This window comes from Pinus tabuliformis, chromosome 2_1 (assembly GCF_031772625.1).
Source record: "Pinus tabuliformis cultivar Carrire ecotype Pingquan chromosome 2_1, CPIR1, whole genome shotgun sequence".
Lineage (NCBI taxonomy): Eukaryota > Viridiplantae > Streptophyta > Pinopsida > Pinales > Pinaceae > Pinus > Pinus tabuliformis.
In genome coordinates, this window is record NC_142299.1 from 247503937 (window position 1) to 247792294 (window position 288358).

Sequence of the window (288358 nt, forward strand, 5' to 3'; positions counted from 1 at the left end):
AAGGGAAAATGGATGGAAAATACATGGATAAGTAAGTTTCTTTGAGCAAAAATAAGACCAAAACTAAAGCCCAACAGGATGTGAAGATAGCATTTCTTCACGGGGATCTAGAAGAGAAAATCTACATGAAGCAACCTGAAGGCTTTGCAACGAAGGGTAAGAAAGAACTGGTATGCAAGTTAAAGAAGTCTATGTATGGGTTAAAACAATCATCAAGGATGTGGTATCAAAATTTTGATACATTTATACGGGACTTGGCTTCACCAGAAGCGAATCAGATCGTTGTGTGTATTTTAAATTAATTGGTGACCGTGTTATTTATCTGGTCTTGTATGTGGATGATATGTTGCTGGTTGGAAATGACAAAGAAATTATCCAGGATTTGAAGACCCAATTGTCCTCCAAATTCGACATGAAAGATCTTGGTGTTGCAAACTATATTTTGGACATGGAAATTAAAAGAGATCGGGAAAAGAGGAAGCTTTGGTTAAACCAGAGGAAGTATGTCGAGACAATATTGCAGAGGTTTAATATGCAGGATAGTAAACCGGTGAAGGTTCTTATTCTTGTAGGTGTAAAGTTATCTGTTGAACAGTGTCCCAAGACACAAGAAGAGGAAGAGGATATGTCCCGTGTTCCATATGCAAGTGCAGTCAGTAGCCTGATGTATGCAATGGTCTATACTAGACCAAACATTTCACATGCAGTGGGAGTATTGAGCAGGTTTATGTCAAAACCAGGAAAGGAGCATTGGATAGCAGTGAAGCGGGTTTTCAGGTATTTCCATGGCACTAGTGATTATGGTTTGTGCTACCAAGGAAGACTAAGATTGGATAGAGTGTTGGATATACGTGGCTTTGTTGATGCAGACTGGGCTGGAGATCTGGATCAGAGAAGATCTACAAGTGGGTATGTGTTTAACCTATTTGGAGGTGCAGTCAATTGGATGAGTAAGAAACAATCTGTAGTGGCACTATCAGCTACAGAGGCAGAATACATGGCAGCCACTCATGCAAGCAAGGAAGTAGTTTGGTTGCAGAGATTGTGTTCGAGTATGGGGTTAGTACAGGAAGCTATAAGTATAGACTGTGACAGCCAAAGTACAATTTTCTTGGCAAAGAACCTTGCATATCATTCAAAGACAAAACACATTGATGTCCAGTGTCACTTTGTGAGGGATATGATAGAAGACAAAAAGGTGTTGCTGGTAAAGGTGGACACTTTGAGGAATACTGCAGATGCATTGACAAAGTCTATGAGCTTTGATAAGTTCTCTTGGTGTAGAGAGACAATGGGCATTTCAGGGCTGGGAAGATGACTAAGCTCTCCTGTGGCCCCTTGTGGAAAGAAAACAACAAGTGGTAGAATGTTGGATTGTGTTATATTCTTTACACATAGTTAACAAGGGGTTTGAGGGGTACCCGTAACCCCACTTTATGGGGTCCGGGGCAGCGCCGCGAAAAATTTTGATTTTGGACCCTATGTTAAGTTGGGCGGACCCACCTATGGTTTTGTGCATGACTTTCGCACATGTTTTTTGGACGCGATGGTTTTCGGTCCATGGTATTGGATGCTTCGGCATGTATAAATATGTATTGTAACATTGAAAGGAATATAATGAAAAATCAAGCTGGTAGTCCCGGTTTTGGGATCGAGTGGGAAAATCTCTGTGTATATGTGTTTTATGTGTTATGCTCTCGCATTGTTTATTTCTCTGTGTTTTAGAATTCGTATGCAAGTAATTTATGTACGGGGTTAAAACCTACATGTTGCGCCCACACAATGGTTCTTACCATGTAACAGTTTCGGGTTACATTTAACGTTTGTTCACTGCAAAGTTGTGGGGAGACCGCCAGCGTAACCGTCAGCGGCCTTCCCATGTGAACACACAAACCATTACCACAAACAGTTACGGTCACCGTTAGCCTTAACTACCAGACCCTAACCACATCATGTGACCGATAGGGCTGACATTTTTTATAACCGCTGGCGGGGTTATGGGCTAAATTAATTGTCATACAAATTCGCCTGCCGCGCGACGAAATTTCGCCCAGTTAGATTTTTTGGGGCGAAATTGTAGGATCATGCCGAATTTGGAGCAATTTGTGGAGCGAATAGTGAGCTAAGTAGGAGAGGTCATAAATTCTTCAATTTTCGACCAAATTGGATGCAGAAAGAAGCTGGGGTACCATTTTTGAACATTATGGACTCATTGGAGTAGGTTTCAGAAGCATTTGAGAATTGTAAACACACATTTTTACACTTTTAAAAATAATAGAGAGGCCCAAGCCATTGGAAGCTAGACCAAGGAGACGTAGCCCAGGAAGGGTGAACTCCTTTATCATCTTCCTATTGTAATGTGTTTTTTATGATGTTTTGTACATGTTTATTTTGTTTTTCAATCTCTTATTTATGTTAAATTTCTCATAAAATTAACATAAAATCTCATCATTTCACTTGCAAAAATTCATGAATCCTTAAGCATAATGAAAGCATTTTGTTTCTAATCTAAGGAGGATCTTAGCATAGAAATCTAATATTCTAGATCAGATCACTAGGGTGTCCATACTAATTCTAAAACCTTCAAACATGGCATTACCATCAAAACCCCAAACATCAAAATAATAGTATCTTCTAGATTTCATTAGTAACCCTAAGTAGACTAGGGATCAACATTGACATACCCTTAGGCTAGGATTTTACGAAAAAACTTTTTAGGGTTCTATAAACATGATGATTTTAATGAGGGTATATTCAACCTACTAATTAATAATCCAAACAAGAATCTCTATGATTCAAAGGTCCTAGACATAACACTTGTTAGTAATGTAAAGTAGATTGCTTAAAATAAATGAGTATACCTTTATAACAAAGAGAAACAAAACTCATAGTCTAAGACATACCTTTGAGTTGTTTTCTAGACAAAACTTATAGGAAATCAATTCCAATGTTGTCTTGTGAGATCTTCTTCATAGTCCTTGAGCATATCAGGATGATTTTCCTAAAAAGGTAAAATATATAAAAGAAATATGATTAGCATCTAGTGTAAACACATCTTGATAAGAAAAGGAAAACCAAATATAAAAGATAATACATGGAGTAAGATACTTATCTTTGGAAAGTGGTGAGGGATCCCTCTTAATCCAATCTCGAGGGATACCTAAAACTTTAACAAACAATTCAACAATATCTTTCCGAAGTGTTAAACCTATAGGTACTAGAAATCAAAATACAAAACAAATCAAAAACTTAAAGTGAAAGAGCTTAGTAGTATAAGTCCTTTATTTATGATTCTTTGGTCTTGTGCTTCTTTGGAGATCCTTCTTTGACAACATTTGCATGATCACTATTTCTATTTCTATTTATCATATTTTCAGGACAATCACTTTTATAGTGACCCATCTTGTGAGAATTGTAGCATTAGATTTTGGATATGTATATCTTCCTTCTAGGCCCTTTAGTCTTCTTGAATGATCCTTTTTCTTGTGATGAGCGGAGTAGGCATTTGAAACTTTTTCTTCTTCATTCTCTTTGCTTCTTACTAGAGAAGTCCTTACTTTTTCCTAACTCTAATAATTCCATAGTTTTTCAAATGTAGGAGTCTCCTTCCAGCTGTTGAGGCCTAATGAGAAGGCACTCCATTATGTTGATAAACCTAGAAGTGCAATGATTACAAGTTCCTTCTCTAGTACTATCTCATCAATTGCTTGAAGTTCATCTCTTAATTTGGCTATTCTCACAAAGAAAGATGCCACAGTGTCTTTCTTTTTCATCTTTATAGACCTCGGTTCATTTTTAAGGCTTGCTATTTGACCAAGATTCTTTATAGTGAATAATTTTGATAAAGGTTCATATATATTTTGAGCATATTCTATATTAGATATATAGGGGATGAGGTTATATTTTATTCTGTCCACCATTAGTGTCATAGCCAATATTTCTGTTTCCTTGAATTTTTCCTTTTCTGCATCACTTGACTCATTAGTAGGCTTCTTTACCTTTCCCTTGACTAAATCCAAAACTTTATTCTTCTTGAGGATGAGGTCTATCCTGTTCTTCCATGCCCTGTAGTTGGATGCTCCTTTTAGCTTGTTTTCACCTTTCATTAAGTTAGACAGTGTCCTTGAATATGATAGACTTGGCTTCTTATATATTCGTTTTTTAGAACCCTTATTCAAAGCTTCTTAGAACTCCTTTCTCGTCAATAGATCTTTGAGCTTCCTTTTTCCCTTCTTTATCTTAGCTTTGAAACCATGTTAGAAAATCAGAAAGGCAGAAATATTTTCCCTATATAGATAAATTACTTGTGATATTCTTATGTTTTCTTATGTTCTTCTATTATCTTTTAGTTCATCAAGAAATTACCAGAAGAATAGCACAAAGATCACAGGCACTAGATATAGGCGGACATCCAGGGAAAAACCCCTATCTAGGGGAAAACCCATTCAACAAATCTTCCTTAATAACTTCCTGAGATAATCCAAGACTCTTGATAGACTTCCTCCACACCAAGTCAACCCTTTCTTCCTTTTGTCGATGATAACTACGTCAACTTTGCAATAATAACTCGAAGCAACACCTTCGACCTAGCAACAGCAACTTTGACCCGTAGTTAGCCCAATGAAACTTCGACCCAACAGTTAGACCAGCAACAACTTCGACCCAGCAGCAACACTTCGACCCTCTAATAGTAGACCAAAAAATCCACACGTGTGAGAGAGATGACCCAAAAACTTCAATCTTGATCTTTACAGTACTTCTCCTTCTCTTCTTGGAATTTCGCACTTTTTCTGCCTCCTCCTCTTGGATATCGAACTTGTGAATTAGTTATGTCCAAATGAATTCGAACTGCTCCAATATATAGGCTTCTGGTGAGGTCGAATTACCCATTTTGACACTGACTTGGTGTGGAGTTGACAAATACCTAATTTGACTCAATAATAAATCTTTTTACATGATTCAAAGCCCAAGAAGGGTCTCTTTAAATGGACACTGACTCTAATGGCTCAGAATAAATCCTAGAATTCCTCAATGGGGAACTTGACCTAAAACATGATGACCCAAGCATGAAACCCATGCTTTAATAAGTCATATTAATAATAAAAAAATAAAAAATAAAAAATAAATATATATATATATATGTGTGTGTGTGTGTGTGTGTGTGTGTTTTCTTTCTTTTGATAAATACATTTCTTTTTTTCGGGTGGTTTATGGACATCTGCAGTCACTGGGTGGCCGCTACGTCCACGGAAATATCTAATCTTGATCAAGGGTATCAAGCCCCGCGGCGAATAGCTAGGCCCAACCCCAAGGGCTTCATGGAGAATTGACCCTGTGACCTCCCGAACAATGAGGCACTTATTTGACCAGTTGAGCTAACCCTTGAGGCTTTTTGATAAATACATTTTATTATGACTCAAATACAATTTATGAAGACTGAACATAGTTACATTTTTCAACAAGCAATAAGACACATCTTGAAATCAAGAACCTTCCATATGATATGACTATCACATCTTGGAGAGCAATGCAAGGAGTGAAGGATGGTAGACTTATCAAATCAATAATATCTTGTGTGAATTCAAATGAATTATCGGTGGAAGAAATGTGCAACGAATTTCAAAAATTTGTTGAATTATTTTTATTTATATTTAGATTACAATTTTCTTTTCAATTTAACATATCATTATTGGTAGTGTTTATTATACATATCGCTACAACATTTTTTACTTTATTTATTCATTCGTAAGGTTTATATGAAAATACAAGAATAGATGGTTAAAATGTTGAATGAAGAGAGTTGGAATGATGTCATACGCAACTATCCAAATGCAAGTTCTACAACACTAAAACATCTTTTGTTGCATTCAAAAAGGTATGTTAATTTAATACATTCATTTTATTCATTTGTAAACTATTTTTATTTTATTACTTATACATATATTTGTTTATTTCATAAAGATGCAAGGAGGAATACAGATGGAATATTGGAGACTTTCAAAAGTTTTATTCAAAAAATTAAGTTGAAAAGGCAAAGAAAGCAACATCTTCAAAATGTTGAACTTGATTCTAGTCTTAATCACTACATTTGGAATGGGCTCGACACTATCCAATATCAAATAATATTAGGTGATTGTGAAGACAAATCTCATTCCTAAAAGGGAATATTCCCTAGTTATTGTAGATATCCCTTATGGTTTCAATTTCCCAAACATCCAATATGATAGTGAGTCTTATAGTTATCAAGCTTTCAATAAAGTGGTTACGGGATTTCAAGAAGTCACAACATCACCACTTTGGAGATTTGTGACATTTCATTCAGACATACAATTTGGATTGATATTATCAAGTTTCAAGGGCAAAGCAAACTCAAGGATGCAACTTACATGGTAAGACATTGAAATTGTATGTTTATATATATATATATATATATATATATATATATATATATATATAATTGAATTTTTACCATTTCATGTTACAGGAAAAAGTCAAATCTTATTAGTCTCATATATCAATGAATTACAAGTGATTGTGAGTTCATACATGTTGCATCTTGAACGAAAAATGATAGTTATGAGTGTATTTTTCTTAATCTAGTAAATGGAAAGAGTCATTGTCAAATACTAGTTTATAATGTTGTGTTAAGAAAACTAATATATGAGGATAAAGATGCAAAAGGAGAGATCGTTAACATTTATCAAAAGCCACAAGCATTGATTAATTATCTTTTAGATTTATGTTCAAATGAAGGAGATTGAGTTTTGGATTTGTTTTCAAGTTCAGGTAAGTTTTATGATATGAAATTGAATTTCAAACCTTCTTCTTTTTCGTGTTTATAATAATTTACTTAATTATTTCTTTTGCACTTCATGATTAGGTACAATACTAGCATATTGCTTATAAAAAGGAAAAAAATGCATAGCAATTGAAAAAGACCCACTACAATGGACTGTTGTTTAGCAAATAATTAATGTTATTAAAGTTCTTCGAAATGCAATGCAAGAAGTTGGTTTGAGAAAATGGGGATTTTAATGCATCACTGTGGAAAAAAAGGAAAATGAACCTCAACCACCATTAGATGGAATGATTGAAAAGGGCTAATTCAAATATTTTCTCCCATCAAAGATCCAATAGGAAAGTAAAATGACCAAATGAAAGCATAGAATACTATGGAAAAGGACAATAATGAAGCTCCTAAAAATAATGAAGATGGATTATATTATATTATTGATTAAATTTAAGTTATGTTTGAAAATCAAACTCTCTTTTTTTGTAAGCTAATGTGTGTTGTTTTTCATTACCACAAAAACAGAAATAATACATCATTCATCCCATTTTTTCCATCAAGACTGTTTACTTGATGGTCTAAACCTGCCCAGTGGGAAATCGGGTATTTTAACCATCTATTAACTGAGTAACAAGTCCAAAATTGTAATAGTGATAGCATTTGTAACCTAACTAGAGTGTCTAAAGAAACATCAAACCAAAACAAATCAATAGAGCACACCAATCAACTGAGTCTGAAGAGTTAATTGGGGTTGGGTCTCTTGCACTAGATCTTGAAGGGGTTGATGACATAGCAATACATGGAATATGGCGCTCAATCTAGGAGTTGTCCATTTGTTCCATGTGAAACCTCATATCGTGTTACTCTTTTTTAAGGTCTACTAAGATAGTGAAAATGTTATACTAGTCTGATTGTCATTCCATAAGGATTCTACCCATCAAATTCTTCATTTTCCAGTAAAGGGAAAGGACCTACAAATATTGTTTGTTGTGGCCCTTGGTATGACCAGGTTCCAAAATCAAATACCCAAATTCCTCTAGGAGCTCTAAGTCTAACATAACATGGCGATCTCTGACAGCCAAATTCTCCAAGTTTTGCAGTTCACTTTTGACATCCACATGGGTAGTCTCTTGAAAGATTTCCATTACCACTTGGGCTTGCAAGTCCCCTCGGTTACGCCCCTAACGGCCACATCCATCTCCCCCACCTCTACGACTCTGCATCCTATGACGTTGCATTTCAACAGCCCTATGAACCTTGGCCCAACTCTCACAAAGACACAAACGTTGCATTTCAACAGCCCTATGAACCCTGGCCCAACTCTCAACAAGACAAAAATCAAGTGGGGGCATTCTATTGCAGAAGCCCCCAGAATTCTCTGAAAATTATAGGCCCAAATACATAAACAGTGTTCTAGCTTCTTATGGGACAAAGATCAATAACTCCAAACAAACAGAGTTGTAAACCACAATTTTCTACAACCTAGTGGTACCCCGCCTTCCCAACAAAGGTCATGAGCTAACCAGCAATTGCAAAGCCAATGGTAAAGCCCTGGGAATTAAAACCCCTCCCACAAAGAAATCTTGAAACTGACTACTTGGACAAACCGACTTTACAAGAGTCCAAGAAGAGATTTTAACCTTGAACAGAAGGACCCCCTTCCTCCCCTACTTCGCCAACATAAGACAAAGACCTTCCCCCAATTAAAGTGAAAACATCTAAGAAAAACCAAACACTTCTACAGTCCCTGAGAGCCCAAGCAATAAATCAATTAAATATATATTCACTGGAATATGCATCCATATTGTAGGCCGGAGATTAAACCATAGAATAATAATAGAGAGAAGAGAACTGGGTAGGATAAAAATTACCCCGCGCTGGAGAAATGTTGACTTTTGCATGGAATGCTCGTTGACTAGCCTTCTAGAAACTGGCTTGGAGAAGAGACCCAGCTCTAGCGCTATTGCATGTGTTCTTTGCCCAAACATTTCCCCCCTCCCAAAACTACCACTCATTAGAAGACTAAACCAATTGGTGTGGAAGTACCTTATCCAAGAGCAGTGAATAATCCCCTTCAAATCTCGCTTGTCACCAATGGAAAGGGACACTAGTGCCCCTATGTTAAGACAAAACCCAACACTATGCAATGGAGCCCATAAAACATTCTCCCTATTTGTATGATGCCAATTAAAGTGTCGAATGTAGAGGCATGCATGAAGGTGGCCACACCACCCGCTAAATTTAGTGATCGTCGCTTTCATCAAACGCAAGGTGGTGGGCATGAAGGCCCAGATTCCCACTTTCCTCTAGTCGCACCCCCATCGGGGGAAATCAAGCTTATATTTGATGTTTTTACTTTAAAATTTTATGGTAAGAATAACTCTTCAGTTATTGTTGTTATGTGTTTAATATTTTTATTATCTGATTTTCACTTGAATTTTTATGTGAATCATTATTTTTGGGAAAGAAACTTTGAATATCATTATTTTTTGACATAAAATTCATAAAAAAAAAATGTTCAATTTTTCCTATAAAAATCATTTATTTGACATCATTTTTACAAATAAAAGATCCCAATATATGTATTTTTTGGTCAAATGTATAAAATTATTTTATTAGGGACAATTATTTGATATGTATTGAAATATTAATTAATGCTACATAAACGTATAGAGAATCCTAACTTCAAATATTAACTTTTTCTACTTTGCAAAAAAAAAATTGAGAAGTTCATTACAAAAAAAATTGAAAAAAAAAACAAAAAAAAAAACAAACATCTCAAATAAAAAAATAAAAAATAAACTACATAAAATATTGTTAAATAACCAACATTTTAAAAGTATCCATGCTTAATACATACGAAAAATTGAAGTATCAAAAATAATCCCCAAAAAAAGGGGTTGATGCTATATTGGCACTCTTCAAAATCAACATGAAAATCACTAATATTAAAAAAAATGTGCATACTTAATACATAAGAAAAAGTGTCAAAATTACACCCCAAAAAAAATATTAATATTGCGTCAACACTCTTTAAAATGGGCATGAAAAATCATGATTTTTGTGACTTCTTAAAATGAAAACTTGGTACAATTCCCATTAAGTTGGTAATTTTGTTTTATTCACCCCTTACTAATGAGTCAATTTATCACTCATTAGGGTTGGGACATGCAAGGGTTCCTTTATTATATGGAGCACCAAGTGCTCAAGGAACTCCTTGATGGCTAATGAGGGGGGTATAACTCATACTAGGCATTTTCCCACATTCTAATTATTGTTCCAACCATCTTTTGCATTTTAATTGTATTTTCCTTTCATAGTAGCCATCGTATTCTTTTAACATTCTTTTAGTTGCATCAATCTCCAAGGTAAAGTTTCTAGCCCAAACTCAGGAATGAAGATAAGGTGTCGATCTCAATGAACCAATGATCAAAAGCCCGAAAAATGAATATGAAATCTAGGGAATGATGGAAAGTGGTAAGTATGGAATATCATGGACACACTACTTCAATCCAATTTTCTCAAATGAGGTCCCAGTAAAGTAGGGTCAAAACAAAACCCCCTAGTGAAGTGAGAGAACAAGTTTACAAGCAAGATTGGCCAATCATCCAAATCACCCCTTAATCCATGTTAGAATGCTCAAAACACCAAGTAAAAATACATGTTTACAAGATGGTTGAAGTACCTGCCAAATGATGACCCACCTTCCTTCAAGAGGAATGTCGAGCGCTGAAAGGTGTTCGACTAATGCAAATGGCAGAGGATCTTGGCATAATGCCATGTATTGCGCAATGTAGGGTCATTGGCTAATTGGCTATCCAAAGAAGGGGAAAAATTCTCATACAAGGGAATCAACATTTTGGTGAGTAACGGGTATTAAGAAATAAATTTTGGCAAATTACATATCACCCCTTGAAACATACTAACCAAAGAATTTTATTTGGTGCCTATAACTAGGATTGTCAATTCTAAAAGGGAAAATTTGACAAAATTTGAAGCATAACATATTTGCAAATGAAATTGTGAGTTTTCATATTTTTCACATATAGGTTAGGCATCACTTTCGTTTTCTCAGTAAACTAATTATTGGCAATAAGACCCCTAACTTGCATCCTTACTCTTCAATCACCATCTCTTAACTTTCACACCAATTATGTCAATGTTAATTCCTCTATTTAACAATAACGTCAAAAGTTTTGATTAATTAAAACAAGGGTGACAGGAAAATTAAAACAGAAATGGCGCAAAATGACAATAAACTTAAGTAAATTGAAAAATAAATATGAAATACAAAGAGTTGAGATAAGTCACATACGTTCCCCTATTTATAAGGTATATTGCTTTTTTATAAATTTATGAGTTGAGCTTATCTACAACCTTTCCTTCTTTTTTTTAAAGGTGAGACCTTGAACTCAAGCAAGATCTTTAAGACCCTTATTTTAGCTTAGATCAGACATTTCAGGACCTTATAACACTATTTAAGATCAGGAGCTGCCTTGAAAAAGGACCATGTTACGAAACCATATATTATCCAAAAATATATTAATCAATAGTCGGTAATCATATTCAAGAATATTTACAATAACTTCAACATAACGGCCTCCACTTGACAATGATATTGCGCCAGAACAGTTATCATATTATTGATTAGAAATATATTTCATAAGGCAGTTTATGATGTGTTTAGATCCTGAATCATTTTTCAAATTCATTATCATTTAAAAAATATAATTATGAAATTCCTATTATATAAGGGTTATAACACCATTAATGTCAATCCTGTTTCTTTTATAATTGTCTAAAATGTAATGCGTTGGTGATTATTGTCCAATGGATGAATCACAGACATTTGCAAACAAGTCTTACGTTGTTTAAATGTGCATCATTACTAAACTGTTGAATTTTGATTCTTATAATTAAATGTTTTTGCACAGCCAAGTTAATGAAAATTCTGAAAACTGCTTTAAGCAGGGCGGTCATGCATAACTCACGAAGATGGTGATTGAGTGTATGAGCGTTGAACATCCTTCCTAACCGAAGGTCCCCAACCTTGATCCAAATAAAAGGGAAAATTGTTCCCGTTGTTCAACATTTCCATAAATGACATTATTACAAGTCAAATTTTCAGTTTAAAACACACACTTCATTTTTTCCACTCGGCTTAAAATTCAATCAGCTTGTTACAAAAAAGTACCATAGCAATGCATCACATAGTCAACGAGATTTAATCTAGTAATAAAAAAGCATTGTTCCTCTCTCAATGTCAAGAGTTCATACCCAAAGAACCTTGCGAGTACACCAGGACATAATGTATGTTGGTAGGTAGGTGGTACGCGAAGCAACAAAAATTAATCTACATCAATTTATGAAACAGAGTCTTAGAACAAAGCAATGGAAGCATCAGCCAACAATTCTTACACATAATTTTTGTTTCTCACTATTACCACTGATCGAAAAGCTGGTCAAAACTTCAAAATACTTGGGCAGAAGAGGAAACTATCCTCGAGGAAACGAAAAGAACTCCTTTAGAGCTATATCCTTTCGTTTTATATATCAAAAATCTACTTTGAAAAAAATGATGAAAAAATAGGTCATGCTATACCACAAAGCATGGACTCTATTTGCATCACCCATGCCTGTGTCTTGGTTTGAACATCTTATTGCGAACTGAATGGGAACAATTTGAAGGCAGTGCAAAAACATGTAGAGATTGTTACATTGTCAAATTTATGCACTTGTATGCATCATGTAGGTTGGAAGGGAGAGTAGAGCCTCAAGCTTTGACCAACAGGCCTCAATAAAATTTATGATGCCGGCATGACTGTAAGTTACATAACATGCTCAAATTTTGCCAAGGCCAAAACTGCAAATGAATATTTAAACTTGGCTTATAATAGACTAAATGAGAAGTTAGAAAAAAAGTCAAATCTTCTTAGCCGAAAATCACCAGAAAATAAATAGGTCTGCCTCAAAAGATTCAACTTCATCTCTTCTTGCCATGCCTTCTTGCCTTTACAGTTCTCTCTAGTGCTCTCATGCGTTGATGGACAAGAGAAGATGATGGTGGCCCTTTCTCAGTTGTTGTGATAGATCCAGCAAGAGTTGTGGGTGCCTTTGGTGGCACAGGTATCTCAGGAATAGCCAATGCTCTCTTAACACCCGGCATCTTGATTACTGTAATAACAACAATGAGCACCATGATTACAAATGCAATTTCCAAATTCCAATGCCAAAATTAATTCTCAATTGCCCATGTATTTCCTAAACTTAGATCGCATGACCATATCTTTAACCTTCATTTCGCTGGGAATTTTTCCATATGAATTGCAAGGTTTACTAGTAACAAAGCTTACAAAATGGTTTCAAGAAGTCCAATAGATGTCTTTCAAAGAATACTAACCACAAACTATGACGGCATAGCTTATCAAGTTTTAACATTATGATACCAAGCAAAAGGGAAAATATATGGAAATACTAAGCACGATCAAATTTGATAAAACTGCATCAATAGTAGCTTGTTCAACAAATTAACAGTTTTCTATTAGAGATCCTGTAGTTTTTTCTAATTTTCAACTGAAACAGATCCTCCAGCAGTCATTCGTTTTAATAGATTCTAGATGACTCCAAACATCTAGACATTGTGCAAATGTTCTTCATTTCAATGTTAACAGGTGCATAGTAATATCAAAACAAATGGTGCATTGAAACTATACATAAATGACAGAATTGAAACATGTCATTTTAATAAAAGCACGAACGTTATGTTAGCATGCGTATTTAAAATATATGAAAAACACTAACCAAATTCAGGAAATTTATGGAACTACATATATCGGAAGTTTTCAAAACTACTTAGCAGCAGTTTGTTTTGAAGCTTGAGAACGTTTTGGAGCTCATTTATTACAATAGGTTCTGGATTGTTTCATGCCTATCAGTAGTAATGACGGAGAGAATTTATTTCACTCCAATGTTAAAATGCACATGGTAAGTGTCATAGCAAGAAATTGAATAAAAAACAGCCTTAAAATTTTTGAAAATGGTCATTATTAATCTCAAAGGTTGTCCAAATGAAAGAGGAAATTACATAGTCAAATAGCATATTCTGAAACCTTTCCAACATTACATGACACCCCCTCTAATTCCATAGGAATGAGGAGATATGAAATATTTTTCAAGATGACCCAACCAAAGTACAAGCGCACCCCATTTGGATACCCTATCCTTGAAGGTATTTTTACTCCAATTGCCTAGCTCAAATGGGAGAATAGGGATATATGGGTGGAAAGCTTATTTCGTGACCTTTCCAATGATATATGGCACACCTTCTAACTCCTCACAGTTGAGGAGAAATGAATTTTTGAACATTCACAATGATATATAAATAGGCATGAGAGGGAGCATTTCTAACCACTTGACTCGAGCATTTGGTTTTGTGTTTAGGAGAGCGAAGGAGCAGGTCTGAAGTTCATACCTCATGAACCAAGAAGAAGTAAAGTGAAGTCGAGTTGAAGCAGCTTTCTGTGGAATGGTTTTGGCACATCTTTTGAAGGGCTTTTGGAATTGTTCTTGGAAAGCGTTTTTGGTTTATTTGAGGTTTGTTTTTTAGGGTCAAGTGTAGGTGACTTTGGAGGCCAAGTAGGATGAGATCTGGTGAGGAGAAGGTCGAGCTTTAGGCTTCTCTTAATGGTTGAATTATGCCCCAATAGAGTGTGACACCCCTGGTATGTTTTCCCCCTGATTTTTGTAATGTAATGATACTTGATGATAAATAAATAAATGCATTTTTGTATATTGGCCTAAAGAGTGGAACCACATATCCATGATCTAAGGAGGAAGAGGAAAAATAAGCCTGCATGGAGCTAGTTGGCACCAATGTTTAATTTATGGGCAATTGTCTAAAAAAATTATTAGAGGAAGCTTCCCAGAATAGCATGAAGAGGCACCCTTGATAAATTATACAAAAGCCATTTGCACAGCAATCTTGAGGTTTGACCTCTTCTTGGTGAAGCTCATGTGGAAAGTTGGAAGTTAGAAAGAGCTATGAGTTGAGGGAATAGAATTCCCTGAACAAGAAAATTGAGACCAGGAGTGCAAGAGATTTAAGATGAAATGGGAATGAGTGTTTGCCAAAAAAAATACCAGTTGAAAAGCCACTCATTGGTGCTAGCTAGGGCTGAGAAACCAAATGCAGAAGGGTGTTTGCTAAAAGAGGGCTGATAAACCACCCACAGTGCTTGTTGTGGGCAGATAAACCACTCATAAAGTGCTTAACATAGCTGATAAACCACCAATTACAGTGAAATTCTGTTGTGCTTGACTAGCTAATAAACCACCTGATATTATGTCGAATTCCTGTCCTCTTTGAGCTGAGTATGGCCTCCGACTGAAACAATTGAAGAAATTCCCCTTAGATCATGGATATGGCTTGGGGCTGACTACTGCAAGTAATTCTGATTGCAGTGAGTCTAAGGTTGGGTGGAAAATCAAAGTCCCACCTTCAGTTTGGCCATTGGCTTTATTGTATTTGCATGTATTTAGCTAAGAGTTGTGAAGTTAAATATTTCCTTGTGAAATTTAATGTATGGCTCTAAAAAATGTTGCATGGTTGTAGGAATGATGGTATATGAAATTATTGGCTGAAATGCTTTGAATGTCCTGTAGCTTTATATGAAATGTTGTCATGCATATGTAGTTAAATGCCTGAAGCTTTTCACTGTATTGCATGTGGATATCATGTTTATGTTTGCAGTGTTGTTAATGTGCCTAAATTAATAGTAGGGGATGCCTTTTTCCTATGTGGAAATGAGAGGTTGATTCTCATAATCATTATTGTCAATCTCTGTTGATTTCCCATATGGTTCTTGGATAAATGAATGAATTATTGTATGTGTTCATGATTTGGTTTGATGCTCATCCTTAATCCAAGAGACCAATAGATCTCTGAGCTATTATGAGCTTGAAATTGACCCAATGGGATTAATATGAATAAATGGACAGATATCTATCAATTTTATTATGTAGTTAAAAGATTCGCTATCAAGCCTTGTTTTAGCATTACTAAGCTCAGGAAGGAGAGTGTGTGTGTGTGTAAATTGTACACACGTATATATATATATATATATATATACAGCAGGTTGGGGCAAAGCATCTGTAAGCTCAGGAGGGATAACTCCAAAGAGCTTCACAACATATATATATATATATATATATATATATATATATATATGGATGCGCGGGGTTGAGCCCTCAAGGCATTAAGGGGTTTGGCCCTCAAGTCGCAACAAGCCCATGCGTGATAGAGCATCGTAACCGAGCACGAATGGGGTGGAAAATCCCAAACCATATACACATCTATGGTGCAGGGGCTGGAAGTTCAGGGACTGGAGGAGCAAGGGGGCTCAATCTTTATGCACCCATGTGAACAAGCACTACGTCCCAACGCTAAGGGGATCTCAGCAAGTCGTCAAGTGACGGGAAGTTTGTAGTGCCAGAAGAATTACCCTGGAGATTTCAAAGGGAGGCCTATGCAAATTATGTCGGGATTTTATTGCCGGGATAATGTGGCATGGTGGGGCCATCTGCCTGGTCGTCAGCATTTGGCATAACCCAACGGAGGACCCCATATATATTTATAGCGTGAAATTTTGTTTTACTGAGCAGAGGGTAGCATGAAAACCATGGCCAGGTTGGTCGGCATTACGGCCAGGAGCGACGTGGCTACACTCGATAGGCCAAGTGGAGGTTGATGTTAATGTGACGTGGTGACCTGGGGTAGGACACGTCACCCCAGTGATAGATGGTTGACGTAACCTTGGTGCCTCTACTGGGTGCAATCTCGCTTATATTTTATCCCCGGGGTGATGTGGCCATGGAGGGACCCACGATCCTATGTCTATATATATATATATATATTCGAAGAGGTCTTGCGAGCCATGGAAAGGGGAATATATGGCACAACATGATCGGGTCAGCAGCTGGGTAGATCTGCCACCTAGTGGTGAGATGGCATGTGACTAGTGTAGCCACATGGGGACCACATGGCAGGTCAGATGACGTGGAAAGACTTGATAGGCCAGTCTTCGATCAGCCATATCTTTTGATTCAAGAGTCCGATTGAAGCAAATTTTATATCGTTGGAAAGGTCTTAATGAGATGAACACAACGATATTATCCATTTTAAGTTTGAGAAAGTTGAAAAAGATCTAAAATTTAGAACCCATTTCTATAACAGGACATTGGAGGTCGAGTCATCAGGGTAATTGCCTCCCTTTACCCTTATTAGGGGCTAGGAACAGTAGGGGGTGTGTTACAAAGTGGCTTAGTTTCAAACCTATCTTAAGGCTGAGTTGCAATTTTGATTTGAGGGTCAAGTTTTGTCCCTATGAAGGCAAAGTTTCAAGGCAAAGTATTGTTGTTTGAAGGCCAAGTTTCAGGGGACAAGTTCTATTGTATGAAGGTCGATTTTCAAGGTTGAGTTCTTTTATTTGAAGGTCTAGTTCAAGCCTGGTTTGAAGGCCAAGTCCTGGTGTCTTGAAGGCCAAGCTTAGGTCTGATTTAGAGTCCAAGTTCTAGTGTATTGAAGGTTGAGTTTAGGTTGGACCTTCCAATCACTATCTAGGTTGGAGCTTACAATGATTGTAAGTTGATGCTCACTAAGTATTGGTGTCCTCGTCTTCTTAACAAGTTGGAGTGTGCAATTTTTGTAAGTTGGTGCTTATAGAGCATTGGTGTTGTTGAGAAATCAGTGCTTATAGGAATTAGGGTTTCGTTCCTCTTTCTTGATAATTGCTTGTGAATTATGTTGGCTTCTTTAGCTTCTTTATTAGTTTATCTTTCATCAAGCAATTACCAAATTAAATTTATATGAAAACCACAAGAACAAGAGACACGAGATGTAGGCACTCAGCCAGGGCAGGACCCCTCCAACGAGAAAACCCAATCCAACTCTTCCACTAGTAAATTCAAATCAAGATGAGACAATCCAAGACCCTTTAGACCTAGACAAAGACCTCCTCCAATCACCAAGTCAGCCCTTCCTTCCAATAGATGATCCCAGTCAAAGTCTCCAAGTGACAGTTTCCCATTAGCAACTACTATCCAAAATTTCGACCTCTAGCAACAAATTTTCACCCCCCAACAACAGAGTTTCAGACCTGCAGTCAAAGTCACCTGACACGGGGATTCGGGATTTGACAGTACGTGGATTCAAGTATCGAATACGCACACGTTGACCCCTTGGAACAAGACACGTTCGGATACGTTATATATTATTTTATTTTATATATATTAAAAATTAGATATTTCTTACACAAATTCTCATTAATGATACAAATTCATTGATTTCAAACATAGATCTTCATCTAGATGTAAGATTTACAAATTAACATTATGCATACAAATACAATTGTGATATAAATGATAAATCATAATATGTATTCAATTCATCAATGATCCAATAGGAGAAAGACAAAATAGTAAGAAAAAGACACTGTAGTTTTCTCATTAAGTCATCAAAATCAAAATGTGTTACAAAAATAGTGCAATGCCAATGGAAAATAGAAATAGAAAATACAAAACAACTACAATCTACAAGTATACAAGCCTCAAGGCAATAGGTAGCTCATGACTCATGAGTCATCAATCCTCATAGTCATCATCAAAATCAGCATCGATGTCCTGATCATCATGGTCACCACTGCTCTCCTCTGTTGCATCCTCCTCCTCTGTATCCAAAGTCATCTTTGCATCTGTTGGTGTGGAGGATAACCCCTCTACATTATCACCCTCATCAAATCTGACAAGCTCTAGCACTGGATCATTGAGATCCAAGTTGGCCAATGCCAACTCAATACCAAGGTTGCACGAAATGGGGAAATGGGTACGAGTTTCCGAAACGGGAAGTGATACGAAACGCGACCTCCCCAAATTTTGGAAACGGGGAAACGCGAATATATATATATATATATATATATAGATATATATATATATTAGGACATTTAAGAAATATGTGGAATCATAAAGCATATATGATACATTCTAATTTATTACATTATGATAAAATTGTCAATTGTCAATGCATAAACTATAAGTCTCTAAATTTACATCACATTTACTCATGAATGATCACATAATGAAAATAGAAATATCCAAAATCAGCCACGAGAAATTTCTAATTTCTTGTCTCATGCTTGATTGGGAGTCTCCTCCTACATAGTCGAACGACCTTAATGCTCTTGATTAAATACAAATTTCAAACCCTAGTACCTTACATGCTCTTGATTATTGGGAGTCTTCCCTGCATAGAGGGCTTGGTTCTCTTGATTAAATACAAGTTCCATACCCTAGTACATATGATAAAATCCAATGGAAATATTGCAATCCCACCAATCCTCAAATCCTGAAAAACAGATAAGTCTGCTGGATTTTGGGTGAAACCTAAAATTATACTTTTTCCATATGAAATCCAATGAAAGCGAAACCACTCTCAAACATCCTGAGTCATTTCATGGTAATGTTAAAAATTTAAGTAAAAGGATGAAAATGAAAAATAAAGGAAAGTGATATTCTTCTTTATTTTTCATTTTCATCCTTTTACTTTAAAAAATTTACATTACCATGAATTGCATATGCCTCAAACTTCCTGATGAACTGCATATCAACACTAGGGCAAAAGTTCACTTTTATAACTTTAGACGGGCATCTAGAAGCAACTAGAAGTCACTAGGATAACCTAAAAATAAATTAGAAAACAAATAAAAATTAAAAAAAAAAAAAAACACAAGTAAAAAGCTTAAACGTGAGTCATACAGCCGTGAAACGTGGCAGTATGGTCTGAAACGCAGTTCACGGTCGTACCACACGCGTTTCAGCGTTTCGTACTCGTTTCCGTACGAAAACACCCTCCTACCCTACGATTCCTGCAACATAGGTCCAGACCCATATCATCAGGAAAGACATCTCACATCTTTGTCTTTCCCTTTGCCTATAAATAAGACGAAGGTTGGTGTGCACATACACCATTGTCTCTGCCCTGGACTGCTCAAACCTACTCTTCTTAACACTACAAATTCCCATATGTGCTCCAATTCCTCTCGCAACAAGAGGATGAAGTCACCTAAGAGAGGAGCCTCATGTTGTACAGGAGAGCTTGTTGCCCCATGATTTGCCCACCAATAATAGGGCTTCTTAGCCCCCCTGTCTCTAATTAGATCATACCCTACAAAGCGACCAGTGCCAGTGGAAAACTCTGCAAAGTCGTCCTCCACCTCATCAAGGGATACTCTATCCTGAAAAACCCACTTACATGCATCTTTCCTCCCCTGTGAGATTTCACCATCCATGTGAGGGAATCTGCGGGAAGGTCCACCATTCAGCCACTCATGGCTATAGTATTTTGCAATGTTGCGAAAATCGCGAAATAATCGCAATAACATCAAAAAATCGCGACTTTTTCATTTCGCCAATAAAATCGCCTGAGTATTACGAACTTTTTTTTTCAAAAAACATTGTTGAAAAAATCGCGATTCGATAGGAAATAATCGCCAGGCTCTTGGAGCGCATTTTATAAGGGAAAAAACGATTTTTTTTGTCATTTTGAACAGACAACAACGTGGTTTGAGAGCTGAGGAGGAGAGAAAGCCTGGAAAGCGTCTACTAGGGCAGAGGAGGAGGAACCCTGGAGATTTTAACATCCCAAGCAAGAGAACTTCGTCTTTGGATCAAATTTCTTTGGCAAACCGTGGTTTCCAGGTATGGGCACCAAATTTGGCCATTTTGTTTTGGTTTCTTTCTTGTTTTTACTTGGGCTTATATCACCCATTGATTATCAATTATTTTTTAGTGGATTTGATGGTGGTTTTTTTTCGTTTATGTTGCATAGAGTGGAGGGAGTTCATTTTGGATTGAGTTGAAGTCTTTTTGTTTGTTTGTCAAAAATTCAATGTGTTGTGTCATGTATGTAATTTTTATTTTATTTTTGTAACTTGCAATTCTTATTGTGTCATAGGTTCAGCTTCAAAGTTCAAACTTCATCTTACATTAAAACTCAAGAGTTCAACCAAGTTACAAACATGCCAAGGAAATTGGACCCTCTATGGGAATTTAGTGAACTTGATGGAGGGTTTGATAGATTGAACTTGTCTTGCAAGTTGTGTGGGCAGCATATGTCAGAGGGGGTTTATAGATTGAAGTATCACCTTGCACAAATCCCTGGACATGATGTAGGGCCTTGCAACAATACAAATGTGGAAATCATCCGAAGAGCCATGAGATCATTGGAAGAATTAGAGCAAGAGAAAGTGGCCAAAGCAGATCTGAAAAAGCAACTAGCAGGGAGGGTGTTAGGAGGTGAATATGGAAGTGGCACTGATTCTACTTCAGCGTCAATGTCTACAACCAACCCTATAGTTGCCTCATCATTTTTTGTTCCTAGAACCATGCCTAGTTCACAACCATCTATCACTTCAATGCTTAAAAAAAATGAGAAAGAACAAGCTGACAAGTTGTTGGGCAAGTTTCTCCTTTGGAGTGATATTCCTTTCAGCGTTGCAAGGAATAATCCATTTTTCCAGCCTGTTGTTGATGTTATTGCAGTTGTTGGCCCAGGGTACAAAATCTCTTCTTATGATGACTTTAGAGGCCGCATTCTTCAAGATGAAAAGGTTGACTGCACCAAAAAATTGGAGGAGTTTAAGGCATCATGGGCACAAACAGGATGCACTGTGATGTCAGATGGTTGGACCGACCAAAAGGGGAGAACCCTTATAAACTTCTTGGTTAGTTGTCCCAAAGGGACAATGTTTATGAAATCTGTTGATGCATCTTCACATATCAAAGATGCAAAATTATTATGTGATATGTTGGATGTATTTATTTTGGAGGTGGGTGTAGAACATGTTGTCCAAGTCATAACGGACAATGCTGCAAATTATGTTATTACTGACAGGATGCTTATGGAGAGGCATCCTACTTTATTTTGGACACCTTGTGCTGCACATTGTATTGATTTGATGTTGGAAGACATAGGAAAAATTTCCTTTGTCAAAGATATTGTTGACTCATAAAAAAACATTACAAAATTTATATATAATCATGCATCTGTGCTTAGCTTGATGAGAAAATTCACCAACAACAAGGAGTTGGTGCGCCCCGCCATTACACGGTTTGCCACCAATTTCATATCTCTTCAATCCCTCTTGAATTCTATGTGGGATGTGAAGAGAATGTTTCTTTCAGAGGAGTGGCGTGCTTTGACAATGAGCCACAAACCAGAGGGAGAGGCCATATGCAGATTAGTTTCATACCAGGAAGACTTTTGGGCAGGAGTGCAAGAGGTGTACACCATTACTAAACCTTTGGTAAAGGTTCTTCAATTAGTTGATGGTGAGAAGCCCGCAATGGACTATTTGTATGAGGCCATGGACAGGGCCAAAGAATCCATTCGAGCCTACTATGATGATAAGGGAGATGAGGGGTTTCAGAAACAACTCCTCCTATGGGAAGTGATTAATGAACAATGGAACAACACACTCCATTGTCCCATTCATGATGCAGGGATCTACCTGAACCCCACGTTTTCTTACCCATGTGGGCTCTTATTTGATGCTAAGATCATGGATGGATTCTTAACCTATGTTTAGAGGATGGTGTGATCTCTAACAAAACATGCAGAAATCTCCAAAGAAATGGAGATATACAGGATGGCAGGTGGCACATTTGGATTTGAGATGGTTGTGGTTGATAGGAAGACTACAATGCCAGGTATTTTTTAGTTTGTTTCAAATTTTATTGTCTCTTCAAGTTCATAACTTCATACTTTGCTTCAACTTTCAAATTTCATTTTTTTTCTTATGTTTATCTTATTTGTATTTTTGTTGTAGATGCATGGTGGACTCGCTATGGTGCCAGAGTATCCCATCTACGAACGCTTGCCATTCGAATCCTCAGCCAAATATGTAGCTCTTCAAGATGCGAGCACAACTGAGTGTATTTGAAAAAATACACAACAAGAAGCGCAACAAGTTAAACTTAAAACTTAAAATATTCCATATTTCGAATTGATTTTTTGAATTCATTAAATAATATTTTTTTTATAATTATTATTTTATGATCTTTGTACAGGTTGGAGACCCAACGACTTAATGACATGGTCTACGTCTACTACAATCTTCGATCGTGGGTGAAGCAACTTGAGAAGATACTTGATATGGAGGCCACTCATTGGATGGGATTGACACCACTGCTGCATGGAGAGTTGAGGCCGAGAGGCCTCCCATGGAGTCTGTCGATGATTGGTTAGAGCAAGAGGTAGTGGAAGGCGTAGAGGGGGAGGAGGAAGAGGAGGTGACACCATGGTACATTTGGCTTTGAGATCGTTGTGGTTGATAGGAAGACTACAATGCCAGGTATTTTTTAGTTTGTTTCAAATTTCATTGTCTCTTCAAGTTCATAACTTCATACTTTGCTTCAACTTTCAAATTTCATTTTTTCTTATGTTTATCTTATTTGTATTTATGTTGTATATGCATGGTGGACTCGCTATGGTGCCAGAGTACCCCATCTGCAAAAGCTTGCCATTCGAATCCTCAGCCAAACATGTAGCTCCTCAGGGTGCGAGCGCAACTGGAATGTATTTGAAAAAATACACAACAAGAAGCGCAACAAGTTAAACTTAAAACTTAAAATATTCCAAATTTCCAATTAATTTTTTGAATTCATTAAATAATATTTATTTATAATTATTAATTTATGATCTTTGTGCAGGTTGGAGACCCAGCGACTTAATGACATGGTCTACGTCTACTACAATATTCGATTGTGGATGAAGCAACTTGAGAGGATACCTGATATGGAGGCCATCTCATTGGATGGGATTGACACCAATGCTGCATGGAGGGTTGAGGCCAAAAGGCCTCTCATGGAGTCTGTCGATGATTGGTTAGAGCAAGAGGAAGTGTTAGGCGTAGAGGGGGAGGAGGAGGAGGAGGAGGAGGAGGAGGAGGAGGAGGAGGAGGAAGAGGAGCAACAGGAGGAGGAGGTGACACCACCTACCCAGGCTACCCCTACATCCAGTAGAGGACGTGGTCTACCTCCTATAGTTCCTAGTTCTTCATCTTCTAGAGCACAACAAAGTCCACTGCCAACTCCACCGGCAACTACATCTAGAGGGAAAGGGAAGCTATTACATTTTCTCGCAAGAGGGGCAGAGGAAATCAGTAGTATTAGTTATTTGGTTCATTTTTGTTAGTGTCAATCTTGTTAGCCTGTCCCCTGGATCAAAAAATTGCTTTTACCATGATCTTTTCAGGCTTCTATCATCAAATTTTTTTGTTACTAGGTTTACATAGCAAATTTGGTCATTGCATGGTCAGTCCAAGATAGAGTCATTGTCTAAAATTTTCACTCACGCTGATTGCTTGTCATACACCATGAAAATTGGTCAAGTCATCATCATCATTCCATTAGGTCTTAAGTCATCCATTAGGTCATAAGGGTCCTCAAGGTCCACCATTTCCATAAAAAAGTCAGAAATAAGTCAAACTTGACAAAGCAAAGAGTTCAAGAGTTGAAACATGATTCATTCACATTTTCATTACATCAAAAGTTTCAGATGAAGAAAGCACCAGCACTTAGGAGATGCAAAAAGCACATTTCCAAAGGCAAGGTACAAGCTGCCTTCAAAAAAGTGAAATCAGTTCACAAAAGAAGATTAGTTTCTTTTCTCTTTTTGAAAAATGTGAAGAGATTACCCCTATATAAACTCAAAATGACTCAAATACCTTTTCATTCATCTCTCATTCACTCTTCATCATTGAGCTCACTCGCTTAAAAAAGCAACAAATCCATTTCCCTAGGAGAATTTGGTCAAAAATTGCAGGTGATGCGCATAGATACATTGCGTTGCGCTTTTGAAGCAGGGGCTGCGCATAGGAGAACTGTGTTGCTCTTTGGCACTATGCGTAGGAGAACTGAACTGCGCTTTGGCGCTGGGTGCAGGAAAGAGTGCTCGAAAATCACCCAAATTTTCCCAAATTTCAAAACTCTTGCTTTCAAACTTGGTCTAATTGCTTTCTAAGGCTAAGGAACAAGATTTTGTGTCATCATGGAGATTGATTCTTCACCAGAGAGAAAGAGACAACACAAAGGAGGGAGGATTCTCAGATATGAACCATCAGATTGCAATCAGATCAACTCATATCCTTTCATCAAACAATGTTTTGAAGATGTTCACTATTTGGAATTTTGCAAAAGAGTAAGTGAAGCAAGGTTTTATGAGCAGCTGACAGATTGGGTGGCTACACACTTGAAAGGGGAGATTGTTGTCATTGTTGGTATTGAGTTTAGCTTCTCAATGGCCTCCATCTCACTAGCAACTAGTTTACCAGACAATGGCGAATACTAGTTCAAAGGAATGAATCTAGATCTTGAAAACTACAAGCCCTTCTTAAAGACTCCATACAAAGACACACATACTCACCTTATGCCTTTCAGATATTTGCTTGAGAAGTATGCTCCTTTAATGAAGACCATCATGAGGTTCTTTACCTGTGAAGGTATATTCTCAAGGTTGTATGCATATCACATTCACCTCTTGATGCACTTCACATCTCAAAAGCCACTCAACATGTGCAATTACTTGTTCAGGAGTATTTCAAAAATGTTTGAGAAGATACAGTTGAAGGACAAAGAGCACTCTCCAAGCTTGTTCCATCATAATCTCATCAAAACCATTGTCCTTCATCAGTTGGCAGAGAGGGGTATGGCTTGGGAAGCCTTCTTAAAAACAGCTCTAAAATGGCATGAGGAAAATGCGGCATCTCAGTCCACAACTGCACCAAAACAACAAACAGAAATGGGGTCATCTAGCAAACCAGCAGAGAAGATTCAGCTACCTAGGCTAAAGGTCACCAAAGTGTATAAGAAAGGGTATAGGCTTGTGTTTTATTCTCACAAAGAGAAAGGGGCCAAGCCTTCTTCATCGACAAAGCAGGCATCAACAGCAAAGGGTAAGAAGACAGTTGAGCATGAATTAGAGATCATTGATCTAGAAGAGGAAGATGAGATTTCAATCATGAAGCAGACCATCAGGGACAAGGACTACCAAATCAAGGAGTTGGAAATAAACATGGAATGAGCCAAGTTCATTATATCATTCCTTAAACAAGAAAACAGTGAACTCAAGGCAAAAGAGTTTATCTTAGAAAAGGAAAAAACCAAGTTATTGCAACAGGTTGGAAAAGGTAAGGAGATCATAGAATCAAGCCAGCCTAAAGGATCAAAAGGTAAAGGAAAGAGGAAAAGACCAAGAACCAAAGGTCTCAAGGAAGCTTTGCAAGAGGAACAAAAACAAATATTGCTCAATGAAGACCTTGACCTAGAAGAGAGGATTGCCCTTGAGGTACATCAAGATAAAGAATATTGGCTCAACAGGGTGAATGAACATTTGGAAAAGCTCCTGGAGAAGGCAAATAGAGATAATCAAATGCTCAGACACATGGCACATCATTATCAAGCTCAAAACATGATTGCCAATGTCAAAGTGAAACAGCTCAAAAACAAGCTCAAGGAGACCAAAAAAGAGCAAAAGGATGAGGGAAACTTGGAGATGCTTGCTAAAGCATCCATGAAGCTTTAACAAACTCATTTTTACACCTTCCCTCCAATTTTGAGCCAATTCTGAGCATTTTGAGTTTTTTGAGAATTTTTTGTCTAAGTTCAGAAAATTGGCCTTTCCAGAAGCGCAGCGCCAACAGGTATCCATTTGAAGAAAAGTTTATATTTTTGGAAAGGTCTTAGCATCCTCTAAAAACATATTTACCCAGATTTTGCAGAGGTGGCATATTTTGGGAGAAAAAGGAAAAATAGTGGAAAAAAACTAGCATTCTTGACCATTTTTTGACAGGCGCTACACTTCTGGAGTGACCTTGGGAGAATGGATTTTTGAAGGTCTTCCCGTGCTCCAAATTCAGAAATTCAAACTGTTCTGGAAACTAGACTTGAAGGGCTAGTTGACCATTCTCTCATATTTGCATTTTGACCCCTGGAAGGCACCTGAAAATTAGCTCAAAGTTGGCGTTGCGCTTCTGCATTTTCCATGTTTTCAAATGTAAAATTTCACTGTGTAAAATTTCTAGTTTTAGGTCAAACTTGGTCAAAGTCAAGATTCTCTTTGTAATGGCACAAGTTACGAAGCTAGGTGATGTAGGCATGAATAAATGTATATCATAGGTTGTTTTTGATGTTTATTAGGCCTCATAAAAGAAGCACACTCTTAAACAGACTCTTCATGAGGTGTTTGAGTTGCACCTTCCGCTCTCACCTGTTGGTTGAGAGAATCTTGGAGTCCATTCCTCCACCAAGGAATTCGACTCCTGAAGGTGAGCAAGTGGTCTAGGAGAGTCTATATGTATCATTTCTCCTCGGGAGAAGAGGGTTGAACTTTTTGTGAAGGACGCTTGCATTGTAATCATCTTTCAGCTAATACAGATACAGGTTCCAGCTATTTTCAAGGAACTCTAGCCCAGTGAGTTCATGGTGCTTGTACTTCATTCTTTTTGTTTTCTCATGGTCTAAACATCTTTATCTACACTTTCTATGAATGCCTTGTAATAAAATACTCAGAATTCTTTTTTTCAAGCTCTGCTATCTAGTTTTCATGGTTATGTGTTTTGTCTTCCTAAGCTAATGAAATCATGTTTATTTATGCTCATTAGTTTCTTCCACACTATATCCTCTATACTACACTGAAAAATACTCAAATTACACCATGGCTTCTGACATCTAGCTCCTTCTTATGTTTGCTCCTGTATTCCCACAGCCTAGACCTACTTGTGGCTCCAAACCCTAAGTTCAGCAAATCCTTAAAAAACCAAATTTTCACAAACAAATACACATATCTAGCCTAAAATTCATTTTCTTTAAAGTCATATCATTGATAAGAGACTTAGAGAGATCCCTCTCATGCTCAGTAGGGCTAGCTACTGAGCTGAAGTGGTTTGAGGTTACCCTTGTCGATTTCCTTTTCAGCCTAGGAGATTGTGAGGACTAACAATTTCATTGTAGATGACATTATGACTCATGATATGAGATACATTATTATATTTTTTGCTGATATTTTGAGGCTCAGTTGGGACTCAGGAGTCAAGACTTACTATTCAGGACATGATTCACCGTTATGTGCGATGTAGCACTAGAAATGATATTACACATCTTATATATTAGTTCTTTTATCATATTTATGTGTCAATGTATTTATTTTATGTTGTAGATGCTTTAGATATTAAAAAATTTGAGAAAAAATGAATATTTTTGTATTTTACGATTTTTTCCCCATTTTCACTGATTTTTTCCCGATTTTTATGATTTTTTCCGATTTTTCCCCTCGCCGATTTAATCCCGATAACAATTTTTCCAACATTGGTATTTTGGGTTCAATGAGCGAGCCAAACAATGTAAAGGTGTGCAATTCTTGTCCCATCTTGTTAAAATTGGCAACTAGGACCACTCCATATGGGTCACCTTATTTATGGCAGCTGCTAGTTTTCTTGGATTCCTCTCTCCGAGAGGTGTAAGATTGATCTAAAGATCATCCAATTCTGACATGTATTTATGGAGATATGAATTTATTTGTATTATTGACAATTTGTCAAGGTCGGCCAGCAAGCAAATTACCCCCAGCTCAACCTCAACGTTGCATTTAAATAGAGGAGACCTCAAGTCATTTGAGACACACAACATCTCATGATCTCTCTCCACTTGTTTGGGTTTGTCTTCTCTCAAGGAAGACGTAGTGGAAAGAGTCATCTAAGAGAGCCCTAGAAGCAATCTTCAAATGTTCCCTAGCCATAGTTAAAGAGAGAGCCCTAGCAGCAGTCTTGAGAAGAGATCTAGCCGCAGTTGAAGGGAGATTTGGCCGCAGTCAAAGGAGCCCTAATCCGTATTCATATATGCTTGATGTGAAGTTGCCCCATCCCTCTGGCAGTGGATTGAACACTACGGTAGTCATTTCCTTGTCAGACATTATTTCTCCCAACTCTTGGAGTTGGTCTCTTATTTCTGACACCCTCAAAGTATGAGGCTATTCCTTCTTTTGATATCTTCATCTTGTAGAGTTCTTGCCTTAACGAGATCACTTCTCCTGTAGTGCTTACGAAGAACAATTCTACAATTTTGCCATATATTTATTTTAATGTTTCTAGTTTTGATATATAGGGAATGAGGGGATCCTTGATGGACTTTATGAGAATCCTTTGAGCCCTTACCTCCCCTTTCATGTACTTTGCAAGAGCTTGAGCTTCTTCCCTTGAGGGTTTTGTGATTGAGCATTTAACATGTTCCACAATTTCATTTTCTATGAGCATTAAATCAGTCCTCTTCTTCCATGCAAGAAAGTTTGTAGACCCAACCAACTTGTTGCTCTCCTTGCAAAAAGACATTTTTATAGATTCAGATGTGGACATAAAGATACTTACTTGTGAAGATATTCCTTGATGACAATATCTTCAACTTGCTTCTTGCTTGATTTTGATGATGATATAGAGAATGGGAGATTTCTTCTTGAAGATGTCTTCCTTCAAATAGTGATTATTGTCTTAAAGAGAGGGAGATCTTGATTTCTTGATGATGCCAACAACTCCTTTCTTGCTTCCTTTGGATGAGTATACTTCAAGATGCTTCAATCTTCTATTTGAGTAGAGATAAGGGTCTTTTGAGATCTTCTTCCTTGAGATGATGATTTGAGCAAGGTTCCCAAGAATGCTTCTAGTGTAGACTCTTTTCTTGAATGAGCTAGGGTTTTTGAGATCTTCTTCTTGTTGACTTCCTTCAAAATGACATTGTAATCCTTGACCTTGTAAAGCTTTTGAGATGAGAGGTCCTTCTTGATGACTGAAGCCCTTGATGATTTTTCTAGAACTTCAGTCCTTGAATGTCCTTTATTAAGCTGCACTACCTTGACTTGTCACCTTAGCTCTAATACCATGTCGAGAAATCTAGGGGCAGCATTATAGGTGATTTCAAGCTTATGATAATTGCTTGTGAATACCTTTTACTTTTCTTGATTAGGTTCTTCTTTAGCTTGATTATTATAGTATTCTCTTCATCAAACAACTATCAAAATATAATGAACAATGAGACAAACCTTTTACTTTTCTTGATTAGGTTCTTCTTTAGCTTGATTATTATAGTATTCTCTTCATCAAACAACTATCAAAATATAATGAACAATGAGACAAAGGACACAAGGTATAGGCTATTAGCGAGGGTCAAAACCTCTCCAATCTTGAGAGGAAAACCCACCGAATTCTTCTTCTTATAGAATCTTCAATTGATGAATTCCAAGACCAAGACCCTTGAACTAAGAACCTCTCCAAGACCAAGTCACAAGGCTTCCTTGAATAGCTCTTCTTCTTCTTCAAGTCAACGCTAATTAAATTGACTTTTGCACCTCTGATTTTGGCTTCTCTAGAATTTCGGCCTCTTTTCACATACTTGTAATTTTCAGCCTACCTGCAATTACAAAGATCCCACACATGTGAGCTGATTAGGGCAGATTTGAGTGGCTTCTCTCCTTCACTTGTCTTGAATACTTCTTCTTGTGATCTCGGCTAGCAAATATACCCTTTACTTGGACTAGATCTCGGTTTCCTTGAGGTCTGCAATACCTAACTACAAAAACCCTAGCTGCAGTCACACATGTGAGGAAGATGACCCAAAAACAATGCCAAAATACTTTGATCTTCTTCTCTTTCCCTTCACTAGATGAGAGGCTCCTTTCTTCCCTTTCCTCGCACTTCCTTCTCCTTTTCGGATGCTTGATGTGTCTCTCCAAGTGAGGCCAAGTACTCCTTTATATAGTGATCTCTCCATGCAAATAAGCCAACTTGACATCTTCCATAGGCCGACTTGTCCTTTTGATAAATCAACTTGCTTCTTTTGAGGACTGACTTGATTGTGCACTTGTGACAAGGTCTTGGAGGGTCTTTTGACTCTTACAATGACTCAAATAAATATGTAACATGCCCAAGAAGGGTCTCTCATACATGACAAAGACTCTTTTGACTTGTAGACCACATGACAAGCCCTAGAAGCTCTCAATGGGAGCTTTATCTACAAAAATAAAATTCCTTGAGCATGAAACCCATGTCTCAAGCATAACAAAAATAATTTTATTTTTCTTCTTTACACCAATTACATACAAATCATGATTACACATGTCATTATGAAGACCGAACCTAGTTACATATTTCAACAACTTTTTTACAGGTCTTGAGCTAGTTATACATTCAAAGGTGAGTTTTACGTGAAGAATTTTTGTGCCCAAAGCATTAGATATGGTCCATGATGATGCTTTAATGGTTTTATGTCCCTAACAAAGTTGATCTCACTTGATCTTGAGAAGTTTTGTTCAAGCAACATCACACATACAGTGAAGGTTTGTTGAGGGATAACTTGACTCCTTTCCAACACCTGCAGAGTATACTTTTCCCCATTTTGAGAGTAAACATGACCTTGTGGCACCAATGTTGCCCCTCCATAGATGAGCATTAGGCCTTGAGCAGCTTCTACTTGATTCTACACCTCCTGATGTACCTCTAGATGTTAATATGTTAAGCTTCAATGTTTGGGCATTGGACTATTTGATGATGTGCCCAGATGGACCCAGGATGCCCCTGGGCTAGCCTTGACCATGTTTGATAGACAATGCCTTGTTTCAGAGCCCATATGAGGATAATTGTCACTGAGATGACTTGGGAGGGCTAGCACATATTTCCTTGATGTCAGTGCTTGGCCCAGATGGTGCCATGTCACTACAACATGCATTGGAATTGTGACATAGGTCTCCTTTTGGATGACATCATGGTGGAGGAGGTGCCTTTTGGAAATGTACACATGCATTTTGAGTTTTTCTTGGAGTGAGGGGTACTCCTAGACCATTGCCTCACTTGATGCATTATCGACCATTTTGGAGGAAGACGTCATGGTGGAGATCTCACTTGATCTTGAGAACTTTTGTTCGGGCAGTATCAAACATACAGTGAAGGTTTGTTGAGGGATAGCTTGACTCCTTTCCAACACCTTCAGAGCGGACTTTTCCCCATTTTGAGAGTAGACATGACCTTGTGGCACAAATGTTGCCCCTCCATAGATGTGCATTGGGCCTTGAGCAGCTTCTACATGATTCTACACCTCCTGATGTGCCTCCAAATGCTAAAATGCTAAGCTTTAATGTTTGGGCTTTAGACTATTTGATGATGTGCCCAGATGGACCCAGGATGCCCCTGGGTTGGCCTTGACCCTGTTTGATAGACAATGCCTTGTTTCAGAGCCCATATGAGGATAGTTGTCACTGAGATGACTTGGGAGGGCTAGCACATCTTTCCTTGATGTCAATGCTTGCCCTCGATGGTGCCATGTCACTACAACATGCATTGCAATGGTGACATAGGTCTCCTTTTAGATGACATCATGGTGGAGGAGGTGCCTTTTGGAAATGTACACATGCATTTTGAGGTTTTCTTGGAGTGAGGGCACTCTTGGACCATTGCCTCACTTGATGCATTATGGACCATTTTGGAGGAAGACATCATGGTGTAGATCCCACTTGATCTTGAGAGCTTTTGGTCAGGCAATATCACACATACAATGAAGGTCCGTTGAGGGATAGTTTGACCCCTTTCCAACACCTTCAGAGCGTACTTTTCCCCATTTTGAGAGTAGACATGACCTTGTGGCACCAATGTTGCCCCTCCATAGATGAGCATTGGGCCTTGAGCAACTTCTACATGATTCTACACCTCCTGATGTGCCTCCAGATGTTGAAATGCTAAGCTTCAATGTTTCGGCATTGGACTATTTGATGATGTGCCCAGATGGACCCAAGATGCCCCTAGGTTGGCCTTGACCCTGTTTGATAGACAATGCCTTGTTTCAGAGCCCATATGAGGATGGTTGTCACTGAGATGACTAGGGAGGGCTAGCACATATTTCCTTGAGGTCAATGCTTTCCCTAGATGATGCCATGTCACTACAACATGCATTGGAATGGTGACATAGGTCTCCTTTTGGATGACATCATGGTGGAGGAGGTGCCCTTTGGAAATGTACACATGCATTTTGAGGTTTTCTTGGAGTGAGGGGCACTCCTGGACCATTGCCTCACTTGATGCATTATTGACCATTTTGGGGGAAGACATCATGGTGGAGATCACTTTTTAACACATGTGGGTCATTTTCAGCATATATTATTATGTTTTAGAGCTATCTCAAGGTCGGCTTGTTACCTTTGACCTAGTTGAACCCTCAAGTAAACTTCTTTTTGGGTTTTCACTTGTAAAATTAGTGCAGTGAGACATCGTTTCCCTCGTATAAATAGAGGGGAGTCTCACACACTTATTCATCATCATCATTCATCACACTTATCTCTCGTTGGAAGTACGCACTAGCTATTGTTGACTTTTCTACTTCGCTACAATGTAACAATGTTATCAAAACTAGACCGTTCATCAAACTAGTAGATCCCTCTAACCAAGAATCAGTCAGAACCAGTAAAAAATCCAAACCAAAAACACATAAAATATTTAAATTTTAAAGAAAAACACATATATTCATGTGCATCCATATGAATCCAAACCATTTATACACAAATAAGCAAAAGTTCTCATTTATAGAGAATGTAAGGGTGCACAATGTACATAACCAAAATAAGACCAAGTGCAATCCATCTTTGAACTAAAAATATATCACAAAACAAGCCCTAGATGGCCTCTAGCATCCAAAAGAAATCATGCTACAACAAATACCTACATATCATCAAAATATTTCCCTATATTGGGATCTTCGTCATCAATATCACCCTCTAAGCATTAAAATAAGATAAAAAAGCTCAGCATGTCAATTCATGACTTTGAGTGATAGGTACATTTTTAGTAGGATCACGATAGAGTTCAACAATCAATGCCACTATCATCAAGGTACATAGAGGGCTTGGTGCTCTTAATTAAATATTAGTTCCATACCCTCATACATGACAAAATCCAATGGAAACATTGCAATCTCCCCAATCCTGAAATCCTAATAAATTGTTAAGTCTGTTGGATTTTGAATGAGATATAAAATTATACTTTCTACATATGAAATCCAATGAGGTCGCAACCACTCAAACATCTAGAGTCATTTCATAGTAATGTTACAAATTTAAGTAAAAGGATGAAAATGAAAGATAAAGGAGAATGTCAGTTTTACTTTAAGAATTTAACATTACCATGAATTGCATAGCCATAGTAGGGCCATAGGCTTGAATATTAGGCACCTATAGTGGGCCAATACCCAGCTAAGACAAAAAAATTAAAAAATATTAAAAATAAATCAAAATAGGCCCCATTTGTTGCATCATTTGCAGCATTTCTGAACCGGAACGGAATCGAATTGTTCGGTACGATTTAGGAGGCAGGTCCGAACCGGTTTTTCCCTCCAATTGGTTGTATCAACCGATTCAGAGCGTTTTGGTCCAGTTCTGATAACACTGCAATATAATTTTGTGGAGCAAATTATCTTTTGACAAAGAATTTCCCATGAGGATACTTCTTTGGGATTGATTGAAAAGAATTTTGTGGAATATCATGAGTTTAACGTTAATCTTCTTCCATTTTTGCATACTATAATATGTGAATTAGGGTTTCCATATGTGCCATGTCAAAATTGCAATATTTACCTTGGAATCTTGATTCTTCATGGTATGTGAAATTGTTTTCCTTGAATCCTTCAAAAGAATTTTAAATATGCCTCTTGAACTTAAAATATCCCATGTAAGTGTTGAAAAAAGCAGCTACGGTCAGTACTTTCATTGGCAAATAATTGGATACAAAATTGATTTTTATGCTGAAAAGGGCAGCTTTGAAAAGTTCAGGTCGACTCCATGGTTGAAGGTGGCTTTTCAAGGCTCATGACCCTTCACGTTGACCACTATAAATATAGCTAAGTTGGAGGTCATTTGAGCAATCAACAAGCATCAAAAACTCATTGGATCTGCCTCAGTTCATTCGCAAATGCGAAGGAAGAAAAGGAGGACATTTGAACTATGTTGACCATCTTCTCTCTATTGTTGATCTGTGTTGACCAAACTTATTCTGGTTGTTTGTCTGAACTGTGAAGAAGGTCGAACTCTCTGTTGATTGCACACTATTAACTCTTGGACTTGTTTGATGAGAAATCAAGGGTTGCTAGATTAGGGTGATTTCTCTTACTTTGATAACTGCTTGTGATGTTCTTTTACTTAAACTTGATGTACTTACAATTAATTTCTTCTTTCTCTTAATTATTGTTGTGTTCTTGTCATCAAATAGCTACCAAATTATGAAGATCAATGAGATAAGGGGCCACAAAATGTACGCTACTAGCCAAGGCCAAAACCTCTCCTCTTGAGAGGAAAACACACAAGAATTCTTCTCTTCTTATAGAATCTTCAAAAGATGAATTCCAAGACCTATGACCCAAGACCAAGACCCCTCCAAGACCAAGTCAAACGTTTTCTTGATGAGCTTGCTTCTCACAAAGTCAACCCCAAGTCAACCTAATTCATGTTAGAAAATCAGAAAGGCAAAAATATTTTCTTATACTTGATAATTACTCGTGTAATTCTTATTTGCTTATTATTTTTTGTGTTATTCTTTAGTTCATCAAGAAATTATCAAAACCATATAAAAATTAGGGACACCACCCCACTCTAGGGGAAAACCCAGTCAAAATCTCTTCCTTCAATAGTTTCACAAGACAATCCAAGACTTCTTGACCTAGACACAGACTTTCTCCAATCACTAGGTCAGCTCTTTCCTTCTTCTGCAAATGACAACCTTCCAGCACTATCTTCGACCTAGAATAGCCACAGCAGTAGCAGCACTTTGATGCAGCAGAAATTTTGACCTATCAACTTTGATCTGGATGCAGCAGCTTCAACCCAGTAACTTCGATTGTGATGCAATGCTTTGACCTAGAAACAACACTTCGACTTTGAACTACTTCGACCTAGAAGCAACACTTCGACCCTAAAGCAGCACTTTGACTTAGAAGCAGCTACAGAATTTCGACCTTGATGTAGTACTTCGATCTAGTTGCAGTAGCCCAGAAGATTCCACACATGTGAGAGAGAGATGAACCAAAAACCTTCGATCCTGCAATTTCTTGTCTTCTTCTGCAACTTCGCACTTTTTCACTACTTCTTCATGGAGATCAAACTTGTGTGAGTGATGGTCTCTCAAATGAATCAAATTGCTCTTATATATACCTGGTGTGAAGGTGAAAATTTTCATTTTGACTCAAAAACAATTTTTCTACATGATTCAAAAGCCCAAGAAGGGTCTCATTAAATGTACAATGACTCTAATGACTCAGTATAAATCCTAGAAGTCCTCAATGGGGACTTTGACCTAAAATATGATGACCCAAGCATGAAACCCATGCTTTAATAAGTCATAATAATAATAATAAAATTCTTTTACATAAGTTCATTTCATTGTGACTCAAATACAATTATGAAGACCGAACCTAGTTACATTTTTCAACACTCCCTCTTAACTAGGGAGGTATTCATAATAACAAGTACAAGGAAAATCTCAAAACATATGAACTACGAAGAGTTTAGGCACCGCAATGCCATGGACTAGATTCTTGACTAGGGAAATCTATCTGAGTGAGACTAAGATGGACTAAAGCTTTCAGCCTCTCTAGGTACCATCAGGCTTACTTGCTAACCATCAACCCAGGGATCCAAGTGTGTATCTTAGGTCAGAGCTCTATGACCAACGCCACCCTCCCTACTTCGGGATCTAAACATCAACACATAGATGTCCTCCCAAGTAGTGTGTATCACACACAAAGCCTCAACACTCCTGATTATACCAATTGGTAGCAAATCCTCCCCGATCAAACTGATCGATAACAACAAGCATGCAAAACATGTTATCAAACCTCCGAGAGATTTACCTGTACAAACAACCCTAATCAATAGAAAATTTCAAATACACATAAGTAAGCACAAACCTCTGGGTTCTTTCAGACAACTTGATGTTGCTTCTCAATTTATCATAGTAGGACTTTCAAATGAATCTAGAAGATTCCTCAACCATACAGCTTCCTTTCCTACTTCACATGCAGCAACATATTCTTTAACCAAATCTCGCTTTCCTTCTTTTAGTAGTACCTCAAAGTGCATTCTTCAATTTCTTCTTTCAAGGTATGACCATAATATGCCCTCACTCTCAACTTGGGAAGCTTTCTTCTATCCATGCTCCCTCTTAACTTAGGGAGATCAACTTTTGTTTATAACATCAGAGAATCTTTCATGGCTTCCATCCATCTTATCAGAGTCTAAATGACCATCGTCATTCATATAACTTTCTTCGTCATGCTTATCAACTTCTACTTACAAACATCTTCATTATCTTGAAGATTATGTCCCTGCACAACTTAGATAGAAAGTACAACCAAATCTATAGAAGCGTGAAGTTAACCATATCAAAGTCATATAATAATGGAAGCATTAGACTTTAGACACTAGATACCTAACCTTATTTAGGTTCATAATCAGTAGCTTAGAAAAGATATCAATCTTATTATTTCTAGGGCCGTAATATCTCTTTCAACAATATGACAAATTCTTCTATAACATATAGCAAACCCTAGAAACAATTCAAACAAGTATAATTCAACAATGCAGTTAACAACTTTTTGAATTCATATCTTAGATTTCTACTAGGATTTAGTGCAAGATCCTAGATTTCATACATGAGCCATTAAGCTTCAACAATCAAAACCAATCACAACTCAATTTCAGATTTCAACAATCTTCCATAAATCACAGATTAACACACTCCTCGTATATTAGGGAATTGAACTTCCACTAAGGTTTAGTTACAAAACCCTATAATTTACTAACATTATCATCCTAGAGTATCAAACTTCGACTAGGACTTAGTTCCAAACCCTAGGACTTATGACCATCAACAATTAGATCACCACATATATCTAGGATTCCATCATCATGCACAAGCATATCAAAACAACATATGTTAGTCAAAACCAATGACACAAACACATTATTTGATTAGATGGAAAAACATATGTCTAGGGTTTCATTCCTAGGACATTATCTAAAATAAGGGTCTTGCTCATAAACCCTACCAAACCTTAAAGATCTAGGGTTTCAACAGCCAACCCTAATTTATCAATACTTCAAAGGTTTGGGATTTCAAACATCAACATTCAACCCTAACAAGTTAGGGTTTTCATAACCATACCAAAACCCCAAACATGACATCATCAAAGCATCAAACATTTTCTTTAGACTTCATCAATAACCTTAAGTAGGCTAGGGTTTCATACATTATCATCAACATACCCTTAAGTTAGGATTTTACAAGGAACCTTTTTAGGGTTCCACAAGAATAATCAAAGATATGAGGGTATATGTATCTAATGATGAATCACCCAATCAAGAATCTTTATGATTCAAGAGAGCTAAACACAATAATATTAGGAATGTAGAATAGTTTATCAAGAATGAATATACTTTTACAATGAAGAGAGCAAAACTTATAGTCTAAGGCATACCTTTTGTTTCTTAACAAACCTTGTAATTCCAATGCTTTGTCTTGTGAGACCTTCTTCCATAATCCTTGAGTATTCATCAAGCCTTTCCTTTTGTTTCTTAACAAACCTTGTAATTCCAATGCTTTGTCTTGTGAGGCCTTCTTCCATAATCCTTGAGTATTCAGCAAGCCTTTCCTAAACAAGGAAAATATGAATAGAAATGTGATTAGTATTTAATACAAATAAGCATAGATAAGTAAGGTGCTAAAATCGGCAACTAGGGCCAGCCTCCACATGGGCCATCTTATTTATGACAGATGATATTTTTCTTGGATTCCTCTCTCCGAGAGGTGTAGGATTGATCTAGAGATCATTCAATTCTGACATGTACAAATGAAGTTATGAATTTATTTTGATTATGGGCAAATTGCCAAGGTCGGCCAATAAACTCATGTAGGCTCAGAAGCCCAACAGTGATGTCTATTCATTCTCAACGTTAGCCTATAAATACATGATGTCTCATCCTCATTTGGACCCACTCATCTTCACACATCTCTCTATCTCCTCATCTGGTTGGGTATGCACTCTTGGGCAGCATCTTTCTCCACACGTGCGAAGGAAAGGAGGACAAATTTTATGTTTCTGCATTGACCAAGTTTGACTGAATTTTCTGAGGTTGTTTTTGGGTCGCGTTGACCATGCACTGACCATCTTTGACTGCGTTTTCTGGTGGAGAAATTATGTACAAGCAAGTCGCAATTATGAGCACAGAATCAAGGCAACCCATTGACTTTGACCAGCGTTGACTGTGGCTAGCGCTGACTGCAAGTTGACTGTTTGACCAAATTTTGAATGGGCTGATTTCGCACTGTTTTGAGGGTTGATTCATCTGCTGTTTGGAGGTTGAAGTTGACTGAAGTTGACCGAATTGTTAAGGGTCAAATCCGCCATGTTGACCAGCGTTGACTTTTCTGGTTAGGGCTCTTTTGTTGTTGTTATAAATTGTCGAAATTTGTAAATTGTACTATCTCTCTCTACTGAACTATTAAATACTACAAGAAGATTTGATCAAGGGTTTCCCCACATTAGGATTTTCCCCTGGCTGGTGCCGCATCTTGTGTCCTCTTGTCTTGGTGTGTCTTCTTGTTAAAATTGGGAACTAGGGCCAAACTCCATGTGGGTCATCTTATTTATGACAGCTGATATTTTTTTTGGATTCTTCTCATCAAGAGGTGTAGGATTGATCTAAAGATCATCTAATTCCGACATGTATTCATGGAGATATGAATTTATTTGTGTTATGGGACAATTCGTCAATGTTGGCCAGCAACCAAATTGCCCCCACTTATCCTCCACATTTTAGTATAAATAGAAGAGTACTTTAAGTCATTTGACACACTCATTCTTGTGACCTCTCTTCATTTTATTTTGGGTTTGATGAAGATGAGATCTAGAGGGAGTGCCCTAGGTGATATGCTACCCTAATAGGAGATGCCCTAGAAGTTGTGATGGAGAAGGCTCTACACTGTCATGGACAAGGCTCTACGCTACCCTAATGGAGAAGCCTAATGCAGCCATGGAAGAAGCCTTACTGTTATCATGGAGAAACACCTATATTGGCATGGAAATAAGCCCTAAAAGTTAAAATGAAGAAGCCCTACTTACAGTTAAGAATATGCCCTAATTGTTGTTCTAATTGAAACGCAGTCATGAAGGATAGATGTTAAACGTTGTCATGAAGTCCTGATGCTAAACGCTGTCACGAACAGATCCTAATGCTAAACGTTTTCATGGAGGATCTATCCTACCCTAGCCACAGTAAGGAAGTAAACACAGTCTCCTAGCCACAACACTTAAGGCAACAAGAAGGGACACTTATATACAACAATAATACGTTGTCCTAGGCCGCATTCATAAAGGGTTTAGATGCAGCAAGGGGAGGCCCTTGACAAGCCCTAACGCAGTCAAGAAAGAGATGCATACACAGTCCATGAAAGAATCTAAGCCGCAGTTAAGGAGGGTGTTATAGGCAGCTCAAGGAGGCTCCAATCAACAGCATTTAAATAGGCACTAGGACGCAGTCATTAAAGGCCTCAATCCGCAATTCGAGGTAGACCTTACATGTTGTTTACAAGAGGAAGGTCACAAGTAGTTGGTTGTTGTCCTAAAAAAAGTCTTGCACAATCATCTAGCCACTTGTTGTTGGACACAGCATGGTTATGTTTTGGTATGGTATCCTAGGCATAAGTATCCTATAAGAAGAAGCTATGGGGTTGTTGTTTGAAGAATGAAAGGATCACTACATGAATGGGACCTGTTGAAGGAGTCTGCTACTATAGCCTAGCTGCTCTGCTAGGTTGTAAGCCATAGCAAGCAGCGAAGGTTGGTATTCAGTGAATGTGTGATGGTGCAACATAGTGCACAGTAACAGTATGCAGCATATAGGTGACAGTGAGGATGGTTGCATCATGGTTCAGTATGGTGCAGCACAATGGATGCAGTATGGTGTAGCACAATGGTACATCATGGTGATGATGGGCATGGATGTATAGCAGCAGCACGATGCATTGTAGCAGCTTTTTGATGATGGGTACAACATGATGATGAGGTACTACTTAGTGATGAGAGCAGCTCAGCGATTAGGTGCAGCACAGTGTCACGTGCAGCGTGATGATGAGGTGCAGCACAGTGATGGAGTCACCTTGAAGGATCAATGGAAGCAGTATACCTTCACCTGAGTTCAGATCAGCAACCTCATTATGTTATCTTCATGGTGAAGATCTCTGCTCTTATCTTGTCAAGTCAAAGTGTTGACTTCTAATGTATATGTACTATCTCTCTCTTTGTTGAACTATTGAAGAACATAAGAAGAATTGATCAAGGATTTCCCCACATTGGGGTTAGTCCCTGGCTAGCACCACATCTTGTGTCCTCTTGTCTTGGCTTGTTTTCTGTGATTTGTGTTTATGTTCTATCTGCATTTTACTATCATTCTAAATGTGATTGCTAATCTGGAATTGATATTGAGCTACGGAAAATTGAAGTAAATTTGCTCTCCGCATAGAACATACCTAAAATTAACACTTCTACTATTTATGTTCTATCTGCATTTTACTATAATGTTGATGTGATTGCTAATCTGGATATTGATATTGGGCTAATAAAGAAATTGAAGTAAAATTGCTAAAGCATAGAAAATACCATTGCTGCCTAAAATTTACATAAGGGAAAGCAAAAAATCAAAAGGTAATACAAGGAGTAAGATACTTATCTTTGGAAGTTGGTGAGGGCTCCCTCCAAACTCAAGGGATACCTATAACCTTATAAAAACAATTCAAAGATGTTTTTCCAGAATATGTTAAACCAACAAATACTAGAAATCAAAAATGAAACAACTAAATCTTAGAGCAAAGGACTCAGTAGTGTAAGTCTCTTATATCTTCAACGTTATTCTTCTTTGGAGATCCTTCTTCAACAACATTAGCTTGGTCCTTGTTCTTTTTCTTATTCTTCGGATTGTTAGGACAGTCACTTTTATAGTGACCCATTTTATGACATTGGTGGCATTCTATTTTGGATATGTCTGCCTTCCTTCTTGGCCCTTTTGAATTTTTGAAGTTTCCTTTGTTGTGATGAGTGGAGTAGGCATTTGAAACTTTCTCTTCTTAATTGTTGGTTACTAATGAGATTCTCATCTCTTCTTGGCTGCAAGCATTCCATAATTCTTCGAATGAAGGAGTTTCTTTCCAACTGTTGATTCTTGAGCACTCCAAGTAGGTGGCAGTCCCAATAATGCAATAACCACTAGCTCTTTTTCCTATACAATCTCATCTATGGCTTGATGGTCATCTCTAATTCTAGCTATCCTTACAAAGAAAGAAGCCAAAGTGTCATCTTTTGTTATTTTTGTGGTCCTTTGCTCATTCTTAAGACTTGCTACTTGACCAATGTTCTTGAGAGTGAACAATTTTGATAAGGCTTCATACATTTCTTGAGCAAAGTCTATGTTGGAAATGTATGGGACAAGATTGTCCTTTATACCTTCTATTAGTGTCATAGCCAATATTTGTGACTCTCTAAACTTCACTTTATCTGCATCACTAGATCCTTTGGTAGGTTTCTTTACCTTTCCTCTGACCAAATCTAGGACTTTGTTTTTCTAAAGAATGAGATCAATTATTTTCTTCCATGACCTGTAATTTGATGCTCCTAATTTGTTCTCTCCCTTTAATGGGTTAGACATTGTCCTTGAAGGTGGTAAGCTTCTTTCCTTATAAGATCTACTTATATGATCCCTTGCTCAACTTTTTGAGGTTTCTTAGACTCCTTTGAGTGGATCCTCAAATGCCCTTCTTCCTTCTTCACCTTACTTAGAAACCACATTAGAAAATCAGAAAGGCAGAAAGATTTTCTTATACTTCATAATTACTTGTGTAATTCTTATTTGCTTATTATCTTTTGTGTTCTTCTTTAGTTCATCAAGCAATTATCAAAACCATATAAAGATTAGGGACACCAGATGTAGGCGGACAGCCAGGGCAAAACCCCACTCTAGGGGAAAACCTAGTCAACAACTCTTCCTTCAATAGTTTCATGAGACAATCCAAGACTTCTTGACCTAGACACAAACTTCCTCCAATCACCAGGTCAGCCCTTTCCTTCTTCTGCAAATGACAACCTTCCAGCACTATCTTCGACCTAGAATAGCAACAGCAGTAGCAGCAATTTGATGCAACAAAAATTTCGACCTAGCAACTTCGATCTTGATGCAGCAGCTTCAACCCAGTAACTTCGACTTTGATGCAACACTTCGACCTAGAAGCAGCACTTCGACTTTGAAGTACTTCGACCTAGAAGCAGCACTTCGACCCTGAAGCAGCAGCAGAATTTCAGCCTTAATACAGTACTTCAATCAAGTTGCAATAGCCCAGAAAATTCCACACGTGTGAGAAAGAGATGACCCAAAAACCTTCAATCTTGCAATTTCTTGTCTTCTTTTGCAACTTCGCACTTTTTCATTGCTTCTTCTTGGAGATCAAGCTTGTGTGAGTGATGATCTCTCAAAAGAATCGAATTACTCTTATATATACCCTTTTCTAGAGTTCGAATTCCCTTCTTGTAGGCCGACTTGAACTGGTAAGGGTCAACTTGGTGTGGAGGTGACAAAATTCATTTTTGACTCAAAAATAATTCTTCTTACATGATTGAAAAGCCTAATAAGGGTCTCATTAAATGTACAATGACTCTAATGACTCTGTATAAATCCTAGAAGTCCTCAATGGGGACTTTGACCTAAAACATCATGACCCAAGCATGAAACCCATGCTTTAATAAGTCATAATAATAATAATAATAATAAAACCATAAGTACATTTCATTGTGACTCAAATACAATTATGAAGACTGAACTTAGTTACATTCTTCAACACTTCAAAACTTCAGATTTCGGCCTCTCCTTTAGAAATTTGGTTGTTGCTTCAAAACTGCAATTTTCGGCCTCTGCTGTAGAACCCTAGTTTGGCAAGAGTGTGAAAAGATGGTGAATTTTTCCTCCCTTCTCCTTCGCTTAGTTTGATCTCCTTTCCTTAATAACTCGACTTTCAATCTTGATGCTCCTTGACCCTAAATTCGGCTCCTTGATGTGGCTGCAATATGATCTTGCTGCAACTCAAAAATGCCCTAATTCTTCTTCGCATGTATGGAATATTTAGCCGTAAAAATAGTCCTTGAAACTTCGGTTTTGTCTTCTTCGTGTTCTCTTCTTGTTTGTAATTCTTGTCCTTGTGCTTGTATGAACTTCTTGGATGTCCTTTCAAATGAGGTCAAGCTTCTATATATATAGGCTTGTAGGCCGACTTACCTTCTTATAGGCCAAGTTGGTCTTGGAGGAATTTTGACTCTAAATAAATTTCTTTTACATGATACAAAGTGCCCAATGGGGTCTTTCATATATGACAATGACTTAATCGACTTCTTGACTCTATGAAAAACCCTACAAGCACTCAATGGGTGCTTGCCCTACAAATAAATTGACCTTGAGCATGAAACCCATGCTACAAAAATAAAAATAATGTTTTTTCGTTCTTTTTACAATATACAAGAATAAAGAGTACATTTCATATTTATGAAGACCAAACCTAGTTACATACTTTAACATTGTTGACCTCACTCTGTGAATTTTCGGACCTGTTGACTTTGGCTTGCTACACCTGTGTTGACCATAGAGAATTTATGTTGACCAAGTTGCTATTGTACTGCACTTTGACTGGACGTTGACTGGACTTTGACTATTAATTCTATAGTGACGAAATAAGAGAGTGGTTCTCTCCATATTGAATATATTTGACTTAGTTTTGGATGGTCAAAAGTTGACCTTTGACTGGTTGTTATTGGAAAAATTGAATTGGAATCTCTCTCATAAGGAAAGTTGATTAGGTTTTCCCCTCAATGGGTTTTTCCTTGGTCATTGACCTAATTTTGGTGTCTCTTTCTCTACTGTGATATCTCTCACTCATTGTTTATGGTTGTAATTTTTCAAGTGTAATTGCTTGATGCTTGATATGCTCTAAATATCATATTTAATGCTCTAAAGAAGACTAAAGTATCATTGGAAGTAGTTACCAGATTTGAAAAATTATTTCTAGTGCTGCATTCACTAGAAAAACAACAGTAATAAAGCCATTAGAGTTTTCTAAGTAGAGATTTTGGCTCTCTCACCCTCTTCATCAAGGTTGTCCTCGTGAGGCCCTAAAAGCCTCCATTGCCCAATTAAAGCAAGGCACTAGTTTAGTAGGTGTTGATCAACCCCTCCTTTATACACATTTTCTCTCTCTTCTCTCTAAGATCTAGGTATCTAGGGTTGGGGTTAGGGTTTCCTTAAAATTGTGTTTAATAGCAATTTTATTTGATGTATTATTGCCTTCTTAATAGGGATTGCATTTAATAACTTGAAAAAGGGAATATCTAGCATTAATTGCATACTAAAAGCCTATAATTATGGCTGACAACATTTCTTTTATTGCTGCTTTATGCATGTTTCAGCCAATAAAACTCACTTGCCTACCCTAAAACTTGCTTAACTAATTGATAGCCTTGCCCCTTTATTGATCTATACTTGGAAGGCTATTTCTTCTAGCTGTTATATGACATTGCATGCCATATCATTGAATACCTCTCAAACCCTAACTTACAACAGCTTGTTAATCTATATAAGAGGTCTTGGGAAAGGATACTTCAACCCTAGTAAAGATTATCTTAGCCTTATAGGCTTCATTGGTACATTTTTCCCATCATTAGGCCTTGCATCACCTTTTTTCCCATCATGACGTCTTGCATCACCTTAAATCCTTCTTGTTGAATATCCGTAGGTGATATTTATAGGGAAGCTTCCCTTCAGGGATTTGATTCACTACTAAATAGCTGGAGAAAGGTCATTGAAGTAACAGTCGTGGCTGATCTCTTGTTGCCATAAGGTCTGGATTTGCCTAGTGGGACTTTGCAATAGGCCTGCTAGATTTTGTGGTAGCATGTACCTTTTACATTTATCACACGATTCTGTCTTTGAGAGGTGTTAGGTTATGTCGATCTGAAGATTCATTAGAATTTGTACTTGCAGCCCTGAATGATACTAATTTGTAATGGATCACTATATAACTTGTCATCCATTTTGGTACTCTCTACAGTGAAAAAAAAGAGCCATGGCCTTGTCAGGCCCAACATAAGGACAGATTGTAATTTCCTAATTTGGGATCCTGAAACTTCTAGATCTGATTTGAGGGCTTTAAACAATTTTTTTGGGGCAATCATTTAAACTTTGTCTCTTAGCTTTCCAATGAGTATAAAATGGAGTTCATATGAGAAGTTATGCCTTCAGCAAGTTGACCTATTCTTTGACCACCACAGTAGCATGTGGATGTGAAATCAACTTTAATTAGTCATGCATGTGGTGCTAGTCACATGTGCAACTTTCAAGAAGAATATGGAGGGTCCAAAACCCTAAACCATTTCAAGAGCATGCAAAAACATACCTACAACTTGACTGACTCACTGTTTATTAATTCTGGCTATAATTGAAGGGCATCTTCCATATGAATGGCCACTGGATTTCTACTAAAACAGTTGCATTATTGTTAAATGTCCATAATTAAAGAGGCTAGATGGATATATAAATTTGAAGGATTATATTCATATGCATAAAATCAGTAGTTTTTTGTGGAAAATTTCAAAAGAGCAAACAGCATATATAAATATGTCACTTACCTGCACCATGTACAAGTGAGAACAAGTTTGATGTAATCCAGTAACAGAATATTGCCTGCATGCCACAACAACCTTAGAATGTCAAAGATTATAGAAATGCTGCATTTGGCATTTCATATGCCACAACGTTAATGTAGATTTTAACCAAGACTGGAGTAAACTTCAGATCTAATAAGCACATACAGATGAGTAATCAAAATCAAGATTCTGAAAGTATATGTACATAAATTGAGCTCCATAGATGGAACAAATAGAGGATTATATGAAATTTCCAATAAACATCTAAATTTCAACTCGGGATGTGAATGACCTTCACCATGTACAGGGAGTCCCTAACCACATTCGGTTTTACTTTAGGATGATGATATAAAGCTTATGGCACGAATCAACTAAGGCCAGGCCTTATAGCCCCATATGCTGTTTTTAATGTTTGTCAAGTAGACTTGAGACTCAAACATATCTCCAGACTGTCTCAATTTGGCTATTAAAATAAGAACTCAATGGTGATTGAAAAAATTAAATCATCATTAAATAAGAACCCAATGATGAATCGAAAGAAAACTCAATCATCATTAAAATAATAACCCAATGATGCTTTAGAAAAAACAAATCATCTTCTCTCGTTCTTTGAATAAAGTAACTGAAAAGGCTAAAAAGCCTAATTCTGAAACATTCCCCACTTTTTACATGGCATCATATGTACTTGATATCATCTATGCTAGCAGCCCTTTTGCAGGGTTGAATTGGAATTGGAATATAATAGGAACTCCAATTCATGTTTAATGTCAAGCTATGTGGGAGAACAAATACAAGATAAACTATGCATAACTTTGTGATTTCTTCATTGTTCCCCTTTATAAATTGATATTTTATGAAGAGTTCCCTAGGCTAAATAGAGAGACATTGAAGCTATTGAGAAGCATAGGTAATCAGTACCTTCAGGAGTATACATATTTGAGGATTTATGGGGTCACACCCCCCTCACCTGTTACCCCAATATGTACCCACTAGAATAATTCTTGGGGAAATTCCTTACCAAACCATTATGCACGGTTTTAATGCTTCATTGGCCAAAGACTCCAGGAAAATAACATTTATATGATTTATTCCCTATAACATGTATACTGGGCACTACAGGCTCTCGTGAATTCTAAAAAAGATGGATAGGAAGCTAATGCAATCTGCAATACAGGTTTCCATAGTGGCAATCGCACAAGCATGATATTCTAGGAGTAGGTGCCATACATAGTTTTTTTGTTTCAATAACATGACCTTGTGCCCAAGAGCAACGGGATCATGAAGTGCCATATGAGAATACAACAACATGGGAGGAAGTGCTCATGAGACTAAAATCAAAAGATTTTAGTCTCACTCATAGCATTACCTCTAACAAACACATGTAGAGGATCAAACAGAAAATGGCTGAAGCTGAGAGGGAAAGAAAGAGGAGGAAGATAAGATTAAAGCTCAAGAGGCACAAGCCAAGCAAGAAGACAAGCAGAGGATTATAGAAGAGGTTGAAAGGGCAAAGACTGAAGGAGGATGCTGGAAAGCCAGTTCAGAAACAGACGGGGAAGGGGGGCAGAGAGAGAAATAGAGAGATTAGCAGCAGTAGAGCTAGAGAAGAGATTAGAGGAAAATGTTGAACAGGAGAGAAAATCCAAATGGAAAATGATTGAGAAGAGGCTACAAGAGGCAAAGAAGCTAATCAGTGACAGCAATCTACAGGGAACCATCAGAACAACCTACACAGAAAATGGCTGAAGCTGAGAGGTAAAGAAAGAGGAAGATAAGATTAAAGCTCAAGAGGCACAAGCCAAGCGAGAAGACAAGCAGAGGATTATAGAAGAGGTTGAAAGGGAAAAGACTGAAGGAGGATGCCGGAAAGCCAGTTTAGAAACAGACGGGGAAGGGGGCAGAGAGAGAAATAGAGAGATTAGCAGCAGTAGAGCTAGAGAAGAAATTAGAGGAAAATGTTGAACAGGAGAGAGAATCCAAATGGAAAATGATTGAGAAGAGGCTACAAGAGGCAAAGAAGCTAGTCAGTAACAGCAATCTAGGAACCATCAGAACAACCTACACAGCAAACTGCACCACCTCCAAGTGACTTCATGTTGAAAAAATAAGGTATCAATGAGGTGTTTCCTAGTGGCTTTTGCCTTTGGCCTAGGAAAACACATGAGACCACCTTTTTAGTGTGACTTTATGAGTTATTAAAGTCATGTGACTTTTTAGTCACTTTATGAAGTACAATAAGTACATGGTACTTTATTATATTAAAGTCACTTTATGTTTAAAGTGACTTTATGAGAAAAAGGTACAAGGTACAAAAAGACATTAAAGTGACTAGGGAGACTCATTAATGAAGGGGGAGACATAAGAGAGGGTCAATGGGAGATTAGATCTCCACCCTTGATCAATGAGAGCAGCCCTTGATCTTAGGGATAGGGTTCTCTCATCATTATGAGACTAAAAAGGGGGAGAAAAGGCAAAAGTGATTTCATTCTTCATGTGCATGTGTTGGAGAAGAGAAGAGAAGAGAAAAGAAGAAGGAAGGCTGAGACAGCCATTGTTTGCAGGAGAGAACTTACAGCAAGGAGAACAGGCCTAAATTCCCAGGCAGTGCTGTAGAACGCAGTCCAAGGAGAAACAGGGAGGTGGCACGCAGACCAAGAGGGTCAGATCTATCACCTCCAGTGCATTTTTTGAGGGGCTGAGAGAGTCTCAGGATGATTTTCGGTAGGTTCAGTAACAGCTTCAGTATGATTTTCAGAGCATGCACAGGTCTGCAAATCAAGGAGATTTGTCAGCACTGACAGCACACAGTAGGAGACTGAGTAGGCAGTCTGACAGCACCAAATTCAAGGCAGAATTTGAGGAATCTGCTGAACAGAGGTCGATTTTCTGAGCAGAGAAAGTCTGACTGTGGTCCGAATTCCAAGGCAGTCAGAGGTCCAGAACAGTCGCATGACTCTCTAGGAAGACTGACACGACTTTCAAGGGAGAGATAAGTACCCTTGATGAGTATTTAATGCTGTACAAAATCCTCTAAGAAAAACAAAGAAAATCCTCCTAACTGGTTTTCCCCTTTGGGGTTTTTCCAGGGTCTGTGATTGACCAAAAATTAAGTGTCTTAAATTGTGTGTATGCATGTGAAATTTTTATGATCAGCTGAAAGTGAAAGTTAAAGAGTAGTGGTAGCCTAGCAGTGTTCCAGTTGCAATTTGTATTCATGTTTAAATATGCAATGAACTATGGGGTTGGGCATTAAACTTGTATGCAAAACAAAATGAAATCGGGAGGGGCTACAGGAAACAAGAATTTTCCACACTTCATTGATCTAACCATGGTAAATCTTGTTTATCAATCCTTAGAAAACTGAAAAAAAAAACCATCACAACACATTTAAAACTCATCAAAAGGCTATGGAGCATGTCGCTGCTAAATCTTGCACCTTGATGCAAAGCTAAGTTGCACAAAACACCGAAATGTTTCAAAGTTTCTGAAATGGATATGTTTAGAAACCTCATCTCCCATAATGGAAACGTCATATATATATATATATATATATATATAAGTGAATAACACACTATCTTGCAAGAAAAAAGGGAATAAGACCCAAAGATGACAATTTAGAACGAAAACTAAGTCTATATTAACACTCATAGATGATTACATGATGGCCGAGTTTCGATTGAGTTTTGGTTGAGTTTCGACATTTTGGGTACAGGTTGTTGAAAATAGCAACAACAAAAAATCCTAATTTAATTTTGTCCTTCAATTAAATTAGGAATTAAATTGTAATTCTAATTCTCATAGCAACTTGTAATAGTTAACTAAGTTAATTTGACTTAGTTGGCTCGGTTAGTTCGAGTTGGGAGTCTATCTAGAGTCGTGTAGAGTGGTTCCTAAATTTTAGGGGGCCAGGTTAAGTTCTTTTGAGTTGTAATTATCTAATTCAATTTAACTCAATTAAATTCAGTTAAACTAGTTCCAACTGATGGAGGAATTAGTGGGAGATCCAATAGTGGGGTGTAACCTGCAATAGTGGGGTATAATCAGCACTAATCAACCAATAAATTGAAGATTCACTCATAATTAACTCATGCATGTTAGATTTGAGAAAGACCCATTTGAAATTGGAGTTCAGGGGCAGTGTACTATCAGTTGTATCATCATCTGAAATTCTGAATTGTACAGGTAATACATGCAATCAAAGAAAGCCCTATGATGGATTGCACAGTTATGCATGAGGAATTTCCCAATTAAATATGGGCTAATTCCCTAGGAAATTGTGCAAGGAAATAGGATCTTGGCAAGCAGCATATTTGGCTAAGTATTGACTGGAGCTTGTTTGTGAAGTAGTGAGATAGATTGAGATAGTGCAGAGGTGGGTCGGGCTTCAGCAAAGCATTGTAATCTTCTCATATTTTATGATTAATACAATATACAGATAACAAGGGTTATAGTTGTGGCTTTCCCCATAAAATTATTGTGTTGTGTGTGATTGAATTCTCTCTTTTGTGCTTCGTTATTTCATCGATCAATTATTGTTTCCGTTGATGGGTAGAGTAGATTCAAGTCAATTGTTTTAGCGTATTACAATCTGCAGTTTGAATCTACAAGGAATTTCTACATGGCATCGGAGTTGAAACCATTGTAGAAGAGGAGAATATGAGTTTGTCTTTTGCAGGAGAAATCGAATTTGCAGTATCATACTTCAGAGCCAGCAAGATGTCGTTCTAAGGGTTGAGACTTGAATATGCCCTTGAGGGTAGTTCGAACTATATTTCTTAGAAGGACAGGATGGAGGCAGTGTTGGAAGACAACAAGCTTAAGGAATTCATAGACAAAAACATTCCTAAGCCAGTTGATGCTCAGGATCTGGCAGAGTGGTGAAAGTGTGTGGCAAAGGCGAGAAGGATTATCCTAGGAGTTTGAGATCATATTGTCTTGAACCTCCACGGTAAGGAAACTCCATTTGCAATGTGGAAGGTCTTGACGGCCCTGTTTCAAAACAGCAATGACCACAAGAAGTTGGCACTGAAGGACAAGCTCAAAAAGATCAAGATGGAGAAGGGCGACACAATACTGAAGTAGTTGACCAAGTTCACCTAATGTCGGGATGAGCTTGGAAGTGTTTGTGTCATAGTTGTTGAAGACAATATGATGAGCCTAGCACTTCTAGGCCTTCCCAAGAGCTGGCACAATTACCAGGACTCGGTTAATGGGAGGGAGAAGCTACCAGAGTGGGAGCAGTTGTGGTCCGACTTGGTACAAGAAGAGATTCAGCAGAAGACCAGGGATGGATCCTCATCCAAGAATGATGATGAGGAGAACTATGCCTTAGCTGGAAAGGCGAAGAAAGGGAAGCGGAATTCATCCCATTCCAAATCAAATTCCAGTCAACGCAGCAAGAAGAAGGACATGTCGAAGATTAAATGTTTTCACTGTCACAAGTTGGGACACTATCTCATTTTTTTGTAAACATTGTGGGTGATTTATCATTTAGGTTTCACAATGATGAAAAATCATGACACCACTTATTGATCAACAATGTTTGCAAGATTGTAGCACTCAAAACAAGAGACGGTAATGGCACATTATTGTAGTACTTGTCAAGAATTGGCAAGAGCGAGACAAGACAAGCGAACTAGTGAAAAAGGCTGAATGTTCTTCTCATCTTTTCTAATCACAATCCTTATACCTTCAGAATGCCTTACCAAGTCTTCAATGATCTCTTTTTCAATAAAAGATTAAACTTTTGAATGAGATTTCAGTAAGCCTCTTTCACTCCTCTTTTTAAAATAAAAAGGCTATATCTCTTATTCTTCTTTTTTCAAAGAGAAATCTACAAACCTTTGACAAAGTTATACTATATCTTTGAGCTCATTTAAACTTTTGATAACAGCATAATCCTAAAGGGTTAGCGTGGAAGTTGAATGGACAAAGCAGTCCAAGAGACCTTGGGATCTGAATCCCAAGAGTCACCTATTGTACTATAAATGTGTATCTTATCTTAATAAAAATATGCACTCACTGATTTATCTTTCACATTGTCTTTTTGTCCATGTGAGTTTAACATGGTATCAGAGCCATGATGTGTGGCCTGCGTAGTTTTGTGCCACTGGTCTGAGCACTGGCCTTTGTCATTCTGACTTGAGCCCAGGTCCCAGAAATAGCGATTCCCTGACTGCAATACGTTTCTGATTGAATGTCCTGCGCTCTCTGACTGCCAGAGACTGCGCATTATAAACGTTTGCCCCTCTCTGCGCATACCTGAATGTATCGGTTATGGAATACGCTGTTGAATCTGACATTGTGCAGTGAGCATGGAATACGCTGTTGAATCTGACATTGTGCAGTGACTGTTGAATGTGAAACTCTTGAATGTGACCTTCGGTTTCTTGCACTGTTATGACAAATAGTTTTTTTCTCTCGCCATTCTGAATGAGGGTTCCTTCATGGAGAATTGGGTTCACGCCTCTTACTCCTTTTTTGTTTTCTGATTGCATAACTGTTTGAAGACCCCTTTTTGCACCATTGATAAGCTCATCTGCAAGGCACTCAGCTGTCGTTTTTATATTTTTGAATGCACTGTCTTGCGCACCAGTGGTGAGCAGATTGCTTGATTTACACGTCTCAAAGGAGATATATAAACTGCTTGACGTCGAACAACACCAGAGCTTTGATAGAGAAGCCACTGCCATTCTTGCAGAAGAGACCGCAAGGAGAACGCAAGCGAAAATATATATGCTGCTCCAGCACCGGTCCTCTGCTCCTCTTCACAGTTTTTTAATTGCGGATTCTTTTGAGGGGAATGTAAACAAGCAGAGAATGTAAATGTGTTCCATCCCAGAGCTGCATTTTTATATTGATCTTCCCATTTCCTGCAACTACAAGGGCTTCTACATTGCATGATATTAAAGCTGTAGCCATGCTTTGCCGCAATTTTCCAGTTGTATTTTCGCGAGGTTTTATGATTCAATCTGAATATCTGATGTAACCCAATTTCTTAATTGATTCACATTGAACGCAAAACCAAATGGTTGCCGTACCCAATATATACTCCCCATAATTTACAATTGTTTCGTCATCGTCTTGCTCATACTTTCAATCTCTACCACTGAAATTGCAGAAGTTAAAAACGGTAAGCAAATCAAAAAAAATTGTGTGGACTCTGCATAGCAATCTTGCATGGCTCCTCCAACGTGATTTGCCCATTTGGCAGATGAGATATCCTTCTTTCTTTGTCGAATAAAATTTGAGGTTATTGGGATTGTTCTGCTGCAAGTTGGGTTTTTGCATTGAAGAATTTGGGCTATTAATATCATGTTCAAGCAGGGATCCCAAGGGAAATAACGTAGAGAAAGACTTGCCAGCAAAAAAAATCCAAGCGCTTGTGGGTTTGAAGTAATTGATGAAGCAAAGTCGATGTTGCAAACATCGATTCTTTCACTACAAGAGATAGTGTCCCAGTCCGCAGCAGCTCTCATTCACATATTTGAATCCATATGCAGATGGATTGTTGATTATTTCACTGAAGATGGCGTAGTTGTCGCTCAGAACAAATCGTGCGTCAGAAAACCGATTCTGCAATTTATTTCTAACCATATTTTCGAAGCCTATGTTGAAATCTGAGATGATGCCATTGGCGTAACCGACGCAGCTTCCATTATCAAGATTTTCTAAACTAATCATTAAAGGTGTGCAGCCTAAAGGTCGTAGATTCGATATTAGAAATTTTCTCGCTCCCAACTCATACAATTTCTTGAACTGATCTGCAAACCTTCTGAGGAGTTGCTGTTGATATTCGGCAACGCTATAGAGCTGAGAAACTTTGGAGTCACGGAGAAAGTAGTTAGAAATGTAATCCAAGCTTCCAATGTTGATGTAAAAGAGAGCTTCAGATATAAATTTATGAGAACTTTCTGCTAGAAGCACGACTGGTGACAACTGAAACCGGAGGAGTACCTCTTCAGCTGCATCCAAAGGTACAAAGCGCCACAATTCATTGCAGGAAGTTCGTGCAGCGAAGTACCCAAAAGAAGCAAGACCAAGATGAACACCAGCCCAATGTCGTTCTCTCAATACTAGATGAATATGTTCATGGTATGAAATTGCATTGTATATGGAAGTATATTGAGAAGCTACATACTTGAAGATTTTTTGAAGACAAAGTGGTACACCAATCAATTTTTTGCAGTGATATTATTGTCAAATGGATAGAATGGCTGTTGTATTAGAATTGCTGAACACTCTAATACATTCTACCACGGACAATACAATTATGATTGATAAAGCCATTGTCGCAAACATTCAAATCTGTTTGAAAAATGTACAAGAAAATATTGAGTTTTTGCAGCTGGAAACAAAGCTACAGCAGGAAGAATTACACCAGTGGAGTCATCATTCTGAACCTGTTTCTGTTCAGAACAATGAAGCAGACTCCCATAAACAGCAAGTCAATAATGTTACAGTTCATTCAGATAAAGCAGCAAAGTTACATGCAGATGCAGAGGTTCATTCTGCACTTCCCAAGCCCATCATCAGACCTTGGGAACAGCTTGTCCACAACAAGCACAGAACCGGTCTTGGATATGACAAGGACTTGTCCTTTCATATTCCAGACTATGCCAAGCCCATTCAGTTTCAGAGTGTTGGTTTCATTAATGACGGTTCACCTGCTCCTAATGACAGTTCAGCTTCAACTGTTCCAGACTCTGCCCCTCTTCCACAGCAACAACAACAACAGATCGTGAAATGCAAACACTGTGATCGAGTTGGCCATTTGAAAGATCACTGTTTTGATCTTCATCCATGTAAGCACTGTCATAAAAGCAGCCATTCTTCACACAGATGCTTCAAAAACAAATGTCCTGCAAGAACAAAGATTCATCTTGGATGGATCGCTTCTTGGCAATGGGCATCAACAGCCAAGAAGATATTCCAAACACATGTCAGAACTTGTTCCAGAATATTAAACAGTCTTGCAGTTGAGTTTTCTCCATCTTCTCACCTTGTATCTGACAGGGGGGAAAATGATGGTCATCTACAAGCTTCAAAGTCACATCAAGCGAGCCTGAGCCACAACCTGCCACACCAGTTTCAGAGTTGCAGCCAGAGACATAGATGCCCGTGATCACAGATTGAGAACACTTCCTCTAGCAGAAGACACCAGCTTCTTGCCAGTTTTGGAAGAGTTCCAGGAATTGCATTAAGCATTCCAGAGTTGTTGGTTATCCTTAAACCATCACAGGTTGAGACTTCCCTTTTCAGGTTGAAGTTTTACCTTTTATGCAGGGTGAGACCTCCCTTTTATGGTTGAAGGTTTCCCTCTTTAAAACAATATGATCACTTCCTCTAGCAGAAAGCTTCAGTTTCTTGCCAGTTTTGGAAGAGTTCCGGGAACTGCACTAAGCGTTCCAGTGTTGGTGGTCATCCTTAAACCACCGCCCTTTTTTACCAACATTTCATAGAGCACATTCAGCCTAGTGCTGCCATGTATTTTTTGCACATTTTGTATTACAGCTCTCTTCTTGGACTCATACATAACCCTTCGGATTAAGGGGGGGAATGTTGGACACCTAATCCTAAAGGGTTAGCGTGGAAGTTGAATGGACAAAGCAGTCCAAGAGACCTTGGGATCTGAATCCCAAGAGTCACCTATTGTACTATAAATGTGTATCTTATCTTAATAAAAATATGCACTCACTGATTTATCTTTCACATTGTCTTTTTGTCCATGTGAGTTTAACAGTCTTGATACGCAGCATTGTTGATTTGTCTACTCTCATGATTCAGATGTCGATAGAGAACTTTTTTGTTTTGACTTTCCCTTATTAAGTGTGTGGAAATTTTTTGATTTACTTCAGGTGACAATGTGGTTGAGTTGGTTACAAAACCTTCACTTGAGATGTTTATCATCTAAACTGCAACATCTAAGTGTGTCTTTCCTTCAACTAACTTTTCTTCTTCTTGAGTTGTCATATTCATTGGATCAATGTTCGTTTTTTCTTCAACCTGAATTTCTACATTTGAAGATTCCGAGGCTTTCTTTTCAACAAGTTGTTGCCCCTTGTTTTCCAACAACTTCTTATCCTTCTTAAGATTCTTAATTTGTGTTAGTAATTTTTCAATATGGTCTCTAAGTCGAGAAACTTCCTCATTCTTGTCAGCGGTGATTTTTGTCAACTTCCTTCTGCATATTTTGCATCATTTTTTTACTTTCTTGAAGAATTACTTTTGAGATTTCTTGTATGTCCTTTGGCATCACTGAATCTAGCTTCAAAGTAACATCTTGTAGCATTATTTTTTTCTTTTTGTGAGAAAATGTCAAAAACTTTTTTTTCTGTATTTAGAATAAAGGAACCTAGGGTTTCCATCCAAGGTGAGCCCAAAACAATGTCACCTAGATCACTCCATAGAGATTGAACAGAGAATTGTGATATAAAAGTATAATCGCCAATGTTTAATTGTAATTCAGTTATGTCATATTGTTTTCTACCCAAGCAGTCTAAACTCTCAATTATGTTAGACTCCGGAATCACCAATTGGTTAGCAAGGTTAGAGTTTATATAATTTTTCCCTTCAATGGGAGAGATAGAAATAATAACATATTTTCCTGCAAGAGTCCCTTTAATTCTGAATAGCACTGGAGCAGCGCAACGTGAGGTTCCAAAAAATCTTCCTTCCTTTATTTTCGAACTAGATGCCATTTTGCTGAAATGAACTTTCTTCAAATTCACCCTTTTTAACTCTATATTTTCCTTGATAATTTTAACTATTTTTTTTATAACTCTGAACTACTGCTTCTTCTTTTTGGTTTTAATTTTAAATTATATTCAAACTTCCTTTATATTTAAGAGTAGAGGATTATACTTCCTAACCCTTTTTTTAATTTAATCCTTAATAACAATACCTTTATAACTTTTTCAAAAATGTTGTAAACTCTTTAAAATTACCCTTGCTCACAAATTAAGGAAATGTGTTATGAGGATTTAATTTGTCGGAACAATACGAATGAACCCCCTGTCCCTTCCGTGAATGGTCATCTAATAATTTTTTGAGTTTATGATTTGTAGATTTGAGTTTTGCTCTATTGTAGCTTTTAGTCACTTTTTCTTGAACAATAATTGTATATGTGTATTGTGGCATAGAAGGTGGTCACTGACTATCAATAGTCGGGCAACGACGATGGAAGCGTGTGTATAAAGTGGTAGACGTCCACAATAATGGCAACAGCCACAGATGGCATGGGCGTGTTGAGGAAAAGCGAGCAGCAATAGCAATGGTGAGAATAAGATCAAAACAAGTGTATTGCGGTGTTGAAGTAAGAGGCTGCAGTGGGGCACACGATTGGTACTAATGTGAACCAAATGATTAGACTTCAAGCGTTGACCAAAAATGTGTGTGCGGCAGTGGAAAATGGGCAATAGTTGAAAAACTATGTATGGAGGGCATTCACGACACTGTGCAATCAATAACATATATTGTGAAGCGGTTATGATTGTGGTTGAAAGAAATGGTGGTTACGAACGGCGGGCTATGTGTGACTATTTACTGGGATGGCAGTTCGTAAATCCAGTGGTTCGTTGTGGCAGCGACTATGGTCGCAGGGACTATATTATTTTTCTTATTTATTTATTTTTAATATATTTTTCATGTTTCTTTTGGATGTTTTTATTTTTTGTTTTTAATTTTTAGTTTTTCTAATAATTCTTTTTGGATTTTTTTATTTTTCTAATATTTTTTTATTTTTAATAATTTCTTTGCTTTTTTTTATATATTTATAATAAAAAATTAAATAATGGCCAAAGGCCTAAGATTGCAGAATGGAGAAGCTCCAATTTTTGTGTAGCGAATGCTTCAGTGACGACGACAACAAAGTTGACGATTTTTATGGCCAAAGACTTGGATCGGAGAACGAGACTCTTGTGCAATGGTTGAGTTTTCCAGAAGATCGAATGGCTCTGATACCAAATGAAGCAATCAAAGTTCCTTCTTCAGATTAATTACTCCAAAAGACTACATGTGTGAATAAGAATGATGATACAATGAGAGTGAAGGCCCTATATATATAGCCAGGTAAGTACCCTTTCACGAACAGGCATGTCTGTAGAGAGTCGAGACATGCCTCTTTGTTTAACTAATTATTAACTAACTAATCATTATTACAGTTATTTATATTTATATACATTTTTTATTTGTAACCTATTAACTGGTCTCCTCAACAATCATTTCAATTATTCAACGGAAATGTTCAGACATAGCAGCTATTCACTTCCAGATATTCAGATATTGGTCGTTTTTCAAGCAAATCTCCATAAAAGCTCAGTTCAACAATTTCAGATTGAAGATGACAAAAGTTATTGGTACAGGTGTTGTACAATTATTCAGACTTGTGATTGAGAGGGGAATGTTAGACTGCGAGTCCCAATACAATCACAAAGTCCGAGACCATGAGTTGCAATCCTTGTCTTGATGAGATGTTATCATGATCCACTAATGAGTTGTCAGTGAGATCTAGAAGATCAATTGATGTATTATAAATTCACATCTTGAGATCAATACAGTGAAATACAATGGCTTAAGACTTTTCCACCAATTTGCTTATCTTGTCTCGCTCTTGCCATTTCTTAACAGTACTTGGAAATCAACCACTAAAGTTTCAATAAATTAGAATCCTTCATAGGATCTACCCAAAAAAATAATTCTAGCGTTGTTTTTCAATCCTTAAAATAGTTTGTCACTAAATAGAGAGGTTTATCATGTACTCTCATGTCTTCTAACAGACTTTTAAACAAATAAGTCTAATCAACTAAGAAAGGTAAACCAACATGGTCCAGGAAGACAATGCAACGAGCATGTAAGATTATATGGCCATGCAAGAAAATTAACCAACGATGTCCATGCTAGCCTAGTAGAATAATGTGATTAAGCAACACAGATCTATCAATCAACACTAAGATCAGTCAATGTACTACAACCATTCTTCAATAAAAGCACAACGATAAAGGCAATACAACTATAAGTATTTCGGAGAGGTGATTTGAGATACTTCAAGATATAACCTTGGTCATTGGAACCAAGGGCTCAAAAGTGTGAACAAATAAATAATATTAAAATTGGTGTGATATTTAAAATCAGAGCCTAAGGTGACTACATTTCCATATTGAGATTGAAACTAATACTACATTCTAATCAACCACCCTATACACAGCTATGATGTTACAAGTCAAGATGTTATGATGTCAAAAAGGTAAAAGACTTGGTTACTACTGTTCTACTAGAGCTTGGTTTGGAGATTATAATCTCAGTTGCTCTATCTGCCATCAAGACATGTAACAAACAACACCAAAACCAATTTCTATTTTTTTGGAGTTAGTTCAAGGCACTGCAAGAAAGAGTTCCAATTATCTTTATATGGCAAATTATACTGCGTGAAGTATTTGTCTTTTTATCTATTGTATAATTTTTAACTTCAAATGGTTATAACCCAAAAAATATCCTGCTCGCAAAATATTTAAGTTAAAATACCTTCGGGAAATTCATTGTTATAGGCACTGTCAAAAGAGCAATGAATCGAGAGAACATCTTCATTTTATTTGCCATAGGATTGCCTTCTAATCCCTCTTGCATATTTAGCTGTTAGCAGAAAATAACAACAACTATCAGTTTGAAATGTTCAGCATATAAAAGTTTAGATTTCACTTAGCAAACATAAAGAACAGCAAAGTAGATTTCCTACTTTTCTATCAAATAGCCTTATATGTCCCAATTTTTTCCTTCTTGTTTGCAGATAAAATGCTATGTATAAATTTGTCAACGAAGAAAAACAAGGTATATATAAAGAATTTCCAAGTCCTGAGAGTACGATAGACAATAGACAATTACAGCTCTACATTCACTTCATTATCTTCATCCATTCAACTTAAATTAATCAAACAGGTGAAACCTTTAAATCCAAATTGGAAGCCAAAATTGGAAAGGAAGGAGGCAAACGAATGATAAATAAGAAAGTTAGAAACATAATAACTAATAAGAGAACTAATCCTTCTGAATACTTTCACCCTCAAAAAGAGAAAGTGGATTCAAAATATGTTTTAGAAGAAAAGGGAACACATGGTTCAAGTCAATTTGGTCTAGCCTGAGTGGTTGTCTGATGGATTGTTTTTCTCCCCATGCAGCTTCTATCCCCATCAGTGACGTGGCAAAGCTTCAAACTTCTACAGAATCAGGTTTTACCCTGGGTACCATCCACGGAGAGAGGGGAAGTGCCCAGTGGGTTTCCCCGGAAAATGCAATACATGGAAAAAAATGTGAATATATCTGACACAAATGTTATATATAATAAGGAGAAATGGAATCTTACTAACTTCAGCAATACTTGGTTAAAGACACCAGGCAGCTAAGGAGACAATTGAACTCATGTTTCAAGAACTATTTCTTATAAAATTCCCGTGATATTTCCTATGACAGTGTGATTGACTAGAACCATCTCTTAGATAAATAACATTTTGGAGCAAAAGTGGAAATACAGTTTTACCATCTCATTTCAAAACTATCATCTAATCAAGCAAGTGAAAAGAAAGACTAATCTTGTCCCCCTATTTTTAATTCTGCTTTGGAATAAAGAAGCTATACCTCTACAGTTGCCAAAAAGCTTAATGCCGTCAATGCAGGGAGAAGGTATAGACTGTCTGGGGTACTCAAATCTTGGAACCAAAGCGCACCACCTTCTTTAAAGGATGGAACATTGGCTGCCATGTTCGTAATCTGTAATTATAACAAACCAGACAGCACCAAATTACGACTCATTTTGACATTCCTTGAACATGCCCCAGTTCTTGGAAAATATCATTTATCTGACAACATATAAATCAATAATGAAAAAATAATTAATGTATTTTCAGTATAATTTTCTACCAGACATGCCAATCCCAAATCCAATATCTAAGGAACATTCAAAGATACTGAAAAAATGATCTAGATAGTGTTTCCTTCTCTTTCATAGAACATATATATATATGTGTGTGTGTACAAAGTGACCAAAACAGCCCTATACATGGTTTCCACCAAAGATTCCTTCCTTAATGGCTTCACCATATAGTATTTTGATATAATTAACTATCAAAAAATTGCTGCAAAGGGATTCTTATGCATAAAACTTACAGCCAAATAAAAGCTTATGAAGACGGGGCCTTGAATTAATATCCCTTTCATTGGCGTAAATGGGGTAACATTGTATCTGCAGAAGACATCACAGGCACAACTTTGAAGTAATGAAAATATTTGAAGAAAATGGCATTTAATCTTTCTCAGTCTAGCATAAAACATATACACCTCTATAAAACATAAATGAAAAACAATGTCAAATGATAAACAAGGACCTGAAATGGGTACAAGTTTGTCGTCTATTTCTGATTTCATATTTTTACACGATGATTAAACTATCTTACTTCTAATTAACAATCATAGAAAAATTGTGTCTCTACAACATTGAAAAAAGAAGAAAACAAATATTCTGTTAATGACACGAAAGTCTATTCACATCTAAAACAAAACATAAATCTAGATGAATCAATCTTCCCAAAGTAATCACCAATGATTACTTAAGCTTGCAAATGAACTGTGTTGTAAAGTAAATGTGAGTTAATTATGGATTGAGAAATACTCTTGTACTTTTGAGAGTTTTAAAAATTTATCATGAAGATCAATTGCAATTTAGAAAATTTTATTTATTTTTAAATAGGAAAAGTTAAGAAAAAAAAAAGTAAACAAATTCAAAAGTTAAAGTAGAGAATTCAAAAAGTTAACAAATTCAATCACAGACACAAAGGCCACAAATATCAAACATGAGGGCAAGCAATTTGACGGCACAGCAAAAGCTGGGAATTGCAGAAAGAGAAAAAATGATAAATAATCCAAATCACCCCAGGAAATACAAGCACAGAGAAACCGAGCAGACACCCTTCAATAGAACTATCAGTGTTTTGTAGAGAGACGAGGAAGAGAGAAGATGCAGGTTGATAATGTAAAGATCAAGAACTGAAATACGGTAATAACCAGAACTGAAATACAGTAAGAACCAAAACTGAAATGCAGTAACCGTAAGGGACTTTGGACACCTACCTGAAGTTCTGAACTGCTGCCTGCTCTGGTGTTGCTCTGGTGTAATTGATGGCGTTGTGGTTGCTCTGATACCAATTACCGGGAAACCAATTCCACCCAACCAGACTAAGCAGAGCTTGGCTGCTCAATCCAGTAAGCTTCTCGCAGAAGCTCACTATCCCCCATGCCCAGAACCTCAGAATGCCTAAAGCTCTTCCCTTGCTCAATTGTCTTCCTCTGGTTTGCCTCCCTTCTCTCCTGATTTTCTCCTCCTCCTTTTCTGCATTCCTCCCCCCCCCGTGATCGGCTCAGATTAGTGGTTTTATAATTGCAGGCTTGGCGGTGGCCGCCCTCTCGCCTACGGCCACCGCTCTTCCTCCTTCCGACACGCCTCTGCATGCATTTCACTCTCAGATATTTATCCATCTGATCTATGTACTTTGTTTATATTCCACGTTTGGCTGATGCATTACCTTTTACATAAGGTTTCAAATTTTATTTTGTTTATTATAAACTTTAATTTTATGAAGTTTAATTTTATATATGTATAAAGTTTTAAATTTATATTTATTATAAAATTTAATTCATATTTATTTTTAAAGTTTAACTCATATTTATTTTTAATATGAAGTTTAATGTTATCAATTTTAATATAAAGTTTAAACTTTATATTAGTTAATTAGTTTAGGTGGGTCGTTACATACACTCCCCCTTCAAAAAACTTCGTCCTGAAGTTAGAGTTTTTATCTTATCTGATTACTTACGATAGTAATCGGTACCTCCTTCTTAGATTTCAAAATTTTCGTTTTAATATCAAGAGACTATAAAATTAGAGTTTTAGGTTTATGATTTACCCAGGTTCCCAAGCTATTCTAAAATCATCCTATCCTTCCTAATCTCTTCCGCTCCCATCCTATCCGTCCTCTACTGGAGTATGCCATGGCGTCAGTTTTACTGACCTAACTATTCATAAACTCTAAGGTGACAGCGTCGGTTATACCGACCTGATTCCCAGTAGGCATCCGGCAGTGATCATCACACGTCTAGGGGAGCGTGATTCACACAGTCCTCCCATGACTCCAAGGTTCGGAGGATAAACGGTGGATAACACCTCCACCCCTCCCAGTAGAATTAGGGCGAATACTTTATCATAGAATGACTTTGAGCTTTAATGGTTCTGAGGTTTTGTCATCACGTGGTTATCCTGGTAACTGTTCATTATCTGCAATCATACACTTACCCATACATTTGTAAAATGTGCATTTAGCATATTCAAAATAACTTCATGTATTATTCACATATGACATTACAGTATAACATATTTTGCCATATTCCATGCATGTCTTTTGACTTTCATCTAGAATGTATTCACTTCCTACCTTCTATTCCATTGTTCATGTTGACATGCACAAATAAAACAGATTTATAATATCTTAATTTCTATCAGAAGTAAAATCATTTACGGTCTTTAACTTTACCTTGACAACTATAAAAATGGACCACATATATCGTTTTGGTATCCATGTACCAGCAGAAATTAAACATATATTATGTCACAAAATTTCACGTATATCTATAATCATTCAAAATGTTTCTGAGCCTCTGATTGCAGTGAAGTAAATATATAATTAACATCGTTTACAGTTTTTCAAAATTGACATAGATTAGGGTATCTTTGGTATATGTCCTTTGTAGTTTCCCAAGTCGCTGGTCCAGGACTATACTTGTCCCATTGGACCTTAACTTGGTCCACCAGGCGGTTCCTCAGCTGTCGAACCCTACGTTCCAGTATACGTAATGGTTCGACCGTTACGACTCCCTCGTCCGATACCTGCAATTCCTTCCATTGAAGGTTATGAGATAGATCAGCTATATAATGCCTTAATACAAAAACATGAAATACATTATGAATTCTATGCAGGTGAGGTGGCAGGGCAAGACGATAGGCAACAGCTCCAACTCTTTCCACAACTTTAAACGGTCCAATAAATCGGGGTGACAACTTTGTCCCTTTTCCGAATCGAATAGTACTTTTATTTGGTTTAATGCAGATGAAGACCTGATCCCCTACTTCATACCTCCTATCAATTCGATGAGCATCTGCATAACTCTTTTGTCTATCTTGTGCTTCCTTTAATCGTTGTCTAATTTGTCTTACTTGTGCTTCCATTTCATGGATTAATTCTAGTCCTATTATCACTCAATCTTCTAACCTGTCCCAACTTAACGGTGTTCTGCAAGGTCTGCCATATAAAGCTTCAAACGGAGGCATCCCAATCGAACTGTGGTAACTGTTGTTGTATGCAAATTCGACTAAGGGTAAGTACTTTTCCCAATGTGATTGCTGATCCATCACATACATTCGCAACATGTCTTCAAGTACTTGATTTACTCTTTCAGTTTGCCCATCAGTCTCAGGATGGTAAGCAATGCTTAAATTTAGCTGAGTACCTAAGATTGTTTGCATGCAAGTCCAGAATCTAGAAGTGAATCGCGAATCTCTATCGGATATAATCTTCTTAGGTACTCCATGAAATCTAATAACTTCATTTATGAATACTCGAGCTAAGTCAGCAACATCGTAAGTATCTCTTACGGGAATGAAATGGGCGCTTTTTGTTAATTTATCCACCACTACCAAAATGGCATTGTGTCTTTGAGAAGTAAGAGGTAGTCCAGTGATAAAATCCATCGAAATGGTCTCCCATTTAGACATAGGAATGTCGTGGGGTTGTAAGAGGCCCGCTGGGTGACAATGATCTGCCTTTACTTGCTGACATTCCAAACATTTTGCAACAGATTGAGTGATATCACGCTTCATGCCTGCCCAAAAGAAGAGTTTCTTGGTATCCGCATACATTTTCCCTACTCCAGGATGAGCACAATATACTGCTCTGTGGGCTTGCCCAAGGATGGTATCTCGAAGATCTTTATCATCAGGAATATACGTCCTTCCATGGAATCATAAGATCCCATCGTTTTCTAATTCATATCCCTCAAATTTAGATTCTTTTGCCCTATTACCTTCAAGACTTGCTCTTACCTTTAAATACCAGCTGTCTTTTATAAGATGATCCGGTACTCGTTGTCTTAAGCCTACTTTAATGGGTATGAGAGAAAATATCTGAGGTCTTCTGCTTAAAGCATCTGCTACTACATTTTCTTTTCCCTTAATGTATGATATTTCGAAGTCATATTCACTTATGAATTCACTCCAGCGCCTTTGCCTAGCATTTAAGTCTCTTTGGGTGAACAAATATTGTAGACTTTGATGGTCGCTTTTAAGTGTAAAACTTCGTCCCACTAGATAGTGTCTCCAAATCTTTAAAGCTAGCACTACAGCGGCTAATTCTAAATCGTGAGTAGAATAGAGTTTTTCATGAGGTTTTAACTTTCTGGAAGCATATGCTATCACTCCTCTATCCCGCATCAACACTGCACCCAGCCCTTGTTTGTATGCATCAGTACATACCGTAAAATCTTTGTCCATGTCTGGGACTCTTAGGATTGGTGCACTGGTGAGTAGTCTTTTGAGTTCAGCGAATGCTTTATTACATTCCTCGGTCCATTCATACTTAACACCTTTACGCTGAAGGGTGGTAATTGGCTTTGCGATTTTGGAGAATCCCTCCACAAATCTTCGGTAATAACCGGCTAAACCCATAAAGCTTCGTATCTCATGTGCATTTTTCGGTATTGGCCAATCTATGATCGCTTTTACCTTCTCAGGATCTACTGAAATCCCTTCACCTGATATGATGTGACCCAAATAATGAATCTTTTCCTGAAAGAATGAACACTTGGATAGTTTTCCATACAACTGACGTTCTCTAAGGCAGGACAATACTATCCACAAATGATCTTCATGCTCTTTCTCATTCTTGGAATAGATGAGAATATCATCTAAAAAGACTTGCACAAATTGATCAAGATATTCACGGAAAACATTGTTCATAAGATTCATGAATACGGCTGGTGCATTTGTTAATCCAAATGGTACCACAGTAAATTCATAATGTCCAAAACGTGTCTAGAATGCAGTCTTAGAAATATCATTTTCAGAAATCCTTAGTTGATGATATCCTGAGCGAAGATCAATTTTTGAAAAGACAGCAGCTCCTTTCATTTGATCGAAAAGATCATCGATTCGAGGCATAGGGTATTGATTCTTTACTGTAGCTCGATTCAAGTCTCGATAATCTATGCATAATCTTAAAGATCCATCTTTCTTCTTCACAAAAATTACAAGAGCGCCCCAAGGTGATGTACTGGGCCGAATATGCCCTATATTAAGTAGTTCCTTTAATTGAATTTGCAATTCCTGAAGTTCTGGAGTTGTCATTCTATAAGGCGTTTTAAAGATCAATTGGGTACCTGGTTTTAATTCAATAGTGAGATCCAATTCTCTTACCGGGGGTAATCCAAGTAGTTCTTTTGGAAATACATCCGGAAATTCAGCTAACACCGGATATTGTTCTAAGGATGGCCCTTTTCCTTGGCTTACTTCTTGAATTACATAAGCCTGACAACCTTTCCTTAAACAACGCTTCATCTGCATTGTTGAAATGTAGTGTAAAGAAACTTCCCTCTTGATTCCTTGAATTTGGATTACTTCTCCTTCATCGTTTATGCCTAGAATCCTTTTCCCATAACAGTCTACCCAAGCTTGGTGACCTTTTAGCCAATCCATACCTATGATAAGATCATACGTTCCTAAGGCTGTGACATAAACTTTCATTTTAGTCGAACAGACTCCTAGGTCAATTTTGCATTGATCCACACTCAAGCCCACGGTTTGGAGTTCTCCTGAGGCAATTTCCACTTGATGGAAATCATTTTGTCTACGAGCTGCCAACCCACATTTGTTTAATGCATATGACGAAATGAAACTATCTGTGGCACCAGTGTCAAATAAGATTTTGAGTTTTATACCATTGATAATACCTGAAGATTGATGTGTTGCTTGGTCGTTGCTGACTACTGCGTGAATTCTATGATTACCTCAATTGTTTGATATCGGTTCCTTTACAGTCCTATGCAATATATTCGACGAAGCTTCTGGGCAGTCATGTTGAAAATGCGGTCCCCCACATCCCCAACAATTAAGCTGCGTTGATCCTCTTGAGTCAGGACGTGAATTTCTAGAGAACGAGTTTCGTCCTCTCATGTTGATTCCTCTCGAATTTCTTCCCCTACTAGCAGTCCCTCAAGATGTCCATGGACTGGTGTTTGATGATTCCGCGGCTATAGTGTTTACTTCCATGGAAGCTCTTGTCCCCACATTTCTTGGGGTAAACCTGTTACCGTAAGGTGGCCTCGAGCTACCTTCTCTGAAGAAGTTTCGGGGAGTCTTTCCTAGAAATCCTGATTGGATAGGCCCTGTTGGCCCCATATTTTTTTTGATTCCAAGGTGCTCTTCTGCATAACGACCACATTCGACTGCCTCGGCTACTGATGATGGTTTCCACATGCTTACCAAGGCTCTGATGCGAGGATTTAACCCAAATATGAAGCGTTCAGCTTGACGTTCATCAGAGTCTAAGTAGTGAATGTATTTTACAAGCTCCATAAACCTTATCTCGTACTCTTCCACCGTTTTACTTCCCTGAATTAATGTATGAAAGGCTCTGGCTTGTTGTTGTTGAAAGTATGGAGGTAAATACTTTGCGCGGAACCTTTCCTCAAATAGTTCCCAAGGGACATTATCCAATGTAAGGTGTAACTGCTTCTCCAGATTTCCCCACCAAATCAAGGCACTTTCCTTTAATTGAAACACGGCAATGTTGTTTTTGCCAAAGAAGAATATTCTCTTAACCTAAAGCATTTGTTCATTCCTTCTAACCATGCTTCGGCGCGTTCACCTGCTCGACCTCCTAAGAATTCTGGGAGTCTAATTTTCTGAAGCTCCCTAAAAATGTCTTCTTTCGATCTTCTAGGCTCAAAATTATTTGGTTCCGCTGAACTGGTGGCTACATGCTGAAATTCCTTTATGGTTTTAGCCTTAGTTGATTCCTTTAATGTCTCCAATAAGGCTTCCAAAGAGTTCATTATCACAGTCAACTCTGGCGCTGGGGCGTTTGATGTTGATAAAGGTCTTGGTGGTGACGATGTTGATGGGGGTGATGATGGCGACGGTGGCGGCATTAATGGTGGTGATGCTGCCTGGTCACGTCGTCGTCGCTCATACGTCCTTACCATTGTAATGGTTCCTGAACACATAATAAAATTTCTATAAAAATTTTGAGGTAGACAACCGAATTTAACACATAATTTTCTTTTGCAACTTCACATTCGTAAACGGGTATAGTTTTGCTATTTTTATCCGCTAGGCGGATCTTACTGGTACCGAGGTCAAGGAGGGTGGTCTCACGACCTCCTTGTCCTAATGCAGGGTATTCTATCCTAATATGAATAATGCAGAAGTGTGGTTATAAGCTCCTAAGGTAGGACATCCAAAGTTTATTCACCAAATAACATCCACGATTGAAAAATGTTAAATGTCTCGTTAAAATATATGTCGGTAACATACCCGCCATACCTCAATCTAGCTATTACATTTAAGGAAGGTCATACATACTTATATTCTGAATATATTACTTGGATATGGATTAAATCTATAAAATGAAGAGTTGTTTTCGTTCCATATCAGTTTGACCTTTAGCCGAAAATTTACCCTAGACATGTCATGATTAAAATCTAGAAGAGATATAGTTCAACAGTAAATCATAAAAGTAGATTGGGTTTAAACGGAGGAAATAAATTAGGATATGTAAGAACCAGTTTTGTTTTAAGAATGACTCCGTCAAAGGATATAATTAGTACAATTTTGTTCTCTTAACTGATGCTTTGAAAAGTAGCTTTTATAAATTGCACCTAACACTTTAATGGTTGATGCAAATGCAAATTGACTGCAATAGGATTCATAGAAAATTTTGTGCTATCATAAGTTCAGATTTCACGATATTTGGCAGAAAACTTGCATAGATTTTACCTGAGAAATTTAGTTGTTCCCTTCAACTTGAAACTGGCAATTCTAGGAGGCTATGAATGATCAAACAACATAACAGGGAACCTATCAAGTTAGATTCGATTACTGTCAAGGAACATAAAAAGGAACCTATTAGAAGGGTTCACCTTCCTTTGGAAGGGGGTGTATAACAACTCGCAATGGTGACTAGTCTAATGCTTGCTTTAGACAGTTGACTGCATTTAAAGTTGATCCGGCAGAACAGATAACATCCACAATATATGAGTATAGAAAAGATGTAGACTCTGTCCAGACTGGTGCTAAGGTGAATGCATTGGCTCTGCTCACGTAAGTTGGTAGGGAGAGTTAATTGCAATATTATACAAGGAAACTGAAGGTCTTGCAGTTTGATGATGTAATCATTCTTTTACTATAATATAAGATAGCTTTCCAAACAAAAGTTGCATAGGTAAGACAGACACACTTGCTCTCTTCCCTTATGATAGAAGAGGGGACAATAGCAATACTGTCTTTTTAACTGATGGCTTGCTGATGTAATGCTCATTATAAGGTTAGGTCGCCTCCTTTATTTTCCTGTTTGAATAAAACAAAACTAATGAAGAAATCACTAATGCAAAATATTTGATAAAATTTGGTATTAAGTTGAGTAAATACATCATGTGAATTTTGTTATAACTTATAAGTTGTCACATATCAAAACCCAGGTATAAGGTGACATATCAATACTAGAATAAAACAAGGGATGTTATCCAAGAGGAATCAGTGTACCTCCTCGATCAGAATAAAAGGATTGCAACATCTCTGTTATGCTCATCAACTCTCCTTATTTTATATATTTCCAATACATTCCTTCAATTAGGGGTGTTGTGCTTGTTAGCATCCTCCTCTTAATTCAACGCTTGAAAAATCTGTTGAAGAACTTGTCATGGGTTGTTGAATTGCGTCTGTCTCTCCACAGGTCAGCTCTTTTAAACTATATATATATAGGAATGTGATGCTATGATACTACATAAGTCTGCAAATACATAAGTTTGCAAAGCATATTTTAAAACAAACTGACTGCTTTTGTACCTCTGATTGACTCGGTCAAGGATATACCTGAAGTAGGAATCTCGGATCTTTTCTTGGATGCATAAGCATTAAGTCAAGCCTTTGATATATACTAAAGCCATGAGCTTGAGAGGTCTCGGCTCCTTTCGTAACTTCACTATGAGGCACCCAACAAGGTCTTAGAAGGGCTTTAAATCAATTCGAATTCTTTATCAGAAGGGCTACTCCTGCGAGATCATAAGTTCAGTCACCCACAGACGTATACGGTGCTTGGATCCCATAGGTGGTACAGAATTCAGATTGCTTGAAAAACTCCTTAAATGATGGGACCCTTTGTTGACTTTGTCAAGAGTCTGATTACCCATTCAAGTACATCGAATTCTAAGGTAGATTAGTGGATTTGGTAATCTCAGACCTCATATTATGTGCCCAGAACTACGCTCTTCTAAATGATATTTGAAACAAGGTCTTGTATGATCTTTTATGATCTTCATCAAACCCAGATTGTAAGAACCCAAGAATTAATTCCTGAGGTTTCAATTGGCCAAGTTAGACTATAGGACCATCATTCGAAGGCTCCAGCATCTAACTTCCTTTATCATCGAACAGGTCAACTCTCAAAGACTTCAACATAGCTCAGAAATTAGTGAGACAGGTTCAGTTAAATCAAAAACGATAGAATGACGAGTTTGCATCAACGAGACGAGGTGGTATCAACGAGACGAGTGTCAAGCCGCCCTTGGATGAGTCTGCTTTGCTGCCCGAACGAATAATGCAACCGCACGGCAAAAGGATAACTAGAAACTAAAAGTTAACCGTCCGACACGAAATAAGGCATCTTACACCAGGCTTAATCACTTTAGTGAATTTTGATGAACACATATTCTGAAGCAGTATTTTTATGCCCAATTAGTAAAAGAAAATTTACCAGGTTCGCCCCATTTTCTATGGTGTCTGCGTTAGCGGGTTGCTTAAAAGAGTAATCAACACATTCTTCGTCTGTTCCCTGCACACCATTCGTGAGAGGGAGACTGCACGCGTTTGTGAGCGGAAAAAGAACAACTCTCGAATAACTCAGAACGAACCCGTTCCCTGCACACCATTCGTGAGAGGGAGACTACACGCATTTGTGAGCGTGAAAAAAAAGAACAACTCTCGAATAACTCAGAACGAACCTGAATTCGTGAGTCTTCTCCTGTTACCTAATTCTTCTTCTGCCGAAATTTCTTTCAATAAGTTAAAACACTACCAAGTTTTAGGGCTCTCCATGAAGTTGCAATAACATCATAAAACGGCTCCTAGGGCTCTATGAATAATCATTATCGACCACACGACAACCATTCTATACCATTTATCACTTCAAGAATCATCTGAATAGTCATACAACAAACAAAAAAAAAAACGCCCTTCTCACAGGAATTCCAAAATCATGGAACATATTGCAACAAAACAAACCGCAGGGATTATCTAAACAGAGGATGAAAGAGATGAACAAAATGTGCGTCTAGATGATTCGCTCAGTCAGAAATCGAAAAGGCAAATAAAAGTCTTAATCGCTTCCAGAGTCATCAAAATCGTGAATTGTTTACATATTCGGAGTTAATTATTTACCAATTCAGGAATGACCGAATGACGATTCCGTATCAACCAAGGGGATTTCATGCCGCGTTCAGACGGATCGATACTCGGTATTATATTTTGCTCTGTCGAACCTATGCAACAGAATAAATGCAGACACACAGCAAAAGATTGACAGAAAAGCAGGAAAATTACCAAGGTTTGAAAACTATAAGGGCCTATGAGGTTGAAAGGGTTTGAACACGCCCTCTGATACCATATGTAAAGACCAAGAACTGAAATACGGTAATAACCAGAACTGAAATACAGTAAGAACCAAAACTGAAATGCAGTAACCGTAAGGGATTTTGGACACCTACCTGAACTGCTGCCTGCTCTGGTGTTGCTCTGGTGTAATTGATGGCGTTGTGGTTGCTCTGATACCAATTACCGGAAAACCAATTCCACCCAGCCAAACTGAGCAAAGCCTGGCTGCTCAATCCAGTAAGCTTCTCGCAGAAGCTCACTGTCCCCCGTGCCCAGAACCTCAGAATGCCTAAAGCTCTTCCCTTGCTCAATTGTCTTCCTTTGGTTTGCCCTCCCTTCTCTCCTGATTTTCTCCTCCTTTTCTGCGTTCCTCCCCCCCCCCCCCCCCCCCCCCCCCCGTGATCGGCTCAGATCAGTGGTTTTATAATTGCAGGCTTGGCGGTGGCCGCCCTCCCGCCTACGGCCACCGCTCTTCCTCCTCTCGACACGCCTCCGCATGCATTTCACTCTCAGATATTTATCCATCTGATCTATGTACTTTGTTTATATTCCACGTTTGGCTGATGCGTTACCTTTTACATAAGGTTTCAAATTTTATTTTGTTTATTATAAACTTTAATTTTATGAAGTTTAATTTTATATATTTATAAAGTTTTAAATTTATATTTATTGTAAAGTTTAATTCATATTTATTTTTAAAGTTTAACTCATATTTATTTTTAATATGAAGTTTAATGTTATCAGTTTTAATATAAAGTTTAAACTTTATATTAGTTAATTAGTTTAGATGGGTCGTTGCAGATAAGATAAGATGAGATAATTTTGTTAATGTCCACAAATGACCAAAAAATTGTCAACAGGACTAGAAAGTAAAATCAGTGATCCATGGACAATGGGAGCATCTGGAACACTAAGGAAAAATAAAGAAATACTAACATTGGAAAAGATATACAAATATCAACAAACAAACAAGAGAGAACCTAGATCTAGACAAGATAAAAGCACAGCGCCTTAAAAGTCACAAAGTGCGGCTCAAGACAAAGATGTGCCAATTGTTCAGTACAGAACCTGGTAGACTACTCAAGTCTGCATACAACTGAAACGAACAATACTTCATAGACAGGAAAATATCCAAGATAAGAAGGGCAAGGAGTTGAAATCCATATAGGATATAAATATTAGTATTAATTGTTAATGAATGAATTGAGTTGACACAATGAACCTTGCAACAATACACTTATATGCGTTGTCCTCCAAGCATTTTTGGAAAAAAGATATGCTTTCGTTTTTGGCCTACAACACCTCCTAATTCTTTGCTGTTGAAGCTATGATGGTCGAATAAATGAAATGGTATGAACTTTGAAGGGTTGAACAAATCTATTGCATTGTACATGGATCAATCCATCCTAGTTCAATCTTCGCTGGAACTTTTTGTTAATCAATTGTTTAGGCATAACTTCTCATCTTATGCCTCCAAGCAAGGTGTTGATTTCATCCCCACTCTAATTCAGAATTATGGTTCTTCCAAATGTATTAAGAATATTGTTTATATTTATATGGATTGTGTAATTGGTCACCATGAATCGTGATTTGGATGATGATAAGGCATCCGTTTATCTCGAGTTGATTTCAGTGAGGGAACATTATCAATTGTCACTTTTAAGTTTTCGTGATTTGTCAGTTGCTAATATTCCAGCAAAAGTGTCATTATGATTTATGATATCGATTGGATCTATAGTGGTTCCTATCTCCAAGGTGTAGATTTTTACGTTTGATGCCTTCTCTATTTCAACTGTGTTTGTTATTGTTTCTTTATCCGAGCAAGGTGTTGATTTCATTCCCACTCTAATTCAGAATTATGGTTCTTCCATATGTATATTAAGAATATTGTTTATATTTATATGGATTGTGTAATTGGTCATGATGACTTATGAATTGGATGACAATAAGGCATTCTTTTATCTCTTGTGTTGATTTCAGTGCCGGAACATTATCATTTGTCACTTTTTGTGATTTATCAATTGATAGCATTCCAACATAAGCGTCATTATGATTTATGGTAACGATTGGATCTATATTGGTTCCTTTCTCCAAGGTCTAGATGTTTACATTTGATGCCTTGTTAAATTATGGTATGTTCTATGCTTAAGAGCAATTTACTTCAAATCTTCTTATTAGCCCAATATCAATTTCCAGTATTGCAATCATATCAACATAATAGTAAAATACAGATAGAACTGTAAACAACAGAAGACAAGCCAAGACAAGAGACACAAGATGTGGCACCAGCCAGAGACAAACCCCAATGCGGGGAAACCCTTTGATCAATTCTTCTATATTCTTCAATAATTCAGCACAGAGAGAGATAGTACAATATCACAAATCTGTGATTTTACAACAGCAGCAATACAATCCTAATCAGCAAGGTCCAAGCTAGTCAAACAGCTCCCAAATGACCTCAAGTCAACCTAGGAGAGCTCAGCCTCCAACAGAAATAGTAAGCAGCCCAAAACAGTCTACAAAATATGGTCAAACAGCAGTCAATGTAACTGCAGCTCTGCAGTCAGCCCTAACCAGTCAACACTGGTCAAACTCGTGGTCAAACAGGCCAGCGTTTGGCTGCCCAGCAATGCAGCTAGCCTAGGAGAGGCTGCCCAACCCAAGAACACAGTCAAACCTCCTCTTCACTGGTCAACACATGCATTATATAGCCCTGCTGCTCCGCGGTCAGCCCTAGGTCAACACTGACCAAAAACAGACCTACGTCCTTCCTTCTCCCACGTGTGTGTGTCTTCCTCCTCCTACGCATACCCAAGAGACTAGGAGAGAGAGGAATGAGATGGTGAGATGAGTGTCATAATGCCTCAAAGTCTCCTCTTCTTATATGCCACATTGAGGTTAAGTTGGGGGTGTAAAACACTATTTTGCTTGCTGGCTGACCTTGACAAATTGTCAAGAAATACAAATAAATTCATATCTCCGTGAATAAATGTTGGAATCGGATGATCGTTAGATCAATCCTACACCTCTTGAAGAGAGGAATCCAAGAAAAATATCAGCTGCCATAAATGATATGACCCACATGGAGTTTGGCCCTAGTTGCCAATTTTAACATGCCTTCTCTATTTCAACTAGGTTTGTCATTGTTTTTTTATCTGTCAATAATTCCTTAATGATAAGTTGCTCCAACTTTTCATGTTGAGACTTCTTCTCGACTTCTTGATTTGTGCAACCAAGCTTTAATTATGTTTATTTAAACGAGAAGTTTCTTCATCTTTCTTTGATAATTCCTTGTGAAATTTCTTCTTGAGATCTTGAATTCATTGATGTGATACTCTTTCACTTTGTCAATGTTTTGCTAATCCACATCTAATTTCTTAATTTGTGACTTAAATATCTGCATTTTTGCGACCTAAATATTCCTTTGTAGTAAATAGTCTCCAACCATTGTGATAAAGGACATTTTTGCGACCTAAATATTCCTTTGTAGTAAAATAGTGTCCGACCATTGTGATAAAGGACATTTTTACTTTTAAAGGTCAACAAATACTTGAACTCCATTGCACAAAAAAGAAATTTAATCCGGAATGTCGTATAATTTGTGGAAATCATAGTTGTTTCCATCAATATCACTATGGTTGTTATATAGAGAATATTTTAACGCTAAATCAACTTTATAATATGGTACTTATATAAATCATATGGATTTGAGGTTTTGAATTCTCTCCTTTTCAAATTCAAATTGGAACCTTTATTTTGCTTCCCTTGACGTATGCCTATTTTTATATTTAATAACCCTTTTTCACTTAATCAACCACATTCAACTATTTTGATACTTCAATTTAGGAATAAGATAATATAAACATATACTATAGAAACTACTGCTACAAAATATAGCACCTTGTGCAAAGCCTCACTAACCAATATAGGTTGAGAGCAATAAAACTATTAGTTGTCACTATCACCTCAGCAACTATTCCCCTCTCTGTGGTTGGATACAATCCCCATAAGGGAGGCTTCCCCAATATATCTTAAGGATTAATTAACCCAAATGACTTAAGCTAAATACCCCCTAAGAATTCTACTACAACATTCAGCCATGAATAAATATGTGATTTTGGGGGTTTATGGACATTTAAGGTATATTTTCAAGAAAGTGTGTTCAAAGGTCCCTATGGCTAAATCTAGAGGCTTAGTCAAACCAAAAGAGGCTCAAATAGGTACCCAAAGACATGCAATCAAGAAAATATACTTTGCTGTCATAAACTAGGGTTCCAACCAGCGAATTTACAGCATGCAAATATTTATAACAGCTAAAAAGAAACAACTCTAGAATCTATGATCAATGAGTAAATTAGAAAAGAAATTACAGCAATTTTCAATAGCTGAAAACACATATAACAGCAATAGAAACCCTCGACGTCAACCCTAACGAATGGCTGAAAATTGTATGTAAAGTGACATTTTTTCCTTTCCAAATGAATGCATACAAATTTTAACCCTAGGACAATATTGTCCAAGGCAAAAAAGGGTGAAAAAGCTGATTTTGCTATAACCTAACATAATTTACCATAGAAAACATGAAAAAATAAAAATTTAGGGTTTTATTTTTTTATTTTATCGATTGGCACAAGAGATAGGAATAGTGCCTTTCTCAATCAAGGGGTTAATGGAGTCTAGGGCTATAATTCTATGGAAGAGGACCGGTGGAAGTGATTTCAAGGAAACTGAGAGACAACATTGTGTTTCTCAAATCCTTAAACCCTAGTGTCCTTCCATCTTCTTTGGAGATTGAAAGGGAGGAAACTACACTTAGCTTACCCAAGAGAAACTTGATGAAAATCTTATTCAAGAAGATGCTAGAGCAATAAAACATTCGACAACATTTTGGTGAGAACTTCATTAAAACCCTAATTCTTCAACAAGTACAAGATGGAAGAAGATACTTACAATAAATTAGCACAAAGCCATAGAATCACCAATCATCATCCAAGAGAGGAACCATCCAATCAAAATATCCTCCCCGAGCCAATTTGCTCAACTAGTGCTCCATAGTGAGGAAGAGAGATAATACTAGCTAGTGTGCACCGATCTCCAAGTGTGTGTGCCAATGATCCAAGAGAAATCGTCTTCCCTCTATTTATATGAGGGCAACCAAGTCGCTCTAAAAACAGACAAAAGCCCTAAAATAATAATTAATCACAATTACAAGTAGGATAGGTTACAAACTGGCCCCCAAAGATAGCTAACTCAATGATAAAACATAAGAATAAGCCTCATTTAACAGTCAACACAAACATAAGCTAAAATCCTTCCAAGGGTGACGCCATCTTCCAAAAGATGTGTCTCTCATCAAAAGGTGCCATGGATGACTCAAGAGGGCATATATTATCCCAAAAGTCATATCTCCTCATCAATTGGTGTCCAATCATCAAGCAAGGCTCCATCATCCAAAACGCCATCCTCAACCAAGCCCATGTTATCAATCCAAGCCCCATCAAGGGGACGTCATGGGGCTAGGGCATGATGTCAACATGTTGAGCAATGCATCATCCCCTCTAAAGGGGTCCCAAGTCATCATCATCATCAAATCTCCTTAGATATAGGGAAACATCCATCAAGTAGTTGCAATCCCAGCCTGGGGTGCTCTGTTAGCTCTGGGGTACATCAACTCTCACAGTAATGTCTTGGCTTTAGAGTGCAACGTTTCAAGACCCAGAAGGAGAGAAGTGTAATGTTCCTTTCCGAGAACAAAAGACCAACTAACTACTTTAATTATTTAATGTCATCTCTAAGGTCATATTGAGCAATTAAATTAATAAAGGTGATTATTAAGTGACTTAAAAATAATTAAAGAATAAACCTTAAAAAATGTCACTTTATTAAAAGAAGGAAAGGACCCATGGTTTACAGAAGTCCCATGGTTTTGACCCATGGCATTCTAACAGCCATCACAATAAAAGGAAGCCAAGGGATCATTTGAAGACATGATGATTTCGATTCTTGTGAGTTGGAATTGGGAGCTTTGCTAGCTTACCGTGTGAGGGGAAAACCTTGTATAGTTCCCAGTTTCGGTGTTGAAATTATACACCCTAGCTGGTGGCAATTAGTTTTGGTGGTGAAAGATTCCACCCTAGCTAGTCAATAGGGAAAACCACTTCAGGTTCTTCAGTAGTGTTCATCAGGAAAAAAGAGGAGGTTGTGTTATCTCATAGCATGTCACTGGAGGAGGCCGAATTTATGAAGATTGAATTAGATTAAGGCAGTTATTGGGGTTTGAAGATCACGTGGAATCCAAAGGTAACTAGTAAAGTTTCTAGTACCAGGTTTTCCTGAGAAATATTGATGTAATCCCCTCTCAAGATTATTTAATAAATAAATTGGGGTTTTTGCCTTATTTTCTCTCCAATTTTCTGAATTGGTAATTTAAAGGCCAGCAATTTTATTTGTTTCTAGCAAATTTTTATGGTGTATTTTCATTGAAGAAGTTGTCTAGAAATTATCATAATTTAAAAGGGGATATTTATTTGCAATTTATTTTGTCGATGGTTTGCGAGAAAATTTCTTGAAGGAATTTCTTAGAAATAGTATTGAATATTTAAGGGGGATATTACTGTAGTATCAAAGCTGGTTTTCCTACCAGCCTAAAGGGTTATTTAAATAATAAATAAATAAATAAATTCCAAATCAGCAAGAGAAATTGCTCGCAAAAGTTACCAAAAGGTTTGAAGATCTTGTAAGATTACAATAGAAAAATTGAGGATTCTAACAAGAATTTCACAAGATTGGTAGATTGAATTGAAACATGGGCATCATCAATGGCGGCAAAGGATAAAATAAGTTGCAGATCTACAGATGAAAAAGCAGCAACTCAAGATCAAAAAGCAAAAGTTGAAGTGAGCCCCAAGGGAAATAATGATTCAGATAAAAATGTGGAAGAAAAGCCTGCCAGGAGATTGGAGGTTTGCAGCTACACTGGTCAAATTAGCAGTAATGGAAACATTATTTCAGAATTTTCAGAAGCACCTGTTGAGGAGAAATATGGGGCAGTAAGCAACAAAGGTGGCCCAACATTTTCAACCAAAAATGATTTAACATTGTTGTTGATTGTTGGTTGCAATCAAAGGTCTTATGTTGACTTATATAGAGACTATTTCAGGGATCAGGATGCTTCCCAAGGAGTATTTGTTAAAGAGAAAGCTCAGCATACGAGTAGAGATCAGTTTATCGGTACTTGCACAAGGCCACCGAATTTGTGCAAACAGGGTTCAAGTTGGGCAGTAGTACTTATGATTTTCTATACCATGTTGACTATCAGTGATCCGGATCTTTTCCCTTCAAAGATTCATACAGAATTGTTTTAAAAGGGCGTGTAACCATAAGATGCATACACATAAAAGTGGTCGAAATAAAAGACAACCATGTGAAGCAAAGACACAAACAAGTTGATAACGGAGTTCACCCAGTGTGGGTTACGTCTCCGGGCCCTGCTAAATGTGGGGAGGCCTCTTTCATTAATTTTCAGCGAAATTAAATTACATGCATGTACAAAAGACACCTTATACCTCCACTTCCAGGGATGGTCTGAAAATGCACACCTCTGCAAAATAAATGGACTACATCGTTCAATTCCTAGCGAAAAATCGTGAAAAGTGACTGTAAACTGGACCCCTTTCTACTTCGGTCAAAATTTGGACCCCTGAGAATCTTAAAGATTCCTTCTCACGAGTTGACTGGAATTCGGCTGCTCAGATGAAATATCTGATCACACCATCACGTTCCTTGCGAAAAACTGAGAAGAATGAGTATAAAGTCGGTCTAGTTCTAAAACTGTCAATTTCGAGCCCCCAGGGAATCTCAAAGATTCCTCCAGATTCCAAGAACATTTTGTTCTGTAGGCTGATTGAAATTCTGCTACTCAGATGACAAATCTGATCTCACCATCATGCTCCTTGCGAAATTCTGAGTAAAATGAGTATAAAATCGGCATCATTCCGCCTCTGTCAACAATCACTCTTCAAGGGAATCTAAAGATTCCTCCACATCATCAAAAAATATACTCCTTGAATTTCGTCCCAAGCATGGTTCCGCCCTGGTCACTATGTCAAGGTTCCACCCTGCTGCTCTCGGTCTCCACTCTGTCTCCTAGTCCCCATTGCCCAGCGAATGAGAAATTTTAAGTATAAAAAAATCAGGTGATCCTTACAAAGCATTGGCTCATGGGCTAATGGTAATAGTGTATGTTGTTATAACCCCCGCCTGGGGTCAAACCCCGCAAGATCCCGAATTGGTACGTTAGTTATTGACGTGTTTTGTTTCTTTTTGAAGCGCGTTATATTTTGGAGAGTGGAGCCACCGCAACAAGCAAGCCAGCCACCCAATGGACGCAGGTTCGAGCCATGTTGGCTCCGTCATGTGGTGATTGTTGGTTAACAGTTGGCATGGTATATATATATATATATATATATATATATGTGGCGGTATGGTTATGTGGGGCTGACAGTCAGCGAGGGTTCGACTCCTGCCGGCCCCGATCAATATCTAATATATAAATATGAGGTAATGCGGAGGGTTCGTTGGTTGGAGGGCTCTGCGGGCCCTACCACCACACTGATCTGGGTGTGACCAAGGGTTGGCGGGGTTTGGCCAACCGCCAACCCAACTTTAATAAATTTTTTTAATATTTATATAAATTTAAAAAAATTGTTAAAAAATTGTCCGTTGGATTTTTGGGGTTACCAAACAAATTAAGTAGGTGACAATTTCGCCAGTTCCGGCCGCTGGAGACCATCGCCACAAAGTGCCAAATTGTTGCCTCGTTAAATTCCACCAAATTTAACGGCTCTGCCAAATTTAATTGGGCTCCAAATTTAGTTAGCACTCTACTAACTTTAGCCAAGGGGTCTAGTTTGGCGAGGGTGTCGTTTGCGTCATTGGAAAGCTTGCGACAAGCTCTTCAATCTGACCCTGGTTTCATTGCAATCCAAGAACTTTGATTTTTGAGCTTTTCTGGAGCCACCTGGATCATTCCTCCCCACTAAGGAGCTTTCGGTCCTCCAAAAGCATGAACACAATCTGCACTCTATTGTGCTCCCTTGTCTACACAACAAGTGCCTCGACAGACCACACTTCCTTCTCCTTCACCTTTGTTCTTCGAAGCCATAAGTGATGAACTGACACATGCATCCTCTGCAAACTTGTAGTACAATCTTTGCAAACTACATGTTCAATTTCATGACTAATCATGACCCAAGCATCTCCATCCCTGCCAAGAGTTTATAACACACTCTTTGGTCATGTTTACATCAAAATCATAATAGAAACCAATACCCCATCCAAAAAGAGGCCAAAACATCATCATGTTGCTTCCATAAGTGATGGAAAACACATCATCACTTTTACAATCATTTTGCACTATATGATTTACAAAATTCGGCCATGATAAGCTACTATATCTAGTAAAACCACCTCTCACTCAACAAAGTGAATGGGTCCTCTCCCTGTGGCGGATTCGTTTGTTAAACATCTTCACCAGCTGGTTGCTTCATAGGTGCTTTTTGGGCATGAAGTAACTGACAATTAGCTCTTTGGTGTCCATCCTCATTGCAGTAACTACTATGATTCTTTCTCCTCCAAACTTTTTGAATCGTCTTGGAACGCTTATTCCTAGTGCGCCTTTGATAAGTACCTCCACTCGGGAGCTAGTCGGGAGTGCGCTTCCTTTAAAAAAAATTCGCTCCCTAGTTTTTAGGGAGCGATCGCTCCTTGACCGCTCCCCTTCGCTCCAGAAGCGATTTTTTAAGAGGGGGAGCGGTTGGGGAGCAATCGCTCCCAACAGCTCCCCCTCTTAAAAAACGTTGCCGTCAACACAAAAAAAGGCCACGCAGTCCAGAGAGAGGGAGGCGACGACTGGCGATGGAGAGGAAGAGGAAAGGGAGGGAAGGGGAGGAGAGGGGAGGGGGAAAAGGATAAAAAGACCCTCTCCCCTCCCATTATTCACCCATTGGAGAGAGCAAGAGAGAGGAGCTTGAGGAGCTTGCAAGGGAGATTGGAGCTTGGGATTGAAGGCCAAAGAGGTAGGATCTACACTCTAATCTAGCATTTTTGTTTTTTTATGTTCATTGCTAAATAAATAGATAAAATTATCTATTTCCCATTCCCATTCCTCCATTTGTTTGCAAACTCAAAACTTCAAACATCATGGCTATATGGCTTGGCATTTTCTTCTTGTTGGTTCCTTTTTTGGTTATTATGATGTTGAAGAGTAGAAGAAGGAGGGTTGATCATGATGAAGAACTGGATGAAGAAGTGGGTTATAGTGGATTTGATGAAAACCTTGGAGAGGAGTACCTTGGTGAGGAGGAAGAGAGCCAACTGATGAAGCCCCAAAAACTAAACAAGACCAAACCCCAATGTGGAGATATGTTTCTTGGCCTAAAGGAGGGAAAGGGGTTGGAACCACTAAATTTACATGTCGCCATTGTAACAAAACTTACACAGGTTCATACACCCATGCCATAACGCACCTATGTGGGAAAAGGCCATGGGATGGAGATAAACCAATAGGAATAAAAGGGAAGAGGAGGAAGCCCAATGCAAATCTAAAAAATCAACAAGTTTCTTTGAACATAGCTCACAATCACATGCACAAAGAACTCCTTCGGCATCCTCCCATGGCAGTGGATATGGAGGCATAGGAACAAACATCTCTTAAAGGCATAGAACCATATTAGATTTCCTTGACGAAGGGTGTAGGAATGATGTGGATTCAAAAATTTACAAATTCCCTATTCATGTGGGATACCATTCAATGTTCTTCGCTCACCGTATTGGCATGAAATGGTTTCTGCCATAAATGATGCCCCCCAAAGGATACAAGAGCCCTGGGTATGACAAGGCTAGAACTGTTGGACTTGATCATGAAAAAGCAAAATATCACATTCTTTGAGTAGAATGATAGATTCTTGGATTAAGCATGGGGTGTCCATTGTATCTTATGGATGGACAAATGTAAAAGGCAAGCCATTGATAAGTGTTCTTACTGTGTCTGTTATTGGTGCCATCTTCCTTTCAGCATATGATTACTCAGAGAAGTTCAAGCCCACCATCAACATTGCAGAACCATTACTTGAAACAATTGAGCGTATTGGGCCATATAATGCCATCCAAGTCATCACTGATAATGCTACTAACTGTAAGGCAACGGGAGCAATTATTGAGGATAAATACCCCAACATATTTTGGTCTCAGTGTTTGGCTCACAGAATGAACCTTTTGATGCATGATAGTATTAAGAACAAAAACCAACAATACAAATGGATTGGTGATTTGTACAAGAGAGGCAAACAAATGATAGAATTTATTACAAATCATAGCAATACCCATGGGATTTTCCACAATCGCTCAAGATTGGAGTTGTTGAAGATTACAAAGACTAGATTTGCTAACTATTACCTCACCTTCAGGCGCCTTTTGAAGGTAAGAGAGTCATTGGCTAGCATGGTATCAAGTCCACAATGGCAGGTATACAAATGCAGCTGACAAGCAAGGTTCTAAACAAGTGGAGGTGACTGCTCCTGATGGTCTGTTTTGGGCACGTGTGAGGCAAGTATTGCAATTCACCAAGCCCATTTATAGCATGATTCGTTTTGCAGATACAAATAAACCAATGATTAGGGAGGTGTATGAGCAGATGGATACCATATTGGACCAAATAAAAGATATTGTTAAGGAAGATGATCCCAACTTGTATACATTGATTCACAATTGTGTGTGTACATGGTAGAATAAACTTAATGCTCCACTACATGCCTTGGCGTATATCCTTATGCCAAAATACTACTCTCCATCTTGGTTGGGCCAACCTACACTTGGGGGTGGCGTTAGGAAGAAACCCCATACAGATCCAGAGGTATCTAAAGGATATATGGAAGCATTAGACAAGTTGGTACCTGACAAGGAGGAGTGTGCTAATCTGCGTCTTGAATTAGGAAGATGTTGCACTGGTTTGTTTGGTTCTTTGCATGCAATGGAAGATAGAGACAGATTTGATGCTCTCACATGATGGGAAGCATCTGGTGGCATAGGACTTTTGCCAAAATTGGCAAAAAAAGTTCTCTCACGGGTTGTATATACCTCTTTTGCAAAGAGGTGTTGGAGCACCTACATCTTCATACATAATGTGAGAAGAATGTCCTAGATCAATGTCATCCTAGCATAGGGAGTATGGTAGATACACAATGCGTCCATCGGTACTACTCTAGTCCCTATCCTCATTTCCCTACTCATTGGCCAGATGAGAGGTACTTCCCATGAGTCCCAGACTGCATGGGTAGGATGTCTCAGCAAGAGAAGGATGAACCACTCATCCTGCCTACATGTCGCCACATGGTATCATAGGGGAAGGCTAAATCATAGAGGAAGGTTGAACCACTCATCCTGCCTACATGTCGCCACGAGGTATCATAGGGAAAGGCTGAGATTGATATCCCCTTGAATGTTTCAAGACCCAGAGCTCAAGGTATGCAACATACGGGACCCTCATAAGAGGGTCTCTCCACGACTCCTATTCATTCTCGGAAAGTCAAGAATTTGACCTTTCCCAAGGGCTTTGTCAGAATGTCGGTGACCTGCTCATCAGTCCCAATATGATGGAGCCTTACTGTTCCTCGTTGTACCAAATCCCGGATAAAGTGGTACCTGATATCGATGTGCTTGGAGCGATCATGAAATACGGGATTCTCTGATAAACGAATCCCACTCTGGTTGTCGCAGAGGATCATGGTAGTATCCAACATATGTCCAAACAGCTCACTGAAGAGCTTCCTCAACCAGACAGCCTCACAGGAGGCCATACTAGCAGCAAAGTACTCTGCCTCAACAGTGCTCAAAGCCACCGACTTCTGCTTCCTACTCATCCAGGATATCGAGGCAGATCCCAAAGAGAAGCAGCACCCGGAAGTGTTCTTTCTGTCCAACACACTGCTTGCCCAATCAGCGTCAAAATATCCATGTAGCCTCACATCTCCGGCAGTGTATCTCAACCCATGAGTGATTGTGCCCCGAAGATATCTCAGAAGATTCTTGGCACCAATCCAATGTGAGTGATGAGGCTCAACCATATATTGGCTCAACGTGTTGACTGCAAAACATATATCCAGACAGGAGTTCACCAAGAACATCAATGCTCCTATGAGTTGGTGAAACTCAGAAGCACTTCCCAAAGCAGGTCCAGCAACACTACCGCATAACTTCTTGAAGTTAAGTTCCATCGAGGTAGTCACGAACTTGCAGTCCACCATACCAAATCTCTCCAAAATCTTCACCACGTATTTTCCTTGAGATAGGAAAATCTCTCCTGGCTTTTGCTAGACCTCCAGCCCTAGGAAATAGTGCATCAGTCCTAGGTCCTTCATCTCAAATTCGGAAGCCAACTCCCTCTTACATTTGTGAATGAGAGGGTCTGCACCTATTAGAAAGAGGTCATCAACATACAGCACCAGTATGAGAGGCTTATCATCCTCAACCTTCAAGTAAAGGTTTGGATCGACTTCACTCCTAGTGAATCCCAGCTTCATCAAGTAGCTATCGATCCTCTCATACCAAGCTTGTGGTGCTTGCTTCAGCCCATAGAGAGCTTGCTTGATTCCCACTTATGAATCTCAAACCCCTCGAGTTGTTCCACATAGACTTCTTCTTTAATCGAACCATGCAAGAACGCGATCTTAACATCCATCTGATATAGGTTCCATCCTTGCGAAGCGGCAAGGGCTATGATAGAGCGAATAGTGGTGTATCGAGCAACAAGTGCAAATATCTCATCATAATCTACACCTTCCTTTTGAAAGAAGCCTCGAGCAACAAAGCGAGTCTTATATTTTTTAGCACTCCCATCGGCTCCATGCTTTATTTTGTAAAGCCACTTCGAGGTGACAATTGTTTTGTCCTGGGGTTTGGGGACCACATCCCAAACATCACTCTTCATGATGGACTCGTATTCCTCATTGAAAGCATCCTTCCATACTTGATGCTTCACGGCTTCTTCGAACGATGAAGGCTCATTTTGAATGATGGTGCTCATAATGGTCAAGTATCCCTGATACCTGGTTGGTTTCTTACTTTCACGGAAAGTCCCTCTGGGTGCAATATGTCCTTCGGCATCATCAAGTGTCCCCCTGAGCCGTGAGGGCCTCTTCCTAGAAGAGGAATACTCTTGCGGAGGGGGATCAATAGGATCCATAGGTTCTTCCACATTGGGCATCGTCTCATCTTTCTTCTCATCTGGCTTCCTGGAGTCGGCTTCTTTATCTTTCCTTAAAATAGGAAGATTGTCAACCTTGCTAAGAGCCATATCTTCGTCAAAGGTGACATCATGACTTATTTCGACTTCCCTTTGACCAACCACATAGATTCTATAGCCCTTAGAATTTTCGTTGTAGCCCACGAAGATTCCCTTCTTTCCAGATGCACCCAATCTGTTTCTTTTCTCTTTCGATACATGAAAATATACAAGACTTCCAAAAATTCTAAAATGAGAGACATCAGGTTTCTTACCAGTGAACATCTCTTCGAGGGTCTTGGAATCTAATGCTTGATGAGGGCGTCGATTTTGAACATATACGGCGGTATTTGCAACTTCGGACCATAGAAACTTCGGAAGCCTCTGATCATGGAGCATGGAACGAACAACTTCCATAATCGTACGATTCTTCCTTTCCGCCATACCATTCTGCTCAAGAGTGCATGGTGTTGTGGTCTCCCTCTTAATGCCAGCGTCCTTGCAAAAGTCATGGAATTCATTAGATTCATACTCGATCCAATTATCAGTCCTTAAGACCTTGATCCTTTTCTTGGTTTGATTCTCGATCAAGGCTTTGAAGTGGCGGAACCAGGAGAACACTTCATCCTTCTTTTTCAAGAAGTATATCCAAGTCTTGCAAGAATAATCATCTGTAAAAGTGAGATAATATAGATATCCTCCGAAAGGTTCACAGGCATCATACCAGATATGTCGGAGTGAACCAACTGCAAAATGTCAGAGGTCTTGCTATGGCTAGAGGGGAATGGTCCCCTTTTGAGCTTTACTTCGGCACATCCCAGACATACACCTTCTTGCTCTACTTTAAACTTGAGCATCCCTATCACCATTTGTCTCACATCGGGTAGAGCCTTATAATGAAGGTGGGCAAACCTTCGGTGCCATAGTTTAGACTGTAGAGTTGTGTCACAGGACATGACTCCCAACAGACTTCCTCCAACTTGATATAAAGAGTCAACCCGAAACCCAAGAGTGAAAGCATCTTTAAAATTCCTTTTCCACACGCGTACCTTGCCATTGATGAAGGCCACCTTGTAGCCTTTGTCTTCCATTGCCAAAATGGACACCAAGTTCTTGAGATTGGGTACATATAGGACTTCTTGCAAACGAATTGTGTTACCCTGATTTAATTGAAGAGTAACATTCCCTACACCCTTTATGGGATAGGTGGAATTGTCGCCAAGAATAATCTCCAAGTTTGTCTCCTTCTCTATCAAATTAGAGAGAGCATCCTTGTAACCAGTAAAGTGCCTTGAGGCACCACTATCAATAAGCCAATTTCCCAACGAGTCTGAAGGAGAAGTAGTGGAGAGGGTTGATATCAAATAATACTCATCTTGCTTATTGTTAACAACATTTGGTTCATACCCGGAGTTCCTTGCTTTCTTGGAGGGTTGACCACTTCCTTGATTCTCGGCATTCCTTTTTCCTTTGCCATTGAACCTGCCATTCCTTTGATTGTGGTTGGAGTCGCCCTGGGAGTGATTCTGATCATCGTCATGTGATGAGTCCTTTTTATTTGGACATTCCCTCGCATAGTGGCCAGTCATAAATCACCCAAACAAGGTTGTTGCACCTTCTTGCGTCCTCCTACAATGTTACCCTAGTTGCGTCCTCTTTCCCATGTGAGAGTTGCGTCCTCTTTCCTTCGTATACCCAAGAGACAAGGAGAGAGAAGATATGTGTGGATGAGATGAGTGAGATAATGCCTCAAGGTCTCCTCTATTTATATGCCACATTAAGGTTTAGCTAGGGGTGTGCAATACAATCTTACTTGTTGGCTGACCTTGAAAAATTGTCAAGAAATACAAATAAATTCATATCTCCATGAATACATGTCGGAATCGGATGGGCCATCGCATCACTCTACCATTTCCAAGACTGGTATCTTTGCACCACCTTGGAGGAGATGGCTAAAGGAAGAGCTCTGCATCTCTGTAATGTTGCGCCTCAGGGCCTAAGGTAAGTTTACAAGTGCCCTCTGCCACTGCACCTTCCCGACTTCTACCTGCAAACTTCCTTGCGTTACGGTTTGCAGTTTGACCCTGACTTTTTCGTGCGGTCAATACCGTCCCTTGACCTCCAACTCGACTGCCAGTATGGAACAAGACGTCTTCGATTATTCAGCAGACCCAAATCCCTACAAGGAGATATGGTCACACCCTCCAACCGTGTCAGGTTCTGGCTCCTTTGGCTCATCGTTCCGCCCACTGTCTGCTAAGAATCTTGTCTTGAACCATTCTGGGCCATCTGTGCCCCACCTGCCTCCCTTTGTTGCACTGGACGCCGCTTCCGGTTTGGACTATCCTCCGCTCTCCCCGGCAACCCTCAACCTCATCGGGGCATGCCTTCCGCCATCACCCTCATTCGACTCCCCGCTTCCTGACCTTCCTCATACTGTTGCTCCTTCCGGCACTCCCTTCTCCTCAGGCATCTCACAGCCTAGGACATCAACCCCTCACTTTTCCTCTCCGGCTGGATGCGCTATCCCAAACCCTAACTGCCCTCCACATGGTTTCCCCATTCCCTCGAGTTACTTCAGCACACCTGTCCCAAACCCTAAGAGCACTCCTCCATCCCTGCAGGCGGTTTACCAGGGCATCAGGGGACCCTTCCGAGACTACCCGACAGCACCTAGATCCAACAAGGTCAAGAAAGGGAGGTGCTTAAAGGTGACGGACAAGGACATTAATCTCTCTTTGGGGGAAGACCTTACGATGGGTGAAGTGGTGGACATAGCCAACAGGGTCCTGGTGGGATGCGTTAGAGGGCGGAACTACTCTACGGAGCGACTGCGACTCTGGACCATGGAAATATGGGGTTCACTTCTCAAAGAATTACCCTCGATCAGAGTCCTCACGCGGGGGTGGTTTGCTCTCAGATTCCACAGGGAGGAGTATACTGATTGGATCCTCTCGAGATTTTGGCACATCGAACTTGCACATGTTCTGCTTAAAAGATGGAACCCCCTTTTTGACCCTAAAAGGGAACAGCTTGGCACTAGGCCGATTTGGGTTCGCCTACCAGGGCTTCCTATGCAATTTTGGTCGGAGGATGTCTTCAAACGCATTGGTAATGCACTGGGAACTTATCTGGAACATGACAAGACCTTTGAATCCTCCGGCAACATGACCATGGCTCGTATACTGGTTCATCTAGATACAAGGGAAGGATTGGAGGAGAAGATAACCCTCCACTAGAGGCATTATTCACGCAGACAAATCCTTGACTATGAAGGAGTTCCCTTCCAGTGCAGGAGATGCCACAAGGTTGGGCACCTGTTCAAAGAATGTTTGCTCGTCTCGCCTTCATCTCCTCCTACTTCAAAGGGTAAGAAGCACATGCAGACTGAAGACCCAATAGTGGATGAGCAGCCCTCACATCCGGATAGTCCATTGGAAGCAGTTGGGGACATTGTTCAGCCATCATGCTCTGCCCAGGTTTCGCCTATCTCCCCGCCCATGACTAGATCTCGGACTGTTGCGGCGACTACTCCATCTACGGGTACTGCTCCTCCTCTCTGTTCCTCTGCTTTGCATTTTAGTAATTTCATTTTATCTCTGGCTGCTTCTGCATCTATTCCTTGCATGAATACCACTCCTATCAATTGTTCGCTCGACCCCCCTTTGGCTATCTTCTCCACAACGCCCCCGGTTGTACACTCTCCGAGAAATTTTGACCCCCCCGTATCCTCCTCTGCATCTGGATCACATTCATACAACCTCCGATCTCGTATCCCAGTTCTCCCAGAATCGTTTGGATTAGGTATCTCTTCCTCACTTGCGGAGCCCAAACCCTCCTAGGGGAGGCCCTCTAAGATTTCTAAAGCCATCAAGCTTGCGGGGGCTGATGTGGCCCTAGGCAGACAGAACACTATTGAAAGGGTACTTAGAGCACAGGATACCCTTGTGAGGGTTCCCCCATGAAGTGGGTATCTTTTAACTGTAGGGGTTTAGCTAGCCCTCCCAAAAAATTAGCTCTGAAGAGGCTTTTGGATTGTGAGCCCTGTGATATCATTTTTCTACAAGAGACCCTCGGTATGGCTGAGCAGATAACCCGGATCCTACAATCTCTGTTGCCTGGATGGAGCTTTCATGCCTTGGATGTCTTAGGGCATTCGGGGGGTATCGCTCTGGGGGTAAACCCCCGTACCATCAAAACTATCTCTGCTTGGGGTGGACATGGGTTCCTGGGTATGGACATTTTCTCTGCAGAGCTGGGCAGGAATCTCCACATTATTAATATATATGCTCCTAGACATTAGGGCACTCCCTGATAGACAACTCTACTATATTAGGCGGAGACCTAAATTTTACCATTGGTCATGAAGAATCCTGGGGACATCATTCTCAGTTGGACCCCCTCTCGGACCAGCTGGAACTGCTACTGGAGCAGCACCGCCTTATTGATATCCCCATGAACAAAAAATTGTCGACTTGGCACAACAGAAGGACTGGAGATGTGGCACTAGGCAGAAGATTGGATCGTTTTCTCATTCATGAAGACTGTTAGCATCCTTCACAAATTATAGGCAGTGGGTGGGTTTTGGTGGGATTTCAAATCATTCCCCCATCTATTTGGAGCTGGCAGGTCCATCAAGAAAGCCTAGGTCGCCCTTTAAATTCAACTCGACCTGGTTAAAGGACCCTGATTATCTCAGGTTAGTATCAGAGTATTGGAGAGACCATCCACTATCAAATGATCCTTGTGTAGTTGAGGGTTTCTGTCATAATCTGGTGAATCTTAAAAGACTCTCTATATTCTGGGCAAAGGGGAAAAAGGCCAAGGAGGATCAGACTCTCTGTGACATTGAACGACAATTGGATGCGCTAACGGATGACCATGGCAGAGGGTACACCTCAGTTGAAGCTAAAATTCATTTGACGGGCTTGGAAGCCCAGAGATCCAAGATTTTGCTGGATTGGGAAGAGACATGGAGACTCAAAAGCAGAGCGATATGGCTTCAAGCTGGGGATGGCAATACTAAGTTCTTTCATAAATTTTCCAATGGAAGGAGGGCCAACAATACCATATGGAAAATGCCTACAGAACATGGGCAGATGGCCAATACCTATAATCAGCTGGCACAGATGGGAAATACACACTTCAAGCAGCTCTTCAAAGCCCCACCAGGTGCAACACTTGCAGAAATTATTCGCATTGCGGGGCATTTCCCTAGATTTGTGGAGCCAGACTCTGTGGAGGATCTTATCAAACCCGTAACCATGGGGGAACTGGAGAGTACATTGAAGTGGTTCAAGAAGGATAAAAGTTCGGGCCCGAATGGATGGTCAGTGGAATTCTATCTAACCTTTTTCGACATCATTGGCCCGGACCTTCTCAAGGTGATCGAGGAATGCAGAACATCTAGGAGAATGTATGAAGCCATAAATACTACTTTCATCGCCCTGATTCCCAAGACGGACTCCCCTCAATCCTTCAACGACTTCCGGCCCATCTCTCTCTGCAACTGCCTTTACAAGATTATTGCCAAGATCATTGCAAACTGAATCAAGCCGATCCTATCCAACAACATATCCTCTGAACAATTTGCCTTTCTCCATAACTATCAGATCCATGAAGCAATTGGCACGGCCCAAGAAGCCCTCCATTCCATCAAGCTGAAGAAACTGAAAGGTGCCATTCTCAAAATAGATCTCTCTAAGGCCTTTGATCGAGTCAGTTGGCTTTACATCAGGATGATTTTAACTCACTTGGGCTTCCCTATCCCTTTCATTAGATGGATCATGTGTTGCATTACATCTGTCTCGTTCAGTACTCTCATAAATGGATCGGCTTCCTATTTCTTTCATGCAGAGAGGGGACTTAGACAGGGATGCCCACTCTCCCCGTTGCTCTTCTTGATTGTTATGGAAGGATTAAGCAGGCTAATCTCATCGGAAAAAAGGGCAGGTAGGCTAATGGGACTCAAGATCACGGATCAATGCATTCTCACACATTTGTTGTTCATGGATGATATTCTTATCTTCCTCAATGGCGGCATACAAGACTACAACACTCTCTCTGAGGTGTTGCATTTATTTAGCTCAACAACGGGGATGGAAATAAACAGACCCAAATCCACCATCACCCTTTCAGCTTGCTCCCCACAGGAACTCCATCAAGCATACCAAAAATTTCCCTTCCAGAGATTACAGCTGGAGGATGGATTGAAATACCTGGGCTTCCATATAAAATCTCATGGATACAAAATAGCTGATTGGACTTGGTTAGTGGCCAAGGTCAAAAGAAGATTGAACAACTGGAGTCATCGACTACTGTCTAGAGCAGGACGTCTAGTGCTTATAAAATCTATTCTAGAAGCCACCCCGGTCTACTGGATGTCTCTTGCCTGGATTCCTCAAGGTATCTTATCCCGGATTCAAAGGATATGCTGCAATTTCTTATGGAAGGGGCACAAGGAAGGGAAACCCTTTGCATGGGTTAAATGGAGCAGAATTGTAGTCCCAAAAAAATGGGGGGGTTGGGGCCTCAAGGATCTCCCAGCATTCGCACAGGCACTAGCGGCCAAATTGGGTTGGCTTCTCCTGAAGCACAAAAGCTTATGGACAGAAGTTGTTACCTATAAATACATTTGGCCTCACAATATCATGGAATGGGTCCGACTACCAGCTTGGAACAAACAAGGAATATCGGTGATATGGAAAGTTGTCATACAAACTCTCCCCATTATCAGGAGCGGGCTCACTTGGTGAATTGGCAATGGTTCGGTTGTCCGCATCAAGGTTGATCCATGGATTGGATGCGGCAACATGAACAATCTACCTCCGGAACTGATAGCATTCCTAAACAGAAGAGGTGTGGCCACCATTGCCCATATAGGGGACCGGTTGAATACTTCCATTTATCAACAAGCTTGGATGTCTGCTGATGATCTTGGTATACCCGATCAGTGGAGTATGGAGTGGAGGCACTACACAAATGCATTAATTGAATCTCATGTGAGGCTCAAGGACAATGAGGATGAACTGATTTGGGCTCCGGCTGTGCGGGGGGCATACACTCCTAAAGATGGATACCCCATCATCCATGCAGCTCATAAACCCAACTCACTGGAATGTTGGTGGCGTATGTTATGGAAACTCAAAGGCCCGCCACGCACTCGTCTCCTCATGTGGAATATCATCATGGACAAGGCTCCTACCAGCACTAATCTCATGAAAAGATCTTTCCAGGGTCCATCCTGGTGTGTTCTATGTCGATAAGAGGAGGAATCGAACAAACACTTATTCCTAACTTGCACCATCACTCAGCAAATTTGGGAACAGGTGTTGCCTGTGCTAAATATAAATCAGCGATGGGAAGGGGATTGTATAAAGGATGCGTGGAACAGTTGGTGGATTGCTGCCCCCACCATGAAATCCTGAAACCTCCCATTAATTCTGTGTTGGAACATATGGCTATGCAAGAACAATATCATTTTTAACAGCAAACACATTAGATGGCCTCTTATTGTCTCGAAAATTTGCAACAATTACAATGAAATATTGGATGAGGAACAGCCTACCACGATTCGAACAATCATCCTGGAGGTTATAGATCATGCTCATCCCTGGTCCTACTTTGATGGCTCTGCACAAGAACAGGGGTCGAGGGGAGATTCTACTACACCTATCCGAGACACATTTCTTCCGCATCTGTATGGGATTGGGAGTTGGCACAAACAATTTCGTTGAGCTCCTTTCACTTCGCCATCTATTATACTTTGCATTAAACCAAAATTGTCGACAATTACAAGTCTTTGGGGACTCTAATAAGGAGGAGGTTGATTCAGTTTCCAGAGGTCGGGAAAATCTTCCAGAGGGCCAGAGAGTCACTTCCAACAGCAGAGACAGGCTAGACAGCATTCTCAAAGGCAAAATCGAGCCACACGTGTGAGAGACAGCGTAGAGGCAATGCAAAAGGGCTCACGTTGCATTTGGACGGCCAATTTTCTGTAGAAGCCAGTGTCGAGATTGCTTGTGGGTTGAGAGAATTTTTCTCTCTAACTATTTCAATCAGATACTTGCTAATTTAGCAAGTGACCTTTCGTGAATAGGCATGTCTTTTAGACATGCCTGTTCACTTAATTAATGACTTATTTAACCTAACCAATATTTAATTATTTAATATTTATTTTTATTTTATTTATTTAATTGTTATGAATTATATTCATAACATAGCCTCTTCCTTCGGAAGCTTTGTCCTCAAAGCTATATTGCTGGCAATTGTCTTTGCGGTGGTTGTCGTCTCGGCATATGGGAGGCGAAAGGTCTCTGGTGGCTCAACGTCTATAATTCGCTAATAACTCTATTTTTGAGTCCAAGGTTATCTCTACTTTTGAACCCAGGGTTATGTCTAATTTTTTTGCTTTTTAACTCTAAATTTTTATTTTTATTTTTTTTATTAACTATAATTTTTTTTCAATAACTATAATTTTTTTTTAAATAACTCTATGCCTTTTTTCTTTAAATTATATATATTATGTCTAATTTTTTTTTGGTTAATTACATAATAATTAAAATTTTATAATTATAAAGTTTATAATAAAAACTTTATGAAAATTTTAATTTCTACCAACGGATTGGTCGCATTGGTTGTCTGCACACGCTAGTTGACTAAGTCACGTCCAATGGCGTAGTCGTCTTTTTATGCGGCGTTGCAGATGTTAGCACTTGAAATTTCACCTCAGGCTGAGAAGGCAAATCTCAAAGCTACATCAAACCATTTAGCCTCGTAGCTAGCCCTACGGGGCAGGAGAAGGCTCTCTCCGGTCTATCTCGGCAAATCTTCAATGAGATGAGATGACCAATCAAAGGTAACACTGATATTAGGCTAGTAAACTGATTAAAAGGTTGATTTGGGGGTTTTTGGGGTTTTTGGTGGCAAATTGAGGAGCTGCAATTTAGGGTGCGGGGATTTGACACAGTTTCTGCAGGGGGGTCTTTGGGGCAAGGTAGGAGCTTGTGTAGATGTCTTTAGCTGAAGTGGATGATCAGGAAGAGAGATAAGAAGGCTAAAGAGAGCAAACAATGGATTTGAATTCTCTTTAGACAGTAGAAAACATAGAAATTAAACAAATTTGAAAGCAGAGCATGGCAAGCATGAATTCTAACTTTATCACTTCATTTGTTTAATATGCAGCAGTATAGAAAGGAAATGAATCACATAACAAAGCTTACAATAACATGAAGAGACACACCATCAACACAATGAGTCCACAAGAATCCCAAAGATGACTGCAAAACCCTGGTCTTCCTTAGCCAAAAATTGCAGAGATACAAGTGAAAATATACAATGATAGCTTCTCCCTCAAGAGTCCAACCATGAAAATGAGCAAGAAAGTACATAATATAGATGATCTAACCTCTTTCCCTGCCTCCATGGGTCGAGCTCACTATCCTAGGAGCTGTTTGAACAACTTCTAAACTAAGCACTACAAAATAGGCAGTCAAAACAACTTGCCTCTATAAACTTGGAAACCAGTTCATACAGTCAATTTTACCCTTTTACATGAGAGAAACTTCTAGAAGAGTAAAACAAGAGTAAAAGTACCCAAAAAGTGCCACAAGTACAGTCAAGAGGACCATCATCGACCTCAGCAGGTCAAACTGGAGCTAAACTGCAAATTCTGGGCTGAACTGGTCAAATCTGGCACAAATTCCTCAACGGGTCGCGCACATCATCCTCAACGGGTCGCGCACTTTGGAGCCCTGTTTGGAGGCCTTCCCGGTGTCAGAATGAGGTGCAGGATAGCTCGTTGGAAAGGTATCTGAGTCTACTTTCCAACCCAACTGGAATTTTTGGATTTGGAGGTCATTTGCCCAGTCAAAAGTCAATTCTCCCAAGACTACTTCTGCAGCTCAAAAAAGGGGCAGAAAGTCAAAATTTGGCTGTATTTTGACTTTTTGGAGGCCCAAAACTCCATGAAAACTCAAGGTAATGCATGGGCATATGTCACTTTGCATGACAAATCCAAAAATGCTAAGTTTTTGCAAAACGGAGCTACGATGACAAAGGGTCTCACCGGGGGTGAGACCCGTTGAGAAGCCAAAACCTGTAAATTGCCCAAAAATGTCAAAAATGAGCCAAAACTTCCAAAAAATTTTGTGCTTGATGCTGTGAAGAGGCTAGTGGGTGTCATGATGAGTGAGAGAAGCCTCGGCCAAGATGCGGAGTGGGTTGGTCTTCTTCTTCCTCTTAAGGGCCTCGGTCAACCTTCTTTGGAACATTTTCATCTTTGCTTTACAAACATGCATCCTAGCCCAATAGTGGTTTTTCATGTTCCTTAGTAGCTTTTTCTCTTGGTTGGCCTTAGCCAACAGCCTCTCCAAGTGGGCATTCTCCTGAATAAGCAATGGCTCCCGGTCAACAAGCAATGGGTCACCGGGCCTCCTACGGTTTAGGACTCGGTCACTATGAATCCTCCAAATCTCATCAAGTGCCTTCTCCTCCTCCAGCTGTGTGTTCCGCTGCTCTAGATAGGTGATGGTCCATTGGGCACCCTCAAGTCTCCACTGCAAAATATCATTCTCGGCCCTGAGCTGCTGAATGATCTCCTTTGCCTCTTGGCTAGGAGAACTGACCTCAAGATCAATCACCGGATCCTCATGAACCATGGGCTCTTTGCCCCTCTGCAATACCTGTGCTGGCGAAGAAAGCGAGGCCCCTTCCACCTGCTGTGGAGATAACACTCGCTGCTCTGAAGATGAAGGCGAGACCCCTTCCACCTGCTGTGGAGATAGTACTCGCCTAGCTGCTGCAAATAAGGCCCTTGGGCCTTTCTGATAGGTGACCATAGGAGTGGAGCTGACATGTCGGGTGATGGGAGCATCAGGCTGCTGAGATGGTCCTCCCTCCTAATGAATGGCCTCCTGATGTGGCTGAGGTGGCACTGTGAAAAACTCACGGGAGATGAACTCCTCCCATGAGATGCCCTGCTGAGTCAACTGATGAGAGACTATAAGCTGGATCAAGCCATAGTGACAAAGGCTCCTGTACTGTTGGGCCGGGGTCTTCCTCTGCAACATGGGCACCATCCTCTGAATGTTCTGAAACAGGAAGACCGGGAGGTTCATCATCCTCACCCGGGTGAAATGCATCAACAGGCAAATGTGATATGAATACACCTGTGAAAATCTGCCCTCACATGTAAAATAATGCATGATAAGTCTCATGAGGGGGGCATACTCACTCCGAAGAAATCTGAATGGGAAAACACCCGTCAACAGTCTCACAAATGATGGCCGGACATAAGGCTCAAAGTGAACAAAATCAAGTAATCTACGCTTAGGCCACACCTCACCCACATTTGGTATCCCTGTAGCCTCTGAAATCACCTCAGGTGTCAATATGAAGTTCACCCCTGCAAGAGTGACATGTCCATCATGGAGGTGTAAGACAAACAAGCGGGCCAACTCTCTATGATGCTGAATCTGAGAGAGCCTCTCACAAAACTGATAGCATGACATGTACTGGAAACAATTCAGTGCCAAAGGACAAGCCTGTAACTCTGCCAAAGAAGTAGGCTCCTCCGTCTTATGATGACCTCCCTTACCCCCTCTACGAGGCCTCCTCTGTTCCTCAATCTCTGTAGATGATGAATGGTCATCACCTTGCTCATAAGTCTCGGTATCTGACATGGTTTTGGAGCAAGATGGACAAACTGAAGGACAAATTGAACTGCTGCCTCTGCCTGCAAAAGTACTGAACTCTATGCTGTTTCAAGGGGAAAAAACATGAGGGGAATGTTAGGGGAGGGAACTTCTTAACAAGGAATGGGAATATATGATAATAACAGGGAATTTTCAAGGGAAACTTTACAAATTGTCATGCATATAGGAACACAATTCAACATTGGGAAATCATTTGCAAAGAACATCTCATATGGGACAAAACATGTATGATAATGAACATGGAAGGGGCATACATGTATCAATAGGGACATAGGGACACCATACACCAAATTTGCTTATAGGAGTTCATGTGTGTCATAAGGCAAATTTTTGCTCTTTTTGTTCTTAAGGAGTACATGCACATTGTTTTCACATAGAGGGAAGGTTTTCAAGTACAAGGGTATATAAGGGTTATGTACATGCCTTTAGATATACAGCACATTTATTTTCACATGACTCTTTTCTTTATTTTCAAATGTATCTTTTCTTTTTTCTCTATTTTTGCATGTGTATGGTACAGGGAATTAGGGTTTTGGGTGCTTGTGAGAGGGGTAGGGTTTATAGCTTAGGGATGGGGGAAAAGTCAACATTTTATGTACAAATAATATGGGACAGAGATGCAAGCATGACTATGAATAAAAGAGGAAAAGAGGGAAGGGACCAAATGGGACAAAAACACTTGAAACAGTCACAAAACCCTAGCATTTTACAAACATTAGCAAGCAGCCATATTAATCCATTCATTTGCAAATTTAGAAGATGAAATCATGGCACACATCCTTATTTTCACCACCAATATCAACAACCATGCATTAAGAGCCTACCTCGACCGATTGAGCAAATTTGAAGTGGAATAAAGGAATTTGATTGAAGTTTTGGTGGCAGACAGTTGAACGGGTCGCGCACAGCCCTGGACGGGTCGCGCACAGCCCAACGGGTCGCGCCCGTTATGATTTTACACTGCCGGAGACCGCTGGACGGGTCGCGCACCGCCCAACAGGTCGCGCACAAGCCTGGACGGGTCGCGCACCTGTAAACTGCCCGAAACCCTTGTAATTTCGCCTCCTTCGCCAATCACTCTCTCACGAGTCACAATCTCTCTTGCAAGCTTGAAATGCACAATGAGAGTGAAAGGAGGGAACATTACCTTTTATAATCTCATTTTGAAAAAATTTCATCCATAAACCCACTTTATAAAGTCTATTTTGTCACTTTTTTAAAACACTGATTTTCTTGGTTTCCTTTATCCTGAAGTTGACTTTTTGAGTGCTTTGACCTGATTCTTTTTTGCAGGTAGATCATCTGAAGGACTGTGGCAAGGGGACCAGGGTTATTGCTGCCTTTTTGAAGACATTTTGGAAATTTATTCTTTTTACAAAAATTATCATGACCTTGGCTTTAAAAACAGGGTTTTTAAATCCAAGGTTAAAAATGAACTGTACATGATGAAAATTTCAAAGGGACATGTTTACCATCCTCCCTCTGGCTTGCTGGTCACTCAAGGACTTTCAGAGACATGACCTTGCTAAGACAACTGACCAAAACCCTAGACCTAGAATTTTGGCATTAAGACCAAACAAGAGCAGCTTGACAAACTCAATGACTGATATGACCTGATCCAGCAAAGCCAAGAGGGATATGAATAGACCAGCTCCTCCATCAGGGTTATGGCATGCCTAACGTAATGCAAATTTTGACACTAATGAGACACCTACTAATGCAAATGCAAAGAGCTTTGATCACTGATGGAGGGCTTTCAAGACCGACACTAACAGCAGAGACAACTAATATCCACGTTGTCAATACGCTGAGGGTGTCTGAAATCTTTACTCCGTAGCGTAGCACGGCCACGCACCAGCCTTCGATTTGTCTACGTGCTAAGACGATGAATCCAGACGTGGGGGAATAAGGTGGGTGATGTATGGTTTTGTGGCAGCAGGTGGAAAAAGACAGGTGGAAAGGACGTGATGCGTAGGCGGAGGTGCAGGGACACAGCAGGACACAACAGCTGGTCAGCGAGGGTCCACGCAACGGCAAGGGGAAAGTCGAATTGGTGTGGAAGGCCTGCAGGGCAGATGGCCCACCGGGGTTGTGGTCTTGCCAGTTGAATGAAACCTAGAAACCAAAGTCCTCAGTGCCCGGCACAACGGGTATATGGAGAAATCCAGGCGGATGTTCTCTTTGCCCGTGCCAAGAAACCCATTGGCAATATCTACACAAAGGTTGAGCTCCTCACTGATAGCCTCAGGGTTCCTTGCAAATGAAGACATGGCAAGACTCATTTTCCATAGTCCAGTGACATCGTCTCGAGTGTAGAGTTCAGGTTCTGGAAACCACTCATTCCTATCAATAGTGATCAGAACAGATTCAGGTCGATGACGAGACACGTGTCACAAATTCAAGCGGAACTCGTGCCCCTCTCGGAAGTCTGGACAAAATAGATATAAAATCCTCCACACTTGTGATTTTCTTCTGTGCGAGTTTTTTAATGATGGCATTGGTAGGCACACCTGCCATTGCCAACATATACCCTGGATTCGCAACATACGGTAGACCACACTCAAAGCGAAAATTCCTAGCTTGTATGTAGGATAGAGGATGAATCAGGCCACCACTGACTTCGAAGAAATAATGCGGAGTTATAGAATGTAGGTCTTGGACCTCCAAATTAAGCTTTAAAGGAACACCACCCCTCTCAACCTCCAGGTCGATGGTCTTTCCAACATTATCGTCATCATCATTTTCATAGTCATCTCTGTTTTCATTATTATCATTCTCATCAAAACCTTCTTCTTCTTCTTCCCCTTGTTCTGTTTCTTCTTGGTCGCTATCATCTTCCCTATTATCGATTTCTTTTCGACATGCTTTAACTTCTTCATATGATTTTTCTAAACGCTAAAATACTTCTTGAATTTCATTAAAATGTTCAACGCATTCAGGACATGAACATAATGGCACATTGTGCGACGAACAACGTTCAAAGACTCACATGATTATATCGTGTGCCATGGCTCTGATACCACTGTAGCATAAAAACTATGCTGAAGCAAGAAAACTGATAGCTTGAAAACTTGAATGTAAAAATACACGATGTATTTAATAATAATAATTTATTATATATATAAAATTGTATAAGATGATATAAGATGAATTGAATGTTATAATGAGGCCCTGCTTTTATACCTCAGCAAGTGACCTTTCGTGAATGGGCATGTCTTTTAGACATGCATGTTCACTTAATTAATGACTTATTTAACCTAACCAATATTTAATTATTTAATATCTATTTTTATTTTATTTATTTAATTCTTATGAATTATATTCATAACAGCCAATATGGCATCCATAGATTGTACTCAGATTTCACTTTTGCATAATAATAAAAACCCTCATTGTTGCACCAATTTTCCCCACATTGGGTTTTCCCGAGGACAATTGTCCAAAAATAACAGTGTCATTTTTATTGTGTGTGTGCTAGTATTTCTCAATTCCAGCGCTATTTATTTTTCGCAGTTTTATTTGTGAAGGTTGTAGTGTGTTTATTTCGATGTTGTTGTAACAATGAACTAAATAATTAATTTATCAGTTATAAGAAATAATACCAATGGTTGCAATAGGATTCCAATTTTGGAATTTTCACAAGGTTGTGTTATGTCATAGCACATCATTGGAGGAGGCTAAATTTATGAATGCTGAATTAGATTGAGGCAGTGGTTGGGGTTTGAAGATCCCGTGGAATCCAGAAGAAACCAACAAAGTTTTTGGTACCAAGTTTTCCTAAGAAATATTGATGCAATCCCCTCTCAAGATTATGTAATATATAAATTGGGGATTTTGCCTTATTTTCCCCCCAATTTTCTGAATTGGTAATTTAAAGGTTGACAATTTGATTTGTTTCTAGCAAATTTTTATTGTGTATTTTCATTAAAAAAAATGTCAAGAAATTATCATAATTTAAAAGGGGATATTTCTAGCAAATTCCCTATTTTATTTCCAATTTAATTTGCCTTGGGTTTACGAGAAAAATTCTTGAAGGAATTTGTCATAAATAGTATTGAATATTTAATTGGAATATTACAAGAAGCCTGTCATAAATTATGCTAAAGGCATCCCAAGTTCAATGCTCCTCAAAAAGTGGCCAACATCCTAAGTCAAAGTGCCCAATGTAGTCATCAAGTGGGGTTGGATGTCTTCTACGAAGTGTTGGAGAAGAATCATATAATCCCTCAGGGGATAGTCATTGTACCTGAGAGCAAAGATCTAACACATACTCGTAGAGTAAAGTGAGGTCAATATTATAGGTGCACAAACCATAAGAGTATCAAAGTCATATTTAATGAAAAGGGCATCAAAGTATTCACATAACCATCATCTTCAAATGTCTTTCTAGCTTATGATTTGTAAACAATTTACCACGCTTCGATATGGGAGTGTTATCACAAGGCCCTAGTAGGCGCTTCCAACCCTAAGGGGAAGATCAGTTCCTAGGTTGACCCATCAATCAATTGGTGCAAGTGATCAGTGACATAACATGGGGTTTACTTCATGGAGGATGCCCCTATCTTGTACTAGCCACAAAATTCCAACATCCTTGAGCATTATGATGTGAAAAGGGAGTAATCGTCGGATCCGAGTTACCCCCTTCCTTGACCTATTTTTACCACCCCTCTTGTGCATCTCTTTCATCATTAATTTTTTTCTCTTTTGTTTTACATATATAGCTTGGGCTACAAGCTTTCATTGATCACCATTGACCCCTTAAAGATGAAGGTTTTCATTGCTCAACGGGGTTGGGATATTCAAAGTTCCTTTCATTTAGATAGCTCATGCATTAGCCAAGAACTCGATGAGAGCTAATCATGTGGGTAGAGCTCAGGCTCGGCTTATGTCGATGCACTTTCATTTATCTTAGGCAATCTTTTGCATTTTAACATCATGGCTCATTTTTTTCTCTTCTTTTTGCTACATCAACCTCTTAGGGCAAATTTTTCAGGCCCCTATTCAATGATGAGGAAAACAGGGAACCAATATTGGTGACAAATAGCAATCAGCTTGATGATGGGATGTGGACATAAGGGGAAGATGGAAGATGTTAAGTATGGATTATTGTGGACATGCAACATCAATTTGATCCTTCTACTTGTGCCCTTCTTGGATGGTGAAAGAAAGGCCTCAAGGAAGGTCACATTAGACTAGGGGCAAGTGATAACCACCAAGGTGAAACATGGGAACAAGAGTGCAACTAAAAACAGTCTATCATCCAATTCAACCTATGATTCATACTAAAATGCTCTTAAACATAAATGAAAGCTATTGAATGCAAAAATGATTAATGTACATCATATTTGATGACCCACCTTCATCAATGAGCAAGCTAGATGAAAGAAAGCACTAACCGGAGGATGGATGAGAGGCATCAGAGGCTAGCTATCTGTTGATCATGATAGGGCTGCTGGCTGGTAGGCTGAAACAATAGGAGAAAAATTTTCTCCTAGGGGTTTACCCACACGGTCCCATGGGTGGGTAACAGGGACAACCATATATTATTTCCTTTAGTAAATTTAGATAAGATATTGATATATACCTGTATCTCATGTCCCACTACTTCTCAAGCAACCTGCCTTATCATTTGATTATACCTTAAAACCTTTGTTTTTTAATCTTCTTCTAGATCACCATAGTTATAGAGAGTCACATAAGGGAGCATATCAATCTTTGATGGCCTAAAAATACCCTGCAATGAAATGAACCACATCTTTGTAAGGGCCACTATGCTTGATGACAGTTAATAGATGTTTTGACATACTAATTTACCCACAGATTCAACTAAAGTCACCCCTACATAGTTCTCATGGCTCAAGATAGAAGAAACCCAAAATAGATTCTGTCAAGACACAAGAACGCTCCTCTACAGTTTGAACGACTGTGAACATGTGGTCGTTGTTCCCTATTGATTCAAAACTACAAAGCTTATTTTCTAACGCCAAAACTCACAATAATTCTCTCTTACCATGGTTTTGTTAATTTGCCCCTGCATGAACTTAACGCTTAACAATGAAAAAGATAGAACTTCCATTCTTTTGCATTGTGATTCCACTGCTTTGACAGTTAAAGGCGATGATTCTTATTTATCTTCACATCACAATGTTATTGTTCCTTGATAATTCTTTTACTATTTTAACTTTCCTGATTTCTGGTTTCTTCGAATTTGCAGTTGAATAGTTTTTTTCTTCGACAGTATTTCTGAACTTTAAACAGCCAATGACCAGAATTGTTTTCCCTCAAAGTTTCTTTAATTTTTCTTGCTAATAACATGGGAACTTAAAGGTACTTTTTTTACTCAGCAGACCTTTATTAAACCTTAAAAATGTGGTTTTAATCTTCTTCCACGAGTAGCCACCCTTTCAGTCACATCCAACACAATAACATAGGGTGGACACATGATCCCTTGTAATTCCCTCAAAATTTAACATAGGATAGCCGCATGATTCCTTGTAATTCCCTCAAAATTTAACAAAGAATCATGATGTATTATTGTCCCGATTGGTGATTCCTGTGATGGCAATGATTTATTTTAGACATCACGAATATTATCTTTACTATGGTGGACGTCACCTCCTCAATGGACTATGTTAGCAGTGACAAAATATGATATAATGTGGCTCAAAACTGTGAATTTGTGTAGCAGTGTGACCTCAACTATGGTTTTTTGGTGTGCCCACATCAGCCACAGCACTTACTTCCATAGCATTGTGCAGCTAGGTGATTGGTGATATAAATTAATCAGAGCTTATTCTCACAATTTTATTTTCTTCTAACTGTGAATCCTTTCACCAACATGTCTATTGAAATTGTCGTGAAGGTTATTGACAAGTTCATTTTGTTGTTTCAATTTCTTTGATTATTCAAACATTGGCGACCACAACTGGGATGAAACATCACAGGTTAACGGTGTTAATTGTTGAGCGGAGTTTGGATAGACATGGTTAATATGTCCTCTTGCTAGCAGTCAGATCTAACCAAATTAATAACTATCAATGCCAACTTTAAAATCTTTGTATTATACATTACAGTTACTACCTATCTTCTTATGCCAATATTTCTCTGATATCATGTTTCTATGTTTAGGAATGAAATAAATGTGCAATCGGTTGTGTTGTTCCCCCTCCTTGTTTCCTTTTTTAAAATATAATCAGGCCAGAATACTGCTATTTATGTGAACCGTAGAAAATTTTATATAATTTATCCATCTTTCACTGGTGGTTGTCTAATCCTACTTTATAGATGATTGATTCCTAGATACCTCTTAACATCTTCTGGAATTTGCAGTGGGTTATTTCTCTTCTCCTATAAAACTTTATTTTTAAGATGACTAAAGACCAGTTTGTGGTCAAAGACCCAGAATTGAAATTATTTTCTTTAATTAACACCAGGTTGTTTTTATTCTTTAATCGAATTTATTTTGAAAATGGCCAAGGCCGGTTTATCTTCAAAGACACAGGGTTGAGAGAAACTTCTCAAATTGTTTGCAGCAAAACCGACAATTCTATTGGCAAGACAAAGGAAAATTTAACCACAGGTTCGGTGGGAGTGACCTCGCAATATTGGCCCAAGTTGGTCTCTAATACAAGTACAAAAAACATTAGTCCAAACTTCATCTACAGGAGAATATCCAACATAAGATGGCTAACATAAAAGAATTGATATGAATAAAAAAATATATAGTTGATAATGAATGAGTTACAATGAACCTTCTGACTGTATACTCTATAAGCACTGACTAGTCATGAAGGTGTAAGGTTGTCTACCTTGGTTTATTAAATTAACATTATTATTCTTATTGTTTAGTAATGTTTATTTATGTATTTTATATTCATTACAACAACCTATTCTTAAACAATGAATATAACATGGTATGTAAAATAAAAACTTACTGCTTAAATAAACTCTTCACACGGCGTTGTCCTTCCTCAAGGCCTTTAGGATCAACACACTACATTTCATCAGAACATGAAAACTGTGAACAAATACCCGAAAAAACAAGAGGTGAATAGAACTTGTGTACAAACTAGATAGATTATCTTGTAGGAATTTAATGCATAGAAATTAGAGAGATACTAATCTACGAAAAGCCTTCAAAGTTAAAACATATACATAATCAACAGTACCATACTTCTTTCATCTGCTCTGTGACTTTTTCTAGTTCTGGCCTCATCAACTGCATTTTGGATGGTATCAAATGTTAGAGAATTCATTGGAACTCAAAAGCTCTAGATTCTAGGGAAAAAAAGCATAAATTCAAGTCATCAATGTTCACTAGTTCCCACAAACTTAAAGAAGATTGATATAATGAAACATAAAAACAATCAAACGAGTTTTACCCAATGATAGAATAAAAATAAACTAATAAATAAATAAAAATCCACAGGATAATTTAGTGGACCTCAACAAGCTCTAATCATACTAGAGGCAAAGTTATATTTATCCATTATAAGTCCTACTATAAAAAATGAAATCCATATGTTTATGTGATTAATATAATCTTATGATTGAATTTATTTAAGTATTGTGTAACCAAGTGTTGATGAGTGGGAAGTTGGGGTGTCATAATTATCAGTCCTGTAGTCCCCTATGATGCTCATGTTGTAAGCAAATGCTTAGATATTGTTACCGCTTAAACTAGCAAGGGACCTAATGAGAATCCCTAAAGGGAAAATGCTAGGCCAAAGGCAACAAATGGAGACTTAGCCCACTGTCACCTCAGTTAAGGCTCCCTTCTATTTACAGACTTTCACCGATGGGAGGAGACCCAATATATATGGAGTCACTAATGAATGATAAGTCAATGGATATGAGTGACCCAAACCCTTTCCCAGAAAAGTCTGAAAGGATGGAATTCTTGCTTTCTAAGCAAGGTACTACGTATTTCTAGGGAAAGGAAGAGGATTTCGAGGGTTAGGTTTATGGGAATAGGTTTGTGGAGTTCCCCAATCCCTAAAATCCTTGTTAGAATTGGTATCCCGAATGGTTCTTGAAGAATGGTCCTTTGAAGGAGCGGGACCACACGAGGCCAAGTGGACCCGGCCTAGGATATGAAGAAGGTATGAAGCAACCAGTGATATCTTACCCTAGACAAGGTGGGGAAAGGATCAAGAGAAGAATTTCACTTGAAGATGTTGTCTTGACCCTATGAGGCACTAGCCTTGGGGATGGCAAGGCAAATTTTGATCCTGAAGCTAGGGCTTGACTTTTCTCCCAACTCCACCGTCAAAAACAAAAAAGTGAGAAGTCAAAAACAAAAATGATAAAAACAACAAAGCAATTTTTCTCCAATAATCTCCAAAAATGGCATCCATGCCCTTCTGGATAAGAGGTATCCGAAGATGTGATTAATATCTTAAAATATGGACTTCCTAAACCTAGAAAGTTCCCAAAAAGCAAGTTTAAAAAATTTGAGTAACATTTTGGGGCTTCTTATAGCAAAAACTCGCACTTCTCGAGATGAAGTCCAAGAGCTCAAGTGTGAGACCCACTACACCTCAGAGGGGGCCACTGTCACGTTACCAACTCTCTTCTCGCTTCTAGCAAGCTCTCCTCTGATTCAAGGGGAGTTCTCTCTAGGATAGGATTGCTAGTGTTCACTAGTTCCGAGATTCAAGTTCAAAGTTTCATATGGCTTTCATCTAAAGGTTTAGCTCAACTAATAGAGGCTCAAATGAGTTCCCAAACACACAATCAAGGATTATTTATTGGTCCTGGAGAGGAAACCCTAGAAAAACAGTTTTAAAGATTGTAAAGAAACAATGGGTGATGGAGGATAGAAGATCAGTGCCTTAGAATACCAATATATTTTTTGGGGCCATATGGGGTCAAGCAACAAAACAATTAGAAAGAAATGGAGATGGACGAGGGTGAAAGGAACCAAAGGAGACAAACTTGTGTCCCTTAGACCTCCAACCCTATCATCTTTCAAGCTTCAAAGATGGTATAAGGGAGCGAACTTAACCAAAATCATCTCAAAAAGAGCTCGACAAGGGGTTCAAAGAGGTTTGGAGTAGATATAGATTTAATGGCTAGGGGATACTAACCTATGTACCCTAGAGGCTTGGGCTACGCACCTTGCAATTTCAAAAATAAATAAGGGAGGGAGCTTAACAAAGGTCATCTCAAAAGAACTTGGTGAAAATATTGCTCAAGGAGAATAAAGAGATAAAAATACTAGCAAAACTATGGAGAATAATAATAACCATTTTCCATCAACAAAAGATTGGAAGAAGATAACTCACATTTAATAGCCCATATCATCAAAATTCACCAATAATCATCCATGAAAAGAATTCTATCCACATCAACAAGGCCTTTTCATCAAAATCCACCAAAATCCATCAAGAAAAGTGAACCATCTACATTACAAAATCCTCCACAAGATCACTCTACTTGTTCCTCCATACCCAAAATTAATAGTCAAAAGAAAATTTCAGAAAGTACAAACCTCCCAAGAGATTTCTCCCCCAAATCCATCCATGCCAAAATGAGAGGAAATGCACCTCTACTTATAAACGAAGTGTTCAACTTTCCTCACAATAAAATATTATTTTTCTAAAGCTAAAAGCCCCCAAAATTGGCCTATGGAGATCTAAAAGGCCCTCTTCAACATTAACTAATCTAGATTACAAAATTTAAGGGATATTGGTGCCATTTGTACAGACTCCCATTGTTACTCACTTGTGATAAATGTCTCTATGATAGGATTGAAGCCAGGCAAGGTAGCTCATTCAATGGAAAGGTTCAACAAGGTGCAAACTTTGGGAGAAGCTATAAAGATTTTCCACGAAAAACCCTTGGAAAAGAAACTACATGAGACCTAGGGTTGAGATTTGACACAATATATATATATATACATCCAAGGTCAAGGTAGGAGAGAGGAAAGGCAATAAATGATTTACTTCAACAAGCACTAAAGCAAATGCCTTCAAAGAATCCCCAAGTTGAAGGATTAGCTTCTAGGGTTCCCTCTTGATGTGACAACAAGGGCATCAAATTTACAGGAGAATCCAACGTGGAAATTCTACCAAAACTTGAGGATCCCTAGAGGAGACACTAAGGAAGAATCATATCCAAGCGAAATTCGAAATGCCCTCCTCCAAAATATTTTGCACCAAGCCTTAGGGGAGCCTCCTTATACTTAAAGGGACAAAAAATAGAGGTGAAAAGAGAGATAATTTTTGAGTTATAAGTGATCACCAAGGATTTAAGGTCAGTGCCTAACCATTGGGAGATTTGGAGTAAAGGGTGGTCTTGATATGGGCAACTTGCTCTTTTAGGGAGACCTAACGGAAGCAACTTTGCTACCCCTTTAGATGTTTATACTTCTTTAACACGTGCTAATGGAGTTGCAAGGATAACATGCAATAAATCCCCTAGGAATATTCATTCATTCACTATCCAATGAGTAACACAGGCAAAATTCTCAAGAGTTGAAATTTCAAACAATATGCAATAACTAGGGCACATTAAAAACCATGAAACATTTATTCCATGCATTAGACATTAGCGAAATAGTGAAATTCATCAATAAAGAGCACTTACAAGATAGCGAAGAGTATATCCATCCATAACAATGCCAATTAGAAGCTCCAAAAATGAGACAAGATTATCCAAACATCAAAATTCATCCATAATCCTCCAAAAGCATCCACAATTTGCAAGTCTGAATTTGCCAAGTAGGCCGAAAATCCATGTGATGATGGTTTGAGATGACAGTAGCTCTCATTCATTTATACAAATGTTATGAATTCAAATTTTGTTAGAATTGGCAACTAGGGCCAAACTCCATGTGGGTCTTCTTATTTATGGAAGCTGATATTTTTCTCGGATTCCTCTCATCGAAAGGTGTAGGATTGATCTAAAGATCATCCGATTCCGACATGTATTCATGGAGATATGAATTTATTTGTGTTATGTGACAATTCGTCAAGGTCGACTAGCAACCAAATTACCCCAACCTATCATCAACAGTTTATTATAAATAGAAGAGGACTTCAAGTCATTTTGTACACACGCATCTCTTGTGATCTCCCTCTCCACTCGTTTGGGTTTTGGTGGAAGGAGAGGTCTAGTAGAGAAAGCCCTATATGCTGTCCTAAAGGATGCTCTTCTATGCAGCAAGGAGAGGCTTCAATACGTTGTCCAAGGGAGCTTCTATTCACAGTCAAAGGAAGCTCTAAAAGAGCCCTAGCCGCAGTCAAGAGGAAGGGTTCTATTCACAGCTAGCCGCAGTCCTAAAAGGGAGGGATCTAGCCTTACCCTAGCCGCAGTAAGGAAGAGTCTTAGCCGCAGTTGGAGAGGCCCTAATCAGCAGCAAATGAAGGCCTAAAGCCGCAGTCACAAGAGGCTTCTATCTAGCCCTAACCGCAGTGAAGGAGGCCTATTCTCAGCTGAAGGAGAAGCCCTCATATGCAGCCCTATAGACGCAGTTGAAGGAGGATCCTTATACGCTGTATAGAGGAGGCCTATCCGAGATCTTAAAAGGCCCTAGATGCAGTCCAAACAAGTGTCCTAGCTGTTGTTCAAGTGTGCCCTAGACGCAGTTGAATGGAGACCCTAGCAACTGTACAGAGAAGGGTTTAAGCAGCAGAAAGGAAGACTCCTATATGCTGGCAGAAAAGGCCTTATACACTGATGCCCTAGTCACTGTTTTTGAAGCCCTTATTCAGCAGCAAGAAGACACTTATACGCAGCAAGAAGGAGAGTCTTAGCAGCTGTTATAAAGCCTAGTCTAGGCCGCAGTCAAGGAGGCATCATACGCAGGCCTAAACCGCAGCAAGAAAAGGATGTTAGGGTCACTACCTACAGCCAGCAAGGGAATCCTAAACCGCAGCATAGATAGCCCTTGAATGCAGCAAGAAAGTGACTTATCACAACGTTGAGATGCATGAATAAACAAGTGTTTTGTTGTAGGTAAAGGAAGCTGGTATGAGCATGCCTTAAGGACTGTCTGCTAAGTTGATAAGTCACTGTTATGCATTGAAGGAATGCATTGAAGTCTACTCCTTTGTGTTGCTGCGTTAATGTAATTGTTTTAAGGACGTTTGCTTCAGAGTTGCTATGTGCTAGGCCATAGGCCATAGCATCATAGCAAAGGGGTTTCTTAGAGCTGCTCTATTGGATTGTTTGGAGATTATGAAGGAAGTTTAGGTCTGCCTCAGGTGCCCTCATCAGATCTGCAACTTCTCACAGTCATGGGAGTTTAGGGCTGCATATTGTGCCCTAACCAGAATTGCTGGAGCAGCTAGCAATTGGAGTAATGTTGCACCAGGACATGCTGTAGTACTCTTCATGATTGAAGATTGTCATAATGATGTACTTTCTACAGCTGTCATAAAATCTCAGATTTGTGTATTTGTACTATCTCTCTCTCTCTGCTGAACTATTGAAGAATATAAGAAGAATTGATCAAGGGTTTCCCCACATTGGGGTTTGTCCCTGGCTGGTGCCACATCTTGTGTCCTCTTGTCTTGGCTTGTCTTCTACTGTTTATGTTCATGTTCTATCTGCACTTTACTATTAACAAATTTTAAGTGACACAGCCCCTCCATATGTCTAATGTGCTAAGTAACCCACCCATGAGGGGCAGCGTTAAGGAATTTTGTGCTAAAAATGAAGGAGAGGGCCTCAAAAATCATGATGAAGAGCCCCTCCATATGCCTAATGTGCTAAGTAACCCACCCATGAGGGGCAGCGTTAAGGAATCTTGTGCTAAAAATGAAGAAGAGGGCCTCAAAAATCATAATGAAGAGGGTGGTACCCTCCTTGTGCTGCAAAACATCTCAAAACCATTATTTAGGCTTTGTGTGCTCCAAATTGGTCTCATGGGTCTCCAAGTGGCTCAAAATCAAGTTGATGCTCCATCAATGGGAGCTAAAAGATGACACATGCCCTCCCATGTCTCCCTAGGAAAGACATAACCTCCTCTGGGGCCTGGATCAGCTACCAAGTGTCTGGTGCAATGTGTAGACAGTTGGGGCAACCTAGTCCAAGTGCATCGCCATCTCGAGTAACTGGGGCACGAACAAGCAAATGGTGGTGTTGAAGAAGCCCATGGTATGCATGAATGGGGACCCATGGCTATCAACACTCACCATACAAATTCAATTATGATCCTTTGGAGGGCTTGGATCTTGTATAGGGAGGCCACGTCCAAGATGAAAACCCACCTGCAATCCTGTATAAGATCCAATGTGTCTCCTCACCTTCAAATACAATGATTCATTAGTGCAATTGAGTAAATAAACTCGTTAATCAAGGGCAGAAATGGACACTTCATAGGGGGTTTCCCTTTCAAATTTGGGGCTTTGCACATGTACTAGTGTTACCTTCCTAGGTAGGAATGGTTAATGAAGGACGCTACTAGGTGGTTTCAACCTTTAAGGGAATAACAGGTCCATGGTACATCCTTCAAGTGGCAGGTATCATGTGAAATAATGATGGAATGGAGTGGGGACAAAGGGAAGGCTCCAAGCCACATGCCATGGTACAAGGGCAGCTATGACGAGGAAAGCCCACACCTTGGGTATATGAATGTCGAAGGGAGCAATCATGATACATGAGTTACCCCGAACTTTGTTTTTCCAACCTTTTTCATTTTCTTTTTGCCTTTTATTGACTTTTCTTCATTTTAATGCTAGGGGCTCAAGGGGATGAAAGCATGATGTGTATGATATATAAGTGATTACACCCTCAAGATGGGGCAATTCATCACCCACCAAGGGTTGGGACACTCATGGGTTCCTTGACAATGCAGGAGGCACTCATATGGGCCCTAGGAACCAGGGTGATGGCCATGATGATAGGTGGTAGAGCTCATGTTTGGCTTTTTCCCATGTGCTAAATTTTATTGTCCCGTCCATCTTTTGCATTTTGTGGTACATTTCATGTTGTATGTGACCATATTATGCTTTTGTCTTCTTCTTTTTTTCCTGCATCAACCTCTAGGGCATCGTTCCAAGTTCAACCCAAGGTGTGCATAAGGGGAAGGGGGTGATAACACCTTGTGGACCCAATAGAAGAATGTGGAACCAAATAGGGGAAACGGGAAAAGCACTTGTAATTGGAGCAACAATGCTTAATAATGAACAAAAACATATATATATAAACTGAATGATTGAATGATGATTACGGTTCTGGGAGGCCATGGCTTAAACACTACCTTGGGTGCCTCTTGGTGTATGGGCATGATCTTTGATCATGCCCTCTGCCTAATTAATTAATAATTACAGACTTGTTTAACTTTTATATAACATTGTCTTCCACTTGAAAAGATGCTTTGTCCTCAAAGCATATGTAATGACGGGTGTTGTTGACGAAATGCTTATGTCTCCCAAGAAGCTTCTTCTTCTGGTACGTCTTTCCACTTGATCAAGTATTCTTTGATTACTCGTGATTGCAGCGTTTCTTCCCTGATGGAGATAATACCTTTTAGTTCTAGAATGACCCTTCCTTTGTCATCTAAAGTCGAAAGTGTTGTTTGTGTTGATTGATGTTCGCCAAGTGCCTTTTTAACGCAAGATACATGGAAAGCATTGTGAATACGACTTTTATCGAGAAGGCTTAAATTGTATGTTACTTGGTTGATCTTTTTGTTGATCTGGTATGGTCCATAAAACCTTGGTGCTAATTTGTTTTCCCCTTTTGTTTTAAGGACAACTGCTTGTAAGGCTGAAGTTTAACAAATACCCATTCTCCAACTTCAAATTCTCTCTCTGTTCTGTTTCGATCAGCTTGCTGCTTCATATGATTTCTTGCATTATTTAGATTTTCTTTTAGAGTTTGGATGACTTTTTGGGTTTCTTCTAATTGGTCTTTAACAACTGGAAGTTTCGTCTCAACGATAGAAAAGTCCTTCCATTTCAAAGGTTCATAACCGTACAACGCTTGAAATGGAGTCATTTTTTGCTAACATGTACTAAGCAGAATTGTACCACCATTCAGTGAGATATAACCACTAAGCCCACTTATTTTGTTTGTTTGTGGCATAACGTAGGTAGGTTTCTAAACATTTATTGACAACCTATATTTGGCCATATGTTTGAGAATGGTAGGTTGACGTCATACTGAGGTAGGTTCCTATATGTTTGAAAAATTCCTTCCAAAAATTACCCTTGAATTTGGCATCTCTATCGCTCACCATGACCTTGGGAAATCCATGTAATTTGTAAACATTTTTGCAAAATATCTCAGCAAATTGTTTGGTTGAGTCTGATTTCCTAATTCCAATAAACTAAGCATACTTGGTGAGTTTGTCGACTACTACAAGAATTTTATCCTTACCATCGGACATAGGTAAACCTTCAATAAAGTCCATTGATATCTCCTCCCATTTCTAGTTTGAGATGTTTAAAGGATGTAGTCCAGGTATCATAATATTTTCATTTTTATTCCTCTGGCATTTATCGCATTCTGCTACATATTTTTGAATATCACTATTCATTCCCTTCCAAAAGAATGATTGGCATGCATTATAGTAGGTTTTAAAGAATCCTACATGTCCAGCTAACAGTGAATCATGCGACTCTTTGAGAATCTTGGCTTTAAAATTGGAATTTGAACTCAAATAAATTATTCCCTTGTACCATAGAATATTGTTTTTCCATTCAAATTTTGAATTCTGAGGAAGGTTATTGATTATAGCACTTGTTTCTAGATCTTTTGCATATTCACTTCGAATCTCATTAAGCCATTCGGGAACAACAATTGAAACTACAAGTAATGATGGTTCTTCGTCTTTCCTAGACAGAGCATCAGCTACTACGTTATCTTTCCCTTTCTTATGTAATATATCCATGTCGAAGGCAGCGATTTTTTCGATCCATTTTTGTTGTTCTGTAGATAGCGTTTTCTGTTGGAGGAGATGTTGAAGACTATTATGATCTGTTCGTATTAAGAACTTACTTCCCAAGAGATATTGTCTCCATTTGGCTAATGCGTGCATAATAACAAGCATTTCCTTGTTGTATGTAGACTTGAGATGTTCTTGCTTATTGAGCTTCCTGCTTTCAAACGCAATTGGGTGACCATCCTGCATTAGTACTGCTCCTATGCCAAAACCTGAAGCATCACACTCAATTACAAATGGTTTTGAGAAGTTTGGAGTTGCCAATACAGGGGCATTAGACATAACTTCCTTCAAGTTTTCAAAACACTTTTCTGGTTCATCACTCCATCAAAATGAGTTCTTCTTTAGAAGGTTCATTATAGATGCGGGTATATGGGCATAGTTTTAATGAATCTTCGATAATGCCAGGTCAATGCTAAGAATCATCTTAACTTGGAGATATTAATTGGTTTGGGTCATTCCCTTTTAGCCTTGATCTTATTGGGACCTACCTTTACTCCTTGCTTGGATATTATATGTCCGAGATACTCTACTTCTTCTTTCCCAAAAGTGCATTTGGACTTCTTGGCATAGAAATGATGCTCTTCTAATACAATAAGAACTTGCTCCAAATGTTGTAGGTGCTCCTTCCATGTTTTACTATAAATTAGAATGTCATCAAAGAACATTAACACAAACTTCCTTAGATATGGACGAAATAGCTTGTTCATAGTAGCTTGGAATGTTGTTGGTGCATTGGTTAAACCAAAAGGCATTACTTTAAACTCGTAATGACCTTCATGTGTTCGGAACGTAGTTTTTGCTATGTCTTCCAACCTTATTCTGATTTGGTAATACCCTAACCTTAAGTCCAATTTTGAGAAGTATTTAGCTCCATGTAGTTCATCCAACATTTCATCGATAAAACGAATTGGAAACTTGTTTTTAATTGTTATTTTGTTTAGTCCTCGATAATTGACGCATAATCTGAACGATCCATCTTTCTTTCAAACTAATACAACTGGAGCAGCATAAAGACTTCTACTTTTTGTGATAATGCCACATTTTAAAATATCCTAGACTAATCTTTCAATTTCGGCTTTTTGATGATGTGGATATCGATACGGTTTGATGTTGATGGGATTTTATCCTAATTTGACTTCGATTGTATGCTTGATTTCTCTTTTAGGAAGCAAATTTATTGGAAGATCTTGGAATACTTTTTCGTGATTTTGAATTAGCTCTTGGACTTCTGGTGCTTCTTCATTGACCAAATTTGAAGTTAACATTTCTAATTGATGACATTGTACTAAATAAGTTGGTGCTTTCTTCTGAATCGTTTTCATCATCTGGCATTGTGATACAATTTGATTCTCGGGGGATTGGAACTTGAACCCATATAAGTTGTATTTTTTCCCTTCCCATTTAAATTTTATAAATTGCTTCTAATGGTTGGCAGAGTAAGTACCTAGGGTTTGAATCCATCGGATACCTAGGACCACATCCACTCCTCCTAACGGTACAGTGTAGAACGGAGATTCTAGATAATAGTCTTGAATCTGTAATTTGACTTTATGGCATTTCCCTGCCTTTTCAATTTTCTTACCGCCGACTACCATAACCTTCATGTTGGGCATGGGAAACGTAAAATGTTGAGTCTTTTCGCCATAGTCGAGTCCAAAAAGTTGTGGGTGCTTTGTGTATCAATCAAAACCATTACGTTGCTCTTTTTTATGTGTCCTTTTAACTTTAATGTCTAGGGTTGAGATATATCTGTCATGGTCGATAATGACACTTGTAGAATATTCTCGTTATCTGGTTTTGGAGAAAATTCTAGAGAATCTTCGATTTCTTCTACATCTGATTCTTCACTGTCTGAATCATTAGTTGCTTCACATTTATACAAGTTCTTGGTTTCTTTCCCTTTAGCACATCTATGTTTAGGGTCCCATTTTTCGCCACAACGTTTGCACTTGCCCTCTTCCATTCTTTGCATTTCCAAGTTAGGTTTTTCTCCTTCACGAAGATGTGGTGCAACATATTTTGTGTTATCCGTGTTCACGGCTTGGGAAAATCTTCGTCTTGAATATACTCTTTCACCTTTTGGCCACTACATCTTTTTGTGCTTCTTTTCAGCATCTTTTGCCTTCTATCTTGCTACTTCTATCGAAGTGATGTCATGAAGCTCAAGCTCAGCGTGGATATGGGGTTTAAGTCCTGTGTTGTTAAAATTGGCAACTAGGGCCAAACTCCATGTGGGTCATCTTATTAATGGAAGCTGATATTTTTCTTGGATCCCTCTCATCGAGAGGTGTAGGATTGATCTAAAGATCATCCGATTCCAATAAGTATTCATGGAGATATGAATTCATTTGTGTTATGGGACAATTCGTCAAGGTCGACCAGCAACCAAATAAACCCCACTTGTGCTCAACGTTTTAGTATAAATAGAGGTGGCCTTCAAGTCATTTCAACACACTCAAGATCTATTCCTCTCTACTTGTTTTTTGGTTTTAGTAGGAGGAAAGATTCCAAGGGATAACGCTGCCCTAATCTAGAGGGCAGAAGCCGGAACTGCTAGAACTGCCGGAACTGCTGGGAACTGTTGGAACTGTCGGGAATAGCCAAAACTGTCGGGAACAGCCGGAACTGCAGAAACAGCCGAGAAAGCTGACATAGAGGGCAGAAGCCGGAACTATTGGGAAAAGCCGAGAAAAGCCAAAACTAGCCGGAATTGCCGGAACTGTCAGGAACAACCGAAATTGCTGAAACTGTCGGAACAGCCACAGCGTCTGTCTCCGAAGGTAGGCAGCATGCAAGGGACAACTAACTATCATTGGGATAGTTGTATGGTACTTAGCAGCAAATACACCAAGCATGCAATGCTACAGCTAGCATGCAAGGGACAGTTAGCATGCAATAGCAAGCATGCAAAGGGCAACAAGCATGCTAGGGACAACAAGCAAGCAAGATGCAGCCAGCACATAGGTCAGTATGGCAACATGGTGCAACAATGGCACATAATGCAATACAGTGATGGGTATAGTCATGATTAATGAAGCGTGATGAGATGCAGCGTAGTGATGATGGGTGTAGCATGGTGCAGTGCGGTGAGGTGTAGCATGATGACGAAATGCAGCACAACGATAGGTGAAGGAGTCACCTTGGAGAATCAGTTGAAGCAGCATGTCTTCAACTGATCTCATGTATCATCTTCTTAGAGATGATCTATGCTCTTATCTATATAAGTCAAAGTGTTGACTTCTGTTGTAAACGTACTATCTCTCTCTATTGAACTATTGAAGAACATATAAGAAGAATTGATCAAGGGTTTCCCCACATTGGGGTTTGTCCCTAGTTAGCGCCACATCTTGTGTCCTGTTGTCTTGGCTTGTCTTCTGTGATTTATGTTTATGTTCTATCTGCAGTTTACTTTAATGCTGATGTGATTGCTAATCTGGAAAAGATATTGAGCTAACTGTGAAATTTGAAATAAATTGGTCTAAGCATAGAACATACCTAAAATTAACATGTGTTGTATGACTGAATGAGACGAGTTTCTAATAATCCAGGTACTTGTGTAGCTAAAGTTTCCCATTCTCGAGTGTATTCAGCCACATCTCCTTTTTGTTGTAGTCTAGTGAGTGCCGAGAAGAACTCTTCTTCCTTGACACCTTGGAACCTTTTAAAGATTGCATTTTTAAATTCCTCCCATTGATAGCAAGTGTTGGCTTTTTCTACCACATATACCAATTATATGATTCACCTTCCATTTGCATGGATGCATGCCTAACCTTTTCATCATCATTGTCAATACCGTAAATCTCGAAATATTCTTTTGCTTTATTGAACCATGCAACACTGCATTTCTCGTTATCGTCAAATTTGGAGAGCTCGAGTTTTTCTTTTCGTTGATATGTAGCTATTGGCGAAGCGAAGAAGGGGTATTGATTTGATAGCGGCATATTTGAGTATTGATTCCAGAGCTGCCTATTTTGAAAATTCGTGTTATTATTTTCTTGATTAGGCATGGAAGATGTCTTTGGAGACTCAAGGTTCGGATGTGAGTCTGATGAGTTTGATGTATCTACAGAGTCTGGATGTTGAGTAGCTTCATTATTCTGGGGTATTTGATCACATGTAATCTTCAACTTGTCGCAAATACAGGTCAACATCACCATTGTTGAGTATGATTTAGATTCACCTTGTTTGAAAGGATTGCATGATCCCTTTTAAATTCGTTATGGTTCTGCTCGAGCTGACTCTCTATCCTCTTCGTTGAGTCCTGGAGTTCCTTGATTTTTTACTAAAGTCAACCATTGTCATAGATGACAACATCGAACGGGTATGTGGTGTTGTATATTTATCCAGCTTAACCCTTTTTCTTAACTTAACCCCAATTTCTTTCTTTTTTTAATATATAATTATATATTTTTTGAATAATAATAATATATATATAAATTAAACTATATAATTAGGATATATATAAGTATTAATATATAAACATAAATATATATATCAATATTTTAATTATTAAAATTATGAACTAGCAAGCCGATTTAATAAAGGTTATGGTTGGAGAGATCGGAAGTGGTGTTGGATAGTCGTGATGCTCGACGGTATGTCGAATGGGAGAGGACAAACTAGTGGCAGGAAGATAATTGGTCGGAAGGATCACGACGTACAAGATGGCCGATATGACACGGAAGACGACAGTGCAGTGGTGGACGTAGACACGACATCCGCGGAACAATGGACCAGTGGAATGGTGTCAGGGAGAAATAGTGGACCGATGGAATGGTGTCGAGGAGAATTGGCAGCAAAAACACAACAGAAGATGGAAGACGTAAGCTAGGAACAACAGAAGATGAGGAATAGCAGTGTGGTCGATATGATGACAACAGAATAGTGAATGATAGACAGGGCACATAATTGTTGAGGTTGATGAACAGGGGTCGAATGGCGGACGAGAGAACTGTGTAACAACTTCCCAGAGGACCGCGAGGCTCTAATACCAGAGGGAGCGACAATGCTCAGTAATGAACAAAAGCATATATATATATATATATATATATATATATTGAATGATTGAATGATGATTACAATTGTGGGAGGCCCTGGCTTAAATACTGCCTTGGGTGCCTCTTGGTGAATGGGCATGATCAAAGATCTTGCCCTCTGTCTAGTTAATTACTAATTACAAACTTGTTTAATTTTTATATAACAGTAATGAGTGGAGGGGACTTGAGATATATGGTATCGGGAAAGGGGGCCACACAACCAAAATCAGGGCTTTCCATGAAGCGCCCTTCCTAAGGCTAATAGCCAATAAAGGAAATCCCACGAGACTAGGATTTAGGATTAAACCCCAATTAAGGCAAGGAAACAAGAGTACAGACAAATCCCTTCCTTCTTTCAAGTCTCCCAGTAATCCATGCCCAAGTATGCCTAAGAAAAATAAGCATAAAAACCCAATTACATAATGAAAAATCATACCTTTGGGATTGGATGGCCCTCCTTCAAACATACAATCATGACAGATGAGTGGGGTACACAATGGTTTGTAAAATTTTCTGTTTCCCACCCCGGTTTTCAGTTTCACCTTATTTCTCCCATATAGTTAAATGCCCATTCCCATAGCCATACATTTAACAGACTGAAAAAATAAATATTGCTGAAAACACAAATTCTGGAAATTTTTCAGAGTGCTGGAAATTGCAGAAATAAAAAATCAGCAATTAAAACAGCCATAAAAACACATTTAAACTCAGTGATTTTTGGTCAACTTGACCCTGGAAAAACCCCCTACAACTCTTGGGGAAAACCAGTTTGAGAGCTCTTCTTTATTTCTGGAAAATGCCTTTTACAGAGAAAATATTTTTCAGCAAAAATCAGCAAAAACAGAAATTTTCCAGCAAGCAAACTTATCTGTTTTTCAGCTAACAGACAGTCTGAAAATGGCTGTACGGACTGTACGGACGGCCGTACGGACTGTACGGATGTGCAGACCGTACGGACTGTACGGACGGCCGTACGGACTTGTACGGACAGACCTCGAAATTCGTGCAGAAAATCGCCTCCTCGATATTCGTGCTGAAAATCAATTTTTTCACTGTTTTGCTCACTAAATCTGCCTTTTTCTGCTTGTTCTTTATGCTGTTCAGATTTGCTGAAATGCTGCCTTGGTGTGTGTGCCAAACTGCTGCCTCTTTCTCCTCCTTGTCCAGAAATCTCCCTTGCTCTCTTGCTCTCCTTCTCCCAATCTGCTCATGAAAGAATGAATGATCTTTTGCCCCTTTTCCTCCCTTAACCCAACCCTAAATGACTTTTGGGTGATCCCTAAATCCAATGGCTGAAATAGATTTAGATCAATGGCTGAGATTAAATGCTCATTTAAATCTCACTTTCTATTTTTTAATTCACCCCACTTTAATAAAGACCCACTTAGTCATTTATTTCCAAAGTCACTTTTCCTTTCTAATTTTTCATTGACTTTATAAAGTCACTTTAAAATTAGACTTAGTAACTTTATCACTTAAAGTCACTTTCAAATTAGATTTAACTTTATAAAAATTATAAAGTTACTTTAGGAGAAAAATTAAATTCTTTTGGACACTTTTCCCTAGGCCAAAGATCAAAGCCTAAGGGAACCACCTGTCCTCCGGTACCAAATTTCAACACTCCCTCTTACAGAGGAAGGTGTTCCTCACCACACCCATCTTGTCTCTGAAGTAGACATGCTTGCCCCGTGGTAAGGCTTTGGTAAGAATATCTGCAACCTGCTCATCAGTGGAAATATACTCAAGCTTTACAGCTCCCTTCTGAACATGGTCTCTGATGAAATGATATCTGATCCCGATATGCTTTGACCTGTCATGAAATACTGGATTCTCCGTGAGTTTAATGCAACTCTGATTATCACAGTAAATCACTGAAGGTCTCAACGGCTGACCAAATAAGCCAAACAACATCTTGCGAAGCCAGATGGCCTCACAACTAGCTAGACTGGCTGCCATATACTCTGCTTCCGCTGAACTCAGTGCTACTGACTGCTGCTTCCGGCTGAACCATGACACTACTGCTGAACCCAACCCAAAACAACACCCTGAAGTGCTCTTCCTATCAGAAGCACAACCTGCCCAATCAGAATCAGTGTATCCTGCCAATCTCACTCCATCTCCCTGCCTGTAGTCCAGACCATAATCCACTGTCCCCTGCAAGTACCGCAAAATGTGTTTTGCAGCCACCCAGTGAACCTTCCTAGGCTCACACATAAACTGACTCATCGTGTTGACTGCAAAACAGATATCTGGTCTGGTGTTGACCAAATACATCAAGGAACCAATCAGCTGCCTGTACAATGTGGGATCCACCAACTCGGAATCTGAAGCATGAAGCTTCTTCCAGTTGGTGATCATCGGTGTCGACATGGGTCTACAATCCTCCATGTGGAATCTGCTAAGGATGTCCACAATATACTTCCCCTGCCCCAGGAAGAAATGCCCCTCCTCCTGCCACACCTCCAAACCCAAAAAGTAATGCATCAAGCCGATGTCCTTCATCTCAAACTCCGCTGCAAGATCTCTCTTGCAGTGCTCTATGAGTCTCTCTGCACCTGTAATGATCAAGTCATCCACATACAGCACCAGAATGAGAGGCTCCTCACCAATCACAATAAAGTAAAGGTTCGGATTTGCCTCACTCTTTGTGAAACCCATCCCCTGCAAGTATGCATCTATCCTGGAGTACCAAGCTCTGGGAGCTTGCTTCAGGCCATAAAGGGCCTTCTTCAATCTGCACACATGGGACTCCTTCCCATGCACCTCAAAGCCCTGTGGCTGCTCAATGTACACCTCCTCCTGTATGAAGCCATTGAGAAATGCGGTCTTCACATCCATCTGGTGGATCTTCCAACCCATCTATGCTGCTATCGATATAATGGAGCGGATCGAAGTATATCGAGCCACGGGAGCGAAGGTCTCCTCATAATCAACTCCCTCTACCTGTGAGAACCCTCTAGCCACAAACCTTGCTTTGAATTTCTCAATGCTGCCATCTGCAGCATGCTTTACCTTGTAAAGCCATCTGGAAGTAACCACGGATTTGCCCTCAGGCCTCGGCACCACCTCCCAAACATCATTCTTCATGATAGAAGAATACTCCTCCTGCATGGCCTCTCTCCAGACCTGCTGGCTAGCTGCCTCCTCATAGCTAGAAGGCTCAGAGTCAAGGATGCTGGTAACCATCGCCATATAGCTACAAAATCTCTCAGGTGGTCTACTCTCTCTGACCGGCCTCTTCGGCTCAGCAACAGATGTGGCATCTCTCAAGGTGTCCTGAAGCCACTTGGGCTTCCTCTTCCCTGAGCATGCTTCTCCCATAGGAGAATGAAACTCCTCCTCCTCATCCCCATCAGTAGCCTGAACTCCTGACTGTCTGTCTGCTGTCCTCCTGCCTGCACCTGAACCTGTAGAAGCTGAGGTACCGTGTGAACTGTCCATCAGTGGACTCCCTAGTGAACTGCTCTGTGAACTGCTCTGCATGCTGCCCGGAGCACCACCCCTCTGGCTCGGCGAGCCACTGCTCACTGATGGACCTGACATCCTCATAGATGTACCTCCGGATCCTCCTGATCCCTGCCCACTGGATCCCTGCGACTAACTCAACTGCTGCTGAGGGTCTGGCTGATCCAGATACTCTAACTCCCGTGACCTCCTAAAGGCCCTATCCTCCTCGAACTTCACATCCCGTCTGACAACAACTTTCCTCTGTGCAGGAATGTAAATCCGAAAGGCCTTTGAGGTCTCACTGTAGCCCACAAAGATACCCTTCTCTGCGGTGGGCTCTAGTTTGGTCCTCTCCTCCTTGGGTATATAGGAGTATGTAATGCATCCAAGGATATGAAGATGACCAAGATCAGGCTTCTTCCCAAAGAAAGCCTCCTCCGGAGTCATGTGCCCCAAGGCACGATGCGGACTCCTGTTCTGCAAGTAAACAGCTGTGTTGCAGGCCTCTGCCCACAAGAACAATGGCAACCCCTGATCATATAACATGGCTTTGGCAGCCCCTATGATGGATCTGTTCTTCCTCTCCGCAACCCCGTTCTGCTGGGGGTTGTAAGGAACAGTGAACTCCCTCCTAATGCCTGCCTCTGCACAATAGTCAACAAACTCTCCAAGGGTGTACTCTCCTCCATTGTCCGACCTCAGGGACTTGATCTTTCGACCTGTCTGAGTCTCCACAAGAGCTCTGAACTCCTGAAACCGCTTGAAGACCTCACTCTTGGTCTTCAAGAAATAAATCCAGGTCCTCCTGGAGTGATCATCAATGAATAAGACATAGTACTCATATCCACTCAAGGAAACATGAGACATCCGACCGCTCACATCGGAATGAATCAAATCAAGTATCCCCGTCGCTCTGCTGTCACTGCTGGGAAAAGGGGATTTGGCAAACTTGCCCATCGCACAACCTCTGCAAGTATCATGGTGATCAGTACTGAAATCTGGCACACCTGTAGTGATCTCCCGCAATGTCCTCAAGGCTCCATGAGACATGTGCCCCATCCTGCGGTGCCAAATCTCACATAGCTCAGAACTGCTAGCTCTGCTGTCGATACTACAGCTCAATGCCAAAGGGGGCTGGAATGCAAACTTGTACACCTTTGCATGGCGTACACCTATCACTCTAGCTGAATCAGCTGGAGAGCCCCTGGGATACATCAACACCTGTCCTTCTCTGAACAGTACCTCATATCCTCTGTCCTCCAACGCTGAGACGGATATGAGGTTCTTCCTCATCCCTGGCACATAAAGAACCTCTGACACCTTCAAGGGAGGTTTGGACTCCCTCTGAAATGTCACTGTCCCCACCCCGACTGCTCTAACAACTCTGTCATCACCGAGTACTACCTCAATATCAGTGCCACTCTCTGAAAGCTCTGAGAAGTACTCCCGGACTCCTGTCATGTGACATGAAGCCCCACTGTCCACATACCAGATACCTGTAGATGCTCCGCTAATCGAGGGAAAAGCATGCTCCCTCTGAACCTGTGTGGCAGGTGATCCTGCACTAGAGGACTCACATGTAGTGAACGCAAACTCCCGGTCAAAACGACCTGCAAAGTCCTCAATCTCAGCTGACGCTGCCACATCCTGGGTCTTCCCCTTCTTCTTCTTCTTCTCCGGACACACAACTGCATAGTGTCCCATCTTCTGACAATTCCAACACTTCACTTTGGAATAGTCCTTTTGTGAGTTACCCTGTTTACCTTTACCTTTGCCTTTGCCTCCACCACCGCTTGTGGAAGCCTGCTTCTTCCCTTTGCCTTTCTTGCCTCCTGCCACCAGTGCTACGTCCTCATCCTGCTCAACTGGCTTGGCTGCCCCAAGCTGTCCTTTCCTGATCTCTGTCTGTATACAATCATCCCAAAACCTCTCCCATGTGGGAAGGGTCTCACGTGCACAAACCCCATCAGCAAAGTTCAACCATGAACGGGGGAGGCCATTCACTGCAATACGCACCAACTCAGTGGATGGAATGGCCTCTCCAATCGCTGCCAACTCATCTCTCACATTGGTAATCTTTGTGAGATATCCAGCTGCACTATCATTCCCCATCTTAATGTTCTTCAGCTTCTCCTTCAGGACCATCTTCCGGTTCTCATTGGTACTCTGGTAGAGATTGGACAATGCTGTCCACATCTCATGGGCATTGCTCTTTCCTCTCACATGAGGAATGCAATGGTCTTTGATTCCGTCTAGAATCAGCCTCTTACCCTTGTTGTTCTTTCTATTATAAGCTGCCAACTGAGTAGCATCAGTAGGCACAACAACAGGGTGCTGTGCTGTATGCACCATGATATCCCAGACTTCTGCCTCCTCAAAGATACTCTGCATTCTCTCCTTCCAAACGCTGTAATTTGTATGCCCATCCAACCTATCCTCCACCCTCAATCCCAATGACATCTTGCTGTCCTAAAACTGAAAAAATAGCACTGCTGTGGTAAAGATAAAACTGCTGTTTATGAAAAATCAGCTTGCTGGAATTTTCTGAGTGAAAAAATCAGCAGCTGTATTTTTTTTCTTTTGCTGTCCCAAACTGCCCTTCAGCGCTCAAGCTCTGATACCATGTAAAATTTTCTGTTTCCCACCCCGGTTTTCAGTTTCACCTTATTTCTCCCATATAGTTAAATGCCCATTCCCATAGCCATACATTTAACAGACTGAAAAAATAAATATTGCTGAAAACACAAATTCTGGAAATTTTTCAGAGTGCTGGAAATTGCAGAAATAAAAAATCAGCAATTAAAACAGCCATAAAAACACATTTAAACTCAGTGATTTTTTGTCAACTTGACCCTGGAAAAACCCCCTACAACTCTTGGGGAAAACCAGTTCGAGAGCTCTTCTTTATTTCTGGAAAATGCCTTTTACAGAGAAAATATTTTTCAGCAAAAATCAGCAAAAACAGAAATTTTCCAGCAAGCAAACTTATCTGTTTTTCAGCTAACAGACAGTCTGAAAATGGCTGTACGGACTGTACGGACCGTACGGACCGTACAGACTGTACGGACTGTACGGATGTACAGACCGTACGGACTGTACGGACGGCCGTACGGACTTGTACGGACAGCCCTCGAAATTCGTGCAGAAAATCGCCTCCTCGATATTCGTGCTGAAAATCAATTTTTTCACTGTTTTGCTCACTAAATCTGCCTTTTTCTGCTTGTTCTTTATGCTGTTCAGATTTGCTGAAATGCTGCCTTGGTGTGTGTGCCAAACTGCTGCCTCTTTCTCCTCCTTGTCCAGAAATCTCCCTTGCTCTCTTGCTCTCCTTCTCCCAATCTGCTCATGAAAGAATGAATGATCTTTTGCCCCTTTTCCTCCCTTAACCCAACCCTAAATGACTTTTGGGTGATCCCTAAATCCAATGGCTGAAATAGATTTAGATCAATGGCTGAGATTAAATGCTCATTTAAATCTCACTTTCTATTTTTTAATTCACCCCACTTTAATAAAGACCCACTTAGTCATTTATTTCCAAAGTCACTTTTCCTTTCTAATTTTTCATTGACTTTATAAAGTCACTTTAAAATTAGACTTAGTAACTTTATCACTTAAAGTCACTTTCAAATTAGATTTAACTTTATAAAAATTATAAAGTTACTTTAGGAGAAAAATTAAATTCTTTTGGACACTTTTCCCTAGGCCAAAGATCAAAGCCTAAGGGAACCACCTGTCCTCCGGTACCAAATTTCAACATGGTTGGCTTGGGTGGTGGAGAAAAGTAGCAACATGTGTACATTTGACCACGTTCAAAAAGAAATAGACAACTCCCCAATTATCAATGGTTGGAGATTTACACAGTTATTCATGTTGTAAAGAATTTCCAGAAGAGAACTGCGTAGAGGATTAAATCTGTCAATGGAGATTTCCACAGTTATTCATGTTATTAATAAACTCCCCAAATGAACTAGGAAATAGCATATAATATTTTATGGCTGGGCTAAGGGAACACCATATAATATCTCATGCCTCCACATATATACACCGACCCCTTCTCATATCCTTTAATTTGGTTATAAATGGCAGCTCCATATAAGTGACGTACACACCCTCCTTAAGTCATCACACAAAATGAGGAAACAGCTGCCCCATTTAGGATTTATCTTTTTGTAAAAGGGATCCGTACAAGGCTTTCAGCCTTGATCTTTTTGAATTTACAGATGTAATATCATTCCAGAGGAGGATCAGAAAATGTGCAAAGCATATGCAGAATGTACTTTTCTCATGAGTGACCACAAATGAATCACATTTGATAAGTTATTAGATCAAATTTCTTTGTCCCACATGTGAGACATAGCAGAATATCAAACATTTTACATACCGTCAACCTGCAAGTGGCTTTTAGTTGAGAAATCAAGATGGGAATTGAAAGAGTGCGGATGAATAATGTTGTCCCTACTATAGATGCCCACCTGGAACAAAAACAAAAATATCAGCAACTGTGTACACTGTAAAGATATCAGCATTTTAACAATATAAATGAAGTTGTGTTTCCTTGGAAAACGCAAGACAAAAATATTCATCACAACGCTAGGGAAAAACATTAATATAAACCTTCCCAGTGGGAAAATCCACAGACAATGGAAGTAATGAACTAATGGGAGTTCAAGGCATCTGACAAAATAAAGAAGTATAAGTCATTCAAACAAAACTATTGAAGTTAACCACAAATATAAAGAGTTAGAGACAGCTGAGGATACCAAAGATGTTAAAAAAGTAGGATAAGGTAAAGGAGATGAGATAAGGTCAGTGTATTAATGTCCAACAAATGACAAAATGCAGGTCACCAGGACTGTTCAGTACATCTGTGGCAATACAAAGTGGGAGCGCAAAATGATACTCCAATAAAAACAAGGAACAAGGACAATCTCTAAGATGCCGCAGTGCCAATTTCTTTCTTGTGCAGCCTATTCCACAATGCCTGTTTCTTTCTTGTGCAGCCTATGCCGCAGTACCCGTTGATTTCTCGTGCAGCCTATGCTTTCATTCGGGATTTTGCTGTACTCACTTGATGACTCTAACAAGGGCGTTCAGTTTTGAGCATGCCACATCCCTTCTGAGGATATAGAACCATATGTAAAGACGGATGCAGTAAAAAGCTCCCATCATCAGTATTTATGCTGTTCGTGCTTTGGCAAGTTTTGCAAATGATATTGAAAATCTGAGCATTATCAGTGAAGCTTTCGTTTCCAAGCAAAATGCTGTGTGCGCAAAGCTGCTTACCTTGTTTTAGCAAATAAATTTTTCCTTCAAAGCCTCAGTGGCAAGTTTTGTACTACAATTCTTTTAAGGGGACTGGCCGACAAAGTGCCAGCTGTCAAAATAGAATGTATATTGCTTGATTGACACATTTCAAAGAAGATATATCCACTTCCTGATGTCAAACAATACCAACAGAGCCAATTCAAGCGTCATCTCACAGTCAATCTTGAAGTTCAATTTTTAACACTGGGAACTTGCAAATGGCTTTTTTGTGAGCTTACCTATACATTTATTTGAATTGAATTGTAAACAGGCATAATTTCGATAGAAGCCAACACCCTCATCGAATTGGCCACATGGAGGATCAGAGTTTTTGATCTTCATCCTTGTGAGCATTGTGGAAATATTTTGACTTCTCACCCTGTCTCTAACAGAAGAATAGAACCAGTGATTAGTAGTCAAGCTTCTAGTTTTGAATCTCTAGCAATCAAGCATGTACAAATGAGCCTGAGCCACAGCTAGAACTATAGCCAACAATCAAAATGTCGAGCCAAAGTCAAAGTTGTTAACAGAGTCAAAGCCATGAACATGATTCAGTTCACAGTCATCTTCAAATTGCCATCTGCAAGCACTTCTAGTTCGTAGAAGAAATCAACTTCCACCCAAATCAGGAAATGTTTCGGGAACTGTTGAGCCTTAGAGCCAAGTTCCAATAGTTTGTGGTCATCTTCAAACCATCATCAATTTGCGGTCATCTTCAAATCACCATTTGCAAGCACTTCCAATCAGCAGGAGACATCAACTTCCAACCAATTTTGGAAATGTTCCAGGAACTATTGAACCTTAGAGCTGAGTTCCAAACTTGGTGTTAGACTCACATAAATAAAACATAGATTTATGATAAGCTTAAGATGCTTTATTATTCAAATGATACACATATTAATACATTTCTTTGGCCCTTGGCTTCATCTTCAAAGAGGTCCTTTGGATGCCCAACACCTATTCATATTTCCTCGAGGCTCTTCATATTCCTTCTCAAGTGAATATGACAAATTCATATAATCCATGAGAAGTACATTTCCAACATTCCCCCACTTAACCGGAAGGGGTGTATGTAATTCCAAGATGTTGGAAAATTTAACTAGGTTCAGTCTTCATAACCATCTTTGTACTTGTATCAATATATATTTCTTGTAAAAAGCAAAAAAGAAGAAAAAGAAAATTATTATTATTATGATTATTATTATTTTTCTAGTCAAGCATGTTCTTCATGCTTCTAGGGTTTATTGAGTCTAAAAGAAAATTTATCATGTGTCAAAGTCCCATTTGGACGATTTTATATCAAAAGAAAATTATTATTTTTGGGCTTAAAAGAGTCATTTTGACCCCCAAGACCAAGTCGGCCCTGCCAGGAGAAGTCGGCCTAGAAGAGCCCTGATTCGACCACATTGATGGCTATAAAAGGAAGAGACTTCGTCCCCATTTGCACACTCACTCACGCAAGTTCGATCTCTAAACAAGAAGAAGAAGAGAAATAGCAGAAGTCAAAGAAGGAAGAGCAAGGGGTCAAAGGAGAGAGAAAAAGCCAAAAAAAATCTTTTCTGCCCACAAATGCAAGAGTTCTGGGGTAATTTTGTGAGCTACAGGTCTGAACTGCAGATGTGAGTTGCAGGGTCGAAATTCAGAGTTTGACCAGATTTGTTGAAGTTTGACGAACGTTGACTTTGACTTTTTGAGGAAGGTCTTGTAGGAGGGCTGACTTGGGGCTTGTGGAGGTCTTGGTCTTGGTCTTTGGGTCTTGGATGTCTCACTTTGATCTGCTTCTATAAGAAGAGAATAATTGACTAGGTTTTCCCCTTTGTGGGTTTTGCCCTAGCTTAGAACCTATATCTTGTGTTATTTGTGTTCTTGTGATCTTCATGCATTTTATGTTTTGGTAATTGCTTGATGAAGAAGATATAATAAAGTAATAAAAGCCAACAAATTCTCACAAGTAATTATCAAGTAAAAGGAATCAACCCTAATCTACAACTACATTGATTTCTCAACATGGTATCAAAGCTAAGGTGAAGGAAGGAAGTTTGAAGATCACATCCTTGTTGGCACTCTTGTTGGAAGACATTCTTGAAGCAACTATATATTCTCTCTCTCCCTCTCCAATGGCAAGCTATATGAAGAAAAGCCCCAAGAATCTTAGGACTCTCCTTGAAACTATTAAAGGCTGCATCATGAAGTTCATCTTCAAGCTATCTAAAGATGTCATGGATGGAAGAATCTTTTTTGCTCTTACAGGTACTTTTGAGGATGATAGTATATGGGTAATTGACAGTGGAGCCTCAAGACATATGACAGGGGAATGTGGACAACTCCAAACTTTATCAAAAGGAATCTCTTCTCATTTAGTTGAACTTGGAGACAAAAAGAGCTACTCAATCAAAGGAATTGGATCTACTTCTTTGGAGCTGGAAACCAGTGGAAGCATTCATCTCAACAATATACTCTATGTTCCAGGTTTGAAAAAGAACTTGCTTTCTATTTCTTGCTTAGAAGATAAAGGTGATAGGGTTGCATTTGTTGATGGCAAGGTTATTGTATGGGGTAAGGGATCTAGTATTGAAAATGCTAAGATTATTGGGATTCGTGAGGGAGGTTGTATAGACTTCTAACACCTCTTCCTCAAGCTCTAGTGCATTTAGATATTACCCTTTGTGAACTATGGCATAGAAGGTATGGTCACCTTCATTATAAGATATTGCCATCATTGAATCATATGGTCACTAGTATCCCTAAATTGAAGGAAGTACATGGAGGAGTCTGTAAGGGGTGTGCTCTAGGCAAGAATGTGAAGAAACCTTTTGCAAGCAGTGACACAAGATCCAAGGAGATTTTGGATATCATACACTCTGATGTTTGCAGACCCATGGTCGAGAAGTCTCTTGGAGGTTACCTCCTCAAGTCTAAGGATTAGGTATTTGAGAAATTTCAAGAGTTCAAGGCAGAAATGGAAAATCTAACAGAAAGGGAAATAAAATCCCTAAGATCTGATAATGGTGGAGAATATACTTCCAAAGAACTTCTAGGCTTTTGCAATTAGGCGGGAATTAAGAGGGAGCTAATTGTTCCCTACAACCCTCAATAGAATGATGTGGCTGAAAGAATGAACAGATCCATTGAAAAATGTGTTAGAGCCATGCTACATGACCAAGACCTTCCCAAGTTCTTATGGAGAGAAGCATCCCTAACAGCAGAATATATACAAAATCGAAGCCCTCATAGAATTCTTAATGGTATGACCCTAGAAGAAGCATTTGCAGAAAAGAAGCCAAGTGTTGATCATCTCTGAATATTTGGATGTCTCGTATACATTCACATTCCCAAGGACAAAAGGAAGAAATTGGACCCTACAAGTACAAAAGGCATCTTTGTTGGATATAGTACTTCATCAAAAGCATATAGAGTCTACATCAAGGAAGATCGTTGTATTGAAGTAAGTAGAGATGTCATCTTCGATGAGAATATTGCATACAAGAGGTCTAAAGACATTCCCATTGATTATGATGAAGAAGAAGTACCCATCTTTGAAGAAATATCAGGGCATGACAATAATCAAGAACCTACAACCAATCATGAAGATGTTGAAGGACCAAGTGAGCCCGTGCAGTAAGTCATCATTCCAAAAACTTGAAAGAGGCCAACTTGGTTAAGGAAAACTCTACAGAAATTCCAAATACATTCAACAGCAAAGGGAACTTTCAAAGAAAGCAAGAATCCTAAAAGATATTCAAGTTATGCAACTTACATGACTAAACTTATTGAAGCAGAACCTACCACTTATGAGAAGGTAGTCAAACATCAAGAATGGAAGAATGCAATGCAAGAGTACCAATCTATAATGAACAATGATGTTTTGGAAATTGATCCTAGACCTAGAGACAAACCTGTTGTCACCTCCAAATGGGTACACAAGATCAAACATGCAATTGATGGGAGCATTGACAAGTATAATGCAAGGTTTGTGGCAAGAGGTTTTTCTCAAAAGGAAGGAATTCATTATGAAGAAGCCTTTGCTCCTACATCTGGATATACAATCATTAGATCACTTATCTCTTTGGTTGCTACTATGGGATGGAACATTCATCAAATGGATGTTAAAACAACTTTTCTAGAATGGGACAATTGATGAGGAAGTTTATATTGAGTAGCCTCAGGGAGTCGAAGTCCATGATAAGGAGACACATGTATGCAAGTTAAAGAAGGCTCTATATGGCTTGAAGCAAGCACCTAGAGCTTGGTACGCAAGGATGAATGCATATCTACAGAGACTTGGTTTCATCAAACGTTCTGCAAATCCTAATCTCTACATCAAGGTGGTAAAGAATGAACCCGTGATCATACTACTATATGTGGATGACCTACCAGTGACAGGGGTAAAGCATCGTATTCAAGAATGCAAGTAGTTGGTAGCTAAATTGACATGAAGGATCTTGGGCTAATGCACTACTACTTGGGATTAGAAGTATCGCAGAAACCTGGTGAGATCTATTTTGGTGAAGGGAAATATGTGATCAAGATATTGCAGAAGTTTGGCATTATGGAGAGTAAACCGATGACAACACCAATGATCACTAATTTGAAGAAGTTGAGAAGTGCAAATTCAAGCCTTGTTGATCCAACATCTTACAGACAGTTGATTGGCTCCTTGATGTATCTTGTGAACACCAGGCCTGACATATGTTTTGCAGTAAACGTTTTTAGTCAATTCCAGATGGAGCCAAGAAATGATCATTGGATAGCAGCTAAACATATTCTAAGATATCTTCATGGAACTAAAAATCGCTACTTGAGACATGCTAATAATGAGATAGAGTTATTGGGCTATACAGATTTAAATTAGGGAGGCAGTGAGACAGAGGGAAGAAACATTATTGGTGAACGTTTTAGTTTGGGATCGTCTATGATCTCATGGATGAGCAAGAAACAAGATTCAATTGCATTGAGTAGTGTTGAAGTCGAATATATTGCAACTAGTGATGCTGGTCGAGAACTTGTTTGGCTTAGAAAGTTGCTATCAGATTTGTTTGAAGGACCATTGGACCCTACCATTATACAGTGTGACAACCAGACTTGTTTAAGGTTGACAAAGGACCCAGTTTTTCATGCTAGGACAAAGCATATTAATAATAAGTGTCACTATATTCAAAGTTTGGTACAAGATGGGGTCATGAAGCTACAGTATATCTCAACAGAAAAACAAGTAGCTGATATATTGACGAAGTCTCTTCTGAATGATAAGCTTGAGTACTTGAAAACAAGCTTCAATTGTAGATATCTCCTCCCTGGTTGAGAGGGAGTGATGAGGGTTGAGAGGGAGTGATGAGGGACACCGTAATCTCCACTAGGCTAGGACTAACAGTTGTAAATCTAGTGAAGTGGTAGGGAAAATGGAGGATTGGATAAACATTTGAGACTGTTACTTCTTGAGGATTGGGAATCCAAGATAGAAGTAGTGTCCAAGACCGATATTCTTTGAGGATGAGGTAGGGCATCCAAGATAAGAGTGGTCGAAGAGGAACGATATTCTTTGAGGATTGGGAATCCAAGATAAGAATAGTCTTCGAAGGACATCCCTGGTGAACATCTAGATGGGGTATGTGCCTTGAGAGGTTGTGGTGATGGTGTCCATATGTATGCCTCTCAGCGTTGTGCTCTAATCTAGTGGAGAGTTGGAGCTTTTCAGTCAAGGCATTGCTAAAGATTGAAAATATTGGTTATGATTTTGATGCTTGAAGATGGCTTATCAATTAGACTCTTCTTATGAGAATATTTCAATTTGAGTATCCTTGTACCCTGTTGTAGAATTATGAATACCTCCCTAGTTAAGAGGGAGTGTTGGAAAATGTAACTAGGTTCGGTCTTCATAATTATCTTTGTACTTGTATCAATATATATTTCTTGCAAAAAGCAAAAAGAAGGAAAAGAAAATTATTATTATCATTACTTTTCTAGTCAAGCATGTTCTTCATGCTTCTAGGGTTTATTGAGTCAAGAAGAAAATTTATCATGTGTCAAAGTCCCATTTGGACTATTTTGTATCAAAAGAAAAAAATTATTTTTGAGTTTAAAAGAGTCATTTTGACCCCCAAGACCAAGTCGGCCCTGCCAAGAGAAGTCGGCCTAGAAGAGGCCCAATTCAACCACATGGATGGCTATAAAAGGAAGAGACTTCATCCTCATTTGCACACTCACTCACTCAAGTTCGATCTTTGAACAAGAAGAAGAAGAAAAATAGCAAAAGTCAAAGAAGAAAAAGCAAGAAGTCAAAGGAGAAAGAAAAAGTGGAAATTTCTTGTTTTTTGCCCACACGTGCAAGAGTTCCAGGTAATATGTGTGTAACAAACTTAGACCCTTAGGACCTTGTTACTAAAGAAGTCACTATAGAGTGTTTTTTTTCACTTGACTAATTATTTTTGCTTTTCAACGATAAATAATTAATCGAGCTTTTTCACTCATAACCTCCAAAGTTGGAGTGTGTCTTAATAATTGGGCCTTGAGTGGTTTTCTAAGTCTAGGATCAATGCATATTAACATGCTAGGCATTTCCCAAAGTCTCACTGAATTTGACTAGGTATTTCTAGGATTTTTTTAATAATCAAAAATTTCTGGCATAATGGGAATTTTTAATAAAATTTGTATGTAAAAATTAAAAAGTGGCACTAGGAAATGTTGTATGGTATGTGAGTACTCAAAGTACCAACATTATCCTAGAACCCACTTTGGGGTGCAAAAAATAAATATTTCCTCACCAAAATTTACTTTTACTCAAAAGTGAGGAAATAAGACAAGGAAATTGAAAAATTAATAAACCAGGGAGACATTAAAAACATGATCCCAGTCAAAGAAGGTCTCCATCACTCAAGTCAAGTGACAAGGCAAATAAAGTCAAGGGCTAACATGGAAGCCACTCAAGCATCACTAGTTAAGGGATCTAGTGACTCTCCATCACCACAAGTTGGTTGCTCGTTAGTGGACCAGTTATGTGGGACGAATTCCCCAAGGGGGGGTCGAGTTTCCTTGTTGTGATGAGCCAATTAAAGGGGAAGTTAAGTAGGAGTGAGGGGAGTTAACTCCAGCCTCACTGCCCTTCCATATACACTTGTCCCTTAATTGTACTACATTGCCAGTTAAGAGGATCCGCGCACAACACCTAAAGCTTACACGCAGGCAACCTTTGAGGATAAGTGTAGCACTCTTGAAGAGAGTTGGGATATGGCTGAGTTATATGGCATGATCATGAGAGGTTCACTCCCCATATGCCACTTAACTCCTACACTTGTCCCACATAGCAATAGGTTTAGCCTGGTGAAAAAATACGATTTCCCTCACATAGTCTTGCTATAGCCAATACGCTACCACCTATAGAAGTCTTCATTCGCTTATGGAATTCGACCTGCATTGGATTTCCATCAAGAAGACACTTGAAGCTTGAGCTTAGAAAATTGTTGCCAAATTGGTTTTGTACTTTTCATATCATTCATCAATAAACAAAGACTTTGGAGGTGTAATGGTGTCAAGTCTTGTGTGGTATTCTTGAGCATTTGAGGTAACTTGTACTTGTTCATATGTTTAATTGCTTTCAATTTTGTAGCCTAGGCCCTAGCTAGGGCCAGTATTGTCTAAGGAGAAGGCCATAAGTGTTTATTGCCTTCTTGGTTTACTTACATTCTAGGTTTGATTATTACATGCAATTCTTGATTGAATTGCATGTTTAATCTTGTCATTGTGTAAGTAACCACCTAAGCTACTAATGTTGTATTGCAAGATCTCTTTTAGTGTGATACAAGTTACTCTCAAGCTTGGAGGTGGAGCCATTCTCAGTTGAATCAACCATCTTCAAGCCACTTGCAAAAGCACTAGTCTCACCACACCAACCGATTCTCCAAAGAGCTTCAAAAAGGGATATCAAGGATCCCCAAATCTCTTCTTTCTTCCCCCATGTAAATATCAAAGCTTCTTGGTTACCTTTTGAGTGTTTTACATCATTATATCGAGCATCTAAGGATTCATTTGAATTGTGGTCCTAACAGCAGTAGATGTGCTAAGAAAAGACCAAGTTTTTTTGGCCTTTCCATGGCCAAATAGAGTAGGAACTTATAGCTCTAGTCATAGAAGTTTTTACTTGGTACTTTTGACTAACACATGCTAGTAGTTGTAAAGAGTTTTTTTTATCATATTCTAACTTCATTTGCCTGTTGGTTTTTAGCAAGCCCTCGCCATAACAAGGGGAGAAGCTGGTGAATTTCGTCCAGGATTGAGCATTTCAAGCACCTAAAGAAGACATACAACCTCCTACCTTGTAAAAACCAATAAATTCACCATTGTAACCTCTTCAAGAGCTTCTTGATCCCTTTAATCTTTCAAGGGATCAATTTGTAACTCCTCCAATTACTCTCACTCCCTTTATTCACAAGGGAGTACTTCTTCTTCTCTTGATTTGATCCCTCTATTCACAAGAGGTAGGGGATTTCCCCCGTAAGCATCCCTCATCCCCATTTGGGGATCTTCTTGTGGTTGTCTCTTTTTTTGGTTGCTTTTGTGGTTGGATTTAAAATTAACTTAGAGTAGATAATCACATCATAACATTAGAGTAGGTTGCAAATTTCCTTCATTTCATGCAATCTAGCTTAGTTTCTATTTCATTCCAACAATCTAATTGCGATCTAGTTTAGTTTCTTTTCCATTTCATTGAAGCAATCTAGAGTAGTTTTCCTTTCTTGTTTTAGATTAGATCTAATTTCATTAGTTAAATTTCATTTTTGCAAAGAGTAATAAACCTCTGGCAAGTTCCAATGGCTTGCTGGTTGAAGTAGATTAACTAGGGACCCTTCCACTTCTATATCTTCTTATTCTGAGACTGGAGGAAACCGGTAAACGCTTGACTTGAGAAGAAAGACTTTGAGCTTGTTCCCTTAGTGTTGGACCTCCTTGCAAGCAGGCTGATTTGTGGGGTCTCAGGGGTACTCATTGAAGCCTAAGCTTCCTTGTGGGATCCCCTTGCAACTTTCCTCGACCTAAGGCCTAAAGAGGAAGCTAATCTTCAATTAGTTTTAATTCTGCAACACTTAGCCTGTTGTGCACACACACACGAAATTAACTCAAATCAAAATGGAAATCTAACCTTAATTAAAATCAACCAAGTACACTCTCCATCACATTTCATTTTCAGCACCTTGTACTTGATCAGTGTCTTATTGCCTCTTTACATTTCAAGCTTATTTACTTTGGGAAATTGTCATTTTCAATTTCAAGTACATTTCAATTCAAGCACTTGATTTTCCAAGTACCTTATTTTCCAGCAATTTACATTTCAAGTACTTTACTTCAAGCATCTACTTATACAAGCACTCTTTTGGCACTGGTCTTATTGGTCATATCTTTTGCTTATCAAGTACTTCATTCATTTTCTTATCACTGTTACATCTATGGTTTATGAATGATTCACGATGCTTATGATTATTTACTTATGAATGCTTTGAAGTATATGCTATGGTTCATTTTGTTGATGGTGGAATTGTATCTTGCCTAATTTCCTTTAACACCTAGAACTTGATTTACTTTTCTTAGTTTAATCAAGCCTTAGTTTATTTTGTCTCATAAGGTTCACTGCCCTTGGCTTCCCCCCTTGGCTTCGGTAGGAGTTAACCTAGACGGAGGAGTTGAGATTTGAGTGGAAGCTGCTCAACTCAAGACTTGCCCCCAAGGCCACACCAAATGGAGTTAAAGATTTTCTCCATGTTAACCCAGGTGCGGATTTAGGCAGCAACCGGTAGGGTTCACTTGCTGGTTGTCATTCACGCATCAATTTTAGCAAGTTATTTATTGGGGAAAAGTAGTGTAATTGTCAGATCTAACCCCCACCTTGATCCAAGTTTAGATTTTCTCCGTTTTACACTTGTATCTAGCCTTTTGGTTGCAGATCTGCAAGTTTGGAGGGTTTTTTCCTTGTTGGACCTTTGTTTTCCATCCACTATAAACAATTTCTACAACCTTACGAGTGTGTATTTTATACTAGAGCTTGGTGTTTTCGGCTCTACATTTATTTATAGTCACATTTTTTTACATTCAAGTTGAGTTTCTTTCATTTTCCAGCTGTCACAATTGCTAAATAAGTTTCAGGAAAATTTATGGATAAATAGACATAACATAGAAATCTGAAAATCAATTTCCAGCTACCAAGAAATTGAATTTTCAAACAAATTTTAATAGAGGGGAGGAGGCCCTTAAAGCCTCTGTAATCAACCTCTATCCATCCCACACTTTGGAATAACTGCCTAGAGGTATTTTGACATAGTGGGTTGGCTGATAAACATAAAATAGGTTGTTGTCCCTATACTTTCACACATACTTTACAGTGTTTCATACGGGACAAGTTGTTCTCAGTTGTAACTAATAAAAAAAATTCATTTTGTTAGGATAAATTTAGTAGACCAAAATCAATAAGTCATACGCCATATCTTTATTTCGGCTACTAACATCTATTGTTAGAAATTCGCATTGTTTTAGCACTATTTTACGCAGGACAGTAGACGTAATGAAAACACCTCAACCCCATTGATTCCACATAATGCATTGAAATTTGAAAATCTATCGGAGTTGCTGGGGGGTGTTTAGGGACTCTTCCTTTGGCTATTTAGGGGGTGTTGGGCCTAAATAGTGGGGGCTTGGACTGAGGTGACAATGGGTTCCTGCCCTGTTTGTGTCCACCTAACAAGATTGTCAAGACCTTAGTAGTCGTGCTAAAAAAATCAATAACAAAGACAACTGCAGAGAAAAGTGCCTAGTCAAAACCACACGATGAGAAAGAAGACAAGTAGATTGCAAAGAGAGATGGCTAACCAGACCTAAGTGAGGAGGATTAATGGAATGTAGAGTAGAATGACAAAGAAACAGTGACCAAAAAAAGAGACCTGCGGATCTCAGGTATATCTAGGTAATATGGCAAAGAAATAGTCCTGAATGAAGGAAGTTACACCAGCTCTGATATCACCATTAGAATCACGCAAATAAGGCATAGATTGATGATAAGCGTGAGATGCTTATTCAAATGATACACATATTAATACATTTCTTTGGCCCTTGGATTCATCTTCCAAGAGGTCCTCTGGACTCCCTAAGGCTCTTCATATTCCTTAAGTGAATATGACAAATTCACATAATTCATGAGGATTATGCTTCCAACAGGTGGTAAGCCTTAAGCCACCATTTAGTGGAAGACTTTAGCTTCTGCTAGCCATTGGGTTTGTAGTCATCCCAAAACAACCATATTCAAAGAGTACATTCAGCCATTGGCCATTGGCAGCTAACCTTATCTCTCTACTTGGACTCACAAGAGCCCTTTGGATTAAGGGGGGAAATGTTGGACACCTAATCTATTGAGGTCTGGAATATGAGCCATCATCGGGAGTCCAAGAAACTTAGAAGATGAATCCAACAGTCTACCCATGTATTTATATGTCTATCATTTTAATGATAATGCAACTCACGCATATCTTCATTCCTAGTGTGCAGTCTAACAATGTGCACTTAATATATGTTGAAGGGTTTACTCAAAATACCATCCACAAATGTGGGGAGGCATCCTTTGGTTATTCCCACAATCTTTTCATAGGGAGAAAAAGATAGGATAGTTTTATCAACGTCCAACAAATGACTATAAATAGGATAATAGTACCACTAAGTACAATAATATCAATAAACTTTGGTAGTCGCAAGACTAATCATAAATTAAAACAAAAACAAATATAGTCTCTACAAGCAAGAAATAACATTGGGAAGAACTAGAGTGATACATAGATCACGAAGGGCTAAAAGCCAAACTCCCTAGAGGAATATCTAGAAAGAGGCTTCAAGGGGAGGGGAAAAAGTCTCAATTCTTCGTGCACCTATCACCTAAAAAGAAGCACAAAACATTGTTATCCTATAGTTCATCAACCTTTGTGTGTCTCTCCTAGCATCCAAGGTCGTATAGGAGAAAATCATGATAAATATTGTCTAAAAAAGCTATAAGCACTATTCTGGAGAGTGTCTCGCCATCTCAAGCAAGCAGGATTTCAGTGAGGTTAAGATGCAAAGGACATGTCAGAAAGGCAATGCATGTCCCAAGATTTGAATAAGCAACTCCACATGGGTTTTGTTAGCGAAGGAACACCCCAAGGTCTCACAGATGTGGCCCCTACTGGAATGGTGTTGTTATTTGTTTGTCTTTTGGTGCCCTTTCTTAGTCAAGCACCAAAAATAAGGACGAGATCGTCCTAGTAGTGTATTGTGAGGTTATGGATGAACCAGTGTTGCACAAAGTGCGGATGAAGCAGGTGTTTTTTCTTGAAGCGAAGCGTCGTTTTCCAAAAATCCTTGGAGGTGAAGCATCCTAGTAGCATCTATTTTGCGTTTATATTAAAAAAGAAAAAAGAAAAAAAAAACATCCAAAATGCCAAATTAGTTGCACAATATATGAAAGCATGCATACTTGTACATAAGTCATAATAGAAATGGCATCCATAGTAGATTAATGATTAATTATTCGAGCATCAACCATCTAGAATCTAGATTCTATCAATTTCAAACAAACATTCATATAATAGAAAGTAGACCATTACCTTATGGAATGAAATAGGTTATCTAGCAACTATCAACAATAACACAACCAAATAGTTATGTTTACAAAATAGACCATCTACACACCGAAGTATGAAGACCAAAAGGTGTAGAACAATACATTGAGCTAGTTGCTAAACACCTCTCTACTAAAGAAGTGTTCACCAATTGTGAAAGCACCCATGTTGCCAAATGTTGTAGTTGTGGGGTAGCATCGCCATTCATGTTCCACCACTCCTTCACAAACAATATTCCACCATTACTTATATTGAGATCCTCATCACTAACATCATCCTTCATTCTTCTTCTCTTGACTAGCCTTTGCTTCTACCTCAAATCTCTAGGGACATTAGTCAACATCGCCCAATTTTGACCAAACAACTTAATCCAAGCCTTAAAATATGGTAGAAAAAGTTTAACATGCCTGATCAATGATTTTGGTTTCAGTGAAAGGTACTTTTTTGCTAAGGCCATGACAAAGGAGTTCAACAATCAACACCACCAACACTGGAGTGCATATAGTGCTTGGTGCTCTCGATTAAATGCCAATCACATACAAACATACATGATAAAATATAACAAAATAATGCAATCCCATTGATCCTAAAATCCTAAAAACTGTTAAGTCTGTTGAATTTTGAATGGGGTATGAAATTCTATTTTCTCCATATCAAGTTCGGTGAGGTTGGAACCACTCTCAAACATCCTAAGTCAATTAATGATAAAGTTAAAAATTTAAGTAAAAGGATGAAAATGAAAGATAGTTGAATGTCACTTTTACTTAAACATTACCATTTGGGAACATCTAGGAAACATATAGGAGCACCTAGGGAGCTTCTAGTAAGCATGATTCTTAGATAGTTGTTCCAAAATTCCAGGAACCGTGCAAATCTAGCCCAAAGCATGGTTTAGGTTTTTGGAATCACAGTTCCAAGGGCGCTTCAGTCACAGTTCCACACAGTGTTTGATTCCAGGGTTCGGTGTGTTGGGAGGGGAGGGATAGTTCCTACAACACTGGGACGAAGCATGGAAGAGTGACGCTCAAGTTCCCCTTTCATGAATAGGGCTAAACACCACTAGTTCAAATATCCAAAAAAGATGGAGAGGGAATTTTGGGACTCCCAAAAGAGGCAATAGAAAATTGTGTTGTTAATATTGCCGAGAAAATATCGAGAAAATATCGCGATATTTTCTTCCCTGAAAATATCACGATATTTTCGAAATATCGCTGATATTTCGGCAAAATATTGTGCTACGAACTCAAATATCGCCGAGCAGGCTGGGACGCGGCCAGAAAAGTGATTTTGGTAGATTTATCTACTCATTTTGGTTTCTTAGTCTTGGAGAAGGAAGGGGAAAAGCTTTGTGGTGGTTTTCAAGGAGGGATTGACGATCAAACAGCCATTATCACCACCAACTAAAAAAAAATTGTGGATCAAAGATTGAAGATCAGTGAGACAAACCTCATTTCTTCCATTAATAGGTATGTTCTTAAAAATCGCTATGTTAATGATTTTTTTCTCAGATTTAGGGTTATGCTTGCTTGCCTCTTTGCCTACCAACATTTTGCTTCTTTGTTTTTTTTTTCCATTTGCTATGATTTTCATGCCCATGAGCCAATGCAAGGGTTTTCTCCATATTTGGACAACAAGCTTCATTTTTTTTAACTTTCTTATGCACCCTCTTATTGCCATTTTTCATTCACATTGCAAATAATGTAGTAAAAAAAAATATTTTTTAAAATGAGGTGGTTATTACTTATTATTTTTTGTGTATGGGTGTTTAATGCCAATTTTTTGTTTTTTTGGTGCCCTAGGTTTGAATTAGTTCACTACAAATATGCCAAAAGCCTTGGACCCATTTTGGGAGTATGGGGAGCCTGATGGTGGGACAAATCGGGCATATCTATCATGCAAATTGTGTGGGACCAAGATGACAGGAGGGGTTACGCGATTGAAATACCATCTGGCTAGACTCCCTGGACATGATGTTGGGCTTTGTACGGTTTCTAGTGCGGAGCTTATACAAAAAGCTCTTGAAGCAATTGATGAAAAAGACATAAAGAAGGAAGAGGCAAAAAGAAATAAGGTTGAACGTGCAAGTAGACCTTTCGGGATATCTTCTTCTGATTTTGAGGTTGAGGGTAGTGGGAGGGGCTCCACAGCGTCACCTACTAGTGCTAATGTTACTGGGAGTGGGAGGTCATCATTTTTTGTTCCACGAACAGGACATGGAGCACAACCTTCCATAAAATCAGTTGTTAAAAAAAAGGAGAAGCAAGAAGCAAATAGAGTTATGGGGAGGTGTCTTTTCTGGAGCGACTTACCTCTCAGCGTCACCAAAACCAATCCATTTTGGCAGCCAATGTGTGATGCTATTGTTGTTGTGGTTCCAGGGTACAAAAGTGCTACATATGAGGAGTTGTAGGGGCCAATCCTTCAAGCAGAAAAGCAAGACATGGAAGTGTCTAGATGCACAGTGATGTTTGATGGTTGGACAAATAGGAAGGGTAGGACCCTTCTAAATTTCTTGGTACATTGTCCTAAAGGTACCATGTTTATTAAATCAGTGGATGCATCAACGCATATAAAAGAGGCAGCAATGATATGTGAGTTGTTAGATGGGTTCATCTGGGAGATCGATGTGTAGAATGTGGTGCAAGTCATAACAGATAATGCAGTGAATTGTGTCTGTCAGTAGGATGCTTATGGAGAGGCACCGCACATTATTCTGGACTCCATGTGCAACACATTGTATCGATTGGTTGCATGAGGATATGGGGAAACTCTCCTTCATCAAGGAGGTGATTGATATGGCTACGAGCGTCCCCAAGTTTATATATAACTATGCTTTTGTTCTTAGCCTCATCAAGAGCTACACTAGAAACAAGGAGTCGTGGCATCCTGCTATCACACATTTTACCACCAACTTTATTACTCTTTAGTCTTTGCTTCGATGCTAGTTTGAGTTGAAGCAAATGTTTGTTTCTGATAAGTGGCGTGATTGTAGATACAACAAGAGACAGGATGCGAGAGCCATTGCAAAAACAGTGTACATTGACACATTTTCACAGGGAGTAGAAGAAGTGTGCTTAGTTAGTGAACCTATAATAAAGGTTCTGAGATTGGTAGATGGGGACAAGCCTGCAATGGCTTATTTGTATGAGCCCATGGATAAGGCCAAGGAGGTCATCCGTTCTTATTATGAAAACAAGGGTTTTATTGGGCTTGATAACCATATGATGATATGGGATGTGATTGATAGTCGGTGGACAGGGATGCTTCATCGGCCCATTCATGCAGCAGCACTCATACTCCACCTCGCATTTTCATACTAATGCGCCTTTGATTTTGATGGAGAGGTGATGGAAGGGCTCCATTATCCTGATCCTGAGCTTTGTAGCAAAATCAATCGCGAGATACAGTTTTATCGGGATTGTGTTGACCTATTTGGCTTTGATGATGCTATTAGGGAAAGGACCCTCGTCATGCCACGTAAGTGACAAGTCATCACTCATTAGAATTTTCAATTTAGAATTTACTTATTTATAATTCTAGATATTAAATTCAATTATGTAACTTTTTTTCTTCTTTTTTTTTCGATGTGGTTCACGGGGCACCAGAGGTGGGCCGCTACGTCCACGTAGACAGGCACGGCCATCAGGCCTACCCCCGAGGGCGTCGAGGAGATTTGACCCCGTGACCTCTCAAACGGGAGAGTACTATCAACGGGAACTCGACCATTTGAGCTATCCCTCGGGGGCTTCAATTATGTAACTTTTATTTGAAAGTTTAATTATGTTTTAAGTTTTTGACTTTTTTATTTCTTTATTTTATTGTAGATATTTGGTGGCGAAGATATGGTGCAAGGGCACCAAATTTGCAGAAATTGGCCATAAGAATCCTTAGTCAAACATGTAGCTCTTTAGAGTGTGAGCGCAATTGGAGTGTATTTGAGAAAATACACTCAAAAAAGCGCAACAAGTATAACTTTGAGCTTCAGCCTTCAGTTGAGCAATTACATTTATTGTAATTTTAATTTATGACCCTCAAGTGTCAAGAGTCAAGACTCATTAGTTTTTTTTACACTCTTACAGGTTGGAGTTCTCACGCCTCAATGATTTAGTGTATGTGCATTACAATCTCCGACTTCGAGTGAAGCAAATAGAAACACCAATGGATCCAGATGCCATTTCCTTAGACAATATTGATGTATTGTCTCAATGGAGGGTGGAGTCTGAGGTGCCCATCTTGGAGGAGTCACTTGCATGGTTAGAGCTAGAGGAACCATTAGAACATGGGCAACAAGAGGAAGAGGAAGAGGAGAAGGAGGAAGAGGAGAAGGAGGAGACTGCGGGGGCATCAGCGTCAGCACCATCTGCTATAGATATAAGAGAGGACAGCTCCATAACCAATAGTCATTATTTGACATTAGGTGCAGAGGCAGGGCCTTCTACTGCTAGGGGCAGGCCTGGCAAATAGCCCATCACTTTTTCTCGTAAAAGGGGGAGAGGGCATTGATCTCAGATAGATAGCTGCTAGTTTTATTTGTTTTGCTACATATAACTCATGATGATGAGATACTTTTATATATGTGATGTTATTTTGTATTGGTTCTCCACATTTGAGTCCTTGATTGGACAATTATCAGGGATCAACAAGATTTGGTATCGCCTTTGATGTATCATTTTTATTTTACATCCACTACATCATATATATCAGTGCTTTCTTCATATTTATGTGCCAATGTGTTTATTTCATGTTGTTATTGCTTTATATGTTTAAAAATCTGAAGAAAAAAATGAATATATTATGCATTTTTTATGTTTGCCGATATTTTGTCGATATTTTCGCCGATATTGCCGATAAGATGTTTTTTAGACCCTCACTGATATTTTGTCGATACCGATATTTTCAACATTGATAGAAATATCCCTATATCTCATAGAAAATAGGGTATCGTAAACAAAGTGTCCCTCCATCTTTATCTCCTACATGAAATAGAGTTAGCAAACCTTGTCATCCTATGGAATCTAATGCTTAGCCTCCACTCAAAGCCTATCGTAACCCATTCAAAACTAGCCCAAATGAGCATGTGCATCCAATACCAAAGTGTGTAAGGAGGTTGAACAATAAGGTTGTCTCTCAACTCCATCAAGTGCTCTCCATAGAAGGCCATATTAAGCTTTGACCCAACTTTCTAGTCAAAGAAAGTGGCCTGGATATATTCCCTATATATGTCATCTTTAAGAAGCTCCTACTTATTTGACAGGAGATATCCAAGGGCACCCAAACAATACTTGGTTGGAGGGATGTGGTCCGTTGAAATATCAACCAACCAAAGAAGCCTTCAAATATTTTATTCTAATTCTAATGACTGTAATATTATAGACATGTGGACATATTTCTATTTTTAGGCATACTATATGTGGCAAGCTTCCCCTATCTATTCCATATATTTGCTACATTTTCCTATTTTTTAAGAGGTTGCTACTTTTAGCATGTCTATTTATAATAGGATGATGCGGCAACCTGATGGGTTGACATGTGGCATCATTGTAAATGGACAAGTGCCAAGAGTTCAGATGAGTCATCAATGAAGTGGCAGAGCGCATGAGTTGACTTGGCAACTAAGGCAATATTTTTTTGCTCCCCTAGATTCTATCCCCTCCTTTCTCTTCAACTCGTACTTCTCTATTATCTCTTATACCCATTCCTACTCTTCCTCTATTTTCTCTCCCCTTTCCCTATTTTTCCTCCTTATTTCACTCCCTTTTTTCCTCAATAAGAGATTATACCAACTCGACTTCCTAAAATTGGCTAAGTTAAATTTCTAAATATGGTGAGGGAGGAAAATTGGCTAAGGCAAATTTCTAAAGATGGTGAGGAAGGAAACATATGAACTCGAAATTGCTAAAAATACCTTGGGATATTTTTTATCACGAGAAATTTACCAATAACACTTCCAAGGAAAAATTAGCCATTTTTATGGCCAAATATATTTTTATCACATGAGAACTTGGACATACTTCAATCTAACTCAAGCAAGGGCCACTTAACTTGGTTTTCTTCTACAAAGAGAGCTTAGTTCAACCCACCATGTGCATTGATGACCAATAACAAGGAATTCAACCTCTTCTTCCTCTTGGTACGAATTGAAGGTGAAAATTGTTATAAATACAAGGGAAGGTCAACCTTCCAATTTGAATTGTCTTGAGTAAAACAAGCAGCCTCATTTTCTTCTATCCATCATTCTTCTCTCCCTCCCCTAGCTCTTATTCTTTTGTGTCACAACATCATTGTTTTTAAGTTTTGTGACAGTCATCTTGGTGCAACCAACCTTTTGACTCTTGCGGAATAAAATTCAGTGTTGATCCACTCACTCTAGTTTGTTTGATTCAACGGTATTTTGACATTTTGTGCAATATATTAATAGTTGTTTCAGCTATCAATTTGGGCAATTAGCCACTTAAATACGCTTTCTTCTTACTCTATTTTTCCATTTTAAAGGCTGATTTATAAAGGACCATTCCACACACTAAATTTACAAATTTTTACACACTTGTTTGGCCACTAACTTGCTAGTCAAACAGCCATTATCTTGTTTTTTCTATGATTTATTGCATATTTACTGGTTAGAACAGCAGGAAGAAAGATTTGGGACACCCTGCTAAGGTTGGCAAGCACCAGCCCAAACAAAGAGGAATATTTACTAGTAACACTTAGGGCAGATTTTCCTATATATTCACTAATTTCTACAGCTGATTTTTCAAAAATTATATCAATTTATAGGGTGTAGAAATTAGTGCTAACACAACCTTAAGACTGAAACTTCACAAGGTTAAGATCAAGAAACCTCTAGTCAAAAGGTGAAATATCTGAATTGCAATAATGTGTGAATTTGGAGACATTTCAAAATGCTATTTGAGCTTTTTGTGGCAAAGATCACTCGTAAGAGGGATCTTGTATTTCAGCTGAAAATTACCTAGGAGAGGTGATTAGCCCTGTTTAAGGTTGTTACCTGCGATACCCTAGTGTGCTTGAGATGAGCACTTGCAACTATGAGAGGTTTTGATAAGTTTCTCTTGTGATGAGAGATGACGGATCTACTATATTTATGGCTGTTATGGATGTATTGCAGCAGGTGTGGTGCATACAAGGACCTCTAATAGATGGCTCATTTGTTCCAAGAATTGCTAGTGATAGGTGGTAAATATATGTGATTATGACTGGTACGGCTTAATTATCAGCAAGTGAGATAATCACAAAGCAATCCAAAAAGTGATTATGTTTAATTTGTTGTGGTAGATAGGTTGAAGATCTTCTTTATATTGTATATTTTACAAGATGAAAATGGTGTTGGTCTCTTGCTTGTCCTCTAGCACTATGTCCAGTGTTAGATGGTATGACAATGGACCTCCTAGAGATGTGACATAATTACAAGTCTTTATTCAAGAAATTTCAAGTGCTAGAGGGAGGGATGAATGTGGAGTTTGGTAATGGTGATACTTGTCTTGTGAGAGGAGTTGACTCCATATCTTTTCAAATGCCTCTGGGGGATGTTCTTGAGCTGAGCGATATCATATTTGTTCCTAGTATGAGGAAGAACCTTCTTTCAGTTTCTTGTATGACAAATGTATAGTGGAGAGCTGCTTTTAAGGGATAGCAATGCACCATAGGTGACTGCAGTCTAGTTAACCAAAGGACTTTAGCTAGAGGGGTGTGGCAAGGTAGCCTTTACAGGTTACTTGCCAATCTAACGGCATATGTATATTCCAATGAGAGATTGAAAGAGACTTCTAGTTCTGAAGTTCGAGAGCATACAGGTGCACCCATATCTTCAATGAGGACAAGTATATCTCCCAAGGGATTAGCTAGTCATGTCACATCGGTTTCTTCCATCTATGAATCTTCCAATTGTTCACTAGAGAAGAGGTGTGATACCTTGATGGAGGATGATGCCAACAATGATTTGCAAATGATGAGACCATTGTATAGGACAAGGTTGGTGGATTCTCTTATACAAAGGGAGTTTCCCGTGATGTTGCTCTTACTTCAAGAGTATCTCAGGATGCCAGAGTTGTCTTAAGTTCAAGTTGTGTTAGTGGCTAGAGTATTGGAGGTACATGAAAAGGATTCTCATGATGACAAGTTTATAATAATATTGCATGGATTGTTACCTATACCACAAGCTTCGTATTCTAGGATCATGGAGTGGACTTGTGCAAATTACATATTTGCAACTCTGATAGATGTGATTGACTTGTTTTCACCTTATACAGAGATATCATTATCTTTGTAGGATTAACTAGACAACACACAATGTGGTGTCCAATGATATTGGCCTTTGATGTTGACATCGAGAATGATAGAGCTTAGTAATTATCTTTTATTCCAAGGTTATGTTCCTTCATATTCATAGGTGGTCATTATTCGTTAGAGGATCAAGATGTTGTGATAGCATGGGTGATAGTTTTATTGCAGGTGACAACGGTTGACTCTGAGACTACAGTAGGTACTAATTTGTAGGCGCCAAGTTTGGTGGTGTTGTAGAGAAAGTCAACAAGTGCCAATGTAAACAATTTCCTCATAAAGAGGGAGTGTTAGGTTTTGAATTACTCTAAGAGTCTAAAAATGTTTACACCATTATTGGATTGCTTCATGAGCTTTGGAATACATGGTGCATGTTTAGCCCCTAGATGGTCCGAGATGGATTGGTGCATGGGAGATGGTATATGACCGATTTGCATAGTGGAGACATCTTGCTCAGTGGTTGCTTGACCTCAAGTGGGTGCTTGCTTGGTATTCTTCCCTAGGGCACCAAAGCACTCTTGCTTGCTCAATGGACACCATTACATTACCCCATATGGAAGCTCTTATTTTGAATGGTATCATCTTGGAGCATGAGATGCATACCCTTCGAATGGAGCACTTCATTTGTGTAGGCTTACATGAGCTTATAGTAGGTTGTTTGTAAGGACTTGAGCCCAATTTTATTGTTGGTCACCCTTACCTCTCATATATATAGAAGAATGAGAGAGCTCTTTCATTATCATCATTATTGTACTCATCCTTTTGTACCTATCTTCTTGGAGTGATTTGCTAGGGTTCATTTAGAAACCACAGAAGAAGTTATACATGGGAGGAGGGTGTCTTTGTTGGAGTTGCTCTTGTGACTAGGGTTTGTTTGTTGAGAAATCAATTAGGGCAGCTATTAGGGTGATTTCTCTTTACTTGATAATTGTTTGTGAAGTTATATGTTGGCTTCTTATTACAATTATTATGTTTTGTTAATCAAAAAATTACGAAAACCATAACCATGAAGATCACAAAAAGACAATGAACACAAGATGTAGGCTCCAAGCCAGAGCAAAACCCCTCCAAGGGGAAAACCCAATAAAATCTTCTCTTCTTATAGAATCAGGTCATATGAGAAATCCAAGACCTAAACACCAAGAGCAAGACCTCCTACAAGACCCAAGTCAACCCTCCTTCCAAGTTCTTCCAACAAATCAAAGTCAACTCAAGTTAAAGGCTTCCAAATATAGTCAAATCTGAATATTTTGGCCCCCTGCAATAGAATTTTGGACCTGCAATAGGTCTACACGCACTTGCAATTACCAAGTAACTTCACATGTGTGAGAGATTTAGGGAAATATAATCAAATCTGAATATTTTGGCCCCTGCAACATAATTTCGGACCTGCAATAGGTCTACAACTTCGGCACTTGCCATTACCAAGTAACTTCACATGTGTGAGAGATTTAGGGCAGAAACTTCAATTTTTCTTCCTTGATCTTCACTCTCTCTCCCTTGACTTCTAGCTCTTCTTCACTTGTATTTCACATTTCTTGGCACAGAAATCGAAACTTGCTTGTGATGCTCCAAATGAGGACAAATTGCATTGTATTTATACATATCCAAGAGGTTGAATGGGTCCCTTCTAGGGCCAACTTGGCCTTGTGGGGACAAAATTGACATTTTTGACTCAAATTAAATTATTTTTCCACTTTCTTTTCAAAGTCCAAATGGGACTTGACTTTAGTAGAATAATTTGACTCATGACAAATATTGTTTTGACTCACAAAGCCCTAGAAGCATGAAGAACATGCTTGACCTAAATAACCATTTGACTTGAGCATGAAACCCATGCTTGAAAATAAAATTATGTTTCCTTCTTTTGCTTTTTACATGAAATATACAATGAGATAAGTACAATAATAATTATGAAGACCAAACCTAGTTACATTTTCCAACACTCCCTCTTAACTAGGGAGGTATTCATAATTGCACAACCGGTACAAGAATACTCTCAAATTGAAATATTCTCATAAGAAGAGTTGAATTGATAAGCCAACATAAAACATCAACATCACAATCAGCATTGTCAAATTGCAATATAGCAAGGCCTTGACTAACAAGCTCTAACTCTCCACTAGATTAGAGCACAATGTTGGGAGGTATACATATGGACACCAACACCATAGCCTCTTCAAGGCACATAACCCATCTAGATGTTCACCAAGTATGTCCTTCCAGAACTATTCTTATCTTGGATTCCTAATCCTCAAAGAACATTTGTCCTCTTCGACTACTCTTACCTTGGATACCTTATCAGATCCTCAAGAAGCATTGGTCCACGAGGACTACATCCTATCTTGGATTCCCAATCCTCAAGGAGTATTGTCCCAGATGCTTATCCAACCCTCCATTCTCCCTCCCAGTGCCTTCACTAGACTTGCGGCAGTTAGTCTTCATCTAGTGCATGACACATGAAGAATATGGTGTCCCACATCATTCCCTTTCAATCAAGGAGGTAATCCTCATTCCCTCTCAAATAGGGATTAGATCCTTGCTCCCTCTCAACCAGTGAGACATAACCATAAACTTCATCTTGTCTCATTCATCAACGATTTTTTCTTCCGTGGAGATATTAGTAGTAGTTGCAATGGCTCCTTCTTCTGTGGAGATATTAGTAGTAGCTGCAAGGGCTCCTATCTCACAACACATCATATCATATATGAGCTTCGTCCTTCCTGGATGTCATGGAGCCAAACTCTTTCTAAATCTATCCTCCTGACAGGGTTCTTGCCATCAAGTTTACAGATCACTTTCCATCAACCATCATTTATAGCAACATTGTCATCAAAAATATCTAGTCAAACCAATCAATGTAAAGCTAATCATAGCTTCCTTTGTCCATCTTGGGAAAGTGATCAAACCCAACATTAGCAACAGACTATCTCGTGTCTTGCTACCTTTTCTGCCTTTGCATACCTCTGTCTTTCATATAGCCATCTAGTTGACTTTCTTTTGAATGAACTGCAAATTTTCCTGAAGATAATGTCTATGATGAGACTCCTTTCTCAAGATGAGAAATGCTCCAATTATACCTTCAAGCTGCAACTCAACTGTCTTCATACCTACATGCTTCTTTAATGTTTGCTTCCATAATCTTCTAGTGGAATATACTCTTGTCATGTCACAATGATTCTTCCATATATTGAAGAACTTTTTCATAATGATGGTTTAGTTTCTGTAGAGGATCCCTATGATCCTTTCCTGCTAGAATACTATTTATATAACAACACGATGCCACATAGTTCCTGCATGACCTGTGAAGTGCTAGATGGTCCAAATCCTTCTATCCTTGCTAGATGACTGCTACCGATGAGATGCAACTATGTAGATTCTAATCCTTCCAATGTTATATTCTTCTTTCCATGATGTCATAGTTCGCAAAATCCAAGACTCTTCAACAAATGTAACTACATATGCTACTCGAACTGCCATCTTCTAATAAAAGAGAAAACAATACTGCAAATAAACTTGGTAGTGGTCGAGTTCTTCAATAATAAAGATCCATAGGATCTTCATTCTTCGGCTTATTTTTAGGTTCTTCATTTTATTCAGCTATGTGAAGCCCAATACTTTCCTTCCTCTTATTGTTCTTCTTATTTTGAGGATCCTTGGGGAAATCTCTTTTAAAATGTCCATATTCATTGCATCCAAAGCATTGTACTTTGGACATATCTCGTCTTCCACGTGGCTGATTATTATTGTTCTTTTGATGAGGTTCAAACCTTCCAAACTTTCCTTTCTTCTTCTTCAATCTAGAAGCAAAAGCTTGGCTTCGATGTCATTTTTTGTCTTAAATCTTGTCTCCTCTAGAATACACAAAGACCATAGCTCATCAAAGTTTGGAGTGTCCTTTCTTGAATAGATGCTTGTCACAAAACTACTCCATTCTGAAGGTAAAGCATTGAGTATACAAGTTGTTAATTCAAAATCAAAAACAACTTCTCCAAGCCCTTGTAGTTAATCCTTCAATTGTGAGACCTTTATAAGATATGAGGCCAAATCTTCATCCTTTGATAACCTTGTTATGTAAAGTCGATTCCTCAAAGAAATTTTTTTACCTATCGTACTGACAAAATATAACATTATCAACTTCTCATAGATTGCTTTAGATGTGCTCAAATATGCAACAAAAGTAGAAGATGATCCTTGATGGATTTAATAAGAATCCTTTGAGCCCTAACTTCCCCTTTATTGTACTTAGTCCATTCTTGACTCTTATCCTTCTTTGGTTCTGTAATTTTGCCTAAAATGTGGTCTATGACTTCATTTTCTATAAGCACCAAATCAATTATCCTCTTCCATGCTTGAAAGTTTGTTGATCCATTGAGCTTATTGCCTTCCTTACAAGATGAAGACATTTGATTTAAAGATTGAGACATAGAGAATAATATAGTACTTACTTGACCTGCTTGATGATGATATCATCTTGATGCTTCCAAAGACTTCTAAAAGTATTCAAATATGTCCTAGAGTGATGACTTCTAGGGTGGATGGCACAATGTTATCTTCAAGTTGCTTCAAAGTTGAATGATGATGCCTTCTGAGAGTGTAGATGATGCTTACTGTTGGAAAATGTAACTAGTTTTGGTCTTCATTATTGTACTTGAGTCAAATGTAGTATATTTGTCAAAAGAAAAGAAAAAAAATATTATTATTATTATTTTATTTGACTTATTAAAGCATGGGTTTCATGCTTGGGTCAAATGTCATAGGTCAAGCCTCCATTGAAGGCTTTAGGTTAATTGTCAAAGTCAATTTTTGTTTGAAGACTCATCCTCCATCAAGGTCTCCTTGTTGTCGGCTTCAAAAGAATCCTCATCAAGTCAGCAACCCTCAAGAGAACTCATGTCGGCTCAAAATAAGTGACATTGCTCTTCAAAAATGTCATGTCGGCTCATTTAAGGACAGACAACTATATATATAAGGATGAGGGCATCCAATTACCTACACAGAAATTCACAAGGTTTCAAAGAACAAGTTTCGATACTACTACAAGACATCTCAAGTTCGGATTTCAGAAAATCTGCTTTCGGTGATCACAAAGAGTTCGTATAGGGATTTTCAGAGACATATGTTCGATGTCTTTACAGTAAAAGGTTTGGATATCACAAAGTGCTCGGCGTTGGAAAATCGATAGAGATGGCATGTAAATGATTTTCCGTTTTCATGACATTAACTTGTGATGTTTTTCATTATTAGTATTATGTCTTTTTAGTTATCTTTTCTTATCATCAAGATTAGTGCCAACAACAAATAGAAGAACACAAGATATAAGCACGCTGCCAGGGCAAAACTCCCCTTGAGGGGAAAACCCAATCACAAATTCTTCCTTCATTAGATTCCCGATGACCAAGACCCTTTCAACTTAGACTAGAGACTGCCTCCATCCATCAAGTCAACTTTGTTATGCTTCAATTTCGTTGCTCCTATAGCAGTCTATCTTCTTCATACTTTGATCTTGAAGAGATTACCTTCTACAACCAATCTGAGCTCCTTCATGTATTACAGTGATGCCACTATAACCCATCCAACCAATCCGAGCACCAATAGACAAATTGACTCATACCCATCTGAGATGACAATGAATCTTTTTCTTCTATAATGGCACCGAGACCTTTTCCTTGAAGTCTTCAAAACACAACACACTGTGTTATCCGAACTTCTCTTTGCAAAGACCCCAAAATATCCGTCTGAACTTCACTTTGTGATCACTGAATATAAACACTTATGAAATCCAAACCTGTAATCTGTGATTTTATGCGAGCTTCTGTGATCACCGAAAATGTATCTCTAAAATTTGTGAGCTCTGAGATTGGTGAAATGCATATATCTCAGCTGGGTATATATAGTGGTTCGTCCATAGAAAATAAGTCAACATGATTATCATGAATAGATGTGTCTCTATTTTATAATAGGCCAACTTGAGTTCTATTAAGTGAAGACAACTTGAAGAAAATCTATTTGGAGTTGACATGCAGACTTTGATGAAGAGGATGAGTAAATGACTTGATGACTTGATGGATGAAGGCTTTGACCAAACAACAATGACTTTACCAACCTAAAGCCTACAATGGGGGCTTGACCTCATTGTTGACCCAAGTATGAAACCCATGCTTCAATAAGTCAATTCAACAATAAGAAAAAAAAATTCTTTTGACAAATATATATTACATTTTTTAATTCAAGGACAATAATGAAGACCGAACCTAGTTACATTTTCCAACACTCCCTCTTAACTAGGGGGGTATTCATTTTTACATTTAATCAAAGAGGTACATGGAAGATCTCAACGCATCATCTGTGAAGAAGTTTAGGCACCGCAAAGCCATGGACTAGATTCCTGACCAGGGCAATCTATCCATTGGTCTCTCAAATATTTAGGCACTGCAATGCCACGGACTAGATTCCTTACCAGGGAAATCTATCCAGTGGGACTAAGATGGACTCAAGCTTTCAGCCTCTCTAGGTACCATCAAGCTTACTAGCTAACCATCAACCCAGAAACAGGTGCGTGTCAGAGCTCAATGACCAATGCCACCTTTCCAACTTCAGGACCTAGACATCAACACAAAGTGTCGGCCAGATGTCTTCCTAGGCAATGCTTCACTCACAAAGCCTCAACACCCCTTGATCCAGCAGATCAAGGACCACAAATCTCTCCCAATCAAACTGATCAGTAACCAGCATGCTATCAAAAACCTTCGAGAGATTTACCTGTACAAACACAACCCCAATCAATAATATACTTTCACATGTACATAATCAAATACAAACCTCTAGGGTCATTCTAGATGTTGCTCCTCAACTCAGTAGGATTATCAACCGAATCTTTGACAGAAGATTCCTCAATTATATACTTTCCTTTCCTACTTCTCATGCAGTGACATATTCTCCAAAATTCATTATTCAAAACCAAGCTATGCCCTCCCTCTCAACCAGGAAGCATCTCTTCATCCGGACTCCCTCTTAGGGAAATCTCTTCTATGTAGGCTTCCTCAGGGAGATCAGCTTCTTCTTTTCGTCATCGGAGAATCTTTCACAGCTTCCAACCATTTCATCAGATTTATTATCATCCTCATCATGCTTATCATATCAAGCATCTTCACCAAATTGAAGATTGTGTACCTGCACAACTTAGATAGCAAGTACAACCAAAACTATAGAAAAATGAAGTTAGCCATATCAGAATTACAGAAGCATTTCAACTTTATACATATCAGATACCCAGACTTTCAAACAAGAGACATATACTCTTCAATATCTTACTAGGGACTTTGTCATAAACCCTAGACTACTTCATAACAACTTTCATTCCATCTAGGGTTTCAATGTTTCTTTCAAAGGTATGACATACCTTACTTCAACATATAGCAAACCCTAGAAACAATTCAAACAAATATAGATCTACAAAACATCTAACAACTTTCAGAATTCATATGCTAGTAGCAGTTAAATTCTCTAGTATGTATAACCGTCTGAAATTTATATAATGATTGTTGAGAATTTGTAGATGGAAATCTAGGGTTTACATCAAACCCTAGTAGATGATAGACATGATGTCAACCTCATGTAAACAAATGTTATGGATACTTAGCTACTCTAGAGAGACAACGTTTCCATCATTGTTTTCAAGAGTTTCCTCAAAGATGTCCCTTATGGATTCCCTTATTCAATTCACGATACTCTACCAAGGTATGAGCACTATTACCTACCCATGTGGGTGACCCCTAGAAGAAAACCTTTTCTCTTATTGCTTCAACCTGTCATCCAGCAACCCTATCACAATCCACATATAGCTAACCTCAAATACCTCTCATCCATGCTTTGGTCAGTGCTTTCTTCCATCTAGCCTACTTATTCATTGAAGGCAAGTTATCTATTATAAGGTACAATAACCATTTTTGTATTCAAGTTATTTCATTTAATGCTTAAGGGCATTCTTGTACGGATCACAAGTTGAATTCGTTGTTTAGAGTTTGGAGCTTTTTGTGGTGAGGATTTTGATGTTTTTGAGATCTTGGATCATCCATAGTATTCATTTTTGAGTTTCGACATTTCGAGTCAATACCATGACTCGTCATCAAGAAAAAATTGGATGATCGACCACTTTTGGTTGTACATGTGTTCCCATGCTTCACCTTAGTGGTTGTCAGTCGCCCCTAGTCCAGCGTGACCTTCCTTGAAGCCTTTCTTTCACTGTCTAGGAGGGGCACAAATAGAAGACTTTGATTGATGTTGCATGTCCATAGTAATCCATACTTAACAGCTTCTATCTTCCCCTTATATCTGCATCCCATCTTTGGCTTAATTGTTATCTATTACTAATATTGATCCCCTTTTTCCTCATCCTTGAGTAGGGACTTGGAAACTTTTCCTTAAGAGGTCAATACAACAAAAAGAAAAGAAAAAGCATGAGTCATATTGATAAAATGCAAAAGATTGGCAAGGATAAATGAAAGTGGATTTATAAAAGCCTAGTCTGAGCTCTACCCCCCTTATTACCCCTCACCCAGTTCCTCGCTAATGCATGAGCTATCTAAAGAAAAGGAACTTTGAATATCTCAGTCCCATTGAGCAAGGAAGCGCTTCATCTTTTAGTGGTCAATGATACATCAAATAAAGCTTGTAACCCAAGTGATATATGTAACAAAAAAAGGAAATTAACGATCAAAAAGGCACACAAAAGGGGTGATAAAAGTAGGCCAAGGAAAGGGGTAACTTAGGTCCCACAATTACTCCTTCCTCACATCATAATGCTCAAGGATGTTGGAATTTCATTGCCAGTGCAAGACAATGGCATCCACCATGAAGTACACCCCGTGTCATGTCATTAATCACTTGCATCCACCGATTGATGGGTCAAACTAAGAATTGTTCCTCCCCTTAGAGTTGGAAGCACTTAATAGGGCCTTGTGGTAACCCTCCCATATCTAAGCATTGTAACTTGTTTACCAATCATAAGCCAGGAAAACAATTGAAGATGATGCTTGTGAGAAGTACTTTGATGACTTTAACATTAAATATGGCCCACTCTCGTACTCTTATGGTTTGGGCACCTATGTTGTTAATCTCACTTTTTATTCTGTTAGTATTTGTCAGGTCTCTGCTCCCACGTACAGTTGCCATCCCTTGAGGGATTGTATGATGCTTCTCCAACACTTCAAAGAGGACGTGTAGCCCCACTTGATGACTCCACTAAGCATCTTGACATAGGATATTGACCATTTATTGAGGAGCGTTGACCTTGAGATGCACTCCAAAGCCAGGGCGTTGCCATGAGAATTAATGTACCCCATAGCTAACATGACACCACCAAGTTGGCATTGCACCTACTTAATGGGCACTGACTTGTTTTGAGGAGATTTGATAATGATGATGACATGTGACCCTTTTGGAGGTGATAGTACACTACTATGCATGATGACATCATGCCCTAGCTTCATGTTGTCCCCTTCATGAGGCTTGGTGTAATGTTCCAAACTTAAATAAACAATGATATGCAAAACAAAATCGATTTGTGACAGGAAATTAAAACAATCAACAAATGCTCATTAAAACTCCAAAAGTGAGAACCAGTTGAGCCATTTTATTAATGAAATGAAGCAAGTACAATAATATGGAGAAATGCACCTGGGCTTGCCTCATGGGCAAGCTTGACAGGACCCAGGTGATAAAACAATAATCTCGACGCTCGAAATGACTGCTTCTCTAATGCTTTGTTTGTCCCCAGAAACTACACTACTAGCTGGAAAGGAACTACAAGAAACCTCGTCTTTGGTGCTCAGAAAATGCTATAACTTTATATATGGGATCCTTGTCAAAAACCCAGAAATGGTTTGGCCTATCTCCAAGCCATTTTCGAACCCACAAAATGGTGCAAATTCCCCAACTAACTAGCAATTCACCCTGTTATAAGAATGAGGATTTCATACCCAAATATCACCCGGAAAATTCTGAAATTTTAACCATAAACTCCTCTCACAAAACCCAGAAAAAACCCAGAAATGGTTTGGCCAAGATTTGACCTTCCAAAATCGACCTCCAAACTGCTCAAGAATACAGCCTACAAGGGACACCAATGAAAGCCTCCTCCCATGCTCTGAAAATGAAGCAATCTCCTCCACAAATGCTTCCCTTAACTTCCCTGACAAATTTTAGCCTCAAATATTGATACTCTACCTCCCACGTGTGCAACAAGTGTTGCCTCTGTGCTGGCCCAGGAAGTGGGAAAATCACATTGCAAAGAAGCACTCTCCTCCAACTCCCAAACTCTCCAAGATGACAACAAATATCCTAGGCCTCCTCTCCGAAAAATCTCTCAACCAAACTCCACGGCAAGCCACCACAAGCAAACTCGACCTCCTCTTCATTACATCCTCCAGTAATACACACCACCAGAAGATGAATGCAACTGTTGGAACATAACGAAATCCCTCCGGAAGAATGAAGAAAAACCTTCCTAGGGTGGCACTCGAAGTCCCCCGAAGAAAGGGTGAGCTCTTTGCTTGAAGAACTTGTGTTGAACAACAAGTGACTCGGCTAAGCAACTCGAGCAACCAAAGAGAAATCGATATGCCAAAAGATGAATGAAATGAGGAGAGCTGCCTTCCTTATATAGATTTCATGGAGCACTTTTCCCTCCAATTTTACCTCCATCGTGGACCCTCACTTAACCACCTCCATTCAAAACTTAACCACCCCCATGCAAACCGAACTAGGGAGTGCATATTTCCCTAGTGTGGGTGGCCCCCATGTGTAATTTAACCACAACAAAATAACTTCTCCTAAGTCTAATCTCCTAATAAAACTCGAATGGGCCCCACTATCTGCAAAAATGGCCCCCAAAATGAATTAATTAGTATTGTTCCAAATTAATTTAGGAAGGGACATAACAATCCTCCCCTCCCAAATGTTGCTTCCCCAAGCAACTTCAGTGTTGAATGCTCAAGTATGTGCTCACCCTCCCAAGTAGCATCCTCATCCGGCAAGTTCCTCCAATGCACCAAAAATTGTTTGTCCTCGAGCAGTGCCTGAACAAGCGCCCTCTCTGACCATGGATCCCCACTGTCACTACAAACTTCACCAGGGTCCTAAATATGCCATTGGATCGTCCCTGATCACTGTATTATCCTATTAGTGAAGGAGTCTGTTATGAAACCAGCTCAAGAAAAGATAGAAAAGATAAATCCACGCCTTAGAATTCAGCCTCTTCGAGGGGGCAACCTCCTTTACATTACATAAATGAACAATTCTTGGATGATACAAATGAAAATACCTCCTTTCTATATATAGGAGTCTAAGGGGACATAACATAATCAGAGCCGACATAACAATAATAATGTAAGGGCACAATAATAACAATAGTGGGCTTCTATGGGGCACAAGAGTAACAATATGGGCACTACATGGGTACATCAATATAATAAGGGGGTTGTACTAATAACAATAAGGGGTTACACTAGTAGTATAGGGGCCTAACATGCCCCTCTCCTTCAAAAAGCGTTGTCCTCAACGCTTGAGTAGTTCTTGATGCTTCCGTATAAAATTCTTGTCCTCCCATGTGGAATCTTCAACAGGTAAGTTCTTCCACTTGATGAGATACTCTGAAATTGATCGATTTCATAGCTGTCGGGTTCTTGTTTCTGTGACTATTCCAGGTTCCAATATGATTTTTCCTTCCTCTTCAATTTCTGGCAATATTGTTTGCATTGGAATCTTTTGCAACTTTTGAATAAGTGGCCATACTTCTTTGTCCTTCTTCCATTCATCCCTTGCTTCGTTTATCCAATCTGGTTGGATAATAGAAATAGCACAAAACAATGCTTCCACATCCTCATCTTTGAAGAGTCTTCCCATTCGGTAAGGTCGCCATTTGTTAAGTGCATGTAGTATTGCCAACATTTCCTTCTCATAAATAGTTTTCTTTATATGTAGTAGTAAAAATACCCAATCACCTACATCAAAAAAAATTTCACTATGATGTTGATCTACCTGTTGTTTCATTTGATTTTGCACCAAAGTGGCGTTATCCTTTAAAAGTTGGAGAACTTGTTGTTGATGCTCGATGTGATCTTTCACTGCTTGAACCTTTTTCTTCTTGATATGTCCTTCTATCTTTAGAGTTTGAGGAGTGGTAATTTCTTCCAATCCTTTACAAGATATGGTCGGATTCATTTCTTGATGCTCGATGTGATCTTTCACTTCTTGGACATTTTTCTTCTTGATATGTCCTTCTAGCTTGATAGTTTGAGGAGTGGTAATTCCGACCAATGAATTACAAGATATGGTTGGATTCATTTCTTCTTTCTTGACGTGATCTTTCACTTCTTTCACCTCTTTCTTCTTGATATGTCCTTCTATCTTGAGAGTTTGAGGAGTGGTCATTCTTGCTAATAGTTTACAAGATATGGTCTGATTCTTTTCTTCTTTCTCTGGGGTTGAGTCCTGGCATATATCCTCTTCTTTTGATGTTTCTTGATCCTTTTCTTCCTCCTCTTCCTACTCTATGTAAAATAATTTCTTCTCGTCACACTTATGACCTTTAGTGCATTTGCTATCATAATTGTAACAAAGCCCTTTTTCTCTTTTTTCTTCCAATTGTTGTGGTGTAACCCTTGTAGGTTGTGGAAGGCTAGGAGAAACAACACTTCCATCTTTATAGTTGTGAGGGGTAGACTTCCTTGTTGCCATAATTTTACTTTCCAATATGTCACAAAGCCCTTTTACTCTTTCCAATTGTTGTGGTGTTGCTCTAAAGAAGGTGTTGCTCTTCGTATCCTCATAATGTGCTATCATTTCCTCCGTGAGAATTGACCACGTAACAAGTTGTTTACGAGAACAAAGCCCTTTATACCATAAAAATTGATCCGGTTCTAAATATGAAGATGCAATACATACCTTTTGTAACAGTGGTACACCATGTAGATCAAAATATTGCTCCATCTGAAGTATCCAATTTACCGGATCCTTGCCATCAAACTTCCTCATCTTGTTTTTTCTTGATTTTAGGACCTCGATCTTGAAACGACTGTAACTCTGTAATTTCAGATATTTAAGTTCTGAAATTGCTACCTGTAGTAGCCCTCTATGTTCTCTTTCCAATGCCACCAGTCTGATCCAAATTGGATTCTCTAAGAAAGAGTTATGCACAATCTACCAAGATGACCTGATTATAGACCTTTCCAGAAGAGCGAACTTGTATGAAGTGCCACGTGTCAATTTTTTTGACCTATGGTTCTAAAAAAGATATACAAGAAACTATAGCCCATCCTATTTCTATACCTTCTTACGAAATTTCAATCCGATTCTCAGAGAGAAAGTTATGACGATTTTCCCCGGGTCACCTGTTTTGAATGTAATTCAGGAGTCTGCAAAAAGGCCAACTTCCTCAGATCATATCTCTGCACATATCGCGCGAAAAGCTCTGAAATTCAGACCCAAGGTTCAGCGTGATTTCTTCTCAAATGGGTTTTTTTGCGACTTCTGAAACGTCACAGAAAAAAAGTTATAACGAAAATTCCACGATGACCTGTTTGGAGCAGCGAAACCCTAGAATCCAAAGCTCTGATACCAAATGTTATGAAACCAGTTCAAGAAAAGATAGAAAAGATAAATCCACACCTTAGAATTCAGCTTCTTCGAGGGGGAAACCTCCTTTACATTACATAAATGAACAATTCTTGGATGATACAAATGAAAATACCTCCTTTCTATATATAGGAGTCTAAGGGGACATAACATAATCAGAGCCGACATAACAATAATAATGTAAGGGCACAATAATAATAATAGTGGGCTTCTATGGGGCACAAGAGTAACAATATGGGCACTACATGGGTACATCAATATAATAAGGGGGTTGTACTAATAACAATAAGGGGTTACACTAGTAGTATAGGGGCCTAACAGAGTCCCTCGATACCAGGATCCTAAGCCAACCTAATCAACATGGAGCACCCCTTGCTCCACTCACTATCCTGTCTAGTATAAATACCAGAAGTCCCCCACGTCATCGATGACTCGCTAAAGCCTAAAGGAAGATCTAAGTGACCTCCACCTGTAGCAGCCAGCTCACCCCTAATGCTTGCTGAGTTGTCTAGTATTGTGATGCTTGGGTCCCATGCTAGCCTCAAAAGGGTGCCACTCTAGCTCTAACAGACTGCCCATCATGCGCACATTGTATCCTCCTCTCCTGGAACCCAATGGTGGAATACTAATAGAGGCGAGACACGTGCTGCCAAGACATCTCCATGACGCAAAGGCCTACCCATCCAAATCTAACTTTGAACCTGTGCAGCAACAAAGAAAACCTGCCTCGCAGCCGATAAAGGCCTCTGTGTACCCCCATGTGCCAACCCAAAAGTGAACTAGGCCACTCTCTGCCATGACTCCGCTCATCATGAGACAGAGTGATCTATCAACCAACTGGATCCCCAGATCCCATAGCCAGACCTGTTGCGACATAGCTTTGACAGCGATTGGAATCCATCCATGCCCCATCTCCTCTTGGATCACTGATGAATTGAGTATGCATTATGATTTATCATTTATGTCACAATTGTATTTGAAATTTGTATGTACTACACATAATGTTACTTTGTAAACAGTCAAACTTACATATAGATGAAGATCTATGTTTGAAATCAATGAATTTGTATCATGAGTGAGAATTTGTGTAAGAAATTTATAACTTTTAATATATATATATATATATATATATATATATATATATATATATATATAACGTATCTAAATGTGTCATGTTCTGAGGGGTCAACGTGTCTGTATCCGACACTTGAATCCCCGTATTCGTCAAATCCTGAATCTACATGTCAAGGGACTTAGGTGACTCGACTAAGCAACTCAAGCAACCAAAGAGAAATCAATATGCCAAATGATTAATAAAATGAGGAGAGTTGCCTTCCTTATATAGATTTCGTGGAGCACTTTTCCCTCCAATTTTACCTCCATCGTGGGCCCTCACTTAACCACCTCCCTACAAACCGAACTAAGGAGTACGTATTTCCCTAGTGTGGGTAGCCCCCATGTGTAATTTAACCACAACAAAATAACTTCTCCTAAATCTAATCTTCTAATAAAACTCGAATGGGCCCCACTATCTCCAAAATTGACCCCCAAAATGCAATAACTAGTCTTGTTCCAAATTAATTTAGAAGGGACATGACACTTGGATTGATGACATGGGCTTGTTTGAGAATAGTCTTAATGAGGGAGCCTTGCTTGACAAGGAAGCCATTTTGATGAAGAGATGTGACCTTTGGGATGATATGCACCCCTTTGAGCCATGCATTGCATTTCTTTATGAGAGACACACCTTCTAGCGGATGACATCACCATTGGAGGGATTTTAGATCACACATGTGGGTTAAATAAGGCTTATTTTTATGTTTTATCATTGAGTTAGCTCTCTTTGAGGGTCGACTTGTGTCATATCCAACTTTTAATCATAATTAATTATTATTTTAGAGCCTTTGGACTAATTTTAGAGAAAATTGACTTGGTTTCCCTCATATAAATAAAGAGGAATCAATTTCTCTTTGCTTGATTATCACACACTTAGAGATCAATGTGCACTAGCTAGTCTAATCTCTCTTGGTCAATATGCAGTACTAGTTGAGGAAAACTATCTTGGGAAGGATATTTTGAGTGGATGGTTCTCTCTTGGATTATTATTGGTGATTCTTTGATGATATGTGCTAATTTAGTGTAAGTATCTTCTTCCATCTTGTACTTGTTGAAGAATTAGGGTTTAATGAAATTTTCACCAAAGTGTTGTTGATGTTTTATGGCTCTAACATCTCCTTGAACAAGATTTTCATCAAGTTTCTCTTGAAGAACCTAAGTGTAGCTTCCTCCCTTTAAATCTCCAAAGAAGATAGAAGGATGCTTGGGTTTAAGTCATTGAGAAACATGAGCTTCTCTCTCTCTCTCCATAGATTTTTTGCACTAGATCCACTAATCCATTGATTGAGAAAGGCACTAGTCTTATCTCTTGTGCAGTCCATTAAATAAAAACCTCATTTTTGTTTTTTTATGTTTTTCTAAGGTAAATTAGGGTTAGGTTGCAACAAAACCTGCATTTTTCAGCGTTACTACCTTGAGCCTTCTTGTCCTAGGGTTAGAATTTGTATGCATTCATTTGGAAAAATATAAATATAAATTTACATGCATTTTCCAACCCTTAATTGGGGTTGACATCTAGGGTTTCTATTATTATTATGTGTTTTCAGTCATTGAAAATTGTTGTAATTTCTTTTCTTACTTACTCACTGATCAGCCCTAATTTTAAGCTTGTTTATCAAGGACTTTGGGGTTGTTTTCTTATTGTTATTATAAAACTTTTGCATGCGATAATTTGTTTTAAAACCCTATTTTATATCATCAAAGTATATTTTCTTGATTGCATGTGTTTGGGTACCTATTTGAGCCTCTTTTGGTCTAACTAAGCCCTCTAGATTTAGCCATAGGTGCCTTTGAAATCATTCTCTATTTATACCTTAAATCACTTGAACCCTTGTAATTGTATATCTATCCTTGGGTGCAATGTTGCAATAATGGTTATCGGGATTAAATCGGCGCGGGGAAAAAATCGGAATTATCGGGAAAAAATCGGGAAAAAAATCGTTTGGTACAAAAATATTCATTTTTTTCATTTTTTTTCAATTTTTTTAATATCTAAACCATCTACAACATAAAATAAATACATTGACACATAAATATGATAAAAAAACTAATATATAAGATGTTTAATATCATTTCTAGCGCTAAAATCACACATAACATTGAATCATGTCCTGAATAGTAAGTCCTGACTCCTGAGTCCCAACTCAGCCTCAAAATATCAACAAAAAATATGATAATGTATCTCATCATGTCATAATGTCATATACAATAAAATGAAAGTCTAATCCTATTGATTTCCTCTGCCCCTCTTGCGAGAAAATGCCACAGCTTTCCCTTTCCCTCTAGATGTAGATGTTGGTGCCCGTGCTGGTGGAGATGGCAGTGGAGTCTGATGTGCTCTAGAAGCTGAAGAACTAGAAGTAGGAGCTATAAGAGGTAGACCACGTCCTCTACTAGTGGCAGTGGTAGCCCGGGCAGGCGGTGTCACCTCCTCCTCCTGTTCCTCCTCCTCCTGTTCCTCCTCCTCCTCCTCCTCCTCCTGCTCCTGCTCCTCCTCCCCCTCCACTACATCCTGCACTAACCAATCATCAACAGAATCCATGAGAGGCCTCTCGACCTCAACCCTCCATGCAGCAGTGGTGTCAATCCCATCCAATGAGATGGCATCCACATCAGGTGTCCTCTCAAGTTGCCTCACCCACAATCAAAGATTGTAGTAGACGTAGACCATGTCATTAAGTCGCTGGGACTCCAACTTGTACAAAGATCATGAAATAATAATTAATAATTATAAAAAAATATTGTTTAATGAACTCAAAAATTTATTTGGAAATTTGCAATATTTTAAATGTTTAAGTGTTAACCTGTTGCGCTTCTTGTTGTGTATTTTTTCAAATACACTCCAGTTGCGCTCACATCCTGAGGAGCTGCATGTTTGGCTGAGGATGCGAATGGCAAGCTTTTGCAGAAGGGGTTCCCTGCCACCATACATTTTCCACCATGCATCTACAACAAAATTACAAATAAAATTTTAAATAAACATAAGAAAAAAATGGAATTTGAAGAGACAATGAAATTTGAAACAAAGTTACAAAGTAAAAAATACCTGGCATTTTAATCGTCCTATCAGTGATAGCCATCTCAAAGTCAAATGTGCCACCTGCCATCCTATATGTCTCAATTTGTTTAGAGATCTCTATACGTTGTTTTGGAGATCGCACCATCTTATGGACACAAGATAAGAATCCATCCATGATCTCAGCATCAAAATCAAACCCACATGCATAAGAAAATGCAGGGTTCAGGAAAAGCCCAGCAGCATGAATGGGACGATGGAGTGTGTTGTTCCATTGCTCATCAATCACTCCCCATAGAAGGAGTTGTTTCTAAAACCCATCATCTCTCTTATCATCATAGTAGGCCCGAATGGCTTCTTTGGCCCTGTCCATGGCTTCATACAAATAGCCCATTGCGGGCTTCTCACCATCAACCAACCGAAGAACCTTTACCAAAGGTTCAGTAACAGCGCACATCTCCTGCACTCCCGCCCAGAAGACTTCCTGGTATGAAACTAGTCTACATACGGCCTCTCCTTCTGGTTTGCGGCTCATTGGCAAAGCACGCCACTCCTTTGAAAGAAACATTCTCTTCACATCCCACATAGAAATCAAGAGGGATTGAAGAGATATGAAACTGGTGGCAAACCGTGTAATGGCGGGACGCACCAACTCTTTGTTGTTGGTGAATCTTCTCATCAAGTTAAGCACAGATGTATGATTATATATAAATTTTGTAATGTTTTTTGATGAGTCAACAATATCTTTGACAAAGGGAATTTTCACTATGTCCTCTAACGTCAAATCAATACAATGGGCAGCACAAGGTGTCCAAAATAAAGTAGGATGCCTGTCCATAAACATCCTACCAGCAGCAACATAATTTGCAGCATTGTCCATTATGACTTGGACAACATGTTGTTCACCCACCTCCAAAATAAACACATCCAGCAAATCACATAAAGTTCTTGCATCTTTGATTTGTGCAGATGCATCAATAGATTTGATAAACATAGTCCCCTTAGGACAACTAACCAAGAAGTTTATAAGGGTTCTCCCCTTTTGGTCAGTCCAACCATCTGACATAATAGTGCATCCTGTTTGTGCCCATGATGCCCTAAAATCCTCCAATCTTTGGGTGCAGTCACGCTTTTCATTTTGAAGAATCCGGCCTCTGAAATCATGATAAGAAGGGATTTTGTACCCCGGGCCAACACTGGCAATAGCATCAACAGTAGGTTGGAAAAATGGATTATTCCTTACAATGCTGAAAGGAATATCACTCCAGAGGAGAAATTTTGCCAGCAACTTGTCAGCTTGTTCTTTCTCAGTTCTTTTTAGCATTGAACCGATAGATGGCTGTGAACCAGGTGTGGTTCGAGGAACAAAAAATGATGATGCAGCTACCGAATTGGCTGATGCTGCAGTAGAACCAGTGCCACTTGGCCCACTTCCTTCAGCTGACCTTTTTAGTTGCCTTTTGAGTTCTTCTTTGGCCTCTCTATTCTGCTCTAAAGTTTCCAATGCTCTCATGGCTCTTTGGATAAGTTCAGAAGTTGTATTTGTACAAGGCTCCACATCATGTCCAGGGATTTTTGCAAGGTGAAACTTCAACCTGTACACCCCCCCGGACATCCCCTTTCCACACAACTTGCAACTCAAGTTTACTCTATCATTCGGAGCATCAGGTACACCATATTCCCAGAAAGGATCCAATTTCCTTGGCATGTTTGTTTTTGAACTTTGAAGTTGCAAACTTGAAGTCTTGAATGGTGTTTTGGTGCAGTTGTGAACCTATGGGAAAATAAGGATTAGGATTACAATTTAGCATTTACAAAATTACAAGTTACAAATTTACAAATTACAATTTAGTATTTTAATTTTTAATTTTTACATTGATGATTGTACAAAGAAAATCCAAGTTACCTGTAACCCAACCTAAAATAACCATTCCAAAGTTCAAAGTTTCAAACACAAATTACCCAACCATTCCAAACCCAAGTTACCCAACCAAATGGCAAAAACAATGAAAAAAACATAAACAATGTTTCAAAAAAATGAAAACAAAAAAAAATGGTTCCCATAGTCATACCAAGTTACCCAACCCAAAACAATGAAGAAATACAAAAAAATCTTTAAAAACAATGAAAACAAAAGAAAAATGGTGCCCATACCAAGTTTCCCAACCTAAAACAACGAAAAACATACAAAAACAATGTTTTTAAACAATGAAAACAAAAAAAAATAATCCACATATCGTTTCTATGGAGAAACTGGTGGTCTCCTCTTGATTTCCTCCTCTAAGCACTTGGATTTGGCAAAAAACCCTCTTCAGCTTGGTCTCCAAGAGCTCCTCCTCCCTCCGCGCGCCACTGTCCAAATGAGAGCATGAAAAAACCCAAAAAAATGTTATATAACTATGCTGTCGCGACCCCCAGCGATTTTTTCAGTTTTTATTGTGATTTTTTCGTTTTTATCGCGATTATTTTAGTAAAAAACGGCAAAAAAAAAATCCGGCGATTTTTTCGTTTAATTATCGCGATTTTATCGGCAAAGGGAAAAAATCGCGATTTTTTCATTTTATCACGATTTTCACAACACTGCTTGGGTGAATCTTGTAGTAGAACCCATAAGCAGTATTCGTCCTAAGGCTATTTGGGCTATTTAATCCCTAGCTAGGGAATCCTCCCTTGTGGGGATTGTATCCAAACATAAAATGCAGGGGAGTAGTTATTGAAGTGACATTGGTAACTCTCCTAATGGTGCTCTTAATCTAGATTGCTTGTTGAGGCTTTGCACTAAGGTCCCAGATTTTGCAGTAACAAATTTAGAGGCAAATTCGGCTTCAATTGAGAATACAAACCCTTCTCCTTCTCAGATACATATAGGCAGTGCTCCCACACATCGTCCTTACAAAGTTCGATGCTCACCCCTTTTGTCTCAATATTATTGCCCACATAGTTTCACTTTTGTACCACATTTGGAGTTTTGTTGATACAAAGATCGGTCAAGATCGATACCCATACTTGGCCTACTACTCACAAGAGTTCATTGCCTTATTCACCCTCATAGTCACATCAGGGGTTGGTTTGTTGGGGTCTCAAACCTTCTAGAGTTCGTTAGTATTTCAATGTATCAGCTTCCCCTTTCAAATACTCCATGGATGCACTTGGCCACCTCCTATCTACTAGACAAGAGCTGAACAATATCCTTCAAGATGGCATAAAGGTAGTTTGTATCAGCTTCCCCTTTCAAATACTCCATGGATGCACTTGGCCACCTCCTATCTACTAGACAAGAGCTGAACAATATCCTTCAAGATGGCATAAAGGTAGTTTGTGCAGGTCAATTGGACAAACCCTCAAGGCGGGTTATGTCCGAGATTCCAAAGATGGCCTTCTATGATGAACACTTTATGAAGGTGAGGGACAGACTCATTATCCGACCCCCATATGCCTCATGTCATTATGTGCACTCCCTTTGCATCCACTTAGGCCAGATCCATGTGGGCTCACATAGACTTCGAGTTGAGACAAAACACTTGACTATAAAGGCATAGAGGATCTACCAATTGTGCCATCTTCGTGAGGTTGAGATAGAGGAACACTTCATATTCCGCTACCCCATCTATTATGAGATATGTAGGAGATTCCATGGATTGTTCAGAGGGATCAAAACCCTATCCAGTTTTTTCTGGTACTCAGACCAAAGATGTCTAACCCTTTACATGTAGGAGGCCCTCAAACTTCATGCTCACATTCTCCAGCCTCCTCCTAGACGAAATCCCACACAGCAGATTACTTCCTTCATTTTAGTGCTTCCATTAGCTATGGGCACCAAGCAACTAACTGATAGCAACATCACTTTTGACTCTAGAACAACGTGAACACAAGGGCCCATCCCACCTCCCCAGGGACCTCAGAGACGCTTCAAAGCCAAATCCTTTACTAGCAGGCAGACAAGATAACCCAGACATCCACAATGGGCTACTTCTAGACAGCAGCACGGTCAACAGTCTAGATCCTCCCCCAACTCTCCCTGTGGACATTATTCTATCTTGAGTTTTCTTCATTCAGTCTCTGATCTTAGGAGAGATAGATCCAATGGACCATGATCTAGCTCTAAGATCCTCTCTCTCTCTCTCTCTCTCTCTCTCTCTCTCTCTCTGTACGTCTCCCTCCTGTTGCAGCTGCCCACACTTGGGGATAAAGGTTTTCCATGTTTTAGCATTGACTTAATGCATCACTTCTTGTTCTTTGTATAGAAGACATTTGGTACTCCTGCTGTGTATTGATATCATTGTACTCAACAGTCCCATTAGCCTACTTTTGTGGTCATTTGTTAGACATTAATATAATTATCTTATCTTATCATACAATGTTTTGGCTTATGTAGATCTGAAGTTCCGATAGATGTTTCAAAAATTCTCAGATTTATCTATTTAAGTTCTACAAGTGCAGATCTGCTGACTGGAGGTGAAATTTTAACATATAAATGAGTGTACAGCATGTGTGCAATTCCAGCAATCCCCTCTCACATTTGCTCTCTTCTGATTTCTTGTGCGAGTATCTTCCTAAATTGTTGGCATTGTGCTCATATCATACTCCTACTTACATGGAGAATATTCTACGTGGTATCTATCCTACCAGGGTAACAGGAAGCATCCCATTGCCCACTACACAATTTCAGAAGCTTGAACAGGCTTTAATCTCTTCAATGTCCCAAATCTCAGTCTAGTTTACTTGGTGAGACTTGGAATACTTTTTAACATGATAACATATTTGTAGGGTCACATGTAAAAATTTGGGAAAAAACAGCAGATGTACCACAAAGAAATCGGAGAGCATTTCGGATACCAAGTTGCCGGCAATCACCTCATATGAAAGAAGAGGATAATTTAGGAAGAAAATTTGAGGTTACAAGTAGACAAAAGCACAAAGAGATAATTCATGTTTAGGGTGGTTAATCCGCATGCAAACGTTTTCTTTACTTACAGACACCTAGCTGGGCATGGCTAATTTAAAACCAGCCTTCGGTTCTTGATAACTGCCCTCCGGGTGCAGTCATACAGTCAGTTTTGTATCTCATTTCGTGAACTACATCTTTTATGTATAGACTCCATTGTTTTGCAAATAAGAGGCAAAATTTTGACTTGACACTTCATCTAGAAACTTATTCTCAGAAGATTGTGTGAAATGTCTCAATACTTTGCATGGTTAAAATTACTACTAGCCTTCCCGATCGACTGATGCTACATTTATTAGAAAGATTTTAAAATGAAAGACAAAGCATTAGGTTCAATTATCTGGGAAAAAAAGGTTTAAAATATCACCACCTGTTCTCGGGGGGATGAGCACAAAGCCTACCTAGCGAATACTCAAGCAAAAGTTATATGGTTTGGGAAATTAACTGCGTCCATTGTTTGATCGTTCCGACGTTTCAAGTAATACCTTCACCCATCGTCATTCGGACAATGGACACGGAAAACATATGAATAGCTCAAAGAACTGTGACAGACAATTATTCGAATAAAGAGCTGACGGCTAAACTAAATTTGCGTATGCCTAACTGGCTGAGTGAGTATCATACCATGGTAACCCAGAGTGCACATGAACAGCTTCAATGACATATTGCAAAGCTGCAACTGGATATGAACAATCGGCAGCTGCAGCTGCCACTTCACTCACGGCCTGGGTTTTATTCAATGTATCCATGGAAATGCTATTTTCACCCAAGACCTGTGCAACATCGTTGATGTAGTCAGGTATGGTGTCCACCTTGTCTGATACTTCTCCAACGGTGCTAACATACCTGACTGACACATTTGCAGTCAGGGCACCTGCTCTTCCTCCAACTACCAAACCTCGATGCAAACCGGACATCGCAAACCCTGGGATGAGCTTCCCGTGCTCCATAGACATCCCATATGAAGCTTTTTGAGATCGAATTCCTAACAATTTATCATCTGCCATTTTCAGGGGTTTCTTACTTTGCTTGTCTGCATTCTCATCGTCGCGACTTCCATACCAGCCAAGTGTAGTGAATTCTGGATTCAAATCCACCCCACCGCGACCCCTAAAACCCTTGCTCCCGCGCTCTGAGTGTGTATCATCCCCTTCTGATAACACGTTATAATTAAATCTTCGCAACGTGGAAGCTGTTGAAGATGCAGAGGAAGTTGTTTGAATGCGCCTATATAGGCTTAATTTGGCTAATGGAGCCATCTCTTTATCTGCTATGAGGCTTTCTGTCCGGATCAAAGAAGAACTGGCCCCATTGACAAAGAGTCCACGCCGTTATGCAGAAAGAGATCCCAATATCTATACCCTGATTTCAAGTTTTGCAATGATTTATCGTTCAATCAGCTTGCATTTACAGCGATAGGAAATGACAAAAAGAAGATAAATCCTTCTATTATGTTCCGGATAAAAAAATTGGGGATTTACAACTGCTGCTTCAAAAAATTGAAGGGATCCATGGTTGGGGAAGGACACCAGGGTTTAGGGTTTAGAAGCGAACGAAAAGCTGGAATTTAACGCAGTCTCAAAGATGCTTGTGATTTGTATATTTGGCTCCGACAATCGATGTGCCTTTGACTTTGATGTTACTTTGCGTTTTTTTTTTTTTTTTTATATATATATATATATATATAGGTGGAAAAACCTATCAACTCGGGTGTCAAAACCAACAGTGAGGACAGCCATCTCTCGCTGCTATCCGCGAATGTCGGTTTGACTCATCACAGTTAGATAGGAAAACCACGCCACCTGAAATAACCCGCTGGTGGTCCGTAAGGGAGCAGGCTCATCACTCCTGCCAGATGCCTCTGGGTCTTGGGCCGTTAACCTGTTTCCTTACGTCCAAGGAAGACGAGCTCTTAGCCAAGCAGAAGCATTTGCGTAATAAGATTTTACATCATAAACCTTTTTATTTTCGGGGAGTATTTTCAAATTTATTTATTCGTTTAATGATTAATTAGTTATTCGGAAGTGCAATTTGTTTTAAGAAAAAAATATTAAAATAAGTTATAGAAGTGTTTTTTCATTTTAATTAATTTTAATTTTTTTATTCCGAAATTTATTTAATTTATTTTAATTTGTAATTGGGAATGTAGTTGTGTTTTTTTCACATGATATTTTATTTTTTCTATATTAGTTTTACGTAGTGGTGTTTTTAAAGGATTCATTTATGGAGGTGGAGAAATTTTCTGGCCGGTCAAAAGTGATCTTAATTTGAGAAAAAAAATTCAAAAAATTTTGCACGTGAGTGCATGACACGCTGGTGGGGGTGGTAGGCTTTCGCACCCCCAGCCAGGATCGATTCCTGCCGGTGCCATGCGCTGCTGTTGCAGTGTTTGAATTCAATGATGACGTATGTGTTCCGATGTTGTTCCGATGTTGACGTATTATGCTCGCTTCGGCGATATTGTATTCCGATGTTAACGTATTCTGCACGTATGCTCGCTTCGGCGATATTGTATGATGAAATCTGCTCGCTTCGGCGATATATGATGTATTGTGATTGTTCAGCGGGAATTCGCTCCCCCACTAAAAAAAAAAAGAGTGTTTGAATCATTGATGATGGAAATGGATTTAGTACAATCAAAAACATGCAGAGCACCTAAAATTTTGAAATTTAACCACTGTAACTTGGATTTAAAAAATCCCTTCTGAATTTCCTCAAAATATCGCCAGAATTTCCATGTCTTTCCGGGAAAAAAACAGTATCCTTAGAGTATGACATTTTTAAATTTCAATTTATTACTTTGAATTTATTTAAGTTTGTTTAATAATCATGTGGTATTAAAATTAATTTTAATTAATAAAGTAATAAAAAATCAAATTTTAATAATTAATCAAAATTATATTTATACTCAAAATATAATTAATTCAAAGTCATTAAAATATTGTTAATTAATTCAAAGTCATTAAAATATTGTTAGGAGGTAGGTATAATGGAAGTAATAATTATTTTTTAGTTCTTTTAATAGTGTGTTAGAGAAGCCACATGTGCGGGTGAAGTTATGGATGGTGTCTTATTATGGATGCTAAGCTCTTTTATTTTACATTAGTTATTAATGATGAGGATATTTATTTTGCTTTCATTATTACATTTATGTTGTTGTTAAATGATTATGTTGCATGTTCTTATATGATGTATGGGTTCATGGTCGTCGCCCACTCAGCACATGTATGGTACACGATTAGACACTACCCCATCATTCACCATCCACATTAATGAAAGTTTTATACAAGATCATAGCTTGCAACTTGGCCATTATTGTAACACCCTCTTCCCATATCTACCCAAGCAACCAGTCAGTCGGGGTAAACATGCAACGAGAGGCCCAATATGATATGATTCGAACTCCTAAGTTACGTTAAGGAAGTGGAACCAATAGAAACACATCGTACAAACATTCGACATCAACATTGGGACCCTCAAGACCAACCCAACCTTTCTACCAACCAACCCTTGGGTCCCAATGACATTTTGGACCACTAGACCTCTAGACACTCTCATGCTATGGGCATGTCAATGTCCAAGGACCTCTCGACACTCTCACGAACCTACAAGCTAGTGTCCGGGGACTATTTTGCTCAATTTTGTGCCAACGTCCCCAGGATTTAAGCCACATTTTCAGGCCTAGAGCTGAGATCAATGCCCAGAATTAAATGACACCTTCATAACAGTAAGATCACATGAAAATAAAATCACTAATGCAATTACTTGAATAAGACCTTGACTCTACCCCTACTAGTCATGACATGCATTACATCGAACATATCACAAATATGTAATCTACAGGTGTAAATAACATATCTAAGCATAGGGGTCTCATACGTCTCTGAGATTCGTTATGAGGCATTGTTTCCTTGTCACTTTAGCTACAGTGTCATCCATTAGGTCATAGATACATTGTTCATTCATATACAAGTAAAAACATTATGAGATCCATACATAGCCACTGTCATAATACATATTCATAGCCAACATAATAACAACAGAAATACCAAGGATATAATAGCCATACAATCCACATATAAACCAGTATAATACTCATGAGATAACAAGGAAAAATAACCTCATATTAAGGATGCAAAAGCCAGACCCCAAATGGGACTTCCACGTTCCACCCGACCATAGAATGGCTGAGCCAAATCTCTCTTAAGTCATTCACCCCGTGTCATATTCCAAGCATGATTATGGGATCTCATAGAATACATCAATCCAAAACCATCTAGGGTTCCAGAGGCCAATCACCTCAACCCATCAAGCAATGGTTCCACCTCACAGTCGGACATCACAAAACCATCATCATATTGGTCTCTATCCCAGCCATCCAGGGCTCCGAAGCGTTTGTTCCAACCAAGGCTCTAGGACTAGTAACTTATCTCATAGTTACCACCGGGCTGTAGAGCGTTTGTCCAACCAAGGCTCCAAGACTAGTAACTCAACCCACCAAGGGCTCTAGAGTGTTTTTCCAACCAAGGCTACGGGACTAGTAACTCAATCCAAGTTGTTACAGGCCTCCGGAGTGATTATCCAACCAAAGCTCCAAAAACTAGTAACTCAACCCAGCCAAGGAAACATGAGAACCAACCTGAAAAAAGAAAGAAATAAACCCACAACACCATGGCTATCCAAGAAATGGCAAGGCTAGGTAAATCCACTTTCAATCCAAGCAATCCTCCATGCCAATGACATATCATAACTAAGAAACCACATTCATGCCAAAACTAATGAGGAAAACATACATGCAACTCGGTACCTGCAAGCAAAACTCGTTGTAGTTTTTGATCCCGATGTCCTCTTGCACTTTCCTGCTCTTCCTTTACCTTCTTGCTTCAAACTCCAAGTATGCCACACTCTCCAAGAGTGCTCCAATAAAACTCTAAATATCTGTTGTAGCGGCTACAACCACCCTCCAAAATTTTGCCTCGCATGCAAATTTTGAAGCTTGCCTTGGATCCTGTGATCAATCATCCTTGGTCACTTATTGGTAAGATGATGATTCCAAGCTCCCCTCCGTGATCTTAAGAGTTGTCCCTGTTCTCATCTTTACGCATCATGTGTCACTGTGGGCATAGGGGTTGTTGTTTGTCATGCAAAGGGAATGTTGTTTTGCTTTAAGGGAATTGTGTGCGTATGATTAGTTGTTATCGCATAGACATGTTTCACACTCACTTCACGCACTCTTGTCACTAAGGTTGTTGCATCAAGCAAAGTATGTCTTATTCATTATGGATGGTCTACGTTGTATCACTAAGTCTCTGTGTGCAATCACAGTCGAGTCCTATCATTGTTTATATATGTGTCACTTGTCTCGCACTCAACCATTTCCCAAGCAACCTAGCCACATTCAGCTTCCTGAAACTTTTCACATTGCTTCTGAAACCATCAAGCTTCCTCCCTTGGCTTCTGAAACCCTGCGGTCTATAGAGACCCAGCCAGCACTGCTCTCCAGAAATGCGCAGAGCAGTCAGGCAACCAACACTGCTCTCCAAAAATGCGCAGAGTAGTCCAGCTGCCCTCCATTCAGAAATAGCGCAGAGGTGTCCTCCCAGGACCTCCATCCCACAATAGTGTTCTGTGCCTACAAACTGCGCAGTATTATCCAAGTTGTCATGTCGGTCTTGCATGCAAAAACTTCGCAGATGGGCCTCTCATGGCCTCATCCCGGCAATAGTCACTTCCCGCTGAAACCACGTCGATCCATCACCCAGTGACTACATGAAAAGGTGACATGTTGAGATCACTCCCAAGGAGTCGAGGAGAAGGACCAAGAGACCAAGCAATGGAAAAGATCAGGACTGCATGCAAACTTCGTCGAATGCATGATCATGAGAGTAAGTATGGTAAGTAAAGAACAACTTACAAAGTACACCTATTAGTTGAGTTTGCAGGACTGTTTGGCAATGTCATATCATCCTGTCCTCAAACATGAAAAGTCATTTTATGTGTTTCTTCTACATATCTTGCTTCCTTTTCACTTGTTTGACCAACTATCGTCTTCATCATATTGATTGTTATGCCATGCTTGTGACCTCGTTCTGGTGATGTTGAAGGTTGTGTTTCAGTTGTGTTCGCTATGTAAACATCTATCGCACTCACACACGATGTTGTAAGCACTGTCACGCAAGTGTCATCACGGTCATCTGAGTATCTATTTGAAGTGTCACACTTGTCGCTCTCACCATTAGACAGTCTCACAATCAGTCACACTGAGCATATGTTGTCTTGTTGGTTTGAGGTTCCTTGTCGTCAAGTCACGATGAGTGTGTGTTCGCAAGGTCATGTATTGACGAGTTCACTTGCTCACACACTTAGCCAATTTTCTAAAAGTTTGTTGACCGAACCACCCTCCATCAGCCAAACCTCCAGTGAGTTGCACCGCGCAGTCTCAGACCTTAGTGATCATGTACTGATGGCCATAATTGCGCAGAGCTTAAGGTTGCCTCCCAAGCATGTCTTCACTGTGCAATCAACCCGACTAACTGTCACCCAAAACAACGCAAAAGTTTATAAGCACGACATCTAAATTTGTGCTGCCCGCAAGCAAATCTATCAAGCTTCCCATTGGTCAACTCGAGAGTTTGACAGGGCAGTGACCCCAAGCTTCACTCCTCCAAAAATTTGCACAAAAGCTGCCAGCATGCCCGCCTCTGCTGACTAAAGAAATTGCGCAGAGCCTATCACTACATTGTGCTCGAAAATTGCACAATTTTGTCAGCCAGTCACCTTGTCAGTCGGCCTGTTGCTCCTCCTGAAAACTACGCAATTTTCTTAGGTTGTCCTCCAACTACTCGACACCCCGCTCAGCCCCAAAAACTGCGCAGGGATGTCTTGCAATCCATCCTCCCAGTTCTGTGCATTTTTTGCCAGCAAGCTACCGCAAACCGCTCCCAACCTCCCAAGAGAATCAATGCAATTTTCACTTGCAGTGTTCTCCCTGTTGCTTGCACTGCCTCCCAAGAAAATTTGTGCATTTTTTCCCTCCAGCTGAGCCAGATCCGGTAAATGGTCATTGTTGTTCCAGACTGCTCATCTCATCCTCCTAGTGACCTCTGCGCAATTTTCCTTATTAGTGCCCTGTAGCCCGCATCCCGCCCTGAAATGTGTTATGGGTAGTTTCAGAGTCTTGTCCTCTCTCCTGGTCACCTGCATCCAAAAGCGATAGATGATGCATCATGGTAGACTAGGAGATTTATGGATTTGATGTCGTCTCGTCATGAGTGATTGCAAATACAGATACATGGATGAGACATGGCGCGACGACGAACGAGATGAACAAGGAGCACATGCTAGGAGACTTGTTTGCAAATGGATGAACACATGAAGCATGCCAAGTACAAGCGAAGGAGAGACATGCACATGCAACATCAAGTGAACACCAAGACCATCGAAGACTCCACACACCTTGCCATGCGAAGATGAAGCTATGATACACCAAGAGCACATTCATCACTCAGCAGCACTGCAACTCGACATGGACACCACCACCAGCATGAACATACCAACTTTGTCGTGTCAAGTCATGTCATGAGTCATCTCGGCCACATCACTATTGTGGGCCATACTGTTGTAATCAATGTAATGTAACATGGAAGTCCAAGAGACCCACATGTAAAGTTGAAGAGTCATGTAAGTCAAACAGTCATGAGGGAAGTCGAACAGTCACAAGGGTCAGTTTCACCCTTGGCTATATATACCCCTCATTTGTACATGCAAAAAACTTTTTACCCTTGCTCTTCCCACATAGCCTTGAGAGTTTGTAATCTTTTCTTTGAGGAGCTAGCAGTGGCTCCAACACCCCGTTATCGAGGTTAGTGATGTAATGGTGTACGGATGTCTCTTGGAACTTTCGCTTAATTCAGAAGCCTATTAACAGGCCAACACGTTTTCACACACATATTGTATTTGTTTGTAAGACAATTCTTTGGACACTTGTAATGCATGTTGCTTTAACCTGTATTAAGACAGTTGAACTATTTCGGTTGTTTTAGTGCATATGTTGTTGGAAATGTATTGTATCAATTGTTAACATTGTCTCGCTGGTGTGGACTACTCTGTCAAACACTCGACAAACTCATTCTCGTAAACTTGTTATAACAACCATCGCGCTCGTGTGGACTATTCTATTGGGTGTTGTACATGATATCTGCTCACCTTGTGTTTTGTCACTACCGCATCCATGTGGACTACTCTACCGGAAGTTGCGAATGTCCTGCTATGTTGTGTGCCTCTAACAGAGTTGGGACTATTCCCTTTCGACTTGAGACTCACTCTCACCCTCTCCCTCTGCAGTGAAAGAACCTTGACACAAGCGACACTAAGCACTCACCAGGCACGCGAACCTCATTGTTCGAAGACTAAGAAAACCACTCTCATGTGCTAACAAGCAAGAGCTAAGGCATATCTTTAAGATAATGGCAATCGGGCCATCGTACCGGATGGGACTCCTACACCAAACAGTGTGAGGTCTAGTTGGGACTTCATACTAGGGAGATCCTTTGAATGTTGGCGGGTCCAACACTGTCAACATTTTTGGTGCTAGAAGGAGGGCCAGATGACAAGCTGAGTCCTCACAATCTGTTTTGAATATTCGCACATCTATCATGGAGTTTGTTATATTTCACCCTCTAAAATGTCTATCCAACGGACATATCTTTCACGTCGAGAGGGAGTTCTAGGATGAATTGTTGGAAATCATGTGTGATGGTGGAGGCGAAGTGGCCTAGCCTAAGCACTTAGATGACTTCCATGCACTCATGGAGAATGTGGAAGGTTTTAATGAAACAAAGGTATGTTCATTGTTCGCATAAATACTTCGCGACTACACATTGCTATGGTGTAGCATATTGCCTAATAACTTTGTGCACTCATTCAAGCAGTTCAATGATCTAATAGAATCTGTTTTTCACCATTTCAATCCTAAAGCACTTGATAAAAAAAATGTTACAACAATGGAAGGCCCCGCATGAAACTCTATAGGTATCTTGGGGGCACTTCCATCAACTCCCTTTTGAAGCTCTGAAAAGTCAGTTGAGTTTCCAATATCTTATTGAAAGATATGAGTATGTCTGTGTCAAATCGCTCTATCCAAATGTGAAGAAAAAGTTCAAACCCCACTAAGCATACTTCAGTGATGGAGCTGCACAATCACAAGTGGACAAAGTCACTGTCACAAGTGATCGTCCGCCTTCCCCTCATCAAACAGCTCCACCCCCGCAGAGTGATGTGGGAGAATGTGCACATACATCTTTTCAACTGTCACATCCTCCCACCTGCACTACTCTTAATTTCTGCACAGATTTAGTTGGGAAGCCCATGGGTTGTCACATGCATTTGTTACCTCAAACTCCATTTCCACATTCTGTTGATCCTCAGATTGCACTGTCTTGTGTACTTTTGTTCCGGACCCCATACGTGTTGTGAACGAGGATCGAGCTATCAACGGAGTTAATGTTGTGCAGCCAACCTGCGCTATCATTCATGATGAGTGTGTGCTGGAATATGAACATGAACCCATGGTAAAGGATGACCTCCTTCTATTCACACCTCCTTCGCTTTTTCCTGACATCTCTAGTGATTCTGCTATCTCTCATTTTCCTTGTGTAAATTCATCCATGGATGCATCTACTTCCCATCATTCGCAGAACACACCCGATGTCAGCCTATCATTCGATAGCGGAGAGAACAAATCTTTCATTTAGAATCCACTTGACTTTTCATCTAATTTTTTAGGAAATGCAAAGGGTGAACATTCTTGCTTCTCATCTACCCCTTTGTATGATTCATCAAATCATGATGATGTCGACAAACATCCTAAATTTTTTGATCTTGGTTGTCCTAATCTTTGTACTTCTTCATTTGATCACAATGTTGATTCAATCGTTGTTAATCTCTCTAAGCAAATGGTCTCTGATGATCTATCTATTGATGAAGTGGAAACCCGTTAGGTTGTCGAGGCACTTCAATCTGGGCTGATGGTTATGTCAGGCCCTCACTATCCTGAGGTTAGTTCCACTTCCAATCTGTTGTATCGGTTACAACCACCCTCCAAAATTTTACTGTAGCCTATTTTGGAGCCTCGCTACCAACCTTACACAACACTTTGTCTTGCTTGGTCTAGTACTCAAGCTTCAAGTGTTTTCCTCGCACAAAGGCAGCCTGTCGATTACAATTGATCCATTCCCCTCACAGGTTGCTCACCTGGAATTGGTCTAGCTGCAGGTTGAGCAGCTTCCCCTTGAAAATTGCGCATTTCTGGAGGGAAACCAACCTTCCCTCCAAGAATTGCACAATCCTCTTTGACAACCTGCTGGACTCCAGGATTGCGCAATCCTACCAACCAGCCCTCCCAGCAGGATTTGCGCAAATTTTCCCAGCAGCAGGCTAGTCAGCCTAGGATTTGCGCAAATCTGGGCAAAAGTCAACTGCTTTGCCCATAAATTGCGCAAATCTCCTAGGCAGCCAGCCCAGCGCCCAACCAGAAATGCGCATTTTTCTTCTACAGTCGAGCAGTCTCTTGCATGTGCAACTGAGTTGACCGGTTCCCTCCGAGACTGAGCAAAACAGACTTGCATGCATGGGATGCTTCTCCCAAGGCAGCATGCAAAGGCATCCCTTGTTTCAGGGATCTATGTTTAGCAGTTGGACTTTGCATACAAGGAGCAATTCTGAAACCTCTCACCAAGTGTCGCTTCCCCTAGATTCGTGGCATGCGCGTCACGACCTCGATGTTATCAAAACTCATAAACTGGATTCTCCAAAGCTCATTCCTCACATCAACCTTATAGCTCTGACATCCCACATCACATCTAGGAGCAGTCGGCACATTCAACTCAACTATTTTGGGGTAAGCCTGCTTCCCATGCCTTGTGCTGCATTTTTTTCGCTTTTTTATGTTTTCACTTGTAGGAGTACTATTTGCTTGATTTATTTGAACGCTTGCTATCGTTTACATATATACTAGCTTTTCCGAGCTCTGTTTCAATTTTTGTTGCTATCTCACTGCTGTCACATGCATGAAACTGTTTTGCACAAACGTTCGCCCAATCGACGAACTGCCTCACCCACATGCATGTTGATCTGTTTGCTGAATCTTTCATTCATGTTTTGCATGCACTGTCAATCACTTCTGCTATCACTTAGTGTCACCATGCATTCACTGACTTACTTGCTTTCATTCACCCGTCGGCGAGTCGGGCCAACCTTGGCCCAGGCTCTGCCTTCACCAAGGCTACATTGCGTAATCTGGGAAAGGAAGGCTCACCTTCCTCTCCAGATTTGTGCATTCTTGCTCGGCACTGGCCTCTGGGACTGGTTTGTGCATTTTTGGAGGACAGTGGCTGCTTGGCCCAGAAATTTCGTAGATCTGTCTCTAGGCCGGCAGTCGGCAGCCAAACTGGACTGTTCATTGCGCAGTTCCGACAGTCAGCCAGTCTCCTAGTAGCCCAAACTGTGCCTTGAGCAGTCTTGGCAGTCGATCTCCCGACCTCTCGGCCGAAATTGCGTAACCTTCATGATCATTCACCCAGGTATGTTGCAAGTCAATTCTCATGTTCATTTTGGTTTTCGACCGACAGATTACTTGCTATGAGTGTTGCCATGTCTCCAGGAATCGTAGGTGTTCATCTGCCTCTCAGTAGTATAAGTACAATGGTTTCCAGGAGAGAAGAGACGAGGACACAATTCAGAGCACGCTTGGGGATGCAGTCGATCAAGTGTCTATGAGCTTGCTTACTCAGGAAGACATGAAGTTATTCATAGACAAGGACATCAAGTGACAACATCACATCGAGCAGCATCATGAACAACAGCTTAAGATAACATACCAAATGCAACAAATGCAAGAGGAGGGTTGTTGACAACACGGAGGTGGAACATGGTTACAAGCTCAAGCAGGTCCATTGATGATGAAAGCAACTTTGGAGACTCTGGTTATGGAGTGACGGAACGACATGAAGATCGCGCGAAGGCAGAAGATGTAACAAAGAAGGAGTTGTATGTGTTGAAGCAGCAACTCAGGAATAACATGAAGTTGCGTAGATAGACGAATGAGTTGCAGCAGGATTAGTAACATCAGTGGGCACAACGTGCACTCACAGATGAAACTGTGCCTGAACAAGTTAAAGATCCATCCCAACAGCTAACATGGAGCAAACATGGTGAGAAATGTGGTTGATCGCATGCAAGGGATCCAACAGCATGCATGTCATTTGTGCGTACACATGAAATCCAACCCATTCCACACACTCACCAAGGAAAAGACAAGAAGCAAGTCCAACTGGAGCCAAATGGGTACTTTGGCAAGTTGATGCGCATGACCACCAGCACACACTTAAAGATCAGCACAGACACTATGCATCAGTGTGCTTCCGGTTCAGCCGCACCCAAGAAGACCATGTGCATGTTAGGAGACGAGTTGGATGAAGGGGCCGAACCAATGCACCGGTTGCAATGGAAGCAAGAGTTCGCTTCAGCAAGATGTCACCATGAGGTGCATGCACACTATCATAGATGACCAAGCTTGGCATTAGCTCATGAGCTTCACCATCAAAAGCATGTCAAAAGGTTGTCTCACCACAGCGGACCGAGCGTCCGTGATGTCTTGCAAGGCTTGCTCAAGCCATGTTGTCTCACATGAGTACATGTGTATTGTAATGTTGAGTCATGTCAAGTGTAAGTCAAGTGTTAACAATTGGATGTAACAGTCATAGAGTAGGTGAAGAGTCATGAGGGTAGTTGAACTGTCACAAAGGGGAATGTCAAGGGTCACCCCACCCTTTGCTATAAATAGTCCCTCATAACTCATTGTGGAGGCTTTTGGTCAGCCAAGCTTCTACTAAGACTATTTTGAAGAATGCTTGGACAATATTGTAACGCACCTTGGCTTCTCCACTGCACGGAGCTAGTACATCTCTCTGGAGGAGCAGGCGGATGTGGCTATAACATTCCACTATTGGAGCTAGCAGGTTTACATGGATGTATTATATGCTTATGACTTACACTTCTTTATATAATAAGAGCCAACACATTTTCATGCATATGTTGTTATTGTAGTTGGACTGCTCCAGTTGCTTTAATGATATGTGTTGTTTAACTTACATACTTGCGTATGAATTGATTCATATGCAATTATATGAATCTTGTTGTTAATGCTATCATCGTTTGTGTTGACTGCTCTACTGGACATCAGACGAACCTTTCACTTGAACCTTGCTATAACAATCGTCACACTCGTCTCGGACTGAACCGTGAGTGTTGTACGTGTTATCTTACCTTGTATGATGTGAATGCCGCATCCGAGTGGACTGCTTCGTCGGAAGATGTGCATGTCCTTTGTGTTGTGTGTTCCTAACCGAGTTGGGATTGATCTCTTTCAACCTGGAACTCACCTTCACCTCCTTCCCCATTCGAAGTGTTGGAACCTCTCATACACCTTCCTTGACTCACTGCATTAGTCACACCCTTGATGTTGACAAAGTTATTCTACTTGCCTCTGTATGACACTACGGTCAAGGAATTACCTTACGACCCACTGTTGGGACTCCTACACCGAACTGTCTGACTTCTTACCGGAGAGATTCCCTTGACATGTTGGCAGGTCCAGCACCGTCAACATTTATGGCACTAGAAGGAGGGCCTGATGACAAGTTGTGTCCTCTCATCCAGTTTTGAACCTTTGCATATCTTTCATGGAGTCTTGCACTCTTCTTCCCCCGAGGTGTTTTTCGAATCATGAAGATGTCTCCATCTCAGGGAAGCTTTTCGATCTCTTGTCCACTCACACGTATGATGGTGAAGGTGAAGTGGCCTGGCCTGAGCACTTATATAACTTTCTTTTCATGATTTATGAGGAAGATGAGTTTTCTAACGAGCAGGCCGGTTTGCTGCTTACATACTCACTTCGCGAATCTCCATTTCGTTGGGTACCTAGCCTACCGGCTGACACCGTGCACTCATTTGAGCACTTCTGTGATCTCATTGAAGACATGTTCAATCATTTTGATCCGGACTATCTTGACTGGAAACTGTTACAACAACGGAGGGCTCCACATGAATCCGTTTTTGATTTTTGGCAGCACTTCCATGGCTTGCAGTTTCAAGCTCCAAAGAGCCAGATGAGATCAAGCTTGAGATCAAGCCTCGCTCAATCTTCTTCGTTGATGGAACTATGCAATATCATGTGGGAGAAGGTACTATCTCAACGGATTGTCCACCTCCCTCTCATTCAACAGTTCCACCACTACCTAGTCATGTTGGGGATCATGCTCACACACCTGTTCATCCTTCACACTCTCCCAACATCACTCCACTCGATTTTCCCACAAATTTGGTTGTGAGTCCTTCGAGTTCTCATATGCATTCTTTTCTTCGACCTCCGTCTTTGCACTCAGGTGTTCCTCCGAATGACGTTGTCACTTGTTGTGAACAAGGAATAACCCACTGATGGAGTCGGTGTTGCACAACCAACGTGCGTTGTCGTTCATGAAGAGTATGAGTGGGAGCTTGAACATCAACACTCGACAAAGGATGACTCCTTTCTGTTTGAGCCCCCTCTATTCTTTCCTAACATTGTTGGTGAACCTGCCATCCATGATTTCGCATGTGTGTCTTCATCCACAGATGCACCCATTGTTGATCTTTTGTAGGACACATCGTATGTTAGCCCATCATCCAACAATGGAGAGGACCAATCATTCATTGGAAATCCACTCGATCTTTCATCTGGTCTTTCTGAAAATGCAGAGGCTAAAATCCTTCCTTCTCATCTACCCCTCTGTGTGATTCATCAAACCATGAGGATGCCGACCAACATCCTGAATTTTCTAATCTTGGTTGTCGTGATCTATTCACCTCATCATCCGATCACAATGTTGATTCACTCGTTGTTAATCCATCTAAGCCACTAGTCCACGAAGATCCATCTGTCAATGAAGTCGAAACCCCATAGACCACCGAGGCACTTTAGCCCGAGCTGATGGTTATGTCAAGCCCTTGCTATCCTGAGGTTGGTTTCGCTTCTGATCAGGAAATTATTCAAACACTCAAGGCTCCTCATCACTCATCTGTATGCACTCAAGATCAATCTAACACTTAGATTTTACTTCCTCCTTTCAAACTACACGATCCCATTGCTCATGCATTGGAGGAGTCTTACCTTGCAAGCACTTATGAGCGACGCAAGTTATCCTTGTTTATTTCATTTGCTTGCATGTCACAGTCAAGAGTGTGCTTATGCTTCAAAGTTGCATGTAGTGTCACACAACACCATGATAAGTCTGCGGATTGCCCGTCATGCACATGCACTCACTTATGTCCTGTGGGCACTTTGAATCACAGAGTGTGGTTGTCTTCATTGTTATATCTTTCTTGCTTGTTGGTTCACACAACTAGGTTGCTCGCGGACCAAGCCTTCACCAACATGGGTCTACCAATGCGCCGGTGGCTACATTGGAAGTATCACTTCACATGATCAGGCCCATGTTTCGTTAGTGTGGGAGTAGGAGTAGTGTTTGCTTTCAGTTGTTTGCTTGCATGTGTGTTTACTTACGTGTTTGTTTGCTTGTTTGTTTACTTGCCTTGCTATCATTTTTGCTTATGCTCTTACTTTGCTTTGTTGATTGTTAGTTTGTTCGCTTGTTTCGTTTATAGGTTAGTTTTGCATGAAACCATGTATGAATCTTGAAGCGAGCTGGGTAAAGTACAAGAGGGCTTGTACAACTATCACTACTTGGTTGCCTATCATCTTGCCTCTATATGATGAGCTTGTTACTTTTAGTCCATGATACGTCGAAGGAAAATATGTACTGTTCGAAGTGAACCTTGGTGAAAACACAACACTTGTGCGCTAACTAGTGTCACCTTCTCTAGTTGGTTGTTTTTTGGTTAACCCTTGTCATCCCAGTCAAGTAGAGTAAGGTGGGGGGAAAATCTTAATAGGCACGTAAGAGATATAATAAACTAATTATTTGTTGGAACAACCTCTTCTGCTCTCAATAAGTCGGGATCCCTCTTCCACCTCTGAAATTAATAAGTGTTATGCATAGTGAAAGTGAAAAAATCAAAAGTTAAAAAAAATCAAAATGAAAAATTAATAAGGCGAAAGAAGAGAAAGGATTCCTGCGCAGGGAGGTGATGCAAGTAACTTTGTCGGGGTACTGACTAGGCTCGCTGGCAGTGGAGCCATGCTTGTTTTCCTATGTGACTCCACCAGGGTACTATCCAGGGCTGTTGGCAGTGGAGCAACACCAGAGATGAAACTAAGACTCTAACGACTATACTACTTGTGCACCTATATGCCCCTCAACCCTAATCGAAACAACTGCGTTGCCTTGGCTTGGAATGTGTGTCAATCGACCAAGAGTCTGGCAAATGCTACATCTTACAATCAAACCAGGGTGAAGCCAAGATGCGCTGAGAGTTGAACAATACTTCCGAAGGTGTTAGACTTGCTTTTCACGAACAAGGTTCATTCAGAGAGCTGGAGTTATACCAGTGTGTCACCAAGTTTTGTAGTGGCTACAACCACCCTCCAAAATTTTGCCTTAGCCTGTTTTGGAGCCTCCCTACAACCCTTACACAACACTTTGTCTTGCTTCGTCAAGTACTCAAGCTTCAAGTGTTCTCGTTGCACAAAGGTAGCCTGTCGATCACAGTTGATCCATTCTCCTCACAGGCTGCTCACCCGAACTTGGTCTAGCTATAGGCTGAGCAAATTCCCCTTGAAAATTGTGCATTTCTAGAGGGCAACCAACCTTCCCTCCAGGAATTGTACAATCCTCTCTGACAGCCTGTTGGGCTCCAGGATTGCGCAATCTTGCCAGCCAGCCCTCCTAGAAGGATTTATGCAAATTTTCCCAACAACAGGTTGTTCAGCCCAGGATTTGCGCAAATCTGGGTAGCAGTCAGCTACTCTACCCATAAATTGCACAAATCTCCCAGCCATAAATGTGTATTTTTCTCTAGCAGTCGAGCAGTCTATTGCATGTACAACTGAGTTGATCGATTCCCTTCGGGACTGAGAAAAATAGACTTGCATGCATGGGATGCTTCTCCCAAGGCAACATGTGAAGGCAACCCTTGTTTCAAGGATCTATGTGTAGCAGTTGGACGTTGCATGCAAGGAGCAATTCTGAAAGCTCTCATCAAGTGTCGCTTTCCCTAGATTCATGGCATGCACGTCATGACCTCAATGTTATCAAAACTCATCAACTGGACACTGCAGAGCTCATTCCTCACATCAACCTTGTAGTTCTGACATCCCACTTCACATCTAGGAGCAGACAACACATTCAACTCAGTTGTTTTGGGGTAAGTCCGCTCCCCATGCCTTGTGCTCCATTTTTTCGCTTTTTGTGTTTTCACTTGTAGGAGTACGGTTTGCTTGATTTATTTCAACGCTTGTTGTCATTTACATATATACTAGCCTGACACAGGCCTCTAGGACTATTTTGCGCATTTCTAGAGGACAATGGCTGCTTGGCCCAAGAAATTACGTAGATATGTCCCTAGGCCAGCATTCCTTCCCAGTTGGAATTGCGCATTGCGCAATCCCAACAGTTAACAATCAGATTGGACAATGAATTGCGCAGTTCCAGTAGCCAGCCAGTCTCATAGTAGCCCAGATTGTGCCTTGAGCAATCTTAGCAGTCGGTCTCCTGACCTCTTGGCCGAAATTGCGCAACCTTCATGACCATTCACCCAGGTATGTTGCAAGTCAGTTCTCATGTTCATTTTAATTTTCGACTGACAAATTTCTTGCTATGAGCATTTCCGTGTCTCTAGGAATCGCAGGTGTTCATCTACCTCTTAGCAGTACAGGTACAATGGTTTCCAAGAGAGCAGAGACGAGGACACCGTTCAGAGCAGGCTTGGGGACTTAACCGAAGCTTCCCTACTCACAAAGACATCAAGTTATTCATAGACAAGGACATCAAGCGACAACATCACAGTGAGCAGCATTATGAACAACAGTTGAAGACATCATACCAAATGCAAGAGGAGGGTTGTTGACAACACGGAGGTGGAACAAGGTTGCAAGCTCAAGCAGGTCCATTGATGATGAAAGCAACTTTGGAGACTCCGGCTATGGAGTGACGGTGCGATGTGAAGATCACACGAAGGTAGAAGATGTAACAAATAAGGAGTTGCATGTGTTGAAGCAGCAACTCAGGAAGAACATGAAGCTGCGCAGATAGATGAATGAGTTACAGCAGGATTAGGAACAACAATGGGTGCAACGTGCACTCACAGATGAAATTGCGCCCAGACAAGTTAAAGATCCATCCCAGCAGCTAACACGGAGCAGACAAGGTGGGCAATGTGGTAGATCGCATGCAAGGGATTCAACAGCATGCATGTTATTGCGCACACACATGCAATCCAACCCATTCAACACACTTATGAAGGCGAAGACAAGAAGCAAGTCCAACTGGAGCCAAATGGGTACTTCGGCAAGTTGATGCGCATGACCACCAACACACACTTGAAGATCAACATGGACACTGTGCTGCCGATTCAGTCGCACCCAAGAAGACCATGCACATGTTAGAAGACGAGTTGGATGAAGGGGTCGAACCAATGCACTGGTTGCAGTGGAAGCAAGAGTTTGCTTCAGCAAGATGTCACCATGAGGTGCATGCACACTATCACGGATGACCGAGATTGGAATCATCTCACCAGCTTCACCATCACAAGCATGTCAAAGAGTTGGTCTCACCACAACGGACCGAGTGTTAGTGATGTCTTGCAAGGCTTGCTTAAGCCATGTTGTCTCACATGATTACATGTGCATTGTAATGTTGAGTCATGCCAAGTGTAAGTCAAGTGTCAACAGTTGGATGTAACAGTGATAGGGTAGGTGAAGAGTCATGAGGGTAGTTGAATTGTCACAAAGGCGAATGTCAAGGGTCACCCCACCCTTTGCTATAAATAGTCCCTCATAACTCATTATGGAGGATTTTTGTCAACCAAGCTTCTACTAAGACTATTTTGAAGAAGGCTTGGACAGTATTGTAACATGCCTTGGCTTCTCCACTACATAGAGCTAGTACATATCTTTGGAAGAGCAGGCAAATGTGGCTGTAATGTTCCACTATTGGGGCTAGCAGGTTTACACGGATGTATTGTATGATTGTGACTTACACTTATTTATATAATAAGAGGCAGCACATTTTCATGCATATGTTGTTATTGTAGTTGGATTGCTTTGGTTGCTTTAATGATATGTTTTGTTTAACTTATGTACTTGTGTATGAACTAATTCACATGGAATTATATGAATCTTGTTGTTAATGTGTTGCATATGTTATTAATGTTGTCATTGTCCATGTCGACTGCTCTGTTGGACATCAGAAAAACCTTTCACTTGAACCTTGTTATAACAACCGTCACACTCATCTCAGACTGATCCGTGAGTGTTGTATGTGTTATCTTACCTTGTATGATGTGATTGTCGCATCCAAGTGGACTGCTCCGCTAGAAGCTGTGCATGTCCTTTGTGTTGTGTGTTCCTAGGCGAGTGGGACTGATCCCTTTCCCTGGAAATCACCTTCACCTCCTTCCCCTTTCGAAGTGTTGGAACCTCTCATACACCTTCCTTGACTCACTGCATCAGTCACACCCTTGCTGCTAATAGAGTTATTCTACATGCCTCTGTGTGACATCACGGTCAAGGCATTACCTTACGACCCACTGTTGGGACTCCTACACCAAATGGTCTGAGGTCTAATTGGGACTTCTTATCAGGGAGATCCCCTTGACATGTTGGCGAGTCCAGCACCGTCAACACAATCAGAAAATGTGTGAAACACCCAAGGCTCCTCATCACTCATCTGTATGCACTAAAGATTAAGCCAACACACAAATTTCTCTTCTTCCACCAGAATCACATGATCCCATCGCTTATGCACTGGAGGAATCATTCACATAAAGCACACTTGCAAGGCGTAAGTTCTCTCTTTTTCTCATGTTTGCTTGTCTGTCACAACCAAGAGAGTGCATATGCTTATCATCTATACGAAATGTGTCACAACACCATGGTAAGTCCACATAGTATTTGTCTTGTGCTTTCACTCTTTTGTTTTTTTGTGGACGCATTTAAACTCGGAGTGTGTTGGTTTTCATTGTTATATCTTTCATGTTTGTTGGTTCGTTGATTGTGCTTTTCACGAATGATGCCTTTACCAACATGGGCCAACCAATGTGTCGGTGGCTACATTGGAAATATCACTTCACGTGAGTAGGCCCATGCACTGTTTAGCGTAGGAGTAGGAGTAGTGTTTGCTTCTTTCTTTGCTTTGCTTTCTGGTTTGCATGTTTGTTTGCTTTCTTACTTGGTTTGGTTTGCTTGCTTTCTTTGCTTACTTGTTTTGTTCTCTCTTTACTTTTGATTTTTTTCTTTCTTTGCTTGCTTGTACCCATAGGTTAGCCTCTCGTGAAACCGTGTTTGGCTCTCGAGACAAGCTGGGCAAATCTAAGAGGACTTGTACAACTATCAACATCTGGTTATCTGTTGTCCTCTCTCTTTATGAAGAACTTGTTGTCTTCAGTCAATGATGCCTTGATGGAAAATATGTTCTGTTCAGAGTGAGTCTTGGTGAAAACACAAAGCTTGCACTGTTAACTAGTACCGCCTACTCTAATCGGTTCTTTTGGGTTAACCCTTGTCAACTCAATCAAGTAGAGTAAGGTGAGGGGGGAAACCTTAACAAGTATGTCAGAGGTATATATAACATACTTCTCTGAAGGAACAACCTCTCCTACTCTAATTAAGTTGGGATCTCTCATCCACCTTTGAAATAAATAAGTGCCTATGCACAGTTTTTTGAAAATAAATAAATAAATAAATAAAATGAATAAGGCGAAGGAAGAGAAAGGCTTCCTGTGCAGAGAGTTGATGCAAGTAACTCCATTGGGGTACTGACTAGGCTCGCTGGTAGTGGATCGATTCTTGTGTTCCTGCGTGACTTCGTCGGGGTATAGTCCAAGCCTGTTGGCATCGGAGCAATTCCAGAGATGAAACATAAACTCTGACGGTCGTATTACTTGTGCACGAATATACCCCTCCTCCCCAATCGAAATAACTATGTTGACTTGGCTTGGAATGTGTGTTGATTGATCAAGAGAATGGTAGGGACTACATCTTTCACACAAGCTAGTGCGGAAGCCATCACAATCAAATAATCGAACAATACTGGAAAGGTTAGACTCACTTGTCATGAAACAAGGTCCATACAAAGAGCTGGAGTTCTACTAGTGTGTCGCCAAGTGTTGTAGCGACTACAACCACCCTCCAAACTTTTGGCTCACATGCAAATTTCGGAGCCTACCTTGGATCCTACGATCGATCATCCTTGGTCACTTGTTGGTAAGATGGTGATTTCAAGCTCCCCTCCTTGAACTTAAGAGTTGTTTGTGGTCTCATCTTTACACAGCATGTGTCATCTTTGGGCATAGGGGTTGTTGTTTGTCATGCAGAAGGAATGTTGTTTTGCTTCAAGGGAATTATGTGTGTATGAGTGGTTGTTATCACGTAGACATGTTTCACACTGACTTCACACACTCTTTTCATGAAGGTTGTTGCATCAAGAAAAGTATGTCTTATGAATTTTGAATGGTCTATGTTGTGTCACTAAGTGTCTGTGTGCAATCACAATCGAGTCCTATCATTGTTTACATCTATGTCACTAATCTCACACTCAGCCATTTCCCAAACAACCTAGCCTCATTCAGCTTCCCATAACTTTTCACTTTGCTTCTGCAACCATCAAGCTTCCTTCCTTGCCTTCTGAAACCCCACAACTCGTAGAGACCCAACCAACACTACTCTCCAAAATGCGCAGAGTAGTCAGACATCCATCACTACTCTCTAGAAATGCACATAGCAGTCTAGCTTCCCTCCATTCAAAAATTGCACAAAGGCGTCCTCTCAGGAACCCCATCTCGTAGCAGTGTCCTGTGCCTCCAAACTGCATAGTATTGTCCGAGTTGTCTTATCGATCTTGCATGAAGAAACTACGTAGATCAACCTCCCATGGCCTCATCCCAACAACAATCACTTCCCGTTGAAACTGAACCAATCCATCGCCCAGTGACTACATGAAAAGGTGACATGTTGATATCACTCCCAAGGAGTCGAGGAGAAGGACCAAGAGACCAAGTAATGGAAAAGATCAAGAGCGCATGCAAACTTCGTCAAATGCATGATCATCTTGAGGTTAAGTATGGTAAGTAAAGAACACCTTTTGAAGGACACCTCTTAATTGAGTTTGCAGGACTGCTTGGCATTGTCATATCATCTTGTCCTCAGTAACATGCATGTGCACAAACATGAAAAGTCATTTTATGTGTTTCTTCTACATGTATTTCTTCCTTTTCACTTGTTTAACCAACTGTCGTCTTCGGCATATTGATTGTTATGTCATGCTTGTGACCTCGTTTTGGTGATGTTGAAGGTTTTATTTGAGTTGTGTTCGCTATGTAAACATTTATCGCACTCACACACAATGTTGTAAGCATTGTCGTGCAAGTGTCATCAAGGTAGTCTGAATGTCTATCTGAGTGTCACACTTGTCGCTCTCACCATTAGACAGTACCGCAGTCAATCACACGGAGCATATGTTATCTTGTTGGTTTGAGGTGTCTTATTGTCGAGTCCTGTTGAGTGTGTGTTCACAACGTCATGTATTGATGAATTCACTCGCTCACACACTTAGCCATTTTTTCGAAAGTTTGTCGACCAGGCCACCCTCCATCAGCCGAACCTCCGCTGAGTTGCACTGCACAGTCTTAGCCCTTAGTGATCATGTATAGTTGCCCATAATTGCGCAGAGCTTGAGGCTGCCTCATAGGCAGTCTTCACTGTGCAATCATAGAAAATCAACTCGACTGACTGTCACCTAGAAAAACACAGTAGTTTTTTAGCAAACCATCTAAATCTGCCCTACCCACAATTAAATCTATCAAGCTTCCTGTTGGTCATCTAGAGAGTTTGGCCAGGTAGTGACCCCGAGCTTCCCTCCTCTAAAAAATTGCTCAGAAGCTGCCAGCATGCCCGCCTACGCTGTCTAAAGAAATTGCGCAGACATGAAGGACAAGCACCTGGTGCCTGTGACTACACTATCCTCAAAATTTGCACAGTTCTGTCAACTAGTCACCCTGTCAGCTGGCCTGGTGCTCCTCCTAAAAATTGTGCAGTTTTCTTGGGCTCTCCTCCAGCTTCCGTACACCCCGCTCAAACCAGAAATTGCGCAAGGATGTATTGCAGGCCACCCTCCCAGTTTTGCGTAGCTTTGGCCAGCAAGCTCCCTCAGCCTGCTGCCAGCCTCCCAGGAGAATCTGCGTAGTTTTCACTGGCAGTGTCCTCACTGCTGCCTGCACTGCCTCCATGGAAAATTTGCGCAGTTTTTCCCTCCAGTCGAGCTAGATTCGATAAATGGTCATTGTTGTTCCAGACTACTCATCTCAGCCTCCAAGTGACCTCTGCGCAATTATCCTTGACAGTGCCCCAGAGCCTGCATCCCTACTTGAAATGTGTTCTGTGTAGTTTAAGAGCCTTGTCCTCTCCCACGGTCACCTGCACCCGAAAGCGATAGATGATGCATCATGGTAGACTAGGATATTTCTGTATTTGATGTCATCTCTCCATGAGTGATTGAAGCTATAGGTACATGGATGAGACATGGCGAGATGACGAACAGAATGAACAAGGAGCGCATGCTAAGAGACTTGTTCACGAACGGATGAACACATGAAGCATGCCAAGTACAAGCGAAGGAGAGACATGCACATGCAACATCAAGCGAACATCAAGACCATCGAAGACTCCACACACCTTGCCATGCAGAGGTAAAGATATGATACACCAAGAGCACATTCATCACTCAACAACACTGCAACTTGACATGGACACTGTTATCACTCCTCCGGATCTCCAAGGATGTGGAAGAGTCTAGCTTAGGTAACCACAAACCAATTTTTTGACTTAGTAGCTAGCCCTACCAAGCCGGAGAGGGCTCTCTCCAAAGAATCATATCCAAGAGGGCTGGATGGATTAGGGTTTTAGGCTAGATATAGTAGCTCAGGGTTTTGATTTGATTTGATTGGGGTAGTCACTGGATGAGTGAATTAGGTCAGAGAGTGAACTAGGTCAGGGCAAGAGAAAACCAGAATTGCAAACATCTAATGGGGCAAGGTAGGCAAGTACTTTACACTTTGTAGTATATTGATGGAATGGTTTGGGATGATGAGGTGCTAAAAAGAGCATGAAAATCATGAATTCTTTTTAAACTGCAGAAACAAAACAAATTATGATGATTTTCCCAAAACAGAGCATAGGAGAACAGAGCATGGGAGATGAATTCTGCTTATCACACCTTGAAAATCAAACATATTTAGAAGTGAAATGGATCATGGAAGATAAAAAACATTCACACACATGTAACTGAAGAAGAAACAATATCAAAATACCATGCCACAGGAATCCCACCAAAATAGCTGCAACTCATCCAATATATTCCATGCCAAAGTCTGAAACACTAGTACAACATCCAATGGAGTCCAACCTGTAGAATGACTGAAAAAGTACATGATATAGGCCTCAAACAAACTCCTCCCAACCTCAGGGATCGAATCCATGAGAGGAGGAGCAGTTCCACCAAAAACTAAACTGATAGCTAGAGTGTAGGGTGGTCAAAGTGACTCATCCCTCACTTTTTGGACACTGATTCATTACATCACCAAAAGAGTTTTCACCTAGTGTATTTACCATAGGTAACAATAAAAACATCATTATTACATTTACATCCATGAATTAGATGGGTAAAAATATGATTTGTCAAGGTGAAACTGTCAAAACTGAGAAAAATTACAAAACGCGGAAAATTTGTGTCAAAAGTGCAGTGCCACTGTCCTAAGTGCAATGCCAACTTTAGCTCCACTTTTGATGGGGTTCCCAGTGTCTAAATTGAGCACAGGGTAGCTCATTGGAAATATTGTCTTGTCTAGTTTCCATATATACCCTTAGTTTCCAAAATGGTCAATTTTAGACCCTCCAAAAGTTGATTTTCCCAAGACTTGTCAAAAGCGCAGCACCAGCGTCCAAAACAGGGCATAAACATGTTTGTTTGGGTGTTTTTTGACCTTTTGACTGTCCTGTTGACCCAAAAAAACTTAGCAAAGTGGTTTTAATGACTATATTTGGCCTTATAAATCCAATGGTGGTGGTCATTTTTAATTTAGAGGTTCCTAGGAAAAGCGCATCGCACTGGTGCACAAATTGCCAAAAATGCACAAAACTCCAAAATTTTCCAAAATTGCTCAAAATTCTTCAAAATTTAGCCTGAGGAATGCTGATGAGGTGTGTTAGGCCATGATTGATGCCTCAGCAAGGATTTCAAGTTTATCTTCCTCCTTTTGCTTGGTTAGGGCTTTAATTTTTTCCTTTGCAGCTTTGAGTTTTGCCTTAGCAATCCTTTCTCTGTTTGCATATTGTTTTGCCATCTTCTTCTTAATTTCACTTTGTTGGTTAGCTTTATTTAGGAGATTCTATAGATTTTGATTGACCTTATAAAGCCAATGCTCCTAGTTTTCATTGACCAAGATGGAAAATTGCTCATTTAATGTGAGCTCATTAGCAAGCTCAACTTCCTTTTCTTCTCTAGTTCTAGAGCTCTTTTCAGCCCTCTAGTTCTAGGTCTTTTTCTAGTTTCTTGCTCTTCTTCAGGCTCACCATACTTGTCATAGGCCTCTTCTAGCAATGCCTTGACTTTCATTGCTTCCCTCTCTGCCTTGATGAGCTTAATCTCCATGACCTCATGTTTGGCCTCGAGTTGCTTATTTTCCTGCTCATAATATGAGATCATGTATTTTGCCCCCTGCAGGTTGATCTAGAGCTCCCTGATGAGTGCATCTTTTTATTTGATGACAATTCTTGTGCTCTCACTGTCAACATGTTCACCTAGTTCAACTAAGTCAAAATCATGTTCTGTCTCATGGAGGTCCTCCTGTTGCTGCTGGATCTCTACCTCTGTCATCTTTTCTTTACCTTTGTGTACCTGTTTTGTTGATGAAGAAGGCAATGCCCCTCCCACAATTTGTGGGGCAAACACCTGCATGTGGCCTCTTCGATAAGTATGTTCCAATGTGCTCACATTTGTGCTCTTAGGCTTGATGACCTCAGCTCTGCTAGGTGACCCTGCATGATCATGAAATGGTGATGATGGCGGTGATACTAAGGGTGGTTGATCAAATGGAGGAATAGAAGTAGTGGGCTGAGATGGAGGAGGTATGGCTTCAGCATGATGATCAGTGGGATGAGATGAAGAAGGCATACCTTCAACATGTGGAGCTTGTGGAGCACTGAAAATGTCAATGGCAATGAAATTGTCCCATGAAATATGCAACTGATCAAGGTGATGAAGGACAATGATCTTGATCAATGAGTGATGGAAAAGGCTATTCATATATTGGTCATAATCTATCTTCTACACATAGGAGGCCATTTTGTTTATACTTCTGAACAGATAGTATGGGATATTGAGGAATTTGACCCTCGTGAAGTGCATAAGTAGTCTGATATGGTAGGTGTAGAGCCTAAAGAACCTACCTTCACAAGAGAAGTACTTCATGATGATTTTCATCGTGGGGGCATAACTATTAAGAAGGTAGCTTAAAGGGAACACCCTCCTCCTCTCATTTCTGTACAGTGGTTTGACGAATGGTTCATAATATTGATCCTCCAAATCCTTTGATTCAAACCACCTCTCACCCATGTTTGGAATCCCTGTGTGATCTGAAAATGGAATGTACTTGTTTAAGGGTGCAAGGTATCCATTTCCATTTATGTAAATGAGTGCACAAATACTCCAATTTTAAATCTGCAAATATGTGCACTTCTTATTTCTAATACAGAGATTGACTGTAGGGGCATTTACTGGATATGTCACCTCTAAAGAGAGGATGAGATCCAGAAGCTACCTAGCCCTCTACAGACTCTGCCTAAAGAAATAAAAAGTAAACACTCAGATTCAATTAAAAACAAGACCTTGCTTGAATTTGACATTATGCAGAATCTTAGCTTGAAGAGGTGTATGTCTTTTCTTTTGTTTATGTGTTTTAACTTAATTTGTTTCAGCTGATATTAAACATATATTTCAGACATATAAGGCAGCAAATAAACATCACGCATAACAGCAAATTTAATAAGGAGTTCACCCCAATCTCGTGGGCTAGTCCCCTGTGAGCTCTAGTCAACTAGACTTGGCTCTTTGGGATTATGGCTTGAATTCTTTTACAAGTTCCACACTCAACTCCAAAAGGTTAGTAACTGAACCTATGGGTTAGAAAAACCATATACATCCCTGTCATGGCTGTCCACTTTCTGCAGGCAGATCTAGGCTCCCTTGGACTTGATTCCTTCAGTAGGTGCACTAAGCTTCCCTGAGTTTCTTAATGGCACAAAATCCTTCAGAATGCTTCAAATGTCTCTGAAACCTCTGCTACTGTCTCCAGCACATATCTGACATAAACAAATGACTGTTCATTTGCTCAAAATGAGCACTGCATCCCCAATCTAGGCCTTCTCCCATGGATGGCTCTGGGTTGCCTGAAACTTCTCTTCAGTATCTCGGCCTTTAGAAGTCTCCAAATGATTCTGAAAACACCTTATAGTAGAAATAGGCTTTTGTTTTACCTCAAACATATGAACCTATCCCAACACAACTCAATCACTAAGATGGCCCTGGTGGCCCTGACAGCTTCCCTGAAGCTAAACAGTGAGAAGAATGCCTCAACAGGCAAAACGCGCTGTAGATATGGATTTAGAACATTGAAATACTTCAGGAATGACCTTCGTTTCACATTCACTGGCTGCACACTTCCTAATGCAGCTCCCAAACTGATTTGGCTCTAGTGGCTCCTGGAACTTCCACGAAGCAAAAACACCTGCAAATGACCTCAGATGGCTGTGAAACCTGTGCCAATGGCTTCAGAAGGTCGAAGAGACCCAAAATAAAAATAAAAAAAATTCGTCCAAAAAGGAATTTCCTAGCCAAAGTTATGGCTCATTGAAGATTTCCTCCAATTTGGCCTAGAATCACTCCAGTTAACTGTAGTTAGAGTCCAGATAGGCCCACCAATTTTGGCGCTTCGCCAATTCTGCCGCTAATTGACCGCTGGTTATCCGTTTTTCATAACTGTGCATTTGAACGGGAATTCGGGCTCGGCGATTCTGCATAGGATTTCGTGCCCACCTTTAAGAACTGGCGGTTAAACTTACGTGTTAGCCCCGACTTACGGGAATGTGACCACGTTTCAAAGGGCGCTGACCGTTATAATAAAGCTGCGCGGTTTATTGAAGGGTAAGGGCATATGGAATGGGGGCTGGCCCCCTTCATTTCCCGCCCAAACGGAATTTCAAACTCTTTGTTCATGTCATTCCAAGCACATTTCAAATGTGACCATTGTGGCATGTTGGTTAGGCGCTACATTCTTCCATGGGAGGTCGTGGGTTCAAACCACGAGCCCCCTGCAATTTTGATATACGCCATGATCCATGTTGACGTCATCAGGCCACGTGGCTGCCTCTGGGCTTGCCACGTGGCAGCCTGCCATACGTTGCTCAAAATAGAATATTCTAAAGAATATTCTATGGAATATTCCAAAGAATCTTCTATGGAATATTCCAAAGAATATTCTATGGAATATTCCAAAGAATCTTCTATGGAATATTCCAAAGAATATTCTATGGAATATTCATTTTTTTTTTTTTTGAAAAAATTCAAATTTTCAATGTTATTGGGCAATTCTTCTTTTGGCATAACTTTCTCATACGGCGACCGTTTTCTGAACCGTTCATGGCGTCGGAATCAGGAAGACGAGCTCTATCCAGTCGTTCAGGTTCAAACTAGTTCTAATAACTTTCATTTTTGACCATTTTACGACACTTGGTCCTGAGCTCCTGATCACTATGGTAGCAACAATGTTAGAAGTAGACAAAGTGAAGGTCACTCCTGCTAGGGTTACTTGATTATATTTAAGGTTTGATGCAAAGAGTCTGGTCAAAGCAGGGTGATGCTGAACTCTTTCAATCATTTTGTAAAAATCAAAGCAACCCACATACTGAAAACATGAGACTGCCATTGGTGAAGCCATGAGTTCATTTATGTTAGTGGGCTCCAGCCTTAGGATTATGCCTCCTTTGTGTGGCCTCCTCTATTCTCTGTCCTCTTCTTCTTGTGTATCCTCCTCTTCCACATAGTCTTTGTCTTCCTCCATAATGCTTGTTCAAGAGACCATAATGATAAGGTAGGTGGGAATGGGAAGTGGAAACAGGTCTATGGAATAGAGATAGGGCTATAAAAATTTGGGGAGACGAGGTGGTGGATTATGGAACTGTGGCAGGTGAAAATGTGAAGGGAGTTTGGAATGAAAATTAATTTACAGGTTTATGGTAGAGGCAACCTAGGGATTTTAGAAACCTAGGTCTTAGAGTTTTGTGGGAAAAGTGTTTAGGGACTAGGAAATGATAATGTAAAGGTAGGGATGGGTTTAATAGTGATGTAGGAAGGTGTTGTAGGGTCTATGGGCAACAAATTTTAGGATAGGGACGAATTTAGGGTTTTGTCCCTTGCCTAAGGGCCAATTTTGCTTAGGAATCAAAACACTAAAAAGAAATGTTGTTTGGAAGTGAAAATGGGTGGAAAAAAGGGTTACTTACTTGGTAGAGGAGGAAACAAAGCCTTGTTGAGCTTTTGAGAGGATTTGGAGGTGTTTTGGCACTTTGGAGGCTCACTGGGCAAAAGCGCAGCGCCTTACCTAGAAGTGCAGCGCCTGTGTTAAAAAACGCAATGCCCAAAGTTCTAAGCGCAGCGCCTGCGTCCTAAGTGCAACGCTAAGAAAATTTTCGCCTTTGAACCTGCAAAATCGACTTTTTGAGCCAAGGGAGTGTGAGCTCAACCTTTGAGAGTGAAAATGGATTTGATTTTGATGTCTTGGTGGCTTTTATACTTCATGAAATTAATGTTTTGGGCCTTGGGACCCACTTTCTTCCTTTTATCATTCACTTTATTCTTGGAACCTATACCTTTACACTTGACTTTTCTTTGACAAATTGATCACTTGATATACATTGGGAATACTTTGAACTTTGACTTTTGGTCCTTTGGCATTTTGGAACTGAGTTGACAGCTAGGGGAAAGTTACTTATTACATGTAATGACATAAAATTACATAAATATAAAAAATAAAATTCCATCTCTATTTTTGGAATAAAATTACAAACTTGAATGAAATTCTTACTTGAAATAAAAATTAGAACTTTGGCAACCATGGTTACATGCTTGCAAATCCTCTTTAACTGAAAAGGGATATTATTTTGTTCACTCTCATACTTTTGCTAGCCTTATGCAGTGAAAGGGTGTTTTATCGGACCTTGGAAAAATGAAACCTAAAGACCTAATGGGACCTTGAATAAGCAGACTCCAGGTGGACTTGACCGACACAAAACATGATGAAATGAGCCTTTATAGTCAATGTATGTTCAGTAAGGCACATGAAGGTGGGCCAACAAATATTGATTTTTGAGAGAGAGTAGGGCGTTTGACATAGGACTACCATCAGTGAGTAAATTTTTAAATGAGGACCTAGGTGTAATGACAAAATTTTTAGAATGGGACCCTAATATGATATCAAAGAGGGGTTTTGATCACTGATGGCATTATGAAGATACTGACTCTAATAGACACGACCAGCAACATGAACATACCAACTTTATCGTGTCGAGTCATGTCATGAGTCATCTCGGACACATCATTACTGTGGGCCATACTGTTATAATCAATTTAATGTAATGTGGAAGTCCAAGAGACCCACATGTAAAGTTGAAGAGTCATGTAAGTCAAACAATCATGAGGAAGTCAAATAGTCACAAGGGTCAGTTTCACCCTTGGCTATATATACCCCTCATTTGTACATGCAAAAGACATTTCACCTTGGCTCCTCCCACATAGCCTTGAGAGTCTGTAATCTTTTCTTCGAGGAGGGAGCAGTGGCTCCAATGCCCCACTATTGGGGTTAGTCATGTAATGGTGTACGTATGTCTCTTGGAAATTTCTCTCAATTCAAAAGCATGTTAACATGCCAACACGTTTTCACACATGTATTGTATTCGTTTGTAAGACTATTCTTTGGACACTTGTAATGCATGTTGCTTTAACCTGTATTAAGATAGTTGAACTATTTCGGTTGTTTTAGTGCATATGCTTTTGGAAATGTGTTGTATCAGTTGTTAACATTGTCTCACCCATGTGGACTACTTCGCCGGACACTCGACATACTCATTCTCGTAAACTTGTTATAACGACTGTCGCGCTCATGTGGACTATTCAGTTGGGTGTTGTATGTGCTATCTACTCACCTTGTGTTTTGTGATTGTCGCATCCGTGTGGACTACTCTGCCGGAATATATGCACGTCCTGCTGTGTTGTGTGTCTCTAACAGAGTTGGGACTATTCCCTTTCGACTTTAGACTCACTCTCACCCTCTCCCTATGCAGTGAAAGAACCTCGATACAAGTGACACTAAGCACTCACCAAGCACGTGAACCTTGTTGTGTGAAGACTAAGCAAACCACTGTCATGTGCTAAAAAGTAAGAGCTAAGGCATATCTTTAAGATAATGGCAACCAGGCCATCATATCAGATGGGACTCCTACACCAAACAATGTGAGGTCTAGTTGGGACTTCATACCAGGGAGGTCCCCTGAATGTTGGCGGGTCCAGCACCGTCAACATTTCTGGCACTAGAAAGAGGGCTAGATGACAAGATGAGTCCTCATAATCTGTTTTGAATCTTCACACATCTATCATAGAGTTTGTTATAGTTCACCCTCTGAAATGTCTATCCAATGGACATATATTTCACGTTGAGAAGGAGTTATGGGATGACTTGTCAAAAATTACGTATGATGGTGAAGGCAAAGTGGCATGGCCTGAGCACTTAGATGACTTCCATGCGGTCATGGAGAACGTGGAAGGTTTTAATGAAATAGAGGTTTGTTCGCTGCACACACACACTTCACGACTACCCATTGCTATGGTGTAACATACTGCCTCATAACTTTGTGCACTCTTTCATGTAGTTCAATGATCTAATAGAATTTGTTTTCACCATTTTGATCCTAAAGCACTTGATAAAAAAATGTTACAACGACGAAAGGCCCCGCATGAATCTTTAGAGGAATTTTGGGGGCGCTTCAGTCAACTCCCTTTTGAAGCTCCGAAAATTCAGATGAAGTTCCAATATCTTATTAAAAGATATGAGTATGTCTGTATCAAATTGCTCTATCCAAATGTGAAGAAAAAGTTCAAACCCCGCTCAACATACTTTGGTGATGAAGTTGCGTAATCGAAAGCAGACACAGTCGTTGTCACAAGTGATTGTCTGCCTTCCCCTCACCAAACATCTCCACCTCTGAAGAGTGATGTGGGAGAACATGCACACATGTTTGTTCAACTTTCACATCCTACCACCCTCACTACTCTTAATTTTTGCGTAGATTTGGTTGGGAAGCCCATGAGTTGTCACAAGCATTTGTTACCTCAACCTTCGTTTCCGCATTCTGCTAATCCTCTGGATTGCACTGTCTTGTTTTCTTCAGTTCCGGAACCCACACATGTTGTGAATGAGGATTGAGCTATCGACAGAGTTGATGTTGTGCAACCAAGCTACATTATCATTCATGATGAGTGTGTGTGGGAATCTGAACATGAACCCGCAGTAAAGGATTACCTCCTTCTGTCCGCGTTTTCTTGACATCTCTGGCGATTCTACTATCTTTGATTGTCCTTGTGTAAATTCATCCACGGATGCATCTACTTCCAATCATTCGTAGAACATACCTGATGTCAGTCTGTGATTCGATAGCGGAGAGGACAAATCTTTCATTAAGAATACACTTGAATTTTCATCTTCCTTTTCTGGAAACGCAGAGCATGAACATTCTTGCTTCCCATCTACCCCTCTGTATGATTCATCAAATCATGAGAATGCCGACAAACATCCATAATTTTCTGATCTTGGTTGTTGTGATCTCAGTACTTCTTCATTTGATCACGATGTTGATTCACTCACTGTTAATATGTCTAAGCCACTGGTCTCCAATGATCTATCTATTGACGAAGTGGAAACCCCGCAGGCCATTGAGGCACTTCAACCTGAGTTGATGATTATGTCAGGCCCTTGTTGTCCTGAGGTTAGTTCCACTTCCGATCAGAAAATTTGTGAAACACCCAAGGCTCCTCATCACTCGTTTATATGCATTGAAGACCAATCTAACACAAATATTTCGCTTCCTCCACCAGAATCACATGATCCCATCGCTTATACACTGGAGGAATCATTCATAGCAAGCACACTTGCAAGGCATATTTTGTCTCTTTTTTCTCATGTTTGCTTGTCTGTCATAGTCAAGTGAGTGCATATGCTTATCATCTATGCACATTGTGTCACAACACCATGGTAAGTCCACAGAGTGTTTGTCTTGTGCTTTCAGTCTTTTATTTTTTGTGGACGTTTTTAAACTCGGAGTGTGTTGGTCTTCATTGTTATATCTTTCATGTTTGTTGGTTTGCTAGTTTTCTTGATTGTGCTTTTCGCGAACCATGCCTTCACCAACATGGGCCAACCAATGCGTCAGTGGCTACATTGGAAGTATTACTTCACGTGAGTAGGCCCATGCACTGTTTAGCATAGGAGTAGGAGTAGTCTTTGCTTCTTGCTTTGCTTTGATTTCTGGTTTGCATGTTTATTTGCTTACTTACTTGGTTTGGTTTTCTTGCTTGCTTGCTTTGCTTACTTGTTTTGTTCTCACTTTACTTCTACTTTTTGCTTTTTGCTTTCTTTGCTTGCTTGTACCCATAGGTTAGCCTCTCGTGAAACTGTGTTTGGTTCTCGAGACAAGATGGGAAAATATAAGAGGACTTGTACAACTATCAACATCTAGTTATCTGTTGTCCTCTCTCTTTATGAAGAACTTGTTTTCTTCATTCGATGATGCCTTGATGGAAAATACGTTATGTTCAGAGTAAGTCTTGGTGAAAACACAAAGCTTGCACTATTAACTAGTACCGCCTACTCTAATCAGTTCCTTTGGGTTAACCTTTGTCATCTTAGTCAAGTAGAGTAAGGTGAGGGGGAAAATCCTTAGGTTAGAGGTATATATAACATACTTCTTTGAAGGAACAAACTCTCTTGCTCTCAATAAGTCGGGATCCCTCTTCTGCCTTTGAAATAAACAAGTGCATATGCATAGTTTTTTGAAAAAAATAATAAAAAATGAATAAGGCAAAAGAAGAGAAAGGCTTCTTGCGCAGAGAGGTGATGCAAGTAACTTCGCCGGGGTGCTGACCAGGCTCGGTAGCAGTGGAGTGATGCTTGTGTTGCTGCGTGAATTTGTCGGGGTACTGTTCAGGCCTGCTGGCAACGAAGCAACACCAGAGATGAAACTTAAACTCTGACAGTCATATTACTTGTGCACCAATATACCCTTCATCCCTAACCGAAATAAATAAGTTCACTTGTGTTGGAATGTGTGTTGACTGATCAAGAGAATGGTAGAGACTATGTCTTTCACACAAGCTAATGCGGAAGCCATCACGATTAAAGAATCGAACAATACTTTCGGAAGGGTTAGACTCGCTTGTCACGAAACAAGGTCCATACAGAGAGTTGGAGTTCTACCAGTGGGTCAACAAATGTTGTAGGGGCTACAACCACCCTCCAAAATTTTGGCTCGCATGCAAATTTCAGAGCCTAGCTTGGATCCTACAAATGATCATCCTTGGTGACTTGTTGGTAATATGATGATTTGAAGCTCCCCTTCTTGATCATAAGAGTTGTCTGTGTTCTCATGTTTATGCATCATGTGTCATCTTTGGGCATATGGGTTGTTGTTTTTCATGTAAAGGGAATGTTGTTTTACTTCAAGGGAATTGTGTGCGTGTGAGTGGTTGTTATCACATAAACATGTTTCACACTCACTTCATGCACTCTTGTCATGAAGGGTTTTGCATCAAGCAAATTATGTCTTATGGATTTTGGATGATCTATGTTGTGCCACTAAGTATCTATGTACGATCATAGTCGAGTCCTATCACTGTTTACATCTGTGTCACTGATCTCACACTCAGCCATTTCCCAAGCAACCAAGCCTCATCCAGCTTCTCGGAACTTTGCACTTTGCTTCTGCAACCATCAAGCTTCCTCCCTTGCCTGCTGAAACGGCACAGCCCGCAGAGACCCAACCAACACTACTCTCCAGAAATGCGTAGAGTAGTCATGCAGCCAACACTGCTCTCCAGAAATGTGCAGAGCAATCCAACTGCCCTCCATTCAGAAACTATGCAGAGGTGTCCTCCCAGGACCCCCATCCTGCAGAAGTGTCTTGTTACTCCAAACTGCGCAATATTGTCCATGTTGTCAAGTTGGTCTTGCATGCAAAAACTTCATAGATGGGCCTCCCATGGCCTCATCCCAACAATAGTCACTTCTTTCTGAAACCGCACTGATCCATTGCCCAATGACTAGGGGAAAAGGTGACATGTTGAGATCGCTCCCAAGGAGTCGAGGAGAAGGACCAAGAGACCATGTAATGGAAAATATCAGGACCACATGTAAACTTCGTCGGATGCATGATCATCTTGAGGGTAAGTATGGTAAGTAAAGAACATGTTTCGAAGTAAACCTCTTAGTTGAGTTTGCAGGACTACTTGTCATTGTCATATCATCCTGTCCTTAGTAACATGCATGTGCGCAAACACGAAAAGTCATTTTATGTGTTTCTTCTACATGTCTTGCTTCCTTTTCACTTGTTTAACCAACTGTCGTCTTCGACATAATGATTGTTATGTCATGCTTATGACCTCGTTCTGGTGATGTTGAAGGTTGTGTTTGAGTTGTGTTCGTTATGTAAACATCTATCACACTCACACACGATGTTGTAAGCATTGTTGCGTGAGTGTCATCATGGTCGTCTGAATGTCTATCCGAAGTGTCGCACTTGTCGCTCTTACCATTAGAGAGTCTCGCAATCTCTCGCACTGAGCATATGTTGTCTTGTTTGTTTGAGGTGTCTTTTCGTTGAGTTATATTGAGTGTGTGTTCGAAAGGTCATGTATTGATGAGTTCACTCGCTCACATACTTAGCAATTGTCCAAAAGTCTGTCGATTGGACCACCCACCATCAGCCAGACCTCCGTTGAGCTACACCGCGCAGTCTAAGCCCTCAGTGATCATGTACTGCTACCCGGAATTGTACAGAGCTTGAGGCTGCCTCCCAGGCGATCTACACTGTGCAATCCTGGAATCGACATGATTGACTGTCACTCAGAACAATGCAAAAGTTTCTTTGTAGGCCATCTACATATGCACTGCCCGTAAGCAAATATATCAAGCTTCCCGCTAGTCAACCATAGATTTTGACCGGGCAATGACCCCGGGCTTCATTTCTACAAAAAATTGCGCATAAGCTGCTAGCATGCTTGCCTTTGCCAACTGCAGAAATTGCCTACACACGAGGACAGGCACCCCAATGCCTATGCCTGTCACTACATTGTCCTCAAAATTTTCGCAGTTCTATCAGCCAGTCACCATGTCGGTCGAGCTGCTGCTCCTCCTGAAAGCACTTTCTTGGGTTGTCCTCCAGCTTCCTGACACCCTGCTTAGCTCAGAAATTGCGTAGGGATGTCTTACAATCCAACCTCCCAGTTCTGTGCAGTTTTGGCGAGTAAGCTCCCACAACCCGTTGCCAGCCTCCCTGGAGATTCTGCGTAATTTTCACTGGAAGTGTCCTCCCTACTTCCTGCACTGCCTCCCTGGAGAATTTGCGCAATGTTGAGCTCTAGCCGAGCTAGATCCCGCAAATGGTCACTATTGTTTCAAACTACTCATCTCAATTTCCTTGACAGTGCCTCGGAGCTTGCATCCCATCCTGAAATGTGTTCTTCACAGTTTGAGAGCCTTGTCCTCTCTCCTGGTCACCTGCACTCGAAAGATATAGATGATGCATCATGGTAGACTATGAGATTTCTGGATTTGATGTCGTCTCATCATGAGTGATTGTAGATAGAGGTACATGGATGAGACATGGCACGACGATGTACATAATGAACAAGGAGCGCATGCCAAGTACAAGCGAAGGAGAGACATGCACTTGTAACATCAAGTGAACACTAGACCATCGAAGACTCCACACACCTTACCATGGATAGGTGAAGCTATGATACACCAAGAGCACATTCATCACTCAACAACACTACAGCTCGACATGGACACTACCAGCAACATGAACATACTAGCTATGTCATGTCGAGTCACGTCATGAGTCATCTCGGTCACATCACTAATATGGGCCATATTGTTGTAATCAATGTAACGTAACGTGGAAGTCAAAGAGACCCACATGTAAAGTTGAATAGTCATGTAAGTCAAATAGTCATGAGGGAAGTTGAACAGTCACAAGGGTCAGTTTCACCCTTGGCTATATATACCCCTCATTTGTACATGGAAAATAATTTTCACCTTGGCTCCTTCCACATAGCCTTGAGAGTTAGTAATCTTTTCTCTGAGGAGCGAGTAGTGGCTCCCATGCCCCTGCTATCAGGGTTGGTGATGTAATGGTGAACGAATGTGTCTAGAACTTTCGCTTAATTCAGAAGCCTGTTAACAAGCCAACACGTTTTCACACATGTGTTGTATTCATTTTTAAGACTATTATTTGGACTCTTGTAATGCATGTTGCTTAGCCTATATTAAGACAATTGAACTATTTCGGTTGTTTTAGTGCATATGCTATTGGAAATGTGTTGTATCAGTTGTCTCGCCCATGTGGACTACTCCGCCAGACACTCGATAGTCTCATTCTCATAAACTTGTTATAACAACCGTCGCGCTTGTGTGGATTATTCCACTGGGTGTTTTACGTGTTATCTGCTCACCTTGTGTTTTTTCACTGCCGCTTCCATGTCGTCTACTTTGCTGGAAGTTGTGCACCTCCTGCTGTGTTGTGTGTCTCTAATAGAGTTGGGTCCATTCCCTTTCGACTTGAGACTCCGTCTCACCCTCTCCCTCTGTAGTGAGAGAACCTTGACACAAGTGATGCTAAGCACTCACCAGGCATGCGAACCTCGTTTTTTGAAGACTAAGAAAACCACTTTCATGTGCTAACAAGAAAGAGCTAAGGCATATCTTTAAGATAATGGCAACTATACCATCGTACGTGATGGGACTCCTACACCAAATGGTGTGAGGTCTAGTTGGGACTTCAAGCCAGGGAGATCCCCTGAATGTTGGCCGGTCCAACACTGTCAATAGTATCTAAGAGTATATGAGAGAGAGAATAGAGAGAGATCCACCAAAACTGGACTGGCCAAGCTTTCATTGACTAAGCATGCACACTGATTCTTACAAGCCTTTTTATCAATGAGGCCTCTATTTTCTTCATTTTCCATTATTTTCCTTCAATTTCCTCCTCACATGCAACATGTGACCTTTCACCTTCCTTTTCTCCTAATTTCCATTACTTTCATAAATAAATGCCTCGTGCCTTTCCAAATCCTTTGTCATTGCCTTTGCCAATTTCCTTAGCCATTAAAAACCGAATGAACACCCACTCATGTTTTTCCCACCATTTAGCTTGGAATATGTGTCCCATCACTGTGGCCTTATATATTTTACATGGATTTTTAACCAGGGTTGTTACAATTATAACAAACCTCACCCCATATAATACAAGATTACTGATACATAGTAAATGGGGTTTCTTTCACTTTAATGTAGTGCAATCTAGGTAGATTACAATTGTGAGCGAGACCAGTAGAAGCTAGTCTCCCTATCCATAGACTTTATCATTTGCAAGATTGGTCATTCATGTGGTTAACTGGAAGATTGAGACAATGGTAAATTTTGGGACTTGGGGCCGAAGGGAAGAAGCATCATTGTTCTCAACTAGCTCTGTTCTACTATGTTGGCCTCTTCACCCAGTAGTCAAGCGCCAACCTCCCTAGTTCTTCGAAGTTTTATGTTGTTCTTTCCTTAATTGTATTCCTCTCTCTTCGACTTGTCCTATGGAACCTTGGTATTTTCCTTCCTCCTTCTCCGATAGTGTTAGTGATATTTTCTAGTCTTTGGTTTGTCATTCGTCAACCCTGTTAGGGAAAACAATTAAGATTCATTCCTGTGAAACTAATTTTCTTCCTCTTTGGCCTGATTTTTACTCCTAATGTTGTCATATTCCAATCCTAGAGTGCCCTTTACTCTCACATCTTAAGGTATGGATCTATCTTGTCCTTTCCTCTTGTTTCTCTTCTTTTCTCAAGCTTCTATTAATTGTTGATGAACAACTGAAAATACCCTATCATTGGGCACAAATCCATCGTGGCGCAATGTACTTCTGAGAACATGGTGGCCCGTGGACTCAATAGAGAGTTGAAAGCTCATCTTAGCGTTACAAAGTGCATATACCTCAGGACATCCAACCTAAAATCACCAAGGCGTAATGAGATATAGCTAATCAGAGATGGACCCAGCTGGAGTTTCAGAGCCACAACCTGAGGAAACTAACTCATTGAAACGAAGTGGTAACTCATATATAAGGAGATTACGGAATCTCACTCTTTCTTAGAATGAGATGAATGGCATAATGATATATGTCATTGTTGTATTATCTATTTTATTATTGTTTATGTAGATTGTAAAACATTATTGGTAGTTTCATAGCAAATTTGTAGGTAAACTACCGAAAATGGACTGGGCTTTGAGGGTAGGTGATTTAGGTAGCGCCTTACCTTGGTTTTACAAGCATGTCAGAGAGAGCTACTCAGGATCCACGAAGTGGCCTTTTCATTAGCCCTTTCAAATCGTACCAGAAGCTCATATATAACGAGATAATATAAAGAAGTTCCCCTCCTTCTCTCTCAAAAAGTACCTCAATGAGTACTTGGGGGCAAGATCGGCCGGGATTGAACCGGTCGGGCTGAAGGTCCTCTGCTTCCCGATCTTCGACGACCCCATAATAAAGGTAGATTTTGCAACAGCTTCGGCTAATTCAAAAAGTAAGATGAACAATGCAATAATAATGGATCAAGGAACTAAGAGCGTTTCCAATACCGGAGGCTAAGCAGTTGGGATCGTCCCATCTGAAAGTAAGAGAGAAAGTGGCTCTATATATTGATCGGCTCTATAGCGCGCTATCCCAAACCATTCCATAGCCACCACTTACCGATCCCACCTAAGGTTGCTTGACAAACTTGAAACATTGGCTGAAACTGCAAATTGGGTGCCAAATTTTGGGCATACCAAAGATCGATGTAGCCAATACACGTATATAGTTGACATTAACCAACACTCAAAGCTCCTCCTTGGCTAGGTTCTCCTTGATAGAAATGAGTCCAAAGAGGAAATTCTTCTTATGAATTGCAACTCAATATGGGGAGCACTGATATGCATCTAGATCGTATTGAAGATCATGTCAACCTCCCTCTATATCCTAAATGCTCTTCGGGCAACAACAAGGAGTCCATCCACATGGACACCTCTAACTCGTCAAAATCTAAATTATAAAATCTGCTTTGTCTAGTTTTTTAGCCTTTTTAATTAACTTTCTTTTTCTCTACTTGATAAGCTATGGTGTCTAGACACTTTGTTAAGTTGTCTTGATCAACTGTTGATGAATTGTTATAATTATTTGATCTTAATGATAAAACAGTTATGGTTTGGCCATTAATCAAGTTTTCCTCATAGTAGACCAAGAACAACCAAATTTTGCTTTATTATTTTGCTGCAAAACTTAATTAATTTTTTTTCAAGGAAAACTTAATTCAAATTTAGTTATTCAAGCTTATTTGGTGTAGGGTTATAGTTCAAGGGATTGGATCACCTTTATTTTATGTATCTTCGAGTTTGTATTTCTTAGTTATTAATAATAACAATTAAGAGGAAATGATTTCACATGATGCTATTGGAAAACTAATGTAATTTATATAGTTCCATCCCATCCTACCAATAATTTTAAGTCATATATACATATAGAATTCATAACAAAAAAAATGCAATTCATTAATTTTAAAGAAAATATATCTAAATTGTTTTCTTTGAAAACTAAGGATTATAGATAACTATACATATATCTTATCAATTGGAATTAATTCATATGTGATTCTTTCTAATATTTAATCTTACTCATTAGTAATTATTTTTAATATTGTAAAGATATGTCAATTGAATGTGTCAATTAGGGTTATCTTGAATGGTTCCGTGGAATGGTTGTTCAAGCGGGTGATGATGACTTCTAATGCATTGATATATATTGTTATAATGGCTTTGTGCCTCTCTTGTGGATTAACGCGGTATCAACACAACGCTCTAGCCTTCAAGCTAAGCGGAAAGCTAATTTTTTCCTCGAAAAAATGTGTGTGCTTGTATTGCATAATGCTTTTAACTTTTTACAAAAAAATGTAATTAAAACATTTCATTCAATAAATAAATAATAAAAAAATAAAAAAATCCAACAATAATAAAAGTGTATATACACTTTAAATGAATTATCATTCAAACATGATATCCATAAATATATATAATGATGTCCATAAAAATATATAACTACTTCATGTGTATACTAATTTTGAAAATTTTCTTATATTACCTTTTTCATGTCACGTGTCATTACTCCAAAAAATATATATGAAACATTCAAATATTTTTTTTTTAGCATTTTTGAATTATTCACATTAAAGTTTTTAAGGTCGATATTTCAAGCCATCAAGTGTGGGTCATCTAGACAGAGATACAAAATTTGACCCAACGATGAGAGATAAATAGGTGAGAGATGCGGGGAGAAGAGACCTTAAGAAAGTGAATGTTAGGAGGTCAAAAATTAAAAGGGGATGAACGATATTCAAACTTTCATAATAATTAAAGAAAATATAACCGCAAGGAGGGAAGTCAAAAATAATATGTAAGGACTTAAATGTTAAGAAAAAAATATAAATAAATAAATAATTATTAAGTCATATAATTAAAACAAACTAAGACCAAATAATATTAATTAAATAATTCAAACACCAAAATCAATATTAAAAGAAAAAGAGATAAATGAAACATAATATACGGATAGCTGTCCACGCATGCATTTCGAGCCTCCACATCATTTTGTCTCTAATCTCGATGTGCACATGGCTCCATTGGAAGTATTCTTACACTTGAAAATGATTTTGTTTTTCAAGTAGGGTAGGGTAGAGAAAAAAAAAAAAGAAAAAAAAAAAGAAAAAAAAAAAAGAGAAAAAATGAAAATAAGAAGAGAATAAAAATCTAAGGTGAAAACCTCCTTGGAGGCACTTTAGATTGGCTCATTGATTGAAAACCTCCATGAGGCGATCAATGGGTTGGGAAAAAAGAGAAAAGAGAATAAGATCTCTGGGTGAAAACCTCCCTTGGAGGCGCTTAGGGCAGGCAATTAGGGTGAAAACCTCCATGAGGCGCCCTAGTTGTTTTTAAAAAAAAAAGAGAAAAAGAAAAATAAAAATAAATCTAATTTCCATTGAATAAAGTTGCAGCAATGACATTGCAGGTCAGGAGGAACACTCAAAACAAACAAAGACAAAGGAGTTTTTGTGCCTTCTAGAGGAAGTTCTATATTTCTACAGGAAACATCCTGTAGAACCTTCAAGCGAGCCAGATTTGATTTTGGAAGGGGATCTAAAGCTTGGAATCCGTTGGTTATGCCTGCAAGCATCCATGTTCCCATTCCTCACCCTTTTCCATCATCTTTTCCACCTCATTGTGCTTCTTCATTGTGCTTCTACAGGAAGTTCCTGTAGAAATTGTAGGAAGCTAGAAATGGATTTCAAAAAGGTGGTTTGGCGAAAATGGTAGCTTCCTCAAGGGTTCAGAAGTCCTCCTGCACTTTTCAAACTCCTCCTCCATCATCTCCATGCCTGCATCACCACCCAAGCTTAGTTTTTCTTTCCATGCAAAAACTTGCAAAATGCTTTGAAGAGAAAATACATAGAACAAAATTTATTTTTGCCATAACTTGAAAACTATGCATCCATTTGAAAGACCGTTTTACAGGGAATTGTATAGGGGTGATGGCAACATGCTCGAACAGTTTCAGGCCATTCCGATGCATGGTTTCCAAGAAATCAGCCTCCATCACCATCAACCATTTTTTCATTTTCTCCATATCCATGCATCCGTTTTAAATCCTGTTTCATGGGGAGATGCACATACGTGATACTAGCCTACCCAAGCAGTTTCAGCCAATTCCGATGCACGGTTTCCGAGAAATTGATCTCTGAAATATTCAGCCATTTTCCATTTTTCTCGAAATCTGTGCATCCATTGATCACAATTTTGCTATGGGAGATGCATAAGGATGATAGGAACGTTCTCAGCAAGTTTCAGATTGATCCGGTTTACCGTTTGTGAGAAATGGCAAAAACAAGTTTCTAACCAGTGAAAATTCAGCAGCAGCAGCTTGAGGGTGCAGATCTGAACGTGGAAATGAACTCCTGTAGCATGCATCTGGCCAGAGGACACCTGCACAAGGAAATCAGCCATGAATCAACAACCAAGCCATCATGCAACCATAGAATCAAACGCATGCAGCAATGACAGGCCACAACAGCTCACGACAGCCATTTGACTTTAGGGACGTGACTGAAACTCGTTCTTCTATTGCACAGATCTAATTTAAAAACTGCATGAACAAATGGAATGGTGGAATTAAGGCACGAATATAGCAAGATTAAGCCGATAGTTCCTTTTCCAATTCTCTAGCAATCAGCCAGGAATCATGCAGCTTACGTGTTAGACAACTACGTGAAAATTAAAAAAAAAACAAACAATGGTAGAGGCTTTAACTCCAGTGCAACTGATTAACAAGAAGAGGACATGCAGCTCATCATAGAACGACCGTCTGCATGTGGCCACGTACACCTAGCCACCTCACTCCTTCACCACAAATCACGCAACAATTAATGAATGCTCAGCTGAAACTCACAGATTGTTGTTAACTTGCACTTGCAACATTTTCAACTGAAGTATGCATCCTCTACTTCCACAAAATGATTAACCTATCATCCTCCGCTGAGTTTTTCTACCTGTCTTCAATATTCTGTTGTGTATCAAGCTCGCACAGAGGCGCAGGGGCACTGTACAGGCGTTTCTACAGGAAGACGTCCTACATGAAAGTATAGCAAAGTCATCCAGAGCAGAAAAGCCCGAGTTTTCTTCATTAAATTTGGAGCCTGAAGAGAGATATGTAGCACAAGGGAAGAAGATTTTGCGGCCTCATCATTTATTAGATGACTAACAGAGGTATTGGGAGAGAATGATGAACTTCAAACGCTCAAAGAAGGGCTATTTGGAGATGTGTTAAGACACAGGAGGACATCATTCTTCCACCATAGATTGTCCTTGCAGTACGGCCAAGGTCTGGTATATGGGATTATGTCCGTGTCAAATGTTGATGAACTTGCTGTTGAACAACTTTCTGTGGCTGAATATTTGGAATTCAAGGAGCACCTTGTGGATGAAAGTGTCAAGGATAAATATGCATTGAAGCTAGACCTTGAGCCCTTCAATGAATCTTTTCCTCGCCCAACACGACCATCTTCCATTGGTAGTGGAGTTCAATTTCTCAATCAGCATTTGTCCTCAAAATTATTCCATGATAGAGAAAGCATGCAGCCCTTGCTGCATTTCCTTCGAGCACACAGCTACAGAGGTCAGAAGCTGATGCTGAATGAGAGAATACAAAGTTTGTCCAAGCTACGCTCAGTCTTGGTAAAGGCAGTGGAATATCTTAAAAAGTTCCCCAAGAATACACCACATATAGAGTTTGAATACAAATTACAAGAAATGGGATTGGAAAAAGGATGGGGAGACAATGCAGAACATGTCTTGGATATGATTCATTTGCTCTTGGAGACTTTGCAGGCCCCTGATCCATCAACTTTAGAAACATTTCTAGGAAGGATTCCTATGGTCTTTAATGTTGTTATTCTTTCACCTCAGGGTTATTTTGGCCAAGAAATTGTTTTAGGAATGCCAGATACTGGTGGACAGGTTGTGTATATACTTGATCAAGTTTGTGCATTGGAGAATGAAATGTTGCTGAGAACAACACATCAAGGATTGGACATCAAACCTGAAATTATTGTGGTGGCGCGGTTGATTCCTAAGGCCTATGGTACAACATGCAATCAATGAATTGAAAAAAGCCACAAGGAAAGCAAGAGGAAAAGCAAGAAAGAAAAAGAAGGAATAAACAGAGAGGAAAAGGAGAAATGGGCCAAATTGCTAAGCCTAAAACTGTGGGAGGAACAATGGCACAAACACCTTGGAAAAGGATTGCAGAAGAGAGAAGAGAAGATTGAAAAAGGCCAAACAAGTAGGGACACACCCAAGGCAACCACAACACAGGTCAAGGAGAAGGCACCCCAGCCAAGCAAGCCAAATCAGAGAAAACTGGTTCTACAGGAAGTTAGCAGACTGTTTCTACAGGAAGACAGAGAACTGTTTCTACAGGAAGCCAGAAAACGGCCTCCCAGCACAAGCAAAAGTGTCCCTACCAATTTCCCAGGCATCCTCACATCCACCCCCTCCATGAACACTCATTTTTTTCAGGGTTCGGGCACAATTTAGTCACGGTTCAACCTTCTACAGGAAGCTACAGGACTTTCTACAGGAAGTTCTGTATTTTTACCAAAAACATCCTGTAGAAGCCTTTGGGCAGGCCAGAATCAATTATGGAGAGGTATTTGAAGCTAGAAGTCTGTTGAGGAGGCATGCAACCACTCTTTTCTTCCATCCTCCACTGGTTTCATCTCCTTTCACCACCATTGCCACCATCAGATTGAATATACTTGCACAATCATACCAAGGTTGAGAATTCACTAGGAAAAGGAGCAGGCAGTGGGAAGAAGCAAAGAGAAAAGCATGATTTCATGACAGAGAAAAGGACATCACTTCAGAAGCTTGGCATGACAAGGAGGCCACCAAGGCCATAAAAAATGAGGAGATAGATTGGTTGCTCAGAGGATGAGCAACATTTTCAGTAGGGGGTGATGATGAGCCCCAAAAATGGATAATTATTTGGGCTCATTCAACCTCCTAATTCGACTTAATCCACCATTCTCATTAGTTTATTGCATGTTTTTTATTATATTTATGCTAATAGAGTGAATTGGGTTAGTCATTATGCCAACAAGTCTAATGTGTGCTTTGTGTAGCCTTTTTGGTCAATTTGGAGACAAAATCAATGGTTGAAATGAGCACTTGGCAGCCAAATTCGTGGAGAGTATTTTCAGGAAGGTGTTCCCTTCATTTATGGACCCTTACCTCGAATTCTCCACCATCAGCTCGGAGTTCAAGGGCCACCAAATCAATTAGCACAAGGGCAGCCAAGCAAGTCAAGTAGGACTGCTGTTAACTACAAGTTTTGGGCAGCCGAGTCCCTAAAGTTTAGGAGGACTGTTGGGGTCCTCAATTTGTATAAATAAGAAGGCTTAGGGCCTCATTTTGGTTAGCTAGTGGTTAGTCATTTGTAGCCAATGGTTAGTCATTTTGTAGGCAGAAGTTAGCTAGTTTGTATTTCGATTGTTAGGCAATAGATTAGCTTTGCTTTCAGCTCATTTTCAAGTTCTCTTTGTGGACAATTTTGATGTAACTCTTCTTTTCTTGCTCAATAAAGATGAATCCAGCTTTGCACCAGCTCTAAATCTCTCTTAGTAGGCTATAGCTCTTGGGGTTGGGCCCATCTCAAGCGCGCAATACCTCCTTTGATTATCTTTATGTGTTTTGCTGCATTCTTAGAGTAAAATCTGCTATTTAGATTTAAAACTTGTTGTGTTATTTAGGTTGCTTTTGATGATTAAAGTAGATTTTCATGTTCAGATTGATTTGGATAGATTAATAACATAAAGGATCCTTGGAAAAAGGGGCTCAAGCACCTCTGGCCTTACCTCTCCCTCAGTGGGATCATGAGTTGGGACAAAGGTGACCTTGTTGCCCACAAAAACGTTGTTTTGCTTCACCATGCAAGTATTAGTGTTGGATTCTTAGTTGTCAAACTTGATATCAATTTTGATTGCATGCTTAGGGTTATGATTGCTTAGTTGCATAGTTAGTTCATTTGATTTTGTGCAAATAAACTTCTTTTCCATTTCTTTTGCTATTATCTAGGTCAGATTAGGTCAAGGTAATTAGGTTCTTGATTTTCCAAGTCTTCATTTGTTAAATTCGAAAAATAACTTGCAGAGCACCTGTTATCCTTCTCTATCTGCCCAGACTCCCTCAAACCCATCTTCTCCATCTCCTAACTTGGTTTCTTGCCTCACATTGCCACATTGCCCTCATAACCCTACCTTTTGTGCAGCATTATTCCAGCCTTCTTGGAACAAGTCCAGCCATCTACACCTTCTCCTCAACTCCATCCTCCAAGTCTTGAACTCCCCTACACCCCTATTTCACCTCCATACTCGTTCCTCCACCTTTTTCCCTCCATCCATGCTCCAAAATTCCATTATTAAACATCCTGTAGAAGAATTACAGAACATCCTGTAGAAATCCTGAACATCCTGTAGAACCCCTACAAACTTCCTGCAGAAGCTCATAAACACGGTTTCTTGGCAGCCAAACTTTGTGAGACTCTCTGGAAGGGTGTTAGGGACCCCTTAGACCCTCTCTGAACCTTCTCAACCTTTCCCAAGCATTTCTCCTCCTTGATCCACCTCTGCACAGTAAAAAATAGTTAAAAGCACATGCATGATAATTCCAACAACTTAATTAAAAATAAAAAAAGATGTTTTCTTCAGATAGAGGTAGTCTAGACACATGTATTTTACCTTCATAGAAGTAATGGCATCTCTTTCAATAGTTTGCATGCTCTCCTTTGCGTCAGTAGGACTAGCTGGAAGAATTAGGGTTTGCTAGGGTTTGCGTTTCTTTTTGGCTTTCAGTTTCTTTTTGCAATTAGATTAGCTTCCTTCGAGTTAGCTTTCATCCATCAATTAAAAAGCTTCTTCTAAGAGCTCATAGAAGTTGGATTAAGCTCCTAGTGGACTTGTGCCAGCTGACCAAGTGACAGCTGCGGCAAGAGCTAGTACTTGTGCATACAGCACCGTCGGTTCCAAGTTTGTTACGAACTACCAGGTTGATAAAATTAAAGAAGGGAGTTCCAGGAGTTGTAGCATTATTGCTACAATACTGGAGCCCACCACTAGTCTCGTATCTTATGGGTAGCTAGAAGTGGGTCAAAAATGTAGTGGCGAAAGTGGTGAAATTGTCGAAAGAAGCTCTTGGTAGCTCAATGTACCATTTAGCAGCTGGATCAGTAAGTGTTCTTTGGAAAAGACGAAGTCTAACCGAATCATCATTTAAGGAGTTTGATGAACATTGTTAGAGCCTAGATTTACCTCAGGCTGAAAAGGTAGGATCCAGGGCCAACGTCAAACCATGCTCAGCCTCGTAGCTAGCCTTACGAGGACAAGAGAGGGCTCTCTCCGAGTCAATCTCAACAAAATATGATCTATGGGGCTTGAGATGACTGGAATAAAAACTAATTTTAGGCTAGGTATGGAGTGCAAGGATTTGATGTGATTTTTTGGGGGTTTTGTTGAAATAAAGGGAAAGACAAATTTTGGGGTGCGGGGATTGAGGCTCAATTCTCCAGAGATATCGATGGGGAAAGGTAGGTAATTTTCAGGATAAAAAGGAGACTGTATATGTTTTTTTTATGAGCAAATATGTGCCAGCAGGTAGATAAAATGAGGGAAACTTAAGGAATGCCACTACCGTCAGATGATCTATGCGCCTAATGGAATGAAAATGACTGGGTGGGACACCTAATATGAAATGAAACAAGAGGATTTGATCTCTGACGGAGGGATGAAAATACCGACTCTAACATTGGCTCCAATGGGGATGGTAGCTCCTTGGAGGTGCCAAGAACTACAGATCTCTGGGAAAGCAGGCAGTGCCTTCGTCCATTGGGCTATGGAGTCAATAACTTCAAAACACCCAAAAACCAATTACTACGAAACTTTGACTCAAGACTCATAGTTGAACTGACTAATCCAAAACTGAAACAAGACTCTCAAAAGCTGAAACTGGACACTCAGCTGAAACTATCTTTAAACTGACTGAAACAAAAAATGACTCAAGACTGACTTAACTGAAACAAGTACTTACAAAGCTTTTAAATGGCAGCAGACCATCGAGATTTGAGAACTTCAAATCATGATGACAACCACCTGCCTATTGATGAAATATGTATAATCATGTGTAGTGAGCCTTCCAATGTAACCAATCCAACAAATGGCTACTCAATGAAATTCTGTTCTCACTTTCCCTGAGCAGGCAGAACGATGTACATGTAGGCAACTCACAATAACCACTAAAACTAGGGCTTATGATAACGACCCAGGCAACCTTTATCTTCTCTAATGCTTGCAAAAGAATTCCAAAGGGATCTTGAAAATCTTGAAGCACTATCTTGTCTTGAGATCCAGCAGCAAAAATACAAGTACTCCCTTTATTCTGATTTGAAAGAACAACTAGTTGCCTAGTGAAAGGAAGGCACAGAGAGGTATAAGCTTCTGCCATCTGAGTGTTAGCTGTAAATTCCTTGACCATGAGAAATTTTGGCATATTGTCTCTCTCAAGCTCATATTCCTCAATTTCATGGTCTAGTTCATTCTTAAACAGAAAACAATCTTCAAGATTATCAAGTATGACAGCCTTATCATCTTCATGAAAGGAAACATTATCTTTTTGCTGATCAATAAAGCTAATTTCAAGACTATCATTATTTTCAAAAGTGGAAGAAGTTTCACCAAAATTTTCTTGACCATGTGCACACTGGAGATCTGCATTAACCTGAGCTATAACATGACCTTTCAGGAGTTGATCTATCTCATCTTTAGATAGAGGAGACAAGAAATTTTGTTTCCTTTTGCTCAAGCAAATATTGTCTTCTTGAAATAACATTTCTAAACATGAAAAATCTGAATGCCAATCCTGATCTTCTGAAATTTGGAAACATTGTTGATCATCTTCATATGACATGGCAATCAAACTATCCAAATTATCATTTACCACTGAGTTATCGAAAGAAGATTTTTCACTTACTCGAACAAAGATCTCATCTTGTTTTTCATGAACTGATTGGATTACCTCCTCATGAAGGCTTGGGTCAATAACTTTGTCTTCTTCATTCCAGATGATCTCAACAGTAGAGCTCTCCTTCATGGGATTCAGAACAAGGTTGTCTTGATCATCACGATTTGAATCTAGATATGAAATAGCCAACTTGACTCTATCACATTCTAAAATTGAAACTTGACTTTCTTGCATGCTGACTTCTTCTATGGATAGATTTGAAATAAAACCTTCTCCTTCATCATCTTCCATTGTTCTTAGATCTTGATCCTGCTGCAAATTTTCCTGCGCATCTTGATAAGTATCCTCTTTATGCTGCTGAAATGGATTTTCATACAATGCTTCCATGATCTCATCATCCATGAAGTCATTATCTTCATAAACTTTCTCAAAATTTTCAATAAAACTATAAGCATGTTTGCAACAGTTTTGAACTACAGTTAATGATGGATAAGATTCTTTATACCTTTCAAGGAACATGGTATGAAAATCCTTTAAACAATAAATACAAGCAGGCGACGAACTTTCATACCAAGATCAGGCTTCGAGAGTGGCCATGAATATCTTCATCAAGCAATCTTCAGGAAATTCAACCTTCAACTTGCGTATATGCATGTGAAATCTAACTAGATGTAGAGCAGCATCATTCTTATCATCATATTTAAACATAGGAAAATTCCTTTGCCAATTTACCTTCGAAATTTTATTTGGAAAACCTGGAATGTGATCTCGGCTCATGGGAGCATACCGTCGAGCAAGCAAATCCATTTTGATAACAATGAATTCACCAAGAGATTCTTCAGGCTACTGGTTCTTGAAGAGTAGAGTCACCATAAAAATTTGGAACGTTTGGATTCTTCGACACTGGAGTCGCCAGGTGAATGATTTCAGCCTTCCTGTGTCTGACTGTTGTCTACCATCAACAATCAGATCTAAATTGATTACATTTTACTGAGGAAACTTGCAAGTTAGATATTCTGTTTATAAGACTAGACTGGAGATTGACTGAAGCAGCTTTTATCTACTTTCGCTAATGCAAAGCAAGAGCGTTTCATCAGGCTTCGTCTGTAGTCTATAAAACAAAGAACACTAACAAACAACTAATTTCTTCCCCAGTATGGTCGCCACTATGTTAGAGCCTAGATTTACCTCAGGTTGAAAAGGTAGGATCCAGGGCCAACATCAAACCACGCTCAGCCTCATAGCTAGCCCTACGAGGACAGGAGAGGGCTCTCTCCGGGTCAATCTCAACAAAATATGATCTATGGGGTTTGAGATGACTAAAATAAAAACTAATTTTAGGCTAGGTATGAAGTGCAAGGATTTGATGTGATTTTTTGGGGGTTTTGTTGGAATCAAGGGAAAGACAGATTTTGGGGTGCGGGGATTGAGGCTTAGTTCTGCAGAGATCTCGATGGGGCAAGGTAGGTAATCGTTTTGGCACTTAAATTTTAGTGAGATGGAGGGAAAATATAGGTGAGGTGTTGAAGAGGGCAAGGGCAATCAAGAATTCTCCCCAAATAACTGAAAACATCAAGCAACTAAAGCAAACTTCAAGTAGAGCATTGCACTTTCAATGAATTCTACTTACACTCTTGTTTGTTTGGTTCAGAAGAAATAAGATAGATGATGGCATACATAAAAAAAATTCACCATTACAAAGAGATGCACTGTACCAATACAAATTTCCACATGAATCCCAAAGAGTGCTGCAAATCCTGGTCTCAATTCCTTAGCCAAAACACTGAAAATGAACGTACAATGAAGCTCAAGGCTTTCTCAAGATTCTAACCATGCTAATGACTGAAAAATAACATAATATCGACAAACATAGCTCATCCTTTCCTCTAGGGGTCGAGCTCACAAGTTTAGGGGCTGATCCAACTAATTCTAAATTGAGAACTAGAAACTAGGAAATATAACAGCATGCCTCTAGAAACAAGGAAACTAATTCATTCAGTTTCAAACAACTTCTAAATTGATGAATCTACCTATACAAGTGAAAATCCAACATATTTAAATCATAATACATAAATTTTCATCAAATTACATCATAAATTTGCCATTAGGAAAGTGAAAAAGTCAAACTAGGCGAAGCTGGGTGAAAAACAGAGCAAAACTTGGTCAAACTGGCAATTTCTCCTCTATGCGCCGCGACTGATTCTCTATGAATAGTGCCTGTTTGGACCCACTTTGGAGGCCTTCCCAATGTCCAAATGAGCTTTAGGTGTGTTTTCTGGAAAGTTCTACCTGTCTACTTTCCAACCCAAGTGGAATTTGTCAATTTTGCCTCCATTTGCCCCTCCAAAAGTCCATTCTCCCAACACCATTTCCTGTGTGTAAAAATAGGGGCAGTGAGGTCATTTTTTGAGTGTTTTTGACCTTTTTGAGGGCTCAAAGCCTACCCAAAATTTTTGGCCATAAGTAGAAAAGTGTAATTTTACATGAAAAATCCAAAAATGCTAAGTTTTTAAGATTTGGAGGCCTCTAGCAAAAGCGAGCGCCACGTGGCACGGCGCATAGGGCAGAAAATTCTATGTTAAAAATTCCTATGCGTAGCGCATTTTTGCAGACCAGTTTTGAGGGCCTTCCTAGTGTCCAAATTGGGTACACAATAGCTCGTTGGAAATATTATTGAGTCTAATTTCCAACCCAACTTGAATTTTTCAATTTGGAATTCATTTGCCCTGTCAAGCGTCAAATCTCCCAAGACTGGTCAAAATGTGCAAAATGAGGCTGCCTAAAGGTAGAGTGCTGTTGCAGTCAACTTTTGAAGGTCTTCCTCAACCCCAAATTGAGCTCATGATAGCTCATTGGAAATATATTTGTATATATTTATCATTTGACTCATCAATCAAGTCATTTGGCCAACCAAGCTAGGCGAAAACTTGATTTTCCCAAGGTCACTTCAGAGGTGCATCAATTCTCCTAGGGCAACTGTATTTTTGACATTTCTCTAAAACCATGACACCTGTGTAAAAAGTGAAGGAGGTTTTTCTTCCTTGGCCTAGTTTGGACAAAAAACTCTCTCAATTTTCCCAAATTCATCTTTTCTTGCTCAGAAAGATCATTTGAGTAAAACCTACCTCGATGTGTGGAACAGGGGATTTGTTGAAATGAAGCGAAATGAAGGGGATAAGGGGCTTCTAAATTCTTGGGAAAATTCTTGGAAGTAGGGAGGGATGTTAGGAAGTAGGGGAAAGTGGAATTGCAAAGATTGACTGAGGGGAAGGGGTCCAAAAGGGCAAAACACAGGCCTAGCCTAGAAAATTGTCAAGTTGTAGCAAGAAACTAGGGTTTGTGCGAAAATGAGGAATTTGGGGGATATTAGTGATGGGAAGTGTTTAATAAGGTACATTAAGGATAGGGGAAGGTGTATGAACATCAGGATACAAATTTTGCTGATGATTTGACCATCCAAGAGAAATTACCTTCAAAACCCTAGGAGAGGGAAATGAACCTTACCTAGGCACAACTGAAGTATGAACAAGGTGTAAAATGACCCATTAGAACCTGACATGATGATGAAAACCCTCTGAATGATGGTACACTCAGCTGAATGGTGACATGAAGCTCTTGGGACAGCCATTAGGGTTTGGGAATTTACACTTGGGATTTTGGGAAAGGGAACTTGGGATAGGGGATTAGTGAATTTAGGGGGTAGGGGAACTTAGGGAATAATGAAATCAATGGACAAATGGGATAAGGGAGTGATGGAGGGATGATAGACTTGGTAGCAAAACAGTTAAATACAAAACCCTAGTAGCAATCTCCTTTGAAAATGTTGAAAAAGTAGGGTTTGATTTTTTAAACACTCACCATTCATCAATCACCATGACATATACACCAAACTTGGATAAAAACAGAGATGGAGGCTCTACCTACTTGTATCAAGACCAATTCATGCGATTTGGGGCGATGAGAGCGATTTTGGGCATTTTTTGGGCTCTTTGGCTGTGTGTGCCGCACATCCAACTCAATGCGCCGCGCCTATCATATGCGTCACGCCCGTGTTATTTTACACCGGATCCTGAGGCCCAATGCGCCGCGGCCGGTGAGTGCATCGCGCCTTTGGATTTGCACAATTTTGCTTCAAACTTGCTTCCTTTGTCCAACACGACCTTCTCTTGCTTAATATGTCTTCTTTGAATGCAAATGATCTCTTTGAACATGACCAATGAGTTATATACTAGAGATTTTAAGCTTTCATTTATCAACTACCCACTTTGTAATGTTTGTATTTGACTTGCTTTTCAAACTCTGTTTTTGGACTTTTTCACTGCTTTTTCACTTTGTGATGAATTTAATGACCTGAGCTTTGCTTGTTTTTGTAGGTGTTGGAGCTTTTGGGCTAAGGAAAGAAACTAGGATGCAGATGAAGGAATTTACAACGAAGAAAACAAAAATTTCATGATTTTTTAACAATTAAAGCTAAATACTTTGTTTTTTCCTCAAAACAGAGTTTTGAGGAAAAACACATTTTCAAATGCTTGGTGATAAAATTTACTGATGTCGCAACCTCCTCATGGCCTGCTGGTAATTATTGGACATTTTGACACATTTTTTTGACAAAACCCTAATGAAACCCTAGACCTAATTGACCATGAAACCCTAAAGACAAATTTTGCAATTTTCAGGATAAAAAGGAGACTGTATATGTTTTTTTTATGAGCAAATATGTGCCACCAGGTAGATAACATGAGGGAAACTGGAGGAATGCCACTACCGTTAGATGATCTATGCGCCTAATGGAATGCAAATGACTGGGCGGGACACCTAATATGAAATGCAACAAGAGGATTTGATCTCTGACGGAGGGATGACAATACCGACTCTAACAAACACCACAAATGAAAGGTCATGACATGATTTGATGGGTCTTCTCAAGGATTTCCGTTAAATTTCTGAATGTCAGATGGTAACTTATGCAGAATTATCGGCCACCAAGGTGCATATAAGATTGGATCATTAGTGAGCTGATTTAAATCTGGTAATTCTAAAGTTGCTACAAATGGCAACTGTCGACTCAAGTCAGGTTGAGCATACCCAGGAGATGATGGAATTGCCTGAGCAATAGGTCTTTGCATATTGACATAGGGTATTTGCATTTGGTAACCTTGGTATGGTTGTTGTTGAACAAAACCTGCATAAGGTGGTTGTTGATAACCAGGTTGAATGTGTGGTTGTCCATAACTTGCAAAGCCTTGTTGATCAGGACCTTGGTAAGATTGATATTGACCAAACCTAGGTTGAGCTTGTTGAGCAAGTCCAAATTGGGGTTGGAATTGATGTAATTGGGGTTTTTGAAATTGCGGCTGCCACGGTTGTTGAATCAACTGTTGTTTTGTTGGTACAACTGTTGTTGATTAATGGTTGTTGTTTCCCAACATTGAACGGTTGGCCAGGTTGTGAATAAACTATACCAGTGTATGCTTGGGTCAGTCCAGATAAGGGTATACTAAACTGAGGTTGCTGCTGAACCCTGGAAACAAGTGGTTGTTTTATGAAAACTTAAGGAATTTGAACTTCGTGACTTGAAACTTGTGGTTTCAAGGTAGAAGAATCAGTTTGTACCGGTTGAGATACAACCGTTTGAACTTGTGACTGTGGTACAATAGTAACAATAGGTGTAGTAGGAATAGCTGACATAGTTTGCATTGGTTGTGTTGGATACCTAAGCCTGGGTTGAACTCGCATTGTTGGTTTCCATTGACAAACTCTAATTCCAGATTGACCTGAATACTGTGGGATATTACCATATGATGGTCCTCCAGAATAAGGAGGATATGTGAATAAGAATATTGCTCTCCATATGGTGGCAGTCCAATATTTAATGGATACATAGGTCTTTGTTGACCAGATTTCCTAGCTTGATATTGATATGCAGGATCAAACTGTTGAGTTCCTATTAGAGAAAAACCAGGTAAAATTCTAATTGAGGACATGGGTGATGACCATGGTGTAGAAGCAACCCTTGAGTGGGTTCCAGACAAATATTGGTAACCAATCGGGACAGACGGTTCACTGTATAGGTGTGACTCAGGTGTGGTAGAAAACATCGAGGAGGTTGTAACAGAAGATACTGTCGTTGCTGCATCAGATGATACCGTCTGAGATGTTGATGGTTTTTCAACCATAGTTAACTAACCCAAAAGTTGTCCTAAAGAATCGATGAGTACTTGAAAATAAGCAGGATCAAACGGAGCAGTAAAATGAGTAGTATGAGGGTAAAGATAAAGCCCAACTCCAAAGGGGTTCCTGTTGTAGAATCTTCTTCCAATTCTTCCTCTATATCAATTAGACCTGGTGGAAGAACTTCACTGTCAGGTTCGTAAAATATTTCTAGTGTTGATAAAGTTGAAGTTTCAGTAGTTACGGATGTCTGAGGGGTAAGCGGTTGATCGTCCTCTGGTAAAGTAACAATTTTTGAATGTTCAATTTCGAAGTCTAGATGTTCAGGTTAACGAAAACCATTTTCTGTAAGAGGTTCCTGAATAACTTCAGGTTCAGATGTAACTTCTATTTGAACTGGGATAGGTTCTGGATTAAATTTTGGTTGAACTGATTCAAGTTCAGAAGTACTTTCTAGTTGAACAACTTCAAATTGAGGATCAACTTGTTGTTGAACAACCTCGGTTATTGTTTCACTAGGATCAATGCTAATGTACTCAGGTAATTGTGAAACTTCTTCTTCAGGAACATATGTACCAAAAATAGTTGGAGTAACTGGAGCCTCAGTACTTACTAAAATACATGATTCAGGTAATTCAGATGAAGAACTAGGAGTTCTTGATGTACTAGAATCAGTTAAGCGAGACTGCTTTGTACGAATAGGTGTCACTTCGGGTGGAAAAGGCAATTTGATCGTTGTTCTTCGTGAACGATGGGGTAAGGTTTGATGTTCCTCCATGATTGCTGATTAATTTTATTATCAAAAAGGAAATAAACAAAAAGGTGTATACTAGGAAAAAGGTCTACCAAGCAACTGTGAACTGCAGAATACCTCCTGGCGAACCAAGAAGTACGGGCAGGCAATCTCCTCGAACGCTGTGTTCGGTGTATCACAGTTTACAAGGTGGCCGACTCAATCACTTAAGGATGGATAGCAACCTAGATTTGTCCTCCCATATATACCCGAAGATACGTAGAGGCCCAATTCGTATAAGCGATGTTTAATGCAAAAATGCACAGTGAGAGCATTCCCATATACTTTACATACTATAACACTGCCCTATATACCTGAAGGTACGTGGACAAGCTACGATATACTCACGTACGTGGGATGAGGTACCACATTCGGGATGTATTATAGACAAGTTAGCGACAGTTGCTTTGTTTTGTGACGCCAGAACATGTCTCTAGCCTAGAACCACTAAATGTTCTCGTTAATGACAATGCTCCATTAGGTAAATTGATGTTAATTTTAAGTTGATCTTGCTTAGGAATTTTCCTTTCAAGTTCACCACGTGATGTATTCTGAAATTCCTAGGAATGTAACTATCATGATAAGAATTCTTTCCATTCAATTTAACGATGAAAATCCTAGCTACTTAAGGATAGAGCAATCAGATTTCTTTTGATCAAAGAGAAAAGAGCACAATCTAAATGCAATTTCTTTACATTATTCCTATGAGCACACACAAAATTTTTCAATGCATCATGCATGTATTTCTTTTCGATTTTCTTAATGTGAATATGAACAAAAGGAAATATGCACATACAATCAATCAATCTTTCAAAAGAACGAAGACTTTTACGACAGTTCTAATTCGAAGGAAGAGAAGACTTTATGACACTTTCTTTCAAATGAAGATTAATCAATTATATCCTAAATTTGACTATTGATCAATAATGACAAAGAAAACATGAAGAAACATTAATCAATCCAATCAAAGCTGGGCTAGACCAAGAGATAACAACTCATTTTTTGAGACATAACATTCATTGATCAATCATAAAACAATAAAATAGAGAAAATTTGGCAAAAAACTCTTTCCCAAGGTGGGAAATTGATCCTAGGAGGATCATCGCAACCCAAAGTGGGAGATAGTGTGCTTCAGAGCACTATCCCTAAGCGAGGGGTGCTTTGCAGTGCACTGTGTCCCTCACAAGCCTGCGTTGGTGACAGTAAGCCATTTCAAGAGGCAACTTGACATAGTTTTGACCAATTTTTCAATGTAAACAGCTAAATTACAATCTATGAACACAAATAAGGTCTACAAGAATGTCTTAGGAGGTGGATAAGCTACTAGGAAAGAGGATTCTTCCCCAGTAGAGTCGCCAATTTGTTTTGGAGAATTTAGTATCTATGGATAAATACTAATTCCCTATATAAGTAGTTGTATCTAGAACAATAGTTTAAAGTGTTTTAGACTTTTCTTATAAGAAATAGATAAGATGAGAAGATATAAGGCCTACCTGTAGTTCCGCTTTCCTCTCTTCTTCCTTGTATCGATTCCATCGCTCCTTCCCATACTTAATCCTCTTGAGAAGTAACCTGTGAACACAACATAAGACAAAAACCGATCAAAGCATACGATCTATTGAATATAAGTGAAAGGAATCAGATACAATTCACACACATAAGCATTATTAAGCAATACAAACATATGGGAAAAAGGTTCAAACACTTTATTATATAGAAGAAGGAATTACAACCATTGGTTTCTGATTCAAAGCCATTCCTCCAGCTTGGATCACATCCATATCACATCAAAAGAATGACAAGCTTGTAGCATCACAATACTTGCTTCAAAGCCAAATCTCATAGCAACATTATATCCTTACAATTCAACATAGTCTGGCCCCTAATCACTTAGATGAGTGGTCAATTTATAGGAAGATGAAGGAGGTTTTGTCATTAATGGTGGCATTGAATGGTCTTCCATACTTAGAATTAGTTCCATGGAGGAAGGGATGAGAGGATAGGATGCACCTTAACTCATTCCTCATCCATTTTCGAGCTCATAGGAGTTGATAAGTGAGGGAAACTTCTTGATGACTCCAAAATATAAGAATATTCCCCAAACCCTATGTGAATTTCACTCATTCTCGCCCAGCGCAAGTGAAAGGAAGCCTAAGTGCTCTGCAAAGCACCATGGCAGTGGGCTTAACTGCTTTGCAGCACACCTTCATAAGGGTTTACCTGCGCTGGTCCCTCTAGAGACTACTTTTGGATGTCTTCAAGTCATGAAACTATCTGGGAAGGAGGCATTCAAAGGGGTGACTTGATTAGGGCATGAAGAAACTGAAATTAGGGTTTGATGAGCCGTAAAACATTGATCTGAATGTTGGGATTTGATGTGCCAAAATAGATCTGTAACACCATTCTATAAGACACCACACTCTACAATAAAGGTTTTGTGAAGTAAGGGGTAGCCAAGGTTGAAGGGCCACACATGGACTCCTAAAGTTTCTAAGAATATTGGGTTAAATTTCAATTCCAATAAAGGGAACAATTTTTAAGTAGTGTTGTTAGAGATGTTGCTATTTGACCATAGTTCTTGACAAAATTATGGAAATAACACATCAATCTTAAATAATCCCATAGTATTCTTCAAGGTTTTGGGAATTTACCATTCTACCATAACTTTAATTTCATTAAGGTCCACCTTGATGCCCTCACAAGATACAAAATACCCCACATATCCCACTTCTTAAATCCAAAATGAAAACTAGGAACGGTTAACATATAAGTGTTGTTCCTTTGATAGTTGTAAGACCTTGTTGACATGGTGTGTATGCTCTTCCCAAGATTTATTGTAAATTAGTACAATATTAAAAGTGAAAAACTAATTTTCTTAAAGGATGAACTTGAAAAAAAAATTAATCATGCATAGTGCATTAGTAAGTCAAAAAGGCATCACCAAAAATTTGTAATGACCTTCATGTGTTCTAAACATTGCTTTGGGAATATCTTATTCCCTCATTCTAATATGCTTATATCTTAAATAAATATCCAATTTAGCAAAGAAAGTTACTCCATGCAATTAATATAACAATTTATCAATGATAAGGATATGAAATTTATATTTAATGGTTTGTTTGTTGAGTTCTTGATCACTTTGACATATATTCCATGAATAATTATTTGTGTGAACCATCATTATTGAAGAAGAGAAAGCACCATGTCTTAGTCAAATGATGCTAACCTCTAACATGTCTTGGACAATGTGTTCAATCTCACTCTCATCAATATAAGGATATCTATACGGTCATATGTTAGGATGGAGGTTGCCATGAATGAGTTGAATACATGATCATGCTCTTAAGTAGGAGAAAAACATTTGTGCATCTTGGAAAATACCTCAGAATTATTACAATAACGATTTCAAAATATAGGGGAGAAGAAGTTTTAGATGATTGAACATCTAGTGAGAATAATTGTGCAATTACTCCTAAGGGTCACTTTTTTTTATCAATTTTGTAATGTTATTGGAACTTACCGCTTTAGTTTCTCTCTCTTAAATGCCTCTAAGTTCATTTTCCTCCCCTTTTCATAAAAAAGGCTTTGGATTTAGAAATTTTAATTTATATAAGCATAATACTATACTTAAACCACACAAAGGTTGAAAGAAAATCACTCTAAGGCCAAAAAGGTTTGTAAGCCACCTTGGATATTCCAATGGTTAGCTTATCAAAACATATCTCAAACTCACTGTTAATACAATGAGACTATACTCAACAATATTTTTTCTTATATCTAGTTATTTAACATAAAGGACACAAATTATTTAAACTATCATAGAAAATATAGAGGACATAACTATAACGATAAAGACACACAATGGAATATTATGAACATGCTATTTACTTTGGAAAAGTCCAACTAAGTGAGAACTCCAACTTGAAAATAAAGGAATATGTATTTTTTTTAAATAACAATGTACAACACACAATATAGAGATATTTGACCTCAACATAGAGCAATGAGTCACTAGGGTTTGCTAGTCACTAAATCCACTACATATTGGATCTTCTATGCTCTTTTATCTCTTCACTCCTCTTTGTAGTTTCTTTGTTGTCAAACATTAAATCATTACAATATAATTTGAACCTCTTTCCCTCCTTTTGGCTAGGGATCTAACACCCTTTCTCAAATTTCATGGTTAGGGTTTTGGAATCTCTCAATTATCCTGGAAGTGTCTTGTTAATTTTTTGTTACTAACTACACATGGGTGAATCACTAGGACATGATCTAGCTTCAACATATTCCTTTGAGGAATAACCAATGTTTACTTTTTGGGCATAACTTTCACACCCAAGCTCCATTCAAGGTTTTGGAATCTCTTAATGATCCTAAAAGTCTCTTGTTGATTCTATTTGTCACTAACTTCACATGGGTGAAACATTGAGAGATGAACCAGATTTCACATATTCCTTAACCAACAATTATTTTGTTGGGGCATAAATTTCACATTTGAGCTCCATTTTGGATGCTCCTTAGAGTAGTTAAATAATTATCGATCAAATATTATAGAGAGTCTCGTTTCTATATCATTTTGAATTAATATATAATACAAAAATATCTCTTAAAATCTCAAATTAAAAATAAATAAATAAATAAATTTATCAATACACTTTTAAGGATTTTAATTAAAATACCCTTACACAATCCAAAATCTATTTTAAATGAAAGCATCAACAAAACAATGTAATAATTACATGGATCCATTTCATATCATTGTGATTCACTCAAATACCTTCCTGTAATTTAGGTCATACATAGTTAAAATAGACATAAAAATAATGTGTGAGCTCATGGATTAATCATAACTTCTTATAACTAACCAAATCCCCAAAACATAGTATATTAGATATAAAAAGTTATAAACATGTGTGCATCAAGATATCAATGGCGTAGACTAACAAGTTGATGATTTATGCTTTATTTTTTGTGCCCTCTCGTCGCCGGCAACCCATCTTCGACTAACCCTTGTTAACTCACCATGGGCCCCATCCCTCTTTGTCTATGTCTCCCAAACGTTCTCTGTCTCTATTGCAGGCTTTGTTTGCCTTAGAACGAGTACAATATGACATTTTTCCTACCACCCACCACCCGAATTGAAACTTGTAACTTCAGCTTCCCGCGTTCCCATTTCAAAAATCCCATGTTTTGATGTCTAACCTACTCAACACTCTTACATCCATGATGGAGTCGAATTTCAGAGCAACTATAACCCGATGCGCTTGGAACCAGATAAGCAAAGGTCGCTCACACTGGAGTGCAACAATTAGTTTTATCATTGTTTGTGATGCGTTGCTTGTTTAAGGAATTGTTTATCTCTTTTTTTTTTTCCATGATCATGTTTGAATATCAGACTGCGGGGAACATAGACAATACTATGCCTCCTCATGCAAAAATTATCTACGCGGGACCTTTTAGATTATTTTATGGAGTTCTGCTGAATTTATTCCATACGAAAATAGAGATTCCAAGGCCTGTAAGAACCCTTCTAGTACAAGAATCCATCTGATTCATGGAAATAAATAGAGATCTTAAACTCTAGTTCTATAACTAGATGCATATGATAGTTCATTTTGTGAAAATAAATAGGTCCTCATGAGTACTGTTTGAATTAGAATGCTATTAATTCTTTGTTGTTCATAAATAACTTGTTGAAACTTGACCTTGAAAGGATGACCATTTTCCTAGTAGAAAGAGGAGATACTTACAAAAAAAATAGTTTTTGACAATTGGGAATTCACTAATAAAGAAACTTGAAGTTTTAACAAAATGAATTTATTTATGCCTTCTATTGTGTCTTGAAGACTCAATCCATGAAAATAAGAATGAATTCAATAATTCTGCCCTTATTTTATAATGAAACACAACAATTTGTATTGCAAAATCATGTTCAATACCTAATTATCTAGAGGAAATTTGTCTATCTCAACAACTAAGATACAATAAGGCCATCCTTAATATCAGGCCCACAAACACAAGAAGGCCATTTTAATATATGTTTGCATTCCCTCAGTTTTTGAATATCAGACTTAAAGTTGCAAACGTAGATAAGTTATTTTAGCAAGGTTGGATGAAATGACTGCTTATGATGCTATTGATGCTTGGATAGAATGACTGCTTATGGTGATTCCTCCATATATGATCCAGGTGGATATTGGTGGCCACCTGCCAAGTCCACCTGGACCCCCACCATTGTTTCTCTCAGCATTTTCAGTTTCCTTAATTGTAGCACAACTTACTATTTTTAGCAGTTTTTCGGGTCCTGAACTTCTGGAGCCGTTTTGAGGCCCTAAACGACTTTTTTTGGGAAATTTGGGGGCAACATGGGTCCATGGACCGATGTTGCCCTTCCCAAAGTGGTAGTGCTCGGATAGATCTTTCTAACGAGCTATTGTACGCGTCAAACAGAGATTGTATGCCAAAGTTACGACCCCGGGAAGTTGATGTACCAATTTACCCAAATGGGGCCCACAGTTTGGTGTTTCATCTCCTAGGGTTAGGTTTTGGAATGTTAAGGGTTTTCCATTGTTTCTCAACAATAAATAGGCCTTCGAGCCTCATTATAACACAGTTCAGAGGCATGTAGCCACCACATCTCTTCTCAGAGATAAGCTACCATCGCCCTAGCTGGTTTATTTCCATTTCTGGTTGTAAGCATATTTCAGTATTTTCCATTAATGAAATGAAGTATTATTTCCGCTGCATCTTTGTGTATATGGTTATCTCTGTAATTTGTTGCGTTCCTGTTTAAATCTGGATAAGTGGTATCAGAGCGGTCTGCTTTTTCTCTGTTTTTCTTTGCATGTCCCCAACAAGGTCAGGATATAAGGAGTTAGGGCTTGAACTGGTTGAACCTTTGCAAGACCAGCCTCGCAAATCCCGACGACCTCCCATGGCGGATGAGAAGAAAGACGAGGGGGCAGGAGATCCCATCAAAATCTTGCTCGAAGAAGCCCTCGAGCGACAACGGAACGCGATGATAGACAACTTTGCCTAGATCCTCTAGCGGCTACCCAGAAGCGACGCATCAGCTTCCAACAGCTACTCTGGAAGCGCCACGCCATTTAAGGTACAAGTCAATTTTGAAATCCCCATATTCGAGGGTCAGATAGACGCAGATGCCGTAGATAAATGGTTAAATCTGCTAAAGGGTTATTTTTCTGTTCATGAATTTTCGAGTCGGGAAAAGATTGTTTTCGCTCTTCTCAAAGCAACCCCCCACGTCAAGGACTGGTGGGAAACCTACTGCGAGCAGAAGGATGAAAGTACTGGCTCACTATTTTCAGCCGCACCCACCTGGAATTCATTCCGGGATGCCATCAAGGAGCAGTACTACCCTGTCGGAAGCTATGAGGATGAATACATAAAGTGGACCACGCGGCGACAGGGAAGGGAACAAGACGTGCCGGAGTTCACCAATCTCTTCCATACCCTTCGCACAAAGTTGGGTATAAAGGATTCGGAGCAACATTTGATACTCAAATACCATGGCTGCTTGCACAAGTACATCCAGGAAGAAATACAATTCCTGAACATCTCCTCGCTCGGTGCAGCATACCGATATGCCGTCAAGGTCGAGCAGAAGTTTAAACAAAAGAAGCGAGACTTTGGATCTGCAAATCCAAAGCAGGGGAAAGGTGCCCCTAAACCATAGAACAAAGGGCAAAGCCAAGGCGGGACAGCCCAAGACAACCTGCCGAAGCTGCAAGCAAAGAACAACACCGCGAAGCCGAAAAAGGACACTGGAAAATGGTGTGAGTTCCATAAGAGCTCCACTCGCAACACAAGTGAGTGTCGGGCCAAGCAGTCATTGGTGGCTGAGCTAAAGGTTTCAGAATTAGATGCATGTTCTGCCTCTGAGTCAGAACCCGATAAGGGGAATGAAAAAGGGAAGCATATCATTGATGCGGAAGCCAACGCCACTGTTGCTACCGCCAAGATCCAGAAAAATGAACCCGAAGATCCAGAGGAGGAGGAGCGTCTCTTCCACTCCCCGATGTGGGTAAAGGGCTCCTCGATACAGTCCATTGTTGATAGCGGGAGCCAAAAGAACCTCATTTCGGTAGAGGTCGTGAAGCGGTTGGGCTTACCGACCACAACACATCCACAACCATACACCATTGGGTGGCTTCACTAAGGACGAGATCTTCGCGTGAGCGAGTAGTGTCGCCTTCCATACAACATCAAGCCCTTCACGGATGAGGTATTGTGTGACATTGCTCCCCTTGAAGTTTGTGATGTATTATTAGGACAACCATACTTGTGGAAGTGACATGCTGTGTATGAATCAAGGCCCCGTGCTGTTATTATTACTTTGGGAAATAAGTTGTACAGGATACCAGAGGTAGCACCACCTACCGCCATCTCTTTGATTACTGCAAAACAATGCAGTAAGATCATTTACAAAACCAGAAAATTTGTTTTCCTGATGATACGCCCTCAAGGAAAGAAGAAGACGGTGGTCGCGACCTCCAGACGGGGTCCCTCTGCACGACAACTACAGATGGAAAAGGTTGTGGAGGAGTATGAGGACATCTTCACCTCCCCTGTAGGGGTTCCTCTGCACTGTCAGGTCAAGCACTCCATCGATCTGACCCCAGGTGCGCCGCTACCCAATGGACCAATTTATCGGCGCTCCGTTCTGGAGAACAATGAAATCAAGAGGCAGATTCAGGAGCTCCTGCAGAAAGGTCACATCCGTCCGAGTTCATCGCCTTGTGGGAGCCCGATCGTGTTGGTACAGAAGAAGGATGGGACGTGGAGACTCTGTATTGACTATTGGGCGCTGAACAAGATCACTGTCCGTAATAGGTACTCGATCCCGCGGATTGATGACCTCCTGGACCAACTAAAGGGGGTGAAATATTTCAGCAAGATTGATCTGAAGTCAAGATATCACCAGGTACCAATCGAACCCTCTGATGTGTGGAAGACTGCCTTCAAATCCAAGGAGGGCCTTTTCGAATGGTTGGTTATGCCTTTCGGATTGACGAATGCTCCTGCAACCTTCATGAGGTTAATGGATGACATCTTGCGGCCATTCACCAACTCCTTTGTAGTAGTATACTTGGGTGACATTCTGATCTTCAGCCAGAGTTGGGAAGAGCACCTCCACCACATCCAACAGGTTCTCCAAACACTGCAACAACACAAGCTATGTGCCAATTTGGAGAAATGCACTTTTGGCATGACCCAGGTTCAGTATCTGGGATACATCATTGATGAACAGGGGGTGCATGTCGATCCAGCCAAGATCCAAGTCATTCGGGATTGGCCATCTCCAACCACTCTAACAGAGCTCTGCAGATTTCTAGGTCTTGCCAACTTCTACCGCAGGTTCGTGTTGGGGTTTTCTCATATTACTTGGCCCTTGAGTCAAGTCACCAAGGGAGGGGCGAAAGCAAAATTCTTCTAGTCTAAATCTCAACAGAAGGCATTCATGGAGTTGAAGGATCATCTCTGCACGGAACTAGTGCTCGCGTTACCAGATTTACAACAACCATTTGAGGTCTAGACAGATGCCTATGACTATGCTATTGGGGCAGTCCTTACTCAACATGGACATCCAGTGGCATATCACAGTGAAACACTTTCAGACACAGTCCGGAAGTACCCCACTTATGATAAAGAGATGTATTCTATTGTACAGGCCTGCCGATAATGGAAGCATTACATTTTGGGGAAGGAAACGGTCATCCACACAGACCACCGACCCCTGTAGTTCATACAGACCCAAGGGAAATTGCAGAATGATCACCATCAGAAGTGGTCTACATACCTGCAACAGTTCCACTTGAATATCAAGTATACGAAGGGCAGCACCAATAATGTTGCAGATTGCCTCAGTCGACCATCGATCATGGCGTTAACCACCGTGCTCAACTCTTGTGGGCACGAGACTTTTGATTGGCCACTTCTCTACAAAAGCGACCCAAAATTCAGCCACACATACCAGACACTCTTGGAGGGTCAGCATGTTCCAGATTTTCACCTCTAGGATGCCCTGTTATGCCACCTGGGTCACCTTTGTGTTCCTTCAAGCGAGTGTGCCAAGATGATTTGGGAAGCACACTACAGTCGGGCTGTTGGGCATTTCGGGGTCGAGAAAACAGTGGCAGTACTGCAAAATTATTTCTATTGGCCGAATCTTCGACAGGATGTTGGGAAATACATCAGATCATGTACTGCCTATGCCATTGCCAAACTAACCATTAAAAAGCATGGCCTCTATACCCCGTTTCCTACCCCTAGTCGACCTTGGGAATCCATCTCCATGGATTACATGTCAGGCCTTCCTTCCACTAAGCATGGAAATGACTGTGTTTTTGTGGTCGTCGACAGGTTCTCGAAGATGGCCATTATGGCGGCCTGCAAGAAGAATATCACAGCAGAAGCCACTGCTAAACTCTTCTTTGAACGAGTGTGGGTGCACTTTGGGATCCCACAGTCTATCATCTCATATCGGGACAGTCGGTTTCTCAGCACATTTTGGTCCAGTCTTTGGTCAATGCTGGACACCAAACTCATGAAGTCCACAGCTTTCCATCCTCAAACTGATGGCCAGACAGAGGTTGTCAATAGGATGATTGTACACATTCTATGCATGTATAACTCAAAGCATCCACGCACATGGGACGAGAGCCTCCCCTATGTTCAGCACAGCTACAACCGAGCTCTTCACAGCTCCACTGGCCATAGCCCTTTTCAGGTGGGTTTGGGATTCCAGCCACTATGCCCCATTGATGTGGCCATGCCACTTGTAGCTACTCACATAAATTCAGCGCATGTCAAGTCCGAAACAGATAAGGTCACCAGCTTCATTGAGCGCATCCAACATATTCGTCGGCAGGTCCATGACATTCTTGAGAAATCAAATGCCAAGTACAAGTAGCGACATGATCAACATTGGGTGCCACACAAGTTTCAGGTGGGCGACAAAGTCTGGTTGCATTTGCAAAAGGAACGCCTTACTAGAGCCTATCGGAAATTGAGACCACTCTGATATGGTCCTTACACCATTACTAAGGCTATGGGAGACAATGCATTTGAGCTCAGCATTCCCCCATTCCTTGGCCTGCACCCAGTGTTCAATGTGGACCGCCTTCGGCCATACTTTCCACCATTGCTAGACACATCCGACATTGCAGAACAACTCAAACCCACAGAATTAAATCCAGATTGCATGGAACAAGCTGCAACTGATTGGACCATGGACACACAGATCAAGAACACTTGCCAACAGAATATCCATCTGTATCGAGTTGTCAAAGCAGGCCAACTCCTTCAGCAGGGCAAGTGGCTCATCAGGGAACAAGTTCAGCAAAAGTTTCCTCATCTCATGGAGGAACTCAACGCAATGGGGACCATTGCTTCCTAAGGGGGGAGGAATGATCCAGGTGGATATTGGTGGCCACCTGCCAAGTCCACCTGGACCCCCACCATTGTTTCTCTCAGCATTTTCAGTTTCCTTAATTGTAGCAAAACTTACTATTTTTAGCAGTTTTTCGAGTCCTGAACTTCTAGAGCCGTTTTGAGGCCCTAAACGACGTTTTTTGGGAAATATGGGGGCAACATGGGTCCATTGACCAATGTTTCCCTTCCCAAAGTGGCAGTGCTCGTCTAGATCTTTCTAACGAGCTATTATACGTGTCAAACAGAGATTGTATGCCAAAGTTATGACCCCGAGTAGTTGATGTACCAATTTACCCAAACGGGGCCCACAGTTTGGCGTTTCATCTCCTAGGGTTAGGTTTTGGAATGTTAAGGGTTTTCCATTGTTTCTCAACAATAAATAGGCATTCGAGCCTCATTGTAACATAGTTTAGAGGCATGTAGCCACCACATCTCTTCTCAGAGATAAGCTACCATTGCCCTAGCTGGTTTATTTCCATTTCTGGTTGTAAGCATATTTTAGTATTTTCCATTAATGAAATGAAGTATTATTTCTGCTGCATCTTTGTGTATATGGTTATCTCTGTAATTTGTTGCGTTCCTGTTTAAATCTGGATCAACATATCTTGGACCTCCACTTGCATTGGATACTTCTTTAGAGATTATATTATCAACAATCCTTTGAATATCTGACCGATGTTTCTCTACGAAGAGGTTTCATATTCTGCTTTCAGACTTGATAAATGCTGGTCATTAGATTGCATATCAATTCAGAATTGGTGAAATATAGTAGCCTTCATTATTTGTTGTTCTATGAGGAACTTCTCTACTACTGTTATCAATTAGAGAAAACTTTGGTTGTGGGAAAACCCTGGTTGGTCTCTATCCAAGCCTTCCAGGGCTCTAAAGTGTTTGTTTCAACCAAGGCTCCAAGACACTAGTAACTCAACCCACAAATTTTACCAGGCTCTAGAGCGTTTGTCCAACCAAGGCTCCAAGACTAGTAACTCAACCCACCAAGGGCTCCATAGCATTTTTACAACCAAGGATCTAGGACTAATAACTCAACCCAAGTTGTTACAGGGCTCCAGTGTGTTTGTCCAACCAAGGCTCCCAGAACTAATAACTCAACCCAAGCTAAGGAAACATGAGAATCAACCAAAACAAATAAATGAAATAAACCCACAATCTCCATGACTATCCAGGAAATCCACTATCAATCCCAACCATCCTCCATGCCAAAACTATTGAGGAAAACATACATGTAACTCGATACCTACTAGAAAAACCCAATGTAGTTGTTGATACCGATGTCATTTTGCGCTTTCCTGCTCTTCCTTTAACTTCTTGCTCCAAAAATCCAAGTATGCCACACCCTCCAAGAGTGCTCCAAGGAAACTCTATGTATCCAAGAATGAGAGAGAGAGAATAACGAGAGAGCTCCAAAGCTGAACTGACAAAAGGTTACATTGACCAAGCTTTCCCACTGATCCATAGAAGCCTTTTTATCAATGAGTGTTGGGGGGAAAAGTATCTAATGCAGAATGCCTCTATCCCACTCTGAAGGTGATAGTACTTCAGCAACAACTGAATGCAAAGCTATTCAAAGTTTCTTCTTTATGAGATGAGAGAGGGAAGAAAAGGATGATCTACTAACCGTTATCTTGCGCTAATAGTCGATCCAGTCTTCACTCCTTGCTGCTTGCTCCTAGCTCCTTGTTCTTTCACCGGCCCAGCTGCACACAGATCCTGTAAAAGCACAAGAAAAGGAAACTACAAGAAGCATACATCCATAATCGATTATAGGATTAGCATAAATCAAATATACAAGCATCTATTCATCATAAAGATACATGCATATAGAAGAACCTCAAATACTTTATTTATAATAGAAGTAAAGTTCTGAGAGAGTTACAACCACAATAGGCCCAATCCAGCAACACCTCCCAGCTGAAAGAAATGTCCTCTTCACCTCCTTCAAGCAAAACACCCAATAGCTCTATACTCAAACCAACAGCACTTCCTTACTTGCACCAAATTCCAGCCTCTTTAGACCTCATGAGAGAGCTCTATATATAGGAGATTTGGAGAAAGGATGAGTCGGCTTGTAGCTGGCATGAAGCTGACTAGTGTCCTCTCCCACTTCAGTTATTCTTTAGTTCTTGAGTCCACTTGGAGGTTCTTGCTTCCACTTGGAGATATAGACCCTCTTACTCATCATCAGTCGAATTCCTTGATGCAAGTGTCACTTTGGAAGCTTCCTGGGCTCTGACACCTTGAGGAATGAGTCTGCCACATGTCCAAACACGTTCAGCGCAGGTAGCTAGTGTTGGAGTTGACATTCAGCGTAGGTAGCCAGTGTAGCAGTTGACATTCAGTGCAGGTAGCCAGTGTAGCAGTTGACATTCAGTGCAGGTAGCCAGTGTAGCAGTTGACATGATCCCGAATTTTCTTGTTTTTGAGTGTTTTCAGGTGGAGAACTGATATTTAGTGCTGTGGTTTGCAGACCTTGTTCCTTTAAGGGTAAGAACAACATGTTTAGGGACTTTGGATCCCTCAGATTATTGACATTTCATGCTCCATGCTGTTAGGCACAAAAATGTCTATAACAGTTGCCCCCTAAAGTATGAGGTCGTTTATCGGGTGAAATGCTTTATTAGGAGGGTCCGAAGTTCATTCAATCGCTGAGAGGTGCCCTGCAATAAAATACAATACAATACATTATTTTTCATTCTGCTTTCATGATCTAGCTGAGGCGGGCATTCCCATGCTCAGCTTTATAAATTCATTTTGGTACATATGACAGACGACCGTCTGATGATAGACTGATAATTCTCTGCTGAAATTATCATCCTTTGAGTAGGATGATCATCTGCTGCAACAATGTACATATCAAATGTCTTTATATTTCCTGAATATATATCGCAGCCCGGATGGATGAAACTAGATCCGGGGTCTTCAATCTCGTTCGATCTTCACTCTAAGTACAAGTCGATCCATGTGAGAATTGCGCTGAAGTCGAACATGGAAAGACATCGCTTGATTACCGGTCAATAATGTAAACCGTTAACAAGCGCGAGAGGAATCACCAATAATGACAATGACCCTCAAGGTACTGCAGTACAATTCACGTGGTGTGAATAAAGGACTTGGCGTCGAACACCATGCAAAATCTTCTGGTCGAAGGTCATTGATGTATACCTGTCGCCGGAAGTGAGAAACTTGCCATTGAGGCATGCAAGCTTCAAAGTACTGGGGGGGTGTTCCTAGATCAACTTCTTGGATAATGATCTGAAGTCGACAAGAAGCGATCCGTCAAAGGAGGGCCTTAATGAATCCCACATCAGTGACACGGAACGGAGCTAATGACTTTAGTGGAGGTGAAAACAATCTGTGAGATATGATTCAGGGTGGCGATCATGGGTGGATGAAGGATAATGTATGGCAGTGGATGGGACACGGTTGACTCTCTCTGAACACATCTCTTGAACATATAACGACACTAATGTGATGGATCGGTAGCATTACCCCAAATACGGATGGTTTGGCGAGGACCATGGTGATGAGACCGGTGAATGAAACAACCCAACCCGATGTGGTACGGAGGACAAAGTGTCATGTTCAAGAGCGACTTGCTACCATCAAAGCTTTGAGGTTCTCCCAATTTTTCCCCAGTCATTTCTGACCAGTACCTCTTTATTTTTGTCAAGCTTGAGGAGGATAACATATGCTTGTTCTATAACCTGCCCTTCGGGCAAGCCCATCGCTATGTTTTAACGAGCCTAGCGATAGGGAGACTCGTTCTCGTCTAAAGACAAGTTTGTCGCTATTTAATCATTTTAACGAGTCTAGCGACAAAGACAACTCGGTCCTTTTCATTTTTAGAGAGTCTGAAAAGGTACAGAAAGTTAACTCCAAAATTCCTTTTTCGTCATCTAATCCCTTAAGTCCGAAAAATTATAAAACAATACAAAAGGGATGAATTTTCGATAACTTTAACGAGCCGAATAAAACAAGCGCTCGACCTTTTTGTGAAATAATCCCTCAGGTCCAAAAAGATTAAAATCTAGAGGAGGGATAGCTCTTCCGGTCCTTTTAACGAGCTAGAAGGCCAAAACTCGGCAAACTTTTCATCTTTTACGAGTCAGATGAAAAGAGCTCAAAGAAGACTCGTCTTCTGAGGAACGAGTGATAAACAGGGATAGCAGCAGATTCCAGGTACAGGTTGGAATTTTCCAATCACGGTAGTGTCACAAGGATGGCTAGGTGAAATCACTCTTCGCAGCTGTTCCTCAAAAAAGGTAAACAATCATATGGAGGTGAACGATTGGCCAAATGGAATGGAGGTGGCAGGTGAAAAACAGGACCAAGGCTTTTATGGCTAATAAATTTACGATCACAATGGTTATTTACCGGTATTGGGTTCATTTTTTAAAGAGCTTGAATGCGCCAAAACACTGCTCAAAAGCTTATGTTTATTTTTTAACGAGCATGAACTATGACGCTAAAACTGCTCGGATCTTCGCTTTTCTATTTTTTAACGAGCATAAATTCCGCGGTAAAACTGCTCGATGATAAGTTTGCATGCCCCCAGCATAACAATGCAAATCGAGGTGCATGCCCCCCAAGCTTCATTGCATTCAACTTGATGGTTGGAATGAAGGTTTACCTTTGAGATTTGGAAAGGGGATTGTTTTCATTTTTTAATGAGGTTGACATAGTAAATGAACTATCCTCATGACTCCTTGTTTCATTTTTAACGAGGTTGACACGAGATAAGAACCGTCCTCGGAGCCCACTGTATTTACAGTATTTCTATTAGGGCGATGATCCACGCTGACAAAATGTTTAGGAATCTTCTGAATCCATTAGATATAGAAGATTTCATATTGTAGGTTTCCACTGTGGCCACTTCCGTCAGATTACTTGTAGGCGGTAGGGGAAAAGTACCCATTAAGGCAGGGTCTTTTAGGAGGCCTACTCCAATATTTTGAAGCGAATGATTGCTTCCATGGATCATTGGAATGCTTCCCGCAACCTGTGAACTGTCGGGGAGGAAAGTTTGTTGGTCGACGACTGTAATCCCTCCTTGAAAGGGAAATGCAATCTTCCTGAAGTAGGTCGACACGACTGCGGCCATGGCATATATCCAGGGCCTTCCTAGTAGGATGTTGTAATCGAGGTTTCCATCGATTACTTCAGCATCGACTTCTACTGTTTTGCCCCCCAGTTCAACTTGCAAGTTACTTAAAATCCCGTATGGAGTGTATGATCGTCCATCAAATGCTTTTAAGGTCGTTGACGATTTCGACAAGGGTGGTGAGCCTAAATTTTTCCAGCAACTCATCGACATAAGACATGTAGATGCCCCCTCATCAATAATTGTTCGATGAACAGTTTTGTTGAGGGCTTTCACTTGAACAAGGAAAGCTAGTTGAGCTAGTAACTTAGGGTCATATCCTTTATGATCAAAGGCCACAAGATTGGAATCCATTGGGCCAATCCCACCTATTGCTGATAATAAAGTTTGCTCTTGGGAGGGGCAATTTTGCGGTACCTCAAGTGTCGACATAGCGGACGACGATTGGGCCAGGTCCTCTATTATATTATAATTCTGTGTTATTTTGGCATGAGGGTTAAATGTCGATTTGTGTACTACTCCTTTTGGCAACTTTATCATTGGTTCAGGAATGATGGGTGGCACAACTTTGGTCAAAGTTGTCGTCGAACTACTAGGTTGTTCATTAGCCTTGTTATTCGACAGCCGTGGATTCCCGTAATCTTTATTCCTTGTCAAAGCATTATTCTGCTGCTTTGCGGTAGACAACATAAGCACTTGGGATCGGGAAGCATTTTGATTAGCAACCAGATTTTGACCTGGATTAGGAAACGGATCAATCAATACTGCTGGGGTTTTTGAACTCTTGAAGAGTTTCTTAACTTCAGCTATATGTGGACAATCTTTCGTCCAATGATCCTCATCGCATATATGACACCCTGCCGGGGGTTTCCTTTTTCTCCCTGTCTTTTTCTTCTTGCCCCCTGGTTACTTCAGTTGTTTGCCCTTGTCGGTCGACATGGCATTTACTTCTGAGGCAAGAAGTTTTTCATTTGCATTTTGACTATAAATTTTGTGCTTGCCAATCACGCCATCGCCGGCGTGAGAGTCATTGTTTGATTTAGGAGGAGGAGGAATTAAAAATTCCGGTCTAGGGGCGTCAGGTATTTTGTCGTAGAGCGTGCCGGACTGAGTATAGACCAAGTCCAGATATTGCGCACGAGCGATAACCTGCTCTTCCGTTACGACTCCCCCCTTTGCCACATCTTCCGTGATGGCAGGAAGTAATGGCTTGATAAACCATTCAGCTAATAGCTGATCGGGAACATACGTTTTTACCATCCTACACCGACGTCGCCACTCATGTATATGATCAGATATGTGGGTGGCAGTCGTCTGTTTGAAGTTGGTAAGGAGTTCTGTTCCCGTTTCATACCTTATCGGTAATTGAAAATGGGTTAAAAAGGTTGTGGCTAAGGTACTGAAGTTTTCGAACGAAGCTCTAGGCAATTCAATGTACCATTTTGCCGCTGGACCCGTTAACGTCCTCTGAAAGAGGCGAAGTCTTATCGAATCATCATTCAGGGTGTTTGATGAACACCATAGATGGAATGTCATCACATGATTCGACGGATCTTCACCCGGATTTCCATTAAATTTAGGAATGTCGGATGGAAGTTTATGCGGAATCGCCGGCCACCAAGGGGCATAAGCAATTGGATCATTCGTCAGCCGGTTTAGATCTGGTAATTCTAGAGTTGCTACAAAGGGAAACTGTTGGTTCAGGTTAGGCGAAGCATATCCAGGATAAGATGGTATCGCCTGAGCAATGGGTCTTTGCAGACCAGCATAATGCTGACAACTTTGACAAGGTTGATGGGCATAACCATTATAGCATGGTTGCCCATTACTTACAAAGACTTGTTGCTCAGGTCCTTGATATGATTGCTGGAATGGCGGTTGTTGAGATTGAACCAGCTCTGGTTGTTGGACCATTTGCTGTTGACCAATACTGGATGATTGACCAGGATGAGGAGTCACAGTACTTGTTTGAGCCTGAGTCACTCCAGATAAGGAGGCACTACCCTGAGATTGTGATTGAGTCGTTGAGACTTGCGACACATTCACTATAGCAGGTATGGTGGGAATATTCGACACAGGGTGTACTGGTTGCATTGAACAACCCCTGGTTGCTGAGGCAGTATTGGTACCCAACCGCTGGATGTAATTCCAGTTTGACCTGAACTTTGTTGTAAACTCCCATATGGTTGTTCTCTGGGAGGGAACAATGAAAGAGCATACTGCCCTCCATATGGTGGAAATCCAGTACTTAAAGGGTAAATTGGCCTTTGAAGACACATTGGATCAATTTGTTGAGTTTCAACATAAGAAATACCAGATGATAATCCGGATGAAGAAATAGGAACTAACCACGTCGTTGTCCCTGATTGGACTCCGGCTTGTTGTTGAGAACTAGTCGGGACAGCTGGTATGCCGGCAAACATCGTCGGAGTGACGGCAGGAGCTTCTGCTGTCGCTGTGTCATTTGACACAGTCCTAGATGATGACGGTTGTTCAGACATTTTAAGTCTATCCAATAGATTGCCTAGCGATTCTACAGGCACTTCCACTTGTGGTGGGTTAACTTCTGATGAAGGAAATAGAGTGACCCCGACTCCAAAATGAGTTGGAGTACTTGCTTGCGGATCTTCTGCAATTTCCTCTATCGCAATCAAACCCGGTGGAAGAGGAAGACCGTCAGGTCCGTAAAATATTTCTGGTGCCGAAGAAGTGGTTGCTTCGACAACGACAGTTGTTTGAGGAGCAAAACTCTCTGGACCGGTTACAGATGGAACTGGTTCAGTTACACAAGTATTTGCCCCCAGACTAGGATCAGTATTACTGTCCTTCTGTGGCTGTTGAACTTCTTCTATAGAGGCAGGGTTTCCAGAAATGTTAGGAGTAACCGGAACCTCGGATGTAGTAGGAACACTTGTTCTAACTTTCAAAGGAGATTTTGAACCGGTTAAACGAGTTCGCTTTGCCCGTACTGTTTTCGATTTCGGGGACAAAGACAGTTGACTCGCAAGCCTCCGCGAACGACGGATTTTCAATTGACTTTCTTCCACGATTGCAGATTACTCGATCAACCAAAATATTAAAAGGGGAAATTGTGTTTCCGAATTGAATGAATTTTATTAGACGCTTTTAGACACAACTTGCTTTTTCACTTTTTAAGAGTCGAGAAAAAGCTAAAGATGAATCTAGTCTCCTTCGATGTATTAACGAGCCCGAAGTGACAAATGCTCGGTTGGACTTTTTCAGTTATAGAGTTTGAAAAAGGCCAAAAGAAACTGCTCTGGAGATCTAGGCAGAGGGTGTGCCAAACCTTTCGCAAAACCACAGAATACGTTTTACGGTACGAGTGGTCGATCTTCGTGAATGCTGTGTTCACTGCATTGCGATCAGTAGGGCGGCCGACACGGTTTCCTATGGATAAAGGCTTTGATCCTATAGGGGTCTCCCAATATATACGCGACGGTACGTGGGAGCACAAGTCCGTATTAGTGCCACCGACTCTCAGGAGGAATCACCCACCTTCGTCGAGATCGACAGTCACTATGTTTAACGACGCCGGAACACATCTCTAGCTTATACCTCTAGATGTTTGCGTTATGTTTCAAAGCGTTGTTAGGTTCATTCAATATATTTTAAGTTGATCTTTTTAAAAGTTTGCCTTTCAAGGTTCACCACGAGATGTATTGATACAAATTCCTAAATGCAGCCTAAGATGAGAAGCAAGCTTTTCAAATCTTTTTGACTTATGAAAATCTTAACTACTGAGGGAAAAGAGAGATAAAATCCTTTTCACACAGATCAAAGAGCACTCGCTAATGCACTTTTTCCCTAAATCAACATACAAACTTAATGCAAAATGCAAAAATGCAAGTATTTCTTTTCTCTTCCTTAATGTTTGATGAAATACAAAAAGAAAGCTGTTGTATAATTTCGAATTCAATTTCAAGCGAAAGCAAACAAGTTTGTCAAAAATCGAAAGACACCTTACGATTCACTTGTTTCGAAACTTAGAAATATATAAATTCAAACCATATAACGAAAGCGACAAACACAATCAGCTATGAACAGCAAATAAACTAACTCTTAAGATCAAAACGACACTTAATCACATGTCTAGATCTAAGAGGTCAATGCAAGACTGGTTCACTTTCGTTATGGGAAACTGTAAATGACACAAGAAATACAAAAGAACAAATACAATTTCTTTATACAACTGAGGCGGAATAATGACAAAAGAAGATGGTTTCAGATAGGCCCACTGACTGGCAACAAATAGCAAAAACAATAGTGAAAACAAGGCAAGACACAGCAGGAAACCCCAGTAGCTCAAGCCAAGACTGGTCCAGCGCAGGTGTAACACTGCCTGTTTGACCTTCAGCGCAGGTAGCCCCTTCGGGAACTGCGCTGAAATGCAGACAACCTTTGTACAGCCTGCAATGAAGAACGAGACTTTCGTCCGTCTTGGTTTCCGGGTCACAGATTGCTAAAAAATTCACAGTTTTTGCTCAAATCAGAAGCTATCAGTCAAGGACACACTAAGGGATGTAAAGGAGGATGAAAAGCTATCACTAAGAGCTTATTAGAGTCCTTGTGGATCAGCTCTTCAAATCATAAACTTGCCCAAAAACTGAGCTAGAGTAGCTGCCCTCTACTTTGTGTTTGATGGATTCAAACACAGTTCGATTCGGTACTCCCTTTGTTTATGAAATGAATAGCAAAAAACCACAAATAACCAACAAGATACGATCCCCAGTGGAGTCGCCAATTTGTTGGGGGGAAAAGTATCTAATGCAGAATGCCTCTATCCCACTCTGAAGGTGATAGTACTTCAGCAACAACTGAATGCAAAGCTATTCAAAGTTTCTTCTTTATGAGATGAGAGAGGGAAGAAAAGGATGATCTACTAACCGTTATCTTGCGCTAATAGTCGATCCAGTCTTCACTCCTTGCTGCTTGCTCCTAGCTCCTTGTTCTTTCACCGTCCCAGCTGCACACAGATCCTGTAAAAGCACAAGAAAAGGAAACTACAAGAAGCATACATCCATAATCGATTATAGGATTAGCATAAATCAAATATACAAGCATCTATTCATCATAAAGATACATGCATATAGAAGAACCTCAAATACTTTATTGATAATAGAAGTAAAGTTCTGAGAGAGTTACAACCACAATAGGCCCAATCCAGCAACACCTCCCAGCTGAAAGAAATGTCCTCTTCACCTCCTTCAAGCAAAACACCCAATAGCTCTATACTCAAACCAACAACACTTCCTTACTTGCACCAAATTCCACCCTCTTTAGACCTCATGAGAGAGCTCTATATATAGGAGATTTGGAGAAAGGATGAGTAAGCTTGTAGCTGGCATGAAGCTGACTAGTGTCCTCTCCCACTTCAGTTATTCTTCAGTTCTTGAGTCCACTTGGAGGTTCTTGCTTCCACTTGGAGATATAGACCCTCTTACTCATCATCAGTCGAATTCCTTGATGCAAGTGTCACTTTGGAAGCTTCCTGGGCTCTGACACCTTGAGGAATGAGTCTGCCACATGTCCAAACACGTTCAACGCAGGTAGCTAGTGTTGGAGTTGACATTCAGCGCAGGTAGCCAGTGTAGCAGTTGACATTCAGTGCAGGTAGCCAGTGTAGCAGTTGACATTCAGTGCAGGTAGCCAGTGTAGCAGTTGACATGATCTAGAATTTGCTTGTTTTTGAGTGTTTTCAGGTGGAGAACTGATATTTAGTGCTGTGGTTTGCAGACCTTGTTCCTTTAAGGGTAAGAACAACCTCAGATTATTGACATTTCATGCTCCATGCTGTTAGGCACAAAAATGTCTATAACAATGAGGCCTCTATTTTCTTCATTTTCCATTATTTTCCTTCATTTTCCTAGTCACATGCAACCTGTGACCTTTCACATCCCTTTTCTCATAATTTCCATTCTTTTCATAAATAAATGTGTCAAAATGCCATTTTGTCTTTCCAAAGCCTTTGCCATTGCTTTTTCCAATTCCCTTAGCCATAACAAACCGAGTCAACACCCATTAGGATGTTTTTTCCCACCATTCATCTTGGAATACTTGTCCCATCACACAACCTTATATATTTTGCATGAGTTTTTAACCAGGGCTGTTACAAGCTCGAAGGCATTGTCCATTATAGCTTTGGTGATGGTGTATGGCCCATATCAAAGCAGGCGAAGCTTGCGTTGGGGTCTAGCAAGGCGCTCTTTTTGAAAATGTAGCCAAAATTTATCACCCACCTAGAAATTGTGCGACACCCGATGTTGATCATGGCGTTGCTTGTACTTAGCATTGGCTTTGTCAAATATATCATGGAATTGTTCGTGAATGTGTTGAATGCGCTCAATGAAGCTGTTAGCCATGTCGGCTTCGAACTAGACATGAGACGAATCTTTCTGAGTGGCTGCAAGTGGTATGGAAACATAAATGGGATATAATGGATGAAATCCCAACCCGACCTGAAAGGGGTTGTGGCCACAATATTTTTCTTTCCTTGAGGGAAAATCATAAGGAAAACAAATTGCTTGGTTTGTGAAATGATATTACTGCATTTATTTGCAGTGATCAAAGAGATGGTGGTAGGTGGGGCTACCTCCAGTATCCTTTACAATTTATTTCCCAAAGTAATAATCACAGAGCGAGGTCTAGAATAATATACACCATGTCGCTTCCGCAAGTATGGTTGTCCTAATAATACATCACAAAATTCAAGAGGGGAAACATCACACAGTACCTCATCTGTGAAGGGCTTGATGTTGTAGGGACGGTGGCACTACTGGATGACATGGATATCTTGTCCTTGGTGAAGCCACCCGATGGTGTATGGTTGTGGATGTGTTGTAGTTGGTAGGCCCAGCCTCTTCATGACCTCTATTGAAATGAGGTTCTTTTGGCTGTCGTTGTCGGCAATGAACTACAACAGAGAACCCTTCACCAACATCTGTGAGTGGAAGAAGCGTTCCCCCTCCTCTCGATCTTCAGGCTCATTCTTCCAGATCTTGGTGGTGGCCATGGTGGCACTAGGCTTCGCATCAATGATCTGCTTCCCTTTGTCATTTCCCTTGTCGAGTTTTGACTAAGAGTCAGAACATGCGTCTGATTCGAAAGCCTTCAGCTCCACCACCAGTGTTTACTTGGACTGACACTCACTCATTTTGTGAGTGGATCTCTTATGGAACTCACACCATTTTCTTGTGTTCTTATTTATCTTCGTGGCATTGTTCTTTGCTTGTGGCTTTAGCAGGCTGTCCTGGGTCACCCTGCCTTGGATTTGTCCTTTGCTATGTGGTTTGGAGCCACCTTTCCCTTATTTCAGATTTGCAGATCCAAAGTCTTGGTTCTTATGTTTAAACTTCTACTCAATCTTGACAGTGTATTGATACGTTGTGCTGAGCGAGGAGATATCCAAGAACTCCATATCATGCTAGATGTACCTGTGTAGGCAACCATGGTACTTGAGTATAAAATGTCACTCAGAATCCTTGATACCCAACTTCATGTGAAGGGTATGAAAAACATTGGTAAAGTTTGGTACGTCTTGGTCCCTTCCCTGCCCCAGTGTGGTCCACTTTATGTATTTATCCTTGTAGTTCCTGATAGGGTAGTACTGCTCCTTGATGGCATCCTAGAACGAATTCCAAGTGGGTGCAGCTAAAAATAGTGAGGATGTACTTTCATCCTTCTTCTCAGAGTAGGTTTCCCACCAATCCTTGACGTGTGGGGTGACTTTAAGAACTAAAAAAGTAATCTTTTCCCAGCAAGAAAAATAATGAACAAAAATATGCTTCTAGCAGATTAAACCATTTATCTATGGCATCCACATCTATTTGACCTTCAAATATGGGGATGTAAAAGTTAACTTGTACCTTAAAGGGTGTGGCACTTCCAGAGTAGCTGCTAGAAGGAGATGCGTCGCCTTTGGGTAGTCGCTTAAGGATCTGGGTGAAGTTGTCCATCATCACATTCCTCAGTCACTCGAGGGATTCTTCGGGCAAGATTTTGAAAGGATCTCCTGCCCCCTTGTCTTTCTTCTCTTCTGTCATGGGAGGCCATCAAGATTTACGAGGCTGGTCTTGCAAAGGTTCGACTAGTTTGATCCCTAACTCCTTATATCCCGACCTCATTGGGGACATGCAAAGAAAAACAGAGAAAGAGTAGACCTCTCTGATACCATTGATTCAAACTTAAAAAGGAACAAAAAAAATTACAGATATAACCATGAATGAAAATATGTAGCAGAAATAACACTTCATTTCATTAATATCAAATACTGAAATATGCTTACAAATATAATGGAAATAAAACTAGCTCGAGCGATGGTAGCTTATCTCTCAGAAGAGATGTGGCGGCTACATGCATCTGAACTGTGTTACGATGAGGCTCAAGGGCCTATTTATTATTGAACCACAAGGGAAAATCCTAAACAACTAAAACCCTAACCCTAGGATATGGAATGCCAAGAGTTTGTGGGCCTCATTAGGGTTAGTTGGGCAACCAACTTCCCAGTGTTGTAACTTAGTCATATTATCTTTGTTTTGCACATACGGTACCTTGTTGGAAAGATCTATCCGAGTACTATGGGATTAGTGGTAGGCCCTTGCCTCTACCATTGGCCATGGACCTGTTGCGAACCTAAAAAAATGTCGTTTAGGGTGTTAGACTCCGTCTCATGTCAGAGATTGATTCTTCTTCAAAACGGGGTTTTGAAGAAGAAATCATTTAAATGTTGCTTTTCAGATTATGTAATTTGTTCTTCAGCTCTTCAACTGGCAACGACTTCATCAGCTCCTCTTCCTGCAAAAACACAAACAGAAAGAACATCGATTTCACATCAACACCTGATTCTGTTTCAGAGCAGTGCTATAGCATAAAAAGGCTATTAAATTCATTGCTGGAGTTTCTTCCAGAGCGAAATTTGGTTTTGATTAAGCACAATGTTGAAACTGTGGATTGCATGAAACAAACAATACGAAGACTCTCTATGACTTCCAGAAACAAGTCAAACAATGCGTGAAAAGGAATGGTTTGGGCTTACGGCAAACTATAGTGGATCACTGTAGAATTATTCTTGCATGCCCTGAAGGCACAAACAGTACTTGGTATAATGAACAATTCAAATTTTATGAACCACTGAATTACCCATTTGATGTTCGTGAGACCATATTGCTCCAGGAACAGTATCGCAACATGACCACAGTCTTGACAAGAGAGTACCTGGACGCTCCGCCTGAGGGTTGGATGGATTATGTAGCAAAGCGAATTGCAACATTGGGCATGGACAAATGCTACAGTCAAACTCTTTGTAAAGAGTACCTAAGCTTGGTTTTACCATCCAAACCACCATTTCATCCACGTCAATATGAGACATGTGCAGTTGAAGGAAACTCAGGAGATTTACTGAAAAATGAGTTTGGTCGAGAAAAAGATGACCATGATGCAGTTATTAGAGACAATGAACAAAATGAAAGGAAAAATTCCAGATATTATGGGTTCCCACATTTCTTCACGCGTCTTACCGACGTGCATCAAGTATTGTCATTCAGCAGAGAGGGACAGTGTTTATCAGGAGCTGCGTCCACTTTTTTTAAAATTGGCACGAAATAATTATGCTGTACATCTTGTGACAAAAATGTTAGATCATGCAAACAAGGAACAATTGCAAGAAATTATATCTTTTCTTCATGGGCATTCTCAGTTTTGTTGAGGACACTAGTCTTGTTTCTAAGTTTATATTTCGTGAGCTAGAAAAAGATTTGAAAGAATTGGCATTAGCCAAGTATGGGCGGTGTCCACTTTTGCATCTTCTTTGCCCAAATGTATCTCGCCACTGTCCTGCAGATGTTCTGGAGACTCTAAGATCAACGAGTATTTCTCTTACTACCTGATGAGCCCCCTCCAGCTCTTGTAAAATGCAGTTCTTTTCTTGCACGACCAAGGGTGCCTCTGAGACAGTTGTTAGCACAACATTCTCGCAGAACATCATTTAGTCGATTAGATCAAAAGCGCAAGTTATCCTCTCGGCAAAAAATATTTAAATTTCTACCTAGATTCAGTGTATTGACATTTAGACATAAAATCCAGTACAATCAGAACACATTAGTGCGGCATGTTTTGGCGGAGACTTTTGACATAAATGCTGAAAGATTATTTTGCTTTCTACAGATTATTATAGCAGGTTTTCACACGGTTCAAATGAGCTCCCCAGCATCTTGAATCCATATCTTGCAACTGTCAAGATTTATAAAAGGCAGCAGTTGGTTGATAAGCATACCAATGTCTGGATCCTCGCAATGGGAGGCTTTGCGGCCAGCATTGGTTTTGCTATTGTCGGATGGAGGCTTATAAGATAGGACAGGGTTACCACTTCCCACTGAACATATTATTATTGGGGCGATCCTAGGGGTTGGCGCAGCAGACAATATTGAGAATGTGCACTGGAAATTAGTCATCACATTTGTGCTAATGTGGATCGCGACATTGATCTGCACTTGCGGAATGTGTGCAGCCTTGTATGCGTTCATGATATACTCCCCAGCATATGTTATGGGATAGTGATCACATGGATGGTGTGAAATCTGCATTGAAAAGAACTTTTAATATCCTTGGAAGGAAGTCAAAACTTATCAAGGAGAAAGATGAGAATCCGAGTGGTGAACATGTGAAGGAGGGGTTGACAGGTGTAGTTTCAGTCAAAGTTCCAAAACCGAAGTTCGAGGGGCAAACAAAAACAAGATTAGGAAATCCAGAGGTGCGGAGGATTGTACTTAGAATGTAAGCCTGGAGTTCTTGAATCAATTCTCTCAAAAAACTCTTAATGCGTACAAGGCAGCTATGGCAGCGCTATTCAAACGGAGCCGAGTAGAAAATCAAAGTTATTCATCACAGCAGAGAACAAGATTTCGGTTGCCTATGTGTATTTTTAGCAAAGGGAGTGACATCTGTAATGCCACCTATTCACCAGATTCAACAGATTTCAGTGGAAAGAGCGCTATTCTCTCTTCAGGGAGCGCTGATTGTTTCTTTTAGTTTTATTTATTAAATAATGGTAAAACAAATCGCTGATTTTGGGGTCGATTTGTTTGTCCTCAGCAGCATTGTATTTATTCTAATAAAAATATTTATTTGTAGGAGTCAGAGAGGGGAGTTTTTTTTCTGAGTGCTGAGAGCTGGAGTAAACTGAGCTTCATTGTGCAGTTTTGTAACAGAGATTTTTAATGAGAAAACCACAGCTCTGATTGCTGAGATTCATGTGGTATGTTAATTTAGCATAAGTTTTCTCTTTGTCTCATATGTAAAACTGTTATGTTTCATTTCATTTCATGATCATTTCCAGCTGAACAAATGAAGTGTTTAGGTAGGAATTCATAGTATTGTATGCTCCTCCTATAAATTTGTTCAATTCAATGTTTTCTACTGTTTAAGGAGGATTCAAAGTATTGTTTGCCCTCCTTAGCTCCTCACCAGTCTTGCCATCCCATTTAAAATCTAGATTTGGTGTTAAATTGCTTGCCTACCTTGCCTCAGTCGTCAACCTGTGTAGTCATTATATTTCTCTGTTCAAGCTGTGATTTTGCCCATGCAGCCCAGAAAAACCCCGTCATTAAAAACCCCAAAAATCTTTAAATCAACCTCCCTTATCAATTTACTAGCCTAAAATCTTTATTCCTAATTGGTCAGCTTATCCTATTGAAAGATCTACCGAATCTGACCCGAGAGAGCCTTCTCATACCTCGTAGGGCTAGCTACGAGGTGAAATGGTTTGATGTAGCCTTGAGAGTTTGTCTATCTCAGCCTAGGTGAATTCCAAGCGCTAACATAGTGGCGACCATACTGGGGAGAACATTCAACTTGTTGATTGTTTTGTCCCGGTACATGCAATCAAATTTCAGATCTGATGCTGATGGTGGACAGCAGTCAGACACTTATGCAGGCTGAACCATTCACCTGGCGACTCCAACTCGATCCAGACATTCCAGTGCCTGTTGATATGTTCATGCAATGGTAGGGTATGTGGCAAACCCTGCACTTTGTGAAGCTCTAAACGAATTTAGAGAAAGCTTAGTGGATATTGAAATTAATGAAGAAGTTTTAAGTTTTTTCCTTCAATGTTTGAAATCTCCGAATTATCATCCTAGCGTCTGTGAGTTACTTGTTGAAAGAATCGAGAAAGAGATTCAAGATTTAGATGAGCAGATCCAGTCTTATGATTTCCAAGACCCTAAAAAGTTCTTGGAAATCCTCCTTCCTTCACAACAAGCAATAACAGACTTGCCTATAGAGGTATACATTGACAATGTGCAGCTGGAAGCATGTGTTGCAGAGTTGGGGCAGCCAACAGAGTCCGGTGTCCGTGATCCTATTGCGGCATACATGGACACATTTTTCAGGTTGATTGACAGATCAGGCTGTCTTTTCCGTGACCAGGGTCATTATGAGCATGAAGGGCTGCCAGCATCTGCATCTGTGTCCTGGTGGCAGCATTCTCAAGCGGCTTCATTCTCAGGTTTACTTGAATGGTTAAAATGGCATTTTAGCATTACCTGATCTATTATTTGTACAACAGATTAGAGTAGGATTTGTAAATAAATAAACAGCCATAAGGGCAGCATCTTGTTTTAGTTTGCTTGAAGATTGTTTGAGTTCAGTTTCAGTTTGAAAATAAGTCAAGAGTTGTGTTGATGATGACTCCATTGCCCAATGGGTGGAGGCACTGTCTGCTCTCCCAAAGTTCTGCGGTTCTTGGCACCTCCACGGAGCGGCAGCTGCCATCCCAAGTGGAGCCAATGTTAGACTTCGTCTCATGTCAGAGATTGATTCTTCTTCAAAACAGGGTTTTGAAGAAGAAATCATTTAAATGTTGCTTTTCAGATTATGTAATTTGTTCTTCAGCTCTTCAACTGGCAGCGACTTCATCAGCTCCTCTTCCTGCAAAAACACAAACAGAAAGAACATCGATTTCACATCAACACCTGATTCTGTTTCAGAGCAGCGCTATAGCATAAAAAGGCTATTAAATTCATTGCTGGAGTTTCTTCCAGAGCGAACTTTGGTTTTGATTAAGCACAATGTTGAAACTGTGGATTGCATGAAACAAACAATACGAAGACTCTCTATGACTTCCAGAAACAAGTCAAACAATGCGTGAAAAGGAATGGTCTGGGCTTACGGCAAACTATAGTGGATCACTGTAGAATTATTCTTGCATGCCCTGAAGGCACAAACAGTACTTGGTATAATGAACAATTCAAATTTTATGAACCACTGAATTACCCATTTGATGTTCGTGAGACCATATTGCTCCAGGAACAGTATCGCAACATGACCACAGTCTTGACAAGAGAGTACCTGGACGCTCCGCCTGAGGGTTGGATGGATTATGTAGCAAAGCGAATTGCAACATTGGGCATGGACAAATGCTACAATCAAACTCTTTGTAAAGAGTACCTAAGCTTGGTTTTACCATCCAAACCACCATTTCATCCACGTCAATATGAGACATGTGCAGTTGAAGGAAACTCAGGAGATTTACTGAAAAATGAGTTTGGTCGAGAAAAAGATGACCATGATGCAGTTATTAGAGACAATGAACAAAATGAAAGGAAAAATTCCAGATATTATGGGTTCCCACATTTCTTCACGCGTCTTACCGACGTGCATCAAGTATTGTCATTCAGCAGAGAGGGACAGTGTTTATCAGGAGCTGCGTACACTTTTTTAAAAATTGGCACGAAATAATTATGCTGTACATCTTGTGACAAAAATGTTAGATCATGCAAACAAGGAACAATTGCAAGAAATTATATCTTTTCTTCATGGGCATTCTCAGTTTTGTTGAGGACACCAGTCTTGTTTCCGAGTTTATATTTCGTGAGCTAGAAAAAGATTTGAAAGAATTGGCATTAGTCAAGTATGGGCGGTGTCCACTTTTGCATCTTCTTTGCCCAAATGTATCTCGCCACTGTCCTGCAGATGTTCTGGAGACTCTAAGATCAACGAGTATTTCTCTTACTCCCTGATGAGCCCCCTCCAGCTCTTGTAAAATGCAGTTCTTTTCTTGCACGACCAAGGGTGCCTCTGAGACAGTTGTTAGCACAACATTCTCGCAGAACATCATTTAGTCGATTAGATCAAAAGCGCAAGTTATCCTCTCGGCAGAAAATATTTAAATTTCTACCTAGATTCAGTGTATTGACATTTAGACATAAAATCCAGTACAATCAGAACACATTAGTGCGGCATGCTTTGGCGGAGACTTTTGACATAAATGCTGAAAGATTATTTTGCTTTCTACAGATTCTTATAGCAGGTTTTCACATGGTTCAAATGAGCTCCCCAGCATCTTGAATCCATATCTTGCAACTGTCAAGATTTATAAAAGGCAGCAGTTGGTTGATAAGCATACCAATGTCTGGATCCTCGCAATGGGAGGCTTTGCGGCCAGCATTGGTTTTGCTATTGTCGGATGGAGGCTTATAAGATAGGACAGGGTTACCACTTCCCACTGAACATATTATTATTGGGGCGATCCTAGGGGTTGGCGCAGCAGACAATATTGAGAATGTGCACTGGAAATTAGTCATCACATTTGTGCTAATGTGGATCGCGACATTGATCTGCACTTGCGGAATGTGTGCAACCTTGTATGCGTTCATGATATACTCCCCAGCATATGTTATGGGATAGCGATCACATGGATGGTGTGAAATCTGCATTCAAAAGAACTTTTAATATCCTTGGAAGGAAGTCAAAACTTATCAAGGAGAAAGATGAGAATCCGAGTAGTGAACATGTGAAGGAGGGGTTTGACAGGTGTAGTTTCAGTCAAAGTTCCAAAACCGAAGTTCGAGGGGCAAACAAAAACAAGATTAGGAAATCCAGAGGTGCGGAGGATTGTACTTAGAATGTAAGCCTGGAGTTCTTGAATCAATTCTCTAAAAAAACTCTTAATGCGTACAAGGCAGCTATGGCAGTGCTATTCAAACGGAGCCGAGTAGAAAATCAAAGTTATTCATCACAGCAGAGAACAAGATTTCGGTTGCCTATGTGTATTTTTAGCAAAGGGAGTGACATCTGTAATGCCACCTATTCACCAGATTCAACAGATTTCAGTGGAAAGAGCGCTATTCTCTCTTCAGGGAGCGCTGATTGTTTCTTTTAGTTTTATTTATTAAATAATGGTAAAACAAATCGCTGATTTTGGGGTCGATTTGTTTGTCCTCAGCAGCATTGTATTTATTCTAATAAAAATATTTATTTGTAGGAGTCAGAGAGGGGAGTTTTTTTTCTGAGTGCTGAGAGCTGGAGTAAACTGAGCTTCATTGTGCAGTTTTGTAACAGAGATTTTTAATGAGAAAACCACAGCTCTGATTGCTGAGATTCATGTGGTATGTTAATTTAGCATAAGTTTTCTCTTTGTCTCATATGTAAAACCGTTATGTTTCATTTCATTTCATGACCATTTCTAGCTGAACAAATGAAGTGTTTAGGTAGGAATTCGTAGTATTATATGCTCCTCCTATAAATTTGTTCAATTCAATGTTTTCTACTGTTTAAGGAGGATTCAAAGTATTGTTTGCCCTCCTTAGCTCCTCACCAGTCTTGCCATCCCATTTAAAATCTAGATTTGGTGTTAAATTGCTTGCCTACCTTGCCTCAGTCGTCAACCTGTGTAGTCATTATATTTCTCTGTTCAAGCTGTGATTTTGCCCATGCAGCCCAGAAAAACCCCGTCTTTAACAACCCCAAAAATCTTTAAATCAACCTCCCTTATCAATTTACTAGCCTAAAATCTTTATTCCTAATTGGTCAGCTTATCCTATTGAAAGATCTACCAAATCTGACCCGAGAGAGCCTTCTCATACCTCGTAGGGCTAGCTACAAGGTGAAATGGTTTGATGTAGCCTTGAGAGTTTGTCTATCTCAGCCTAGGTGAATTCCAAGCTCTAACATAGGGGGTCAAAACTGCTCTTGAAGTTCAAGAGCTAAAAAACTTATAAAAATAGTAAATGTTGCAATAAACAAGGAAACAGATGAAACCAACTAGAGGTCTAGTTAGAATAGGTGGGTGGCCACCAATATACACCTGGATCAAAACCAAACATTGCACATGCAGTGGGAGTATTGAGTAGGTTTGCGTCAAAACCATGGAAAGAGCATTGGACAACAATGAAGTGGGTTTTTAGGTATTTGTGTGGCACTAGTGATTATGGTTTGTGCTACCAAGAAGACCAGGATTGGATAGAGTTTTGGACATTCATGGCTTTGTTGATGCAAACTTGCCTAAATATCTGGAACAAAGAAGATCTACAAGTGGGTATGTGTTTAACCTATTTGGAGGAGAAATCATTTGGATGAGTAAGAGATAGTTTGTAGTGGTACTTTCAACTACAGAGGTTGAATACATGATAGCCACTCATGCAAGGAAGGAAGAATTTTGGTTACAGAGATTGTGCTCAAGTATGGGGTTGGTACAATGAGCTATAAGGATAGATTGTGACAACTAAAGTGAAATTTTCTTGGCAAAGAACCATGCTTATCATTCAAAGACAAAACACATTGATGTTCAGTATCACTTTGTGAGGGATACAGTTGAAGACAAAAAGGTGTTGCTGGTAAACATGGACACTTTGAAGAATGTTGTAGATGCATTGCCGAAGCTTGTGAGCAATAAGAAATTTCCTTGGTGTAGAGAAACAATGGGCATTGCAACCTTGGATGAATGACTACGCACTCTTACAACCCCCTATGTGGAAAGAAAACAACAAGTGGGAGAATGTTAGATATGTGTTATATTCTTTCCACGACTAGCCCCAAAATAATTTTTTTGGTGTTCGAGGCAGCACCTCGATTTTTTTTGGGCGGTTTTGTGCATGGTTTTTGCGCATGGTTTTCTGCCTATTGTATTTTGTAGATCCGGTAAAGGGAACTACAATTATGTTGTAATCCAGGGTTAGTGGATTGGAGTTTATGAATTCTTTGACATGTATATATATATATATATATATATATATATATTGTAACATTGAAAGGAATATACTGAAAAATCAATATAGTAGTCCTGGTTTTGGGATCCAGGGCAAAATAACTATGTATGTTTGTTTTATGTTCTCGCCATTATTTTTTCTGTTTTAAGAATTAATTTGCAGATAATTTATGTAAAGGGTTAAAAACCTACAATTTTAACTCGGAATGTGATGTTCCTTCAACAACTCTAGTCTGGGTTAAACTTCCCTTCCTTCCTCTACATTGCTTTTTTTCCGGGGAAAATGGAGTGCGTAATTTCTATTAAAAATAATAGCGATTACATGTTGTAGATGCCAAAGCATATGCAGAAATGTGGTGTATACCACTTACAATAACCAATACTTCAGAGAAGTATGCAGATAAAGCCCTCAGACAGGGCATCCAGAAAACAGGGTATGTAAACCCCAACAGGAGTGTACGCCAACCCAACAAGCTAATAACTAATAATAACAGTAAATAAAACGCTGTTCAAAAACCCTCCAAACAGGGCAGCAAGAAGAATGGATCAGTATACCTCAAACAGGAGGATACCACAATCCATCTCAGACTAAAAACAGAAAATAACAAAGGCTCCTGTAGAATAGGGCAGAAAAAATTCGAATGACCGCCAAGTCCGAGGAGAGGCACGAAATGGAAAAAGTGCAGCCAGATGGCCACACCCCCCACCCCCTCAACTCTCCTGCTGTGAGAAGCCAGAGGAAGATACTGCCCATGTCCAAAGAAGCCAATAAACATGGCCGACCAGTACAAGCCATTGAAGAGACGGCCCGAATCGGTGTAGAGACAGTTCCACACCACAATCCCTCAACGCTTCCAATAACTGTCCAGGTAGCCAGCTAAAAATCAAAAAAAGTACCCCATAGCTCAGCAAGTGAACCCATCAGGGCCCAACAGGAGCCATGGAGATTTCAGGATCCGGGGGCAGAGGCGGCTGGGGCAGCCACCTCGCCCCCATAGGCCAAGCAGGCCCCCGCTCTCGCGCCAAGGATCAACACAGGTAAGGAGGAGCCCTCAGAATACAGGTCCGAAGAGAGTCGAAAACCCCCGAAGACCCGAAGGGGATGAAAGCAGCACCGCCGCCGCCCAAAAACAGAGTACAAAAACCGGAGCTCTGTTTTATGATATGCAAATACAGAAACTCTGATGATGCGCCGAAAGCCGCCGAGTTTGTCTCACTCCGCCGCCGCCCAAGTGCCGAGCTTCCGGATCCTCTGAACCGACCAAATGCAGTAGCCCCGGCGAGGTGTAGGAGATGATAGTCAGGAGGGCGACCAGATCCCCACCCTCGTAAGACCCTGCCGCCGCAGGCTCAGGCAGCAGCCAAGCCCAGAAACCCTAGGTCACCGCGCAGCGTCTTCCTTCCCTTCCTCTACATTGCTGGAACAACGAAACTTTGAAAAGTATTGGAAATGCCCTAGGTAATTATATCGATCGTGTTAAGCCACAAGAGGAGCCACAAGAGGATTTGTTTTCTTGTTCTAGGATTTGTGTGGAAATAGAGCTGAACAAAGGGCTTTCGACCTCAATAAATCTCACCTGGATAATTGGTCTCATATCCAAGAGGTGGATTGTGACCAAGTTCCTTTTAAGTGCAAGGATTGTCATGAGTATGGACACTTTCATGAAAGTTTGAAAAAGAAGATTAAGGGGCAACAAAATCAGGTGGAAGAGTGGGATCAATGGTAATAGCCAAAAGGCGAAGATGACCATCCAAGAAAACTAAAAACTAGCCACGACATAATAATCTAGCGAGGAAAAAAGGCAAGGGCCTATCCACTCAACCTGAAGTGAAATTAGCTCCAAGAGAGGGTAACAACAATCAAGATGCAACAAAGGCTAATAGCAATAGTTCCAAAGCATTCAAATTGGTTGAAGAGGAAGGATATTCCCTCAAGAAATGTCCCTCCCTCTCCTAGGAAGGAATCCAAAGCTTCTCTTGGTCTTCCGAAGGATGGAATTCTTCCCCTTGAGGATGCCCATGTCCATGTGAGATTGACTCTTCCTCAGATGAGGACGAGTTTCGCTCTTCTTGGGTGGCTCTAAATGACCCTTCCCTTACCAGTTCAGCTGATGAAAATTAGAGATAGAGAAAGAGAAGGAACAAGAACGCATTCATCGTAAGGTGGGAAGAAAAATGAATAGAGAGGTTTGAATCAAAAAAGTTGAAAATGATACATAATTGGGAAGAAAATGTATTATACATAGTTACATCATACATAGCTACATCATAGGGAGATGGAATACAAGGAAATGAGACAGTTTAAGCCCCAATCAAGGGGTCACAAAATCTAGTAGCAAATTATGAAACTAATCTCTTGGAATTACAAGGGATTGGGTTGGATAAAGGAATGTCAGAAGTTAAATCATTAGTTCAAAAAGGGAAATCACATATTCTCCTACTCCATGAGAATACATTGAGATCTTTGGTGAAGAGTTTGGTCTTAAATATGAAAGATTCAGTCATTTCAAGTAACTTTAATGTTAAGTGTCCAAACCTAAATGATATAGTGGATATAGGAATTTTTTTATAATCAAGGACTATATTTTGAAGGAGGTTATATGTACTACAAAAGGTATTCACCTATAAAGACCTGTATATGCTTAGTATTTGTTGTATTCCCTGTTCATGGAATAATTTTGATTCAAGAGCTGTAAATGATATTGAAAATGGAAGAAAATTGTAATGTAACACCTAATGTATAGATGTGATCGTGGCATAGATTTTGTAATTAATACAAATATTTTAATTACCATAATGTGTGTTTGTATGCGTTAAATTTTAACTTTTAATTTATATATATATATATATATATATATATTTATTTATTTTAGATTTTCAACTATTTTTATTTATTTTAAGTATTTTTTAAATTTATTTATTTATACCAAATTATTATTATTATTTTTTCTTTAAATTATATATATATATTCCCAACAAAATATTTTTGATTTTTTTTTTTAATGAATATAAGTATATTTCTAGGTTTTATTTGTTTTATTATTATTTTTATATAGATCTTTTAATTATTGGGTTCTATTATTATTATTTTTAATTCACTATTCTTTTTTTAATTACTTTAAATTTTTTTTAATCAATATTTATTGATTTTTTTTGAATTATTGAATTTGTTTTAAAAATTCATATTTTAGTTTTTTTTCCTTTATTTTGCATTGCATGATTTTTTTACTTTATTTTTAATGGTGGTTTTCATAATTTTGTGTACATTAATTAGCTGAAGGGTTCCTATTTCAACTTAAGGTGGATGAACATCTGTTGACTTTTTTATTTTTATTTTTTTAATTGATGGACTAGATTGATTCTCAAGGGAATATGCTCAACATATGCTTCTTTTGAATGCTTATCAGTTGTAGTAATGCCCACCAATTTCCTAGGGATTTTCAAAGCATACCTAATTTTAGAGAAATTGCTTATATATTTGTTGTAAACGATAAAAATTCTCCAACACTTCTATGTCTTATCAAGACCTGAGATTCTTAAGAGTTAAGTAAAATCAAAGTTAATAATAATATTTTTGTTGCAATAGCTAATAATAATATTTTTGTTACAATATTATTTTTGTTATATATTTATCAATGGTAGATACAAATCAAGTCTTTGGCTATATCAACAACATTTATATTTTTAATGTGGTTGTACTAGTGATAATTTTATAAACCATAGTTAAAAAATATTGCAATTTTGGTGCCCGGTTGAAAATAGATCAAGTTGTCGACCGAGCCCTGTCAGACCGAGCAAGATAACATTCATTCTTGAAATCACTGAGACCTCCAAGTGGCATTCATGCACCAGTGCATCTATCTAGGTGATTGATGTTTGAGTTAATACACCTTGTTAGGTTCATTGCTTCCGCATCTACTTTGTGATCTTGGTTCAAGTCTTTGGAGACATGTTGTAACTAGCTTTTTGTTAGGTTCATTGCTTCCGCATCTACTTTGTGATTTGGATCTTGGTTCAAGTCTTTAGAGACATGTTATAACTAAATTGTTTGTGGCATTTATAAAATAGTTATATACTTCTTGTAATAGTGGCAAAATATCGATAATCAAACAAATATTTTCATGTCACCTATAAATAAAATATTTAATGTGCATATTAAATTACAAAAATTCATTTTATAATTTAATTAATTAAAATAAATAAATAAAATTCTTAGAATTTCACTTTCCATTTTGATGAAGATGTGTAATTTATTCAATTCTTAATATTTCAAAATATATATATATATATATATCTTAGCGTAAGTGGTTTGGTGAATAGTGTGTTTCTCTAGTTGTGTTGGTTCAAGTCTTTGGAGACATGTTGTAACTAGCTTGTTTGTGGCATTTATTAAATAGTTATACCTCATGTAATAGTGGCAACAAATCTTTCAAGGTTATCTTCCAAGGGTCAGAGTGATGTTGTTGGTACCTCGCAAGCCTACAAGTATACTCTCTTAAGAGTTCACAAGGATTGAAGCTACTACAACAATATTCATAGCAACGAAGCCATTACAACAATAATTAACAAGGCAACAATAATTAACAAGACATTATAACTAGTTAAGACAATATAGCCCACATGTACAAGGTTATCTTCCAAGGGTTAGAGTGATGTTGTTGGTACCTCGCAAGCCTACATGTATACTTAAGAGTTCACAAGGATTGAAGCTACTACAACAATATTCATAGGAATGAAGCCATTACACCAATAATTAACAAGGCATTATAACTAGTTAAGACAATATAGCCCACATGTACACTCATTTAAGAGGTTCACAAGGCTCGAAACCACTACAACAATATTCATAGGCATGAAGCTATTATAACAATAATTATTAAGACATTATAGCCCATAGGTATACTCACTTAAGAATTATTAAGACATTATAGTCCATAGATATACTCACAACAATATTCATAGGCATGAAGCCATTACAACAATAATTATTAAGACATTATAGCCCATAGGTATACTCACTTAAGAATTATTAAGACATTATAGTTCATATGTATACTCACTTAAGACATTATAGCCCATAGGTATACTCACTTAAGAATTATTAAGACATTATAGTTCATATGTATACTCACTTAAGAGTTCATAGGCATGAAGCCATTACAACAATAATTCTTAAGATGTTATAGTCCATATGTATATTCACTTAAGAATTATTAAGACATTATAGTCCATAAGTATACTCACTTAAGAGTTGAAGGCTCAATATGCATAGTCACTGAATCATTACAACAATAATTATCAAGTCATTAAAAGCCCATAGGTATGCTCACTTAAGAGTTCACAAGGTTCAAAGCCGCTACAACAATATTCATTGGCACTAAGCCACTACAACAATAACTATTAAGGCATTATAGCACATAAATATGCTCACTTATGGGATTTGAACTTGGATGAAGAAGATAATAGCCATAATAGCCATTCGGCCCAACCACCAGAGATAACTCTATTGACAAATTAATAAAAATCTATGTTGCTTATATATAATTTGCATATTATGACTTTTTGTTAATTTAAAAATTTATTCATCTTTAATAATGAAAACAAAATTTTCAAGTAGGTGTAACGTGGGTGGTGGGGAGAAGTTGCTATTATTCTCCGCACTAGAGTTCTTATCCCACAAAAATTACTTAAATCCATCTTCAGTTTAAATAATAGAATATTATGTTTTTTATTATTAATTTTTTTTCCTTAAGTTTTTATTCACGACATGTTTGGAAACTATTAAAATAAAAATATTTCTGTATAAAAAATATTAAATAATGGTAATTCATATTCAAAATTATAATATTTTTGAACTTTATATCTAGATTTATTTAATAAATATGTAAAAAATAATATTTATTATTATCTCTAAAATTTAATATAAATATCAAATTAAAAAATATAAAACTCTTATTTATATTTATATATATATATATAACTGAGAGCCAATATTTAAAATATATATATATATATAAACACTTCTGTTAAGTCGTAATAAAAACCTAGGGAATTCAAGATCAATCCTTGCAGGGACATTTTCAATTAAATATGGTATCAAATATTATTATAGGTTAGACATTTACATTGATTTAAAAAATTAAAAAAATAACCATAACAGTTTGCAAATTCCAACAGTGACCCAATACCTAAATATTATTATATGTTACAAATTTACCATGATTAAAAAAAAAAAAAAAAACCATTACAGTTTGCAAATTCCAATAGTGACCCAATACCTGGAACAATTTAACAGCAATAAAATGAAATTGCACATGAGTGCATGATCTGGCCGTCGGGGCTGTCGGCTGTCTTGTTCCCCCACCGATTCTCCCTGCTGCCGCTGTTGCTGCTGTATGCTGATTTCATGGTGAACGTTTCATGTGTTCGATTCCCCCTGCTGTCGCTGTTGCTGTGCACTGCTGCCGTTGTATTCTGGTTCCATGGTGAACGTTCCATGTGATCCATTGCGAATGTAATGTATGATGTGATGTTTGTCAGTATGTCTGACAAAATATAAATGTAATAAAAGAAGGCCCCATTCAGCTTTTCCTGAAAACTAGCCGCTCCCTTTTTAAAAAAATAAAATGAAATTGGATTTCATTGAATTGAAAAGACGATACTGATTTCTATTGGCCTTTGTTGTATTTGAATTTTCCAAACAACAAACTCCCTCACTATCAGCCCGGATTAAGCATGACAAAATGGACAAAACAAATTTTCATTCTTCGAAACAAATTCGAATACGAAAGGTATCACATACACGCGTGCTGCATGTTTCTGCCATGCTCCATGCGTGAGCGGGCAACTAACAATGCAACTGTTTGTCGTTCGTACTCATGAATATGCAGAAAGATGGCAGCAAAATAAATCAAACACAAAACAAGGAATTGAGATATTCAGTACAGATTGTCCATTGACATGAGAAATAACTATAGTTTATGATGATTACAAGGATGACCGCATTTCTATTGCTGATTTTTTGAATATTTAGATGGATATGGGCATGGTCAAATATATTTACTGTCAAATAATTGATTGTCGATTACAAGAATGACCGCATTTTTATTGCTGATTCTCTGAATATTTAGATAGACATGGGCACGGTCAAATATATTTACTGTCAAATAATTGATCCGCAATCAGACTGATATGGGTGTTGTCAAATAACTTACAACATTATTTGATTGTTACATATTCATGCCAAATATTCAAAAAATCTGCAATCGATATAAAAAACACCCAACATCAACTAAAACCAATATAATATATCAATTTTAAAAAAAATAATTGAAATTTATCACCCAACAGTTTCATTAATAGTTTCAAACCAAACCAAACCATATATAATGCACATAATAATATTACAGAGATTCAATAGCAGCCTCAGTCTTCAACCTCTTCTGTAAAGGTTGGACATTAATTTATGTCAATTCAACTGGATACTTGTGAATACAGTCTAGCCATGGATTCTGCAAAGGCACCTCCACATCTCTCAGGGCCTTCCACACCGCACTGTTGCACTTGAAACCCGAGCCAAAGGCGATCTGCCAAACTCTGTCACCTTTTTTTACTCGACCTTTTGCTTCTGAGTAGGCGAGCTCGTACCAGAGGCTGCTGCTGGAAGTATTTCCAAATCTATGCAGAGTCATCCTGCAGAAAAGGGAAATTTGAAATTTCCATAGTTGTTTAATCCACAAAACTGAAACAGAAATTATTAATTCTTAAACCAAAAAGACGTTTCACAGTATTTTTTTGAAAATGTTCAGATTTAAAGAGTTTAGATGTCTGTGATCTATACTTTGATTGTGTGATCCATACTTTGTTTGTGAGAATAATTTCGGCAAAATTACATAAAAATTTATTTATCTACTTGTTTCTAAAAAGTAGGTTTTTATTAAGAGATTGATGCTAAGGTTATAAGGTTATATATATATGAAGTTGGTTAATTTTTATAAATAGGTTATTGGAAAATGGGTGGAAATGAGATAATATAAATTTAATATTTTTAATTTTTAATTATGTTTTTAATAAATTAAATTAGAAAATAGTTTAAATTTAGATTCTATATATGCTAAAAACTAAATCAGCTATATAAATTAAATAGTTAATAAATATTTTAAACATTAATTTATAATAGTTATCAAAATAATTATTTCATGATACATTTCACATTTGCTAATATTAAAAAATTATAAAATTTAATTAAATTATAATTTTATTTTAAATTATTATTATTTATTATAAAAATGATTAATATACAAGTTAAACATGTATCTATTTAAAAAAACATGTACTTATGTTCTCAACAATAAAGGTTCACTCCTATTTTATCATACAAATTGTTAACTTTTAAATAAGTTTCGTTACATTAGTGAGTCAAGATCATGGCTTATTAATGTTACATGCCCAAAAAATCACAATTTATTTGAGAGTTGAAATATTTTTTTTTTGCATGTTTTATTTTATAACTTTTGTAATTAAATTGAAAAATAAAAATGATATAACTACTTTTGAGATAAATCTTAACCTATGTTTTAGTTTTTTTTTTTTGGCTGAAATATAACAATACAATTTTTTATAAAATAATAATTTTCTATTAATATATGAATCCTGCCAAAAAAATATTTACATTATACAAATTCGATAACTCAAATTTATAATTTAAATAATAAATATTATAGTGTTTCTCAAACTTTATAGGGTAGAGATGTGATAAGGTTTAACATTTTAACTATATCAACATGTTATATATATATATATATATAATAATTAAATCAAATTAAACTTATTTTTATTTTTAATTTACTAATTAATAATTAATTAAATCAAGTTAAACCTATTTTTATTCTGAATTTACTAAAAATCTATAGGGATCAAATTTTTTTACATATAATATTTTTTGGAAAAAAAAATTTAACCTTTCATATAAATCTAAACTCATTAATATTTAAGTCCAGATCATTTAAACATTATACAAGTTTAAAATAAAATAATTTTATGAATAAAATTTTATAATAGAATAAGTTTATGAATGCTTTGACTTAATTGTTTAAAAAAAACAAATTATTTTTCCTTTGTTCAAAGTAAATGAATAATCATTTAAAATAAATAAAAATCAATTAAATGACCAAATTCAACTCTGAAAATTTCCCAACCTGGAAGGCTCCATCTGATACTTGGTCAAACCCAAATTCTTCTCCACTCCGTCCAGCACACCTCTGCCTCCGGCATGAATGCAGAAGTGATTAAATGCAAGCTTGAAGTTGGGAATGTAAGGCCTGACATCCCTCATCTTCAATACCTTTCGACAGAAGAGAGTCGAGAGGAACTGGAACTGTTCTGATAATGGAAGGACCAAGGGACCCAGAGTTGTTATATTGGCTTTCAGTGCATGCCCTGCTACAGACATCAGATCTCGTGAAATCGATAGACCCTTCTCGTTATTTTCATCTTCTCCTTGATAAACACACTGGTAGCTCTCGTCCTCGGCTCCTTTATGGGTTCTCACAATATGTTTCAGTTGGTACCTCGATCTGCTTCTCTCGGTTCTTTTGTTGGAGAGAAGAATTGCAGAGCCCCCCATGCGAAACAGGCAATTGGGCAATAACATAGACCTGTCATTGCCTGTGTACCAATTCAATGTTATGTTCTCAGTGCTCAATACAATTGCATATGTATTGGAATGGACCTGCAATAGGTCTTTGGCTAAATCCACTGCAATAATCCCTGCACTGCATCCCATTCCTCCCAGGTTGAAGCTCAGAATATTGCCTCTCATCTTGTAGTGGTTTATAATCATGGAGGAAAGGGATGGAGTGGGGTTAAACAGGCTACAATTGACTACCAGAATGCCTATGTCCTTGGCTATAACCTTAGACTTCATGAATAGCTCATCCAGAGCACCAAACATCACAGTTTCTGCTTCTGCTCTGGCTTCCCTCAAGGAGGGACATGGAGGACAAGATGTGACTGCCTTAGGCAAGTGGGTCTCATCTCCAAGTCCTGATCTCTCCACTATTTTTCTCTGGAAGGCCAAGCTTGGCTCCTCAAATTTCCCAGTATCCTTAGACATTCTCAGGAAGAATTCTCTGGAGACCTTGGATTCATAGGATGGCCTGAAACAGGCAAAGTCCACCAGGTACACAACCTGGGGCCTGGACATGTAGTAGATAAACAGAAGAGTTAATATCATTAATAAGGCCAAGATGCCCACCATATCAATGCTGCTGTCTGGTTGCAGCAGCTTATTACTCCATGACCCCAGTTGAATGCTCCTCAAACTGACCAACAACAAGGCAAGTGCAGGGACTGTGGAGAATATATATATGGCATAGGCAATCAAATAATGGTAACCCAACTTCACATATTTCAAATTGACAGACTGCATGAGATCAGGCAAATGTCTATGGACTCTGACTGAATATGTGAGGAATCCAGCATTGGGTCCAGATTTCTTCACTCCTTGTGCCACAATCTCAGTTGAGAGAAGGGATTGTTCATTCATCTGCATGATGATAGGTAGTAGGAGTCCACCAATTTAATTATATTCCACCTTCATATGATTCAATGGAGTCCAACAAAATCTGACAGCCCTAATGCAAAAGAGGACTTCTAGGTTGTTGTACTAAAGTGGCCCAATTAGGATATTTGACTATAGAATCCTGGAAGTCTAATATAAGTTGGAAAACGGGCAATACTTGAAAGAATTGTTTGAAAGAGGGGCAACCATTGAACAAATTGCAGGATTCATGCAAGGATGGGCTTTTCCACCAATTGCGCTAACCCAGTAGAACTCCACTGTGCTTTGTTTTTTCTTACTGTGAACACAGAGCAGTCGTTTCTGTACTGCTGCAGAGGCGTTCCACCATTTAAACGTGGCTATTGTACCCACCTCGCCTCCAGAGTGACACGCATGGTGGGGCCCAGCGAGCCATCCTATGGTTACTGCGCTTACGCTTTTAACGGTTGCGTCTGGCGCGATGTCGAACCCGTGACCTCCATGCTCCCGGTACTGCTGTTGTTGATTTTCAGTATCTTTCCGTGCGAGATCAACCTTCTCGCCCATGTGACCGCACTCTGCCCGGCTGTACAAGCGTTCCCTGAAGAACGGGATATATACAGTAAATATGTCCTGGTGCTGCAGTATTTGAAGAGCGTATATGTTCGATATATACTATCAAATGTACAGTGCCTCTGAAATGTTTATCATTCAGGAGGTCTTTTCTTCCAATGTTACAAGGGTTTTGTTTGTCCTTTGCTGCTGTAATTCAGAACATGCAATGTTTATCATTCAGTCAGGGGTCCTTTTTTCAAATTTTACAAGGGTGTTGTTTGTCCTTTGCTGCCGTAATTCAGAACTTGCAATGTGTATCATTCAGGCCCCAGGGGTCTTTTTTTCCAATTTTACAGGGGTTCTGTTTGTCCTTTGCTGCTGTAATTCAGAACTTGCAATTTAATATTAACATAGTTGTGATGGGATGAAAGTAATTCAGAACTTGTAATTTAATATTAACATAGTTATAAGTGGCTGCAAATAATCAGCTTGCCACATCAGGCTGTATCCACCCAAACTTGTGATTTATAGTGTTATTTTTGGGTTTCTTAACTAATTTGAAATATCTATATTTAAATTGTAATTTGAATTAGGGAATTATGGTACATCAAATCTTTTATTGCCCAATAACATTTAACTAACACTTCAACTTTTTTATACAGTGGGATAGCGATCCCTTGTTACTATGGATAAATGCAGATTGACTCATCACTGTTATTGAAGAAAAACTACCCAAACCTGTGATCTATAGTGTTATTTTGGGTTTCCTAACTAATTTGAAATATCTAAATTGTAATTTGAATTAGGGAATTAGGGTACTTCAAATCTTTTAGTGCCCAATAACATTTAACTGACACTTCCACTTTTCCAAACAGTGGGATAGCCATCACTGATTACTATGGGTAAACGCAGACTGACTCATCACTGTTATTGAAAAAAAACTACATCACTATTTTAGTGTTATTTTGGGTTTGCTAACTAAGTTGAAATATCTAAATTGTAATTTGAATTAGGGAATTAGGATACATCAAATCTTTTATTGCCAATAACATTTCACTGACACTTTCACTTTTCTAAACAGTGGGATAGCGATCACTGATTACTATAGGTAAATGCAGACTGACTCATCACTGTTATTGAAAAAAAACTACATCACCTGAAATTTCCGACAAGTGATCCATAAAGAGAAATACTATCACTCCAAACAAAACAATTTTAAAACATACTATAAATCCAAACTAACCCCTTAACTTGAATATATATATATATATAAAACTCTACTCTGGTTACATTAAATATTGCAGTTTCCTCATGTCTCAGAACGCAGCGGGAGGCTAATTGCTCGTGATGTACACACTGCGTATATACAGCGCTGAGTGATTGACTGTGGACTTCATCCAATCCCGTGTACCAATTAGAGGTGTCTGGCTTACACGTGTCGCGGATAAAGGTCTGTAACGTGTCACTGGTCCACGTCATCGGGAGCTTCTTCCTGAATGTTCAGTTGTGGACCGTGCCACAAGCAAAACACTGTGGCAGACAAAAAAATCAGGAGCCAAAGTGGCAGTAAAACAAGGTTATGGGTCAATCGCATACCATGTTGTATGTGTGAGAGTGTTGTCCGGTGTATCTCCTTAACAAAATGGCCAAGAAGTTATCTGGCTTTATTAACAATTATTTTATAATGCGGATACCTAAAAAAGTTAGTTGTTTTATTTTATGTAAATATTGTTATCAATAATAGTGTATGTTTAAGAATTCGTTTTTTTAGGATGTAAGGAAACATGTTAATAGCCCAAGAGTCAGAGATATCTTGAAGCAGTGAAAACTTGACTCTTATGGACCACAACAAGTAATTCCAATGGCCTAGTTTTTTCCTTTAATAAGAGTGACGAGTCAATGTGCATTTGTGAATAGCATCCAATGATGGTTGTCCTCAATGTTATTTTGACAAATGAGTTATGATAGTTTTTCCCACGGCTAAAAACCCTATTGTCAATCATCATATAAATAGACATATTTATTTTGGAATAGACTTCTATAAGTTTAATTTAATTATCAATATTTATTAGGTGGGTGGTAGGGATTTAACCTCCACAAAATATTTTAGAATATTTTTGGTAGTATACACAAATCAAAGGTTGAGATTTATCTTTAAAGTAGTTATGCTTGTTTAATTAAAGTGATTAATTAAAAAGGTGTGGCAGGAGGGGGAGAGGTGCTCTATGGGCCCGAGGAAGTTAAAGTTACATAATATTCATGGGACTTAGGATGTATGACGAACAACCAAACTGAAGTTTATGCCCTCTACTAAGGGATTCAGTTTGTCAAAGAATATTAAGTGATTTCTCTCATTGTTTATGAAGACTCTCTCCTTCTTATCTAGCATTTCGTGAAGAGTTCCTCTACAAGGGACAAAACATTAGGAAGTTTTATGAAAAGAATTAGGAAATCAACATAAGAATTCTCTTAAATAGCATATTTCCAAGTTCTTTGTGATCTCAATAAAAATGCGGACTTATGTGCTAATGAAGGGTGTAAATTAAGATTGGAAGATTTAAAAGTCAATGGCCAAATCAGATCCTCTCTTATTTCTTAGAGCTAAATGAATTGGAATTACATAGTTATGAAATATTGCATTATCAATCATAGTATGACATGTTTTGTAACACCCCTGATAATTATTTATGACTTTTTCATTTAGTTGTGGCTAGAAAAGTTAAAAAGACTAAAGATGACTTGTTGATGTAAATATTTACTTTAACCATGGAAAACAATTATTTTGGTGTATTAACCTTTTTGATAATGGTTCTCATGTGGAACTTAAATCCTAACTGTCAGGAAACAGTTGGAGTTAATTATGCCCAACAAGAAGGCAAGAACAAAAGAAGAGAAAAAAAATATCTTTTGTTATTATTTAACAAAATTTGGTAGAAACATACCACCATAATAAAAACATGACTGGAGGTAAGGTCATGAAGTGTATTCTATATAGGAGCACTATGGGAGAGAAAAACAATTGCTTCTAAAGTATAACCAGTGGGAGAGAAAGATTAGTGAAAACTTAGGAAATAGAGCAAGAAGCTACTTTAAGGGTTCAGGAGAAAAGATTATGGAAAGTTCCTTATTGTTTCTTTAATAGAGAGGAGAAGGGCTCAAGGGTATCTAGTTGTGAAAACCAACTTATGGTTGGGAGGAACGTGAGAGAATATAATACATTTCTAGGAAGAGCTTTAAATAAGTGTTCTGTGATTTTCAATTACCGTTGAACAGTTAGTTTTTGGAAAAGTTGGAAAAGGGAAAAGAAAGATAGATTTATTTTAGTAAAGTAATTTTTAGGAATTTGAATTCGTGTTCGAATATTGGTTATAATGTTGTGACTATGTAAAACTATTTATATGTGTTAGAAATTATACATATATTTCTAACTTGAAACATGGGGGCTAATGAAGGGTGTAAATTAAGATTGGGAGATTTAAAATTCAATGACCAAATTAGATCCTCTCTTATTCCTTAGAGATAAATGAATTGGAATTGCATAGTTATGAAATATTGCATTATCAATCATAGTATGACATGTTTTGTAACACCCCTGAATAATTATTTATGACTTTTTCATTTAGTTGTCGCTAGAAAAGTTAAAAAGACTAAAGATGAACCGTTGATGTAAATATTTACTTTAATCAATGGAAAACAATTATTTTGGTGTGTTAATCGTTTTGATAATGTGTTAAGGGTTTTCATGTTGAACTTAACTCCTAACTATCAGGAAACAATTGGAATTAATTATGCCCAAGAAGAAGGCAAAAACAAAAGAAGAGAAAAAAAGTCGATTTTGTTATTATTCATAACAAAATCGGCTTCTCTGAACAAGGAATACGGCTATGGTTTCATCGTATGCAGTAAACCACACGAGGCCTGCTGTCTTGCACTGTCATTCTCACCATTAACGGTTGGATTCCTTTTGTGGTTTCCGTTGTCACATGTTTCCTTTCGCTACCGCCGGGTTTATTGCAGAATGTCGGACATGGAGCTCGAAGATGTAGACTACTCTGCCAACCCTAACCCCTATGTTTCTATCTAGCGAAGCCCTAACCCTACGTTGGTTTCCTCGCCTGTTGGTTATCAGGACCCGTCTGATCCGCTCATCTCTGTTTCGCCCCCCGCTGTTACACTCCCCAGTCCATCTACTTCTGGTCTCCCCTTCGTCGCCCTATCCATTGACTCCCCGAAACTCAACTGCCCTCCCCTCTCGCCAACAACCCTCCATCTACTAACTGCCTGCATGCCGTCCTCCCCTCCATTTGAGCCATCGCCATCGAGAAATTTGTCTCAACCGTCTCCCTTTGTGCTTCCCTCCTCGGCTAGGTTCGAATCAACACCTGGACTCGGCCCACCTGCGTCCTCTACTCCTTCCACCCCTGTTGCGGTGTCAAACTCCTCATCCACCCCCTCCGGTTGTTTTGAAACCTTGGTCATCAAAGTTTAGCACTTAGCTCAGCAAGCCCAACAGGAGCACCTGGGCTCTTCGGACCCCTTGCAGGATCATCCAATTGTGCCTCGTTCTGGAAAGCGGAAAATCATGTGCGTGAAAGCCACGAGTAGGGAACTGAAACTCAAATTTGGGGAAGGGATCAACATGGCGGAAGTTGTCAACACGGTTGGTAAGGTTCTTGTTGGTAGGGTTCGGAGCCGTGCCTATTTTGCCGAGAGACTCAAACTCCGGGTCAAGGATATTTGGGGAAATATATTCAAGGACCTCCCAAAAGTGTAAACATTGGCTCGAGGGTGGTTTGCGCTCCATTTTCAATAGGAAGAATACACCAATTGGGCTCTTACCGGATATTGGCACATCGAAATGGCGTCGATCATGCTTAAGCACTGCAACCCGCTCTTTGATCCAGAGAGGGAACAAATTGGTGTTGGACCACTATGGGTTAGGCTTGCTGGTCTTCCCCTGCATTATTGGTTTGAATATATATTCATTCGCATTGGCAATGCACTCGACACCTACCTGGACTATGACAAATCATACATCAAATCTGGGAACTGGTATCTGGCTTGCATACTGGTCTACTTGGATACTAGAGAAGGGTTGGAGGAAAAAATCACTCTGCAGTGGAAAAATTTCGCAGGATACAAATATTGGACTAGGAAGGAGTACCATTTAGATGCCATAGGTGCCACAAGGTTGGGCACCTCTACAAGGAATGTCCATTGGTTTGTAAGGCTTCGCCCCCATCTAAAGAAGGAGAGAACGTTGCAGCTAGGGCATCAGATACCATTCCTGGGTCGACTCCTCCAGCAAATGCTCCTTTGCCAAAGAAAGGAGTATCTACTCAGATGCCATCCTTGAGCACTCCCCGCCTTCCTTCTTTGCCAATGACAAGATCAAGGGCTGCTGCTGAGGCTACTCGATCCTCGAGTACTCCTCCTCACCCTTGCTCTGTATTTTCATCTACTATTACATGCTCTGCACAACATTTGCATTATGCATCTGCATCTATACCATATTTTATTCCTCACTCCATTCCTTGCTTCCTTGTCTCCCATCTTATGGTTATCTCTACTACTCCTCCCTCCATCCCCAACTCGGAACATTCCACCCCTCATGCTGCTTCTTCGACCATCTTTGGACTCTCGCACCCCTACAACCTCCGTCCCCGTTCCACTCACCCTCCAGAGACCTATGTGAACTCTAGGTTGGGCTTGATTCCCCCCTCTTGCGCTCCCAAATCCACCAGGCGGGGTAAACATCATATGTCGAAGGCCATCCTACTAGCTGGGGTCAAAGTGGCTTTCGACAGACAATACTCTCTCAATTGGGTACTTAGAGCACAGACTACCCACCCACTATCTCCCCCATGAAGTAGCTTTCTTTTAACTGTCGAGGTCTGACTAGCCCTCCCAAAAAACTAGCCCTCAGACGATTATTTGAATCTAAGCCTATTGACATTATCTTTCTGCAAGAAACCCTTGGGTTGGCCGATCATATTACTCTTGTGCTTCAATCATTGAAACTGGGTTGGACCTTCCAGTCCCTTGATGTCATGGGGCACTCAGGTGGGTTGGCCCTGGGTTTTAATCCCTGCACTATACATCTCAAGGCCTCCTAGGGTGGCACTGGTTTTATCGACACGGATATTTTTTCCTCAGACCTGAGCATGGATCTCAAAATTGTCAATATTTACGACCCTTGTCATAATAGAGAGGTTTTTTGGAACCACCTTCTAAATCTCTCCATTATCAACTCTGATAATATCATTATGGGAGGAGATCTGAACTTCTCCATTAGCTTTGGGGAATCTTGGCGAAGCAATACACAAGTGGATCCCTTATCAGATATAATGGAGCAACTCCTTGAACAACATCACTTGACTGATATTTCGATGGTTAAACCCCAGCCCACTTGGAAAAATCGCAGAATAGGGGAGGTTGCCCTGGCTAGGCATCTAGATCGCTTCCTCATAAAGGATACCCTGCTGAGAAGATTATCACTGTACAGACAATGGATTGGTTCTGGATATATATCAGACCACTCCCCCATCTTCATGGAGATCTCTAGCCCTTTTTAGAAGCCAAGAGCACCTTACAAATTCAACTCCTCTTGGCTATTGGACCCCTCATATATTCACTTGGTCAATAGTTTCTGGCGTTCTCACCCACCATCCTCAGGGAGAACCATTGTGGACAATTTCTGTGCCAACCTTCTTTAGATCAAGCGATTATCCATTAAATGGGCCAAGGAGAAAAGAGACTGGGATGAGAAAACCCTCAGTACTATTGAATAGACTCTGGCCAATCTTTTGGACGATCAGGGACGGGGGTTCACATATGTGGAGGAAAAGTCCCATCTCATTGAGTTGGAAGAGCATCGATCCAAGATTTTAAAAGAGAGGGAAGAAACCTGGCACCTCTAGAGTCGTGCTTTTTGGTTACAAGCTGGGGATGAGAATACAAAGTTTTTCCACAACTTTGAAAAGGGGAGGAAAGTCAGCAACACTATTTGGAACATGCCCATGGAGGACGAGAGATTAGAAACCTCTTTTAATCAGCTGACTCATCGAGGTAACTCTCACTTCCAAAAACTATTCAAGGCTCCTCCTAGTGCCACTCTTGCTGATATTGTTTGGATAGTAGGACACTTCCCTAGGTTTATTGACATGGATGAGGCTGAGGAACTCATCTCCCATGTCACCATGGGGGAATTGGAAAGCACATTAAAATGGTTTAGAAAAGATGAGAGTTCAGGGCCTCATGGATGGACTATTGAGTTCTACCTCACCTTTCATGAGACCATTGGACAGGACCTTCTCAAAGTGGTGGAGGAATGTAGGACATCTGGGCATATGTATGAAGCCAATAATTCCACTTTCATTTCCATTATTCCCAAATCTGACTCCCTCTCATCGTTCAACGATTTCCAATCCATCTCACTCTATAACTGTCTCTACATGATTATCTCCAAGATCATAGCCAACTGCCTCAAGCCCATTCTATCTTGTCACATTTCCCCTGAACAATTTACTTTCCTCCATAACAGACAAATCCATGAGGCTATTGGCTCAGCGCAGGAAGCCCTTCATTCCATGAAAACTAAAAAACTCAAAGGGGCCATTCTCAAAATTGATCTTGCTAAAGCTTTCGACCGGGTCAGTTGCCTCTATCTTAGAATGATTCTAACTCACTTGGGATTTCCCCTTCCCTTCACGATTGGATTATGTGTTGCATCACCTTAGCCTCCTTCAGTGTCTTGATTAATGGCTCAGCATCACACTTCTTTCATGTTGAACATGGTCTAAGGCAAGGTTGCCCGCTCTCCCCTCTCCTCTTTCTGATCGTTATGGAAGGCCTCAATAGACTCATTGCATCTACCAAGCATGATGGGCAATTACAAGGACTCAAAATATCTAATCAGTGCTTCCTCACTCACTTTCTCTTTGTATATGATGTGCTCATTTTCCTTAATGGAAGTATAAGGGATACCTCTACCTTCTTTGATATTCTCATTTTTTTCACCAAGGCCACAGGTATGGAAGCAAACCATTTAAAATCCACTATTACTCTCTCTAATTGTACTCCTCATGAAGCAAGGGATGTACAACAAAAATTTCCCTTTCAGAGCCATCACCTAGAGGATGGACTCAAATACCCGGGGTTCTGGATCAAACCTCATTGCTACAAGATCGTCGACTGGATTTTTCTTGTGGTCAAAATCAGAAAACGATTACTCAATTGGAACCACAGATTCCTCTCTAGAGCTGGCCTGTTAGTCCTCATTAAATTGGTCTTAGAGGCTACACTTGTTTACTAGATGTCTCTGGCTTCGATTCATAAAGGAATGTTATCCCGGATATAAAGGATATGATGCAGATTCCTTTGGAATGGTTATAAGGAGGGCAAGCCATTTTCTTGGGTGGGTTGGAATCATATTGCTTTACCTAAGAAATGGGGTGGATGGGGTCTAAAGGACTTATCTACCTTCACACATGTGTTGGCTGCAAAGATGAGTTGGATTATTCTCACCTCAAAAAGTCTCTGGATTTAAGTTATCTATCATAAATATATCTGGCCCCATCAGCTTATGGATTGGATTCATTTTCCCACTTGGCAGCGAACTAGGATATCCATGTTTTGGCGAGCAATATTACACACCTTGCCTACTATTAGAAATGGGCTAGCATGGTGAATCAATGATGGTACATCTATGCGCATAGGCTTGGATTCCTGGTCAGGATGTGGGAAGATGTTTAGATTACCTCTAGACCTTATTCATATACACAATAATAGGAATATTAATGTGATTGCTCAGGTGGCTGACCTGGAGAATAGTACGATCCTTGCACAAGCTTGGTTAACAGCGGTGAAATTAGGCATCCCCGAGCAATGGCAGCAGGACTGGGAAGGATATATCGTTGCCCTGACTAAATCACATGTCCGTATCAAAGAAGGAGTTGCTGAGCTCATTTGGACCCCTGCTGAACATGGCATATTCTCCCCGAGGGTGGGATATCCCATCATCCACTTAGCGCACAAACTGCTTGTCCTATTGGACTAGTGGAGAAAGCTTTGGAAACTCAAAGCGTCGCCGAGAACAAGGCTCTTCATGTGGAATGTCATTCGAAATAAGACTCCTACTGGTAACAACTTATTGCATCGGTCTTTCTACAGCCCTACCTAGTGTATGCTATGTCAACAGGCAGAAGAAACCAAAAAACATCTTTTCCTATGCTACCCGATGCTTGTTCAACTTTGGAATCAAGTCCTAGATGTGTTAACTCTATCTATCAGATGGCATGGACAATCTGTATCCGATGCTTGGGACCTCTAGCGTGCAGCACGCTGCGATACAAAAATCCACTGCCTTCCTCTACTTGTTTGCTGGTCTATTTGGGTGACAAGGAATAGGATCATATTCAGGGGAAAACTGGCTAGATGGCCTTTCATCACTGCTAAGATCATTGTTGCATACCATGAATTACCTGATGAGGATCACACTTCTACAGGCCTAGTAGTTACTCCAAAACTATTGATCTTTCTCTTCCCTGGGCTTATTTCAATGGTGCAGCTCAAGCACAGGGATGTGGTGGGGGAATTTTATTTCATCTATCTAAATTCCACCATTTCAAAATTCAAATGGGGTTAGGAGTGGGAACAAATAATTTTTCAGAACTGATTTCCCTCAATCCAGGTATAGTTGAGGCCCTCAAAAACTGCGAGGTACTCAAATACTTTAAGTTGTCCGAAATGAGGCAACAAATAGAACCACTACAGTTCCTTGTTCATGCATGGGATTTGACAGATCAGACTTTTCACATTAAGGACAAGATAATCTATATTACCATGGGTGATATTTACTTTCTTACCGGACTGTCGAGGCGAGGTGCCCCCATCTCACTTTCTGGATTTGCCCGTGGAGGTGAATCAGTGAGAGATTATATTAAACAGTTTTTTCGGCTAGGTACACAGCCTAGAAAGGATGGGAAAATAAACATCAGGGATGTAGGTGATTTGTCTTTGAGAAAAATCCTCTTCACAATCACAAAATTGGCTGGCAGTGTGACACTACATCTAGTGAACAGATCTTATATGCAATATGCATTGGAGTGTCTAGAGCCAGAAGTTTTCAACTAGTGAAAGGCTATGCTTTCCTCACTAAAAGAACAACTGACCAAGGTAAAAAGTGGTAAGACGAAGTATTTCTACTATGGTTCGATCCTAATTGCTTTTACCTTAGAGAGAATCCCATTGGTGCAACCACAGCATGTATCATTGGGTGTAGCTGGTCCTAGAGATCCACGTATGCAGAGGTGGGTCGAATTGATGGCTCGATATGTGGGTCAGTCAACAATCATTTTTGCCACTGCATTTTTCAGTTAGATCAAGCGACAACATCTTGTCATCGAGGAGCATCCATACTCAGGGATGGATTTCCGTGGAGATCCAGATTTTATTCTACCAGTTGGAGCACAATGGGGTGCTATGGGTAAGTTGTTTGACCAAAGTGTTTTTTTATTTTTCAAGTTTCTACATGTATTTTGTGTTTTTAATGTTTCCAAGACTAAACTAAAATTACTCTTATGCATGCAGATGTGGGTATTGTTCGACCTGTGGGACCCCAAAAAGTTGCAAGTGGGCTAGTGTGGAAAAGCATTGGGGGAGAATTTCTCTAGGACTTGGATTTGGCTAAGACCTTAGCAGAGTTGCAGGATCACATAGAGGGATTAACCCTTGGTATTTTGGATGTCCAGATCGAGGAGTTACCTATGAGGTTGCAGCGCCACACTATTGGTGTACCTAGCTGCTAGGCGAGGCTTTTGCGCATGATAGCAAAGGTGTGACCTGTTACCATGAGCACCACTAGATCTACTTAGGATGTTTTGCATGAATTTTGAGTTTTTGAGTTAGATGACCAAGCGTGTCTTGGACACAAATTTTGTAAAAAAATTTAACACACCTAATTATTTTACTTTCAGAGTTTTCTATGGTTATATGCAATCCTATTCAACTGATGATGAATTGAAAATGTTAATTTTACATGTGTCGCAAATGTCTATTTAACACATAATTCGCTAGAGAATGAGTTAACGTGTTAAGATTTCTAGAAATATGTTGATATTGAATGTGTTCAAAACGTCTTTCCAAAATACAAACTCTAAGGAACATACGAAAAATTGTTGGATTTCGGACAGTATAAATGTTTGTTAGTTGTAGTACAATGAGTTGTGAGTCTAGCCTAATGATGATTCGATGAATGCCAAGTGAAATGGCATCAGAGAGAAGTTCAATAAACACGATATACTTTGCGATGTTATTCGTCGATCGATCAATACAAATCCCTTGAAAACTCACTAATTTGCCACTTGGAGCGAAAATAGCCCATGCTGCAGAAGACAAGTTTTGCATACTACGACTAGCACCATCAGCGTAACCAACAAAAGGTTCTGAAGACTCCGACATCTGCAACAAATAAAAAGTGTATCACTAACCAAATAAAATTTCTAAAAGATACACACACACATGCAATGAAAGCATATATACAGTGAGTTTTACTACACTTAATCAAGCATAGTAACATTTGAGGTATAGCATGTTTCAGGGTTGTGACAATGGAATCCCATCATAATCTACTAACTCCTATGCACCTTTTTCCAGAACACGCTTGACAATACGCTTCTTATGTGCTTCGTTAGCAAATGCGGCATCACGACGGGTTTCATCCAGATGGATTAATTCCAAGAAACACGCTTCTTCTTCAAAAGTGTCAGGTAACAGGTCAATCGCGAGTTTGAGCAATGAAATTTTGCATTGTATTGGTAAGATTGCTTCCAAACCATACACCAACTGAAAGGGTGTGAATCCAGTTGCATTTCTCACCGAGGTTCGATATGCCCACAAGGCAGAGTACATGATTAAGTGCCAGTTCCGCTCATGAACCCCTATCATTATCTGCAACATCTGCTTCAGGACTTTGTTGATAGACTCAACTTGTCCATTCGCTTGCGGGTAATAAGGGGTAGAACTATCATGTGACAGTCCTAACTTAGCAGTTAACTCAGCCATCATGTGATTACGAAAATGTGACCCATGATCTATAACTATGGCTTGTGGTACACCAAATCAGCCAACCACATGGTTAAAAAAGAAAAGAGCAGTCGTTTCGCCATTGTTGTTCAATGTTGGCATCGCCTTGACCCATTTGGTAAAACAGTCAATGACGACTATAATATACCCATGCCCCCGACCGAGGTGGGGTTACATGTCATAAAGTCAATGCCCCATTTGGCGAATGGGCCAACAGCAACGACTGGATGCAATGGTGCAGGTGGTAATCTAGTTTTTCAGTCATATATCTGGCATGCGTGACAGCTTCTGACAGCAATAATACAATCTTTGAATATAGTTGGCCAGAAGTAACCAGCACAGAGAATTCTATGTGCAGTTGCATATCCAAATAAATGTCCACCACAGGCACCTGAATGGCAATCATTTAATGCTTTCTCGGCTTCCTCATGGGTGAGGCACCTCTGTAAAATCGTATCGATACCATGACGATAAAGAGTGTCGCCAATGATCAGATAATCTTTGGCTTGGTATCGAATACATCATTGTTGCGAGCGAGAGGTATCAGGCCGGAAAGTTTAGGTCTGGAGATATATCAGTATATATCCATACCATGCATCAGATGACGATATCAGAAATAGAGACTCATCCAAAATTGATGGTTCAGATGTTGAATCAATGGAGGTTTCTCTGCGAAAACTAGAGATTTCTTTGATTTGAACTTGATGAATTCCAAATCAAATTCCTGAAAAATAACTATCCATTTTGAGTATTTCCCCCCAGCAATTGACGTGACAAAATGTATGTCATAGGGTTTCAATCCAAAATGACAGTTGTTTTCCATAGCAAGATGTAATGGCAAAATCTTTGAACAACTTTCATAGCTACCAAAGCTATTTTTTTGACATAAGAGTACTTATTTTCTGTATTGTTGAGATTATGACTCAAGTAATAAATTGGATGTTCAATCCCATTTTCTTCCTGGACTAAAACCATGCCAATGGTTGCATATGTAGTGGCGAGATATAGGTAATAGTCATTTTGATCATTTGGAGAGTACATTAATGAAGCTTTAATCAAGGTATATTTAAGAGCATCAAAGAAAGCTTGCGCAACCTGATCCCAATGGAAGGGTATCTCCTTTTTCAAAAGATGTGTAAAACCTTTAGCCATCTCAACGTAATTAGGAATGAACCTCCTCAGAAAGTTTGCTTTCCCTTGGAGTCTCTATAACTGTAAAAGATTTGAAGGTGGGGACAAATCTAGAATTGCCTGAACCTTTAATGGATCGAGTCGAATCCCTCTCTAGATACTACAAATCCAAGCAATCAACCAGAACCAACACAAAACACACATTTGTGTGGATTGAGTCGTATCTTGTAGTGTCGGCACCGTAAAAATATGGCTCTCAAATTTTGTGGGTGATCAGTCTGCTTTCATGAATGAGAAGGTAAATCATCAAGGTAAGGCTGAACAATGTGCTTGATGTCATGGAAGGCATAGTTCATTACCCTCTAAAATGTGGCC

General features: G+C 39.5%; 2 protein-coding genes across 2 annotated transcripts; both read right to left on the minus strand.

The window, feature by feature from the left end:
• Positions 1 to 11944: 11944 nt before the first annotated feature.
• On the minus strand, positions 11945 to 174238 carry LOC149199619 (mitochondrial inner membrane protein OXA1-like). The gene is made up of 9 exons (XM_089402507.1): positions 173539 to 174238; positions 128359 to 128449; positions 106771 to 106815; positions 106532 to 106590; positions 61805 to 61880; positions 61277 to 61408; positions 60170 to 60277; positions 46631 to 46685; positions 11945 to 12964 (listed from the first exon to the last, which is right to left on the minus strand). Exons 1-9 carry the CDS (start codon positions 174171 to 174173, stop codon positions 12774 to 12776), a joined length of 1392 nt encoding a protein of 463 aa, XP_089258633.1. The 5' UTR covers positions 174174 to 174238; the 3' UTR covers positions 11945 to 12773.
• Positions 174239 to 270999: 96761 nt separating this feature from the next.
• Positions 271000 to 274449, minus strand: LOC149199620 (3-ketoacyl-CoA synthase 11-like). Its single transcript, XM_089399423.1, has 2 exons — positions 272871 to 274449; positions 271000 to 271365 (listed from the first exon to the last, which is right to left on the minus strand). The coding sequence occupies exons 1-2, from the start codon at positions 274223 to 274225 to the stop codon at positions 271137 to 271139; spliced, it is 1584 nt and encodes a 527-aa protein (XP_089255549.1). The 5' UTR covers positions 274226 to 274449; the 3' UTR covers positions 271000 to 271136.
• Between the last annotated feature and the right edge of the window lie 13909 nt (positions 274450 to 288358).

Coding starts and splice junctions, on each gene's coding strand:
- LOC149199619 (XM_089402507.1), bottom strand. CDS start 174,173: ATGGCTCCATTAGCCAAATTAAGCCTATATAGGCGCATTCAAACAACT. Junction 128,450..173,538: donor GTGCACTCTGGGTTACCATG/GTATGATACTCA, acceptor TTTTTGTTCCAG/GTGGGCATCTATAGTAGGGA. Junction 61,409..61,804: donor TCATAAGCTTTTATTTGGCT/GTAAGTTTTATG, acceptor TTATAATTACAG/ATTACGAACATGGCAGCCAA.
- LOC149199620 (XM_089399423.1), bottom strand. CDS start 274,225: ATGCAGATGAATGAACAATCCCTTCTCTCAACTGAGATTGTGGCACAA. Junction 271,366..272,870: donor TATCAGATGGAGCCTTCCAG/GTTGGGAAATTT, acceptor CCTTTTCTGCAG/GATGACTCTGCATAGATTTG.